Genomic DNA, 260489 nt, shown 5'->3' on the forward strand with positions numbered 1-260489 from the left:
CTGATGGTTGGATTCCAACAGATCTCCTGTATGGAGAATTAGTGCAGGGAAATTGCCCCAGAGGGAGACCACAGCTGTGATACAAGGACATCTGCAATCGGGATCTGAAGGCCTTAGGAATGGACCTCAACAGATGGGAAACTCAGACCTCTGAGCGCTCAGCCTGGAGGCAAGTGGTCCATCACGGCCTCTCCCAATTTGAAGAAACCCTTGTCCAGCAGGCCGAGGCAAAGAGGCAGTCCCAAAAGCAGCAAAATCAGGGAGCTGGACAGGGGACAGATTGTATCTGTCTTCAGTGTGGAAGGGATGGTCACTCTCGAATTGGCCTTCTCAGCCACACTAGACGCTGTTCCAAGTCTTCCATACAGAGCACATTACCATATTCTCTCGAGACTGAAGGATGCCTAATCTAATCTACAGGACATTTGGAGACATGTCAGGACCTAAGGAGAGGAGGGGAAATGCCAAATTTCAGACAGCTTACTTCAGTTTGTATATAGGGTAAATGTAAAACTTTGTTCCTTATGAGCACAACATGAAACGAAATTCTCGCCTCACCTGCATATTTTGTTTGTCAGTTAACAAAGTCCAAAGAGTTTGAACCAGAAAAGATACTTTTCTAGTCTTTACTGGTAGTGTATTGCCTGTGACCATCTGAAGCAATATTCCGCTAGCTCTTTCCCTGCCAGATTCATGGATGGTATAGACCATCAATGTTGGCATGTCTTTTGGTATCAAATCCCAAGTCTGAGTCCTTACTACCAAGTCCTGAGTCTCAAGCCCCAAATCTGAGTTTCTGTTTTAAAGAGGGTGGGTTCAAAGTTGCAAGTTGAGTCCAAGTCATTGGGCAAAACAACAACAACAACAACAACAACAACAACAACAACAACAACAACAACAACAACCCTGAATCGAGCCACCAGTGTGTCTTAAGCCCGACTTGACAAGTTGCATGACTCAAGTCTCCATCCCTGTCAGTGACAGCTAGTGATGACGGTTATATATCATCTGCACTCTCTAAGGCAATATTCATCACAATACCCATTCTCCAGGAACTGTGATCTAGAGAGAGTGCCATCATCTGCAATTCCAGCTTGTCCAGCTGTAATGCCCTGTAGGCTTCTCAGAGGCATCTGGTGGCTACCTGGAAAGAGCATAGTTGACTAGAGATTATTTTGGCCTGATCCAGTATGCCTCTGGTGTCTCAGTTGACCACTTAGCCCTCTCAGGATGAGTGGGTGAGCATACCAGGATTGCTTTTGTGTGTATATGCTGGCTCAATTTTGTGGAAAGAGCTCTGTGTGAGGAGAGAAAGAGAGAGAGAGAAAAAAAAGAACTATGTAGATCTGTATTGATTTGGACTAACTGCTAAAAATAGCCCAGGATTTTAAAGCTGACATCATTGGCTTGTAGGAGTCAAATGCCTCTGATCTTGACAGCACACCACTGATGCAACACTATAACAATGAAAAGTCTCCCCCACACACAAAAAAGCTGGTGTATCCTGACTGTGCGCATGTTTACTTGTGTGCAAGCTCCATGGTGTCCATCCGAACTTGCTCCCAGCTGTTTTTGTTGATGTTGTTTCAGGATGCTGTGTTCCGGAGATCGTTTGTAATAGTCAGTAAGACACACAGAAACAATGTTAAAATATTAAAACAACATCAGGCGAACGCACCGCCAAAGTAGATGTGAAAACAACCACACGTAAGTCAGTATACTGGGTTAACAACCAGATGTTTAAAATCCCTCAATATTAAAATGCCAGCACAAGCTGGAAGAGTTACAGCACCACAAGCCATCTAAAAACCAACCAGAATAAAAAGATCTTTAGAGCCAAAATAGAGGTGAAGAAAGCCAGGGCCAAACATGTTTCTCTCAGGAAGATTTTCCAGAGATGTCACCAGGATTGTCTTTGCCTGGTAGTAACAGAGAATAAGAGAGCCCAATAGATATAGACACACACTGTTACGTGTCACGCAAACTAAGGGCAATGTCTGCTTCAAAAAATAAAAGCCAAAGTAATGTTGTAGGTCCATGATTCCCTGTCTTAATGTATACTATCCCACAGAGTTGTGGTGAGGAAAGAGTGGAACGCAACCTCCCGCCGCCCTTTCTTAGTGAGCAGTTGCCCTGGGATGATTCAAGAAAAAAATGAGTAACATGCAAGCTGGTTTACCTACAAAGTTTCATATGCTTTATAGTCGGACTGTTCTGTAAACTAGATTTAGAATTAGGAAGGCAAGCTTTGCTCTGATGAAGAATGGTTATTTTCATGGCCAGCCAATTCCAAGGGAAGTTTTGGACCAAATGGCAGGCTAGGACTCAGGGGATCTGAGTTTGAATTCTTGATCCGCCATAGAGACTCGTTGAATGGTGTGTTGCTGGCAAAAATCTCTCCTTAAATATGTTATTTACCTTGGAAGCCATGTTAGGGTCTCTATCAGTTGGTTCTGATGATCGCACGTAATAGCAACAAAGCTTTTGTCACATGCAAAATATATTATACCATTTAATAAAAATCATAGAATCATTAAGTTGGATTCATAGAATCAATAACTTCCTTATTGGGAGGGGCCAATAAGGCCATCGAGTTCAGTCCCCTGCGCAGTCCAGGAGTCTCAGTCAAAGCAGATCTGACAGACAGTTGTCCAATTTTCTCTTGAATGCCTCCAGCGTTGGAGCGCTCACCACTTCCTGAGGTAAATGGTTCCCTTGTCATACTGCTCTAAGAGTTAAAAAGTTTCCTGATATTCAGTCCAAATCTGACTTTCTGTAGTTTAAGTCTATTATTAAGTGTCTGGTACTCTGGGATGATCAAGAACAAATCCTGCCCCTCTTCTGTATGACTACCTTTCAAGTATTTGAAAAGTGCTATCGTATCTTGCCTCAGTCTTATTTTTTTTCCCTCCAGACTAAACATGTCCAGTTCTTTCAGCCTTTCCTCATAGGGCTTGGTTTCCAGCCCCCTGATCATCCTTGTTGCCTTCATTTGAACTTGCTCCAGTTTATTGGCATCCTTCTTAAAGTGTCGAGTCCAAAACTGGACACAGTACTCAAGAGGAGGCCCAACCAGTGTTGAATAGAGGGGGACTCACAGGACGTGGAGACTGTGTAACTGTGCAACAAGATTTCAGTCAACAAAAAAACAAAGGTGCTTTTGACTAGGATACAATGGTGTATCCTCAAGCCATGAAAACGAGGCCCAAAATCTAATATTGATACATTGGCATTCTCTGAGATTCAGTGCATGAGAAATGCAGAAAATGAATGATATAAAGAGGTTTGGAATGTAGTTGATAATGGTAAGTTAATGTGCAACATTAAAGGATTGATAAATAATAATATTTCTATAGATTTTGGGGGGAGAATTTATTAATTTTGTATTAATAAAGGTGAATGATGTTGCACCTCTGCGTGAGTTGATGTAATTTTGGAAGGCAAATAAGGCTCCATGAAGGGTGGGAAAAGTTTATATCCCCAATGGTTCCCGGGGGGGGAGCACATTTTGTATAAATGTTTAGTTGGCTTGTGTTATTAGGGGTTTTGGTTTGTATGCAAAATTTAGCTTTATATTTTTTAAAAAATATATATATTAAATTTTAAAGAGACCTGCAGGATGGACCCTAAAACCTCAGTGTCGTGCCCAAAACCTGAGGCCTGGCAGCCATATATCATGCATATAAGTAAACTCATGGATAAACCAGTTTAATGAGGTGAAGTTAAAAATGTAGTCCAAAAAAACAAACAAACTGGATTCATACGTCCACAGCCAACACCCTGACAAACTGTAGACTCCTTATTTCAGGTCTAGTCCAGCCACTGCTGGATAACTTTTAAAATCCACAGGTTTCAGCTCCAGTAACTGTGCGCTTATGTTTCCTGTTGAATTCAATAGACATGGATCAGCTTAATGACGTGGTGCCCTCTATCCCATGTATTTAAAACAAGCATCAAGACATTTCTGAGTCTGTCACTTCTATTATGAGTAGAGATGGGCAAGAACATGTCCGGCAGTTCGTGGCAGTTTGTTTATCAGCTGAACAGGTTTTCAGTGCTTCCTAGCCCCACCTCCTCCAGCAGGCGCCCACTCAGAGGCAGCACCCAGAGGAGGCGGGGCAGGGAAACCAGAGCACTGCTTCCAAGTGGGTGCCTGCTGGAGGAGGCAGGACTCAGAAGTGCAGAACAACTGTTTGGCTGATAAACAAACTGACATGAACCGCTGAATCGGTAGTTTGTGCCCATCTATAATTATGAGAGTTCTAGTCCAAACATGGTGGCAAATGCCAACAAATGGTAGCCTCTGTGACCAGCAGCATGTCACTGGTTGATGTTGGAAGGGGCAATTTTGGATGGTGATGGGCTCATTAGCCGTAGAACTCCTGCACTGGGAGGGGGCTTGATTAAATGACCCTTTGAGTCACTCTGAAGACTACAGTTCTATGATGTTTTTGTTGGAGTTTTATTTACAACCTCATATTCTGTCTGTAGTTTGAGCGGGAGAGACTTTTCTGGGGTGGGGTGAATATCTGTCCAGCAGTAATCAATTGTTCCTTTCCACTTTTGAAATTCAAAGAGAGCCCCATCTCTCTGCTGAGTGTGCTATCACTCTCTTTCATCAATTGGTGGCAATTGTTTGTTACAGTTGGTTGCTAAGTATGTGTGCAGTAAAGAAAGCAGAATACATAATTTGTAAATTCAAGCATGTGTACGTAAGTAAAAACATTTTTTTCCTTTTTCCTACGAATGTTTCAGAATGAGTTATTGAGATTTTTAAGGAGAAAGGGGTGGACTCTGGGGAATATTGTAACTATTCTCTTCTGTGAATCTCTACTTCTACTGTGTAGCAAAACGAGAATTTTATAAGAAATTCAAAACTGCAATTGTTTTAACAGATTTGTCACAATCCAACAATGTATTATTCCTCTGCCATCAAAATGGAGATCTTCATTGCAAATAGTAGAGACAAATGTTTCATTGGTAGGGCAAGACCAGATCTTGCTAACTTTTAAGATTAAGCTGTAGGAACAGAAACCATGCTCAACCAAGAATACCAAGGGCTCCTTTGATAAATCCTAAGTCTCTTGGATGTAGCATCTGGATTCTGTTTTACAAAGTAATGCATTTAATTGGTGTTGATCTCTGCAAGAAATATTACATCACTGTTGAGCCTTAGATGAAGAACTGAAGTTGAATTTTGAGATGAAAACATATTTTCAAGTATATATCCTGTCCCTGTTTGATATTGTTCTATAATCAATGAATTCATTTTATCCTAGGTTGTGATCAGATGGGCATTTAACTTGCTCTCTTGTCCATTGAGGCATTGGTTATTCTGCTTCTTTTTCCAGTGATCATATGACATAATCACTGGAGCAAACCAAATCATCCCCATTGTGTTCCCACCTACACTTTTTGAGCCCCTATCAGGGGCTTTTGATTTTTTTGATGTGGGTAGGATTGCTCTGGTTCGGTCCATTTTCCATATGGACTAAAAGCAAGTCTTCTAAGTGTCAAAGCTCCTTCCGGTTTGAATTTGCGGTACCGTAATGTGGCGTGGTGGCGCTGCGGGTTAAACTGCAGGAGCCTCTGTGCTGCACGGCCAGAAGGTCAGCAGTCATAAGATCAAATCCATGTGATGGAGTGAGCTCCCGTCGTTTGTCCCAGCTCCTGCCAACCTAGCCGTTCGAAAGCCTGTAAATGCGAGTAGATAAATAGGTACCACCTCTGTGGGAAGGTAAGGGCATTCCGTGTCTAGTTGAGCTGGCCACGTGACCATGGAAACTGTCTTTGGACAAACGTTGGCTCTATGGCTTGGAAACGGGGATGAGCACTGCGCCCTAGAGATGGACACAACTGGACTAAATGTCAAGGGGAACCTTTACCTTTACCTCATGTGGCGAACCTCTTCACAATATTGCAAACTGAACACTTCCTCTGCTCCTCAGCAGATGTATATATTTATTTGTTTTGTCTTAAATGACTGATTGAGAAACTGGCCACCTTCTGCAGCCATCTGTTCCTTTGACAGCTCTTACTATTGGGAAGACTTTCAGTCACATGCTTTTGCACACGGAGTCCAGAATATAGAAAAATCATTTTTAAGATTTCAGCTCCCAGAATCCCCTGTGTCAGGGCTGTGAGTAAGTCCTCCCAATGAAGAGGGAAATGGAGGGTTTAGAATACTTGATCCACAACCTAACATGTAATTTAGTGCTAGAAGGTTCATCGATAGCATTAAGATTAATTTTTAAATTTTTTTGAAAAAAAAACCTCAAGATCTAATTTAAAAAGTGAAGCTTCAACAATGTAAACATTTGTTTATTTTATCATATTTGTTGACCTTTAACAAACAGCTAAGACAAATTATATTTTTTTTAAAAATAATCTTTGGGAGATGTAGTCAAAAAAGTAATATTTCCATACTCTAAAGCACTGGTTCTTAACCTTGGGTTACTCAGGAGTTTTGGACTGCAACTCCCAGAAGCCTTCACCACCAGCTGTCCTGACTGGGGTTTCTGGGAGTTGCAGTTCAAAAGCATCCGAGTAACAAAGGTTAAGAACCACTGCTCTAAAGTACTATTTGCTGAATCTTTGTTAATGGTAAGATCCAAAACATGGTCTCATTTATGGAGTTACTATATGGACAGGTTTAGAGGCTTTTAAAGCATATCCTGCTGGTGCTCAGAATATGTTTCTAATTTGTTAGTCCCAATTAGGGATGTGCATGATGAACATTTCCATATTATTCTTTCATTTTAGTTTCTTTCAGGAGTTGTCTCTTGCGTTTTTCATGGGGTGGTCCTTTAGTTTTACTTGAAATTGAAAGCCTAGTTTGGCTTTCCCATATGCATTAGCTGGCACTCCAAAAACAAAACAAAACCCTAAAGAATCTTTAAAATTAGATCAAGAGGAAAGGAAAGGCAACCGAAAATCCATCTCCTCTAAAAGCAGGCAACAGGACATGAGAAAGAAAAATAATCATCAGAGCAGTAAGAGGCAAATGTCCCAGGCTTACCAGGCAAAATCCAAAGCACGCACACACACACACACACACACACACACACACACACACACACACACACACACACACACACACCACACACACACACACCACTTGATTTTTTGAGTCCAGCCAAAGCTACGAGCAGGCCAATCATCAATAAGAATAATCCAAGAAAGGGATGAGATCAACAGAGGAAGAAAAAAAAATCTGCAAGGAAATAGGTGGAGGGAATCAGAACATTATCCCAACGAGGCACACTGTAACAAGCAGGCTGCCTGTCCATGACGAAAAGAAAAGAAAAGAAACTGGGAAAAAATGTTTAAGAAAACGAGGCAAGAAAGAAAATGATCCAAGATGGAGGCATAGCCGGTAGGTAGCAATCCAAGATGGAAGGCAGTAGGAGCTCAGCACATAAGAAATATATATTGCGTGCCCGTCTTTAACACACACAAACTCATTTGTGCTTAGAAGTTATCTTTTGTCAACTGCCAAAAGAAGGCAGATTACACAGAAGAGAGACACCGTCATTTTGGGGATCTTTTGTTCAGACAAAAAAGACCTGTCCCCAAGATCAAGTAAACAAAACATACACAGACATCTTAAGAATTATATGCAAATACTGGCATTGCAGTTTGTTGCACACAATCAAGCTGAAGGTGCCAGTCTTATAATCAAAGTGCGTGCTCTACCAGCATTGACAGTCCAGTCAATGCTGGACTGCAGGCACGCATCATCATCGTTTCTATGGCCAGACCTCCAAGGAGATTTCAGAGACACAGACAAACATGTCACCTTGTTCAAAGAAACCCATCCTGGCAACTTTCATCTCCACCAGGGGCAGGTATTTTGTAAAGTTAATGTATTGCAAGTTCCCTATTTACCACTAAGCGAGCCTCAAAAACCTTTATGCCACAACATAGCCTCAGATCTGTATACTGTTGCAGGGAGAAAGCCATTTTCCAGCCAGCAAGTATCAGAACTTGCAACTAAATTCCAGGGGGGAAGAGAAGATTTGAGTGGCAGTGACGCCACAGTTAATTAAAAGGCACAGGATTTTGGTTTAAAGACTTTAGCGAGCCCCCCGCAATACAATGGTTAAACTACAGTACTGCAGTTAAGCCTCTGCTCACGAGGACTTCAGCTTTGATGGGCTCAGATGGCTGGCTCAGGTTTGACACAACGTTCCATCTTTCCAAGGCTGGTAAAATGAGGACCTAGCTAGCTGGGGGGGGGGGGGAAATGTTCCTCGCATAATTATATATTGTAAACCACTTAGGGTGTGTGCTCTAGAACTATGGAGCGGTATATGAACCAGAACAATAATGATAGTGGAGCCCTGGGAGATCAATGGGGCTCAACTGCTAAACTTTTGACATATTTTTTTAAAGTTACATGCTTGTTCTGAAATTTTGCAAAAGAGGCTGCCCACCGCTGCATTTAGTTTTCATTAAAAAAGAGATTATTATATTTCTACAGCCTTCCAGGGACGTGGTGGCGCTGTGGGCTAAACCGCAGACGGCTGTGCTGCAGGGTCAGAAGACCAAGCAGTCGTAAGATTGAATCCACGCGACGGAGTGAGCGCCCGTCGCTTGTCCCAGCTCCCGCCAACCTAGCGGTTCGAAAGCATGCAAATGCGAGTAGATCAATAGGGACCACCTCGGTGGGAAGGTCACAGCGTTCCGTGTCTAAGTCGCACTGGCCATGTGACCACGGAAGATTGTCTTCGGACAAAACGCTGGCTCTATGGCTTGGAAACGGGGATGAGCACCACCCCCTAGAGTCGAACACGACTGGACAAAAATTGTCAAGGGGAACCTTTACCTTTACAGCCCTCAAGATCCCTTTGGATCTAAGGACCCATACACAAAGACAGAGGGTGCAATCAGATGGTAGTTTAAGTTGGTTTCTGGAGCACTTGGAGAGCCTTCTGTTTTGATCTATTGTCTGGTGGCTGGATGATGTTCTGGAGATCACCTCCCTGCTCTGCGTCCATCCAGTAACAGGGCTGCTCTCATTTTTTGGAGCTTGAGCATTTGGGACCTGTGGTGGACGTGGACATGAATGGTCAAGGTGCTCTTGTATTGCTATCTGATCACACCCTCAGCTCAGTATTCTTATAGACAGGGCAAAGGGCTGTCCTCTAAACCCAAGCCTTATTGAAGTGGAAGCAGATGCTGAGCCTTGACTATTTCACGGCATGCAGAAGCGCCCAGCAGGATCTGCGGCCTCAAGAACCTTTCTAAGCTCTGGAGAGAGGAACGACTGTGGCCGACCCAACCTGCCTTGGCCGTGGCATAGAGGCACACGGGTTGCTGCTCTCTCTCTGGCCCTCCGGACCTCGTCTGTTACGAAGACACCTGTGGAGTCTGAAGGACGGCAGTACTGCAGGGGAAACGGAAGCTCTCCATTGTCAGGCAAAACCCAAAGAAAAAGACAAAAGAGAGAGAGAGAAGAAAAACAGGTGGCCCCTTAGAGACGAACGGTTCTATTTTAACGTGAACTTTCGTGGACATGTCCAGACAAGCGCTCCAGACACACACACCCGGCTGGGGGGGTGGGAGACAGGGCAATCCCCGCGGGCCGAGAAGGACGGCCGGCCGAGACACCTAGAGCGTAGCAATCCCGCTTCGCACCATTAGAGGGCACTGGTAACACGTAAACAGCATCCGCTTTAATCATCCTTAGGTGTTTTTGTTTTGCTTCGGTTTGATTTCTTTTTTTTTTTTTTTAAATTCCCCGTGAGCCCACCGAACCTTTTGGGGCGGCGGAGCGGGTCGCGTCCTTGCCCCCACAGGGTTCTGTGGGGCAGGGGTTTTTAAAAACTTAACCATGCTAAGTGCCAAATACAGAAGGGCCAAAACTTTGCCTTTTTTAAAAAAAAAATGATTGCAGCGGGGTTTGCTGATTTATATATTTATTTGTGTGAGCCGTGAGCGCAGTGGGAAGGCACATTGATCCCGGCGCTATTTGCGCCCTGGTTGCTTGCTCGCTGCCCCTGAAGGCTTGGTTCCCCCCCCTTTCCACTCCTCCACCTTTGCCCCTACGATCTCCACCCCCCCCCCCAGACGAGCCGTGTCAGGTTCCCCCACCGTCCCTAGGTAGCCAGCCCGGCAGCATCCTTCCCCCCCCTCCCCAAAAACAAAAGGGAAGGAAGCCCGAATCGCCGCCCCGAAAACAAGCTTCGCTCCTTCGCCTCCCTCCCAGCCCACCTGCCCTCTCTAAAGTTCGGGCGGCCCCTCCTCTTCTTCTTTCCTACCCCCCCGCCCCTCCCCCGGGAGAAAGACTACATCTCCCGACATGCTTTGCGGGTCTCTCCCTGGGGTTCCGGATGCTGCTCCTTGCTGCTGCCGCCGCTGACAAGCGAAGGTAAGCAGAGCGCTTCGGAGGCGGGCGAGGCGAGAGGCGAGCGGGCAGCAGCCGCGGCTCCACCGAGCAGGAGCCGACGCCGAGCCGCCTTCCCCGCCGAGCGCCCGCTGGAAGGCAGCCTTTCTCTCCCCCCCCACCCACCCCCGCGCCGCCGGGCAGGGCAGGAGCGGCGGCGAGAGAAGAAGCGGGCAGGCGGGCGGGCGGGCGCCGGGGGTCTGGCTCGCCTTCCCTTCCCTTTTCCCACCCAGCAGCAGCAGAAGAGCGGGGTGGAGAAAGCGGAGCGAGAATCGGAGCTTGCCAGCAATTTCGCCCAGCCTTGCAATTTTTTTTCCTCTCCCCCCCCCCCCCTTTTCCTCCTGGCTGGTTCTTTTGTGCGGTGCGTTTGAAAGGGAAGGGAGGAAGGAAGAGAAAGAGAGCAAGACCGGGGAGGAGGGGAGGCCAGCGGTCGGAGTCATCATCATCATCATCATCATCATGTCCAAGCCGAGTTGCGGGAGGATAATGTGATCGGCCGAGAGAGGCGATGAATATGCTGTCCCTGAAGGTTGGCAGTGGCGCCGAAGGGCCGGGCACCCTCCCCGGCGGCCCGGAGTCGTCTCCTCGCGGGGAAGAGAAAAGTCTCCCGCGGAAGGCGGCGGCGGCGGCGGCGGAGGGGAGCGGAGCGCAGCAGCAGCAGCAGCAGCAGCAGCAACAGCCACCGCCGGCTGGTGAGTAACTCCGGCGATCTGGCCAAGCCGGGCAGCCCCCCCCCCCCCGCCTTCCTCCGCCGCTCTAACCCCTCTACCCACCTACCCCACCCCGTGATGGGATTTGATTTCACCCCCCCCCCCTCTTCGTTTCTGGCCCTCGCCTCCCCGCCCCCTCTTTCCCTCTCCCCCCCCCGACCAGGATGTTTGGGGAGGGTGGGTGGGTGGCTGCCGGAGAATGTCCTTTCCCACCCTCGCTGGCTTTCTCTCAATCTCCCCCCCCCTTTACCTTTCTGGAGAAGGGACTCCCCCCCCTTTCCTCCCCCCCCCCGCAATCCAGCCACCTCCACAGCCACCCGGAGTGCGTCCTTGTGTGTGTGTGTGTGTGTGTGTGTGTGTGTGTGTGTGTGTGTGTGTGTGTGTGTGTGTGTGTGTGCAGCCCAGGATCAATGGGTTGGGGAAAGGGAGGGGGTTGGGGGGGAGAAGAAGCGGGTGGGGATTAAAAAGACGAGCGAGCCTTGAAAAGACTCGCACGGAACTCGGGGTCTCCTGGCCGTGTGGACCAGCCTTTTGTCTAAACCGGGGTAAGGGAAAAACCTTGCCAGTTGGAGCAAGAGAAAAGAGAGAGGGGGGTGGTGGTGTTTCTCTTTATTTCCTGCCCTCCCTTTCTTTCTCTCTTTTCTCAAACGACACCTCTCCCTTCGCCGCCCCCCCCTTTGCAATGTGCATCTGAGGATCAGCCCCTACTTTCTCTCTCTTCCCCCCCCCCCCCAACCCCGCGCCCGCTTTGTCGCCGCTCTTTTCAATTGCTCCCGAAATCGCTTTAGGTGTAAACATTAATCTGGCTTCTCGCACATGCGGGAAAAGGGGCGCGAGGCCGGCGGAGAAGGAGCTCCGGGCGCGCGGGCGCGGGCACGTGTATATGTGCGTGTGTGTGTGTGTATGCGCGCGCGCGTGTGTGCAGTTGAGAAGCCTCAGAGTAAGAGGATCTGTTTACGGCGCACGAGGGGGGGGGGTTGGAGAAGAGAGAGGCGAGCCAGGCGGTGGGCGAAGGAGGGAGGGGGGGAGGAGGAGATGCTTTGAAAGGGGAAGGAGTCGCCGACGGGGGGGGGGAGAGGAGAGGGAGGGAGGGAGGGAGGTCTCTTTCGCAGGCAAACAATCCTTTATTATTTCAGCGTGTGGGACTGGCAGGGAGGCGCGCCTGGGGACGGAAGCGTCTTGCCGAGCCCTCGCTGGCCCAGGGTGAAGTTGCCTCCTCTAGAGTTTCCTCTCTTCTCTTCCTCCTCCCTCCCCCCCCCCCCAGCATGGTGACTGGAGTTTCCGAAGCAGCCATCCGTCCGTGGGAAGGTGGCATGCATGGCGGGGGAGGGGGGGCCTGCAGAGGTGACAGGGCAATGGAAAATGAAAAAAATGGGCACAGCCGGGGACACCTGCAAAAAAAAAAAAAAAAAGATTCCCCTCCCACCACTAAAGGTGTGCATCTTTTTTTTATTGTGAAGCAAAACCAGGTTTGGGGGTGGGGGAAGATCTGTGGTGCAAACAGCATCCCAGGGATCTTCTCTTTAAAAAAATGTGATTCTTTTAGAAAAAAGCACCTGAGGATTGGTCTCTCTCATCTGACACTTTCTCCGGAAACCAAATCTTGAATGACATCTGCCAAGATGAGCTTTGCCCACTAGAAGGCAGGTGGCTTTTTGCGAGCCGTCAGTCAGTGGAGGGTGGCACCAGAGTTCCTGGTGGTTTCCCTTGAGGGCTCAACTGCCTGAGTTTTAGGTGTGTGTGTGTGCGCGCGCGAGAGAGAGGTGTCACAAACCTGTGTGTATTTACTTAGAATTAAGATCTATTCTGGTCACTGGGTATTGCTTGCTGGGAGGTGCACCTTGGGTTACACGCCAACTATATATAATTCTCTGCCAACCTTTGCAAGGTGGCATCGTGTCTAAACAGGGCATGGAGGAGTCTGAACGGCACTGCCCACTTGTTTATGGCCTCTCTTTTCTTTCCTTCCTCGAAGGATTTCAAAGGGGCACACTTGTGATGGGGGGGCCACAGATGGATTTCCTGTTGCTGAAAAGAAACCCTGAGCATTTTGGACTTTGTCGCCCACCCCCTTCCTTTCTATCCATCAGGAGACCATATTATATTTTAGAAAAGTTCTCTTTAACGCTTGCAGCATAATTCTGTGCATATTTCTGTACAAGTCCTTACTCCCAGGTTAGGATGCATAAGGGTTACGGCTACCCTCTGTGTGACTGTGTTTGTGCCAGTCCTGATCCTGCAGGGACATAGGCGTGTCAAGGGTTGACCTGGTGAATGCATGGAGGTCAGATCCATGCTGCAGTGTGTCCCTTCTCTTTACAGATTCTTTAAAGAGCAAGCGAAAATCAAAACACTCACATCCATGCAGGAATAAATTAGCAGGGACAATTTGGCTGATGAGCTTCACTGAGCGATACTTTGTGTTAAGCCTTTGAGGTCTGAGTTGTCAAGGTCTGTTGACATAGTTTTGCATGGAGAAAGTTTCACTAACAAGGGAGGGCTGAATCTGATGATGGGTTCCTTGCCAACTTGTTTAAGACTTGGCTTGGGCTGAGCTTTTCTGACAAAGCAAGGGCCTTAAATCTGGCTTCTCACCTTTCTTTTCAAGGGTGTAGAATAAATCCCAAATAGCTGTGTTTGAATTTGATGCAGACATGGAGCTGGCTTTTAATGAATTCCTAGCTATCTTCTTATGCTAAGAAGCTTCCCATGAGGGAGAGGCCGTATAGATCTCCTAGCAGAGCACCTGTATCACCTGCAAAAACTCCCAGGTTCATTTCCTGGTCATTCCTTTTGCAAAGGTCTCTGGGATCAGAGGTTTGAGAGCTCTGTGCCTAAGTTCCTGGTTAGAAACAGCTCTGAGCTACATTGTCTAAGTCAGCCACTGTCAACCTTTTTTTTTGACCATGGCTATAAATATAATATGAAAGAAATATAGGCTGAATCAGGATTTGTGTAGGTTGCATAACAAACCTTATAAGGTGGTGTGTGAAGAATTGCTTCTAGTCGTTGGCCCCCTTCAAATGTGCCAGGGCCCCCCCCCCGGGGGGGGCTATGACCCCTGTTTAAAACGGCTAGGCTAAATGAGTCGGAAGCCGCTTCATTTGCTAACTGGGCTTTAGGGAAGGAAACGTGTGTATGTGTGCCATGAAGGCAACTTCTTCTTAGTTAAGCCCCTGAGTCCAAAGAAGCCAAACCCCATCTATCATGCTTTGGTTCTTCACGTGTACTTATAAGTTAAGGTTACCACGGTGGCAGTTTTGTCCCGAAAGAAAGTTAAATACAGCTTTTGCATCTACTGATTCAGAATAATTTGTGTCGGTCTTTTTTCCCCTCTTGAGCGGCAATACATCTGAGGAAAGGCCTGAGTTTTAGGCGTGTGCCCCCCACCCTGGGGGTTTGTGCCCGAGGGACAGATAGCAACAGAGAGCTTGAAAACAGGCCCCATGGAAGGGATTCGAGCTTGTGGCTTGGGCAGGGGAGTGGGCCGAAGCAAGGATTTTAATGGACACTTGGGCGCTTGTCCATAGCGACAAGGAGGTGGAAGGAGGGAGAAGGTTAAGGGCCGCCCAGAGGGCCTCGGCTGGCTTGGAGTCCTTTCCCTAACAGTCTTGGAGAGAGGCTTCGGGGACCTGGGGGCGGTCTATTTCTGCTGAGATCCTGAGGAAAGATCTGGGAGAATGGTAAGTGACTATAAATAGTGTGTGTCAGCCAAGTGGAAAACGGAGCCTCTCTAAAAAGCTCCAGCTAGACTAGAGGGCTGGTGACTTGATAAACAGAGCCTGTGTTGTAGAGAAAGCTGTGCGTGTAATGAGATCTGGGACGGTGGGATGTGTGTGCGTGTGGGTGGGTGGGAATAGGGGTACTGAGAAGAGCTGCTTCCTGTTGTTTGGGGTTTACACATCAAGGCCTTGCCAGAAGCAGGGTAGACACTGCTTGTGGTGTATTGCATCTAGGTCATATTGCCCTCCTGCCTGGTCCAGCAAAAATGTGGGTGGAGGAAGGCAAAGAATGCCAAAGGATGGTTTGAGAGCCGTCATCTAAAAAACACCTCAGGTCTGTCTTCCCGTCCGTGATGGGCCCACCGGGCCTTCCGGTGGAACTCTCAGCTACAGGTTTAAAGCCGGAGCCTGCTTCCCAGAGCGTTCCATAGGATCACCTGTAGGTCCATCAGGTGACATCTCAGTTCCATGTCATTAGCTTTGCAGGCTACTGTGATTCTGTCGGCACGGAGAGCGTGATCGCTACTATTGGAAGGAATGCAAAACCTGATGGCAGGATAGTTAGGTCATGAAGGTTTTGGGGCTGTTTATTGCAGCCACATGTATACCCAGGCGGTCCAGGGAATTATGTCGAAATCTTCATCCTGTTCACCAGTATGTAAAGATAAGGGTGATATTATTGAAATCAGAAGCATAATGCACATAACCGTGTTTTCGACCAAATGTGAACTTTTGACATTGTTTCCTTTCTACACTCATGTAACAATTCTAGACATACAGTTACTGTATAAGCAAACATAGTCACGTTGTGTGTGTGTGTGTGTGTGTGAATGATTAAGACATTTACTCACATGTCTGAGCTGTGTAAATCCTACAAGCTTCCTCTATTTCTAGAATCAATGTCCCAGATTTGTATGGTGCTTGGTCCTCCCAACCAGCTGCCCCTCACTTATGGACAGTAATCTTTTGGATGGGTAGTTTCTGAGGTCCAAGTCACTTGGGGAGGCGACAGTTTTCAAAGGGGTAGCCCTGGTAGTCAGTTTCAATACGTATAGCCTCTTTAAGATCAACACATTGATCTCAGCGTGAGCTTTCATGTATATCTGATGGATCTTCATGATCCACAAAAGCTTGCACTGAAATAAATTTGGTGGTCTTGTAGCCGCAGGTCTATGTTAGGGAGTTAATAATAGTTGGGGAAATAAATATGTCACTGTTTTTCAAGTAACAGGTCCTAGTTTTACTTTTAGAGGAGAGTCTGGGCCAGCAACTCACTGTTCAAAATACTGTTTATTTAATGCTGTTTCTCTGTGTGGTTCCAGCAAATGGCACAATATCTGGACAACAGGTATGCAAATAAGAGGTCATTGTGTTTCCATAAGTATCCTCATAGATGTTCTCTAATTTAGCTTTAGTCCCCACCCTCATAGAAGGGCATGCATTTTCTAGCGCGTGTAGAATGCACTCATTTTCTCATGGCTGGGTTAGAGTACAGTGGTGCCTTGCTAGACGATAATCCCTTCCACTGAAATCGCTGTTTAGCAAAATCGTTGTCTAGCGAAAAGTATTTCCCCATTGGAATGCATTGAAACCTGTTTAATGCGTTCCAGTGGGGAAGAATCGTCGTTGTCTAGCGAAGATCAGCCATAGGAAAGCCGCTTTGCGAACCGCCGATCAGCTGTTTAAATCGCTGTCTTGCAAAGCTTAGGTCCCGAAAACACCCGTTTTGCGAGCGCGGAGGGAGCTGTCAAAATCATCGTCTAGCGAAAATCAGTTTGCGAAGCAGGGAGCAAACATTGTCCAGCGAAATTCCCCCATAGGAATCACTGTTTTGCTAATCACTATAGCAATCACAAAAGCCAATGTCTAGCGAAAAAACTGCCTGCGGGGTAACTGTCTAGCGAGGCACCACTGTATGCCCACATACACTCTCATACTTTATAACAAGAATGCCCGTATAATGGAGATTACAGATTAAGGATATAGATCAGTCGTTCTCAACCTTGGGTCCCCAGAGGCTCTGTCCAGCACAGCTTTTTGGCTTCTAGGAGTTGTAGTTGAAGAACAACTGGAAACCCAAGATTAAGAAGCATTGATATAGTTGGATCAAGATTAACATTTTTGATGGACTAAGATTATTCTACAGTTCTCAGTGTTCATGCAGGAGAAAAACCACTTGGAAAGGTCAGTTAGACATGTACAACGGATGATCCATTAAACGGGATGTCCCTGCCAACCATCCATGTATTCCCACAAAATGCTCCATGTAGCAGCTATCTTTTGCCAGGTGTGCAGAATCAGAACGTATTGTGCCGGCGATTGGTGAGTGCCTGTGTAGGTAAGGTAGGTAGCAGGTCTGCTGGGTTTGACCTGAAGGCCTGCAGATTTTATAGTCCTACTATTGGTGTTGCTGGGGAAATGGTTAACTTTGCTGGTGTACTTTGAATGTCTTGCATAGCCCTGGAGTTACTAACTTCCTTGTTCGATGGCTGTTCCTGGTTCAAAGAGGAAAGATATTTTTAATTCCCCCACCCCCCCATGTAGAAGAAAGATGAATAGTCAGTTCAATTGGGTTGTAATCCATGAAACTGATACAGATTTGATCCTCTGTAAGGTGTTAAAGTGCTTGTTTTTGTCGTACACACTGGCTAAAATCCAGTAGTGTGTCACAACTAGAGTAGCCCCACTGAATCAGTGGGGATTGGGTGAGCCATCTTCTCTGTAAGTTCCATAGATCAATGGACCTACTCTGGTTTGTCTATTACTCCTGGATTTCAGCCACCAAAATAGTTACCTCTTTGAAATTTGCATAAGCTGCATTCATGGGGTTGGAAGTTTAATGTCATGTAGTTCAACAGTAGCTGAAAAGCTGCCGGTAGCTGCAGATGATTACTTCTGAAATTCTAACTTAAGAATTTTCTTTAAAGCAATTTGTTAACCTTCGTCATTGCAATAGGGCAGTTTTTTCTTTGAAGGATTGTAGTAGTTTTCTGGAGAGTCGGGGAAACCATTCTCCCCTGCCCCAGAGGGTGAAGAACTTCTGAGTATGCAAATTTGAAGTTATGGCTTGCTTTTGATCTGTTTGCTTGTCAAAGTTCGCTTCAATGAGTGTGTTTTTGCTATCTGTTGATATATTAGGGTTCTATACAAGGCTTGTTTCCTGCGACTGTGATGCGTACTCTGTGCCACAAGTTCATGATGCAGAGTAGGGAGGGACATTCAAAATATAAAAGATAGATTTTAAAACTGTATGCTACTTGTGAGAGTTGAGTGTCTTGCTTTGTTAGGCTTGTTGTACTTGAGCTTGTTTTAGACCTTTGCATGAAATTTTGTGTTGATAGTTACATTACCAGATGCTGAAATCCTGCTGTTTGGTGTAGTAAGTTGCACTTGAAGGGACTCATTGAGTCAATGAGCATTTGGTGCATCAAATGCATTGGTTCAGATGGGCCTACTCTAGAGTAAATTAAGTCCCAACTAGAACCTTACTTGCCAAATCCCCACCGATTCAGTGAGCATATTCTAATGTGATTTACTAGACTAAGCAACCGGGATATATAGACTCCCCCCCCCCACACTTTCCTCTACTCCCCCACGCTACTTGTATGTGACTGCATATTTTGCTGTGCATATTTTGCTGTGACATTTTGCCTGCTTGGGTAATTCACAAGGACTGTAGGGTATAGTGGTATGCGTGCTTACCAGTGAGATCAGCATTGCAATCCAACCATCCTTCTGTGCCAGCTCTATAAAACGCACAATATACCCGTCCTTTGTGATTGGTGGCATCATAATCGAAGACAAAATTTTTTAGTACTTTGTGCTTTCCGTCACCATGTACCCTTGCAGATGAATAAAATGTTTATCATTGTTTGTGTTCAGAGTAAAATGGTACAGTTTTTTTTTAAAATGCTGAAATTTCTTTTGGAAACTTACAGAAAAACAAGATTGTTCATGTTTCTTGATTCCTTGGGTTCTACTATTATTACAGAAGGTGTATTTGTGATTAAATCTGCCTGCTATTTCTTTCCAAAGAAGCAGGTTCAAGTCCATCAGCATTGTTCCTGAGTTTAGATGTTCTTGCTTTGTTGTAGAGAAGACAGCACAAGCTACAATGGTCTGAATAAACTGGGAGAATGGGCCATTGGGAAGGGGAATCATATACTTAACCATGTTAGGTTTGCTTCCAGCATCATGAGCAGCAATTGAAGGTCTTATCTAAAGGCATGATGCTCTGAATCACTGCTACTCCTATCATAGAGTTGTTCATGGGGTTCCAGCATTCTTTTTCCAAATGCAGATTTCTTCTCTGCTAAGTTTTCGTGACACTCTGATGCAAAGCAATATTGATTTGCCACTAGATGTAGGACCACAAAATGTGGGGTATGCATTTCTTTTTGAGATGAAAACCACCAACTCTTCTGACAGTTCTTTTTAATAATCTTCTGCTTCTTATGGTCTTGCATTTGAGAAGAACATCCTAAGAAGTAATATTGTAATGCTATCTCTTTGGGTGTGTCCTTTACACGGTACAGTAAGCAAAGATTCTGGAAAAAACTATCTCTTATTTATTTTTTAAAAATGTTTTTACCCCACCTATCTCTTTAAAAAGGACCCAAGGCAGCTTACAACATTAAAAGACAATCTTAAAGCTAACAACAGTGAGTATACAAATACTATTTTTTTTTAAAAAAAAACCATACTAAAAAATATAAGCACCACCAAAACACATTCAAATCAGTAAGTTACAACAATCTATTAAAAAACCCCACTCAGGCAGTTAATCAGTGAGCTAAAACTTGTCTGAAGAGAAAGGTCTTCTACTTGCAGAAGGACAGTAAAATTGGGGTCAACGTCGCCTCCAGTGGGAGGGAGTTCCAAAGTCCAAGAGCAGCAACAGAGAAAGCCCTCTCCTATGTCCTCATCAGACACACCTGTGAAGTTGGTGGGACTAAGAGAAAGGCCTCTCCTGGTCATTTTAACACCTCAGCTCCTACAGGGAGTTATGGTCCCTGTGATAGCTTGGACTCAAGCTATTTAGGGATTTATAAGTTAGAACCAGTACTTTGAATTCTGCCTGGAATTGGACTGGCAGCCTGCATTGCTGCTGTAACACAAGAGCCTAAAAACAAACTAGATCTGGATAATGGCCAGAATCCAACTGATGTACTTGTAACGTCTATTTAACTTGCTATAGCCACTTGTAGCTAATTGTCAAGGTGTTGGGGTGTGTCTGAGTTGCATGCCAGGTTGTGTTTTTGACTGTGCCACCAAGATGTGCCCCAGCACTTCATCAATTAATTGCATCAAATTGCACTGCTTCTTTTAAAACTGTGATCTTGACTTGTTGTACTGTCTATAAGAAAGGATTTATAAGGCAGGAAAACTTGGTTTATATTCTAGTTTATCAAGGATACCGGAGAAGATTCCAGATGAAATGATAGACAAACCATTTCCAGCAACATGGAATATTTTAAAAAAAATTCTAGCAAGAGAAGTTAAGCAGGAGTCAATAGATTGCAGCTACATACACACAGTGTGTTCACAATAAGCCAAGATTCTCCAGAAATCATTTTTCCTCCAGCCAATTTTTTTTCTCCTAAAAGAGCCCCACACCTACTGTAGCTATTTATTACAGTAATTACAGCATAGGAGAAAAGAAGCAAAATAGATAGGAAGCAGAAATAAAAGTCACAGGTAACTGCACTAGGGTTAAGAGAATGAAGCGTGAACATACAATATGACTCTCAACCAGTGTTGGGTTTTTTAAAAAAAAATCTTCAGAAGTTATATAATACTATTTAGACACAATGAGGTGGTTCATGTGTAATTAAAGTGGCAACAGAGTTTAACAAAATTGCTTTGGACTACAGTTCCCAGAATCCATCAGCTAGCAGGATCACTGGCTATGCATAATTAAACGACTGTGCATCATGACAAAATGTTATCGTTTCCGGTGTGATGGATCAGGGTGGCTTGATTTAGACCACCAGATGTGCTTATGACTCTGAGCTGAACGGATCTTTGAGCAAATGGTCTCCTCTTCCAAATGGAAAGACATTCTCTCTCAATAAAACACCGTGGAGATGTCCGACTCTTTCTCTCACTTCTCCTAGTGGTAAATATGGAGGTGTTTGGCAAGAGGATGGCAGGCGGATCTCACCCACCCCTTTCACAGGAAAGGGGTGGATGAGATGCAGCTGGCTTTGTACATCCAGGTGGATAAGATCGTGCCGCGAAGATGGGGTCGGGCAAGCTGTGGCAGAGATTGTATCAGCGCGAAGCAATGCGCACCGGTTCCTCGAGGGAAAGGCTGAGAGACTTTCTGCTCGTTATTCCCAAATGGGACACAAGTCGTTGAAATGAGGGAGCCGGGTGTTTGGTTACGCAGCTGCCTGGAAGTCGAAGTTTGTCATTGAATGGGATCAACAGGTGGGGAAGAAAACAAGTTAAAATTCCATTGGGGAATTTGCTGGGTGGAAAAACACCCCACCCCGCTCCCAACAACCGACTCTGAATGAGCTCCATCAGCTGAATTGACGGAGGATTGTGGAAAACGAGCACCTAACTAATGTTAGATGAGGGAGTGTGAAGCTGCGGGCAGAGGGTGCCATATTTGAATGCTCCCATCTGGCTGAAAATTTTTGTTTTTAAATGAAAAAAATTCCTTAGAAAGGCCCATTCTTGGCCTGATAGTTATTGTTTTTTTTTCAAACTTGAGTTCCCCCTCTCCCATGTGGAAACTTTTAAAGAGGGGTGTGTGTGCGCCTTAAGTGTTGCAGCCCCTTCTGACACCCCCCCCCAGGGCTGCACGTTTTTGCTGCTTGTGTGGACCGAGCTTTAATCCGTGGAAGTGAAGGAAGGGGCCCAAGGGTTTGAAGACGGACAATTCACTTGTGTTGACTTCAGGGGAAGTGTAGTGAGATGAGCCTCCCTCTGAACCTGTTGGGAAGAGAACGGTCCCTTAGGTATAGACATGAAGCAAAAGGGAGGCTAACCCTCAGTGGAAATACGGGAGAAAGAATTTGAGGGAAATGTCGCTTTGTGTTTTCTCCAGCCCAACCCAAGGGCAGGTTAGCGGCCAGAGTCAAAGCAAGCCTAAGGAAACAGCCTTAAGAAGCAAACATAAATTGTGTACTGCACACAAATTGTATACTTCATGGGATTCAGTGATTCAGCTGCTGTGTTTGGCCAGCTGTTTGCATAGATTTTTTTTTCATTGATGGCATTTAACTAGTAAGCAAATTTTCTGTGTTTTGCTTTGTCTCCTCTCTCTCTATTTTGTTGCCCAGGATGGTTGAAAAAGAGGTTAAAAGGCAGAGCAGCAGAGATGGAATAAGTGGAACTTGGTGGGTGAGGAAGCAAAGAGTACAGAGAGCACATGCCATGTGCGGAAAAGGGTTTATTTATGGTAGTCATTGGGAGGAGGGGCAAGGAGGAAGGTTTGTGGAAGGGCTGGATAGGCTAACAACAGCAGTGAGTGCACGGAACGGGATTTGATGGGAGAAAAACCATCATGGGGGACATTCCGTCCTAAACTGTGCAAGTTATTGGTTGGCGATGGAGCACGTGGATTCCAAGAGCAGCGTGTTGGGGAGAAATAGTTCATTTCGGATCAGCGTAAACTGAGAAGAGAGGTCTTTCTTTGAAAACTAGAGGATTTGAGTTCCTTTTAGTCTGATTAGAGGAGGAAAGGCATGGTGTGATAACAGCACAAGCCAGGTGTGCTGTTATCCATGCATAAGGTATACATAATGACCCGTTGACCTAGACTGTTGGTTGCTCCAGTTGAATATCCTTTGTTTGGCGTTGTGCACATTTTTGCTCTTTGCTTGCCCTGCCCGGAGGGGGTGGAATGTGAAACTTCAGCTTTCTCTTTGCCACCCCTAAACAAAAGTGTGTGTGCATCAAATACTTCTAGGGACTTTAAGGAGCCCATGGACACATGTACTCAAATAGGCTCTTAAATTATTACCAAAAAAAACATGACAGCAACGGAAAGTGCCTTATTTTAAGTAAAACCATTGGTCTATTTCTCAGCTACGCACTCATTGAATTGACGTTAAGGGCAGCGGTACCCTCTTTCTCAGGATTTCTAGAATTGCTGCTTGAGTTAATATCGGTCAGATAGAAAGCTAATTTCATTTCTGACTCTTTTTGTGGTTTCATTAGACCTTTCTCCTCTCCTTGCTGTATGCTTTTTTTCTTTCCTTCACGGCCTGAGGGGTTTCCTGTGTTTTCCAGTCTGGGTATTTTCCTCTGTTCTGGTGCTATCCCCTATGAAAATGCGTTGACGGTCCCTTTAGCCCGGTGGGGTCCTCCCACCTTTCCCTTTTTTAAAAACAACAACAACAACACTAATATGAGGCAAGAAATCTCATTCTTTTGCATCCTCATAAACAGCCATGTTGCAGTGTGGTAAAGAGTTTGATCCGGCATGGTTCTATAGTAGCCATGAAGTCTTTGTTAGCACTGTTACAGAGAAGTCGTTTGACCACTTGAACATCAGCAAAATGAAGAATAATACTTGCATAGAAAACTTGTGTGTTAAGTTTTGTGTTGTTATGTGCTATCTAGTCAAAACCAATTTAAAGTAACTCTAATAGGGCTTTCAAGGTGAGGGAGATATTTAAGGAGTATTTTTACTTGTTCAAAAACCCTGGTGAGTTTTCATGGCTGAGTATATCCTAGTATATTACTCTGTCCACAACATCACACTGATGCAAAATTACACATGATTTTTATAATTTAAGTAGAATTACAAAGCACCTCGCTTGAGTGGGAAGGACCATGACTAAAATGACTTGGGTGCCCCCTGAGCTTCTTCTCTCCCGAGCATTCATTGTGAATGGGTCTTTCACATCAGAGTCCCTGAGGGTGTGGCTATACTTTGTTGTGATTTGATTCTCACTACCCGTATTATGCTTGAAATCGCAACCAGTGCTCTCACAGGGGCTGCGGATTGATTCGGGAGTTCACGCTTCATACTGGATGTGATGTGAGCCACATTTCAGCCTGAGACCTTCCTTTCTCTGCTGATCCTTTTATGGTTTGCTGTGAAGCTACTTTCTCATTTAAAACTTCAGACTACTACATTTCTCAGTATATATTGTTCAAGACTGTTAAGTACCTTTCCATTTATTTTTGCAGTCTAGAGTACAGAACATCAGAAGTCTGAACAATAGTTTTGCTACATATATCGTAATATTCACATCATAATGATTCTGCAGCAGGGATTGACACGATCACCTCTCGCTAAAGAGAATGATCTCGGGTGAATTTCCTCCTATTTCCTCACAGGGATCACCATCTTCCTTTTGCTCTTTTTCCTTACTTTCAAGTAACACATGAAGTAATTACCGTATTTTTTGCTCCATAAGACGCACCTCTCCATAAGACGCACCAGATTTTTAGGAGAGGAAAAAAGGAAAAAATAATCTGTTTTCTTCGCTCCATAAGACGCACAGACTTTCCACCTCCCGGTTTTGTGGAAAAAGTGTGTCTTATAGAGCGAAAAATATGGTATCTCATCTCTGTTCATATATGGTTTTAAACTATTGGCATGATAAATGTTTTAAGTCCACTTTCAGACCTGTCAAGTACCGTATTTTTCTGTTTAGAAGACATCCCTGTTTATAAGACGTCTCCCCACTTTTCTAACTCAAAAATTAAGAAAACATAGCTTTGAGTAGTCAGCCTCTGGGTCAGAATGCTTGGACATTACAAATCCCTGTTGCATCTGACCCTACAGGCTCCACCGCCAATGAGGTGTGTTCCAGTTGGTTTGTTCAGTGTCAGCTGACATCAGTTCCATAAGGCTCATGATTGGAGGAAGCCAAGTCTCCTGACTGTAGGAAACTAAGCCTCGTGATTGAAGGAAGCCTGTTTGTAGAGGCAAGGTACGGGCAGTTTCGTTCTCTCCTCAGCTTATTTCCATGTATAAGACACCCTTCAATTTTTAGTGTAATAATTTTAGGAAAAAGTAGCGTCTTATATATGGAAAAATGCAGTAATTAATAGCACTAAGTTTGAATTGTTCTTGCTTAAAAAAGTAGAAGCCCCCATGTGGCAGAGAAAAAAAAACATTTTGGAAGCAAAAAGGGCTTGACCAAGTCAATTCAGCCTTTGCATCATGTGGTTAGTTAAAAAGTCCTTCAAAATCACCTGTTTTATAAGTGCAACAAATTCTGACGATGCAGCTGCAGTCTGATCTTCATCTAGTTGGTTCTTTAAATTGGATCTGGACTGGGCAGTTATTAGCGAGAAGGACACATGCAAAAAGAGGATTGTCCTCTGGCATGGAGGACTGTTCTCACTTTAAAAAGCCATTTGGTTACCCTAGAGCAAGGGCGGGCAATTAATTTCAATAGGGGGGCCAGATGAAAAATCTGAACTGTGTTCGGGGGCCGAACCAACTTTACTTGAAAATAAAATGAAACAGTGATGTTATGATTGTTTTTATTTTAAACTTGTTAATCTTTACAAATACTAAAGAGGTTTTTTGCGGTATGTTAAAGATAAGCAACTGATCAACGTAAGACAAAAAAACTGTAAATGGTTTTGATGTTCAAAACTGTCCGCGGGCCAGACAGGAATGGCTTGTGGGCCGTATGTGGCCCTTGGGCTGCACTTTGCCCAGGTCTGCCCTAGAAAGAGAAAAGAGATTTGCCCTGCTAAAATGTGTCAGTCGGGCAGACAAGGAGTAGCGCATGGATGTAGCTAAATGTTTTGGTGATTGAGTGATGTTTACTGCAGCCATAGTAAATTTAATTATAGTTTTAAGTATCAAATATGAAATGAATTGGAAAACAAGTCACTAATCTGTGGCCATTACATTAGACCACTATTTCCCTGCATAGTGTCTTCAGAAAGAGCTTCGTGTATGAGTTATTATTTTTACAGAACAAAAATGTGCACCTTACATTAGAACTTTTTTTTTTTGGCCTGAAGTCCTCACAGACTTTTTTGTTGTTGTTGACTATGTTTATTTTTTAAATTTGATACGAAAGTAAAGATTTAAAGTTCGTTTGTCCACATGGGTTGGCTTTCAAAAGTGACACCTCCGTTTTTTATGGGGTGTGTGTGTTGTGAGACAAATAATGCGAAACAACAAAAACGCAGATGGAACTTTGCTCGTCATAAGTAGAAAGCTTATTTTGGACTGAGCTTCTAACAGCTTGGAATGGCTGGCAGCCATGTAGGGGAACAGTAAGGGAAGCAAGGGGTCAAATTCCATAGGGGGAAGAAGGGGTGGTGGGGGAGAGGAGAGGAGAGCAAGGGCATGGCTCAATCTCCCCTCCTTTCCAAAAGCATCATCCGCCCTTCTGTTCATCTTGGCTATTGAAGGGGCACAGCTGCCTTCTGTCCCCTTAGGTCACTTGGGAGATATTGGACAGCTCGGAGGTAACTGCATGCACGCTGCGGGGGTGTGTGTCTGTGAGCAATATGGATTGTTAGGAAGAGGATGAGGCCGCAGGATCCTGAGGGGTGGGGGCTCTCGGTGAGAGGGAGGTGTCCGCTGTGAGCCTGCCAGGGCTAGAGTGCAGTGTGTCTCTCTGTGTGTGTGTGTGTGTGTGTGTGTGTGTGTGTGACCTCTGAAATGCCTGATGTGAACTGTAATGGAACAGGATCCACGCCTGGAGGGACCTGCTTAGTGTAACCCAAGCTGCTCTCTCCTTGTGAGCCAAAATGGGAATGCGTACCTATATCCTGGCTCCCTGGCGCACATGGTTATGTGGGTCTGCAGGGTCAGTGGTGGTATATAGCTCAACACATGGCTGACATCTCTGCTTGAAGGATCAAAGGTAAATTCCAGAGGCCTCCCTGAGCCCTTCTCCGTCCTCCCCCCTCCCCGCTCTTCAGCCAGTGCTCAAATTCTCTCTTTCCCTCTGGACACATTCAGCTTGGAGCGTCCAATTTGAGGAGTCGTTCTTTCTGTTTCGCCCTTCGCCCTAACAAACAAGAGCTCTGCCCTTTCTCCTGCACTGCAACCGTATCCAGTGTCATGTTCTTACAATGCTACCAGGCAAATGGAGATGAAAACAGCCCCTAAAGCTCCCTTTTTGTGTGCATGCACATGCATGTTTGCACATACTGTATGCATGCTCCCCCCCCCAGTTCCTCCATATCCTACCTTGATTTTCTTCTCTCTATTTCAGGAACTCTTTTCTTTGTCTCTGTTTCAGAGACTTAAGTTATCCTAAAACAGGGGTGGACAGATATTAGGCCTGAAAGATCTGCTTTATTTCTCACTAGATGTCTGAAATCCATAAAACTTAAAGCAGGTTGACAAACTGTGTCTCAGCACAGAAACATAGGACTGCAGGCAAAAAAAGTATTTCTGATTGTGCCTTCAGTCCAGGAATTACAGTAGCAGAACTACAGCTTGTACATAGGCCTTTTTGTATGGAAATCCTGTTTCTCCCAAGCATTCCTGATTTCAGTTTGGGAATGTTGGGGGGGGGGGAAGAAAATATTTGTGTTAAATTATTGGAAGTTGGATACTTCCTGCAAATCACAACTGTTTTACCGGTAGAGTGCAATAAACCTTTAGCCTGCTTCTTCCCTAAAAAGGAGCAGAAATATCTGGCAAGGCCATGCTAAATATTTAAACCAAGCCAGGTGAGTTGAAATTCTGTCCCCCCCTCTCTTACTCCTCAAATTTCCTTCCATCCTCTTCTTTCCAAGTTGGGGCAGGGGAAAGCTGATGCAAAGCAGAGGCAGATGGGGGCAGCCAGCTAGTAAATATGTCACAATGTGGGATTTCTCCACAGTCATCCTTCCTTTAAAAACCCAAAGTAGAACGGCTGGATGGCTCAGTGGTTTAGGCCTCTGGCTCCAGAGTCAGAGGTTGGGAGTTTGATTCCCACCCTGGACCCGATGATCCATAGGGTCCCTTCCAGCTTTGCAGTTCTAAGATGATTACTGTATATTATTATATTAAGTGGAACATAAATAGTATAGAATGCTCTGAAGTAATGTATGGTTCCACTGGACTTGGCTAGTGATTATTGCTGTGACAGTGACCATGATCAGGAAACTGAAATGCTTCTCAAGTGTCTTGTCAAGTAATTCAGGATGTGGCTGCACCGTGAGTGTGGCTTTAAAGGCCTAGTAAACAGCACCTAGCAATTTAACACCTGGCAGTTTCTCTATGGCATTTCCTCTGACCTGCATGGTCACTGTCCCCTGGATAAATTTGTGCAAGATACATGAGTGTGATAATATGTGGAATGTATATGTGTGCATTATACACACACACACACACACACACACACACAGAGTAGATGCAAAAAATGCATGCGACTTTTTTTTGCTGTGGCATCATAGGTGGAGCATTGGGCTGGGAGTCAGGGGATCTAGATTCAAATCACTACCAAGTTTTTGAAACCCCAGGTAACGGTGCAGAACCATTCTCTCAGAGCCTGACCTACTTCGCCGGATGTTGTGAGGATAAAGTAGGGGGGAAATGCCCTGAAAGCACAGCCTTGATCTCCTTGCAGGAAAGGCAGCGTATAAATATAACTAATCAAGGATAGCCACCTGTAGTGATCAATATTTCACTAAAAATCATTAGCAGAAATCTTTCTTTCCCAGGTATACATCCTTAACCCTCCCTCTGCTGTCCCTCATTTAAAATTTTTGTATGCAGTGGTGGGTTCTCTCTCTCTCTCTCTTTTTCTCTCTCTGCTTTCCTCTCCCCAGCATTCCACAAGAATGAAACACAACCGCTGGCAGAGGCTACATCTCTCTCTCTCTCTCTTTTTCTGGCCCATTCTCCAATTCCTGAACAAAGCCTGCCCCAGCTCTCCCGGGAGCTGAGCCTGAAACAGGAGAGGCTGCTGTAGCCTAGAATGGCGATTGCTCCTTTAGACCCACCTCAGATTTCCGTTGTGGGAGTTGGAGCTCTTAATGGGGGCTGGGATTGGGGTGGAGAGGCAAAGGATTGTATGGTTTTTGCGACGGCCCCAGGCTATGTCATTCGCCTCACCCCCTTGGATCTTTGGAAGGGTTCTACCTGTTGACTCAATTTCTTGAAATTCAGGAAGGTTTCCGGCTGCCTTGTACGGTGGCGGTGTCTTCTAAAAGGATGGTGTTGCCTTAGCAAAAGCAAGATATAAGTTGGACTCCTTCCAAATCACACCGTTTGGCATCGAAGCTCCTCTCCAGGCACAGAGCCCTTGCACCAGACTCTCCTTTGTTCGATTTGTGCAATAGCTCCTTTCACGTTACTCTAGATTTCTACATTTCCCTCTGTGCCAATCGAATGAGGCGTACTAATCCATGCTAGATTTCCCTGAGAGATCTCAGGTGTGGTCGCCCAGGAGATTCAGGAGTGGCCTGGTGGTGAAATGATAGCCACCCTAGTAATGAGTTGGTGACTTCTGGGCTGTGTATATTTTGTGATTGCCCTGTACAGGAATTGTGTTTCGAACTGGAGACAAGATTTCACATCTTGAATAGGAACGTTTTATATGTTACATTTTTACTTCCTTTCCCTCCTGGCCATCCTTACCGTGTTTGAGTTCTCCAAAATGAGCTAGAACGTGCAGATCTTTTACGTGTGGATGGATGGGCTGATATCCCTTGTGCTTGTGATTATCCCAGAGTACTTCAGTTATGTGTTTCAGTGTGTACAACTTGTCTAAGGAGGTTGCTTTTGGTTTATGGATTTCTCACGCTATTCTTGATGTGATTGTCAGCAGTGTGTATGGGGGACAGGTCATAACAAAAACTGTCTTCTGGTAGTGGAGGAAAGCAGGTGGAGAGCAGTAACAGCAGGAATGGGGACTTGAGTTGTGTGACTTGCTGTCAGGCCAGACTGAAGTCGCACCAGGGACTCGACTCGTGACTTGGACCTACCTAGCCCTCCCTTTTTTTTTCCCTAGGGTAAAAAGCTTGTTTTTATAGAGACTCAGACTTGGGACTCGGGACTTGGTACCAAAGACTCAGACTTGGGACTTGCTATCAAAGACTCAGACTTGGGACTCGGGACTTGGTACCAAAGACTCAGACTTGGGACTTGCTATCAAAGACTCAGACTTGGGACTTGAGACTTGGTACCAAAGACTCAGACTTGGGACTTGCTATCAAAGACTCAGACTTGGGATTCGGGACTTGGTACCAAAGACTCAGACTTGGGACTTGCTATCAAAGACTCAGATTTGGGACTTGGGACTTGGTACCAAAGACTCAGACTTGGGCTTGGGACTTGCTATCAAAGACTCAGACTTGGGACTCGGGACTTGCTATCAAAGACTCAGACTTGGGACTTGGTATCAAAGACTTGCCAGCATCCCTGAGTAACACAGGGCAAAATGCCGGGTTCTAGGGACAGCACTTCGAGAAAGGAGTTAATCTGAATAGATCCTTGAAACTGTGCTGCAGCCTTGTAAGATCTCCCTCCCTCCCTCTCCCTGTAAAAATCTAAGCCTGTACAATGTCCAGCACAGGCAGTTAGCTGTGTGCTTATTTGGTTTAATACCGCTGCTGCAGATTCCATGCTGTTGAGGCTCAGCTCCTTCCTCTCGGCAACGCATCCCAAAGTCTGTTTCCCCCTCTTTCTTGTCCTCTGTCCTGCAGTCTCCAAGTGAATCCAGCTCCTGCAGAACTTTGCCCCTCTGTCAGTGAAGGTTATTTTAATAGATGCATTACTTTAAATGAGCCATCTGTTCCACCCCCCTAATTACCAATCAACAACAATAATAACAATAAACAATCAGCGGCCAAACTCAGGAAAAGATAAAGATGCACGTAGATGATTTAAATGCAAGGATCTGAAAAGGTGTAAAGGAAGTACAGGCTTCCCCACCCCCCTTCCCTTCTCCTGTCTGCGATGAAACATGGCTGGTTAGGTGGGCTGGGTGGCGAAGGGAGGGAGGCCCTTCCACTGCAACAGGAGACTGGCTCATGCAGTGAGTAGGAGGGGGCCCTGCTTTGCTGCCTCCCACTCCCAACAGAAGAAGAGCAGCTTTGCCTCAAGGCTAGAATGGATTTTAAGCTTTCAAAGTGCAAAGAAATGTTTGCCTCTGCCTTTGTGGGTGCTGGTGCATTGTGGGAATTTGAGAGTGTGGGGTAACCATCAGTGCTGTTTTTTTTCCCGTTCCTGGCAGACCCATTGTTCTGCTTCCCTTTAAGCACTTTAGTGGCTTTAAAAACAGCTGATCCCATGTGTAATTGATCCCTGTGGATAACTTCTCTGCACACCCCTTGCTATAGAACAAGAAAATTGGAGGGAATTGTTTCTTGAGCATCCTGGATGCTCTTTGCAAAGTAATGAATCTAAGGCCCCGTTCGAAGGGAGCTTACAGAAGAGAGGAGGCATAGCGCACAGATAACAAAGCCGGAGAGGCAGTGGGCAGAAACAAGGAGGTGGAATCTCTCCCCTTGCTCTCTAGCATCCGTTTCCTAGGATGTAAAGATAGAATATGACTTGACAATCTCCATGTTTGTTCATCTGGCTGTCATTACATACTTCAGGTGTGGAGAGGGGCACAAACTAAACCACGAAGTGAAAAACTCCATGAACCGGGCTGGTTCATGGTTTGGTTCGTGCGTTCCGTTTTCCTGCCGAACTTTTTCCCCCTCTGGTGCTTCAATTTTGGCAAAACAGGTGGTCCTGCCCCTTCCTCATTCTGCTATCTCCTCCTCTTCCTTTGCCACCATCGCCATCTTCATAGACACCAACCCACCTTCCCTTCCAGGAACCGGGCCCTCTGTCTCTGTACATTCCCAGGTTGGCCTATTAGCTCGACAGTGGCACAACCAGAAAAAGTAAACCCGCCCCATCAGGCATGAACTGGAAACCAAACGGGGTTGTGGTTCAGTTTTTGGGTTGGCCACGTGACCAGGGAGGATTGTCTGCGGACAAACGCTAGCTCTAGAAATGGAGATGAGCACCGCCGCCTAGAGTTGGACACAACTGGACAAAATTGTCAAGGGGAACCTTTACCTATTCAGGTGTGAGTGCAAGACAGACCTTAATCCATCCACAGTGCACCACCTTGTATACAGAAAGAAATATGTCGCTGGTTCTGCTGGGAGTTGTAGTCAATTAGCATCAGGCAAACCACACACTCTTGATGCTTGTGGTTTTCTCAGAGGCATCTGTCTGATAGTCAGAGGGCCAAATCAGATAAAACTTGGTTTGATTGAAATCAGCAGTTCTTATGTGTTTGAGCAAGAAGGCCTACTTATAGGAGAGTTATCCTTAAGAGGTCACAGATGTGTGCTAATAACTGAAAACACTGGTGGGCTGCAGGAATTTTAGGGTATACAGGGTATGTATGTTTCAAGGGTAGACTTTGCAAGCCTAAAATCAGTCTGTTTTTCACTCTGTTGTATCCACTATTTCCTCTTTTCTGAATTTTAATGATGCTTGAAAGACTAGGTCTAGCTAGCCTGGAAGCATGCCCTTTGAAACGTGGTGTGGTGTTCAATAGATTTAGCAACCTGGCTGTTATGTATAACATCTCCTGCTGCATGGATTTCATTAAGGTAGCCTTGGAATTGTGCAGAAGCAGACTGCGGCTGTGATCCTGTACTCAATGGCCTGGAAGTAAGCTTTGCTGAATTCTTACTTTATAGTGTGATTGTACAAGGTTCTTCCAGGGAAGAGCTCCAGTTTATGGGGCCAAGGTTGAAAAGAACTCCTCCCTTTTGAAATTGCTTGGCTTCCTTATGAGTAAACATAAAGAAGATGAAACTGCAAGCCTTAAACATGATTGGATATAGTAATTTTAAATGCAGTTACTTCTAGATGTATTGCCAAGGAGTCTTGTTCTCATCACCAGTGGCTGTAGACTGTAATGGTGGTAGAGTAGATGGCCTTGGTTTGGAAGCACTGCCTGTTGAATTTTTTTGGGGGGGGGTGTCAGTCAAGATAAGAAGGCATATATTGCTGCAGAAATAATGCTGTTTAGCTGATAGAAGTGTGCCGTGCAATCTCTGGGTATTTCATATGGGGCAGTGTACACGTACTGAATGTTGCTTTAAGCCACTGACTTGTCTCCTGTAGTTTACAGGAAATAAATATTTCCACAAAATGCCTGGGAATATGTGCATACAGAGAGCAGCGGTAGCCCATAGCATCATCTGCAATGGCTTATATGCCTTTTGGGATGTTCTAGCCAAACTGTCAGAGGGAAATAGCTTTGGCGGTAGAAGATGATTGTACACTACCCTGATTGGGGGACCTTCTGTGATGCCAGCAAAAGAAAATGCTCCTACCAGGAATGCTGCAGCCATTCCATGTTTTAAAGAAAGGTCTTTTTAAAAATAAATTGATGAATGAGTAGATGAATGCAGGAATGTTTGTGCTGAGTTCAAACAAAGTATGAGGCATGATTGACAACTGAGCCAGCCTTCAATTTGCTGGTATATACAACTGTCACTTCCAGTTGTGAAAGGCTTCCACGGTGGCTCTGGGGTACTCTGAGTACATGTGTACTCTTTTTGGTCTCTGCATATTTTCTTGCAATTCTTTTTATTATGGTGTGTGGCATTCTCTTTTCTAGGATCTTAGTTGTGCCTGGAACTTCAGGTGGTGGAGGTGACCCACAGAACTTTTCTGTACTTCCTGGATTTCCTTCCAGTCCTAAAAAGCCATTTTAAATGTGTTGACTTTTGCTTTTCTGCACCTGTAGTGAAGTCTTACTCCTTGTGTGAGGGAATTCGTGGTAATTGTGCTCAAATTCCTGATAAACTCCGTTTTTATAGTTTGCTGAGAGCATTTTGACTTAACAAGCAGAAGATAAGTGGATTCTTTCATGTATGGCATGGGTTCCACACACGAGAATTCAAAAGATGCCCCATCCATGGGCCCTAATATAATGAGGTGTAGGGAATGTGGGAGAACGACAGACGTGTCATGTGAACAGGACACCTCCATCTTTCCATAAGATGAGTTCATACATGCACGCACACCACTTGGGCCAGATCTGAAGTGTCAGCAAGGCACTTATTTCACATGTGTGTTTGTAATGATCAGATGCTCAGAAAAGTGATATGCTAACGGACTGTATGACTATATAGCACAGTAACTATATATCTTGACAATGCACTTTCTGAGCAGTGTTCTCCTTTTTACCAGTAATACTAGTCCTCCTATTGTGCTTTACATTGTAAGATATTTATCATATATATTTAGCTAAGTCAGTTTCTACTGCATATCTTTATTGAGAAAGAGAGAGATGCTTAGAAATTCTTACACTTTCCCATTCATCAGGATCCACAGGGTGGTTTGTGGAGGACCTGAAATTTAGTACAGGTACTTGGAACTTTTGGTGGACCTTGATGTTGCTAAGATTCCAGTGTGAGATTTTGGAGATTTGGGTTCTAGTCCTCATTGACTACGTAATCTTAGGCCAATCTCTCTCAGCAAGCTTGACCTATCTCGCAGGATTGGTGCAGGGATAAATTGGGGAGAAAGTCAGAACTATGCACGCTGTTTTGAGTCATTTGGAGGAAAAGCAGGACATAAACGTAGCTCGCTGTACAAAAGACAAGATATAAGAGTAATAAATATATACAATTTGTAAATTATAGAGTCTGTTGACTCAAAGCTGCACCTCCCTCTCTTGGAGGGAGGGAGGGAGGGAAGGAGCTCTGCAATAAGCAAAGCATTATCAAGAGGAGGTTTCACCCGGAAAACGACTGGCATGTGAAAGAACAAAAAGAAAACAAAAAACAAAGAGGGGCAGGGAGTCCTATCCTAAACCAGGCAGAACATGTCCTTGAAATCCTGGATGAAGTTGGATGATGGGGGCACGTTGTCCTCCAGTGCTTTTGGGGAACAACCTCATTCCTGCAGGATTGGGGAAAGATTGCAGGTGAGAGGTCCTAGGATCTGTGGTTTCCTTCTCCCCACCTTTCAAAACTCTAGTCCTGTTTGGTCTGTGGGGTGCCCCCCACAAGCCTCTGTGTAAGTGCTGCAGCAGCAGATGCAGTAGCACTGCAGGAGAAAGGGAATTAAGTTGGGCTGGAGGAATTTTAAAGATTGCTGCAGGCCTGAGGGTCTTAGACACCCCTGTGGAGATGGGCAGTCATGCAGAATTAATCCCATCGGCATCCTAGCTTGGCTTCAGTAGGTACGGATCTTCAGCAGAAGAGATGGCGGGGAGGGGAGGGGGAGAGGAGAGAGAGGCGGTGAGAGGGAGTGTGCATGTGTGCGGGGGGGGAGGGAGGGAGAGGCAGCTCCTTGATGGGTTGTGAAATTTTTATAATAAAAAATTAAAGCTTTAGCACTGCCTTCCTGGGGCTTGCAAAGGGAAGGGAGAGGCGAGCCGAATTCAGCAAAGGCTGAAGGAGCACTTGGTCTGCATCTCTCTCTCTCTCTCTGCTTCTCCTTGAGCATGTTGCACATTTACTGGTGGGGCAGATCTTGTGCCTGGGGTCATATTTTGCTCCACTGGAGCAAGGCCATGTGCACATGGATGAGAAATTGGATTTGGGTCTTGTGGATGTGCAAGCGCACATTATGTCGGATGCTTAGTTTGTCTCCGCCACCCTTCCCTCCAGCTTCTTTGTTGTCTTAGCCTACCTTTCCATTAATTAGAGGCTATTATTCTCTTCAGCTGAGATATCCTTGATTGCAATCCTGTGGCAGAGGATTCTGATACAGTGGAGAGACTTGCTGGAAGACCTCTGATACCTGGAAAAATTTTGTTTCTGGACTACAGCTCCCAGAGTCACCCAGTCAGCCTGCTCGTGTCCTATGCTAGCTGGGAGATTCTGAGAGTCTGAAAAGGATAGTTTCAAATTCCAGCCGGTAGGACCAGCCGTTGGTCACGGAGAGCTTCATGAGAGTGGAGTGGACTGCCTTGGAAGGCGGTGGAATCTCCTCCTTCAGAAGTTTTGAAACAGAGTTTGTGTGGGGGGGAAGGTCCTGACTGTCAAGTTTGTGTTAGCTGTGGGTTTCTTGACTAGGTGATCTTTGGGCTTCTTTCTAGAGCTACCGTTCTGTGTCTCTGGTGGCAATCTCACAAAGCAGCAGAGGACCCTCTCCTAAGGCACATGGTGATGGCAGCCACTCTCTTTCAGAGAGGGAGGGAAAATCCAGGCTGCAGAAAGGTTGTTGTTGGGGGGGGGGTGGAAACGGACATAAATTGCATTGGCCCCCTTCCTTTCCAAAGAATAGAGAGAGCGTGAGAACCGCTCTGTGCTGAACTGCTTGCCGACATTGACTCTTCTGTGTGGGAAGAGGGCAGGAAAGGACGATCCTGTTTGTGCAAAGCAGCAAGGGGGGTGGTGAGGTCTCTAGTCTCTTCCTTCTCCCCCCCCTTGCAATCCCCCTGGCTTGGCTCCTATCCCACATCACATGCCCTGTGGTGTTCTGCCGCTTTAAACCTGGGCAGGGTGGCTGGCTGTCCGCGGAGTGCTTTGCAGCTGTTGCCTAGCCTTCTGCTCCTCTATTTTATAAATAATGCAGCACAGAGGCGGGTTGGCAGGCAGCTTCGCAGACAGTTGGATCGAAGGAGCCTTCAACACATAGCAGCAAGTTATGTGCATGTGTGCGTGTGTGTGCACGCACAAGAGGTTAGGCGGAGGTAAAGTGTCTCTTTTTTTTTGGGAGGGGAGGTTGATGCAACTCTAACCTTGCATTCACTGAAGGTAGAAAGGTTCCACATTGCTCGGTGTGCCAGAAGGAGGACCGGAGCAGCCTCGGAATCCATCAAGAGTGGCGCTTGCAGGCCTTTGGTAGACCCGAAGGGATTAGTCTTTGAGTTGCAAGGGCCTTCTGCTTAATGGCTAGGTGGGATAGGGATTAGAGTCTTAGCCAAAGTACGTTCAGCAGAGCCCCAGAATATTTTCTAGCGTTTATTTCCTGCCTCTCCACCTGTTTGGAGACAGGCCTGTGTATGTGTTTGGGGCTGGGAGCAGGGGATGGGTGTGGTTGCAGGTGGCTACGGATAGAGAAAAAACCCCGTCCAAGACCTCACACAGGTTTTTAGAGCTAGGAAAAAGGAATTGTTGCCGTGGCTTAGTTGTGTGCTCTGACTGCTGGCTAAGCAGATGACCGCTCCCCCCAGGTGACTAATAAGGGATTCTCATGGCGGTCAGTTGAGGAAAGCGCGCTCCTTTGTGAACGTCAGGAGCGGAGACCGCCCCAAGTCCTGGCCTGTAGAATCATTCCACCTGTCCCAGTGCAGTTCTTGCCATGACGTGCAGCCTCGTTGGGGGGCTTCGGAGCATCTTTTTTGAGGGGGAGTGGAAATTATAGTGTGAGAAATGGTGACGGTGTGTTACTACGAAAGGCTTCAAATGCATGGTTTTGTCAGCACCCCATTGCGTCTCCCAGGGGACACCCACCTATTGCAGGGGGACCCTCCCCGTGTCCTCCTTGCTCCGAGGGGCTCAGCTGGACCGTGGTAGATCCCAGCTTGACGAGGTTGCCATAGCAACTAGCAGTTGTTAAACTAGCCTGCGTAAACACGAAGGGAGGGCCGACCCCCTGCACAGCTTAGGGTCAGAGGCTGGGGTGCTTGGCAGGAGAAGGGGCTGTCAGTTGAAATAAGCAAGAAGCGAGCGTGGGGTTGGGAGAGGAAGGAAAGAGGGAGAGAGCGGGGCCAACCATTATAGCCAGAAGTGAGGTCTCCCCCAATTTGGGCCCTGCAGGTATAGGTCAGGCATTTCCTGTGGACGGGATCAGACTTTGGGGAGCACATAGAGCTGTGAACAAAGTTGGATAAAGCCGCCTCCCCCCCACCCCAAGGCACCGACGGTTCTTGACTTTGCAGTTTGCTTTCTCTCTTCTTCTCATTTTCTTGCACTGGGTGGTGGGGCTTCTGTACGAGAGCCCAATCAGCGACGGCATAAACATTCAGGCTTCGTTTGGCAGGAGAAAACATAGGGGCAGGCTTGCCGCGAGACAAGCTGGGGTCTTCGGGTTCTGCTTGCAGCTTCTGGAGAGCGGAGAGAGGCGCAGTGCTTGGAATCGATGTTCTTATTCTTTAAAGCTGGATCAGCTTTCTTTCCGGGAGGAGGGCCGTTTTTTCGTGGGCTGGAGCTGCAGCTTTCCTGCCTCTCCCCCCCTTCTTTCTCTGCCTAGCTGTCTGCAGAGCCAGGAGGAGGCGGAGAACACATGGGCAGCTTGGCTGCTTCCCCTTGTGTCTCAGGGACAAGCAGAGAGGGTCCCTGGGGGTGGAGAGCTCGCCGCAGAGCCAGGAAGTTGGAGCCCTCTCCAAGAAGCTGAGGATTTTAATTTTTCTCCCCCCCCCCCTTCCTCTCCAGCTCAGGGCTGCCTGCGGGGGCTGTCAGTCTTTGATGGGAGGAAGATGGCTTCGTGGGCAACATAAGAATGTGTGGTGTGCTTTGGAGAGGGTGGGAGGCACTGGTGGGGAATAGGGGTGGAGGAGGCCTGTCTTCAGACTGATGCGGCTTTCTAAAGCCCTCTGTTGACTCACAGGCTTTAGGCTAAGGTTATCAACACCTGCCCTGGGAAGAGGTGTTTCTGCGCATATTTTTTTTTTAATTGCTGTGTCTGTAGTAGAGGTTCAGCAGGTCTGGGCTGTATTGTCCTGTCTGCTGCTCTCGTTAAAGCTACAGGAGCCGTCTTGAGCTCAAAGAATCAGTCGCCCTAAACCCTTTCCTCCCTCTCCGTTTTTTAAAAGTTCCAGCAACAGATGGTCCAGCTGGACAATTTACTTCTGTTTTGATTTATTTTTACGGAATGATTTACTTCTGCTTTACTTCTGTGCTTCTCACAGACTGGATAGCTGAGATGGAAAGGTGGATTGCACTGGTGTAGAGGAATCTGATATTGGCTCTTTGTTTGTATGACAGTATGTAGATTCAGTGCGGAGGGTATTAACGTTCCTACCCGTGACTTTTGCTCTTTTGCATACAAAATTAAGTGAAACAGAATGTCTACTTCCATGTAGCTATTTTAACTTAGAAAAAAAAACAATAACATTTTGTGATACCCTAAAGACTACTATGTAGCACATTTTGTTTGGCATAAGCTTCTGTGGACTCTGCAGTTCAGGAAAGCTTAGGCCAGTCAAATCTTTAAGGTGCCATAAGAATCTTCTAACAACTTGTCACCCACATCTCCAGAAATTTTTGACCAGAAACTACTAGATGTTGGCTTAAGAAGGAGCCTCAGTTGTTAAGCAGTAGGGGGAGTTGAAGTTAAGTGTCCAGGTTTTGGGAGGAGGGGTTCAATCCTGCAGGGTTCAGAGGCCTGGAACGGGTGAACTGACCCTCCCAAGGCCGGGACAGATCTGCACAGCTGCTCTCATTGATGCAGGTGTGTGGCTGAGATAAAGAGAGACAGCTGCCAAGCAACTGGTGGCCCAGCAAGAAGGATGTTCTTGCGGGGTTTTGGACGCAAGAAAAGATCACGGTGCTTGCCTTGGTAAAGTTGTTCTCTGTCGTTCTCTTCCCCCCCCCCCAAAAAAAATGTTCTCTGCAGTCTTGGGCTACAAAGCCTGCTCTCCATTCATTACATATTTTGTTTGGCCCATTTGGCAGGGGTGGGGTTGTGCTTCCCTGGACGAATGACACAGACTGGGTAAAGATCTCAGACCGGTTAAAGGGCAAGCATCCCCTTTGACTGTGATACAGGACCGTAGACATGTTTCTGCACTACAAATATGAATTGGTTTGAAATCATTCAAGCGCTTCTCCTGACGGGGAACCATGGTTTTGAATGGTTATCGACATTTCTATGCCAGACGTAACCGGTCATTTTCATGGAAGCCGAGTTCCTCTGGAAGGCTTTTGTACAATAAGCTGTGATGGTTAGACCAGTCTATTCTTTGGAGCGCAGCAATCATCTGCCCAGCTTGTGGCCTTCAAGCTTTTTTTATACTGCAGTCCCCATCGATCCCAGCCAGTTACCAGCCCAGTGTGGAAGGATCATGGTGTCATCATGTTCTCAACCCTTCGATAGCGACTTGCCTGAGAGTAAGCCTCACTGACCTCGTCGGGGCTGCCTTCTTAGTAGAGACGCGTATGGATTGGTCTAGCCGTTTGCCAGATCTGGTGCCGGGGGGGGGGGGGGGGGGAAGACTTCAGCTTCTGTTTCCCTGGAAACTCAGCTTCATAGAGATGCCTATTCTTGAGAGACTGGCTTCGTCTCCGGCGCTCCAGGGTTTCCTTCGGATCCTGGCCCTACTTCCCTTTGCCAAATGGGAGGGGAAGCTGTGGCTGGCGTGTTCCTCTGAGAGTACGGGTGTTATCCCCACATCCTTGCTGACGTCCTGAATGCAGCCTTTAGAAAGGGTGGCATCCTCCCATTGTGGAGGGTGTTGTCCTGAGCCGATGTCCTGGGGCCAAGGCACGAGGGCGTGTTCTGGGGGTGTAGCAGCATGCTTGTGGTGAGGATAGTGCATTTCTCTCTCTCTCTCTCTTTCTCTCTCTCAACGGCTGCTCTTGCTGCATTGCCTCCCCCAGACTCTGCCATAACCAGGATGAGTCAAGAGAACTATGCTCTCCCTCCCTCATTTCTGGCTGTGTTTGTGACCCAGAGAAAACCATATATATTCCGTTTCTCTCTCTCTCTCTCCTTTCCACCACCCTCACCATCACCCCAAGCTTTGAAGTTTCTGTGCTGAAGATGTATAGACTGTTTCTCCACACACTGGCTAATGAGGGCCCATGGCAACAGGGGGTGGCTTGCACCTTGAATGTGTGTGTGTGTGTGTGTGTTTTTTTTCCCCCTTCCTTACATGCAGCTTTGCTAACTGGTTATCAGTCCCAGCTCTCTGCTAGGCAGGTAAAAATTTGGGGTGATGGGCTCGGAGCATGCCAGCACCCGTGGCTGGAAAGGGGGTCCGGTTACCCCCTCGTTTGTGCTTGGGGGCTTCAGGACAGTAATGGAGCTCATTAGTTGGAGGCTGCAGGTGCCCTGGCTACCCTGCTTGTCCCAGAGGGCTGTTAATGAGCGGCCGTTAACGAGCAGCTTGGCTCTGTACTCTCACTCCTTCTTAGCTGCAATTTGAAGGCAGGAATCCCAGGGCTCCGAGTATGTGTATGCCTGTAAATTGCAGAATTGTCTTTCCATTGCAGAGGGAGGGGAGTGCAGTTTAGCTTTGCTAGCTTCTGATAGGAGAGAGTTAAAGGGACAGCTTGCTCTTCTTTACACAAAGGTCGTTGTGGGGTTCCTTCCCTCTGCCCCCCCCCCCCCAATATTTTGGTGCTGCTTCATCCATGACCTTAGCCTTCAGTCTCCACAAGATGTGTTAGCAGATGGAGACTTTTCAGATTTCCTTCTTCAGCTGCCTGTGGCTGTTTGTGCAAACCACAGCCTGCCTTGCACTTGAGCATCTCGTCTTTCTGTGGAGCTTGAGTTCTTGTGCAAGGTAGTGCTTTTATCAGACGATCTTCCAGCAATGGAGGTGCAGGGCGCATGGGTAAGCATGTGGCCGGCAGTGTGTGAGAATGGTGACTGCAGCATCCGTGGCAGCACTCTTTCAGCCAGATCTGCGGTATGGTTGAAACAGGCTCTTGAGTGTCACAGCACCCCTTCTCTGGGGCTGCTCCGCCTACTCCTTCCCACTGCTGTGATTGCTGTTGGCCCTGGCGGTTAAATGCTGATTGCACTTTCAGGCCTTCTGGCCTAGTTGTCTAACAGCCTGAAACCTGCAGGAAGATTGAGGAGAGACTCCCTGCCAGCAGAGCGCTTGCAGTCGGTTGATTTCCTTCCCTTCCACCCCACCCCACGCACTGCCACAGGGACCTGATTAGCTCAGGCTGCTTTCTGCTTTTGCCCACAACACGGAGCTGCTCTTCCTTTCCCTTCCAGAGAGAGAGAGAGAGAGAGAGAGAGAGAGAGAGAGAGAGAAGACTTTTAAAAAAGTTTGGCCTGCCCTTTGTCATCTGGAGGCTTCCTTGCAGTTGTTCAGGTTATCAAAGGGGAATGTTTTGGGAGGCAGCAAAGCGAATAACTGACAGTGGTGCCTTGCAAGACGAAAGTAATTTGTTTCGTGAGTAGCGCTGTCTTGAGAAATTTTCGTCTTGTGAAAAGCGGTTTCCCATAGGAATGCATTGCAATGTATTCCTATGGGAACCTCGCAAGACGAATGAATTATTTTCGTCTTGCGAGGCATTGGTCTTGCAGGGAAAAAAATCATCGTGTGAAGCACAGCCATAGAAGAAGCCGTCTTGCGAGGCACCACAGCGATCGCAAAAAACATTTGTCTTACGAGGCACCACTGTACAAGGGAAGCGGGTTTTCTGCTGGTAATTTCATTCCTGTCTTTAGGCATGAGCCTTTATTTCTCAGACTGGAAGTTGTGCTCAGAATCAGGTGGTGCTTAATTGTTGAGTGTCCTGATTTCTTTGGAAATATGTTTCTAGCCCTCATGGTGGGCAGAAGTAATGCTTCAAGAACACAGCATAGTCTACAGATGTCCCGCAGTGTTTGGCTGGGTGGAGGTTGTCAACCCCAGAGAGACGGATGATATTCCTTTCCGATCGATGCTGCTTCTGTTGCTGCCCTAGTCCTTCCCTGCAAGTGCCAAATTTTAAAGAAAACTTAATCCCGACCCTCCTCAAGCATGGGATTTAAAATTCAGAATAAATGTTTATGCAAACTAAGCAAATGTACAAAAATCAAACTGATTTGCAACACTTAATCCGAGCATAGAGGTTTGGGTTTATTGGTGTGGAACATGCATGCTTATGGCATGGAATATAAGCAGACCGTCTCTTGCCCTTTTTGTGCGCATGCGTATGACAGGAGAGGCAGGGAGCGAGGGAGAATTAGGTTGATAAAATGAGTGTGTGCTTTTAGTATCGTTTGAAATCTAAAAGTGATCATTTCACGGCTGCACAATAGAAAACAAAAGTGAAGAAGAATGATTTAAATAAGATATTTTAAAAAGACATTTATTTTTGCTATCTCTAAAAATAACACCTTATTTGAGTTGTATTGGGTTTTGTTTGAAGCAAGCATGTTATGGCCATCTATCAAACAGACTGGTTTCATTAAGAAGCACCACCAAACTAAGGTTTGGTGCAATGAGAACTTCAGAGTTCTTAGGCTCACATGATCCTTCTTCTTTCCTTTGGGTGAAATGATCTCTGGATCAGTGCTACCTGAAAAGCTGCTGCTAATTAGTATGGATAGTAATGGGTTAGGACCAGGGGTCTATCGCAGTATAATGCTTGTGTTGCCAGACTTGCTTTATCGAATAGAACATAGGTAACAGGGAAGCTGTCTTTCAGATTTGGTCTACCTAGTTCAGAATTTTGCATTGACTGGCAGCAGCTCCCCAGATTTTGGAGAAGCCAGGCGCTTAAACTTCAGGTCTTTCTGGACCTAAAGCAGTTTCTCCACTTTTGAGTTTAACTGGATTTCCATGGACTTTAAAATTCTGAATGAATGTTCATGCAAACTAAGCAAATGTACACATATGCATAGGATTGCAATGTTTGCTTTGAGTTTGCTTTGAATCTTTGCGACAAGTGCATAGAGCCAAATGGAAACCAGTTTCTTTCCCCTTTTCAACTGGTATAATATTACAGTGCCAAAGGCATGTGACCTAAATGGTGAAAGGTTTGGGATTATGCTATCATTAGTAGTCCAAAGACTTGATTTAGCTGTAAATTAAATTATGCTGCAATCAGGTAGTAAGGCATGCTTGTTTGGGAGTTACATGGATTTCAAAAAGAGGAATCTTGAAAGCAGCTTTACTCTCTTTTGGCTTCCAAACCTCTTGTGCCTTTCCATCTCCTACAGCCATCAGATGCCTTCAAAGTGTGAGGCATTTTAAGCGGTGGCATGAGCACAGAGCGGAAGGATTTCATGTTTTTCCTTTCCTCCCCCACCTCCTGCCGGCATCTTTAATGAGCAGTGACAAGCCTGGCAGCTCTGGACGAGATCCTTCCACCTCGGACAGCCACACAAATACTGGCTGTGTTAAATGGTTTGAATCTGCCAGATTACCTACATGGACACTGTGGCAACAGTCAGCAAGAGCACCCTCCAGGAGAATGAGACCTAGCCTTATTTATAAACACAACGAAGTTCTTTTTCTACCTTTAAAAAAAATGACGCTTATACTTCGAGGTGTGTCTCACTGCAGCCACAGTCAAACAACACTAAATAAACACAATGCTTGTTTTTTTTTAAGTTTGGATCTTTAAACCACAGCTTTTTAAAAAAATCTTAGGTGACTGGCAAACAAAATGTTCAGCACAGAATTATGATCCGTTTCTGTACTTGATATTTCAGGAACGGTGTGAAGATGCAATTCTCTGAGCTGGACTTTAAACTGTTTCACTGAATTCCACCTGACTCATTGTGAGGATTGTAATTATCGTGATGGTTGTAATTTAAAACATTTTATGGGTTAAGGATAAACTTAGTTGTGATCCGTCTTGTTTTGGTTTCACTCTTGTTTCTGCGCTGGTAGCTGCCGTGAGCGCTATTTTATTGCTAGAGGGAAAGCAGGATATAAATTAATCAAATAAATAAACAACACCATGTAAAAGTAAGTGTCGCAGTAGTTGTTTGAATGCAGCTTCTTGCCATCTCATTCCTTTGTGGCTCTCTGTGTTGCCCTAAAATCCCTTTCCCCCCAGATTCTGTCATTCTGCTTATGGAAGTCTATAAGTCAATCATGCCAAGTATTGAGAGCGCACTGAAGTCTCCGCCAGGAAAAACACGGTTGAAGTAACATTCAGTTTAAAACATAGAACAGCAGAGAGAACAATGTAGCTGCATAGGCTAAAGACATGACTGAATGAAGGGGTCTTTGCTTGCTCTTAGAAAGCCATCAGAGAGGAGACTAGATATGCTTTTCTCTGTAGGGAGGTCTTAAAGAAGAAAATCTTTTCTGGAGTTCATGCCAGCTGCAGATTGAATATTGGTTGCTGAAGTCGGGAAAATAATCTCGAATATGCAGTATGGGACAGAGAAAATAGACTCTTTAGAAGATCTTCTAAAGGGCCGGGTATTGAAAAGGTATTCATTCCATCAGGTGACTAGGTCCTAATCTGTTTAGGTCTTTAAGATCATAACAGCCAGTATGTTAAATTTTGCCCAGAAATAGACTGGAAACCTTTGCAACTATTTAGGAGACCAGTTAGTAAACTGACTGCCTCATTCTGAATCAGTGGAAGTTTCTGAATGGTTTTCAAAGCCAGTTTCAAATAGAGTGGGTTGCAATAATGCTGATGAGATGTAATTATTTTGGCCAGATCAGACTTCTCTAGAAATGCATGTGGTTGATGATTCAGGCTCAGCTGCCTTTTGTTGAGACCTGGGTGTGAATCCAGGATTATACCACATTTTTAATCTGATTTTTCAGGGCTGAGCTACTATAGCCAGATCAGGATGAATCCCAATTCTTTCATCTCCTTTTCTGTTGGCAAGGAACAATTCTGTTTTCTCTGGATTAAGTTTTTCCATTTTATTTGTTCCAACTGGGTGTCCTCCAGATGCTGCAGAGTCAACATTGCCTACTGATATTAGACATAGATTCAGAACATGACTTGGATTGTGATGGAAAGAAGAGTGAGGTATGTGTCATCTGAATATTGGTTAAACAAAACTCGACACCCAGTACAATATCAAGTGGTTTCCTGTAGATTTTAAGGAACAGAATAGAGCCCATTAATCATCAAAGGCTAATACCAAAGGCATTGGACAGTAGTCCCCTGACACTTTCTCTTGGATGTACCTTTCAAGAAAGTCTGGAATTGTCTCGCAACAATGCTATCCATCCACTTTCCATCCATGTACTCCAGAGTGATAACTGGCCAATTGTATTGACTGTTGAAACATGTTTTGAAGTGAGAATGGGGACGTCCATCTCTGTGCTAGTGAAAAAAAGCGAGTTTGTGTCCCACAACTAGATTTGGGCATTGATTAAAATGGAACCAGAAGAGAGATGGGCATGAATGAGAAAAATTGTGATTTGTTTTCATTTGCGATTCGCCAAGGTTGACATCACGAATTACTGATTTTTGATTTTTTTCCTGACAATTTGATGAATCGATTTGTTAGTTTGTTATTGACTTTAAAACCCTATAAAATCTCCCCCCCCAGCACCTAGAGAAAGCAAATCCACAGGCAAGCCTCCCCTGACTCATCTACAAGCCCTGCAAGTTTGGTGAAGATTGGGTTTTGCATATCGGAGATATACACCCACTTGATGGATCCCCCCCAGAAAAGTCCACTTTAGCAGGTAGCTTGGAAAAAAACAATCTTCACTAACGGGGGGATATTATAGAAGAGAGTTATGCTTGGACATCTGAAACCCAATCTTCACCAATCAAAAATTACTTTAAAAACACATTGATTCATATGAACATAAGAACATAAGAAGAACCCTGCTGGGTCAGGCCAAGGGCCCATCTAGTCCAGCTCCCTATATCTCACTGTGGCCCCACCAGAGGCCTCTGGGAGCAGACAAGACAACCCTGTCTCCTGATACCCCTCCCCTGCATCTGGCAATTCGAAGCACCTTCCTTTTAAGCCTGGAGATTATACATCCCCATTACAGCTTGTAAGGAGGATATTACGGTCAATAACATTGAAAGCTGCGGAGAGGTCCAGCAAAAGCAACAGGGACATGAACCCCTTACCCAGTTCACATTCATATGAATTGACAGATTAGTGCTGGTTTGAACGAATTTGGTGATTTGTTTTTTATTAGATGCCTATCTATAAACTAGAACCAACCAACCACCCAGAAATATCCAGCATCCCCATGTACTTGAGGCATTTTGCCCAATAATGAATGGAATCTTGGCACCTAGCCAGAAATTATCAACCACCACCTATGGTGAAGAAATTGGCAAAGTTAGCATCAAAAGAGGAATACTTCAAGGGGATACTTTTTCACCACTGCTGTTTAACATCTCACTAATTGCCATTTCAACATTTTTAAATAAAACTGGATTGGGCTGCCGTATTTCAGAACAAGCAAGAAAAAAATGAATTATCTGTTATATATGGATGAACCAAACCTATATGCAAAAAGTTCCACGGAGATATCATCACTGCTAAACACCGTGTGAATATTTAGTGAAGATATTCAAATGAAATTTGGAATGGACAAATGTGCAGTTCTGTCTGTACACCGTGGTAAGATCCAAAAATTAAATGGAATAGAGTTTTAAAATGGCAATATTATAAAATCACTATCAAGTGGTGAAAATTATAAATACTTTGGAATACCAGAAACAGACAGCATTGTGCACACAAAAGCAAAAGAAATTTCAGAAATATCAAAAGGCTGCAGAAAATCTTAAAATCCATATTAAATGGGGGAAATACAATCAAAGCCATAAACACATGGGCTGTTCCAGTAATTATATACACAGCTGGAATAATAGATTGGACTCAAAATAAATTAGAAAATTCAGATTGAAAAACACAGAAACTGATGAACATGCATCATGCACTACATCCGAATAATTATGTGGACAAATTATATTTACCACAAAAAACTAGAGGCTGTGGATCACTGCAAATACAGCAGGCAGTAGAAGAGAAAAAAAAGCCTAAATACTGTAATTATATGAGAACAAGTAGAGAAAAATTACTTAAGGCAGTAAAAATTAAGAATATTTTGAAAACAACAGAAACAAAGGCTCAATATAAGAAACAACAATTTGAAAATAAATTGAACAGTTGGGGGGGGAAGCACTTCATGGACAACACCTGAGAAATATTGATGGAAAACAGGATAATAATTCAATATGGACACAGCTAAAACTGGGGAACATGAAGAAAGAAACCGAAGGCTTGTTTTTTGCTGCATGGGAACAAGTACTCCAAATCAATGTGATGAAAGCTAAGATTCAAGGAGTTAGTACTAACAGCAAATGTCGACTCTGCCAAGAATATCCAAAGATTGCACAATGAGATTACAAAATTAGACATGATAGTGTGGAAAAATCGTGCACTGGTCATTAAGAAAAAATATAACTTGCCAGCCTTCAAAACCCCATGGGAACATCAGGTAGAGAAGGTGTCAGAAAATGATAATGTCAAGATCTTGTGGGATTTCAGGATCCAAACTGATGGATACCATGAACATAACACATTAGACATAGTAGTACAGTAATAGGATGAAGAAACATCTGGATCATTGACATTGCAATTCCAGGGGATGCCAGAGTTGAAAATAAAGAATTGGAAAAATGAACAAAAAACAGAGATCTGGTGATCAAAATACCTTGCTTGTGGATGAAACACATTTCAGTGGTCCCCATAGTCATCCGGGCTTTGAGAACAATATAAAGAAATTTCACACCGTGTTGTAAACAGTTGTAGATCTCAGAAATAACACCATCAGAGCTACAAATAACAACTATATTAGGAACAGCATGCATAGTGCACCAATATTTAACAGATACTTATGTGTTCATTTAAAACTTGTATCTGTTATATAATACCAGTCAATGTTTTTATAATTTTGATGGACCGTGTCTGGTATTTTTTAATAATAATAAAAAACACATAATCTTAGAAATGCAGGGCTGGAGGGAACCCTATGGATCATCAGGTCCAGCCCCCATCAAGGAAGCAAAACAGGTAGTCAAACGCCTAACCTCTGGCTCCACAGCCAGATACTTAAACCACTTGTGACAATTTAAGGAAAGTTGCTTATGTAAAATAAAGGATTTGCAGCATCTCTTTTGTCGGAGTTGGAATTGCTTCCTATTGCAGACAAATGTGGACCACTCTGCTTCCTGCTTTGCCAACAGAGCATGCCTCCTGTGCTGTTATAAACATGAACATACATGTTGAAGATCTCATTTCTCCAAGAATTCTGCCTACATTCTCAAACTGTATAGAATGGGAAATATCCATCACTCACGGTGAGTTTTTCCCAATTTGGAGGCCTCGATTTCTGGGAATTTCAGCCCAGAAAGCAAGATCAGCATTCCTGTAGGTCCCCCTGCACTCCCACCAAAGGGAAGGACTTTTGAGAGATTTATCTGCACCATCTGGCTCTTCCTGGTTCCTGTACTTGATGTATTTAAATGAGGTACTTCCTGGGAGATGTAGCTGTTTGGAAGAAGCCCTCTATAGAGCCTAAAGGGCAATGAGACTATACCTCCCAGGAAGAACTGCAGCAGCTTCCCTTTTAAAAAAACATATTAACTGCAGGAAACAGGAAGGTTGGAGGAGCCTCATGGTGTAAGTTACTCACTCGAAAGCCCTTTTCCGTGGGGTGAGGGATGTGTACAGGTTTGCTGATTTGGGTTTGTGAGCTGGAATTCCAGGAGACTTCTCTGAATTGAAGTCTAAAAATCCAAAAGAACATACTTTGGTCCAGCACAGCTGATACTACAAAATTATATTCACTATGGCATGCAAATAATAAATGATATGCTAGACTCCCATCTATAAAGTGCCTTGCAAATTGATCACAACAGGGCATAAAGTGTTCCTTATTACAGTCTTACCTCCAGAAACTCTTCTGGCCAGCTGTCTGTAGATGCAGGAATGGCAGAGAAGGAATTCTTCGCCACCGACATTGCTGAGTTAATTTCTAAAATTAGCTGTAACCTGTGTTTAAGTAAATTCATCCTAGGCCTTCTGATATTGTTCCTCTAGTCAATGTCCCACCTATTTCATCTTAAATTCATCAGAAACCAGAGGAGGCTGCATAGGCGGGGCCGTGTTAAGTGGAAGAAATAGCTCAGGGTATCAGCTTCTCAGTGATCACTTCTGCCTTCCACACTTTGGCCAGGGTAGGCTTTAATTCCGGCTTGGGAATTCCAGCCTTTTGCATGATCTATTCTGCATATAAGTTAAATAAGCTGGGGGACAATATACAGCCTTGTCATACTCCTTTCCCAATTTTGAACCAATCAGTTGTTCCATATCCAGTTCTAACTGTTACTTCCTGTCCCACGTACACCATACTAACCATGGCACCATACTAAATCTGGATATTGCTGTTTGCAGATCTCTGCCCCCCACATTATGAGGAATCAATAGGATAAGTGATTGTTTAGATACATATCAGGACCACCAATCTGTAAAAATTCCAACCAAGGCTGCCAACTACAGAACAGAGCCTCCCAGGCCCTCTCGGGAGTTAGCAACTTGATCTTAACTTCACCAAGCTGGGCAGTAGCTTAAGAGCTTAAGGGAAGGTAGAGAAAGAGCTTCTTGGCTTTTAATCGGTTTCATAATATACAGGAATTCAACAAGCAAAGTCCCTCAGTTGCATCTGCATGCCTTATATTGACCTGACCAGGTACATTTCTGCCTATACTAGGGATCAAGACAGAAGATATTTTTAAAAAAATCATAACCTGAAAATTATGCAATAAGGAGCATAACTAATTAGCGAAAACCTCTCCTTCCTTTTTCGCCCTTGTTTTCTTTCAGACATACACACAGAGCACATATAAGGAGCTTTGGAGCCCTCATTGACCTTCCGCCTCTCACACCTGCTCTGCAGGCCCACAGTTGTGCACTAGTCTAAACCAAGCCATATGGCACCTCAGACATGCCCTTGAACAAAGGTGTCAGGGTTGCAGTGTGTGCATAAGGTCTAGAGCAGCTGCGGGCAGACTTCGGGCTTGCAAGAGGAGGGGAATTGTTTTATGGCTGCTATTGTTAACCAACTGGGAGTAAGAAATCCTTGCATGGCCTCCAAATCACCTGCCCACTCCTGGTCTAAAAATATTTGGAAACAGGAAGGAATGTCACAAAGGTGTAACTTTGCTTAGGCCTTGGGCTTATTTATATGTTACATCCTGCATTTCTTCCAATAACCTCAAGGCAGAGTGCATGGCCTCCTCTCTTCCCATTATTATTCTTACAACCGTCTTATCAGATTGACAGGAGAGAGAGAGAGTGACCACTGGAAGATCAGAGAATTTCATGGAGCAGTCATGACCACAACCTGGATCTCTTGAGTCCTAGTCCAAAATTAACCACTAAATCACATTGAATACTGGTCCTTTGAGCATCTACAGGAGTGAAGACCAGCTAGGATAGTTGGTCATGGAGACAGATATATTTACACGATTATCTGACAATTTTTGGAGATTTTTCTGTCATCTGTACAGAGAAGGTACTGTACTAGTCCCCCTCTATTCAGCACTTTTTAGACCTCTAGAGTACTGTTTTCCAATCCTCTGGCCACTGCTGAGTTTTCCAAACTTGCTGGCATATTGAATGTAGCGCCTTAACAGCGTCATCTTTTAAGATTTTAAATAGTTCGACTGGAATGCCATCACCTCCACTGGCCTTGTTGTTAGCCATGCTTTCTAAGGTCCACTTGACTTCACTCTCCAGAATGTCTGGCTCAAGGTCAGGAACCACACTATCTGGGTTGTCCGGGACATCCAGAACATTCTGGTATAATTCCTCTATGTATTCTTGCCATGTCTTCTTGATGTCTTCTGCTTCTGTTAGGTCCCTACCATTTTTGTCCTTTATCATGTCCATCTTTGCACAAAATGTTCCTTTAACATCTTCAATTTTCTTGAACAGATCTCTGGTTTTTCCCTTTCTGTTCTTTCTCTCTATTTCTTTGCACTGTTCATTTAAGAAGGTCCTCTTGACTCTACTTGCTATTCTTTGGAAGTCTGCATTCAGTTTTCTGTAACTTTCCCTATCTCCCTTGCATTTTGTTTCCCTTCTCTGCTATTTGTAAGGCCTCGTTGGACAGCCACTTTGCTTTCTTGCAGTTCCTTTTCTTTGAGATGGTTTTTGTTGCTGCCTCCTGTACAGTGTTACGAGCCTCCATCCATATTTCTTCAGGCACTCTGTCCACCAAATCTATTTCCTTAAATCTGCTCTTCACTTCCACTGTGTACTGTATTCATAAGGCATTTAGATTATACCTGAGTAGCCCAGTGGTTTTTCCTACTTTCTTCAGTTAAAGTTTGAATTTTGCTATAAGAAGCTGATCATCAGAGCCACAATCATCTCCGGGTCTTGTTTTTGCTGACAGTATAGAGCTTCTCCATCTTTGGCTGCAGAGAACATAATCGATCTGATTTCGGCATTGCCCATCTGGTGATGTCTATGTGTAGAGTCGCCTCTACCTGCGGCAATTCACTAGTGACATTTTTGCAGTTATGTTGTGCTGGTTGTTGTAATTAGTGTGATTTGGCCAGTGGTTCTTAATCTTAAAACCATTGTCATCTAACAAACCCCCAGTTACAAGTATAAAAAAGCAAGAACACAAAAACTGTACTCAAGGCCAGGTAACTTGATTCTGAGAAGGGTACATTTAAGATACAAGACAGTGTGGTAGAACAATCGGGTTTCTGGATTACATTTTGAGAGACCTACTTCACTTAGAAGTCTTCCACATGGATGTAGAAGTCCATATGCTATAGTCACAGGACTTACTGAGATTCGTATGCTAAGATCATGTCTTTGAAAACTGTTTCTGTTCGTGGAATTCTTAAAATCCTTTGGGAAATAAGTTAGGAATCCAATTCCTCGCTGGAGTCTCTGTTCTGCAGCTTTTTAAAAAAAATATTTGTGTGCTAATTTGAAGCTTCCCATTGATGCAGATGTGGACTTCATAGGAAAGTAAACTGGGCCACCTAGAAGCAGAATAAACCTTGCCTTCAGCAAGGACCAAAAACACACACAAAAAGGCCTGGAAACAGGCACTGGACATCACAGGAGAAGCTTCACGTGGTCTGGATGATGGGGAGAAGCCCCGAAGTATCAGTGGTGAACTGATACTTTTATAGGAACAAATACTCAGTCTGGATAAGCCCTTAATGACCTTGACCAATTGCTCTTTCACTTTCATGATATACCTGGTGGAACGGTTGTGAAAATAAAGTGGGAAGTAGGGAAATTCTGTGTGCTATACTGGGTTCCTTAGAGCAGCTGTCCTTGTAGGGAGGCACCCTGCGTGAGTGTGGTGGGCGTGTCACGGTTGTGTGGGCGCAACAACCCCCTGCATGAGCATGACACGCCCACTGTGGATGCGACACGCCCACCGTGCTTGCTTGCAGGGGGTGAAGATCCATCTCCGCGGCCCAGTTCCGGCAAGCCCACGGACCAGCACCGGGCCGCAGACTGGGGGTTGACGACCCCTGCCTTAGAGGGAAAGTGAACATCTGTACATGCATGGAATGAGTAACTGGCAGGCCTTCCTCCCTTGGACAAAATCCGCAGAGTATTCTGGGATGGGAAGACAGACGGAGCTGAGAAAGCCATGCTTCCTTCCTCCCCCCCCCCCTTCTTGAAAGAATGAAAGAAGCGATAATGGCTGGCAGGCAGGTCAGTCTGTAGCTCTGGGCAGGCATTTCTGGCGATCAAAGGGGATTTTGTGTGGAATGTCTGTGTCAGCTTAAGCAGCATGTGGGGGAGATTGAACGTGCTGGAGCAGGCAGTTGGGGGGGGCAGGGTGAGAAATAGCTCTCCTTGCCCCCATCCTCTGTGAATTCATGGCAACTTCCTGACCTCTAATGATCCTGCTCTTGCGAGGAGGGGGGGCGATGGGGGAGGCTGGCTCTGCAGCCGTGGGAGGGGCGAGAGTGGTGAGAGAGGAAGAGAGAGAGTGGGCCCGAGGGTGCCCTTGGCTCTGCAGGAAAGCTTAGTCTCACAGATGAGGAGGGGAGCCGGGGTTGTAATCGCTCCCAAATGGCGCCCTCGGTGCCTGCACTGCCGTGCTTATTGTTGTGGAATAGACGTTCCTCCTGCCAGAGATGCAGAAAAGGTCCTCTTTTGCTTTACAAGCCCCAGGATGCCACAGCCCCACTTAGTCAGTGGCTGCAATATTTGAGGAGTTGTAACATGTTCTCTCTGCCCTACCCGTAACATCGTCCTGGCTCTGCATCCTTGGTGCCTTCCTCACCGATGCCCGGTTGCTGCCAAATCACCAGCTGTCGTAGAGGGTCTTCTCTCATGTCCCTATCAAGCACAGCCGTGATGGCAGTGGAGCCAAGAGGAGGGCCTCTTGAAGATCTTAGGAGCTGGAAAGGCTTGTAGGGGGGGGGGAGAGTGCAGTCCTTCAGATAGACTGCGGCCCCCGACATATAGTACATTATAGGACACAACCTGTACTTCGAATTGGGCTCACAAACAGGCTGGCAACCAGCGGAGCTGTTGAGACAGGGGACTTGCGTCCCCTCGGCAACTGGCCGCAGTCGGCAGTCTGGGGATGTACGATGTAACTAAGGCATGTGTCACTAGTCAAATTGGTGCGTCTCAAGGTACAGGCATAGCTGGCACACTGGTTTTAACTATGCAAATGTACTCCTGGCCACTACTCTAGCAGGCGGGCTGAGGATGATGATGATGATGATGATGATGATGATATTATAATATAATAATTTATTGTCATTGTAAGTATATACACATACAACGAAATTCACAGACACCCAGAGACCAGACACATGCACACACATAAAATTCCCCAAACACTCCCCACCCACTAAAAGTCCCCCACTAAAAATACAAACATCTACATCTACTATTCAGTCCAGGAATACATCTGAGCTGCAGGTGCGAGTTGTTAGGGAAACTATAACTCATCCAAACACAAGTTATGTCCTTGTTCCCTCTGCTTTGATAGACCAGGAGCACCCTTGACTTGTCTAAAATAAGTTTCAATTTGTTTGCCTTGCTCCGTTCCTTTACTGAGACCAGTTTCTGAGGCTAGACCCACACTAGGCGCAGAACTTCAAAGCCCCCCCCCCAAAAAAAACTCCCACTGTGGTAGCATGGGGGATAGAATGGAACCCTGAGGAACACCACCAGCCAATGGCCAGAGCATGAAACAGGAGTCGCCCTGAACCACCTTCTGGGCTTACTCATCAAGGTAGGACCAGTGCTGCTGTAAAACAGCGTTTCCGTCCCTGAGAGATGGCCCAGAAGCAGACCATGGTCAATAATATCGAAAGCTGCCCAAAAGTCTAGCACAATCAATAAGGACATAATTCCCCATCCAGTTCCTGGCATGGATCAGCCATCAAGGTGGCTGCATCCCATAACCATACCTGAAGTCAGACTGCAATCGATCTGGTTAATCCACTTCCTCCAGACATCCTTGGAGCTGAGAAACCATCACACACTCAGTCCTTTGCACCCAAAATGGAATGCCTTAGATAACATCTTGGGGATTGGAGACTGGTCTATAGTGGTCCAATGCAGTGGGATTCAAGGAGGGCATCTTGAATGATAGCCTTATTGCTGCCGCCTTTATGCAGTTTGGCGACCCGCCTTGCTGCAAAAGAGGCATTCACCACTCCCCTTACCCCCACTCGGCCAGTTTATCTCTGGTTGTTTTTGTAAGCCAGGAAGGGCGAGGTTCCAGGACACTTTGCTAGCTTTCATCTCCCCAAGGATCCTGTCCACATCCTCAGACTGCACAAATAGAAACGCGTCCAGTATCATTGGACAAGAAGGGGCCAAAGTTACATCCGTAGGACCTGCATCAACTACAGCATCCAAGTCACAGCAGATCTGTGCAAATTTGTCTGCAAAGTGCCACACTAATTCCTCATAGCGGTTGCTGGGCGGTCAGCATCTTGTTCTTATGAGGGTGTGTGTAGTAGGCTCCTGATCACTTGACACAACTCAGTACCGATGCAGTGGTGGCCGAGAAGAATACTTTATGCTTTAGTGATCTATCATTCATTAGGCTTTTTTGTAAAGGCTGATGAATGTAAACCCTTTTGTTATAAACAAAGAGATGTGGCTATTTCCATTTGTGATCCACTGAGCGATTCCCTTGGTCTAGTCTCTGGTTGTGATTGTAAATGGAATGATTGGTGGGTGTTTTAAAGATCAATACTGATGGATGTGTGGGAGGCTTCTGAAAACATCATCTCAGGCCTTTATTTTCTTATTCCTTGCGTGTATTGTTCAGCTGCATTATAAGGTTGGTGTGTTTTCTCTTAAAACAATTAGGCAAACCTAAATCTTGATAGTCTGCAGTTTTTAGTATCCCACTCAATAGTTTTGCCTTCTCAAAAATCCCTGCTATAACCACCTAGTATAGTTATTAAGAAGATATCTTTAAAGATGATTAGGTGTTAAATGATCCCCAGTGAGTAGATCATAAAAGTAGAAGGCGCACACTGGATTTTATTCTTCTCTGTATTATTTGGAAAAAGAGAGAGAAGATCACAGGTCAAGAGAGAGAAGGTCTACCATGTCGGGCACTTTAAAGGGAATTTTGAGATTTAGGTCTGTTGCCTTATACAGAACACGATTGAAATGTAGGACCTGGCAGTTCATTAAGACAAAATAAACAAAAAATGAATGAATGAATGTTTATTGGCAGGATAATAGTGCTCTGTGTGTAAATTAAAGGGAAAATCACAATCATGGCTTATCTCAAAACAACAAATGAGAACAATTGGATAAGGAGCATTGCTATTGAGTATAAATTGGGCTTTTTGTTTATTTGATGGTTTAAGCCCCAAATTGTAGAACATTGGCTGAAATGGTTAAGGAAATCGTTAAGAAACCTCGAGTTTCTTGGTCGTCATCCCTTTAGCAGGGACGGGGGCTTTCAAGTTGTGACCTGCTGTCGGGTCCGACTCCAGTGGCACCAGCGACTTGACTCAGATTCAACTAAGGGCTTTCTTTTGGAAAGACCTGGACTTAACTTGTTGCTCAGACCCGTTTTTCCTGAGTCGTGTTGTCAAGTCCTTGTTAAGGATGGTCTTTCCTGTCTGCTCCTCCTGCCACTGCTCTCTCCAGAAGCAGCAGGCCCAACTTCTGGCTGCTGCCTCTGACCACACACCTCGCACATGCACAGAGACAGGGGCTGGCTCTGGGGAGAAAAGTGCCCGGTGGACTTCCCTTCAGGCCAACTGTCTGCACAAGTGATCTGACTTGAGACTCGGACTCGAGACGTGGGACTTGAGACTCGAACCCCAAGACTCGGACTTGGGCTTCAGACTTGTCCTGGGAGATTTGCGACCATCCCTGCCCTTTAATTGACTTTCACTATTGCATGCTAACACTTTTGACAAGATAGGCATGAATTGAGCTAACAGGGTGGTGTCAGAATGGAAATTCACTTGGTTGTGGAGGCTGGGATCCATCGGCTCCTCTTTCTGTATTTTCTTCTTGTGAGCCCGATGACGCTGGTCAATGACAGTGACTGCTTGTCAATCATCTTTTGGACTTGGTTGTTACCAGTGGTGGTCAGTGGTTAACAGACTGTCCGTGGGCCAGGCGGTTTCTGATATAGGGCTTGACCAATTGACGAACTGACCAATCTCCACACCAGACTGTACGTATAAAAGTAGACATCAAGGAAGACATGCCTGTAGAACTCTTTCTCCTTAGTGATTAGCTTTTTGTGTAAGCAGTAGTCCTCAAGCAGCGAGAAATTATATTTTTATTTCAAAAATACAAAGTGACCAGTTACAACAGCTGCTCATCTTGTATCACCATGTATCACACAGCAGTACATCTTATTTCTGAGTTAACACTGTGGTTTAGAGCTGTCTGTATGTGGTTGGTGCCCTTATGTACCATCCCTTAAATTTCCTCTCACCAAATCTGCATCTCCATTGGCACCAAAAATAATAATATTTGTTTCAATTTACAGCTGATTTAAGTCCCAGTATTCCAAATTTCAAATGAAATTATTGGGGTTGGCAGGCTTGAAGGAGAGCTTGAGGGTTCCCCCCCCCCCAGGGGAAGGCTGCTGGGTTTTTAAAGATTATTTTTATATTACGAAACCTTCTAGTACACAAGCTCTTGTCTGAAGCAGCACAATCCAGATGCAGATTGACCACCTATGACAGGACTTAGCTCACAGCTACCTACGTAGTTTCTGTTTCTTCATCTGTTGAATCTATGAGGCAAACATAGCTCGGGGAAATACTTTTTTGAACTTCGTTGCCCAGAATCCCCAAGCCAGCAAAGCCAGAGGTCTTCCACAAGGAAAGTCTGCCAACTCTTTGCACTAAAGAGAGTAAGTTCTGGTTACTGTTATCTTGCCAATGCAAATAGGCTTCGACGTCCAACCAAAGACCATATCCTAGCATTCTCCATAGAATCATCTCCTATGGGCTGATGCCATGTTGTTGTTTTTTCCTGGTGGGAATGGCCTTCAAGCAGAGAAATGATAAGGCTACACGGGAAAGAAGGAAGTTCCTTGGAGCAGCCCTTTCCCTGTGTCACCGTCCGCTGCTCAAGACTCCTCTAATGAGCTGCCCGGCTGTCTTCAGAGATTTGCAGAGCGTTGTTGGCTGTGTTGCTTGTGGCTGTGACCCTCAGATCCATGCTCATGTGGCAGGGCTTTGCAGCCATTCTTGTGAAAAAAAGATGAGGCTGTATGTAAGTGTGTGTGTGTATGTGTGTGTGTGTTAGCCACAAGCACTGTGCTTGGTTGGTGTAGACCTCACAGGGATTTAAGACTTGGTTTGGCCATAGGGAAGTTGCATGTATTTTTTTTTTAAGACAAGGTCTTCTCTTTTTTTGAACCATTTTATAGTTAACACACAAGGGGAGATATTAATTTGCCATGCAAGCTTTGGCTGCTGAAATGCCTTCTTCAGCTCTGCTGTTAGAGGAATAGGAGCCGTATCGTACTTTTCAAGTGCTTTTCTGCCTCCGATCCAATCACACTTTTCTCCCTCTCTTCCTCTGCTTGGGAAGAAGTTCCTGCTCTGTCCTCCATTCTCTGCCTCCACTCAGCTACTGTTTTAATCCAAGAATATCCCTCTGGTTGACAAGGGGTTAATCTTTCCCTCCTTGCTGCTCACACAGGTGTATCCGGAGGCTGGTGAGAGGTGTGTGTGCGCTGGTGATGGGGGTGTGTGTTTGTGGGGTGGGGGAGAAGAGAGAAAGACCGCGGGAGGTAGTCACTGCTGGGAATCCGGAGCGCGATGGAAGCAGGGCTCGGAGGCAGGGCTTATGGTATCTGCTTTACAGCGATCTTTGTGTCCCTTGCACATCATTAGTGAATCAGAAGCACTGAGGGGAGAATAACCTGGCGGAGCTGGAATTAACCCTGTGGCGGTTGATGGATGGTGGCAGTGGGGGTGGGGGGGTGGGGGGAAGTGCTGAAGAAAATTCATCCCTGGCTTTGGCAGGTTTCTGGCTTGCTATACTTGGAATCTGTGCGCGCGCATGCATGTGTGAATGTGGTTTGCTTTGGGGAAGGCGCCCAGGAGGGGGAGGCAAGAGGAAGAGGTTAACCCTTGTCAAGCAAACGTCCCTTTAACTTATTTTGGGAGCTGGAGGGGGGGGGAAGGAGATTTCTTGCTATTTATTATTGCCTGTGGGATTTAAACGAGCTGCAGCATTGTGGTCTGTTGTGAGGAAGCATCATCCTGATTTGGGGGGGGGGGGAAGCAAGGTCCTGCTGTTCCCCTGCCTTTCCATTGCGTCTTTCCTTCCCTTTCCTTTTCCCGTCTCCCCTGCCCTTTCATCTGGGTTCAGGCTGCACTGAAAGCAGAGCTGTCACGAACTGTATTAGCATCTCGGAGGTGGGGGGGGGGGGGGGAAGGATGCCTTTGGCTTGCCTTTAAAGCTGCGGGCAGCAAGGGAAGTTGAAGAAGTCCAGGCCTCGCAATTGCTCCAGAATAAAGAAGTGGAAGCGGAGGGGAGAGGGGGAGAGAAAAAGAGAGAGCAATATTGAGACTCACGTTGTCTTGTGGACAGTGGACAGTCCTTTGTTCTGTAGGCCAGTTGTACTTGGTGTGTGTAACAAGGTTTTCCATTTCAGACCTGCCTAACCCCCCCGCCCCCCCCCCCCCGGTTTGTATATATTTAGGGGCTGGTGCGTGGATCCTTGCGTGAAACCAGGATGGCAGTTCCTTAGCGCTCCATTCTTGCACTCTGGCTGAGTCCCCAGCTGAAGTCCTAATCCGCTGTGATACGGCGACCATCTCTGCAGCAGCTAATTGTAGTGTCCCTCGCACCGGATTACCGTTCAAAGTGGGGAATAAGCAGCAGGAGCAGATGATCTCCTGAGCAACAAATCTCCTGTTTTCATGCAAGCGACTTTTATTATTAATATAATTAAGACACTGGTGCGGGAGCAGGGGGAATGGAGAAAACATTTGTAGGAGAGCCCAGTTTCTTTCAGCTTTTTAAGGTGGGTCTAGGCTCAAGGAATTTGGAGCACAAGAGTTCTGTAAGATGATTTCTACCTGATCAGGTGAGATCCATGCCAGATTTTGTCTCTGGCTGTACACAATGACTGCTCTGATCTAGATGGGTCTTCTCAAAATTATATCCTGGTTTCTGTGTCTCATTCTTTAAATCTGTAGTGGATGGGGAACTTCTGCTCCTCCAGATGTTTTGGGTTGTGACGCCCAACGCAGAATGGACAAGTGGTAAAGGGTTGTGAGAATTGCTATTTCAGTCCAGCACATCTGGAAATATGAAGGTGTTCCTGCTGTAGACGGGAAATTTAAGAGAGGAGGAGGTGGTGGTGGTGGCAGTCTTTAACTCCTTCATAAGAGGTACATGCAAAACATTGCATTCTGACATGGAATTCCTTCTTTCTTTGCCAACATGTGAAGAATAAACTGAAAGCATTTGTTGTGGGATGGAAAATTTGCTTGATGTACTTCCCTACCCCTAAGGTCTAAATTGCTTCCCCAAAGTAAACATCTTGTGTTCCTGAGCCCTGTTGCCAATTAAACGTTGAGACTCGGATTTCTGTATTCAACATATAAACATTGAAGTGGCGATGGAGAACTCTGGCCATAAACCTGTAAAGGCATGTAGAACTTTACCAGTTTTCTCTCTCTCTCAACCTCAGTAAAACACTGCTTCTCTCAGTTTGGTCCAGAGCTTGGAAACATTTTGGACTGCAGTTTGGATGGCAATTCACACAAAGCTGCACCCAGCCTTGTCATCCTGGCTGGGGTGGTGGAGGTGGTAACGGGAGTCCTTGGAGTGTACGTAATGGCTGGGGGATTCTGGAAATTGTAGTCTGAAAAAAGCTTATGTTTCCACGCTTTGCTGTCTAGCCCAACATCTGGTCTCAACTGCCTGTGAAGGAGTCGTGGTACACTAGATAGACTCCTCTTTCATCCATCATCCTATCTGGTTCCTTCTTCCCAACAGGTGGTTAAGTGTACTGAAGCAACCTATTTCTAAAACCACTCCCTTGAGTGGACAAAGGAAGAAGTAGCCAACTTCTGCATCTCTGTTTCCATCGTTTGCATAGATATCTAAACAGCTTCTGCAGGTCATACATGCCCTTCTGTGCATCTTTGTGGCTCTGTGCTCCAGATGCGGTGTAGTGGGATCATTTGGCTATATGTTTCTTTTACGAGGGAAAGAGATTTGTTTTACCCATTTGCTTTAGTGGTGCTCAATCTGATTCTAGGGTAGTGTACAGCATAAAACCAGTACAGTGGATATAGTTACGTTAAAACCTGTGGTCAGTGATGGGCACAGCAGACAGCCTACTTAGAAATAGGCTGAAATTCATACAAGTGCCTTGGTGAATAAAATTGTGTGCTTCCTGGTGAAATTTCGGGCATTGACTTTTCATATCTCAGAGGGGAAGGCAGCTCTGCGAATTCTAAGAGTTATGTTCCAAAAAAGAGTTTTCATGAGCTCTCTGGCGGAAGTGCATCTTCTCCCCAATTTGAAGCTGTGTCCTTCTGAGGGCTGTGATTTGAATTGACAAACCCAACTTGCTCAGCAAAATGCTAGGTCAACATCCTGCCCTTGCATTTTAGAAAACCCTTGAGAATCTCTCCTCCACCCCATTCTTTTCTAGCTCAGTACGGATCTTTTTCACAAGACAACTGTGTGACGGTTTAGGGGGAGCCAGATGGATCACGCAGTTCCTTGTCGACGTCTAGATATTTTGTGTGCCTGCCCGGGAATACAAAGCAATGCCAGCCAACTGCATCACAGCTTTCTTAGTCTGTTGTATCGCTTGAGTCCTGTGGAGGAAAATATCCCAGCGTCCAACAGATTTAGACTCTATAATAGAGGGGTGGAGAACCTTTGGTCCTCTGTATGTTTTGGACTGCAGCTCCCACACTGCTTTACAGCTGATCCTGCCATCTTGACTGTAGGATAAAACGTTTGGAAGACCTAAGGTTTTCTGCTGCTCTTCTAACATATGTGTTTCAAATGGAGTATTTCTCTCATTTCAGTAATGGGGAAGTCTGCACTGCAGGGGAAATTATGCAAAAAGAGTTCTTCAGTGATGCTCTTTTGCCTCTGTGGTGGTAGCAATCCAGTGCATTGGACCGTATAGGCAGAGGAGAATCATTGAAATTAATGGGCTTCATGTAAAAACCATGATTAAAACATTCCATCAATTTCAGTGGGCCTAGTCTAGGAATGGCTAAATCCATGTCCTTCCCAGTGAACATGGACATGCTGAAGAGGTTGATTGCTGAATTTCTTCTTTATCATCTCATTCCTTCCAGAAGCTCAGGATAGTGTAAATGATGGGCACGCACCTATCATGACACCCCAGAGTTCTAGGCAATGGCAGTGGCTCAGACAGAGTGATTAGCCTCTGGTGGGCACAGTGTAGCCTTCTACATGTTGTTGGATTACAGTTCCCATCAGCACTAGTCAATGTTGAGGAATGTTAAGTGTTGTCGTCCCAGCAACTTTTAGAGGACTGCACATTGCCCACTCTGGAATTAGCCCAAATACAGTGGTGCCTTGCTTGACAACGTTAATTCGTTCCAGCGAAATCGCTGTAGAGCGAAAACGTCATCAAATGAAATTTTAAAAAAACCCACACACATTGAAACACATTGAAAACTATTCAGTGCATTCCAGTGGGCTGAATACCTGCTCGTCCAGTGAAGATCCTCCATACGGTGGCCATTTTCTGGTGCCTGTTAAGAGAAAAATCAGTCCTAAAAACAGCGGGGGGGCATTTTCTTCAGCCAGTGGCCATTTTGAAACCCGACGATCAACCGAAGCAGGGAACCGATCGTCATGAAACAAAAAAACCCATTTAAACCATCGTTTTGCGATCACAAACACGATCGCAAAAACTTCAACGTTAAGCAGGTTCATCGTAGAGCACGATAATCGTCCAGCGGGGCACAACTGTAATTATTCTAACTCGGATTTCCCAAAACACTTGCCCAGAAGTAGGAAGCCTGGTGCCCTTTAAATGTTGTTGGATTTCTCCTATACATTGGATATGCTCAATAGATTTTATGGCAGTTGTTGCTGAGAATACTTATCTAGCCTTTAGCCCCAGTACCACATGTATCCTTAAAACAGTATGCTGGCTATGTATGACTCAGGAGGAATGATAATGGATTAAAAGACACATTTCAGTTCAGCCATTCCTGTTTCTTGTTTCTCTGTGAAGTCAGTGCAACGTACATGCCTCCCCTCCTTCCCACTTTATCTTCACAGAGGTCTTGTAAGGCAGGTCTAGCTGCCCAGGGACTTGCTGTGGGCTACATGACTTCCATAGAAAAGAAAACAGAACTGGCTGGAATTGCATATCCAGTTGTATAAAAACCTTAGGGGAAGAAGCAAGGCAAAGGACAGGCTGCCTTCCTTATTTCACATAGAGATTCCTAAAGCTTTTTAGAAACTGCAGTTATTAATTCATTTCCATTCCTCCTTTCTTCTGATGAGCTGGAGATAGTAGGCATCCTCTAAGGGTGATAGGTGTGTGTCATCTAAGGGCTGCACAGCAAAACAGGAAACACTGCAATCCATGCCATGCCTGATGGGTAGAGGGCAAGCTTATTAGAGCATCTATTGTGTTGGTCCTCTGATGGCACATGCAGGGAAATTTGAGTATTTTGGGCCAATCTGGTGGTAACCCGTGACACTCTTCCCCTCCAGGTTGTGGGCCATCATTTCCACAGAGCAACTTACTCTGAAGTTGTTCATCACCAGGCTTTGCTGAAGAGAATGCCCATGATCTTGGGCACTCGTGGCATCTTGTGTATTTATTTTAAGCAGAGCTGGGGAATCTGCAGGCCTCTGGCTGTTGCTGGACTGCAGCTCCTGTGAACTCTGGCTAGCAGAGATGATGCCCAAGGCTAGTGGAACCTGAAGTCCAGCAACATCCTGATGGATCTGCAAGGAGTAGCACTTGGCCACTTCAAAGAAGCACTTGGCCACTTCAAAGAAGGTATCTGCACAAAATCATGTGGCCCAGTAGCTGCAGCTCCAGATTGACTCCACACTCAGGTATCAGGTGTGGGTTTGTTGCAGTGGAATGTGTGAGATGGCCTTTGCGTCCTTGTGTTCAGCAAGATGATGCTGAGATGATGGCTTGGCCAAATACACTTACAGTATTTTTCCATGTATAAGACTATACTTTTGTCTAAAATCTTTAGACTGAAAATTTAGGGTCGTCTTATACACGGAAGTAAGCGGAGGAGAGAACAAAAACAAGTGGAAGGGAAAGCAGGGATCAAAGCGATCCTGCAGCGCTTTGATCCCTTCCCCCCTACACTTGCTAAGCCCCACTTAGATTTCTTAATTTTGGATTAGAAAAGTGGAGGGCATCTTATACATGGGGGCGTCTTATACACAGAAAAATACGGTATTTCTTTGGTCTTCAGGTGTTCTGAAATGGTACTACTAGACACCTGCCGCTTTCCTCCACACCCTGTCCATCCTCTTAAACTTGTGAGCTGGGCATTGATAAATGGAGGATCTCTCCTGCCCCAGGGCTGTGCCACCTCCTTCTCTCCTGCTCCTGCCAGGCCTGGGCTGAGCTGCTGCTTTTTTTCCCCCAGGGTTCCTGTCCTGATGTTTTATTCTCCTCCATCCTGGCATGCCATCCTAGGGTTGTCCTTTTTTTCTGGCTGGACAGGAAGACGAATGCATTCCATTACGGGATCGTGATTTTATTCCACGTGTCAGAGAGTCTGAGATTAACTTGCTCACCAATCTGTGACAAACCCAGATACACACATGCACTCACAGCTCCTGCCTCTGCCGCTGCCACCACCTTGACTCTCCTTCACATGCAGACTGTTAGACATTTACATCAGCTTTAGTTTAGTCTGGAAGAGGGGTTGGCACGTGGGGTTTGATGCCACGTCTGCACATGCAGGCTGCTGGTTGTGGAACGGTTCTGCATCCCATTTTAAAAACCGCACAAGCAATGCCAGATAGCCTTTGGACTCTGGTGACTAGTTCCCTTAGTGCTGCGTGGGTAGCCAGCCCAGTGGCACAAAAGTAGAGAAGGCATAGGCAGGGTGTCACTGTTGTGGAGACAACTGGCTTTCACAGGAAATCAGGCCTTCAAACATTGCCTTTAAAACCTTACTGTACAAATTATATGCTTAAAAGCTTTGGGGCAATAACCTGATGAAATAAATGCAAGTTCTGAGAGAGGGGCTAAAATGTCCAGTGTCCAGAAGGGGTATTCATTTCGTTATACAATGGCTTTAAAACACTTTTGACTTACTGTAACCCTAATGGGGTTCTTGAGGTATGTGGGATTGCCTTGATGCGGTTTATGATTGACACACCCCCAGTGAATTTCCATGACCAAACAGGGATTTGAACCCAGGTTTCATGAGTCCTAGTCCAACACTCTGCAAGACATGCTGAATTTGTGTAATTGCACTAATGGCACATTCAACTTTTGTAGTTGATTCAGACATTTGGGTCTCTCTCTTTTGGAGTTTGGGGTACACAGGCATTACTTCACTTTTTAAAATTTTAGTCATATTTTTATTAGCCTTCTTGGGGCGAGGAAGCACAAGATTCTTAGTAGGGCCTGTTTGGGGGGGGGCATACTATTGGCTACACTTTTAAGAAAAATGCATTCTCTCATAATGGCATTAATTGTAACTTTCTCAGTTTTTTAATAAAAACCAATATGTCACAGTTTGTGAGACAGGCACCTTCCCTTCCTTTCCCTTCCTTCCTTCCTTCCTTCCTTTCTCCCTCCCTCTCTCCCTCTCTCCCTCTTTCTTTCTTTCTTTCTTTCTTTCTTTCTTTCTTTCTTTCTTTCTTTCTTTCTTTCTTTCTTTCTTTCTTTCTTTCTTTCTTTCTTTCTTTCTTTCTTTCTTTCTTTCTTTCTTTCTTTCTTTCTTTCTTTCTTTCTTTTTTTGCAGGCTGGAGGAATTGCAAAGAGTGGTGTCTCTTTGTGTGTAGAGGCAGACTCTCTTTTGCCTGTTGGAGAAGGTGCTGGCCTGTTGGAAGACAGTTCATAGGCTACGCCAGATGCCAGAGTATTGCCTCTGGGAGGTGGAAGAGAACCAAGTGGGAGGCCTGCAAGAGTATCTGTCCAGATGCTGGATGTTGAGAGACTGCCTCCTTCCTCGTTTCTTTTGCTCTGTCTCGGTGTGCTAGTCTTGGCCAGCCCTTCCCCTGACTTTGCTCAGACCCACAGGTCCAGATGGGAGACTCATTACCCCTGGGGGAAGGAGGAGGAGATCCGTCAAAGGTAGATGGAAGCAGACCTTGCCCTTTTGCGAAGGAAAGCAGGAGAGGTTAACATTTCGCCTCTCGTTGCCTGCCTCGAGATGTAATAAGACTGGACCTGCACCAGTGTCAACAGCGGTACCGAAGTGGTAGCACATGACTGCCTGGTGCTTGGCTGAATAAGTGACTCAGTACTGCGGTTGTGCAAAGTCTCTGGGTACGCCTGAGCTCTGTGACAGCACATGTAGGTGACTGTGAAGTAAGTTCACCCAGAAATGTGTGTGTTTATGTGTGTGTGTGTGTGCCCAGCAAGAGGTATTCAGAGCATGCAGCGGTGGAGGAGAGCTGCTGCTGAATCTCGTGGGGTTTGTTCCCTTCCTTTCACACCCCTCCCTTTCTGCAGCTCTGGGTCCAGGCATCCGTATCCATTTGCTGGAGGCTTTTTGCAGGCTTTTGGATTCCAGTTCGTGGGCTACTCACCTTCCTGAGGTCCGTGGGAAGCTTAGGCAGCCAAGGGGTCCAGCAAAGGACCAACCTGGATCCCAGCATCTGGTTAGTGTAGATGTGCAGGGAGGGATGTGTCTCCTTTGTGTGCTGTCGAAACTTTATGGCAGAAGAGGGTGTTGGAATGATTCTTAGAAGAGTGCGGCAAAGCAACTTCTCTCTGGCTATGCAGACGTGTGTGCACGCTTTGGAAAAGGGATAGCAAGGTGGGGGTGGGTGGGGGTCATTGGAGTGTGGAGTTTCCTGTCCCTCTCTGCTACAGGCTTTTGGAAAGTTCTTAGAATTCCTCAGCAAGAAAGGTAACTTTCCCAAGCCTCCCTTCTGTTGCGCTCCTTTCAGTGCCTTGATATGTCGATGCTTGGGTGTAGTGTGAGAAAACATGAAGCAGCTGCACATGTTTTTAGAAGGTGCAGGCAGGGCTCTTCTGATCTAGATATTCAGATCTTGACCTGCAGTTTTGTTCAGTTTATCGAGACTTGCAGTTTGCAAGAACTATTACTTGAGTGTGTGCTTTTGAATAGCAGGGCTTGGGTGTTCCACCTCCAAATTGTTCAAATGTTTTCTGTTATTTTGCTGAAATGCACAGTGGAAATCCATGGGACTACAGCAATCACCAGCATGATCCCCTGCTTTGCCCTTTCGGAGACGATTCTGCATACTCTGTAGTATCTGGAGAATGATGAGGATTAGAAGTATGCAGTGAAGAAGGGGGAAACGTCTCAGCCTAGATATGTCTACATACATATATCTGGTTTGTGGTAAAGCCTTAGGTGAATATTATCTGCAAGGCTGTACCTCTGCTGCCTGGTGTGGCTTCTAAGCAGCTAGTCTAAGAGCTTGTTGTTATGGAAGGGTAGGCAAGGGTTGATCAGCATTTTAAAAATGCTATGTAGTGGTGAGAGGGTTGGGGCTGGACATGGGAGAAGACTGAGGATGGGACTGAGAACTGTCAGTTTGTGAGGTCGCACAAGAAGAGCATGGGCCAGTCCTACAAATACTGTTGCTGAAGCTGTCATACAGTGGGTGTTGTTCCTTTTATGGGCACAGTAGTTCAGAGTTGGGCGGAGGGAGTTTGCCTCTTGAAAGTGGTGCATGCCGTGGCCAAGGAGTGTTGACTTGTTGTGCAACCAAACTTTCACCAGTCAGGCTGAAGGGATTGGGTGGGTGGGGCTGTACTTCCGTTTTCTGCATAGAAAGTGGACTGCAGAGTATTGCTGGCTTCTTCTGAAAGGACAGCTGTCTTCTCTCCCCTTGCTTCCCCCCACCACTACCTCCAGCAGCCCTGCTTCTCAGGCTTCGCTTCCAGAGGAGGAGGAGGAGGTGTACCTGCCCTTCCCTCCCAGCAGTTTTCTTTTTCCGGGCCAGTGTGAAAGGACCTGTAAGGCAAAGAGCCAACTTGCCCAGGATCAGGAGAGTGTACCGTCTGACTCTTGAATAAAGACAGAAGCACAAGAAACAGTAATTATAGAAAAGGAATTAAGTAAACTAGAAACAAAAGAAGAGGCTGAAGGGGGCACAACTCAGGCAGGAAAGGAAGAGGATAAGAAAGAGGGGATGGGGCAGAAGCATGTTGGGGAATAGAAGAGAAAGGAGAGGAAAATGAAGAACTTGTAGAATTGATCCAAGAAGATCCTGGGACAGGAGAGTGGGTAGAATTCAAGGTGCCCTGCGAGTACGCTGAAAGGGAATGGAGACAACAGATGTATAGAAAGCCACCTTACTGTGGGGAGACTGAAGAGCAAAAGCAAAGGAAGGAGTACAAGGCGCGGGTAAAGAGGGAAGAACACAGGAGAGAAAGGCAGAAATGTACAGTGAGTCCAGAGAAATCCTGTGGGCCCAGCCCCTTCACACCCCGCTGGAGAACGATGCATGGCTTGATAAAGGGGGAACACCAGGAAAGTTTGTCATCCAAAGTCCCAGCTACTGAGCGGCAAAACAAAATAACGGAAGCATGAATTTTCTGAAGTGGGCTGAGAACACCCACTGAGTTGATGGGTGCCAGACCCCAGTGGTCTAACGAAGTTAACAGTTATTCCCCACAGTCATACCGTGAAGCGATACCCAGTTTTAATAATGTTAGGACTTACGATTTATTGTTAAAGTTGGATGATGATAGACAAGACTCAAAAATTGATGAAGCCATGTTAAACAATAAACCAGTTTATTAGAAGAATTGGTTGTGACGACTACTTCTTTGGATAAAATAAAGAAAAAGGAGGTAGATGACAGGTGGCAAGATCACACTGGTGTCCAATGTTGGGCTTGCCTCTACCTCCAGATTCAACAGAAAAATGGATGTGGTGGGCGACAGAACAACAAGACGCCATTTTGACAGATCTTAAGGTAAAGGTAGAGGTTCCCCTTGACAATTTTTGTCCAGTTGTGTCCGACTCTAGGGGGCGGCGCTCATCCCGCTCTTCAAGCCATAGAGCCAGCGTTTGTCCGAAGACAATCTTTCCGTGGTCACATGGCCAGTGTGATTTAGACACGGAACGCTGTTTACCTTCCCACCGAGATGGTACCTATTTATCTACTCGCATTTGCATGCTTTCGAACCGCTAGGTTGGCGGGAGCTGGGACAGGCGATGGGAGCTCACTCCGTCGCGTGGATTCGATCTTACAACTGCTTGGTCTTCTGACCCTGCAGCACAGGCTTCTGCGGTTTAGCCCACAGCCCCGCCATGTCCCTTTCTTGACAGATCTTATCAATAAGCAAAAAGCAATGTTAGAATAGATGATGAAACTTCCACAACAAGCAGACAAAAAGAAATCCAAACCACCGATACAAACAGAAAAGCCACTGGGAATACCTAGCTTGGTGCATATAAAGTTACAAAAGATAGGCTTGGGAGACGACCCAGAAGCGTTTTTACACACTTTTGTAAGAACAACAACGGCAGCCAAATGGCCCCTCGACCAATGGACACTTATTCTAATGCTATATCTTAGGGGGTTGGCACAAGAAGTAGTAGACACAATAGAACCGACAGAAATGCAGGATTATGCTAAGATGAAAGCAGCAATATTGGGCACTTTAGACCTCTCTGAAGAAGCATAGCACCATCAGTTTTGAGGACTACGATACAAATTTGGTATGGCACACCGCACGTTGTCACAACAGATGAAGGCCAGCGCATTAAGATGACTACAACCGGCAGTATGTACTGCTGACCAGGTGGTGGAGCTCGTGATCACGGAAGAATTGATAATGGTGTTACCAGCAGACATCAAAAGCTGGGTGCTGTGCAATTAACCAACCATGATGGAGGAAGCAGTCACATTATTGGAAGCCTACACCCGAGCAGAAGAGAGAGGAAATCAGTGGTGAACTGTGATGCAGGAGAAACCAAAGAATAAAGACAGGATGGCATACAAGGCATCAGCTGCAATACGACCCAAGATCAGGAACCCAATGTCTTTGGGTCATACAAGACCAGAACTGATGAATCCAACGGGCTCCAAGTTTGTGTGACCCTTTGTGACGGTAGGCCCAGATCCAGAGACGCAGAGAACTGGACCAGCGCCAATCGTGAAAAAAAAATGGAAAAAGGTTTTCTATGGATGCAGCCAAGAGGGGCATTTCAGAAGGGAATGCCCAGTGCAGGACTTTGCATGGCACATGCTATTGGGACCATTGCTGTTTGCAATTAGAGAGATGCCACAGGCATCCACAGGGTTTTCACCACTCAAACTACTGTATGGGCGCACCCCTAGGGATGTGTTAGATGTATTAAAAGAGCAATGGGAAATTGGAGAGAGTGAAATGCAGACAGTGGTGCAACAAATGTTAGAAATAAGAGAAAATTTGGAACATGCCCACAAGGTGTCCAAACAGGTGTTGGGGCAAACACAGTGGAAACAGAAAGAAAGATACAATAGGTGAGACCTAGGACATTAGATCCGGGACAGAAGGTATTATTACTCCTTCCTTGTCAAGCAGCGAAGTTGTTTGCCCAATGGCAGGGACCACATGAGGTGATTAGACAAGTTAGTCCAGTGGACTATGAGACAGGGATGCATGACAAACAGAAACAGATACAATCCTTTCACATAAACCTACTAAAAAAATGGCAGGGAAGGGAGGCTTTATTTGGAGAGGAAGAAAAAATATGCTTGGGGCCAGTGGTAAAAGACCTGAGACAAGAAGAAATATCACTGTTGGAAACAGCGAAACAACTAGAGGAGAGTCAAAGGGAGGAAATAAGAACATTGGAGAGGGAATATAAAGGTTTTCTGTCATCCCTGGGCATACACAGAAAATAGAGCATCAAATATGCACCCCCTCCCCCCAGGAATAGTAGTGCGACCAACCAGTTGAACATGGCCCCATCATTTAAGGAGTGTGATTGAAGAAGAGGTAGAAGAAATGTTAAAATTAGGGGTTATTGAGCCTTCTTTGAGCACTTGGCATAGCCATCCAGTATTAGTACCCCAACCAGATGGGAGTACCCAATTTTGCATAGAGTTCAGACAACTCAGTTCCATATCCAAATTTGATGCCTACCCTATGCCCACAGTACAAGATTTATTGGAGAAGATGGTAGGGCCAATTTCCTCATGTCTTTCGATTTAACGAAAGGATACTGGCAAATTCCATTAAGAAAGACAGAGAGAAAAAAAGGCCTTTACCACACCTAGGGGTTTATTCCATTTCACCCACATGCCATTCGGGTTGCATGGGGCAGCTGCGACCTTTCGAAGATGGATGAATGAGGTGTTAACCCCAGTAAGGGAATTCGCAGCAGCCTACATAGATGATATAATTGTGTTCAGTTCCACTTGGGAGGATCATGTTACACACCTAAGAGCCGTGTTACAAGAATTGAAGAAGGCTAAGTTGACTGTAAACCCCCCAAAATGTAAAATAGCTCAACGCAAACTAAATTATTTGGGATTTGTGAATCTAGAGAAATCCTGTGGGCCCAGCCCCTTCAGACCCCGCTGGAGAACAATGCATGGCTTGATAAAGGGGGAAAACCAGGAAAGTTTGTCATCCAAAGTCCCAGCTACTGAGCGGCAAAACAAAATAATGGAAGCATGAATTTTCTGAAGTGGGCTGAGAACACCCACTGAGTTGATGGGTGCCAGACCCCAGTGGTCTAACGAAGTTGACAGTTATTCCCCACTGTCATGCCGTGAAGAGATAGCCAGCTTTAATAATGTTAGGAGTTATGATTTATTGTTAAAGTTGGATGATGATAAACAAGACTCAAAAATTGATGAAGCCATGTTAAACAATAAACCGGTTTTATTAGAAGAATTGGGTGTGACAATTACTTTTTTGGATAAAATAAAGAAAAAGGAGGTAGATGACAGGTGGCAAGATCAGAGGACCTCATTTTTTTCCCTTTTAATGTGTGGTGGAATGCACTGTGGAATTCTCCCTGGGCGCGTTAGGATTTCAGCCAGTCCAGAGTGTGCAGAATAATCTGATTTGGGTTTTGCAGGGAAAGGCAGAGAAGGTTGTGAGGCTGGGGAAACTGAGAAACAGGCTCAGGGACGGGGAGTGGGGCCGGGGTAGCAGCAGAAAGGTGGCCTCTCCTTCACTCGCCTCCTTCCTGCCTTCTCGCCTGACCAAGAGTAGTGCTGTGCACATTAATGCAGGCGCACAGGCCTGAGTGGTTCATTAGCAGCATGTGGAATGGAGTAACGCATCCGCATCCCATTAGCCTAATGAAAGCAGCGAACAGGCACCTGGAACAAAGCTGATGTCTTTTGCTGGGTGGCCTTGGGCTGGCGGCCTTGGGGCTGGATTGTGCCCTGCTCAGGCGGCTCATTCGGTGTAGTTTAGGGATGATGTGGAGGTGAGAGAGAGAGAGAGAGAGAAGGCCGCCTTGTGTGGGGTGGAGACAGGCAGCAACAGCCCTTGACCTTACAAACAGATCCACACAATATAGGAATCCTCTGCTCTGACAAGAGAGCTGTGTGGAAGCAGAGGAAGCAACAGACATTCAATCCCAACGGGCAATTTAAAAAACTCCATCACATTTTTATGGGTGAAGATAGGCAGCCACACAATACACTGGCTGCGGATGTCACTGTTTTATAGGTTGCCATCTGCCCACAGAGCACAGAGTCAGGCCCGTGTCCTCTCGCTTAAGAGACTTGACCATTTATCGATATACCCATAAACACCCTTCCACCAGTCCTCCAAAGAATTTAACCCAGTAACTAAACGTTGGTTGCATTTGGTGAGTTATTATTTAATTATTGTAATAATTTTTTTTTCGGCTGGCAGTCTTGTCTGTTTTCTCTTTCCAACCACCTGGCGAACCCTGATCTGAACACACACTTTGGTAGAGTTGGACGTGGTTGGTAGGTAGGTGAAAGACCACTAGGGATTTTTAGGTCAGCCTAGGAAAGAATCCTGTCAGGATCCCTGGGGATCCAGTACCAGTCAGGACTAAATAATGCTCTGAAAGAAGTTGGGGCACCGGACAGTTTAGGAGCTGTGAGAGATGGAGTTAACTGGCATGGAAAGAAGGGCTGACAATAATGATGTTATGGTTGTTGTGGGTTTTTCGGGCTCTTTGGCCATTTTCTGAAGGTTGTTCTTCCTGGCGTTTCTCCCGTCTCTGTGGCCGGCACCTTCAGAGGAACAGGAGTAGGGACTCTGTTCATGCTCTAACTGCCAAAGAGCCCGAAAAACCCACAACAGCCATCAGATCCTGCCTGTGAAAGCCTTCAATAATACAATAATGATGTTGCTGATCTTTAATAATCTTTCTGGTTTTTAATCAGTTGTGCACATGTTTTCAGAATTTTTTACACACACACACACACACACACACACACACACACACACACACACACACACACACACACACACACACACACAAAATAACAAATGATTGATTCTTCAGAAGTGGCTCTGTGCTATTTATTTATTTGCTTGTTTAACTTCATTTCATTTATATCTTTCATTTCTCCCAATTCAGGGACCCGAGGTGGCTTGCAAAACATTTGGGGGATGAATGACACACTTATAAAATAAAATGTTACAAATATCGTAGAACATATATTATTTTTTTTAAAAAAAACTGTTAAACTTCAAAAAACTTAGAAACTGCAAAAAAAGAGAGGAGAAGACAAAAAGAGTTTTAAAGACAACTCAGTATTCTTGTCTGTAGCTCAGTGAGTGGCCAAAAGCTTGATAGAAGAGACAGGTTTTTGTCTGCTGATGCAAGGACAGGAGGGAGGAGCCAAACTAGCCTCCCACATCCTAGGAGCAGCCAATGAAAAGGACTTTTTTCATACCCTTACAAAATATACCTGTGACCACGAGAGTCACCATCTCTGAAGATGTGGAAAGTGGGAGAAGTTCACCTGGGAAGATAACAATCCTTCAAATAGCTTGGAACCCAAGCCATGTATGGCTTTATAGGTCAGAACCAGCGTTCTGAACTGGGCCCAGAAATGGACAGCAGCCAGTGGAGGGGATGTTACAGGATTGCTCTAAGATTCCTAGCCGCCTAGAGTGGTCCTATGTGATTCAGATAGGCGGGATATAAATTAAATAAATTAAATAAATAAATAAATATTACTGACCTTGGTCAGCAGTCTGCCTCCAGCATTTTGTACCAGTTGAAGTTTCCAACCATTTCCAACTTGCCTCTTCAAAGGCAGCCTCATATACAGCCTGTTGAAGTAATTCAAGCAAGATGTAACGAAAGCACGGGTCGCTGTAGCCGGATCATACCTCTCAAGGAGCAGGCACAGCCGATACACTAGCTTTAAATATGTAAATAACCTCCTGGATTCAGGGGGCTTTACCAGATTCCACTATTCTGCAGGATCTAGTTAGTGGTGTAAAACTGGATGTAACTGTGTGGTGCAGATCCTTCTTAAATTTTGCATTGTTTAAGGCTGGCATTTGCATCAGATACCATCATTTTTTTGAGGTTTGTTTCTGATTGCACGTTTCTGCTGTTTGTCTTCTGTGACATGAAAAGCAACTGGATCTTGCCATTTCACCGGGCATGTCCTTCCATAAATCCTTGCATATTTGGGCTTGTGGCAAGAGGCCACTTGAAGAATGTTGCACGGTGTGCAGACTTCCCAACGAACATCTCAGTCAAATGAGAGGGTCTCTTCCAGGTACCAACTTTGCTCTGACCGGCTCTGGAAACAGAGTCTTGATGAGCGGTGTTCCTGGGTGTGAAGCGCAGCTGCTCGAGCGGCTCTTAAGTTGTACCATTTTGAACAAAGAGCCCATTGTTGCCCAACACCAGAAACCAAGCTGCCTTGGATCCTTGGCAAGTAAAGAAAGCTATGGAACTTCGTTTCTTGTTTGAGGGACTCTGAAAGTTACGGTCTGAAAAAGTTACTTCTCTAAGCATCAGCCTAGACTTGCTGATTGATCCTTTAGAAACGGGCCAGCTCCATAGCATCTATCCAGCCTGGTATTCTAGTTTTAGGTTGTGACATCTTTGACCTCAGCTCTTGTTCTTTTGTTATGTTTTGAGTTTTTAAAAGAGAGGTTGAGAGTGGGAAACACTGCTAGTGCTACAACGAGGAAACAAAGTAGTGGCAGTAATATGTCTTTACATGTAAGTTGTGCATGTAAGATTTTTTAAAAAAATTGCAAATAACAGCCAGAGGGCTGCTAAATATCAGGATCACTCCAGATGAGAAAATGAATTAAACTTGCAGTGGGAGGAAATCCCTCATCCTTTCACACCAATGGAGATTTTGTCCTGATGCAAACAGCCTCTGAGAATCAATTTTCATAGTAGCATGTGTTAAACATATTCTGTAGTCCTGATAGTTCATTTGTTCTCTCTCTCTCACGCACACAAATAATGTTGCATTTTTGTAAACTTCACATCTGACTTGGTCTTTATACTGTACATTGGGCAGGATTTGAAAACAAGCATAGTGTCAACACAGAATTACAGTATCTTTTTTATGCTTGAGTTCTTTGGGTGCAAGAAGATACACTTCAGAACTGTTGGACATATTATCGAAATCCATATAAAATGGATAAGTTTTCTGATGAAATTCTGTTAACTTTATGTGCTAAAATGATGCAAAATCCCTAGACGTGTTTTTAATTGGTGCTTTAAAAAACCTTTGTAGATTTCTGTTGCAAACATACACATTCTGAGATGAGATGACTGTCGGCATATGTATAAATGGGGATATATATGTAAGATTGTTAGATGTTTCTGTAATGTTTGCTTAATTTTCATGAAGACATTTTTGGGTGATGTTTGGAACATGATTATACTTGATGTGGCCTTTAGAGTGTTTATGGGAAGATTTCTTTTCACCTAAGATTTTTTAAAAAAATTAAATCAGCTCCTTAAAGTGATATGTGAACCTATACATATTATTGGACTGCAATTCCCATTGATCCCAGGATTCTAGGAGATGATGGGAATGGTAGTCCAGCATCTGGAGGGCCATATGTCCTCCACTCTGCCTTAAGGTGTACTATCTGTGCGAGACAAGTGGCAACCTATTGTGTTAGTGTTCTTATTGGTGATCCAGAAATTGCTCTAGCTCCCTATTGGGCAAACATTTAGTGACACCTCTGGGTTTATGGCCACATATTATGTTGCACTGTCCTTGTCTCCATCAAACATTCTTAAAAAGGAGAAATGCATCAGTGAACAGTCTTGCGTTGTACCCACATGTTAATGGTGTCAGGCCAAAACATAGGCGGGGGGGCTGTTTGGGGGAGGACCCATCCATTAAGCTGTGCCATTGATCTGTTTCCATTTGGGGTGGGATGCCTGAAAAGAGACTTGCAAGGGCCAATATAAGGCTTTTTTTCAGTTTCCACAGTGGCCAGCCAGATGCCCCCCCCCCCCCGGGAATCCCACCATCAGGGCATAAGTGCAGCATCATTGTGATGCTTTCGTTGGAAGCTAGCTCTTGTAGCTCAGGATTGTAGATCTGTATTTCACATTCAAGCCTGGTAGAGTTAACCCTTCCATCCATTTTCAGATCATCTAGAAGTAGCCAAAGTACCTGAAGCACAGCGGTTTGTCAATGTTTAAACAACTAAAACAGGCCGGCTGCAGTTTGCTGTACTTACTCGCTATAACATTTGTGCTCCTATTTCAGTTTTTTTTTTAAAAAAACCATACTCTTACATACAGTATTTTAAATAGTGTTCAAACAAGGAATGAAGGCAAGCTAGCAAAGGCAGAGAAAGGAGATTGTTTGCGTGAAGTTGCTGGGGATAAGATTCCTGGCTCATGGCTGAGGGGCAAGTGAAAGCTTGTACATGTCAGTTCAGAAGCTCACCGGAACAGGGACATTTGAATTAGCTCACCTGAATGACTTGAAATGTTGAGGGTGTTGCCTGGAGAAGTCTTGAAGGGCAGTAACTGTGAGAACGTGTAGGCGAAGGAGATAAGGGATGTGAATTTTGCCATTGCAGGCAGATAGTTCTCTGCCTTTTACTGTGAATAAGCCGAATGATGCCGCGTAGGCATAAGTTGGATGCATACAAACCCGTATGTAAATAGGAACGGCTTGCTTTTAAGTGTGCATCGTGGTTGCAAGCCCATGGATCTGGCTTTTCTGGCAGCAGAATATTGACTTCCCATAGCCTTGCTGCCCCCATTTCATCTTCTCTCTTTCCTTAGGCTTAATGAAGGCGGCAGCAGGGTTGCGGGGAATGGGGAGGGGGGGGAAGAGAGAGAGAGGTCTTGATAGATGTCAGCCTTTCCTCTCCCAGGTCCTTTTGCGTCTGCTGCCCCCAGCTGGCTTGCTGCGCTCATCAGTGGTGAGTTCACGCCTGCATATGTTACGGTTCTTTACCGTGTGTCCCCCGTTGGAAGTACCTTTGGAAAGGGGGAGCGGAGTCTTCTTCAAATGTTCCATAATTTTGCTTCTCTCCCTTTTCCTTCCCACCCACCCCCATTCCACCCACACGGTGTCAGCAGGGTTAGGTCCAGTGCTGAGCAAGGAGAAACGTCTCCCCCCCCCTTTTCCCGAGCCAGCATTGCAGTGGCTGGAGAAAGATTTGAGCAAGGCTCGCCAAGGAAAGCAGGCGGTTGCCGGAACCAATTAGCTTCCAGCCAGCAGGCAGAGTTTCAGCCCCTGTTCTTTCCGGCCTGTTCTCTCTGCCCCTTCTCTCTCTCTCTCTCTCTCTCTCTCTCTCTCTCTGCCTTGGCTGCCCCCCCTCCCATTTTTTCTTTCTATCCACGCCTCCAGGATCGCTCTGCCTTTCCATTCCTCTTGCCTTGCTGGAGCTTGTTTTGGGCAACGTGGGGTTGCAGTGACTCACGCCGTGCATAGGGGATTTTAAAAGCCTTCTCTTGTCACTCAGTGCTTTGGTGCGCACGCGGGTGTGTGTGTGTGTGTGTGTGCAACGCCGTCCCTCCTGCCACCCCTTGCTTTGCTAAGGGAGGGTCTGGATTTGGAGGGTGGCTGGCATTCAGTCAGTCTCTTTCTGCACACAGGTGTCGTTCACAGGACCGAGCCAAGGAAGGGTTGGGTCACGCGTTCCCCTTGTCCTCAGGACGACCGAGTCTGCCAGCCTGTGCCATTTTTGGCCTCCCCGGCTGGTGCCCCTTAAGTTTTCAGAGTATGTTTGGAAAGAATAGGAGGCGTTCGGGATGGCTAAGAGACCGAGTCTCCAGAGGACATCATAAACTCAGAGGTTGTTCATGCTACGAACCAAGTGACCTTAGGCAAGCTTTCCTAAGACCAAGGTGTGTGAACAATACAGACCTACTCGCTTTGCAGGGTTGTTGTAAACCTTGTTACAAGATAATATTACGAACCACGCTGAACATTTGAAAGTGCCGGAGAAATTCTCTGTAATTCTTGTAAGCTTACCTGCCCCACAGGGCCCCAGCAATGCCCTGTAATTTGAGTGGGGCGGTTTGTCCAGCTTTCCTGAGCCGCCCGTCCCATCTGCGATGGAGGGCTGAAGGCCTCTTTCCATTTCCCTGGAGAGAGAGGGGTGTGCGTGCGTCTGTGTGTCTGTTGGCTGGAGCAACCAGCCTCTGAGTCACTGGTGAAACTTTAGAGCAATTGGAACTTCCCTTGAGCTTGTTGTGTGTTGGGGGGGGGCGGTGACGGGGGAACGGACAGAGCGGGGAGGAGAAAGCGAGGTTTATCAGGAAGATTGGGGCCGGATATGTGGTTACCCAGTTTTCAGACTGTGGTGCAGAAGAGATGACAGTGTGTGCTCTGGGCAAGAGGGAGGACGCCACGGATGGGAGTCTTCTCTCTGTCTGGTTCTAGCATAGAGAGTGGAGGTGGGGGCTTCCTCTCTCCCCCCCCCTTCGTGCCGCGAACATCCTGTTGCCGTATTCTTCTCTCTCACCTCTTCTCCCTCCTCTCCCTGGGTTTTCTTTCTCCCCCACATTATTATTTTTTTTAGCCTTGCCATGCCTGAGCTGCTCTGGTAAGACATTTTGCTGTGGCTCTGAATCAGGATTTAGGTCAAGCGCTCAAGTGAGTAGAACAGCCATCTGTGAGCAGCATGAAGAAGACCAGGCCACCCCAGAGCTCAGAGACGGGGAAAGAGGTGGAATGGTATGTGTGCGTGTTGTGTTGTGTGTTTGAGAGAGAGAGAAAGAGGGGGAAATGGCTGAAGAGCAAGCTGTTTTTTAAAAAAAACCACACCACAAAGAGAAAGGGGTGTCTCCTCCCCCCCTCCCCAACAGACCTTTATTTCCCCCACGGAATCTTCTGGAAAGAAACTCCTAACCAAATCCTCTCTTCCTTCGCCTTTTATTTTATTTTTTTTTTCCTGCCTGACCCTCCCTCGCTGGCAAGGCTGCTGTCAAATGAAGGAGAAAGCTATGTTGGAGCTGCCTAGGCAAAGATCCAAGATCATCCTGACATCGAATGGGAAGTGTGTGTGTGTGTGTGTACACGCGCATGTGTGTATGGTGGTGGTGGGAGAGAAGTAGAGAAAAGGATACTCAGCCAAGGCGCTGGGAACAGAAATCGTGTGGGTTGGGAGGAGCAGGACCCAAGAGGAGAAAGAGGGCGTGTGGTTCTCGATGGCCTGCGCAGCAGCAGAGAGAGTAAGAGGAGAAAGTTAGGGAATGGCCAGGAAAGCTCTCCCCCTCCCTCCCTTCCCCCCTCCTGCAAAGACCATCTTTAAAACAGATGGTCTTTGAGGCTGCATGTTTGTGCAAGTGTGTGAACCATTCACTTGAAAAACAAAGCTGACCGGTGCCATCTTACGGGTTACGTGGAACACCTTCCGTGGATTTGTTGTGCTGTGTTTGGAGAATCCCCACACTACCCCACCCTATGCGTCTGGGTGAAGCTTGTGTCGCCCAATAGCCCTTCTTCGTTCACAGAATTTTATCTTTGTTCTGGCTGTTGAAAATCCACAAAGGAGGGAAAGGTGGAATAGTCACGCAACCCCTGTCGATACTTTAGTGCCCAGGCGGGCGGGGGGTGGGCGGGCAGGAGGTCTGTTTACAGGCACCCACGCCAAACATGTTTGCCCCCAGGGCTCTGAAAGAGACAAACCTGAGGGGGTAGAAAAGCTTGACTTTCCCTGGTGCTCACACACCGATCTTCTCAGAGAACGGTGTCTCAAAATAGAAACTCTGCTGGATCAGAATAAATGTTAATCTAGCTCAGCATCCTGTTGCTTCTCACTGTGGCCAACGAGATGCCACAGAGAAGGCTTCGTGAGGGCAGTAGCTCTTTCCTGCTGTTGCGGCACAGCAGTCTGTATTCAGAGGTATACTGCCTCTAAACATGGAGGCTCCACTTGTCTACACTTGTGGTAGAAATCATATGCCCCCCCCCCCCCGGTCTCCCTCTCAGATCCTTCTATTCTTTCTCTGCAAAGAACACATTTTTTTTGTAAATAAAGTGACTGTTAGCTCTTTGTAAACTATAGGAATTTCATTTTTTGGCCTTTTCGTGCCTGTTACCAATTAATTTTTCTGATTAGTCCTGGGTTCTTAGGCAATGAAAGACGAAAGAAATAGTGTATTGTTTTATATCTGGGATGGGCAACCAACCTATGGACATGCTATTGTTTTTGAACTGCAGTTTCCATCAACATTCGCTGCTGGATGTGCTGGCTAGGAGTGATGTGTCTAGAGTTCAACAGCTGCTTGAGGGGCACGATTCACCATCCCTGGTCTATGTAATGCATATTTGTATAAACCTGAAATATTTTCCTTTCTTTTTCTATCCTAAGTTGAAAAACCTTTTAAAAATTGCACTTATTGAAGACTAAAAAAGCTGTGTTTTTTTCCTCCTGAATCCTGGCTCTGCTGTGAACCGAACAGATAGCATTTTGGAAGTCAGCTATGACTTCTGTGTGTAAAAAAGAAACATTGTGCCGGCTTCATGTTGGTGTTAATGAGATAGATAAATAAGAATATTGCCTCTGGCACACTTAAAACAATATGCACAAGTGTGGTCGACAAGGAAAGTAGGAAATAAAAGGTGGAGTGCTTCTTTTCAGAAGCCCAGTTTTGGAGTGGTCAAAATAAGTCCTGGAAATTTGATGGCGTTTGTAGGCAAGTTGCTATCTGCTCCTTCGGCTGAGTTTCCTCACCCACTGATGTCGTCCTCTTTCGCTTTTCTTTGCCCGAGGGGTCCTTACACGGACTGGGATGCCCCAGGTCATGTTAAAGCAAACCTTTGGGCATTGAGCATAAGGCCCTTAAAGCACTTCCAGATTGCAGAGCAGAAAGAAATGAAACCATCTTTGTGTATGTGGCTTGGCCTGAGTGATATTCAAGATGAAGCGCTGCTGCCTTTTCTGTCCAGGTGCAAGGCAGCCCACCTTGGCGTTCTTTTTGCCCCAGTGACTCAGATTCAAATCATGACATGGAACCCACCCACCCCCTTCCCTTTTTTTTCTGGGGAATTTTTTTGTTGCTGTTGTTGTTTTAATAGGGACTTCGGCTTGAGGCTTGGGATTTGGGACTCAGACCCAGAGACTGGCCAATATCCTTCATTTGCTTCTTTCCTGCAAGTAACTCTCCCCTCCAATGGCTGTAGCACAATCTGATTTCTGTATGAAGATGGGAGTAGCCCTAATCATCCTCAGCGTTAGGATGTTAATTCAGTCCTTGGGGGAGATGCAGACTCTGTGGGAGCTTGAGTAGAGCTTGTAAAAGCGGCTTTCATGGTCTACAGCTTCGAGGATCCCCCTGAACCAGCATGGTTGTTGACCATGTTCTCCGGGGGAATCTGGAAGATGGACTTTTCTAAACTGGGAGTCTCTAAGTTGTAGTTTTAGAGTAACGGAACATGGGACCGTTGGTGACAGCAGTGGCTGCGCTGCTTCTCTTTCAAATTTATTTATAACCACCACCCGCTTTCACGTTGATTCTGAATATATATATATATATAAAACAAATAAAACATTTTTATTTAGAAAGAAAACCCCAAGAAGCTTCACATTCCTTGCCATTGAATGCACTTAGGGTATCCAGTAGGCGCCTTGACATTCACACAGTCATGGCATAAATGACATTTATGTGACCATGTTTCATGTGGCAATCAAATTTATGTCAGGTGTACGAACCTGGGAAGGAAAAAAAATGCATTTTCTCAGGCTGCGCAACTTAGAAAGTGGGGTCCCTCAAATGGAGGGAAGGAGCTTTGATGAAAGATGTGCAGAATGTGTGCAACGAAGAGGAAGCAAATGTGTGTCATGCAAAACCAGGGAGTCTTACAAGAACAACTTCACTGTTGTGTGCTGACCCCTGAGTGTTCTTCTGTGTGTTTATTGTACACACTGGTTTCCCTAACTTCGTGCTTGTACTTTGTATTAATTTATTAGTAAACACTACCTTGCACTTGCATCATTATACATATTTCAAGAAATACATTGTATGCATTGTGCTAAAAGGTTGGTAACAGTAACATACTTGAATGCTTCCTGTTCTTCTAAGCTATTGATTGATTGATTTGATTTGATTTGATTCGATTCGATTTGATTCGATTTGATTTGTACCCTGCCCATCTGGTCTATAAGACCACTCTTCAAATTTTGAAGGAAAGGATGAGAGAATGGAAAACAGGAGATGAAAATTAATGAGAATACAGAAAGCTTGAAAAGTTCTTTTCCCCATACTCTGGTTTGCTTTGCGGAGGCTGTTTGAGGATGTTGGGGTGGGACACTGTTTCTAAAAGACTCGGGCCTAGTTGCCAGAGGGACGTGGTGGCACTGCGGGCTAAACCGCAGAAGCCTGTGCTGCAGGGTCAGAAGACCAAGCAGTCGTAAGATCGAATCCACACGACGAAGTGAGCTCCCGTCGCTTTGTCCCAGCTTCCACCAACCTAGTGGTTCGAAAGCATGCAAATGCAAGTAGATCAATAGGGACCACCTCGGTGGGAAGGTAACAGCGTTCCGTGTCTAAGTCGCACTGGCCATGTGACCACGGAAGATTGTCCTCAGACAAAACACTGGCTCTATGGCTTGGAAACGGGGATGAGCATCGCCCCCTAGAGTCGGACACGACTGGACAAAAATTGTCAAAGGGAACCTTTACCTTTACCCTAGTTGCCAGAAGCAGAGAACCTGCTGAATGTTTGTTGAGGTTCCCTCTCAGGGATCATTGACCACTCTCTGCATCTGTACAAGACAATGGTTATGCAAAGACTGGTTATCTGTGGTGTAGGTCAGTGGAAGAAAATGGAGTTAGCTTGCCATGTGAACTCACGCTGTCTGAAGAAGCGTCAGAAAATGCTTCTGTGGATGTCAGGATTGTTTAGTAGGGACGTAAGCTGCAATACCTGCCTTTCCTTCCAGCCTTGGCCTGCTCTCCCTCTGAATGTTCTCTCTTTATTTTCACACCCAGGTCAGACTGAAGGATGAGTTAATCCAGGACAGACTGCAGGAAGCGGAGCAAGGGGGAACAGATTTAGTTTGCCCACAAGTTTGCCGCCCTGTGTTTGCCTGTCAGCTGAGAATCCTGTTCAGAAACTGACTTCAACACAAGTGCTCATGCCTAGGTCTCTCCCCCCCCCCCCAAGCTTCCCCTCTGTTCTTGGGGGCGTCTGGCAGCTCTAGAGAAAGTGAGCTCCCCACGCCCTCAGTTCCGTCTACACCCTTTAGTTGTTTGGGAGAGTTCCCAGAAGGAGTGTAAGCCCCAGAGATGAAGTAGGAGTTGCTTATACGAAAAAGAGATCAAGCCATTGTGGGTAAGAAGGCAGAGGGGGTTAGAAGTGTATCAACCACCTCCCAGCTTCTTCGTTTGGCGGAAAGGGTGTGAGGGGGCAGGAAGCGGCCTTCAGATTGAGTGACTGTGCAGGCCAAGGTGACAGAGGCGAGTTTGAGAGGGACTTTCCTGGCCAAACCAGGTAGACTGGAAGCAGGGTGCACAACAGAGTGTGTTCTACATGGGAGAATGCTTGCAAGTTGGAAATCACCTGCAAGCCATGTGCGACCATCACACATTAACTCTACAGAGCAGAAGCTTGGGCAAACGGTGACTCGCATGCAGGCTTTCCTGCGGTCTCCTGTCCTTTTTGTGTGGCAAATGCCCGGCCCATCCTAATTTTTATCCTAGCTGTTTGCATAGGAGTCTTGCTTTCTGGGCAGGGGGGTTTTCCACTTCTGGGAGTATTCATATAATTTTAGAACGATCAGAAGTAAGTAGAAATATTTGGAATTGGCAGCTCTTGAAATACATCAGAATTAACATGTTAAAAGTATTAAATTAAGATATTTTACGTTGTAACAAGGCGACTATTTTATCTTAGGTGATCACTGTGTTGTCTTCGGTAGAAATGATTCTAAATTTGTAGAGATCTGTCTGTGTTTTCTTTTGTACTTCTAATCATTTTAAGCCTCAATTAAAAACTGGATGGCGGTGATGATTTAGCAGCAGATAAAATTAGTACAGGGGGAGGATCTGTGTTTGATTGGTGCGTGTGCGGTGGCTTAGATCTATCACAATCCAAAGTTTGAGAAGGTGCTTGGGGCAAGGACTGTGAAAGCGAACAATGTTGGTAGACCCATGGGTGGTTTCAAGGTGGGGTAGAAGCCATGGGGGCACCTGCTCAGGTGGGTTTCCCTGGCCTTGGTAGCAGGCACTGCCAGTGGTTTGGGCAGAAGTATGCATGTTTCAGAAAAGAGACAAGTGTTTCACAGGGTCACCATTCCGGGCAATGTGCCTTTTGAGCTCTGCCTTGAGTAACGTGGTCTGTGCTGATAGTTAATCAAAATCAAAATAACATAATGTTATTATTTATTCTAACATTAGAAATTCTAAATAGACAAATAAGAGGAAATGTTGGAATTAAGGGTCTCAGAATCAGGGGAGAAGAATGTAAGTTGCAAGCATATGCTGATGATTTAGCAATAATACTAGAAAACCCTCTGGACCGCTTGGAAGAATTGGTGAGAACTGTAGAAGAATTCGGAGCTGTTGCAAGTCTTAAAAGAAACTATCAAAAAACCAAAATTCATGACTAAAAACATAAAGAAAGAAAATGTGGAAAGCCTGGCAATGAAAGCTAATTTCGAGGAGGTACAGGAAGTGAAATATCTAGGAGTTATCCTTACAAAAAAACCAAGTAATTTGATGAAAAAAAATATTATCTTACAACACAGAAGGAAATTCAGAAAGGCCTGGAAGAATGGAATAAGCTACAAACCTCTATGATGGGAAGAATCTCGACAATAAAGATGATGATATTACCAAAACTGTTATTTATATTTCAAAATTTACCAATTTTATTAAATTATAAATACTTCAAGGGCCTGGACAGCCTGACTTCGAAATTTGTATGGAAGGCCAAGAAACCAAGAATAGAACTTAGAATATTGCAAGACTGAAAAGAAAGAGGTGGTTCAGGACTTCCGAATTGGTTGTTATATTATAAGGCATGTGCCATGCTCTGGATAAAAGAATGGATAACACTAGAAAATCAAACATCATTGAAATTGGAGGATCATGATCTAAACATGGGTTGGCATGCATGTGTGTGGTATGGGAAATACAAAGAACAATCACATTTTGCAGAATATATTCCGAGGAAGGCACTCTGCTTAGTATAGCAAAAATTTCAAACACAAATCTACAAGAAAATTCCAATATGGGTAGCACCAATAGAAGCATTCACTTTGAAAGTATTGAATCAGAAGGGAGCATTACTGATGTATAAAAAATTATTAACTAAAGATCAGAATATAAAAGATAAGATCTACAGAAAATGGGTCTAGCTACAGATTGGTGGTCAATGTTGGAATTAGAATCAAAATAAAAAAAGGACAAAACAATGGGCTTTTTTGAGGGGAAAGTCCAGGTGGATGAACTATGGATTTACACTAATGAGAAAATAATTTAAAAATGTATACATACTTATTGGAATACAACTTGGAGGATGAGAGGGTGAAGGAGGCGATGGCAAAATGGGCACAAAATTTTGGGTACAATATTGATATTGATGAATGGACAAAGATGTGGAGAGAGAATCATAAAATGATTAAGCCATTGAATCTTAGAGAAAACGTCCTTAAAATATTTCATAGATGGTATTTTACCCCTGTAAGATTGGCAAAAATGTCAAAAGGTAACAGTAATGTTTTTTGGAAGTGTAAAAAAAAAAATCCAGGGACTTATTATCATATGTGGTGGTCATGTTAAAAAGCCAAAAAAAAAATGTGGATACAGGTTTGGGAAAAGGTAAAAGAGATTGTTCAACAAAAATTAATTTAAAACATGAAATGTTATTATTGAATATAATGCCAGAAATTATTGACAAGAAAATAAAATAAAATATAGTCTGCTGTATATATTCGCAGCAGCTACGTTACTCTGGGCCCAAAAATGGAAGAATGTAGAGACACCAATGATGGATTAGTTATTAAAGAAGCTATTGGATATTGCAGAACTAGATATGCTTTCAGAGGCACTACAGGATCAACCAAGAGACTTTGTAAAGCAAAGCTGGAAGCTGATATATAATTGGGCCCAGAAAAAGACAGGAACTTAGGGGGGAAATTAGTCTATAGTGAACCAGTGCTCACCGGAATCTCCTTGAAGATATTCCGATGACCAGACAACGGTCCATAGGGGAAGGATGTATGCTTAGCTGTGTTGTTGTTGTTGTTGTTGTTGTTGTTGTTGTTGTTGTTGTTGTTGTTGTTGTTGTTGTTGTTGTTGTTGTTGTTGTTGTTGTTGTTGTTGTTGTTGTTGTTGTTGTTGTTTGTCTGCTTGTCTCCTTGTCTCCTTGTCTGTTTGTCTGTTTTGTTAATTATCTGTTAGATTGTTAATGTTTTTAAGTTTGTATGTTTAGATATGAATAAAATAAAATAACATCAGTTTTCTCTAACATTGCATAGGTAGGTCTGGCTATAATAGCAGAATTAGTATTTTTAAAGGGATTAGTTTTTGTGCATCACTTGTTGATTATGGTATTCTCATTCACACTGAAACCACAAGTTGTTTTCTCCTGTTTTATTACTAAATTTCCGTCAACACCAGCAAGTATAACCCCTTTAGCCAGTCGCAGAAAAAAACAAAGCTTCTTTATCTGCAAACGCTTCCACTTGCATACTTTCCACAACTGCATCTTTTTTTAAAAAAAAAAAGTGTGCACACACATGCAAACAGATATCCAAGAAGTTTTGTGTGAGTTTGCCCCTTTAAATTTCCTTCTATTTATTACCAATACATTACATGCAGCTTTGCAAAATCTCCGCTAGGAGGTATTTTGATTTTGATTTTTTTTTAAATCCACATTGTCCTCTCCTGCTTCTTTTTCTGCATAATGTGCCATAAGAGTGAAAGCTGTCTCCTGAAGGCCATGTGCATATTATGACTGATGGGTGGAGGGGTGTGGGAGATGGGGGAGAGAAGGAAAAGAGGGTGTGAGCCACCCAAATGGTTCAGAAGAGCTCTTTAAGTGAGCATTTCAGTAAAAGATGCTCAGAGGCAAATATTGGTCAGGTACACACACCGGGCATAGCGGCAGCTGTCTTGGATTGGAGGAGTATCGTAAAATGACGGCTGTGAAATAAGTTCCCTAGATATGGGAGAGGAGCAGGATGGCAGAGGCTGTGTGTGTTTGTGTGTGTGACTGATTATTGGGCTGGCAGGGGGATTCAGAGGCTGGGTGCTGCTCTGTCTTTGCCGCCCCAGTGGGCTCCTTTTCACACTTTAAATAATATCTAGCCTTACCAGGTAGACTGTTCTTAATGCTGAAAATTAATTTCCGGAGCTATTTTAATTTTGCTGCATTTAATTTGACGCTTGCTTTAATTAACTGCTGAGTAAACCTTCACCCAAGCTACTTTCAGATGTCTGCCTTCCTGAATTTGAGAGGAAGGGTGGGCTTGGCAGGTATCTGGCAAAGGTGGTCGTGGAAATAATCGAAGGAATGAGGTCAACTTCCTTCTGGCATTTCCCCACCTGCCTCACTCAGGGTGCCTTTGCCCAGGCCCATAAGCCCTTGCGTGGGGTAGGCATATTTCCAATAGTCGGGGGGCTTCTCTTCCATCTCTCCCTCCCGCCCCTCACCCCCCTCCCCTTGTTATGGTTTAATTAGACTGTAATGCATCTGACTTGAAGCTTGTCTTTGAATCAATGCAAGCCACGATCCTCCTTTTTCATGCCTTGCTCATAGGCTACCGTTTTTATGCGCCCAGAATCTTCCATTAAACCAGCCATGTTTTGTTTTATTATGTGGCCATTCTGAAGAAGTAAAATCTTGAGTCCTGGAGGTCAGTTTAACTCTCCCTTGCAGCCAGCTTTGTGGCATGTTCTGAAACACTCGCTTCCCTGCCTCCTCTGTTGACCACCCAGTAGGAGCTTTGAAAACCAAAGAGAGCACGCAAGCATTCAGCCCATACGGAATCTTGCCCGTATGCCATGCCTGGAGTCGGTGTATACCCCTCCTCACTTTTACTACTTCACGAACTAATGGAGAGGGAGGTAAGCAATGTGAGAACAGGGTAGGACTCAACCTTCATTCCGTCTACAGTTTTTATGGGATGATGGGTTCATACAACTGGAAAAATTCACAGGTTCATATTGACTGCATGGAGGGAAGGGGCCCACACCGTTGTAAACTACAGTGGTGCCTCGCTTAACGAGCGCACCGTTTAACGACGAATCCGCATAGCAATGCGTTTTTTGCGATTGCGTTGCGATGTTTAGATAGGCTAAACATCGCATTGCGATGATCGGTAAGTGTTTCGCTTACTGATCTTCGCATTGCGATGTTTAGAAAACAGCTGATCGGCGGTTCCAAAATGGCCACCGGGTGCAGAAAATGGCCGCCCACAGCGTTTTCACACCCTGCCCTCGCTTACTGGGCAGCGGAAATGGTGGCCGGATGGGGGAATCTTCGCTTACCGGTGAGTTTTTCCCCAATAGGAACGCATTAAACGGAGTGTAATGCGTTCCTATGGGTTCCCTCCCCACATAGCGACGAATCCAGATAGCGACGTTAATCCTGGAACGGATTAATGTTGCTATGCGGGGCACCACTGGTATCTTTGGCATACAGTATGTGTAGTCTTTTGCATTCAATGGGTCCACCAGTGTTGTCAGAGATTAAAGCATGAAGTGGATATGAGTTTTCGACTCTTCCTTTCTTTAACCACATACTAGCAATCTCTGAAGAGTCTGTCCCCCCTCATCACACACACACACACCCATGGTACTAGCTTTCCATTAATTAGTTTGCTAATACTTAAGGTGCTGCAGGGCTGTCTGTTATTTAGTTCACAATGTGAGAGGAGTCAGCTGGGCACTGAGGCCCAGAGGAACAGGGACAATTTATTTCCTAATAGTGATTTTGAATTTATGTTAGCACTGGGTGTCTCTCTCTCACACACAGACGCTCTCACTCTCTTCCCCAAAAATAAATTGACAGTGTCAAACTTTCACAACCTGGTTGTGTGTATTATTTTTGTTGATGTCAAGATGCCTGCTTTTTTAGGAGCAACCTCCCCCCCCCCCAAAAAAAGAAACTGACAAAGGGAATAAAAACCCATAAGGACATCAGGCCAATGTTGTTATTGTTGTTGTATACCATCTAAGTCACCTCTGACTTACGTTGATGCTATGAATGAGCACTCTCCAAAATGTCCTATCCTCAGCTACTCTGCTCAGTTCTTGTAGATTCAAATCTGGGGTTTCCTTTAGGGAGTCGGCCCATCTCCTATTCGGTCTTCCTCTTTTCCTGCTGCCGTGAACCTTTCCCAGCATTGTTGTCTTTTCCAGAGATTCTTGCCTTCTCAGGATGTGCCCAAAGCAGGACAATTTCATCGTTTTTGCCTTCAGAGATAGTTGAGGCTTGATTTGATTTGGAAGCCACTTGTTTGTCTTTCTGGCAGTCCAAGGAAGCTGCAACGCTCTCCTCCAGCACCACGTTACGAACAAAGCATTTTTTCTCCTGTCAGCTTTCCTTAACTGTCCGGCTTTCACATCCATACATGATGATCAGAAATATAAGAGTTTGGATAATCTTGGGCATGGTCTCTAATGATGATCTTTATGATCTTTTCTAATTCCTTCATACTGCCCTTTCTAATCTCAGTCTTCTGATTGCTTGACTGCTGTCTCCGTTTAGGTTGATTGAAGATATACAAAATCTGACTATTACAATTTTTCCATTGTCAGCACAAAGTTGTGTAGTTCTTCTGTAGTCAGGATTAAGCAATATGGAGAGGGAAAATCAGCCAGAGTGTGCTTTAGTTGGCTTTTTGGAGGAGGGTTGCCTTATGAGTTGGTTAACGAACCCTAATATGTGGTTCTTGGCAGAGGATTGATATGATGGAGGGTTGGGGAGGTAATGTAGGAAGGATGAGAGAATGGAAAACAGGAGATGAAAATGAATGAAGAAAATACAGAAAGCTTGAAAGGTTCTTTCCCCCATAGCCTGCTGTGCTTTGCTTTGCGAGGACATTGGGGTGGGACACTGTTTCTAAAAGACTCAGGCCTGGTTGGCAGAAGCAGAGGACCTGCTGAATGTTTGTTGAGGTCCCCTCTCAGGGATCATTGACCACTCTCCGCATCTGTACAAGACAATGGTCATGCAAAGACTGGTTATCTGTGGCGTAGATCAGTGGAAGAAAATGGAGTTAGCTTGCCATGTGAACTCGGGCCGTCTGAAGAAGCGTCCTCCTTCTGTGGAGGACTCACTGAGGATGGACTGGGTGCATAGAGAGTTGGTGGGCATAGATCAGACCTATAAAATGGCTTCAGAGGACATGAGGGATGACAGAAAACTTGAAAACACAGTAATATTAAATGAGCTTCTTCATCTGGCGGAAAGGGTGTGAGGGGGCAGGAAGCGGCCTTCAGCTTGAGTGACTGTGCAGGCCACGGTGACAGAGGCGAGTCTGAGAGGGACTTTCCTGGCCAAACCAGGTAGACTGGAAGCAGGGTGCACAACAGAGTGTGTTCTACATGGGAGAATGCTTGCATGTTGGAAATCACCTGCAAGCCATGTGCGACCATCACACATTAACTCTACAGAACAGAAGCTTGGGCAAACGGTGACTCGCATGCAGGCTTTCCTGCGGTCTCCTGTGCTTTTTGTGTGGCAAATGCCCGTCCCATCCTAATTTCTGTCCTAGCTGTTTGCATAGGAGTCTTGCTTTCTGGGCAGGCTGGCTCGGCATATTCATATATGGAGTCTTTATTTTGAAAGGATCCTGTCTCTCCATGATTATGCAAAGCACCTTTTCTGAATGGTTGAATTAGTTTTTTACTTTCTTACTTGACTTTCTCCTAGGCTAGATGGTATCTTAAAATTAAAAGGAAAGATACTTCTTCCCAAGACTCTCACCCAATCCTCGTGTCTCCTCATCTTTTAATTGCTGTTCTTCCTGTTAGTGCTACTATCCCAACCTTCATTCTTAGTTTCAAATGTTACCTTTTGTGCGTATAATGAAAAATGCCTTCTATGAGTAAATAGAACAATGTGTACTCTGGCTAAGTGTGGTTCAGATAAAAAGCTGAGCAACAAACAAATCAACAAGCATGTTTATTTCCTGACTATTTATATAGATCACTTGCCTCTAAAAGTTTTAAAGTAATACACCATGATTTCATCAGCGTGGGTTGTCCCTCCGACAGAAGATCATGACACTTGCTTGTCATCTTTGTATTTTTAGTTGCTGTGGTCAGTATGTTACCCTGGTGGCAGCTTTCAGGCGACTAGCCAATATGGTTTTTGGATGGTAAGCATTCAGTCTGGTACTGGATTGCATTTGAACCCTGAACAGTTTGTGAGAACCTGCCAGAGCTTAAATTCCACGGGTATTTCATGTAAGAGACCCGGACGCCTCCATTCTACCGTGTGTTAAGACTTCGTGGAGGGAAGTGGTATGCAGCTACCATTAACCATACAGTATGAAGCAGGGTGTAAAATCAGTATGCAAGATCTACATAAGACATGCAGTATACAGTGGACCCTCGACTTACAGACGGCTCGACTTACAGACTTTTTGAGTTACAGAGTTCTCTGGCCGCAAAATTTAGGTTCGACTTGCAGCCGGAGAATCGACCTACAGACCAGAAGAAAACCAAAACAGAACAAAAACAGCCAGTTACGGATTAATCGGTTTTCAATGCATTGTAGGTCAACGGAGACTCGACCTACAGACTTTTCGACCTGCAGCCACCGTTCCAATACAGATTAGTTCCGTAAGTCGAGGGTCCACTGTAAAACAATATAAAATTAATGTATAAGATCTGCTTTATCCATAACATTAAATTGTACTATATGAACTACAATTTATATTGTAATTCATATAGAGAACCTTTGCAAACACACACATATCAGCATGGGATTAAATAGATGAATGATCTGAAATCCTCTTGATCAGCAAGTAAGATGTACTAGAGTAGGCCCAATGAATGAATAGGAATTTGGTGAGTCAATTCTGTAAGTTCCAGTGACACAAATGCACCTACTTTACTTATGACTGGCTTTAGCATAGTAAGTCTCGCCTTCAGTAGGTCCATTTTTATCAATGCAATCCATGGAGGGGTTGACTCACCAAATCCTCACGGATTCAATGGGCCAAATTTAGTGTGACTTGCTATGTTGAGCTACAGGGTTTCAGCTGTTATCTCATATCAAGTGGTTCCACCTTGTTGGCGCTATTAGACTAAATGAACTGCTCCAGACAAAGGTGGGGCGATGAATGACACTTACCAGCCTGTCAAGGTGATTTGAAGGACTAAATGTGTCTATTAAGGCAAAAGGTGGACTCTTTAAAGTTACATGCATCAAAATTACAGAAGCAGACTTTAATAATGCTGGTTTATTATATAGATATCTGTCAGCTAAACATTATGGAGAAGCCAGTTTTTAATCAGTGGGAACTGGTTTTAAATATTAGGGCTGTCCTGTTTTAAAAATCTGTTTTGATTTAGACACATCAAAAAGTAAATGTTGAAAACCGCCTTTCCTTGTAACATTGAATAGTTGTTTTTCTTGTAAACTGCAACTGTAGCCAGAACTTTGTCGGTCATTTTTTACAGGCAATTTCAGCCCTTTATCATTTGCGCTCTTTGCTCCTTAACACGTAGTGTTAATTACCTTAGTGTTAGTTACCCCCAATGGTCTTGGTGTTCCCCATTGTTGGGCAGATATTATTTAATGCATTTCTTAATGGTGTTGTGGTACTTCTGAGGTGAACAAAGAAAAACCACAGTTGTTCTTCTTGCTACGACTGGATGTGGAAAATACGGTCATTCCAGTCTCACCAGTAGCCAAGTGGCAGGATGGCTCAAAAAGGTTGACCTGGGAAAAATCATGGTTCGCTATTGCCCACTTCTGGCTTTTAAGAAATCTTTGGGTTCCATCATCACCCTTTCCATTGTTATGTGCCTAGGAGAAGAAGGTGGTTCCCGATTTTGTAGCTGTGAGCTCTGCCCCCCCATGGATCTTAATGCTCGCACACAAGCCACAGCCTTAAGAGAACAGCACGTGGGAGCAAGGGAAGGAGGGGACTGGCTAAAAATAGATGGAAATGGCAAGGAAAGCATGATAAAAAGTAGAGTTAAAGAGCAAGAAAAGGTGATGAGAGAGGGTACAGAACAGTAAGAAATATCACTGTAGAAAATCTAAATTTGAGAGGTGGGCCCAAGGGTGGGTCTGCAGAAATTGTGGTTGTTATTAAGTTGGGACGTCCCTAAGACTTGTCTCTGAGGAGTGTCTCTCTTGTGATGCTTCCTTGAAGGGCACGATGGTGAGTAGAGGGGGCTTCCAGTCATTCTTCATGGATTTCTGAAGGCCCAGTTCTGCAAGTTCGGTTTAGAAGGCCGAGGTTCGGCTTTGACCTTTGTACGTGGAACCGGGAGGGTTTGGTCTTCTGATTCTCCCAACAAGCAGCAAAGCAAATGAAAATCAAATGAGAAATTAAAGGTTGTATACAACTTTAAAGCCAAAATTATGTCCGGGCTATATTACATCCGAGTTTTGTTGTTTGAGTTTTCATTTATGACTTGATCATCCTTATAAGACATTTCAAATTTTTGAACACTTTAGGGGCCTATTGAGATATTATTATCCATGATGACTCTTCCGAGCGACATCAAGTCAAAGTGGGGTGAAACTAAAGACTCTTAAAAAAAAAATCTAATACTGAATAAAGTGGTAGATTTGTAGTAGTATCTGAACAGGTCTTCAGAAATCGCAATGGATCTGCCCAGCTCACCATTTTTCTTTTCATTGTGGGAACTGTCTATTTCATCATATTTTCTGTCCTTCTTTAACTAACCCTGTAAGAGGGCTCATCTCCTTATCCCCTGGCTGTTAAGTATGCCCATGATCCTTCGATTATAAAAGCTATTTGGAAGTCAGAGTGTATTTCCCATTTGAAGTCTTCTCAGTCTTGATGTTCTCCATCTCTAAATTGTTCTGTATGTGCTGTGGCTTGACTCACTTCCTCGAGTTACCTTCTCTACATATATAGATTTCTTTACCATGGATTTACTGCTGATTTTGCACGGTGATCTGAATCGGAATTCCTTATTCCTCAAATAGAGAAATATTTTCTTTTCTTCCTCCCCTTGTAGAATGCCTTCTCGGTATTTCCTCAATAATCAGCTGATTTTACATATGGCAGGATATAGTTTGGTCACCTGCTTGAATTGTCTGCCCTATATCGACTTCTAGTTCTTACGTTGTGTGCCCGATACAGCTTCATTCTGCACTGTGTTGAGTTGATTGGTCTCTGCTTGTTTTCATTTTGTTGACAAAATGAACAGGAAATACACTGTAATGCCTTTTTGGGTACCAACTTTTTTTTTATTCAAGAAAGATTCTGTATCTGTTCTTCATGAAAGAGAATGTGTAATCATTAGCCCAAATATCCTCTTTCCATCCCTCTTCCCTGGAAAGGAATATGGGATCCCCATTCATTACATATGTAGGTGCAATCAGCATCTGATGGGTTCAATTAGCATGAACAGGGAGAATTAAAATAATGTTGTATGAAAGCTGGCTGGCTGGATAGGCTCAGTGAGTTAGGTATCTGCTTGTGGAGCCAGAGGTCGGACTTCAGTTTCCATCTCTGCATTGCAGAAGAACCGACCTGGGTGGGCCTTGGGAAATCTGCTCAGTCCCAGGGCACCCCCAGAAGAAGGGAAGGGTAAACTATGCCTGAAGACTCCCTACCCAGAATATCCTGAAAAGGGTCTCCATTAGTCAGAATTGACTGCATGGAATTAGGAAATACGTAAAGTAGACATTGATACCTAGTTTGCAATAGTGGATAGAGTGATGGACTAGGACTCAAGAGGCCTAGATTGAGATCCACTATGGAAACTTACTGGTGGTGTGGAACAGGTAAAGCCGCTCCTTAAATATTTCATTTACCTTGAAAGCCCTATCAGGGTTGCTCTAGGTCAGTTCCAACTGGATGGGTTATAACAACAACAAATTCGAAGCCATGTAGCCGCCCAGAGACCTTTGGGTAGAGTGGGCGGCATATAAATTAAATAAATAAATAAATAAATAAATAAATAAATAAATAAATAAATAAATAAATAAATAAATAAATAAATAAATAAATAGTATGTATGAAGGCATCTGTAGGTGGCTACTTTGCTCTAGAGCAGCAGCATAGATCATGGTTTCAGCCCCTTGTCTTGAATGTTATCTTAAATGAGAATAGTTGACACTCTTGATGAAAATATGCCTGTATTCTGGTCCCTCTCCAGTGAGAAAAGGGTCCATCACTATAAGGCAACGATCAGAATCACCTTCATGTCCTTAAGTATCTGGTTGTATTGTCTGGATGGCATCACGAGAATGTTTGGAAGCCAAGAAGCCCTTGGAAGAGGAAGTTGTATAGCCTGTTTCTCGTTTATTCTGATGTGTGTGGTTTTTTTAAAAAAATCACCCAGACATCAGGGAGACTTCTGCTTAGTAGATGGGAAATGAAATTGTTGCAGCCCTCTTGCAGGAGAGGTGCTGACAGGTATGGGAGGAATGGAGGAAGAAAGTAGAACTGAACCTTTGTGTGGTATGACCCCTTCACAGAATCAGATTTAGAGTGTATGGCTGTGCCCATTAGGTTCTATATAAAGATCATTTACTGTATTTTTCCATGTATAAGACGCCCCCATGTATAAGACGCCTCCCCTTTTCTAACCCAAAATTAAGAAATCTAAGTGGGGCTTAGCAAGGCTGGAGGGGGGGGGAAGGGATAAAAGTGCTGCAGAATCACTTTGATCCCTGCTTACCCCTCCACTTATTTTTGTTCTCTCCTCAGCTTACTTCCATGTATAAGACGAATCTGAAAATCTTTAGACCGTATTTTTCTGTGTATAAGACTACACTTTTGTCTAAAATCTTTAGACAAAAGTGTGGTCTTATACACAGAAAAATACGGTATATCATTCATTGATTTCTAAAGCCATCATGACATCAGGGCCTGTAAGCTAATGGCACACAGAGGGTCAGGCCAACTATGGCAGACCTGTGCCGTTGCGCTCAGCTCTGCTGCTTTGTGGACGGAAAGGGCTCTTTGTCCAAAAGCACCAGGATCTCAACTCTTTTCCTTATGCCTCCCCTTTGGACTTTGGTGACTTGACTTCTGAAGCCATGGCGCGTCTTGAATCCTTCTTTCCATGGCAGTTGTGGACCACACGAACGGGTGGTTCTGAGAAGCGTGGGCCCAAGGCAAGCATGCCTGTCCTCCACTTATTATTAATTAATTACAGGTAAATCTTGCCTTTCCTTTAGTCAGCTCAGGGTGGTGGACGTAGCTCTCATTCGCCCCATTTTTATCCTGAAAACGGCGATTCTGCAAGGTAGGTCAGGTTCAGCGCCGGTAGCTGGCCCAGGTTCCCCCGGTGGGTTTCAGGTCTCCTTCCTCTTCCCCCGTCCCAGTCCAGCATTCTCACTGTTTTCAGCCTCACGTGAAGCATCCAGTCTGAAAAGAATTTCACACTGCTGTGTGAGCCCACACTGTTTTCAGTGGGAGTACATGTCCTCTTTATGAAATAGATGTGTGCTCTCATGCATGCCCCTTATAGTACAGACCTTTAAAAAGGTCTGAAGCTGCCCCTGGGGGGGACGGAGGGCTGACTCTTTCCTGCAAGTTTTTTTAACCCAGCTGTATTTAATTTGGAATGCATTATTTCCCCCCCCCCCTTTTGCTCTTTATCTGGGAACAGGATCTATTGTGCAGAAGGTGGGCTTACCCTCTGCAAGGAGACAGGCTGCTGGGATGTTGGTGGCTTCCTCTTGTTTATCCTTGCCTCAGGTCAGCGCATGCAATCCAGCTGTTGAGTGAGCTCTCGCCTCCTTTGTTTGCTGCACACCTTTGCAGTGCATTCTGGGAAGCCAGTCCCCACTGTGCCAAGCAGACTCTTGAGAGCAGAGCCTCTGAATAATTTCCAAAGTAAAGCCAGGGAATGTGGAACTGAACGGGTACTGAAGAGTGGTGAATATGGGATGGTGGGGGTTGTGCCACACACACAAAATGCCTCTTTATGGTGTGTGTTGCCAAGCCAGATTAAAAACAGAATTTGCTGTCGGTGGGCAAGTCAACATCTTGGGGAGCTGTTCCTCTCTCTCTCTCTCTTTGTGTGTGTGTGTGTGTGTGTGTGTGTGTGTGTGAGAGAGAGAGAGAGAGAGAGAGACTAGATTTTCCCCTTTGCTGGAACTAGCAGAAAGTACCAACTTCTGGTGATCCAGCTAAATTCATTCTTTATTATTGGACATTTCATGAGAAATGCCACTCCACTTCTCCAGTTGGTGTGCAGGCTTATCGCTGTTGCGCTTGGGGAATTAGCTTAGAGAGGCCAGGCAGATTGTTTTTGGAGTCCACGAGTAATTGCTGCCCTGCTCTTAAACGTGAAAAGTTGCTGAGCAGGGTCCCCCTTTTCTCAAAAGTAACATCATTGTTACCTTGTGAGAAAAGGCAACTGTTTCCTATTCCTTTCAAGAACATCTTGAAGGAGAACCGTCTTCTCTCTGAGGTACTCTGCATATAGATACTTGTGGAAGCATCAGAATGCATCCTGACATGCTAAGAAGAATTCTGTACAGAATAAAATATCTATGTAGCCCGGTTGTGACTGCTCATAGAGAGGTCTGTTATGATGCTGCCAGAGCAAGATAGGATAGTTCATTGTATTATTCCTAAGAGGTGCAATTTTAAACTTATTTCCTGACATACGGAAAGAGGAAAAGCAAACTTTATATAAGTGTCTTTTCCCCCATCAGCTTATTGATACCCGAGTAAACACCTTTGCACTCTTTTCAGTCACTGGGCGCCCTCTTGTCAACGCTGCAGTCTTCTTTGAATATTTCTCTCTCTCTCTCTCTTTAATTCCTGAAGACAAAAGCCTAGAGACGGTTAAGGAAATAACAGCAATAAAAGAAAAAGAGGGGGGACCAAGCTGTTAATAAACCAGGTGGAGTGAAGCTGTTAGAGGATATGATGTTGCGATGGAAAGGAGGGGGGAGGCTTTTAAGAGTGGCTGGAGCTGGTCTGAAGCAGATGTGCATCAAAAGGACTCCCCCACAGCCCATGTCTGTGGCTCCTTTGCAGCACATTGTGGACGTTGGGCTGGGGAACATGGCATGGAGTTGCCAGAGATCAGGCAGGGAGGAAGACATTTTCTTGACAAAAACAGGAATTACATTTTTTTTCACCATCTCTTTTCACCTCCTCAGTGTGTGTGTGTGTGTGTGTGTGTTTTAAAAAAAGGGGGGGATAGCTGATACTGCTTGTAGAAAATTAGATTAGGTTTTGGACTGGCTGATAGCAGGGGAGGTGATAAGTGACTAGAGCCAAGAGCCACCCTTAAAAGCACAAAACTGTACTTCTCCCAGAAGCCTTCTTTGTGGTGGACACAGCACCCCATGGGTCAGAAAGGAGATGACTCTCCTCACATCAGCCTCTATTACCTCAAGGAAGAGGGAGAGTTTGCATTCGGTGTGGCTGCTGCAGCTGAGGTTGTGGGCATGGGCCCGGCGGGGTCTGCTGTTGAAACAACTGGATTTGACTTGAGGCCTTTCCCAAGACAGGTTTAATAATAAAAATGCAGGTCCTTGGCCCATCTGCATTCATTTCCTCCACACTCTCTTGTGTTACTATTCATGCTTCAGTCTGCCTGGGTCCTTGTTTTCATTCATGTTTTGAAGGGAACAGTTGTGAATATGTGCAGAGTCCTTCACGGCCGCTTTCCATATAGTTGGGATTGTGGATCATCCTGATATCAAGGCAGACAGTCCTTGCCCACTTCAAATTTAGAGATCAACCATTGTTGCAGGTACGTTTACATGTGCTCAGTAGATGAATTAAGGGTTACGTCTCATTTACCTTTTTTTTCCCCTTTTGCCTCGTCTGTTATTACCCGAACAGCAGCTGAAATGAAATCTTAATTATGATCATGACTTTCTAATAACTGTATTTGCTTTAATCCAGGGTCACAGTCAACCCTGTTTGATCCCACATTTTGGTACAGAAAGCCAAACACTGAGTCAACAGGCTGGACTTTAGCTAGGCTCAGCATTGCCCCCTGATTTTGTCCTAAGTTTTATACTAAATTTTATTCCAGTTTCTCTGACATAGGGTTTGCTCCTTTGTATGTGCTTCTGTCCCTAGCCAAAAGGAATTGTGTTTCAATGCAGAGTTTTGTGTGTGTTTGTGTTTGGCTAAATGACGTGGCGCAGTGGTTAAAACGCTGTACTGCAGCTAAAACTGTGCTCACGACCTGGGGTTCAAATCCCAGGTAGCCGGCTCAAGGTTGACTCGGCCTTCCATCCTTCCGAGGTCGGTAAAATGAGTACCCAGCTTGCTAGGGGGGCAGTGTGTAGCCTGTATAATTAAAATTGTAAACCGCCCGGAGAGTGCTTGTAGCGCTATGGGGCGGTATATAAGTCCAATAAATAAATAAATATAAATTAACTCTTGTGTCTAACAAGATTGAGAGAGACATTCCAGTCAACACCACCAGTGGTAGAATCAGAAAGATCTGATGCGAATCTGTAGTCCCCATTTTGAAATAGGCTGTAAACAAACTAACATGACATGTATATCTGGTCGTGAGTTTTGAAACTTCTATGCATTTTCTGCACCGTTTCCATCTCTGTGGTGCCCAGCCTCATGAAGACCTGTATGGGGTTGAAAGCTAGCTTATATTTGTGATTTTTTTTAGTGGCCTAATAAAAGTACCTCCCATCCTTGCCCATAGGTTGGTTATGGCTAAGTATTTTCAGGTTCTCTTGATTTTAGCGAGATGCGTCTCGTTCTCCTGTTTAAGTCATTGGAACATGAGTAAGCATAGAGATTGATGCCTCTCATAATGTGTACTGTAAGTTTGAAATTCATCTTATTAGTTATTACTGCCTGGTAATTTTAAAATAATACATTACTGTCAGAGCTTTGAGAATGAAATAATGCAGGCAGCTCTTTGCTAAAGTTTCAACAGCAGATGCACATTCGGGACAAGTGATTACAACTATTTTAAGTAAATAAATAATGAATACATTTAAAATGTTGCAGTGACAAAGCTCAGAGGATGTAAAACATACTTTTTGGGCTACACCTCCCATAATTATCCTCTGCATGGGAGTTCGTCTTGGTGGCTGGAGTGCCTTTTTAAAAGTGTGCATAAAAATATGTACAACTAATAGTGCACCATTCTTTGTTTGCCATGAGAGTAAGGAAGAAATATTTTATTGAGCATATAGACCTGGGGTGAGGTGGGGTGGCATCTGAAACAGAAGAATAGATGAAGGAGCAGCTTGGTTTCAGGAAGAGAGTAGTGTTAATAAAGGCATCTTCGTATGTACTTGTTTTCTGATTCCTTGTTTATGTTAAGACCTTTATGTGGCGCTATTCTTCAGAGTGGTGGCATTGTGGGTTAAACTGCAGAAGCCTCTGTGCTGCAAGGTCAGAAGACCAGCAGTCGTAAGATCGAATCCATGCGACGGAGTGAGCGCCCATCGCTTGTCCCAGCTCCTGCCAACCTAGCAGTTCGAAAGCATGTAAATGCAAGTAGATAAATAGGTACCACCTCGGTGGGAAGGTAACGGCGTTGCGTGTCTAGTTGCACTGGTCACGTGACCACAGAAACTGTCTACGGACAAACACTGGCTCTATGGGTTGGAAACGGAGATGAGCACTGCCCCTTAGAGTCGGACACGACTGGACTAAATGTCAAGGGGAACCTTTATCTTACCTATTCTCCAAAGCAAACCGAAACTGTTTTTAAGATGCAACCTTCAAGTTCTTCCTCCTGATCTTCTTTACATGCACAAAACCCCTGTTTAGGGCCTCCTGCCTGTTTTTGAGTGGATGCAGGAGCCGAATGACTTGGATTAGATCTGAAGTTTCTTTATGCTCATGGATGGATGATTGAGCTGGAGGTTCCCTACGCTTTGTAACTAGATGAGCCTCGGGGAGCCCTTGAAACTCCATAATTCTGTCATTCTTTTAGAAGCAGGTAGGGGACAACATCGCCCCTCCTCCACCCCCATTGATTAGAACTGCTGTTTTGGGGAAGGCGAATTTTCCCCCTCTCAACCTGTTTTTCTTCACACATTTCCTGCTTATCCATCTGCTGGGTTTTTTTCTGTTAGGGAAACCACATAGGTGTGCACGTGATAAATGGAGGCTGAAAAGAGTTTTTTTAAAAAACAATTTTAATTCAACATCATATTTGATAGACAAATCTGTTTCTTTCAATCCACTGTCACCTTTCTGGGTCAAACAGATTTGACAGGTTTTTCAATTTTTTTTCCCGAAATCCTGCAAAACCAGTTTGACCAAATAATAGTTCTAATTGTGTTTACTGTCTTGTAATACAGCGATGCCCATCACAGGGCTGACATAAGTCAGAAGCGACTTGAGAGCATGTAACAACATTGTGCCCCAACGAGTAGGCACTGTGGTACCCTCAAGATGTGTTGTTTTTTAAAAAAACCTACATCTTCCAGAATCTTTGGTCATCAGACATACGTGCTGAGGGAGATGGAGTTTGTAGTCCAAAACATGTGCATACCAGGTTGCTTGCTCTTAGTCCCAACCTGGAACCCATTTAATGTGGCTGCCACCAAATCCTCTTAGTGGGAGGTTCCATACTAAGATTACACCTTGTGTAAAGTAGAGTATTTTGTCATCCCCTTCCCCTTCATGTGTGCATTTAGCTATATATGGGTTAGAGTGACTGGTCCTGTGAAGACCTGGGTTTGGATTTTTGTTTGGCTATGACACTTACTGGGTCACCTTGGGCCAGCCGCTTGGTCTTATCCTGACCTACGTCACAGGCGGGACAGTCAAAATAAAAAGAGGAGTAACAGAGCCGTGCAGACTACCTTGAGCTCTCGGGAGGAAGGATGGGTTATATAACTAACGTATCAATAAATATGTAACTAAATCTATGAATTATTTAGATTGTACTCTAATACAGAACCCATGCCCTCAAGCGGGTTTTCACTTAGTATTGTTAAAAGTGCTTCGTAAAAGATCTGCTTGTGAGGTGCTGTGCCTTGCTCGCTCCCTGCAGTGTTGTTGCTTCCATAGTCTAGATTAAGGAAGATTGAGGCATAGGAAAGATGCCTCTTCCTAAGGGCTGTTGAATTTCCAGGAATAAGCGATCAGGAGCTGACACCCCTTCCTCTCCAAGACCCTTTGCATTACAAATGACCCCCTTGTTTACATCCGAAGTCCCCCCCCCCCACTGCTGTACAGATGGGCAATAGCCACTTTGTTCAGTTTCCAAATCAGGATGAGGCCAGGGGCCATTACTGGAGGGCGGAAAACATCCAGTACCATTTAGTTATAGGAAGCATGCAACTCAGTTTTATATCAACTAAGATATGTGTGCATCTTTTATCTTTTACAGACTTTTTAAAAACCCTGGGGATGTTCTCTGCGTTAGGCACTTGTGGGTTCTGTTGCTGGTTTTGCCTTCTGATGGTGGAACTTTGAGCACTCTTCTCTGCTGGATAATACTGGGGGGGGGGTGTTGGGAAGAGCCGATAAATTCCCCCCTCCCCCCCTGGCAGAGGTGCCTGGTTGCTGATATGCATTTCCAAATTAATGAATGTCTGCAGAACACTGTGGGATGCCCCAGATGAAAGGCATTGGAGAAGCACAAAGGTATTATTATTGTCACTTACTAATTAAAATGTTCCCCCCACCCCACCCTTTCCACATTTTTTTTAAAGCACTGCAAATCGGTATTGGGTTCTGAAAAAGCGTAGCTTACCCCATCTCAGCAGGCAGCTGCAATCTTCCGGGGAGAGAATCTTGCTTGCTGTTTCTTCACTTTGCTTTGCTCAGTGGAACAGGGGGGCTGGAACGCCAGAAAACGAAGGGGGGGGGAGAAGAGGGAGCTGGATGAGAGCCTCCCTTTGAAAACCCTAACCCTGATTTTCCCAGGTCTGGTGCCAGTTTCCATGGAAACAACAGCCAGGAGCAGAAATAGGGGAACCAGAATCCGGAATTGGAAAGCCTGAAGCTTGTGTTAATTTCACTCACTGGATTCCAGTTGACTCCCCTTTGCCCCACCCCCAAGGAAACTGACATCAGATGGGAGAGTTTAGTGAAAGGGTTCCCCCCCCACACACACACTCTTTAGGACCAAATGCTCTCTCTGGATGAGTGTGTGTGTGCGTGTGTGTGTCCAGAATCTGGCGAGAGACACAGGCAGATCTTATCCCTTTGCTTCCCCCCCCCCTCCTCCGGTTCTCCCCCTGCTTTTCCAGCCCTCTTGTTTTTGGAAAACACTCAGAAAAGCTGCTGGCAGCTGGGCGTAAAGCTCCTCCCTTGGCTATTTCAGTTGCTGCCTGACTTCTGAGGGAGGCGAGGGAGTGTCAGGTTCCAAAACCAGCTCCGGATCTGGACCCACCTTGGCTTTCAGGCAGCAGCTGGGCGATGGGCTAATGAGCTAACTTGTTCCAGACGGCGGTGCGCACAGTTCCACTCTGCCAGGGCAGCAGAGGGAGGAAGGATGGATGGGCAGCGGTACCGCACGGGGGATTTTTGGCAGCCGGCTGAATTTGGAGTTGCCGGGTGGCCATTTTCCTGCCTCCCTCCCAAAGCCAAGCAAAGTGGTCCCACCATCTTGTAGCTTCTTTACAATTTGCTGTTTGTAATCTAATTGCGTATCTTGTGGTAGCACAACAACTGGACTCTGATACATTTTCCTATAACACGTTTTCAGTAAAGTGTTCCCTGTTACAAGTTTCTTAACTGAGTGCGGTAGAGGATATGTGTGTGTGTGTGTGAGTGAGAGAGAGAGAGAGAGAGAGAGAGAGATTAAATCATTAGTGCTTTGTCTCATCGCAGCTCTTTGCAAGGCATTTTAATTCACATCTTACGCTTTTAGACAACAACTCCCATAATCCCTTCCACTTGGCACTGCTTGCTAGACTGATGGGAATTGTCAGCCAAAAATACTTGGGGGGTCACAGTTGGCCACCCCTGTTATGGGTGGGAGTGGGAGGGCAAGAGACAGAGGGACGTGCTTAAGGGAACTCCAGCAAGTTGTTCCAACTGATCTGCAACTTGATGTGTGACACTGTGCAAGCTTAGTTTTTATTTACTGAGCAACCAGTGGTTTGTTTTTGTTTGTTTGTTTTTTGCTCTCATAAATAAATCTTTTCCTTGGGCATGTATGACTGTCCTGATATTTGGATATGCAACAACTTCTGGTGGGCCACAAGGCAAGAAATCGACGTCAGAAATAAAAATAAACAGAAGCCAACGAGATGGTTCACCTGGCCTTTGTCAGACTCCTGGTGTGGTTTAAGGATTGAGGCTTTCCAGTTTTTTTAAATGCCTTTGGTGGAAGAAAAGGACTGGAATTTATTTAAAAGTAAAATCAAAACAAGACCCTCTAGATGTTTTTGGACTACATAGCCCATGAGCACACTGACTGGGACAGATGGGACATGTAGTCCAACGATACTCAGAGAACCACACATTCCCTCTGTCCGTAATAAAGCACACATACTGCCAAACGAGAAAAATGCAGTTAGACGATCTCCTAACTTGTTTCTCTTTCTGGATGCTACTTTCAGTGCGTTCCTGTTTGTAACCTCTCGGCAGATACGGGATGTGGTCAGAAACCTCCTGAGGAGAAAAAGTGGCCAGAACGTCAGCAGTTTTGAGGGGAGAGCCAAGAGTTTGCGTGGCCTTTCATAGGCCTGGGGACAGGCGCTCCTGCTTGCTTTCATCATGTCAGCAAACGTCCATCCTAGCCTGTGGACTCTGAGCAATTGCCAGGCCCCTAATTTAAGAAGTATAATCTTCTTGGTCAGAGCGGGTGCTAGACAAGAGGTTCCCTTCTTGGTTGATGTTGTTTGTGTGCCACTCTCTCAAAATAAGGTTGCAGTGACTCACTTGTGCAAAATCTGCTTGTGGATCTGAACCACAAGGAAGTCGAATTGTGGAGATGTAGCCGCCTAGAGTGGTCTTTTAGGCCAGATGGGTGGGGTATAAATCAAATAAATAAATAAATAAATAAATAAATAAATAAATAAATAAATAAATAAATAAATAAATAAATAAATAAATAAATAAATAAATGTTACATTTTCAGAGTCCCCAATCTTTTTTTTTCAACACTGCCAATGGCTTGTTTTAAGGTGCTAGATTCTTCCAGAGATGTGTGTATCGCTCATAGGTTAAAAGTCATGGTGTTTATAATTTAAAGCCTATGTCAACATTTGTCACTCTTGTATGCGCTTACTTTGCTCCAGTTCACGCCTGACAATGTAATATGTAAATGTCCGATACACATCATATGTTGTTACATGCCATCAAGTCACCTCTGACCTACGTTGATCCTATGAAGAAGTGACCCCCCCCCCAAATAATCCTGTCCTGCTCAGTTCTTGTAAATTCAAGGCTGTGACTTCCTTTATTGAGTCAATCTTCCTTTTACCGTTGCCTTCAACTTTTCCTACCATTATCGTATTTTTTTCCAGAGAATCTTACCTTCTCACAATGTGCCCAAAATAGGACAGCCTCAGTTTTGTTATCTTTGCATCCTGAGATAGTTCAGGCTTTATTTGATCCAGGATCCATTTGTTCTTCTTTCTGGCAGTGCAAGGCATCAGCAAAGCTCTCCTCCAGCCCCATATTTCACATGAATTGTTTTTTCCCCTGTCAACCTTTTTCAGCTTGCACACCCATACATGGTGATCAGGAATACAATAATGTAAATGATTCTATCCTTGGTTCCCAATTTCACATCCTTACATTTGATGAACTTTTGTAATTCCTTCCTTGTTACCCTTCCAAGTCTCAGTCTTTTGATTCCTTGACTACTGTCTCCATTTAGGTTGATGACTGAGCTAAAATATACAAAACCATTTAGGTTGACGACTGACCTAAAATACACAAAATCTAAATTTCTTCACTCATTACATTGCAGTTATATAATTCTTCTATAGTCATGATTTACATCTTCTTAATGTTCAACTGTACTCTTGCTTTGGCATTTTCTTCTTTCACTTTCATCAGAAGTCATTTCAAATCATTTTTGCTTTCTGTCAGTATGATAGTATAATATTTGTATCTTAAATTATTGATGTTTCTTCCATCAATTTTCACTTCTTCATTTGAATCTAGTCATGCTTTCCATGTGATATGTTCTGCATTCGGATTGAATAGACAGGGAGGTAAAATGAACCCTTCTTTGACATCTTTCCCCGGAGGGGAAACCATGCTGTCTATCCATATTCTGTCCTAATCATAGCTTCTTGTTCACTATGCAGGTTACTCGTTAGGACAATTAAGTGCCGAGGCAAACCCACTTCTTTCAGAACAATCCATAGCTTCTCATAATCCACACAGTCAAAGGTTTTGCTGTAGTCTATAAAGCATAGCCTGATCCTCTTCTGAAATTCTTTGGTGTACTCCAGTAGCCAAGCAGATATTTGTGCAACAGGTTCTTAAGTGCCTCTTCCCTCTCAGGAACCTTTTCAGAATTGAGCATTACCTGTACTTTGCTTGCATGGGAAATTAGAGCAATGGTCCTATAGTTATTGCATTCCTTGGCATCTCCTTTCTTGGGAATTGGAATGTATATGGAATGTTTCCAGTCTGTGGGTCATTATTTTGTTTGTTCCATATTCAGTCTCTGTGGCTTGAAATATCAGCATCCCATCTGTTCCTGGTGATTTATTTCCTGCCAGTGCTTTCAGAGCAGCTTTCACTTCACTTTCTAGAATTGTCAGTTCTTCATAGGATTCCTCTTCAAGAGTCTGTCAACCTTTTATCTGTACTTCATAGGTCTTCATTACACCATTTCTACCTTCTCTTTATTTTCTTCTGCTCAGATAGCGTGATTCTTTGTTGGTCTTTGATCATTCCTAATTTAGGCTTAAATTTCCCTTTGATTTCTTGTATCTTCTGGAAGAGATCTCTTTCTCTCTCTCTCTTTTGTTCTCTTCTGTTTCTTTGCACTGGTTGTTGTAATAGTTCCCTTTGTCACTATGTGAGAGCCGCTGAAAAGCTGCATTCAGGGTTCTGACCCTGCTTCTGTCACCTCACCCGTCCTTTACAGTTTTAAGAGTTCCTTCTATCATCTGTCTAGGCTTTTCTTTTCTTTTCACTACAGGAGTTACCTTTTTGCATTCCTCCCTAATAATATCTCTGCTTTCAATCCATAGTTCTTCTGATTCACAGTCAGTTGAGTTTATTAATGCAAATCTATTGTATATGTGGACTTCAAATTCATCAGAAATGTTTCCCAAATTGCATTTTGGCACTGTAATTCTTCTGACCTTTTTCAGCTTTACTTTAATGTTTGATGGTCAGTACCACAATCTGCTCCTGGTATTTTAATGGCTTCCCCATCTCCTCCTTCCAATTATGTTGCCTATTTGATTTCTGTATTGCCTGTCTGATGATGCCCATATATACAGTTGCCTGTTGGGTTGCTTAGAGCATATATGAGCAATAAACTGATTGCAATCTTCACAGAACTCTAGCAGTTGTTCTTCTGCTTTGTTTCTGACTCTTAGATCAAATTTTCCAACAACTTCGTGTTGCTCTGTTTCGTGGTTTTCTGTTCCCGTCACCTATAAGCATGAATTGTTTTGGCATGTGATTAGTTTCCTCCTGGATGCTTGAATTAAAACTTTCAGTTTCATCTTCTTCAGCATCAGTAGTTGGAGCATAGATTTGAATTATGGCTATGTTGATGGGTTTCCCACAAAATCTGATTGATATTGTTCAGTTAGACTTTGCATTATAGCCCCTAACTACCTGTGCTACATCTTACCTCAGTACTACTACTACTACTAATACAATCATCTTAGAACTGCAGAACTGGAAGGCATCCTTTGGATCACTGCGTCCAGCCCCCGTGAAGGAGGCACAGTAGGGAATTGAACTCCTGGCTTATGACTATGCAGCCAGATACCTAAACCTCTGAGCTATCCAGCAATTCATAGAGCCACTCAATTTATTCTTCTTTTTTTGTCATTTCCAGAGTAAAACACTTCATAGTTTTCTGACTGAAAATATTCCATTTCCATCCCCTTTCGTTCACTAACACCAACCACTACAATGTTTAAATGTTCCATTTCTTTATGGTTTTCAGTTGACCTTGATTCATACTTGTCACATTCCATGCCTCAATTGTATGTCTTATACAGCATCAGACTTCCCTTTCCCCTATGTGCCCTTTTGCTGCTAGAAGCCCTTTTGGTTTTAATCTAGTTGCATCGTCAGCTACTAGCACCATTTGTACTTCTCCTTTGCTTTTTTCCACATAGCTGATTGAATGTTTTCTGACCTGGGAGTCTCCTCTTCCAACACTATCTCTTGTTTCATTGTGGACTGTATCATTATAGAGTTTTCAAGGTAAGAAAGATTCAGCAGTAATTTATCATTGTTATCTTCTGTACAGTACTAAGAAAAGTTAGCTTGAGTGTCACTGCTGTTGTTTGTGAACGATCCTCTGCCTGCGTCACCTTTAGCTACCACTACTGCCCATTAGCTGTTCTGCAGAATTTTCTCCACCCCTATCACAATTGGGACTATCCATTTTCCTCTGCTAATGTAGCTGTTACTCGTGAAGAGGGTGGATATATCTTAGTCTTGTGACCATTCCACTTTGCATGACCCTGCTAAGAGTCAAAACTAGTAATGGATTCTGTCCTCCTGATGGCATTGCTGTCAGCTTCACTGACACACTCAAACCCCTTCCCCATATTCAGGTGTGCATCCAAGGATACATCAAATACATTGGCTCATAATGTTTAACATTGAGGGAGCCTTTTCCGTTCAGCATCCAAAATGATAATGAGGATAGGATTGATGGGTGAAAACAAAGAAAGCACTTTCTCTTTGGCCAGCAGCTTCTTCTTCATTTAAATCCTGTTCTGTTTTGTCAAAAGATTTTAGCAAACATCAAAAGCCATGTTTTCCATCCTCTCTCTCTCTCTCTCTCTCTCTCTCTCTCTCTCTCTCTGTGTGTGTGTGTGTGTTATGATCCCTCAAGGGGGTCACAAAGAGTTTTCTGGGGGAGTCGTGGGTCACCTTATGTGCTTTTGTAGCCCTTGTTAAATAATCTCTTCCTTAACCTTTTGGAGCGAAACATTAAAATTAGTGTGTATTTGTGTGTGAGAGAGAAACGGGTCCTTTGGGGGAGAAAGAAGCCTCTACTTTCAGAGAAGGGATGACTCTACCCCATTAAAATGCCCTTTTATGCAAATGGTGTGGGGTGAGGTCGCAGGCGACTTGGCTATTATGGGGGTCACGGCTTGAAAGAAAAAGGTTGGTTGGGAGCTGCTGATCTAAAGTGCCAATCTATAACCATTAATGCTCGAAGAAAGCTTAGAATCCCTGCGATCTAAGAGACAGACCGTATACGGCAATGGAACATTGTCCATGAACTGTTCCTCCATTGCAGTTGTAGAGAAAATGCTTTTTTTCCCCCTGCCTATAGTATGGGAATGAGTTTGATGCTAACCCTCTCAGCAGGAAATGCAGTTCACAAATCAAGGCCATGGTGAAGAGCTTTGTGGTTACCTCTGAAACCTTTTATATTTTTTTCCCTTCTCTTCTCCCCCCCCCCTTTTGTGTACTGGATTGGGCATATGGTACCCAGATACCACCCCTGCCCTTTCACCAACATCCATAAATGCGGAGAAGTATTAAGATATGTTATGGATAGCTCATGCAGTCGGGGTGTGGGGGTGTGGGTGGGAAGGAAAGAGAGATGCTATTAATAATACAGACACATACAGAGGGAAGAAAAGTGCACTCTTGATTCTCATGCTGCTACCAGGAGTTCTGAAGCTGGCGCTGGCTGCCTCTTCACACACGTGACTGCAACACAGTGGGTAGCTTGACAGCCCAGAGAGACTGGCTTGGGGCCAGGAAAAAAAAAAGCAGCAGAAAACACAATGTCTGTGCATATCCTCTCTCTTAAAATAACACTCCCCAACACTGTCTGAGACGAATTAAAATAAGATCAGGAATGATCGCAGAGAGGAGGGGCAAGCAGAGAGAGAGAAAAAGTGTGTGTGTGTGTGTGTGTGTGTGTGTGTGTGTGTGTGTGTGTGTGTGTGTGTGTGTGTGTGTGTGTGTGTGTGTGTGTGTGTGTGTGTGTGTGTGTGTGTGTGTGTGTGTGTGTGTGTGTGTGTGTGTGTGTGTGTGTGTGTAAATAATGTACATAGCTGGGTGAAAGCAGCAGATTCCTGGGCTCCCCACCCTGTGCTTTTAAAAAATAGGGAGGACGGTAGATGTGGCTCCAAGGATATGTCGGGGAGGCAGCGGGAGAGAAGTGGTGACACTGGGTGTGCTTGAATGGCCAACACATGTCTGTCTTTTCGGGGAGGCTTGGCCAAGGAGAGGACTCTTTGAAAGCCGACTTGCATGATGGAGAGTGTTAGGAATTTCCTGCAGCTGGGGAACACACGAAATGCCAGAATGACAGAGAGAGAGAGAGAGAGGACGGAGATTGCTGACGGGGAGGGGTGAAGAGTCTGCGAGCACAAACTTTAAATAATCATGTAAGGCAAACATGAAATTGCCCTCGCCCTGTTGCTAGAATCTCTTGGAAAAGTCAAAAAAAAAGGAAAGGTGTGTGTTTTGGAGGCATCGTGGAGCAAGGATGGCAGAACCTTGGATCTAACCGCTCCTCCCCGCAATGTACACATCATTTTTTTGAATTATTGTGTGTGTGTTTTGGAAGATCTCTGCAAGCTGTGAGGCTGGCGCTCGTCCCGTGCTCCCCCACCCTCCCAACCCACCGCCCTCCTTTTTTTCCCTTTTTCACCTCCCCGGCCAGGTCTACAGCAGAGAGGGTTTGATTCCAGCCTTTCATTGTCCAAATCTTTTCCCTCCTTGTTTTTTTGTCTCCTGACTTGGGTCTTTAAGCTGGTTCTGGTGCACAGAACAATCTCTCGGTTCCTTCGTTGTTGTTGTTTTTTCTCCTTTGGGCTGTGGCTTGCTTGAAGGGGGTTTGGGAGCTGGGAGAGGAGAGGAGAGGAGAGGAGGCGAGGCAGCAAAAAAGATGTGGCCAAAACCTTCCCAAGTCCCCTGTGTGGATGAGGGTGGAAGGGGAAGCATGAAATACCCACCCATCTGCTGTCCAGCCCTTTCTCCCTTCTTCAGTTGAACCCAGGAACCCTGGATGGGTCTTTCTCTCTTGCTTTCACCCTCCTCCTCCTCCCTTTTACACTTTTGCACTGCCATGGACAGGAACCAAATCGCCTCTGCTGGACTCTGGGTGGGCTCAGTATTTGACATGGAGGGGTAGATGTAACCCCACATATCCCTTTCCCTACCAGAGATGCTCTTTAATCATCTCCACTTTTCAGATAGGCTGCCTTGATTGCATTGTTACTGCCGAGGACAGAAATATGTGATGTCAGAGGGAGGGAAACGTCAATTTTAGGACTGCCTGCCGTGATTTGGGTGCCGGGAGAGTGAATGGTTTGGACCTGACCTAGAACGGAATAGAAAGACCTCCCAAAAATATAGATGGTGTCATGGTTGGAGAGGTTGGGATTTGGGACTGCCGAGTTCTAGGCCATGAAACTCACCAGGTGACCTTGGGATACTCACATTCACCCTAACCTACCTCACAGGGTCGTTGTGAAGTTAAGGCAGGGGACAGAAAAGCTAGATATGCTACTTTGAATTCACACGAAAGGTGTGATACAAACGTCACAAACAAATAATTATTAAAAAATTAATTTGTATAATTCTTTGTAACGTTTATGTCCTGCCTCTCTGCAAGTGGACGTATGGCTCTCCTCTTCTTATTTATTTATTTATTTATTGGACTTATATACCGCCCCATAGCGCTACAAGCACTCTCCGGGCGGTTTACAATTTTTAATTATACAGGCTACACATTGCCCCCCCCCCCCAGCAAGCTGGGTACTCATTTTACCGACCTCGGAAGGATGGAAGGCTGAGTCAACCTTGAGCCGGCTACCTGGGATTTGGACCCCAGGTCGTGAGCACAGTTTTAGCTGCAGTACAGCGTTTTAACCACTGCGCCACAAGGCTTCTTCTGCATGTTCTCCTCAAAACAACCCTGTGAGGTTTGTGTGTGTGTCTGTGTGTGTGTGTGTTTGTGTGTCTGTGTGTGCCTGGTGATGATGAAAATTCTCAGAAATATTGGAACCTTCTGTCTGCCAGTAGCTCCCTCTCTTCCTGCTTCTTAAAACCTAGTTTTGCCACTGCAGCAATAAAGCCCACTTTCTTTTTTTAAAAAAAAAAGGGTTGGAGGATTTGCTGCCACTGCTGGCTGTGAAGAGATAAGGCCCTAAAAATGTTGAGAAGTTTTGAAAGCACGCGCGCACGCGCACACACACCCGCCACCACCCATAGGCGAAATGATCCAGCCTCTCCCAAGTATTTCCATGTGCTCAGCCCATATTCTTCATACAGAAGGGAATTTTCTAGGAATTCTCACTTCTTGGTGCACTTTCCACGAAAGCAAAAGTTAGTGAGTCCTTTCTGCAGCCTCTCACATATTTGGGATTCCCTTCCCATATACCTGTGCTTGTGCCCCTCTTGGCCTGTTTTTAAATAGGCCCTGAAGAGTCATGTGGTTTGTTTAGATTTTCTCCAAAAAAAAGTTATGCTGGCTAATGGGGCTTTCCCCCCCCCACTAGTGATTCTCTTTTATGTTTTTAAATTGCTGATTATAACCGAATTCCGTAGTGAAAGTTGCAAACAGTTATTTGGCTTGTATGCTTCTGCATCCGTATGGGAGAAGCAAGGATACTGAAGTCTTTGGGCCCAGTTTCCAAGTCTTTGGTACCCAGTCCCAAATCTGAGTCCATATTAGAAACAAGTGGGTTTCCCCCCCCCTCAGAAAAAAGAGAGGAGTGTGTTAGTTCCAAGTCACAAATCAAGCCCAACTCATTGAAAACAAAACCTGATTCTAAGACCAGTGGCTGGCGTGACTTCCATCCAGCTTGACCATGAGTCCTGGGACTCAATCCCCCATCGCTGGAAAGGGGGGAGGAGGGAAGACAGAGATGGGTGTGAAGTTCAAGCCTGCAGCAAATTCTAGAGAGATGGGCCTTTTCCATCCTTCACAGCTCTCTCTGTGTCTCGTGGTCTTCAGCTGTAATCAGGCACTTATATTAAAAAATATATATTAATCCCTTGTCTGCGTCAACAACCAATACATTTCAGGCAACGCATAAGAGGTAGGGAATAAATGGGGTGTAGTGACTTAAGGCCCAGGTGTGTTGAGCTTGGCCTCCTGCGAAGGGTTGTTGTGAGAATAAAATGGGGGAAAAGCAGAGCCGTGAAGGCCTCCTTGAGCTCATGGGAGAAAAGGTGGGTTACAAATGAAACTATTTTTTTAAAAAAGCACATGAAAATTATTTTGTTCTTGCCTTCAGCAACATCACGCTTCATTCCTTCCTTTTCCTGCCCCCTCTTCAAGGCTTGAAAATGCAAAAATGCAGTGAGCAACGCTTGGTGAAATCTCAGAACTTTTATAACTAAAATCTGAGCTCAAGGAGTCCTCCCGTTTTCAGAGGGGAGGCTTCAGTTTCGTCTTTAGTTTCACCTCACCCAAGAATGAGTTGTGGCAATTTCAGCAACCATTCCTCTTCCCTGTAGAACTGGGATTTTAGTTTATTTTATCATGAAGTGTTAAAGTGGAAAAAGGACAGCGTGTACAACCCTGGTCCTATTTAGGTTGTTAAGCACTTCAGAACAAGACACAATTCGCTGTATATACATTGCCTCGCGGGACAATTAATCTGCAAGACGATGGGTTTTTGCGATCACTGTTGCGCTTCGCAAGACGGTTTCTCCTATGGACGATTTTTGCAAGACGATGTTTGGGTCTGTGCTTCGCAAGACTTTTTTTTTTTTAGACCGATGCTTTGCAAGACGTTTCCCCCCCCCATTGGAACACATTAAATAGATTTCAGTGCATTCCAATGGGGAACCGCGTTTTGCAAGACGGTTTTTTTTTTAAGACTGATGCTTCGCAAGACGGTCCCCCCCCCATTGGAACACATTAAATAGATTTCAGTGCATTCCAATGGGGAACCGCGTTTTGCAAGACGGGTTTTTTTTAAGACTGATGCTTCGCAAGACGGTCCCCCCCCATTGGAACACATTAAATAGATTTCAATGCATTCCAATGGGGAACCGTGTTTCGCAAGACGATGTTTTCTATGGACGATTTTCGCAAGACGACGATTCCCCCCCCATTGAAACGCATTAAATAGATTTCAATGCATTCCAATGGGGAACTGCGTTTCACAAGACAATGTTTTCGCAAGACAGCGGTTTTCGCGGAACGAATTAACATAGTCTTGCGAGGCACCACTGTAATAGTAAGTGTAGTGACTGAAAGTTAGTACAGTGCAGCAGTTAGAGAGCTGAGCTGGTATTTAGAAGAACCAGTTTATGGCTTGATCTCATTGTGACAGGACACTTGTCATGGGATCCTCGGCCTGTGAAAATGAAGTTGGGAAGAGGAAAGCCATTTATGCTGCTTGTCCCCACAGGAGGAAAGGCGTGCTAGCATTGTAACTAATAAATAAAGGGTATTGGGAATATTAAGTGTCCACTTCAGGTGCCAGGAGGCACATTGTGCGGTGATTCAGAGGGTACACTTAGATGGCAGGATCCAAACATTATGGCCCATGAACACTCTTGTTTGGAAAGAGGAAAGTCCAAAGGAGATCCAGCCTGGTTGCCGCCTGCTTTGCGGGTTGAGCGTGGCAAGCTCAAGGTGGTGGCATCAAGCAGACTTGTTGTTACCAAAGCTGCTGCAGAGGAAAAGAATTCCCACTTTCAGGATGTGTCTACCTGGAGCAAAAAGAGGTGGTGCTTTATGAGGCTTTGACGGATGAAGGGGGCTGAGCTGGGACAGAAGTGGAACAAAGAGGATACCCCGGATCCGACTCTTGCCCTGCCAGTGTGCAAAGCTGCAGGTAAGAGATAAGAAGGAACAGAAGAAGAAGAAGAAGAAGAAGAAGAAGAGAGAGAGAGTGTGTGTGTTTTATTCCCCTCTCTTCCTCCCTCCTTCCCTTGCAGGATATTGACAAGAGTGGTTTGGGCTGTAGCTATTAAGCAATGCATTTGTGTGCTGCTGCTGCTCACCTTTCCTACCATAATGGAGTAATTGATCTGAACAGCCCCTTGGTTGCATACAAACACCATGGCCCCGATTCTGGTGAGCAAGCCCGTCTCCTGGATTTTTGCCTGATGGGAATTGCTCCTGCTCACTCCCGTTGATCTCGGCATCCAGAGATGCAGTAGCCGCAGCATCCTTTCTGTAAAGAGGGGCTCCTCTCTCCTCCCCAGTTTAATTGCTGAGTGCCCAGCATGGGATGGGAGGAGGAGGATGGAAGTCAAAAGTGGGAGAAGAAGGAGTTGGGCCCCAAGGAGGAGAAGGGACTAGCACTGTTCCCAATGCTGGTGTAGCTTTGCAGGAACTAGACATTTTTTAAAAACTGCTTGCCTAGAATCATCTAGCGAGCCTGGGCAATCACCGCGGTGACTGAGGGATTCTGAGATCATCCTCCCAAGCCCTAGCATTGACTTAGTCTTCCCAAACAGTAGGTCTGGCCACATTCAGCTGAGTGCAGAAGAAGAAGTAACTTCTCCAAGTCTCTGCTCTTGAGTCTCAGGCCGTTCTTTTGCCCAGAGCTTTTTGACTGGAAACAGGATGACTGGACTTGGGAGGAAGCATCCTGCCACAGGGCTGTGGTCCCTCTTCATTCCTGTCCTCATCAAACCAACAGTATTTGTAATGCTTGGATTTCTGCTTCTTCTGGCTCCACAGGGGCAAGTTTTTCCCAGCATTGAGCTTCCTTTCATATCCACCCCTTGTATGTTTTTTAGGGAAAGGTACGGGTTCTGTTTCACTCTGTTACCAAGACTCTGCATCTTACATCATCATAATCACCTTTATTGGCATAAAAACATGCAGCAAACGGCAGTCCTCAGATAGATGGGGGATATATATACCCTGTATGAAACCGATCAAAATGCCTCCATGCAAGCAGGATATAGTAGCACATGGTTATTTTTAAAGGTAACACCTAGCCTCTTCACTCTGTGAGGCGTACTCCCTCTTTGTTGTTGTTATTTAATCGTTTAGTCGTGTCCGACTCTTGGTGACCCCATGGACCAGAGCACACCAGGCCCTCCTGTCTTCCACTGCCTCCCGGAGTTGGGTTAAATTCATGTTGGTCACTTCGATGACACTATCCAACCATCTCATCCTCTGTCATCCCCTTCTCCTCTTGCCTTCACACTTTCCCAACATCAGGGTCTTTTCCAGGGAATCTTCTCATGAGATGGTCAAAGTATTGGAGCCTCAGCTTCAAGATCTGTCCTTCCAGTGAACACTCAGGGTTGATTTCCTTCAGAACGGATAGATTTGTTCTCCTTGCAGTCCAGGGGACTCCCTCTACCTCACCCTAGATTCTCCTCCTGCAACAGGGCAGATCCTGTACCACTTCTCCGAATGCCACCTTACCTAGATAATGACTGCTTCCATCTGTCTCCATGTCAGTTCTGTTCAAACTACCTGCACAGTGGGTTGGAGAGGTGGAAAAGATGGTAACTCGTTGTTCGTGGAGCAGAGATGGGCACCGACCACCAGTCTGCCAACTTGTCCTGGTTTGTTTATAGGCCAAATAGGTGCTTGGCACGTCCCGGTCCGCCTACGCCCATGGGTGCCCACTCAGATGGAGGCCAGGGTGCTTCCTCTGCATGGGTACCTGCTGAAGAAGGCGGCGCTGGGAGGCACCAAACACCTGTTTGGTCAATAAACGAACCGGCGTGAACCACCAAACCGGCAGTTTTGTGCCCATCTCGACATCAGGAGTCATGCTGTGGAAATGCTAGAGCGGTTTGTAGCCCGTCTCCATGTCTCCTATCTGAGGCCCCGACTTAATCTTTTGCCAAAAGGTCCTCATTCTGGGCTCCGCAGCGGAGTCCAACTCACGTTAGGACGACCAGGTAGAAACAATTATATATCGACATTGAAATAATGATACAGAAGAGCAGAAGGTGAGCAGGGCAGCTTTCCTCCTCTCTACGTGAATGAGCTCCATAGGTTCTAGAAGCAGAGGTTCCCAACTTTGGGTCCCCAGAAGTTCTTGGACTACAACGCCCAGAAGCCTTCACCACCAGCTTTGGTGGCCAGGATTCCTGGGAGTTGTAGTCCAAGAACATCTGGGGATTTAAGGTTGGGAACCACTGTTCTAGATGGATTCTCCCCGCCCCCAAATTCCCCTTTTCCGCCTGTCCTGCTCTTCTGTCCAAAGAAGATGGATGGAACTCTGTTGCATCTTGTAAACTTAGGAAAGAGGCATTTCCTTGGTAACACCACTCAGTCTCATAGCAAAGAGAGCTGTCATTCTTTGGAATGAGACTTCATAAAATAAGTTGGGGCTTTTGCCCTCCCTGTTACCAGGGCAGGCAAAAACACACTGCGTCCCCATCAGGATAGATACCATCCTAGAACTGAATTTGCTGTGTGATCAGTATGAGCTGGCACCATTTTTCCCTGGAGAAAAAATAATGTTGAAATAGAGATGTTAAGTTTCCGTGTAGGTTTGTCTGCTTCAAAACGGTCCAAATCTGTAAGTTACTTAATAGTTATGAAATTGCTTTTTCAGTAATTAAAAAGCAAGTAACACCCAAGTTACTTAGAACTAACAGGCAATACTTAGCTATTTCTAAAATTTACTTTGTTTTAACATATCTTAGAACCATTTTCATATGATTTTTTTTAGTTTTATGATATTCCTAAGTACCAGAAGAATTGTTCTTCAAGTTTGTCATCTGTAGATTTTTATAGATGGGAGCCAGTATGTTTCCTTTAATTATTTCAAATATTTTAATCTTAAAAAGCTAAATATTTCTCCTTAAAAGGGACCCAAGGCATCTTACATCGTTAAAGACAATATTTAAAGCTAGAAAACAGTAAGGATGCAAATACTAAGAAGGATCAAAGAAATGCCACACTAAAAAAATGGTAAACAAAAGCAACACCAAAAACACATTCAAAACGCACAACAATCCGTTTGAAAACCTCACTCAGGCACCCAGTCACTAAGAGAAAGCCTGCGTGATTCAGGAGGTCTTCAGCTGCTTTTGAACGGACAGCAAAGATGGGGCCAGCCTGTAGTGAAGAGAGTGGCAGAGACTCTTTCCCTGGAAATTCACCAAGGGCAGGTAATGGCAAACCAGATTTCACACATGTTGAAAACCCAGTTAGGATCACCGTCTGACTTAGCAACCCCCCCAAAATTTTTATACCCATTTCCAAGGAATGATATCAAAACTGACCACTAGGGGGAACTTGCCAATAAAAAGGGTATATTGTCCTCTGTCCAAACTGGATTAGTGGTGGATCTGCTGTACTAGAAGGGGGTTGGAATACATGGCTTTTCATACCCTTTCCAGCACTATAGTTTTGTGCTTCTGTGAATGCAGTTCAGATTTCATAAAACATAAGAACATGACACACAAATGTGTCAGGAGTGAGGGAGGATTTCCATTCAAAACTAGACTAGCGAAGTTGATTCAATGGGCATGATTTATATTACTCAGGCTTAAACCTAGAACAGAGAAACTAAGCTACAGTTCCCAGGATTAATTGGAGGAAAATTGTGACACACTTAAACGAAACACATTTTGAAGAATGCTTGGTTTGGCTGTGTGTATGCTCCTCCTCCTTGAATGAGCAGAACAGAATGAAAGCCATTTTTCCTCTGTATTCACTTAGAATCTGTCCCTTGCCTTCCATGATAGAAATTCCCTTATTGGACCTGGACCAGATTTATTCCATTTGACTCTAAAGCACTGAGCCAGAAAGTGGATTGTTCTCTTGTAACCTGGCCTACTTCAAAAGATGGTTATAGAAGTAAGCTGAATGGTAAAGGCGTGAAGATGGTGATGAACCCGAGAGAAGCAAATGTTTCTATCCTGACTTAGAATCATGGTTATGCTGTCTTTTAGCAGAACAGTAGGACTGCAGTATCTGTGGGGGATCAATTCCAAGCAACCTCCCGCGGATGCTGAAAAATGCGGAAGTCGCAAACAGTATACATTGCATGATCTCTGGCGCCATCTAGTTGCCAGTTTTGGTAAATACACCCTGGAAATGCATTTCTGTGATTTTTTTTACTTAGTATTTTCAAGCAGCAGATAAATAAATCAGCAGATACTGATCTTGTGGATGGGGGTGGTGGCCTTACTGTACTATCATTCTGATGGAAAGGATAAGATAAATTACCTGGTAGTTACTGTCTTGAGCAGAAAAGAACAGTGCATCAAGAAGAGAAGGGAAATGAATTGGTCTGGACTTAGGTAATTGGGGGGGGTGATTTAAACTGGAGGTTTGTACTGATTTTGGGTTTAACCAACATTTAAAAATATATGTTGCCCTAACAGGGGTCTCAGTGTAGCTCACAAGAAACAAAGTAATTTTTCAGAATCAGGGAAAATGAAAAGTCCGAAGATTCAGCCTCCCGCCTCCATCCCTTATTTTTGTGTCCAAGACATTCCCGGCTCCTTGGCCTGACCTGCAGGGGCGCAGGATCCCCCGGCCTTCCCGTCGACCTGAATGTGATGTCCCGTCATTTCTGCCTGTGCAATGTAAAAAGCCCCCCCCCCCAGTCTGGGGCCCACCTGGGACCCACCTGTTCTCTTGCGCTGTGTCCAAATGCAATGGAGTCTCTCCCCTCCCCTCCTCTCATGCCAGGGTGCCCGTGTTTTTCAGTATTAGGGCGCACTGCGAAGATGCGCCGGTCAGGAGCAAACAGAAGAAGGAAACGCTTTCCTCGCTAAGGCGTAATTTTGCCATGGTGCCTAAGCGAGGGACAGAAGTAAATTGACCTTTTAGCCCTTTTTCCTACCAAGGGATTAGAACCGGTTTCCTGTTAAATCTCCTCAAGAACCAGTTCCATCCTGTTTGAGGAGGGAAAGGAGGGGGGTTGTTGTTTAACCTTCCTTCTCTCCCCCCCCCTTTACTCTTCTTCTCTTGCTGTGTTTGGTTCTTTCCTTTTCTGAAATTCCAGCTTTAAGTTTTAAATAATAGCCTTCCAGAGTCTCTCTCTCTCTCTCTCTCTCTCTCTCTCTCTCTGCGTATGTATGTTTAAAAGGGGCATTTGTTTGTCTCGGATAAAAGGGTTCTGGCTTCAACCCTAACCCAAGGAAAGGGGAGGCGCAAAGTGGAAAATTGCTAGCAGGAAAGAGCCGGAAGGCAGAGAGTGATAAATATTGAAAGGGTGGGATTTAGATCTCTGCTCAAACAGCTGTGGTGGCTAGAGTGTCACACTATCTCTCCACAGGTTTACTGACCCATTTCCATTCACACGGCTGCCAGTATCTTAGCAACTGCATCAGTTCCCCCAAGATCAGGCATATCGCCTGCTATTAGCGACTGTGCAACTGTGTCAAGGTTAGCATGCACCCTAAAAGCCCTACAGGTTTGTTTTCTTTCTTTCTTTCTTTCTTTCTTTCTTTCTTTCTTTCTTTCTTCCTTCCTTCCTTCCTTCCTTCCTTCCTTCCTTCCTTCCTTCCTTCCTTCCTTCCTTCCTTCCTTCCTTCCTTCAAAAAGACAACACAGGCTCTTCTTTCACATGCGTGTGTGAAATGATTTTTGCACGCAGCAAAATGTCATGTTACAGTCATGAAAGTGATAGAGTTGGTTCACTGCTACTCTACGTAAACAAAACCCGAAACAAGAACAAAAACCTTTCAGTAAACCCCCCTTTCAGTAAACGACAGGAATAACTGTAGCAACAGATAAACAACTGTCACAATGGGCAATAGGTTTGTGGACCAACCGGGAGCCTACTGTGTTGCTTTTTTGTGTCTGCACGAAGTTTTTAATGTAAAGGAGTACAGTATTCAGGAGTAGCATTCCTTCTTTGCAGGCTGAGATGTGCTGTCTTAACCTCATTCTGCTGCATGTAAAATCCAGGCATGTAAAACACACACAGAGGAAGATGGACCTTTGGGCTTTGCGTCTAGGGAAGACAGGAATTCCTTGTCTAGTCCCTTCTCTTTCTTCTTTCTGGACTGTGAACTGTCCAAGTAAACAAACCCTCTTGCTTGCTTTGCAGAATTATAGCTTTCCTCGTTATTCTCCGTGTGCCCATGCAGTGCATGTACAGAGTTTGGAAAGGCGCGTTTTTGATCACAGCTCCCAGAATCCCCAGCCAGCCACAGGCATAGTGGCTGGGTTGGTGGGGACGTGGAGGTTTTGTGGAGTTTTAGTTTAAAAAGCATAACCTCTAAGCCCTTCTGTACATCGGACACCTTTGGGGCTGAAAGTTTTGTGCGCCTCTGCTCTAAAAGGAGATTGAAAAGGCACACTGGACTGGAGGAACAGGCAGTCTTTGTGAGTTGGATTTTATTTTTTTATTTTTTTGGTTTCACGGAGGTGTGATGCAACATTAGGAGCGTAAGAAGAAATGTTGAGAGCTAGCTTTTAGAAACTCATTATATTTTAGGGACAGGTTTCAACTAGAGACGGGCACTTACTGTGGTTCGGCCCCGCAGGTGTTGTGCGGGTGCCCAGATTCTGTGCCCCGCCTCCTCCCACAGGCGCACCATTCAGAAGCAGTGTTGTGGGCTTCCCTGCCTCGCCTCCTCCTCTGAGTGGGCACCTGTGGGAGGAGGCGGAGCATAGAATCCAGAGCGCCTGCCGAACACCTGTGGGTCCCCGTCTGCTGAACCACACCAAAGCACTCTGAACCACAGTAAGTGCCCATCTCCTGTTTCAACTGCTTTGGGTTAAAAAGGAAATTAAATCCCCATAACCCACATCTGGTGTGTGCATCACAACCCTTTTCTTGGTATTGTACCTGTTGTACATGTTAGGTATGTTGCAGAATTCCATCAGCTGAAAAAGCCCCAGTTCCAGCCGAGCGAGCTGGCCCACCCGACAGCCCAGCCGTTATCCCGAGGCATGGGAAATTCTTATTATGGCTTTAAGGCCTTTGAATTGCTATGCTTGGGTCAGGGTGGGGTTCCGGGAGAACCATGCATTTTTGGTTTGGGTTTGCTCTTTTAATGGCAAAGCCTATCTAGATTGAAAGGATTTAGGGTTAGCAATAGGAGCATTTAGGAATTGTAAATTGTTCTGTTCACTAGGAATTGTTTCCTCCAAGCAGCTGCAAGTCCTCTTCTTTGTAATTATTAGAACAATTAACATCTATCCCATGAATCAGTCAGACTTTCCTAGGAGTAACTACTGGATATGGGAGATGTGGCAGTGTTCTGAACTATGCTCAGTGACTTGAGAGTAGACCCATTGACTCAGTGGAGTTTTATACTGATTTGTTCAGCAGTTGACTAGAAGGGTTCTACTATTGAGTGGCAACTAGCAATGCGGATACAGCCTTATGGATTTTAGTACAGCTCTTGAGTACAGTTCCCTGTTTGAAATGACTGCTCCAAGAATTTCCCTAGTCAATATGACTTGTGCTCCGAAGGTGACTTTCCTAAACTGTAGTCTTTGGTTTCCAAACCTATATAAAAAGGGTCTGTGATGAAAATGGCTGTATCTGCCAGAGCAAAATGCTAAGCAGGTCGAAGAAATAAGAATCATATGGTTATAAACCCAGGCTGTCTGTCTGTCTTTCTGTTTAACAATATTTTTACCACACCTTTCTCCTTAAAAAGGACCGAGGGCAACTTACATCATTAAAAGACAATGTTTAAAGACAAGAACAATGAGTATAGAAAGGTAAGGTAAAGGTTCCCCTTGATATTTTTAGTCCAGTTATGTCAGACTCTAGGGGGCGGCGCTCATCCCCGTTTTCAAGCCGTAGAGCCAGCGCTTGTCCAAAGACAGTTTCCATTGTCACATGGCCAGCGTGACTAGGGAACACCATTTTACCTTCCCACTGAGGTGGTACCTATTTATCTACTCGCATTTTTACATGCTTTTGAACTGCTAGGTTGGCAGGAGCTGGGACAAATGACGGGAGCTCACTCCGTTGCGTGGATTCACTCTTACGACGGCTGGTCTTCTAACCTTGCAGCACACAAAGGTTTCTGCGGTTTAGCCACAGTGCCACCACGTCCCGATCATAAAAAGACAGCTTATCTCATTAAATACAAAATCAAAGCAAAAACAGTAAGTATACAAATATTGAAAAGAAACAAATAACATTCTGAGAAATAGTAAAAACACAGTTGAAGGAGTCATGCATCACAGTCCATTAAAAGAAAAATATTCAGACAGCCAGTCATTAAGAAAAAGCATGCCTGGAGAGAAAGGTCTTTGCCTGCTTGCAGAAGAACAGCAAAGATGGGGCCAGCCTTGCTTCCAGTGGGAGGGAATTCCAGAGTCTGGGAGCAACAGCAGAGAAGGCCCTCAACTGAGGTAGCCAAGCAACTTCCAGCATCATCCTCCAGCTGTTGTGCCCACTGGCTGATTCAGGGAGGTAGTTGGTTGTTTCTTCACGGAATATTTCTCGACTTTGTTCTAAAGAAGTTTTAGGAGGGCATAACTCCAGAAAGTTTCTAATAGTTTCTTTGTTTCTTCTGTTTGGTGTTTTTTTTTTTTTAACTTGTGAAATAATGGGAATGGAGGTGGGCTGGATAATATGTGTACGCAGTAAAGAAGAGGGACATTTTTTCGTGTTTGCTGGTAAAACCTGAACCGCCTTGTCCCCTCTCAGCCCCTAAAAATTGTTATCCGAGAGCATGTGTCTTGGTCAGGCCCTCTTTGAAAGCATTGGCTGCACAGGACTGTGGCTAGAAACGGGAATGTTCACACCACAGGCTTACATATTTTAGGGTTTAGAAGTCTGACCTAAGACCTACAGATGCATGTAAGGCATCCACATGAAAAGGATGACAGGACTTCTATACAATGGTGCCTCACTTAACGACTGCCCTGCATCACGACGAATCCGCTTTACGACAATCTTTTTGTGATCGCAATTTCGATCGCAAAACGATGGTCTAAATGGGGGAATTTCACTTTGCGATGATCGGTTCCCTGCTCCGGGAACCGATTCTTCACAAAACGACGTTTTTTAACAGCTGATCAGTGGTTTCAAAATGGCCGCCGGGTGATTAAAATGGCTCCACGCTGTGTAGGGACGGATTCCTCGCTATACAGGCAGCGAAAATGGCTGCCGTATGGAGGATCTTCGCTGGACGGTGAGTTTTTACCCCATTGGAACCCATTCAATGCGTTTCAGTGGGGTTTTAATTTTCATTTTACGATGTTTTTGCTTAATGGCGATTTTCCTGGAACGGATTATTGTCAAGCGAGGCACCACTGTACTTTTAATATTTGTGTGCAAGAGAGAATTTCTGCAGATGTACCTTGTGCGCATTGCCTGTTCTAAATAAAAGCACAGGGGCCCTGCCCTTCTCTTCATGGGGTCGCTCTAAAGCTGTGCCCCGAGAGTAGGGCTTTTGCATCTGTAATGATTTTCAGGGCTCAGATTCCCCTTCTACATGACTTTTAAAGGTACAGGATCCTTATCTTGTTTTGCATATAGCTCCCATACATGTACATATGGCTTTAGACCTCACGAGTCTCCTCCCATCTGTAATGAAGGTTTGATGGTTATCTAACCTTATAGGGCAGTTGCATGGATTCATGGCAGGATGCATGCAAACTCTTATTGAGCCAGGTCTGTTTGTGCATGTCCGTTTGTGCCATTTTAGACTGCAGACAGGGATTGTGTGTTTGAAGCCGTCTGTATGCGAACAGCTTCTTCACACCTGGCAGGGCTGAAGAATCCAGATGCAAGATATTTAATCTGCTTAGAAATGGGGATGTCTCCCTATTAAATCGATTATCCTTAATTGTATGAATTTTTAATTGATTAGTAAATGGATATTATTTGCATGAATTTATGCATAAAATGATAGGATTGGAAGGAACCTCTGCTACTTTCTGTTGCAGGGCAGACGTAAAGCACGGCTACCTTAGTGTAAATAGCACTAACGAGGGTTTGGATTCTGCAGGCAAGTCAGCTAGTGTTCTCCCATTTTGCAGAGAGTTTTCCTGCAATCCATACCCATCCTCCACTCCCACACTTCCTGCATACTCAGAAGCCCCATTGCTCTCATGGATTCTGGTTTTGGGGGGGGGGGATAAAAGAGAGGTTTTGTTGGAGAAATGAGATAAACGATCAAGTGTTTTAATTTTTCTAAAACATCATCTGCTACCCAAATTAAGTATGGACACCATTTTAAACTGATCATATATTTTGCTTGGGATAACTCCGGAGTTGAGGAACTTTTAGGGCCTTCTAGAGAGGCTTTGAGCATCTAGCATGGCCTTATTTAAAGAAGGTGGGGAGTGGCAATCTGAAATCTTTGGGGGGGGGTCAAAGATGCCCTCTTATAACAACCCAAGTAGGGTTTTCAAGGTAATTGAGGCATTTAAGGAGTGGTTTTTCCATGGTTGAGCAAGGATTCGAACCCCGGTCTCCAGAGTCCTAGTCCATCACTCTGTCCACTGGACCACCTTGGATGAAGATGCTCTAGTCGTGGATTACTTGATTATGGGCCAGCTGGTTTCTTAAACGGGGCTTCTCTCTGTAGAAATGTTTGTTAGAGGGCCTTTTTGGACTGCCGTTCTGAGAATCCTCTCGTCAGGATGACTGGTGGCCATACCGCGTGGAGAATGTAGGGAGTAGCCATCCGAAAGGTCCCATGCTCTGCGTTTGAGCATGATGTGATCCCCACATGGATCTTTTTAGTTGCCATGCTTTGACCACTCCAGAATGGTTGAAATCCATACCAACTCCCTGCTCTCTGCCCGTGAAATGATCTTTTCTGAGGAGGACGTGTGCCCTCTTCTTAACCAATATTAATCCAGGATGATGGGTCTTTGAATCCCTGCAGTGATTTAGATTCCTACAAGTGACACAGGATTGTCACCTTTCATTCAGGCTGCTGCGTCCTCACATCTGGTCACCCTGAGAGAGGGGACGGTCCATTTCAAAATGAGGGGACTGGCAGGACAGACTTCGATACAGATTTTTTTCCCCTCGATTTTCATCTTGGGGGACTGAAAGGTGAAAACGTGCAGAGCAAGAAGCAGCACAGCGTGGTTGATCAATGAATTATATTTGCACAAAACCCAAAGCAGACAAGCGGACACCTGCCCCTGGAAGCACCTGGATCAGGTGGAGAGAGCGAGAGGAAAGGGGGTGCAAAGGTTTGCCCTTCTCGCCTTTCCCTCCTGCCAGCCTCTCTCCTGGACCGCCCGTGCTCAGCAGGCTTCTCGGTGTCGTGGAAGGAAGCAACAAAGATGATTTAGAGGACTGATTTATTAAGAATAATTAAAAAGTGCTAAATATGCTTAACTCAGCCACACAGCCGACACAGGGAGGGGGAGGCCTATCCCATCTGCTACGCGCACTAAAAGCCAGAATAAGAGACTGGCTTCTGGCTCAGGAAAAGGAACAGCAGCGAAGCAGATTCGAGCAAGGCAAGGTCCCCATTTCTAGGCTTAGTGCTTACAGGCAAAATCTCACGGTGCTTCATCCCATACTGGTTCCCTTTCCCCCACACCTGCCACACACACACACACACCCTGGGCACTTCAGATGGGCACATGTCCCTATGTGCCCGTGGGATGGGGGGGTGCAGAAATCCCTTGACATTACCCGTTGGCTGCAGCCTTTCCTTGGCCTCTCCCTCTGGCGCGCCTCTTCTTCATTCTGCCACCCTCTTTCTCTTTCATGCCCTCCTTTTTCCACACACCTCCTTTGCCTGGGAGTGCTTGGACTTGCCCCGCTTCTGTTGGGCGGGTTTTCTGTCCCCCCCCTCTGCCTGCTGTCCTCTTTCGCTCGCTCGCTCGCTTTCTGTGCCACCCGCTTTCTCTCGAGTGCCTTCTCTGCCACAATCCCTATATTGCTTTTTTTTTGGTCTTTCTTTCTTGCTGTGCCATCTCTTTCTGGCGTGGGGTCTTTTTTGCCGTCCCAATTAGCTGATACGGCCGCTAGGAGAGAGGGGGGGGGCTGATCTCTCTTCCCAGCGGCTTCTGCCAGTCGCCTGGAGGGGGGCTGTTGGAAAAGTTGGAAGCCAGGGGGGGTGTGTGCGTGAGATAGGGCTGCGGGCCATCCTGTGCTGGAGGGTGATGGGATTTGAGCCTTCTCCTGCTTTGTCCTAGATTCGGGTGGGTGTCTGCACAGGCTCGACAGTCAAAAGCACTCCCTCCCTTGTTGCTTTTCCAATTGAGGCCAGCCGAACACAGGAGCAGCCTGGCCAGTCCTCCTGGTGCCTCTTTAAAGGTCTGGACAGCATGAAGGGCAGCTTTGAAGTAGGTCGTCTGCTAAAGCTTTGTGATGCTTTAATGCGTCGTATGTGCTTTTCCCCCCGAGTTGTGATCCTTGATTAGTTGGGTGATGGGGAGGTGGGTTTTGGGTCGCTGCCAGTTCTTTGAACAAGACGACGTTCTGGAAACCAACTCTTTTGAAAATACCTTTTTTTTTTTTTTAAAGGAGTTTTGCCACTGCTTTCACTTCATAGGCGGATCTTTCTTACAGAGAAACTTGTGGATCCGGTCTAGAGATTTTGTCCGTTTGCTGAGAAAAGGGAGAAGGAGTTGCTTAGGTTGCTTTGGTAGCTGCTTGTCCGAGATGCCTAAACCTTCCGTCCTGTGCAGACGTCCACAATTTGGCCGTTTTGGGTGGATTGGGAACCAGGCTGAGATAAGCCTAGAATGTGGAAAACTGGCCATTCTTGTTAGATCCCTCTTTGCCTTTTATGTCTAAATGAGAGAGAGAGAGAGAGAGAGAGAGAGAGAGAGCAGGAAGAGGAATTCCTTCTGTTTGGAAGTCTCTGTAATACTGCCTGAGACCACGAGAGGGCAGCCCTCTGTCTACTTCTATGGCTTGTTTCTTATTACCATGTGTCTTAGATTTAAGTGTTGCGTCTGCTATGGCAATGCCCTTTTATGAAACCATCTTTCCTGAATTAGGCAGAAGCCCTTTTGACCACAAGGTAAATAAACCTGTAGCTTCAATTCAGACATACTATATATTTTTTTTACCCTTCCTTTCTCTTTGTTCCTCTTCCTGCTTACCACTTGGTGTCTCAGTCATTTGAAAGAGATAATAGGTGCCTCTGAAGAAACACCGTTTTCTGCTTCCAGAAGTGGTGTTTCCCCCCCCCCCCCAAGCTATCAAGTTTAACCTGTTAAGTGAAACCTAAGAGTGGAGGGAGGGGATCATGATCTGTAGCCATGCACCCCTGCTCCGTGACCATTTTGGGCAGTAATTTCAGAACTGGAAGGGAGGCAGAAGAGCTGCTAAATGGGGCTTCCCCTTCTTTATGTGGCATGGGATGGGATCAGATTCTGGATAAGTTGGCTTTTGGGCCACAACTCCCCAAATCCCCTCGTGAGTGTAACCCGTGGACATGAAGAAGGTTCAGGGAGTTGTGATCCGAAAAAGTAATATTTCTGAGTTACGGATGGGATTGGTGGCCCAAGAAGAAAAGCCAACATTCCTATGCAATCCAGCCAACCCACAAGGAAAATCACCTATTGTTCTGGAAGAGTTTTTTTTCTCTCTCTCTCTCCTAGTACAGTGGTGCCTCGCTTAACAACAACAGTCCGTTCCAGGAAAATCGCCGTTAAGCGAAAACATCATAAAGCGAAAATAAAAACTCCATTGAAATGCATTGAAACATGTTCAGTGCTTTCCAATGGGGTAAAAACTCACCGTCCAGCGAAGCTCCTCCATACGGTGGCCATTTTCACTGCCTGTATAGTGAGGAATCCGTCCCTAAACACATTTTAATTACCCAGCGGCCATTTTGAAACCACCGATCAGCTGTTTAAAAAACATCATTTTGCGAAGAATTGGTTCCCGAAGCAGGGAACCGATCATCGCAAAGCGAAATTCCCCCATTTAGACCATCTTTTTGCGATAGCAATTGCGATCACAAAAAGATCGTCGTAAAGCGGATTCGTCGTAATGCAAGGCAATCATAAAGCGAGGCACCACTGTAATGCAATCTAGAGGATGTTTCACCTGGATGCCGTGGCAGGCCTGCCTGATGAAGATACAGAGAAGGCAAACTTCACATCTTGGTACCCATGGAAAGTTCTGTCCGGCTTCTTGAGATCATCCCGGCAGGGCTGCAGGGAAGCCCTGCAACTCCATCTGCCTCCCTTTCCCCTGCTTCCCCTGAGCTTAGCTGCAATTTCACAGTCAGGGGGCAACAAAACAGCCATGCGGCATCATCCAGCCGACGGGCCTCCTATTAGTCAGCTCTTCCCTAAACTGACAGTTCTTCAGGGCAGGTCCTATACCCATGAAAGGACAAGGACTTGGAGGGCCTGGAGGTTTGCCTTTTAGTTGCTCTCAGCTCACCCCTTTGTAACCCAGCAGGAGTGCCACTCAAGGTTCAAAAGGAATGCAACTAATAGACTTGGAGACCCCCACCAAGGTTTTCAGTCATCATCACAGTCTCGCCAAGCCACAAAAATATCTCACTGGTCAAAAGTGTACTGACTGCAGAGTCTGGAACACTTTGTGCGCCCTGGAAAAGGGAAAGAATAATAAAACCTGTGCAGGGGAAGTGGCAGAGCCGGTCAAGTGGTCCAGGTAAACTTGATAGTGGAGTCATAAAGCTGGTAAAGTGATGGAGCCACATTTCTTCATTTCTGTGATGCACAGTGAAGTGGCCCACATCCACGTTTTGCGCTGTGGCTGCTAGGAGGCCTTCCTGCGGTTGTACATTTCCAGTCCACCCCAGGAACCAAGCCTGGCAATGAACCCTTGCGCGTGATCCTTTCTTGCTGGACTTCCCAACTCTCTGGAAGGCTGAGCTCATTAACTAGTCAAGAGTATATCTTACAGCAGAAGTGGGGGGACCTCAGGTCCCAAGGTTGTATCCAGCCATCCTCAGGTGCCATTCTGGCCCTCTGGACTTTTTAGATAGTCATCCTCCATGACCCCATTGCCCACATGTTTCATAGCAATGATTTTCCCCCCCATTCTAAAATGTTACAATGTCTTAAGGCTTAGTTACTGGCAATGAGAACTTTAAACTGCTGGCAATTTTGGTTGGATCGAAAGACTGTCTCCACCCTTGTCTTACAGCCTGTTTAGGGCCACTGTGCCTTATGAAATGCTTGGTTTTCTAGGAAGACAGAGCTAGCATTGTAAGGGTGTTATGTATATACGTTTGTGCAACTCCGCTTGATGCTTGGAAATTAACCTGGATTATTGCCTCTTGGGGCGTTGGTAGTCTGTTGGTGTGTTTCTGTAATGGCTGCTCAATAGTTGCATTTCACCAAGACTTGCCCATCGGTGGGTTCACCAAGCAATGACTTGGTAGAGGGACATAGCCATCGTAGCCTGGATGCTGCTGGTCCGGGCTCTGTGCTACCTGTGTAGTGGCTGAGTAATCTAATGATGAGATACCTAGCATGTGTGGACACACCTGGATTTTGACAAAGAAGTTGTATGGCTTCAAGGAATTGTCTTTTGGAGAAACCACTTCTATAACCATTGTGTCCTTTTTGTGCATGTGTATATAAAATAGAGATAATAAAATACAAATACGCAGTACACTCAAAACATCAAAATACGTCAAAATAAAACATTTTGAAACATTCAAAGCAATGAAAACATTTAAAACATTTACGATGGGGGACATTGGACAGATAGGCTAATTAGACTCTGCAGAGTTCGCAGATATGGTATTTTCGAATGCCTGCCTAAATTGCCAGGTTTTTAGTGACTTTTTAAACATCGCCAGTGAAGGGGGTCAAAGAAATTGCAAGGGGGAGTTCATTGTATAGTTGAGGACTGACCGCCGAGATGGCCTGGTTTCTTGTCTTCTCCCTCTGGGTCTCTCTCGAGGTTAAGCATCCTCAGCTGGCCTGCTTGGGACGTTCTTGTAGGACATGCAGATCTTGTTGGAAGTAGGCATTCTCCCAGGTAGTGAGGTCCCAAACCATTTAGGGCTTTATAGGTTAAAACCATCATCTTGAAGCTAGCACAGAAATGGAGAGGTAACCAGTGTGAGGTGGCCAGAATTGGGGTCATGTGATCATATTTATTCATTCCACAAAGCAGTCTGGCTGCCATGTTCCAGACCTGTTGAAGTTTCTGTGACAGTCTCATAGGTAGCCCCACGTAGAGAGCATTGCAGTAGTCTAATCTTGAGACTACAAGCGTCTGGACCAATGGGGTCTGGTGTCAAGGTAGGGATGCAGCTGGGCAATCTGTCTCAGATGGAAATAGGCAGAGCAGACCACAGACGCTTAATGGACCCAAAAGTGAGGGGGGCACCGAATCTGCAGACAGGCAGACAACCCATCCAAAGGACCTCTGTCTTGTCCGGGTTCAGCCTCAATCTGTTGCCCCCATCCACTCCAGTGTTTCAGCCAGGCAGCGCTCAAGGGACAGGATGGCACCTACTGCAGAAGGATGGAAGGAGAAATAGAGCTGCATGTCATCCTCATATTGGTGATGCGCTACTCTGAATCTCCAGATGACCCCCCTCCAGCACCCTCATATAGATAATAAATGGCAACGGGGAGATGATCGACCCCTGAGGGACTCTATAATCGAGAGTCCAAGGGGTGGAGGCCATCTCCCCAACTTGCACTCTCTGAGCGCAGTCCTCCAGGAAGGCCCCAGCCTCTCTACTATCTTGCTAGGAGAGATGCATTGATGATAGAAGTGGCCCGTTCTGTTATTATCGGCCTGGCAGCTTTTAAAAGCCAGGCTGGGCAAGAATCTAGGGAGCTTGTGGTGGCCCTGCAGCAATCAAGCACCTTGTCAACCTCAGATAATGCAACAGGCTGAAATGGATGCAATATAATCGGACCAGCTGGTGCAGTGGATATCTCAACCTGCTTCAACAGCCAAAGTGTGGCCGTCTAGGTCCCAGCAGATGGCCTCCACTTTTTTTTAAAAAAAATGCCGCATACTGGTTACAGGTGAGGCTTTTGGGGGGTCTTGACTAGCCCTGGATAAATCATGAACGAGGTGGAATATTTCTGCCTGATGTTTTTGTGCCTCGCTTAGCTGGGCAGTGTGGGAAGATCTTCTGGCAGCTTTCACTGCTGCTGAGCAGGCATTGGTCTCAATGTTGGCAGCTCTTAATTTAAGTCCCGTCAGGGTCTGCCTCCAAAGACCCTCTAGCCTTCTCCTATTTGCTTCATCGCTTGTAGTTCTTGAGAGTGCCATGGGGGCAGAGGCGGGCTTGGCAGCAGAGAGGGCGTTTGGGTGCGATCATGTCAGCTGCTTGGGTCACTGCGGCACACAGTCCAGCCACCTGAGCTTTGACAGGAGCGCCAGCCAGGTCAGCCAGCATCCCTCTGGAAAAAACAATTGGATCCAGTAGCCTGCAAGGGTAGACCATCTTAATGGGTCCCATCTCCCTGCAGGGGTGGGAGGAAGAGCCACTGGGAAGTTGAATTTTATCAGGTAGTGGTCCAACGTGGGCAAGGGAACAGATACCAGATCAGTCACCCCTCAGACCACCCTCTCCCTGCCCTGTTGAAAAAAACAGGCCCTGCATGTGGCCGGCCAACATGGGTGGGGCTGTGGACCAATTGGGACATGTCCAAGGAAGCCATGGTTTCCATGAACTCAAGAGCTGGCCCAGAGACCTCAGTCTCAGCATGGATGTTGAAGTCACCTAGGACCAAGAGCCTCGTCGTTTAGTCGTGTCTGACTCTTCGTGACCCCATGGACCAGAGCACGGCAGGCCCTCCTATCTTCCACTGCCTCCCGGAGTTGTGTCAAATTCATGTTGGTTGTTTCGATGACACTGTCCAGCCATCTCGTACTCTGTCGTCCCCTTCTTCTCTTGCCTTCACCCTTTTCCAACATGAGGGTCTTTTCCAAGGAGTCTTCTCATGAGATGGCCAAAGTACTGGAGCCTCAGTTTCAGGATCTGTCCTTCCAGTGAGCACTCAGGGTTGATATCCTTTAGAATGGATAGGTTAGTTCTCCTTGCAGTCCAGGGGACTCTCAAGAGCCTCCTCCAGCACCACAACTCAAAAGCATCAATTCTTTGGCGGTCTGCTTTCTTTATGGTCCAGCTCTCACTTCCATACATCACAACAGGAAAAACCATAGCTTTGACTATTCGGACTTTTCTTGGCAAGGTGATGTCTCTGCTTTTTAAGATGCTGTTGAGGTTTGTCATCGCTTTCCTCCCAAGAAGCAGGCGTCTTTTAATTTCGTGGCAGGCATCTTTTAATTTCGGCAACCTCAACAGCGCTGCCGAGATGAAGTTTGCCAAGTCCAGAAAGGAGAGCGATGGTTCGTGGGGAGCACGATAAACCAGCACAATCCAAAGTCCATTCCTTGCCAACGAAGAGATGTGGGAAAACTTCCAGGCCTGGAATCACCAGAGCAGAGAGCCTGACAGCCCCTCAGGTGTTTTTATAAACAGTGGCTACTCTGCCACTCCGTCCCTCCAGTCTCCCCTGATGTTGGATGGAATCGCCAGGTGGGCATTTTAAGGACAGGGCCACGTTCCCCCCCCCCCCAGTGCCCTCCCAGGTTTTGGTGATACAAGCCAGCTCTCCCCTTCATCCAGGATTTGACCTTGAATAAGCTGGGCTTTATCATGAGGAGATCTGGCATTTAGTAACATCAGAGAGAGAACGGAAGGCAGGCTGAGCAGGTTACCTCATACCTGAGAGGTGGCAAGGGAGCTAGAATGAGGTGCAACTTTTATACATCTGCACAACGTTCTTCTATTCCGACCCGCTGCTCTGCCAAAGCCGTACCTTCTCCTGCCCATCATTACTTGGATGTTACTCATTATGCCCCTTTGCTGGGGTAGCAGGCGATAGATATTCTCCTGGAAGTGCAGGTGATGGAAAATGTAAACAACCACCCCAAAGCGGTTGCATGATCTTCGTCAATTAGGAATCCAGTAATCAAGAGAAGGATGGTAAGATTGCCAAAATCCCCATCAACCTAAGGGGATGAATACTGATTTTCCTTAATGGTGAGATATTACAAGAAAGTGCCAAGCAATATCACTGGAGATGGGCCAGTACTTTGGACCCTGCTTGTCATGTGTTAATGGGTAAGCTTCAGTTTTTGCAGCCCAAGCAGTCTTCACGGCTCTGCCTTTGGAAAATATTCAGAAACTTCAGAGGGTCCAGAGGGTTGCAACCGGATTATTATTAACTGGTTACAAGGAGCATTTAGCTCCACTGTAGCAAATCTTTTAAACTGGTTTTTTAAAACAAGTTTTAATAAGATATTGGTTGATTTTAAAAAAAATGATACTAGCTAAAATCCTGTTGCATACATAACACAGGAGCCATTAATTTTTGGAAGCAAATGGATGTCAGAAATCTCCACAGACGTTATCTCTTACGTAATGAGTCACATGACTTTCTGTGCCACAGATAACGCCTGTGATGATTTCCTAACTTTTGTCCATTTGCATCCAAAAGTTACGTTGTTTGCGTAAGGGTTCAACAGAATTTCAGCCATTGTCTCTTTGAATATTGTAAGCCATCTCGGATCCTCTTGGGGAGAATGGTTGGCGTATAAATAATTAAAATGAAACGTAAATGAAATAAATACATAAATGCACTCTGTAGGCCTATTTATTTATTTAAAATGTTTTTAGCCCACCGTCCTCCGCCTTAAAGAAGGACCCAAGGCAGCTTACATCATTGAAAGGCAATATTTAAAGTTAACAACTGTGAGTATACAAATGCAAAATAGATCAAAAAAGTAACATACTAAAAAACATAAGCACCACAAAAACATGTTCAATGCAGGAAGGTGCAACAAACCATTTAAAATCCCCCACTCAGGTATCCAGCCGCTCAGGGAAAACTTGCCTGAAGAGAAAGATCTTTGTCTGCTTGTGGAAGGACAGCACAGATGCGGGCAGCCTGGCCTCCAGTGGCAGGGAGTTCCAGGGTCTGGGAGCAGCCACCGAGAAGGCCTTTTTCCTTATCTCCACCAAATGCACCTGTAAAGATGGCGGCACCTACCATTTTCTGACTTTGTGTAGCCAGTCTGTTACTTTTAGATATAGACATGAATAATTTAACTTTCATCCTGACTTTCTGGAGGGAACTAGCAGAAGAAAACACCATGTAAATACAATGGGTACACACATATAACAAGACTCACACAGACTACATCGATCAGCTAAGACAGACGCAGTGCTAGGTTCCAGATGAGCATATTGTGTGTTGGAGCAACCTGGAGCAAAGCAGAACAAATGTACCCCTCCATCTGCCCCTATTCCCCCACACGCAACATAAGGGGACTTGTCCTGCTTTACCTCTTATCGACACTGGTTTCAACCCTGAATCATGTGGATGGCTGGAAAAATGCCAGTATAATGGATTGGAAGGAATTTGAACAAATGCCCATGAATGTTCATGAATTCTTGGTCTTCCACTGCTGAACTGGTTCTGGCTTGTCTCTGTCTTTTTCAAATTGTGGACGCAGTACAGTGGTGCCCTGCATAGTGACGTTAATCCGTTCCAGGATTAATGTCGCTATCCGGATTCGTCGCTATGCGGGGGGGGGGGGGACGACCCCATAGGAACGCATTAAACTCCGTTTAATGCATTCCTATCGGGGAAAAACTCACTGCTATGTGGGGAATCCTCCATCCGGCTGCCATTTTCGCTGCCCGGTAAGTGAGGGCAGGGCGCGAAACAGCTGCGGGCGGCTATTTTGTTGACCCGGTGGCCATTTTGGAACCGCCGATCAGCTGTTCCCAAAACATCGCAATGCGAAGATTGGTAAGCGAAACGCTTACCAACCATCGCAATGCGATGTTTTGCCTATTAAAACATCGCAATGCGATTGCATTAGCGATTGCAAAAAACGTCTCGCTATGCGGATTTGTCGTTAAATGGTGCACTCGTTAAGCGAGGCACCACTGTATTTATTCCAAGTGAGGCTGACGAGACTAGAGCAAGGCGCTGCTGTTTCTTCTCTTGATCTGGATATTATACTTCTGTTGATGCAGCCTCATAATTCAATTTGCTCTCTTTTTTGCCACCATATCACACTGCTGACTCTTCTTATTTAGCTTGTGGTTTGCAGGGGGTTCATCCATGCTGAGCATTCATTCATCTTCTCTATGCTCTGTTAATAATGGTGACCACGTAACACAAGCCTAGTTACCTCTACATCCTTCCACCGTTCAGCACCATTCCTACCAACTCAGCATCATTCTTACAACCCTTTTCCCATTCCCTTCCTCCCTCTTTCTTCTTCCATATTAATGTGAATTCTGTCAGAAGCAGGAACAGTCCTCTGTTCGTAATAATACCAGAATATCAGCCATCCCCCTCATTCTGTAAAATATAACATGCGCACAAATGCACCTGCACTTTTAAAACTTTTGTGCTAAGGCATAGGTGCCATAAAATGCCAGGACTATTCAGAATATTCAAGTGTTGCACCTCCATTTCTCGTTTTTGGGACATGCATAAATTCTTTTTAACCATCGTTCGTTTAGTCGTTTAGTCGTGTCCGACTCTTCGTGACCCCATGGACCAGAGCACGCCAGTCCCTCCTGTCTTCCACTGCCTCCCAGAGTTGGGTCAAATTCATGTTGGTCGTTTCAATGACACAGTCCAGCCATCTCGTCCTCTGTCGTCCCCTTCTCTTCTTGCCTTCACACTTTCCCAACATTAAGGTCTTTTCCAGGGAGTCCTCTCTTCTCATATTTTTATAAATGTTTCTATAAATGTTTATTATATAAGAACACAGGGCTGGTTGCTTAATCAAAGCTCATCCACCCTTGTGATGGCAGGATCGAACAGAATCGATAACCCCTGGGACAAAAAATAGTCATCTTATTTCTTCCATTGAAGAAACAGAAATGAATACAAAGATACACTTTTGATCCAGCACAAAGCATTCTATATTCCGTACCAACACCAATTAGCAGTACACGTGTTATTTGAAGAAAAGCATGTGGCAATAGTAGTCGTGTTAATTGTAAGGAAAATCTCATCTACTGATCAACGGTTGTAGAGTAAAAGTGGGGAACGATGGAAAAAATAAAATAAAAGGAGGATATTGTGACAGAGTCAAATCAGAAATCTTTTGGACAGTGTGATAATGAGAGTTTGCTATGAGTGGGTGGCGGCCAGGTGAAGCAAGTGATGGAGGGAGTATGGTGAATTGGCCAGAGTTAAGGCTACATATATTTGCGGGCGACAAGACAAGCAAAAGGGGAAGAAAGCAAAATGTATGGTGACACTTCAAGATGTAGGTGGACAAGATGTGTCCTCACATCTCAGAGAATCCAGCAACAGTTCCCCTTCTCAGACTTTTCCTGAAACAGAATCTCACACAAGCTACTACTTTTAGGCCTTAATTCTCATACTGTATTACTCTTGCTTGTACAAAATTCCTTGCAGCTGTGTGCAAGATACGGAAAGATCTGATGGGCAATCATTTTAAACTATAACTTTCTTCTCCCTCTTTCTTTCCTCTGTATTAATATAGTGACTACCGTATAAATTCTAATCTGAATTATTTATACTGTCTTTTGCTGGTCATGGACTGTAGTAATAATAAACTTAAACAAGTCCCCTTCTATATTTGGTTGGAAATACTGGATGAGCAATTCAAAAAAAGTTCAGATCTGCCACCCTAAAGAAAAGAAGCAAAGAGAAAAGAAATAGTTGTTGTGGGTTTTTCGGGCTCTTTGGCCATGTTCTGAAGGTTGTTCTTCTTAGCGTTTCGCTAGTCTCTGTGGCCTGCATCTTCAGAGGACTGGAGTAGCACTCTGTGCTCTGGTGCAGTTTGTTTGGGAGTTGAGTATTTATGGCTGTGGGATCAGCCTTTGTCCATTTCAGGAGATGGGTGATTATGGTGATCAGTGCGTTTTTGTTGTTGGTGTATTGTTGTGATAAGGAGGAGAGAACCTATCTCCTGGAAAGGACAAAAGGTGATCCCACAGTTATAAATACTCAACTCCCAAACAAACTGCACCAGAGCACAGAGTGCTACTCCTGGCCTCTGAAGATGCCGGCCACAGAGACTGGCGAAACGTCGGGAAGAACAAGCTTCAGAGCACGGCCAAAGAGCCCGAAAAACCCACAACAACCATTAGATCCTGTCTGTGAAAGCCTTCGCGAATACAGAAAAGAAATACTTTGGAATCACTGGACACGTTATTTATGCAGATGAATACCAAGCACCAAGCTTGTACTAACTCCAAGACAGCTGTCACTTATCCTTTATCTGGCCCTGTTAAAACTCACTTGTTCTGTTTTAGTTCATGTCTCCAGTCTGTTAAAGTCTCCTTGGATCCTTGCTCTGTCTTTTGAAGTATTAGGTGCCCCTCCCAGTTTGGTGTCATCTGTACATTTGGTGAGCATCCGCTGTATGGAAGTGTGGCCAGAAAAATACTATAGGGGACCTTCTCAAAAGCCTTCCTGAAACCAAGATAAACTACGTTCACAGCATTCCTCTTATCTACCAAACTTATCATTGTACTTTAAAAAAGAGGTAAGATTAATCTGGAATTATTTGCTTTTGAGAAAGCTGACTTTTAGTAGTCATCACATTTTTTGTGAGTGCTCACAGACCAACTGATTACATAATCTATCTATAATCAATCTATACTGGAAACCTATTTGGTATCAAGCCTGAAAGGTCAGTAATATTCCTGCTTCTTTCTCCCCAATACCACTGCCAATGCCTGCTTTTTCAAGATGAGAACAACTTCCCCCCCCCGCCTGGTCTCCCAAGATATCACTTCTTCTCCAAGAATTCTCAAAAATTGTAGACCAAGGCTCTGAAATCACATCTGCAGATTCCTTTTTAGCGCCCTTGGGTTTAGTTCTTCTGGCCCTGTAGACTTGAATTTGTTTAAAATAGCTAGGTATTCCCATAGCTCTGCTTTAGCGGCAGTGTTAAAACATAATTAAATTACAGTGTTAAAGCACTGCTGAATTTACAAGCAATTTAAAAATATATCTGTTTGGGGAAAGATAGCATCAGTCTGTTTAAAGTCTTTTCCCACTGTCTGGTCAGTTGCCAGACGTGCAAGAGAATTAAAAAGTCATTGTCTGAAGGTGGGAAGACAGCAGTCTGCTCTTCCTTAGGAAAGAATTCTGCAACTTTGGAGCAGCCACTGAGAAGGTCCTGGTTGCTTTAAGCTTTGAGATCTCCATAGAAGTAGTGGTTCTTCTGTTGGTTATGCTTAGAAAAATGGAGTGGTAATAAAGGTTTTTGATTGTGTGTCATAGATAGAAGATGCAGCCTGAAACAAGAAGTCTCAGCTCTCAGATGTAAATTATACTTTTATACATGGTTGATTGGGCGATGGAATTACACTCTGTACATCTACATTCTTATATTTATTAGTTGCATGATCCAAGGTTGAGCTTTGGCTATACGAAGCCAGGAGACCAGGGGGAAGGAGGAGGGCGGACAGATTCTGTAATGCTTGGGTCTAATTAAAGGCGCCTTCTGCCTGGCGGATTCATTATCAGTTGTGTAAGTCACCAACGCCAAGGACCCACTAGTCCACACCATATGCTGCAAAGTTGGGAGAGCGTGCAGAGAGAGTGCTGAGATCAGCAAAGGGCAGGCAAAGACAGAGGAAGCTGCCCTTTCAAGGAGATGAAGCTGGGCAAAAGGTCTCTCCCTCCCCTAGGAATTTATTCCTCTTTTCTTATTCTCCACCCTTGCTTGTTCATGGTACTGCCATTCTCCCCCGATTCAGGGTCTGGGGGAGCTAGGGAGGGAGCCACACTGGACTGGTTGGGGAGAAGCTGAAATGCAAAGCATCGAGCGAAAGCTCTTATATGCTGGAGAGAGCAGAGCCAAATAGCCTGTCTGTTTGGCCCTGTATGTTAATACCTCCCCCCCCCCCCGCCTTACTTCAGTTCTCACGTGGCTGTTGCAAATGCTATCACCGAGATTTGTGAGCCAAGTGGGATGGGAAAGTGGGATCCAGTGTTTCTCCTTCACTAAAGACGCTCTTCCGGGTGTGTGTCGCGTCCAACCCACTACTTAATGCAGGAATCCAGATCAAAGCAGATCTGACAGATGGTCGTCCATTTCTTTCTTGAACGCCTCTAGCGTTGGAGCGCTCACCACCTCCCAAGGTAATTGGTTCTCTCATCATACTGCTCTAACAGTTAGGATGTTTTTCTCAATATTAAGCTGAAACCTGGTTTCCTGCAACTTGAGCGCGTTCTTACATGACCTGCACTCTGGGGTGATCAAAAACAGGTCCTGCCCCTCCTCTGAATGACAATCAAGTATTTGAACACTTCTATCCTATCAATCTTCTTTTCCCGAGGCTAAACATGCCCAGTTCTTTCAATCTTTCCTCATAGGGCTTGATTTCCAGTCCCCTGATCATCCTTGTTGCCCTCCTCTGAACTTGTTCCAGTTTGTCTACATTCTTTTCAAAGTGTGGTGAACACAGTACTCAAGAAGAGATCTAACTAACGCCGAAGAGAAGGGAATGAGTACTTCAAGGGATTTGGAGACTATACTTTGGTTAATGCAGACTAAAATAGCATTTGCCTTTTTTGCAGCCGCATTACACTGTTGGCTCATGACAATTCCAAGATCCTTCTTGTTCATGGTACTACTGAGCGAAGTATTTCCTGTCTTGTAGCTGTGCGTTTGTAGAACTGGAGGAGAGAAAACCAAAGATGGGGAGCTTGCAGTGCATGTTTGTATTATGTGCTTCATGCACAGTACAGCACCCATCCGGACACACTCGTTTACTCATCCTAGATCTGGCTCCATGTTCATTCACCTAGAACTGGTCTTGCAGAAGGGTGGGGTGCTTAGAGCCTGAGGAAATGGATTTCATCCACAAAAGCTTGCTATTTGCTTTATTTTTCGTGGACCAATAAAAGGTATCGCCTACTCTTGCATTCGGGGACCACACTGGCTTCTTTCCTTTCTGTTCATAGGCATTCAGAAAATCACGGCCAGCCGAGCTTCTTTGCTTAAGGCAAGTTCCAAAATGGGAGTCGGCTCAGAGGTGACAAGTTTCAGGTTTCACTTTTGAAATGTACATTTGAGTCTCCCTCCCCACCCTTGTTAGACAAAGAGCTGCCAGTCGCTCAGCACCTTCCCCCCATTGCCTTATATCAAAACACAGGGCTCCTTTTGGGCTGAGACCAGAGGTGGGGAGAAATGTGGCAAACCCCTTATCAGAGAAGCGAAGACCAAATTTCGTTTACACACTAGCTAAGTCAACTCCTGCCAAATTAAGATGTTTGCCCGGTGGTTAGGGAAAGATACTGTTTTTCTGTTCTGTGCAGTTCTGCTTGGCTGATGTTATAATCCACTGCAGTGCAGGCTAGGGCTGGGGTAGTTTCATTCCAACCGCCTCTCGAGGGGCACTTTTCCCATGCATCAGGCTCAGAACGCTGGGTCTCCGCTGCCTCTAGCCAAGGAAGGAGGGCTCGCAGCCAGAGTTACTGCCTGTTTCCCACCTTGCAACTTTAACTGACAATGAAGCACAACTGTAGTGTGTATTAGAATCAGCAGAGCTTAAACCAGAACTTGTTCAATGATTCCACCCCAAAAATGGAGTACAGCAATTCATGTGTGGAATTCCTTGCAGTGGAAAGTGGGGCCGGCCCCAAATTTCAATGGCTGCGCATGGCGTGCATGCGCAGAGGGTTATATATATATAAAAAGCTTCTAGTCAAACTTTTTTTTCCAAAAAGTTACAGCAGTAAGTTTGACAATAAAAGTCTTAGAAACGGCCAATTTTGAAATTGCATTCCTCCCTGTTTTTTAACTATCTAAAGCTAGTAGAATGTTTTCTTCATTTATTTATTTAAAAATATTTTGGCCCTGCCTTTCTCCTTAAAAAGGACCCAGGGCGCTTACAGCTTTAAAAGAAAGTATTAAAGCGAACAACTGGGAGGGTACAAATACTAAAAAGGATCAAACAAATGCCATACTGGAAAAGATAAGCACCACGGAAACATTCAATGCAGTAAGATACAACAAACCATTTAAAATCCCCCACTCAAGTAGCTGGTCACTGAGGGGAAGCTTACCTGAAGAGTAAGGTACAGTATTTGTCTGCTTCTGGAAGGACAGTAAAGATGGGGCCAGTTTGGCCTCTTGTGGGAGGGAGTTTCAGAGTCTGGGAGCAGCGTCAGAGAAAGGCCTTTTCCCTTGTCCCCACCAAATGCATATGTAAACGTGATGGGTCCAAGAGAAAGGCCTCCCTTGATTTTCTTAGGCTCGTAAAGGGAGCTGTAGTCCTTGAAATAAGTTGGGTCCAACTATTAAAGAGCAGGCCAAGTAGGTGGGGCTTGTCAGCCATGAAAAGCATCCCATCTAGGAGAAGGAAAACTCCGATTTCAAACCTCCACCGCCTTGTGACTCTATCCACTCATGGAAAAGGCTTCAGGAGTTAACCTAGAGGCAAAATCTGGAGCTGGAGTCCCAAAGGCAGTTCGTGTCGTTCTGCCAACTCCTGCGTCGTTGCTGGAACCAGTTGTATTGGCTCTTGCCTTTTCATTGGACCATTTCAGTGACGTGGAGAGGGGGGATTTGCTGCTTGGGTAACAGCCTATCCTCCATATTACTTTACCCAGGCGTCATGCTCTGGAGAGGACACTCCTCTATTCAGAGTATGTTACCATAGTCTCTCGATACTGAAGGATGCCTATGATGATGAAGGGCTTTATAGGTTAGAACTGCCTGGGAATGGGTCAGCTGCCAGCAGAGCTGCTGTTTGCGGTGGGGGGAGGGTTATGTGATCCCGTTGTCCAGTCTCAGTTAGCAATCTGACTGCTGTATTTTGTACCAGCTGAAGCTTCCTGGCAATTTCCACAGGCAGCCCCACATAAAAAGCATTACAGTAATCCAGCCAAGGTGTAACTCTGGCATGTGTCCCTGTGGCCAGATGAGACCTCTCCAGGAAATGGGTGCAGCTGGTGCGCTAGTTTTAATGATGCAGAGGCACTCGCTGGCTACCACTGAAACCCGGGCATTCAGATTGAATGATGAATCCAGGAGTAACCCCAAGATGCACGCCTGGGGTTTCAGGGGAAGTATAACCCCGTCTAGGACACAGGCTGCCTTCCCCTTCCCTGGACTGCCTTTTGGCTGCCCAGGAGCCCCTCTGTCTTGTGTCTGGATTATGTTTCAGTGTATTCATCCTCATCCAGTCCATTGCTTGACACCACCCACTGATCTAGACCTGAAACAACTTCCTTGGATTTAGATGGCAAGGAGAGATAAGAGTTGGGTGTCATCCATACACTGGTGACACAACCTCAAAACTTCGGACAGCCTCCCCCAGTGGTTTTACGTAGATGTTGAATAACATAGGGGGGCAAAACAGAACGCTGGGAGACCCCACAGGTCAGTAGCCAGGGCGTCAGACAGGAATCTCCCAGCACCTCCTCCAGGAAGGACTAGAGCCACCGCAGAACGGTGCCTCCCAAGTCCCATCCCAAAGAGACGGACTAGAAGGATACCATGGTCAATGGTATTGAAAGTTGCCGAGAGGTCCAGCAGAACCAACAGGAACACACTCCCCCTGTAAAGATAGTAAAGAATGCTATCTTTACTGCAGATTGTGAAAAGCTGTGTTAAATAATAATATCCATCTTTATCTATTTTGCTATCTCATGGTGTGTGGCACCCCCATAGTTTTGCATTGCTTTTAACCCTATATTCAGATATGGGCCAATGCCCTGCAGCATAGTTCTGTCATCACAGCAGGAATGATGTTACCAGATGAGCCAGACTGCTACTAATTAACAGATTCCTTTTTTTTTTTAGTTTGGGGGTATGCAGGATTCGCATGCATTGGTACAAACTCACACAAAGGCTAACATTTAATGACATGTTGCTGTGGCTGGTGACAACACTGCTGGTGGGCAGGCAGAGCTATGCAACAGGAAACTGGCTTCAATCTTCCATTGTTTCTTGTGAACTTCTAGAAGCTATGGCTAGTGTAGCCAATGATATGGATTCTGGAAGTTGTAGTCTAACAACATGTGGGGATCTGGGTTACAGAACTGTTGTTCTCTAGAGTCTAGACCCAAATATAACAATAAAGTGGTGAAATTGACTAGATCGTGTTGTACTTCTGTATTTCTTGTCACTTTACTCTAATCCAGTACATTATGTGCTTCATGAGTAGAGGAAACTTATTTCTTGTAAGGGACAAAAGCCAATGGATGCCTACTACCACGAACGCTGGAGTTCTGAGTCTTGCCGCACTGCTGGCGAGCCCATTTTCCAGCACTGAATGGGTAGCTATGTGTGACCAAAAGTAGAAATGAGGACATAAAAGCTTCTTGCCCATGTCCATTTATCTTAGGGCCAAAGTCGACTGAGGTTAAGTGGGTCTTTGCATTTAATGGGCAGGGTTTTTTTTTTCAAAATGAAGAGTGCATCAGCTTTTTCTGCAAGGTGGGAGAGGGGAGAGAATTAAAAGGGATGGAGGCAGCATGGAGAAAACATTTAATCAAACCGCCCTCTGTGGTGGTCCTAGTGTGCATCTGCCTCTTCTGAACTGAGCATTTGATTTTGAGAAAAAGGATCGTGTGCCATTCTGCTTGATTTGGTCTGCATATTGGTGCAGAGATGCATTTGACATCACAAATAGTTTGGCCCTCACTCACTGTGACCTACACCATCTTGGCCTGTGGTAGAAAATAAAGACGGGTGCTTTGGCCTCCATACGAGCACTTCCTTGCTTATTAGAGCGGTTTCTGAGGTGTCCTGGGGTACTGTGTTGCTCTCCCTTCTCAGAATCATCCTGTTGAAGCCAGATGCTGCATCCTACTGGCCCGGTCGTTTCCCCATTATTACATCTCCTGATTTGATCCTGAAAATTTCATCTCCTGTTTCTTTGTTTCTATAATGCTGGAGCAAAAAGAAAAAACAAAAAAACAAACCAACCTCAAGAATAAGAGTTGAAACTCGCATGCTTGCACCTCACGGTTGGGAAGTAGCTAGTTACAAATGTCAAGTTACATGATTCTTTTGTGCAGTAACTAGAGCCTAGCTGAGTTACATAATGAAGAATAACTTAATTCTTTTTTCTTGTGCAAGTCAAACTTTTAATTTTTGTAGTTTGACAGGAATGTTGTTGTTGTTTAGTCGTTCAGTCGTGTCCAACTCTTTGTGACCACATGGACCAGAGCACGCCAGGCCCTCCTGTCTTCCACTGCCTCCTCGAGTTTGGTCAAATTCATGTTGGTTGCTTCAATGACACTGTCCAACCATCTCGTCCTCTGTCGTCACCTTCTGCTCTTGCCTTCACACTTTCCCAACATCAGGGTCTTTTCCAGGGAATCTTCTCTTCTCATGAGATGGCCAAAGTATTGAAGCCTCAGCTTCAGGATCTAGTATGTAGCCTCATGAAATATTGGTGGCAAAATGTCCCAAACTTGGTAAAGTAACTTTTTTTTATCCAAAGCTCCCAGAATTCCTCAGGCAGCATAAGCAGTGTCCAGATTTTGGTGGTTTTAACACCCCCCCCAAAAAAGTAACCTTTTTTCTTTCCATAAATACTGTGTTTTTGGTAGCTTACGCTGTGCGTGATGCTCTTTTGTGGCTTTTGAGGTGACAAAACAGAGCAGGGTGTGTTTTAGGAGTTGTATAAACTTATTTGTGTGTGCAAAAGAAAAGCATCTGCAACTGAATGCCACGTATTTAACATAATGTGCAATTTAGCTCTAAATTGGCTGCACGCTGTCTTATGCTGTTTGTTGAGAATGGAAAAATCTGGAGTTCAGGAAAGTTACCATTTTTCCATCCGTGTTGCATATATTGCTTCCTGAATTGTCCACAATGTTTTGTTCAGACATTGAGAGAGTATTCCTGTACTTGGTGTGTGTGTGATATGTAGCATCATCTTGGTATACTGACAATTTCAAGATTCATCACCTCTTTGGGGCTGCAAAGAAAATCATGGAAGGTCTGACACTTTCCAGTCTCCGCTGTACAGACTCTCCTCCTTCTTTTTCCTGCTCATACCCTAGCCTGTCTCCCTTGACCTCCAGGTTCTGCATTCTTAATCCTCTCATGGCTATATTCTTGGCCATAATCAGGCTGGACAAATTGTGACTCTCCAGGTTACACTGGACTGCCTCTCTCATCATTCCCCTCCCCTTTGTTAGACGTTTGGGCAGGTCTGATGGCAGTTGCTTCCTAGAGGGCCACAAGCCACCCACTCCATTGCAAAGTCAAATATTACTATTTAGAAACCTTAGGATGCAAAACGGGTGCAAGAACACCCGATTTGGTTGCCCATTGATTTACTATGTTCAGAGGAGACTTATGAGATTTCTCAGCATAGGCAGTGCTTTTAAATGTGGGTGACTGTCTAATTACTCAGAGGCGATCAGTTTATTTAAACATATGCTGTGTACCTGCAGGTACAAACCTTGATAGGATTTGGAACGGTTACTTTTATTTTGACTGCTGGCTAGAGGAAACATAACTTTTCTGAGCTCTGCCCCTAGACAGAATATCTTCTGTAACTCTCTTTCCCTCCCCATTTTTTTTCTGTTGCCTTTCCAATTTATTCTGAAAATAAATAAATAAGTGTCTGGACTACAGCAAAAGCCAGAATCTAGAGGGAGGCAGCATGTTTGTCAGGGCCCATTATAGCAGCATGCCAGGCGTTGACATATCCAGGGTTCTTCATTCAGACCAATTGATAAAGGAACAGAGAAGTCTCCCTTCATAATTTGTCTAGCTCTTTGAACCTATTGTTTAAATAGATCGCAAACTGTTTTGTGAACCCTTGGAAGGGGAGGTGGAGGGTTGTTGTCATTGCCGGGCACAAGAGCGGGTTCCTGAGGAGGCATCTCCTTGGCATCGGTGCCCGCAAGGGTTAATTGAGAGTTTGCTGCTCCTGCAGACAATTAGTGACATCTCGCTGACAACGCCACACTGAGCTTGCTTTCCCCGCCGCCTCCCCCACTTCCCTTCCTGCCCATTTCAGCATGTTTATTTCTTGGAGACTTAACAATTGGAATTCTGACTGGAGGAGCGGTCTCCCCTCTCTGGCCTTTGACCTCTGGTTGCTGTGGAAACCGGATCCCATGTAGGACTCAGGATGTCAGGATGGCTCTCAGTCTGAAATGCACAACTCCTTTAAAAGACGGCGGAAAGCATCACCACCACCCTCTTGCCGATACCGCCACATTCCCACCCACTTCTCCTTCCTTGCAGAACCAAGAACCAGCTTTTGGGCAAGAAGCCACTGGTCCTCCAAGGGGGTGTCGGCTTGTGCTCCGCAGCAGCCCCGGGTCCACCACAACATCCCACGAAACAGGCACAGGGAACCTTCGGCCTTCTCCATATGTCCACAAACCCCAGTCAACAAATACGTACTGGGGAAATGGCCACAATATCTCCCTGAACACACCTGTTTCTCATCTGTTTATGGAATCTAAGCAAGGAGAGGTCTGGGAAGATAGACCAGCAGGGGACACCAGGCATCTGCAGGCAGAGCTGGGGAAAATCCTGCCTAAAATGCTAGAGCGCTCTTCCTGCTCTTCAGAGTAATGACTGTTAGGCTAGATGGACCTACGGGATGACTCTGTATACAGTTTTAGGTTTCTAATACCAAGGGATTGTGAGAGTTGTTGTCTGAAACATCTGGAAAGCAGAAGGTTCTTTATTCCTGCTTTTAAAACATGGCAGTGAATGAAGACCAGATCGAGAGAGGGCAATTAGGGAAAAAAGCATGCCCGTGTGGTCTGCTGGTTGACCAAACTGGTCAGGATGTCTTTGTCTGGGCTGCAGTTTCCTGGTTATGATGGAATCCAATGAGCGGCTGGGTATCAGGTTCTGTACCTGCGGCTCTGGAGGTCCTGATTCTTCTTCCAAGCTGATCGCATCTAGGTTGCAAAGCTTGGGCAAATTAGTTTCAGACTGCGGCCCGTAAAATTCCCTGTCTAGCGTGGAGATATAGTAGGAAGAAGAAGAAGGAACTTCCTCAAACTCTCCTAAGTTCTCCCTTAACTAGAAAGCAGTACGAAGCAGTGGAACACACCGAGCGTGGTACCAAAGTAGGAAAACAGAAGGGAAAGAGTTCTATTTATTTAATGTATTATATGTGGTCTTTTCAGGGCAGAGAGCTTTTATTGCAAATATGAGGCGACCTGCGATAAAAGCAATGTTATAAAATGAGTTAAACAAACAAACAAAAAAAGGATTGATAGCTGCATAACATTATAAATAAAAGCATAATGTCATACATAAAAGGAGTGGCAGTTAAAATGCTTTATAGAGCAACAGCCTTGCTCAATTAAGAGAAAGCTGGAACCACCAAGTCTTTTAAACAGCCAAGGATGAAACTCAACACAATCCTACAACAGGGAGTTTAACTATAGGAACCGGCCACTCTACGTCGCTGCTTTCACCTGTGTGTGTGTGTTTGTGCATGCCTGTGTGGTCCTTTTTCAAGGATGAGTTCTAGGCCAGCGTGTGAATGCATGTCAAAATGTGATACTTTGCTTTTGATGTGAAGATATCTGAGGTTAAAATTTGCCGCGTGCTTTCATAGAATCAGAGTTTAATGTATTCTTGATGGTCCTCTAGGGCAGTGGTCCCCAACCTTGGGCCTCCAGATGTTCTTGGACTACAACTCCCAGAAGCCTTCACCACCACCTTGGCTGGCCAGGATTTCTGGGAGTTGAAGTCCAAGAACATCTGGAGGCCCAAGGTTGGGGACCACTGCTCTAGAGTCCAAAATGGTGCTTTTTTGCGGGATCTATAATGTGGGCTCTTTAAGTGGGAACCCTAACAAATAGGCTCCATCCTCCTCTTCTTGCAGACCTCCGCTGAAGGGTAGCCCACCGCTTTGCATGGTGGTCTTTGCCTCTGTCAGCCACTTATCGGTGTTTCTCCTAATAGCCCACCATCATCTGCTTCCATGTGATTTCCATTTTTCTCTTTTAACCTTTTCTTTTATAGTAATAGGAAACACCTTCCTGCATTCTACCTTTTGCATAATAAGTCATTGAAGTACTGCACACATGTATCCACCTGCTTTTTTATTCCTCAGAGGCTCATTCATACTTCGATTATAATAATGTTTCTCTTCCCTTGTTGGTCATGTATATTAGTTTTTCTACTGATTAAAAGATAGTAAAGTTGCGGGAGAGAATCTCATGCAACAAGCCAAACAGCGACTCGCCATGACTACAGATAGTGTATCTTTTTATTAATGGATATGGCAGTTGTATCATGCCATGATGTGGCTTACCAGAAGCATATTGGTTGGCTGTGGTTAGAAACATAATGCTGAAGTAGAGAAACTTTCTTGTCTGATCTGACAGGGCTCTTGTGTTGTCCTCAACTTCACATTCTTGGAACCATTGTTTTCTATGGTACAAAAGACTATACTAGTCGTAATTCTTATGATACTGATGATAACCAAGCCATGCTGTTTCTTTTAAATGTTCATCATTTTCCAAGGCAGGTAAGACACACAGTGTAGGCATCCTTCAGTCTCGAGAGACTATGGTAATGTGCTCTGTATGGAGGACTTGGAACAGCATCTGGTGTGGCTGAGAAGGCCAATCCGAGAGTGACTATCCCTTCCACACTGAAGACAAATACAATCTGTTCCCTGTCCAGCTCCCTGGTTTTGCTTGTTTCGGGACTGCCTCTTTGTCTTGACCTGCTGGACAAGGGTCTCTTCAAAATGGGAGAGGCCACGATGCACCGCCTGCCTCCAGGCTGAACGGTCAGATGTCAGGGTTTCCCATCTGTTGAGGTCTATTCCTAAGGCCTTCAGATCCCGCTTGCAGATCTCCTTGTATCGCAGCTGTGGTCTCCCTCTGGGGCGATTTCCTTGCACTAATTCTCCATACAGGAGATCTTTTGGAATCCGACCATCAGCCATTCTGACGACATGCCCAAGCCAGCGTAGATGTCATAGACACAAAGTAGCACAAACAAATATGGCAGGCTATGAAACAAAAGCAAAGCCAGTAGTGATATTATAAGGACTAAAAATCCTTGATTTTAAAACAGTCATTAGGACGCCTGAGAAAATAAGAGGATCTACTCCCTGGCACTGAAGTGGCCAGAATGTAGGTTCTTAGTGAGTGTCTCTGGGGAGGGCATTCTATAGATGGGATGCCGTCACTGAGAAGACTCTTGAAGGTAGAAAAAGTTGCAAGAAAAGGATGCTGTGAACCGTCAGGAAATGTCCTGCCTTCCAGCCTTACTTGGCGTGATGATAAAAAAGGGAAACTTGGAGTAGTAGTGAGTGAACCAGCCCATCCTGGGTGCTGATCCTTCAAAACGGAAGAAGAAAGGAAAGCGTACAGAGAAAACTGGCTGTGAGAGCAAACTGGGCTCTGCTGTCCATCTTCCTCTGCATTAACTTAAGAAGCCCCTTCCTCCATATCCAGACCTTGGCCCCTTTAGCTTAGTATTGTCTGGGTCAAGAGTGGTCCTACAGATGTTTTGGAATTTGATTCTCAGAAATACCAGCCAGCATGGCTAATGATAAATGATTATTTAAAATATTTTAGCCCACCTTTCTCCTTGAAAAGAGCCCACAGCAGCTTACAACAATTAAGAGACAGTATTAGTGACCAATAGTAGCAATGAGTATACACTACGAAAAGGATCAGTGAATACAATACCAATTATCCTGTCTTTCCCTGAAAATAAGACAGGGGCTTATATTAATTATTGCTCAAAAAAAAAAAAAACGCATTAGGGCTTATTTTCAGGGGATGTTTTTTTTTCATGTACATCCATCTGCATTTATTCAAACACGGTCATGTCATCTTCTTCTGGTTGCTGCACAATGGTGGAGGGTGGGTTTCACTTAATTAGGGCTTATTTTGGGGGTAGGGCTTATATTACAGGCATCCTGAAAAATCATACTAGGACTTATTTTCAGGTTAGGTCTTATTTTCGGGAAAACAGGGTAGCATTATGGGAGTCACAAAGCAGGACATGTAGAAAACTGTTTGATTGGCAGCCACTCCCAAGGGTTCCAGGGAAGGGACTTTTTCTGCGTTATAAAGAGATTTTAGGGATCACAATTAATATTTCGGAGCAGACAACGGTGAGCACTTGCTCTAATCAGTGCTCCCCACCCACCCACCCTCAGTTGTAGTAGGCTATGTCCAAGACTCGTCATTTCCAGAATCACAGCTACCTCCCACAGGGAGAGAATCACAGCTCAATAGTACAGCACCCACTTCACACACATGTAGGAAGTCCCAGATGTAATCCCTAACATGTATATATAGATGAGAGAGAGAGAGTGAAAGAGAGAGTGTGAGTATTCAGATATATGATGAATACAGCAGCAGGGGTTTGCCCTGTCATGCAGCAGTTCATAGCTTTTTTGAAGTTTCTTTTAAAAATCCTTAATAAGCTATGTGCTCCTCCTCCTCCTCCTCCTCCTCCATGCTTTCGTGTACTACAACAAGCATCTGGCCCCATCACTGAATGATAATGGGGTGGAGGTGTAACAGAAGCAGATCTATGTTTTCTTTCTTCTTCCTCCTTCCCATTACATGCTTAAAGATATAGTCATCATCCATCACAAACCTGGAACCCTCCTGATGTATGGAAACAGAGCTCTCACCCTCCTTTGCCGCCAACATGCCCAGTGAGATTTATGGACGATCCGCTTCGAGGAGATGGGAGATGGCAGCCCTGCCAGGGGGCTACAGTAGACCTTGTGGCCACAACGTCCAATCTGTCATTTCTTGGAAAGCAGTTAAGAAATTCAAAATAAAAGCAGTCTTAGAGATGGGCACTTACCGCTGTTTGGCGGTTCAGTGGATCAGGCCCACAGGTGCCCCAGATTCTATGCCCTGCCTCCTCTTGCAGCCACCCACTCAGGAGGAGGCAGGGCAGGGAAACCTGTGATACCGCTTTTGACGGGGGTGCCCGCAAGAGGAGGTTCAGAGCTGAACCCGAGACACCCATACAACCCTTGTGGGCCCAATCCACCAAATCGCACCAAATCACCAAACCATAGTAAGTGCCCATATTTAGACACTGCAGTTTAAGATGACTGTGTGTTTTGTACTGTAGTAGCAAGAAACAAAGTCCAGTTTCTGAGAAACCCATTCTGGAATCAGGACAGGCAAAAGCCAAGGCCGAGATTTGCTTCCAATTCCAACATTTTATTCCTGCATTTCACTGCCTGCAATTAATGTCAAATAATGCATTCCTAAATCTTTACCACCACAGGCTTGGATAGGACAATCTCTCCTTTGTTTCTTCCTAAGTGTGTGTGTCCACACACACATGTGTGTACTTTGTTTTCCTTGTCTTCATCTAGTGTCTTGTAGCACATGTGGTTTCTCTGCATGGAATTGTTGATTTTCATGGCAATCTCATACAGTACTTAGAAGTAAATCCTGTTTTGTTCTCCTAGACTTCCTTGTAGATGAGTATGCATAGAACTGTGACCTTACGTCTGTTTTCCTTGTGGGTTCGGGTGACTTGGGTATTTCTCGCATCTGAACTGGTCTTATTAGAACAAACTAAATCATGATTTTGTGTTAAGAAAAACGAGTTTTTGGTTTTTTTGCTATGAGCCTTTGGAACATTTATGGTATGTACATTTCATATGTACTGTAGTTAGTTCTACTATTTTTCTGTAATAGGACTTTCCTGGTATCCATGTCTTATGTTGATGCAGAACTTCAAGGTTCAAAAGAATTTAGTGAACATGTATTTTTTAATGAATTAGGTTACATTAGCAAGAGGAGGAGAATCAAAAAGAAAGGTCATAGTTGTTCCCAAGCCAATGAAGTGAGATAACCAGTGTTTGAGAATGATGGGAACTGTAGTCCACCAACATTTGGGTGGCCACGGGTTTCCTAGGTTGTTAACCATGTGGTGGTAATAGAACTGGACTGGAGCCCAAATATTGAATGGGAACGTTAATTCTTACCTCTAGAATCACAGGTCCTAGAATTGTAGTCTCTAAAATCAAAGTAGACCTTTTCATTCTGCCAATGCCCTGATGATGAGGAAGGAAAAAGCTGCCCTGCAATGGCAAAAGTCAACAGAGGGTTGCTTCCCATGAATTGTCTTATGGGGCTAACCCCACCTCCATTGTACAGATATTGCAAATACAGTGGTGCCTCGCATAGTGCTCCGTTTAGCGATGAAATCGCTTTGCGACGAACATTTTGCGATAGCTTTTGTGATCGCTTTGCGATGTTCCCTATGGGGTATTTTTGCTTTGTGATGACCGATCATCGCAAAGTGATCATTTTCTCACAGCTGATCAGCGGTTTCAAAATGGCTGCCGGAAAAAAACATGGCCAGCCGCTGTTTTCTGGGACGGATTCCTCGCTTAAGAGGCACCAGAAATGGCTACGCTATGGAGGATCTTCGCTGAACAGTGAGTTTTAAGCCGATAGGAACGCATTAATCACGTTTTAATGTGTTTCTATGAGCTTTTTTATTTCGCATTGCGACATTTTCGTTCTGCAGTGATTTCACTGGAACGAATTAACGTCACAATGTGAGGCACCACTGTATTTGGCCCATTGTTAGGGGTAGGTTAATCTGGTATGTTTAAAAAGAAAATAAGATGCAGATAAGGATAGGAGAATTTTAAAAATGTTATTTAGAAGGCCAAAAAGAGGGTTACTTGGAGAAGACGTTTGCATTAGAAGGGGACGATCAGATATGAAGTATCAGGAAAGAGGCATCAAAGAAGAGGTGAAGGTGATGGGGTGAGGAGTCGACTTGGGTTGCACTGGAAATGGGATGAAGCCGTGGGGGGGAGAGAGAAGGGGCCGACAGTGGCTGACGGAGACACGGAAGGGCAGAGGGGCCTTTGAGAAGAGGAAAGAGGGGCCTGAGAAGGAGGCTTTGACTAAAGGAAGAGGAAGCAGGACTAAGGCGTGGGACGTGATCCTGAGATTTTGGAGGGTGGGACTCCCTTACGACTTAAAGGCTCCACCCTCAGAGGATGTGATTTCCGAATAGACTTGAGGCTGCTTGTGCCTTTTTTTTTCCCCTGTCCTATCCCATCCCATCCCCAAAATTAGGCCCTTGAGGGAAGCATAAGGTGCAGTAGTGAAGGACGTCTGGTGAAAGGGGTGGCAGGAATCAACAGGATGGCTTTCCAACAAGGCAGTAGGTTTCACTTTGTAGTCTGTCCCTTGCTCAGAGGGGAGAAGGTGGCTGGTTGTTCTGGGATGGTGAGATGAGGGGATTGCTTCCCCCAATCTTGATTTTGAACAGTTTTGGCTCCCTTGCCTGTGTCCCTCCTTTTGAATGTTCTTTTCTTTGTGTTTTTGCGTTTCCTCGGTTCCTCTAGCAGCCCATAGTTTTCCGTAGTGGGTTTCACCAGCTTGAACTAGTCTTGCAAGTTCCCCTCGAGGGCAGGAAGAGTGAACGCTTGTGTGTTATTGATCGACCAGGAGGGCTGCATTGTTTGGGCACACGGGGGCAAAAGTTATTATGAAAAGCTGGTGGATAGGCTTTTGAGGGTTGCTTTGTTTTGTTCCCAATAACTCACGGGGAGATAGCATGATGGGTAGCGGGTAAATGGTGCCTGGCTTGGATGAGCTTTGTCTCTCCAAAATTCCTGCCTCATGTCACTTCATAGCAAGATCAGCCCTGGAGTCAGAGATTGAGTCAGATGTCTGCCACCGAAGCACAGTTCTTGCCGGGTGGTCTGGACTAACACAGTTGTAAGCAGAAAGAAGGGTTTCCCCATGTGAAAGGCAGCCTTGAAGTCCTTGGAGAAAGCTGAGGTGGAATAGAAATGTGGTAGCCCAGCCCCTTTCCTCTTGCCTTGCACGTTCGTTTAGTCGTTCAGTCGTGTCCGACTCTTCGTGAGCCCATGGACCAGAGCACGCCAGGCCCTCCTGTCTTCCACTGCCTCCCGGAGTTGTGTCAAATTCATGTTGGTTGCTTCGATGACCCTGTCCAACCATCTCGTCCTCTGTCATCCCCTTCTCCTCTTGCCTTCACACTTTCCCAACATCAGGGTCTTTTCCAGGGAGTCTTCTCTTCTCATGAGATGGCCAAAGTATTGGAGCCTCAGCTTCAGGATCTGTCCTTCCAGTGAGCACTCAGGGTTGATTTCCTTTAGAACTGATAGGTTTGTTCTCCTTGCAGTCCAGGGGATTCTCAAGAGCCTCCTCCAGCACCACAATTGCCTTGCACACATGGAGCCAAATGCTTGGTAACTTATAATCCAGTTGGTGGTTCTCAATTTTCCAAAAAGCACGAATCAACTTAGACTATTGGGCCATCAGATATAAATCTATGCAGATCTAAAACAAGCATTCAAAAGAAATCAACTTTCAATGTCTCTCTTAGCAGTGGCATTTATTATGTACCTGTGAGTGATGCCGTAAGGAAGGGATGAGAGAGAACACTACTGAGTTTACTTTTTTTTGGAAATTACCCTGATTGGGAATATCTTCTTAAATATTTCAAAATGTTCTTCAGTTAACTCGCCGCCTTTTGCCTTGTTTTTGCGTCCAATAAGCCCAAGAGATGGAATTCGGACTGCCTTCATGTACCTGCATGTCTGAGAAGGTTGTCAGCAAGCTAATTTTCCATCATTCTTCATTTGGCCGATTCCAAGAATCCCACTTGCATATTTATCTTCCTTGCTTGTGTCACTTTAGGAGACTTTGTGGCAAGGAATCACATGGAAATCTGTGCATATTTTGAGCTATACTGTATTTTTCTTGGGGAAAAGGAGCCTCATGGCACAGTGGTTAAACTGCTGTACCGCAGCCAAAACTGTGCTCACGACCCCAAGGTTCAGTCCCAGGTAGTTGGCTTAGGACTGACTCAGCCTTCTATCCTTCCAAGGTCGGTAAAATGAGGACCCAGCCCTGCATAATTAACTTGCAAACTGCCCTAAGAGTGTTTTAAGTGTTATGGGGCGGTATATAATAAGCAGCACACTTGTTTTTGTTTTAGCTTTGGGGCATAGTCTTTTTAATGTGTACATTTTTGTATTTTCACATTGATTGAAATGTATTTGTGCACATTTTCCAAAGCTAAGCAGTTGAACTGTGTTCCTTGGTTTGCGTGTAATTTGTAAAAGGGAAAACACCGAAACAAAAACAAACAAACAAACAAAGGCTGATGCTTATGCTTTCTTCATAGGACAGGAAAGATCCTTGTTTTTAGAAGCCGAAAAAGTACATATTTTGCTAATAGTCTTTCGGGTCACAAATTAAATAAATTTGGTTGATGAGAATTCATTTTCCATTTTTACTCTTATCAGACCTTATTTGAGTTTGATTTTATTAGTTAGTTGAGTAACTCATCTAAGGCCTCCGGAGAAAGAAAGGAAAAAAAGCAAAACTCCGTCAACAGGGTTGTTTTCATAAAGCAGTTGCACAACCAGCTGGCTTCCATTTTCTTCTCCATCTTTTGATCCTTGATTTAGGCCTCTGGCTGCAAAGCTAGAGGCTGGGCATTCGATTCCTCACTGGGCCTCCTTGGCAGGGGCTGGACTCCACGATGATCCATAAGATCCCTTCCAGCTCTGCCTTCTTAAGATGGTTATCATTATGGCTTGTCGTCCTCATCTATCCTAGCAGAATGCAGCAAGCCGGTTCAACTGGAGGAACTACCGTATTTTTCGCACCATAAGACACACTTTTCCCCCACAAAACGGGGGTGGAAAGTCTGTGCGTCTTATGGAGCAAAGAAAACAGATTATATTTTCCTGTTTTCTTCTCCTAAAAAATTGGTGCGTCTTATGGAAAGGTGTGTCTTATGGAGCGAAAAATACGGTATTCTGGAAACCTTACTGTTTAAAAACAGAAAATTCTCATTTCTGGTTTCAGATAGTGCAGTAGAAAGAGCCCTAAGTTTGGTTACAGAAAGCCCTACTGTTTGCTTCTTAGCTTTTGGAATATGCTGATAGGCACGATGGAGGAGATCTGACGTACTACCGGTCCCTACAAGAAGAAAACAACTGCTATCCAGAAGGAGGAGGAATGGAAGACTTGAGTATACTGTTCTGCACACCAACCCAAGAAAAGAAGCGAGGACAAAATGCTTGGGTCCGTCTGTCCCCTTCACTGGTTCAGATCCTATGCCTTGATACTTTTCCACTTCCAACCCCTCCAGAGAGGCAGGGCTTGCTAGACGCTCTCCCGCGCCATCCCCGAAGCAGCAGTTTGTTCACAAAAGCTTCTGGGCCGAAGCAAAGACTTCCTCTAGTTTTCTGTGGGGAGGATCTCTCCCCGCCTGTGTTTCTTTCAGCAGGCTGTCTTCCATGCTGCTGGCTTTTCTCCAGCAAGCCAGAGAAACCAGACCCGTTTTCCCACCCCCTGCTCCTGGCCCAGCTTGCCCCTTCGGGCGTAACCTGAGCCCAGCGCTTCTGCCCGCCTCTGGCCTGGGCTGAGCAGTCTCTGGCCTTCCCTCCGCGGTCTGTTCTGCTCTGTTCCTTTCTTTTCTTTCTTTTTGGGTGGCTGCCTCTCCTCCCCCCCAACCCCGCCTCAGATTGCCTTTTCTTCCCCATTTTCCTTCCCTTCCCGCTCTCTTTCCCATCCTGCTGTCCCTGAATTTCTTTCAGGGCTAGTAAACCTGATGTGCTTGGGGTTTCTCCTCCTCCTGTTCTCTCCCCTTCTGCCCAAATGCAATATAAGGCAGACCATATGTGCCCATCCTGGTGTGGATGAGAGGCATGCACCAAACCCTCGGAAAGCTTCTGACAACACGGAGCCCTTGCCCCTCCTTTTAAAGGATGGCTTTGTCTGTCCAAGTGAAGAAGAAAGCTCCCCCCCCCCATCTCTCTCTGTGCACTGGTTTGGAGCTGAGCATCAATCTTCCTGCTCATTGCCTCCTATAGAAGGCAAGTAGAATAAATGGCAACGTGCATTTTTTCCCCCCGTTCGCCAGTTTCTGGGCTGCCTGCACTGTATCATGGAGACGAGCAGCCTTTTTCATCGCGCAGACGGCTTCCCAAAGAATCGCCAGACTGAGGCTTGAGCCTTCTGAGCCACTGCTGGACAGTTTGCTTCGGGGGGGGGGGATGGGCAACCAGGGGTGGCCATCTTTGTGCCCCAGGGACAAACGTGGCCTTCTCCTTCCCGGTGGTGTTACAGATGCCTTGGCATCCTGCAGTGCCTTTTGCCCCTGGGCTTTCAGCCTGTACTGTGGAGCCGCTTGGAAGAAAAAAAAATTTCCACTCGAGTGAGGCTTAGAGAAAAGGTTGGAAATCTCAGGCATGACATCCCACCCACCACTCCTTTCTCTCCCCCCACCCCTCCTTCCTTCCTTCCCAACTCTAGACTTCCAGCTTTCCTCCCATGTGGTAAGCACAGCCTTGCCTCTGTTTGCTAGCTGGCATTTCTGCTGTCCTTTTCCTCCTGCGGGTCTTTGCTGCAGCAAAAGCCACTCTTCCCCCCCCCCCGCCTCCCCCAAGCTCTCTCACATCATGCCATCCTGCACCCAAATGCTCTTGTGTCTCTCCTGCCTGGAGCTGAATCTCTGTTCTGAATCCAGAGTGCACTGGGCTGCAGTCAGCTACGTCTGCAGTATAGTAAATATTGCTGTTGTCTCCTCCAAGGGAGGGGATACTGGGTTTCTGACAACTGCTTTATCGCCAGAGAAGACTTAGAGACCTAGGTCTCCCTTCTTGCCACCCCCCTCATTCCCTCTTTTTTTCAAACGGGGAGTAAGGGAAGAGCTGTAGAAACACCATTAACAACCTCTAACCTCCATATGGCGCATGGCAAAAGTTTTGTTACGTGCTATGACTTGATAGTGGCTGTCCAACGAGGCCTTACAAATAGCAGACAAGGGAAGGGAAACAAAATGCAAGGGAGATAGGGAAAGTTACAGAAAATGGAATGCGGATTTCCAAAGACTAGCAAGGAGAGACAAGAGGGCCTTCTTAAATGAACAGTGCAAAGAAATAGAGGAAAAGAATAGAAAGGGGAAAACCAGAGATCTGTTCAAGAAAATAGGAGATATTGAAGGAATTTTCTCTGCAAAGGTGGAAGACAGGAGAGCCTGATGTGCTCTGGTCCATGGGGTCATAAAGAGTCGGTAAGGACTTAATGACTAAGCAACAACAACAACTAGATAAAAGTGTATGGCGGCTCCTTCTTGGAACATGTGTAGCTTGACTTCCAGGGACGTATGTGTCATGCTCAGCCACTGATCCTCCATTTCCATTCCACAGCCTGATTTGCCGGCGTTATGGGCCTCTGAAATATCTGAAGGACCAAAAGTTGAAAACAGCTTATATATGGCACAATCATATGATTGCAAGAAGGAAACTGCCCTGCCCAACTAAAGGTCTATCTGGTCCATCATCTTTCACCCACAGCCAGGGGTCCACAAAGACAGCATGGAACCAAGGGTGTCCTCCTGCTCTTTGTTCCCAGACGATGACATTCATTATTGATTTTATTATTACAACATAAGATTTCTATCCTGCCTTTCTTCCAGTGAGTTCGAGGCAGCATACGTGGCTCTCCCTCTTCTTTATTGTCAAAGCAAGCCTGTGAGGGAAGCCAGGCCAAGACAGAGAGCGAGTGAGGTGAGGTGTGATTTGCCCCAAGCTCTGTCAGAGGGTTTCATATCCCAAGGGGCTCTTCGGTTTCCCAGGCCAGCAGTCTTTAAGTAGAGCACCTCATGGGTTTAAATGTGGGGTGACGAGAAAGAAAGGACTAGTTACCTATAGAGATGTCCTCCATAAATCTGTTTTGCCCCCTTGAAAATCCATTTAAGTCAGAGTTTCCTGAACTTGGGGGCCCAGTTTTTATTGAACTATAAGTTCTTGAAGTCGTGAGCATTTGCTGGGCTAGTTTGGCCTATAGGCATTGAGTCAAGTTCACTTCAAATATAGTCACTTCTGGGATTCCCCCCCCCCCCATTTTGGTGGTTTGGTCTAGAGCAGATATGATGGCCAGGGATAGGCTTTTGATTCTGCAATATTGCCTCCTGGGAGAAACTCCTTGGGCAAGCTGCACAGTCCCCAGGCAACCCCAGAAGAAGGGAATGATACAGTGGTGCCTCACTTAACGATTGCCCCACATTATGATGAAATCGCTGTACAACGATCTTTTTGTGATCGCAATTGTGACCGCAAGACAATGGTCTAAATAGGGTTTTTTCGCTTTGCCATGATCGGTTCCCTGCTTTGGGAACCGATTCTTCGCAAAATGATTTTTTTTTTAACAGCTGATCGGCAGTTTCAAAATGGCCACCAGGTCCTTAAAATGGCTCTCCACTGTGTTTAGGGACGGATTCCTCGTTATACAGGCAGTGAAAATGGCCACCGTATGGAGGATCTTCGCTGGACGGTGAGTCTTTACCCCATTGGAACACATTGAATGGGTTTCAATGCGTTTCAATGGGGTTTTAAATTTTGTTTTACGATATTTTCGCTTAACAGCTTATTGTTGTTAAGCGAGGCACCACTGTATACCACTTCTGTGCATTTTCTACCTATAAATCCCTAGAAATGGTTGTCATGGGGGTCAGAATCAACTTAACAATGCATAATTATTATTAAACATGTTGTTACCATCCTGTTTCAGTCTGGGTGATTGAACTAGTGATTAGGGTCACCCTCTTCCAAAGATTTTAAGGGATAATTGTTTACCCTTCCTGAAAACATTTCATATCATGACTTTTGCTAATGGCTGCTATCTTGTCCACCCTTTTAAAGTCGAATGGCATCCCATGTGAAGGACAAAATGGTGCCACAAATCCTCTCTTCAGGAGCCCCTGAGGAAAACAAATGGGGATCAGTGGAAGCAGTCCGGCTCAGGGTGTATGTGGTAGCAGCATGGAGAGCAATAGCGAGGGATGACAAGTGAAGATAATTTTAAATTTCAATTTAAATGGCAAAACTGCCATTTTCTCAGGGGCTGCTGTAAAAAAGTGGTGAAGATAGGAGCTCTGTTCCAGCACAGTTTGTGCGGACATTTCCGGAACAGACGCCACACCAAAGTTAAAGAGGAAGGTTTAACTTGCTTACTATGGCTGGGAGCAGTGGGGGGATTATTTGAAACCAGAAATGTAGGCCAGAGGCTTTTAAGCAGGACATCTGATCCAGAGAAAGATGGCTGTGGACACTTAAGAGTTTCTGAGCAGAAAATCCGAATGCCTTTTCAGCCACTTTTTGTAATTAATTCCTATAGCATTATGAAAGATTGGGTGGCAGATTTTCCTTGCGGAACTACCATTTTTGGAACCCAGGATTCTGCCCCTCCACACTCTCCATGCCTCACAGATCAAACCCGATTCCTCTTTCTTGTGAGTTCCTCAGAGCTTGGAAAAGTTATTTTTTTTGGACTAGAGTTCCCAGAATCCCCTAGCTAGTAAAGTCACTTGAGGGGATTCTGGGATTTGTAAGCCCAAACTTGTATCTTTTCTGGGTCTTCCCCCTTTTCAGTATCGGGGATAGCATCTGGGAATCCAGCTTCAAGCACCAATGTAATTCTGTCTTTTCTGTTTCTCCTCCCCCACGGAACAGCCACCCTGCCGCCACTTCTTAGAAGCTGGGCTCTTTTTAATTATAAAAGGTAATGGAGCAGTTTATGGGCATCCACCAAGCGACGGCTGGCTGATAGGTAGCGTGTGATCAATGTAGGAGCAGGGTTTGAGTTTTGTTCCATTAGAAATGCTAGGAAAGAAGAAGGGTCTGCAGAGGAACAGCCACTGGCCCTACAACAGAAGTGGGCCTCTGTGTTGCAAATGGCTTGCTGACATGGTTTTAAGATGATCCTTTTTGTGCGTGGGCATCGTAGTCTAAAAAGCAATTTTTCCAGCGTCTGCTCACAACATGGATCACAGCTTTGCCTAATTTCTGTTTTTGCTTTGTTGAGGTCTTCTTCCACTGTAACAGTTTCCAAAATGGTAGACACGCTGGTCTGTTGTAGCAAATAATAATAATAATATTTTTTTAAAAAAAGCAGTACCACCTAGAGTCCAGCCATAAACTATGCGTGCTGTAGGTGCACATGATGCTAGGGACAACACATTGAGTCTGCTGCATAGTGCTGGTAAGACTTCCAGCCAATAACATCTGGAGCATCAAAATTTGCCTAACCGTGGTTTAAATCCCTCCATGGCCCAGCCGTCTTCAGAGGATCATGCATCAGATTAAGAAGAGCATAGTTTGAAAGGGTTTATGCTCAACAGTAACATTTGTTGCTGTTTAGAGTGCATTTTCTTGTAGCCATTAAGCGTCTGCAACTCTTGTGGACCAAAATCCCTATCACTGAAGAGAGGTTTATTCTCCAGCACACAACCAGTCTCTACTTTGCCAGATTCCTGGATATCCTTCAGTCTGAGGACCCTGGAACCGAACGACTCGTATGGGAATGTCCCTACCTTGACGGAAGTTACTTTTATTTCCTACGAGTTGTTTCAGTTTTTGATAGCACACCCCCCCTTGACAATTGTGTCAACATGTTGCAGAATTTTGAATTTCTCTTTTGCTACTCTATACTATGTACAGAGGTCTCCTGCCAACCTAGCAGTTTGAAAGCATGTAAATGCGCGTAAATATGTACCACCTGAGTGGGAAGGTCACAGTGTTCCGTGTCTAGTCGCACTGGCCATGTGGTCACGGAAACTGTCTTCGGACAAACACTGGCTCTTTGGCTTGGAAATGGGGATGAGCACCGCCCCCTAGAGTCAGACACAACTGGACTAAATGTCAAGGGAAACCTTTACCTTTACAGAGGTCCACAGAGGAGAATAGCTGCAAGTTCCCCAGAGTCCACCCCTTTCTCATTAATTGACGCATCAGGTCTTGCTCTGAGACATTTGTAGGAGAAAGAATAAAAACATTTCTTTACTTACAATTGCTTGAAATTACAGACTTATGTATACTGCTTTCTTTACTGCACATGTATTTAGCAACCAGCTGAGTGAATCAACAGCAAACAACTGCCACCAACAGACTAAAGAAAGGGGGGAAAGCCGTGTAGAGAGGTGGATTTTTTTGTTTGTTTTAAGTTCAGAGGTTGGAAGGAACAATTGGTTAGCAGTGGACAGATAGTCACCACAGTCCACAAAAGTCTTCCCCAGTCATTCAAACTACAGACGTTATATGAGATTATAAATAAAAGTAGTGCAGAAGTAACTCATTATTTGTAACAAGTTACTTTGGAGCTGAACCAGTGTATGGATTCTGGTGTTTTTCATATTGGAAGAAGTACACTCATGGCCTACAATTTCCAGTATCCCTAAGCCAAAAATGACTTTTATCCCCTTTTTATGTTACAGTGGAAACACAAGAAACAGGCTAATATCTGACCCCAGCAGAGGCAGGGTTGGTTGGATTTGATCTTGAAGATGATCCGGTCATAGGGTTATGTATGCGTGTGGAGATGTCAGATTGTTTTCAGAAATATCTCTCTCTCTCTCTCTCTCTCTCTCTCTCTCTCTCTCTCTCTCTCTGTGTGTGTGTGTGTGTGTGTGTGTGTGTGGTTTTGGACTGTGGTTCCCAGAATCCCAAGCCAGCTCTGTTCATCAAAGCAAAAGGGATACATTGCCTATCCGAGGGGAGGGGATGGGGGGGGCAAACTTATTTCTCTTTCCAGGGATTCATAGTTTCAGAAATGTGCTTGACTTTGGGGTGGGGGGGGAAAGCACTTAGTGGGACGAAGCTACAAATAATAATCGTCTTAAGAGTGGCAGAGCTGGAAGGGACCCTCTGGATCGTCGGGTCCAGCCCCCGTCAAGGAGGCATCGAGAAGGGAAACAGCCAAGAGATCTAAACCAGTGGTTCTTAACCTCTGTTACTTGGATGCTTTTGAACTGCAACTCCCAGAAACCCCAGTCAGGACAGCTGGTGGTGAAGGCTTCTGGGAGTTGCAGTCCAAAACTCCTGAGTAACCCAAGGTTAAGAACCAGTGATCTAAACCACTGAGTTATTCAGCAGTTCTAGAAAGTGGTGGTGCAGAGTGGAGTGGGCTTGTTTTCCCACACCTGCACAGTCCTTTGCTGCAAGAAAGAAAGAAAGAAAGAAAGAAAACTAGGCCTGTATTCTTCCCACCCACCCCCACCCCATCCCCCCGGTAAGCAGTTGGAATAGATCCAGGTTTAAACAAACAGGTCAGCTGGCACTCTGTTTAGTTTGGCCTGCTCTCTGGAGTGTTTGCGCTCTTCCTAATTCAGAACTATAATGAGCACTTTGTCCTGGTTTACAGCTGGAACGACCACGCACCATGAGCAGAGGATTTCCCCCCTCTCTGTTATATTATTTACACCTACTGGGTGACAGCGCAGAGTTAGATAAATCAGATTCATTGGTCTGCTATTGAGCCAAACGCATATATATTGTGGTGAAGCCTCTGTGCCCCTGCCCCCCCTTTTTATTTATTTATTTATTTATTTATTTATTTATTTATTTATTTATTTATTTATTTATTTATTTATTTATTTATTTATTACGTTTATATCATTTTTCCTCCCGTGAATTCAAGGCCACTGTATATACGGCACTCTTCCTGCCTAGTTTGTCTTTGCACGGTGATCCCAATGAGTTTCCTGCCTCGGAGGGGAATTTCCCCAACTTGCTCCAAGGCTGTGAAGTTTGCCGTTGGAACTCCCAGGTGGGGTGGGGGGTCGAGGCGGCCTGAGTGCCTCCAAGACGGTCACAGTCCCTTCTGTTTTCTGCTCCCCCTGGGTGTTCACGGCTCCCCCCCCCCTCTGGTTTCTGAGCATCAGCCGGTCTCCCTGGGTTCTGCGGCCTCCTTTCCATCCCTGTAGGCAGCTCTTAGCCTTCTGCATGAATGTCTGAGTCTCCCAGGAAACCGGATCTTCAGCCAGGAGTTCCCCTTCAACTCACATACCTCAAAGAAGAGCAAGGTGGGGGGGGGGCGGGCGAGAGGAACAGCAAGTCTGGGGACATAAATCTGTGCTGCCCATTGGAGTCTACATTTCTTGCCCAGCCAGTTTCTAAAATTGGATCAGGTCTTGTCACCTCTGTCCTTTCCTCTCTTTTTCATCTGCCATCCCGCGTCCCCCCCCCTTCCGTTCATGCTCTGGTATTTGCTGGCAAGGCATCAGGGTAGCGAGAGAAATTCAAGTGGTGGAGGAGAGGAAAGGGGGCTGCAATATCCTTCCTGGGCTGATAAAACCTTATGTAGGCCAACTTGCCTTAAAAGACAAGGGAGTCCTGCAACAAAACGTTGTTGTTGTTTTTGGGGGTTGAACCATGTTCTTCTCACCTGCTGTGAACTTTCCCCAGATCCTTCAGTACACTTCCCCCCCCCATCTAGTTTTCTTTCCTCTTCCCTGCTCTGTTGCCCCATTGGTTAGGGGCCACTGAACCTATTCAGTCTTGACTTGTTTGGGGCTTTCTGTCCCATACGACTTGTGCATATCAGTTTCTGCCCCCTAAAGATTCTGTTTGTGTGTGTCTTTGTGTGTGTGTGTTTGTTTTGCCAGCTCTGGCTATTTGGTTGCATAATGGTGGTGGTCGAGTAGACCAGATAGGGGGGGTAGAAAGAAAGAAAGAAAGAAAGAAAGAAAGAAAGAAAGAAAGAAAGAAAGAAAGATCCGTGCTGGAAGAGCCACTCCATTATTGTCAGAAACCAAATGGGTTTGGGTTCTGGACAAGCTATGGAAGAGGGGCAAGGGCTCACATGAGATCTGTGCTTTGAGCAGATGCACTTTCAGCATGAGGACCACTGTAATAATTAAATTCTGATAATTATGGGTAGAAGGACTGTGCTATCTTCTTGCAGAACTTTTGGCCAAGACACGTGTGGCTTTTTAAAAAATAATAACTGACTCTAATGCGCTCCTTCTAGAAGGGGGAAGTCACTGGAGGATTCGCAGCTGTGCATGTTCACTGCACTTTGATTCCTCCCTGGTCCCGCTCTGCCCCTCCTAATCTACAGTGCTGTAAAAGGTAAGAACGTGGTTTTCTCCTACTGGATGTGAGTTCACAACAGGTCGTGTGCCAACATAGCCATTTTCAATCTCAAGCCTTGTTACACTGCAGCTCCCATCATCCACAAGATGCACAGTTTTTGATGGCGGGTTGCTACCCTGAAGAATCTCTCGCTAGGCATCAGCATTTGGCTCTGCCAAGCATTTTTATTAAATTTTATTTCAATTTTTCTGATTCTACTTTTAAAATACCCAAAATGGCCCAAATGGACTGCATTGCTACGACAGACCGTGTATCTTGCCAAGTAAGCCTCAAAAATGACATTTTAGGAGTTATTGTTTTAGCAGATTACACTACAAACATTAACAAACGACGCTTAAAAACACAACAGTATTGGCTGTTACATTGGGGTGTTTTAGTGCAATTGTTTACTATTCTACGTTAATGCCATTACTTGTAACACGTGACTTGTAACATGCTGTAATCACAGGTAATGTAATTGCTTGCAAATTGCTTCAGAATTCTGCTTTAAGAATCTGGAGGTCACTTATATCTCTGTGTTAAAGCTTTTAAAAAAATTATGTTTGGGGCTACAATCCCTGAAACTCAACAGTTGGGGATTCTGGGAGTTGTAATCCAAAGGAATAAGGCGTCCAAGTTCTGTTTTGTGTGCCCACCTCTCTGTGTGGCGCATCGTCTCCATCCCGCCGTGTTTTTTGCACCGCAATCGATTCCCCGAGAGCCGGCCTCGTGAAAACTCTCTTTGGGTCCTCATTTCCGTTGGGCTCCCTAAATAAGGAGTAGCAGAAGTAGGAGCTTTCTAGGGAGCGATATGGATTGGAGAGAGGAGGAGAAGGGGCGTGGGAGGGCCTTGAGCCATTTGGCGCTCCTACCTGATGGAGCATCCATCACGGAGGCCTGGCGATGAGGGCCGTCTCTGTGCCAGTCCTGTTTTGTCTGTTTTGTGGAGAGCCCCTGATGGCTGCCCACCTGTCTTGTGGCTTCTTTTTCATTCTCTCCTTTACCTCCTTCCTACAGACTGCGTCAAAGCAAAGGGACCCCCTAAAGTAGCTCCCTTCCCCGTCCTAGATCGTCATTTCCCTCTTTCGCCCCTCTCTGGCGGTCTTTCCCTGTTCTGCCTCCGCTGCTGTTCATGTGGTCCCTGAGCCGCTTCCTGCTGGAAAGCGTTGTGCCTGTTCAGCTCTCAAGACCTTGGTGGGTCAGGCGCAGTTCCAACAAAGTCCATCCAGCAACCGGCCTGTGCTGCTGAATTAACTCTCTCTCTCTCCGTCAGCCTTGTAGGTCGGTAGAAATGGCACTGAAAGAGACAGGGTGGCAGGACAGCTTCAGGGGCAGGAAAGGAAGGACTCTCTCTCTCTCTCTCTCTCTCTCTCTCTCTCTCTCTCTCTCTCTCTCTCTCTCTCTCTCTCTCTCTCTCTCTCTCTCTCTCTGTGTGTGTGTGTGTGTGTAACTGGCCCAAGTTAAAGAAAAGTGCTCGGCCTTCCAGAGGTTTGGGGGCTTCCAACGCCAGTGGCCAGGGACTCTGGGAGTTGTAGTCCAAACATCTGGATGCCAAGAGAATCTCCACCTCAAGAGTTGCTGCTCAAGAGACGCTGCATTCAGGATGGCCCTTTGGCCTGTGTCAGGATGCCCTGACAAACTCCAGTGGCGCTCAGAATTTGCAGGGAACATTGACTCAGTTCTTGAATTCATGTTATTTGTAGACTCAGTGAGAAAGGTTTGAGATCATGGAACAGCCATGGACAGTGAGAGTGGCCAGTACTGGACAAGTCGGGACAGAAAGCCGAATCTGGTATAAAGCAGCTATCTATACCTCTGTTGCTGTGGATGGATTGCCCAATACATTGGTGGCACAGTCCAGGCAAATGGGGCTGAAAGTGTGTGTATACACAAACACACACACACATACACAGAGAGAAAGAGACTGGTTCCTTCTAGTTTCTTGGACTGCTATTTCAATCTTCCATAGCTCATGATAGGGCCTGTAGTCTAACGCATTAGGAAACAAAGAAAAGGTTGAACTAGAGAAATACATTATTTTTAAGGAGGTGTTTTTTTTGTTTTTGTTTTTTAATTTGAGAGGTGCTTTGCTTTGAAAAATACTTTTCTTTCCATGCTGATTTTTCTTAAGGTGTTTTTTTTTTCCGGGAGGCTTAGGATAATGCAAACCTCCTCTTTTATGACAGACAAAAACCTGGATGAACATACACTCGTTAAGCAAAGCCCTCTCTTTTCAAGCCAGCTTCAATGCTGGGGGTGTGGATAAGCAAACAAACCATTCTCTGCAGCCTTGGATTTTCAAGGTTTTGGCAGCCAGGGGGGGCTTTGGGGTGAGAGAAGCTGGCCGTCCCTCGTGCAGAGAAATGGCAAGTTGCTTTTTGTAGAGCCCTGGTGCAGACCGGGCCAGGAATCCTGGCCTGAGGGAGCTGTGGCATTTGCGTCAGGTCCATTAGCAACTAGGTGTTTGGTGGCAGAGAAGGAGAAGAGAAACAGAACCATCCCAGGGAAGGCTGGGTCCCTGAAGGCGGGGGGGGGGGGAGGAAGAGAAAACAAAACAAGAAGCAGGGACGTCCCCAGCAGAGGCAAGGAGAACAGGCTTAGCCATCAACGTGGCATTCTCTAGAGGAAGTCGGTGCAAAGCATGACGGGACAAGGATCTGCTGGAAGAGAGAAGCACAGCCCCCCCCCCCGCAAGGTTGTGGGGAGGGGACAAAGCTGGCACTGGAAGGCAGCTAAATTTAGCCAGTCTCCCTGCTAGCTCTTTTATGAACTGCAGCTTTTTGGTTTGAGCCGGCCGAGGTGCGCTGTTTAAGCAGCCCATCTGTCGGCTGATTTCACAACCACCTCCCCTCTGTTCCTTCCTCCCCCCCCCCCCCCCCGTGCGCATTCTCCCGGAAGGTGACCAGGGTACCAAAAGAATATTGCAGAAAAACCCGCGTGCATGCTGTGTGTATGTGTGCTCGCATGTGCAATCGCATGCATGCATTGTGTCTACATGGAATAGATTGGTAGTGTTAAGCAAAGCCTTTAGAGAAAACAGAGATGTACATCTCATACCAGTCTCATGATTTCACTGGGTATATACAGTGGTGCCTCGCAAGACAAATGCCTCACGGGACGAAAAACCCATAAGACAAATGGTTTTTGCGATCCCTGTTGTGCCTCTTAAGACAGCTTCTTCTATGGCCATGCTTCGCAAGATGAATGTTTTCCCCAAGACCAGTGCCTCGCAAGACGAATGAATTATTTTTTTCTTCGAGGTTCCTTCGCAAGACAGTGCCTCGCAAGGCAAAAGTAATTCATTCAGTGAATAGCGCTGTTCTGCGAAATTTTCGTCTTGCGAAAAGCGGTTTTCCATAGGAATGCATTGCGATGCATTCCTATGGAAACCTCACAAGACGAAAATAATTCATTTGTCTTGCGAGGCATTGGTCTTGTGAAAACCATTCGTCTTGCGAAGCACGGCCATAGAAGAAGCCATCTTGCAAGGCACCACAGCGATCGCAAAAACCATTTGTCTTGCAGGTTTTTCGTCCCGCGAGGCGTACGTCTTGCGAGGCACCACTGTACTTTCGTCTTGCGAGGCACCACTGTATAAGTGTGTGTGTGTGTGTGTGTGTGTGTGTGTGTGTTTGGTTTCTCCACTACTACCATCCTTCACTTTCAGGAACCCAAGGGTTATGTGCAAATCATAGCATCCTAGAATCATAGAATAATTACGTTGGAAGAGGTGTATAAGGCCATCGATTCCAAACCCCTGCTGGAAGCAGGAATCGAATCAAAGCATATCTGACAAACAGTTGTCCAATTTGAATGCCTCCAGCTTTGGAGCGCTCATCACTTCCCGAGGTAATTGATTCCATTGTCGTACTGCTCTAACAGTTAAGAGGTTTTTCCTGATATTCAGCCTAAATCTGGCTTCCTGTAGCTTGAGCCCATTATTATGTATCCTGTACTGTGGAATGATGAGAACAGATTCAGTTCCTGTTTCCAGCCAATCTCAGATGCAATTTCAATCTCAACTCCAAAAAGACAGTGTTTTCATTGTTTTGGCGGTTGTGGTTTTATTTCGTATAGCCATTTATATACCATCTTGCAGGATACAGACTCTTTTGGTGGCTCACAACAAGTTTAAACCAGTATCTAACTCCTGTACATTAAAATGTACTGATTTCTAAATCAGAGATGGATGCGTACCTCTCCTTTAAATTGTAGATTTATTAGGGATACGTGGAGGAAATATTTGGCTTTATATTCTGTTATTGGGAACGGAGTGAATCCACTTGACATCCAAAGCGCAGACGTATGTCTGTAGTGGTGATGGCCATCAGTATTCAATATACTAAGCAGAACATAGGCAAGAGAGAGAGAGACTGGCAGTACATGTGCTAAAACTAAATTTTGACTACAGAGAGAACAAAGGGCAGGTTGGTGCAGTTATATTCAGGATTTCAGCTGTAGATGAGCTGTAAGATAAAGCAGGGGTGGAGAATCTCAGGTCTTGATCTTCCAGGTTGGCCCATACGGCTTCCTCCCATAGTCATTGTTTCCCAACCCTTGTAAGTTTGAAATGCTTCTCCTACAGCTTGGATATTGGCGTATGCTGGTACTGTATTTTTGGTCTCAGCCTTTAGCACCACCCACCACTAAAGTTTGGCCCATGAAGAATTGAATTTCCCCCTCTGATTGGGGGGAGGAATCCCTGCACTCAACGGCTCCCCCCCCCCTTCATGCCAGTTTGCACATATTAGCAGACTTTGTAATAAAATCCCTGGTTCAGACTTATTGTTCAGCAATTGTTTAATGCTCCAGAGTAAGAAGCCAGGCTGTTTATTGAATTGGCTGTATTCTTCTTTCATCATGCGTTTGGTTCCAGACAAACCGTATCTCTGTAGTGTGCGATTATCCCATAAGGGCAGAACCCTGATCCATAGGTAGCCTCTTTTTCAGTGGCGAGCCCACTAATTATAAATGAATTGCCTGTATGTGTAAATGTTTTATACATTCTGCCTTTTCTCAGTTCGGCGCAAGGCAATGCAGGTGGCTCATTTTCTCCCTACTTTTGTTCTCACTGTAAGCCTGCAGAACAGGCCGGGCTGAAAAAAGCATCCAGTGACTTGCAGGGCTTAGAATCTGGATCTCCTCAGGTCTCAAATGCAGGCGCCACACCCGTTGTAATCGTACTGACTTGTTTCGTGTTACGGAGTGACCCCTAAAGCAGTGGTCCCCAAACTTGGGCCTCTAGATGTCCTTGGACTTCAACTCCCAGAAGCTTTCACCACCATCTCTGCTAGCCAGGATTCCTGGAAGTCTTAAAACATCTGGAGGCCCAAGGTTGGGGACCACTGCCCTAAAGGCCTTCTTTTGCATATAGTTGAGGATGCAAGTGGTTACATGACACTGAGACAGTGTCACACTCCAACATGTCAATGAAGTGGTGTTTAATCAAATGGGATGATTTTTTGTTGTTGTTATTTAGTCGTTTAGTCGTGTCCGACTCTTCGTGACCCCCATGGACCAGAGCATGCCAGGCCCTCCTGTCTTCCACTGCCTTCCGGAGTTGGGTCAAATTCATGTTGGTAGCTTCGATGATTTTTTTTTAGTGGTCTAGAAAAGCATTGTCTATTTTTGCATTTGGATTTTATTGTGTTGTGGCCACAGGGCTGGCCTTTGTGTCAATAGAACTTTGAGGGTCCCGAGAAATAGCTGCCACCCCTGTACCCACAAGAGGATTCGTGGACTCTCAACATCAGCAGAGCAGGACTGCAACCACTAGGCATATCATTTTGGCTTTAGTCTGACCTCAGCGGGCTAAACCTAGTGAGTTTACTATACTATCACCCCAATTCTCAGATGGAGGACTCAAGTTTTCTGTGTCGCAGCCCCCCCCCTTCGGGCCAATTAGAAACATATCTGTTTCACATGAAGGCCAAATGGGGAGAGGTGTGTGTGCATACATCCCTGTGCTTCTTTGTTTGTAGAACTGGCTGCCTCAGTTGTAACCCTAAAACAGACTCCTCACCTCTTCCTAAGAGAGAAAAGTCTAGTGAATGGCCAGGAACTGCTGGACTTAACCTCTAAGACTAACTTTCCTAGCAAAAAAATAAAATAAAATAAAATAAAAAGATTTTGTCATATACAGTACTTTTGGACGTTAAGTTTAGGAATAAGCTCTTCACCCTGTTACAGTCATGAATCCACAAAAACTCATTCATTGTGTGATGATTTTTTTAGTCATTTATAAAGGTATTGTCTATTTTTGCATTTGGATTTTATTATGGTCAATGAAGCTTGGGGTCAAAATGACTTCTTATCAGCGACTGCCGTGCCTAAACCAGATCTACCTCTTTTGCTGTGAATGGTGTCTCCCACACTGCTTCTCTCCTCCTCCTCCTCCTCCACCAACACCATCACCACCTTCTCTCTCTGTGCATCTTTCACTGTCACTAGTCAAACAGAACAGTGGTTCCTGTTTTTGAGAGCCTCCCCAAACAGATGCCAAATTTATGTTTGCCAGGTAGCAGTTCTAAACGGAGAAAGGGGGAGGGAAGTGCACCCACACCAACTTAAAAATTGATTTTTCAGCAAAGGAAACCCAGCAGCTTTGGGGACTCTCATGGACCCATTACCTAAGATGAATCACTTACCATCTGTTTTTTCTCCTAATTATAAATGCAAAACAAGAGTTAATCCAGCTAATAGTAAAGAGTGAATGAGAGGAACACTGATAAGAAGAGTCAAAAGTGTGCAGTAGGAACAGCAATGCTCCTACACGGAGGCTTCTTAAAGCCTCCCTCATTGGTCCAAGACTTAAGAGGGGCTTTTATTCTCTTGTCTTGCATACATCAGTGCCAGCGCGCTATTTCTGGAGATTGTTTGGAAAATAGTTTCAGAATTAAGGGTGTCTGTTTTTGGGTACCCAGCAAACAGGCAGAACCCATATGGGAGATGTTTTGAAGCCCCCCCCCTTTTTGGGCCTCATTTCAAAATGCATTCAAGGATAGAAGAGGTATACAGTGGTGCCTTGCTTGACGATGTTAATTCGTTCCAGCGAAATCGCTGTAGAGTGAAAACATTGTCAAACGAAATAAAAACCCCCATTGCATTCCAATGGGCTGAATACCTGTTTGTCCAGTGAAGATCCTCCATATGGCGGCCATTTTTGGTGCCTGTAAAGTGAGGAATCTGTCCTAGAAAACAGCGGGGGGGCATTGTCTTCAGCCGGCGGCCATTTTGAAACCCGACGATCAGCTCTTTGCTGATCGTCACAAAGCAGAAATCGGTTCCCGAAGCAGGGAACCAATCATCGTTAAACGAAAAAAACCATTTAAACCATCGTTTTGCGATCGCAAAAACCTAATCGTACAGCGATTTCCTTGTTAAGCGAGGCAATCATTAAGCGAGGCACCACTGTATTTAAATTAGTCCCACCACACTTGAATACAGGGATGGAGAACCCTTGGCTTGCCAGGTATCAGTTGGACTCCAGTTCCCATCATCATCAACCAGCGTATCCAGCACCCAAGGTTGATGATGATTGTAGACCAACAACATCCTGAGGGCTACAAGTTCTTCACCTCCACTTTAAAATACCTTCTTTCTCGGGTTGCCCACCTCACAGTCCTCCACACACCCCACCTTTTATTGAGACAGACTGTGTTTGATCATGTGAATGTATTGTCCTGTGTGGCTTCATAGTTCTCAGAAGTGATTTACCATTCTGTTCTTCTGGGCAGGCGTGCCAGCTTGCCCAAGGCCATGCAGACTGGCTTTTCTGGGATACACATTAGAGAATTGAACTCACAACCTCTAGCTCTGCATCCAGATGCTTAACTCGCTGAGTTATCCAGGTAGCTCTGGTGTAGTTAGGTAAAAAGGTAAAGGTTCCCCTTGACATTTAGTTCAGTTGTGTCTGACTCTAGGGGGCGGTGCTCATCCCCAGTTTCTAAGCCATAGAGACAGTGTTTGTCTGAAGACAATTTCCGTGGTCATGTGGCCAGCGTGACTAGACACGGAACGCCATTACCTTCCCACTGTGGTGGTACCTGTTTATCTACTCGCATGTTTACATGCTTTCGAACCGCTAGGTTGGTGGGAGCTGGGACAAGCGACGGGAGCTCACTCCGTCGCGTGGATTCGATCTTACTACTGCTGGTCTTCTGACCTTGCAGCACAGAGGCTTCTGCGGTTTAACTTGCAGCACCACCACGTCCCACCTGGTGTACTTAGGGGTATGAAAAGCTCTTCGTTTCAATCTAATAGAGTTTCTTCATATCGACTTGCATTTTCTTACTAGAGTGCAAAATTTAGTGTTTTCTTTCTGTGCTGAAATGTGCATGTGGTAGTAATGCATTTTACCAAACGTGTGCATTTATTTGTACATAATTCACACAACATTTCTTCACTAATTTTAAATACATTTGTGGTTGTGGTTTGCTAGTTTTGTTTGTTACGCCCATTGGCCTTTTAAGCATATGCTTTTTCCCTTGGAAATGCCCTGTAAAAGTGCAAATTCTTGGTGAGGTGTGTTTCTTTTTTTTCCTGACAAAGAGGTGCAATACTGCTCCTTTCATTGAGATTGTAAAGTACAGCAAGTTTTGTTTTCAACCCTAATTGCAGGAAAAGGACCAGTAGAAACTCCAGTGATACTGTTGCAGTGATCCTCTGTGATTAAGCAAAGGCTTATAGGAAGTCCATTAACTCTGCCCAAGGATGTCAGCCTTCTCTTACTGCTGTTTGCCAGTAATTGTTAGCATATTAAATCTGGAGGTTTTGTTTATGAATTCCTGTCAGTGGAGGCATCTAGACATGAATTGGTGTATTAGGCCAGGCCAAGATGTTCTGGTCAAAGATGACGGCGCTTGAGGGGACTCCCAACGAAATGTCCTCCTGGTGGACAACCGTTCTGTTTTGTGGTTTGTTGCTGTGCAAATAAGCTTCATGTTGGATCCCATTTACTGAAAAGTTGTGCTTTCTGTTTCTTGGTCAGTGATTTCAAAGCATTGTTTTTGTTTTTAGGCCCTTTCTTACCCACCCTCTCAATTTGAAATGCGACATTTCAGCTGCCCCCTTCTCTCCCTCTCTTTTTCTGAAATAGGTAAAGGTAAAGGTTCCCTTGACATTCTTAGTCCAGTCGTGTCCGACTCTGGGGGCGGTGCTCATCCCGTTTTCAAGCTGTAGAGCCAGCGTTGCGACGCGGCCAGCGTGACTAGGGAATGCCGTTTTACCTTCCCACTGAGGTGGTACCTATTTACTTGCATTTGCATGCTTTCAGACTGCTAGATTGGCAGGAGCTGGGACAAGCGACAGGAGCTCATTCCATCGCGTGGATTCGATCTTACGACAGCTGGTCTTCTGACCTTGCAGCACAGCGGCTTCTGTGGTTTAGTCCGAAGTGCCACCACGTCCCTCTTTCTCTCTCTCTTTTTCTGAAATAGAAGGGAACAAATGGGAAGCAAGGGAAGTGAGAAAGATTGTGAACACAATGGTGGAGATTGGGAAAAAGAGACAGAGATAAAGTAGCAGCACTTTGAAAAGGAGCCCACAACTGGCTGTTCAAAATCCCAAATTTCTTTATTATATGTCTTTTTTTTTTAAGTTATGGAACACCCTAATAATTAATCGTTCATCTGTGACTGTCAGTATGTCTCTCTCTCTCTCTCTCTCTCTCTCTCTCACACACACACACACACACACACACACACACACACACACCACACACACGCACGCTGAAAGACTAGCCACGGCATCACACTGGCCCACCATTTCGAGAATTTTCACTGAAGCTTTGCTCTCTTGCTGGCTGCTTGTTCTCCTGCTGTGTAAAGCTGGCATGTGGTGCTCTCTGGGATCCATTAACACCCACCCACCACCAAACTTGTAAACAGCAGCATGGTGATTCTCCTCAGGCAAAACTTGCTTGCCCTTCTCCTATGGGGGTTATCACACTTCTGAGATCTGAGGATAAAATCTGTGTTGAGGATGAAATCAATTTTTGTTTAGCATCTGGAAAGCGTGCTCTCCTGCCAGTGCCTCTCTCTCTCTCTCTCTCTCTCTCTCTCTCTCTCTCTCTCTTACGCACACACACATGCGCACACACACACACATGCACACCTCCCAGTATCTCTGAGGGATGGAAAGCTTGGATTTAAAAGAAAACGGGACAGCTGCATTCTTAGGATTCTGAGCACACGATTGGAAACAATCCATTCGACTCCATGTTGTAAAAAAACAACAACAGCACAATACACGTGTTCCAGCCTTCTGGTTATTAGGTGCATCTGAAGGGCTCTGCTATGAATGTGATGTTTACAAACTGGGAGGAAGCTGATCTCCTTGGGACCAAAGATCTGTTTTCCGTACAACCCTGTCTGCGCTTTCCCCGTAACTCCCTATGCAGTTCATTATATCTAGCCATTCCTGAGACAGTATGCCTAGAGTGTTATCTAGGTATGAACTTCCTTCATTTGCTTGTTACTGCTAAGACATTTATACATAGGTATCTATTTGCCGAAGCTTTCTGGCTGTATTATCTTCCTTTGCTCCCTATTATCTCTAGTCTAGAAACCTCTTCCTATCATATTCTTGAGCCCAAGATTTCCTTGCTTTTCTGCCTTCCCTTTGCTGGCTTATGTGCTCCTCCCTGCTGCCCACACCCTTCCTGGCAGAGATGCCTCTTCAACCTCTTGGCATCTCTCTAGCCACTCCATCCCATTCTTCTTCAGTCAGCCTAATGGCATTTGGCTAATTTTGGCGACTAGCTTTACTTGCCACAAAATCTACCTTTTCTGAGCTATTGTTGTGTATTGGTCGCTCACTCTGGAACTGTAGCTGCCTGTGTTGCAGCTTTCCTTCCTCTTAAACAGTGGTCTCCAACCTTGGGCCTCCAGATGTTCTTGGACTGCAACTCCCAGAAGCCTTCAACATCACCTCTGCTGGCCAGGATTTCTGGGAGCTGAAGTCCAAGAACATCTGGAGGCCCAAGGTTGGGGGCCACTGATCTTGAAGACAGGGAAAAAACAGAGTGCTTTCCTTGTGGCCTCTACATCTCTTTGTTGATCCATGAATCAGCTGCAGGAGGGAGCAACTTGGTAGATAAGTAATGCTGGCTGGACTGGAATGGACTAATGCACTGGTTCTTAACCTTGGGTTACTCAGGAGTTTTGGACTGCAACTCCCAGAAGCCTTCACCACCAGCTGTCCTGACTGGGGTTTCTGGGAGTTGCAGTTCAAAAGCATCCGAGTAACAAAGGTTAAGAACCACTGGACTAATGGACTCACCACTACCACCATGTAATGTTAGAGAGAGGCTACAGTGAGAGGGAGCAGTACTGTCAAGCATATAGTAAGGAAATCTTTAGTCTCTGGATTAGATGGAGCTGATTCCCAGACGTAAGTCCCAGACGTGGCACAATAGTGGAAAAACGCAACGTATTGTCCTCCCCCTTCCCCTGCCCCACCTTGCATAAAAGCACAGTAATGCCAATCCTATATATGGCATCCTAGGGTAAAATACAGAGCTAGCCCTTCCTGGAAGCTGGTATTGCAGTCAATGAGAAACGTTTGTGTGTATTTCACACAGCATATATTTTGTGTTTTAAAAGGAAAGGAAATGTTTTGGAGAAAAGAAAGAAATGGCATTCTCAGGGGGACAGTCCCAAACAGGTGACATGCAAATCTCTTTCATTTTCCAGGGAGGGAGGGGTGTAGTTCGGAAACAAAGAAGGGGATCCAAAGTAATGCATTCCAAAATAGCATTTTACTTTCAAGCTTTAATCAAGTCAAGGCTTGACAGTGATCCATGCTAGAATCCGTGTTTTAGAATTTGCATGGTGCTCTGTACCGTGTGTCTATCTTGTTCCTTCATTGCTCCCAGGGAGGCATAGGGATCCCTCACAGTGCTGAGGGTCGTGTTGAAAATCCTTATCCCATCCTGAAAATAAAGAGACAGGAGGTCAGACACACGCCTGAGAATCTGGATGTAGAAATTCTGGTCAGTCCTTCTGTCATTTTTTGTTTCCCTCCTTTAAAAATCTTTGTTTCATAAGGACTAGAAACCAGCATCTTTTAAAGAGAAAACCAAGTACCCCAGTGTGCTGGATTCTACATGCAGTACCAGATCCACTGTGTAATTGTGCAATACACAAGAGGCCTTGGCTAGCTGGAGCCAGAAGTGGCCACCCCCTTCTGGGCTCGCCTGCTGTTCTCACTATTGGCAGCAGACGGAGATTTCTTAACCCATCTTCCTCCTCTGGACTGCAGTTACCACTGTAAAGGATAATAATGATGAGGTAGAGGATAATAACGATAATGATGACGGTGATGATTGTGATGACAATGACGACGATGATTAAAGTTGAGAGAAAAACAGGATTCTGCCCTTCCCCAGCCTCCCCAGCGTCATTCCCATCTGGAATGAGAAATTCTTGCTTCTTCCTCCCATCTCAATCAGGGATGAAGGCTCTGCCTCCCAGGAGGTCCCGATCTTGTGTTACCATGGGGGGGGGGGGAGAGACACAGAGAAAGAGAGAGCGAGAGGCGGAGGAGGCAAGGGAAGGGTAGACCGGGGCGCCGGTGTCTGCCATTTGCTGCCTCTGCGGAGCCTGAAACTGTTAAACTAATTAAAGATTTTCAGCGCCAGGATTAATCCTTTTGCAGGGTGGTTATTGTGAGCCCAGGTAGTCGATTAGTTCACCAGGCGAGGATATTGGATTTCTGAAAGGCAAGTCAGCACTCTTTGGGGGCTGTTATCTTTCCAAGGCTTCAGGGGTCAGGAGGTAGCAAGGAGAGGTGACTGCAATCTTTCTCCCTCACTCTCACATGCTCTCTCTGTGTCTCTCTCTCTCTGTGTGTGTGTCAAACACACACACACACACACACACACACACACACACACACACACACACACACACAGAGAGAGAGAGAGAGAGAGAGAGAGAGAGAGAGAGAGAGAGAGAGAGTTTATCCTGCTCTGCTCTTGCCAATCCGTAGCTCCCTTGCAATCTTGTTTACTGTGCATAGCCTCCCTTCCTGTGCTTCTGCTCTCTCGGATTCCCACCCGCCCACCCCCAGCATCTTTCCCTTCTCTTGTGTGGTCTCTGCTGGAATGCTGTAGCAGAGGCAGAAGTACCCCTGGCTAACACCCCAGGAAGGGTGAAGTCCAGAGCTCTTAATGTAAAACAGGTGGGCAGCTGACTGTGGCTGGGCGGGCAGGCTGAAGGGGGAGGCAGTGCAGAAGGAGCCGGTGTCGCCTACCCCATCGCCCTTTGCCTCTCAGCTTTCTACCCTCTGCTGTGGGCCTCTACGACCCGACCCTCCCCACCACCACCTCTGGGGCCGAGTGTATGCATGCTTGGCACAAATGGCTGGGGTTACAGCACTCGTGTAAAGTAAAGAATTTGCCCACTCCTGCCCAGTTACATACACGGAAAGGAGAATGGAGGTCGCCTCGCAGGCTGGGCGCATCTGGTCCCTGCTCGTTCCAGCTCTTTCCGTGGAAAGAGCAAAACAGGCAGGGGCCTGAAAGGAGAGCGATTGATCTGGCCTTGTAATTTCTCATCCATAACCGCAGAGAGAGTGGCCGTTCCCCGAGCCAGCAGGGTGAGTCACCGCCTATTCTGGGGCTTGGCTCCTTCCACTCCACTTCCCAACCGGCCTTTCTGCTAACAGAAGGAGCTGCTGTGTTTCAGGATGGCAAATTAAGGCTCGGACTCAGATGATGCCTTGTCTGTTCACCTCCTAAGGTGGCGTGAAGAAGCAGGAGGAGCAAGTCCAGGAAAGGTGAAGGAAGACTAAGTGGCTGTTTGTGGTCACCACTGGGTGGGAGTCAGACTGGTCTGAGTCAGGAAACACCATCTAGCAAGAATAGCAGGGTAGTACACGGTAGATAGAGTATAATAATGGACAGAGTGCTGGAGTAGGACTCAGAAGACCTAGATTTTCCACCTGTCCATGGAAACCTACTGAGGGGTAGCACTGGTAAAGGTAAAGGTTCCCCTTGACAATTTTTGTCCAGTTGTGTTCGACTCCAGGGGGCGGTGCTCATCCCCGTTTCCAAGCCATAGAGCCAGCGTTTTGTCCAAAGACAATCTTCCGTGGTCACATGGCCAGTGCGACTTAGACACGGAACGCTGTTACCTTCCCACCGAAGTGGTCCCTATTTATCTACTTGCATTTACATGCTTTTGAACCGCTAGGTTGGCGGGAGCTGGGACAGGCAACGGGCGCTCACTGCGTCGCGTGGATTCGATCTTATGACTGCTTGGTCTCCTGACCCTGCAGCACAGGCTTCTGCGGTTTAGCCCGCAGCGCCACCACGTCCCTAGCAAGTCCCGTAAAACCACTCCTTAAATAGCTCGCATCCTTTGAAAATCCTATTTGCGTCTCTATAAAGAATGTGATGGCACATAACAAACAAAAATATATACAATAGATGCTATATGTATAGCATTTCAGTGATGGGGCTGCAGAGCTTTTTGGTGGGATTGGGTGGCAGGGAGTGGAAGGAGCTCATTACCAGTCATATGCGCAGTGGTTTAGGTCTCTGGCTGTGGAGCCAGAGGTTGGGAGTATGTTCTGTGCCTCCCTGGCAGGGTCTGGGCATGATGATCCAGAGGGTCCCTTCCAACCCTGCAGTTCCTCCTCCTCCTCCTCCTCCTCCTCTTCTTCATTCCTTCTTGCAATAATAGTGATCTAAATCCAGTTCTTAGACTCTACAGGAGCAGACTCACTGAATAATGGGAACTTGGTAAGTTCCACTGATTCAGTGGGTCTGCATTAGTTGAAAGAACAATAGGATTTAGATCAAAGTCATCAATAAATTCTAGGATGGATGGATGGATGGATGGATGGATGGATGGATGGATGGATGGATGGATGGATGGATGGATGGATGGATGGATGGATGGATGGATGGATGGATGGATGGATGGATGGATGGATGGATGGATGGATGGATGGATGGATGGATGGATGGATGGATGGATGGATGGATGGATGGATGGATGGATTTGATTTGATTTTGATTTTGATTTTGATTTTGATTTTGATTTTGATTTTGATTTTGATTTTGATTTTGATTTTGATTTTGATTTTGATTTTGATTTTGATTTTGATTTTGATTTTGATACCACCCATCTGGCAGCCAGGTCCACTCTGGGTGATTTACAACAAGGTAAACAATAACAGTAACATGGGGATATATAATAACAGACTAAATAAAATATAAAAAATACATAACAAATAACAGAATACACAATAAGAACATAATACAGTAAAATTACAATTAAAATTGTAATGTAAGAGGATAAGGTCATCTCTGTGATATAACCATGTATGTTTTAATTTCTTGTATAGTTTCACAGGGCGTATGGCCCCACTACAGTACTTAGGTGTGTTTATGTAACATAGCCCAGGAATCTGTAGTATTCTGATGTGTGTGTGTCTTTTGAATTATCAGAATTGCTTCTGAGATGTAAGGGGGGGTGTTTCTTTAAAAAAGAACACAAACCCTGACCATAATTTTATTTATTTTATTTATTTATTTAACTGACTAACCAAACTCCCTGTTTGTCTTGATTGAGGGTGAGGCCTGTGCAGAGCTTAGAAAATCTTTTGGCACCTCGTTCCAGAAGCCCCCCCCCCCAAGCCAGCACAGCCAGTTGGAGGAATTATAATCCCCCAAAGAATTTTTTTCCATGCTTCAGATCTGCACTCGGGATTATGGCCTGTTAGAGTTTCAGTCTCAACACAGCAAGAATGTAAGAGTGAACAGGGCGGAGACACCTTTCCATGCCCAGTGCCTTGAGCATTGCACGGTGCACAAGGAAACTTTGTAATTAGTGGCAATTGGCTGCAGCTAGTGATGGCACTCACGTGGGGCTACACAACAAAATCCTGACCATCCTCTGACAGCCTAGAAACCAAAGACCTCCCCACCTCCTTCTGCCACCCTCAAACCCTCCCCCCATTTCCTAATGTGCATTGAGATCAACAGCCCCTTCCTACCTTCTTTCCATCCATTTTCCTAGACCCCATCATTTGAAGCTAAAAGGTAGAGGGGCTTCCTTGACCTCTGTGTGACCGTCTGTTGGTATACTTTCTTTGACTCCAAAGACCAGAAGTGCTGCCAGCTCCACTTAGCAGACAGCATCGGAGAAACTGAGCAAGTCCAGGGGGTCCAGCCTTAAACCGGTGGGTGATGATCGAAAGCAGCAACAAGGGATGGCTGTAACTGTTGTGGGGTCTCTGTACACACAGTAAACACAGTCCTTCGTGTGTGCAAATTCTTCCCTGGTTGTGCGTGCCTGCAGAGACCACTTAGTTTGATCTTGTCGCTTTTGCTCCTGTTTTTCCATCGCCACTGCATGAGTGCGCTTGGGTGTATGGATGCAAAGTTCACGCGAATCTTGTATGTGTGTATGCAGTCTATGACTTCAGGTCTCTGCACACCCTCTGCAAACATTCCCCATGCCATTCTTTTGCCCTGATGGTGCCACCCAGTCTGTGCCCTCCTCTTTTATGCATATCTGTTTGATCCATTCTGGATCCCTCTTTGTGTATGCTTTGCACACATTTGTGTGTGGGTTGATGTACAAGGGTAACATCGCTCTGAGCTGTGGAGTCTATGGACTGTACTGCTGGATACCTGGGTGTTGGTCATCCAAACATTTAAACACTATTTGGATTCTGGAACTGTTTCCATGGGCATAAGCATGACCAGGGAGCATGGATGCCAGAGGACACCACATGGACTTAATTTTGGTTCCCTTATTACTCTTCATCCCAGAGAAAGGAAGGCTCCTGGGGTCTGGTTTGTTTTTTCAGCCCTTCCACGTTCCGCTTAAAGGGAAGTCGGGGAGGTTGGACTGGATTGAAAAGCTGTCTGTGAGTTGCTTGCCTCTGTCTGTCTGTCTGTCTCCTTCCAGCCTTGGGTGTTTTAGCAGATTCCACTGAGGCCAGACCAGTCTTTCTAGTGCTGTGTTTCCTGGTTCCACATTGCCTTTGGGCGTAACTTTACACCCTCCTTACCGGCAACAGCAGCTCCACACTGAGGTGGGGACTGGGGAGGGAAGGAGAACGGCGAGCTTCTAGATTTCCTGCCAGTTTTCGAACTGCAGGGAGAGAAAAGGTGGGAGGCGGGACATGGACTCCGACAAGCCTGGATTCCTCTTTCCTTCTTAGTTGACAGGCTGCCGCGCTAATCTGGGGGCATGGAACAAGCTGATTCAAGCGGGATGGAAAGGTGTGGGGAGCAGAGATAGGAAAGAGAGGCTGGCACACCACAGCGCTGAGGCTGAAGCTGAGACGTGCCAACAGGAAGGCAGATGGGGGGTGGCTCGACCCATCCAAGACATTGTGTGGCCTCAGGTGGAGCAACAAGAGTAGCATCTCCCCCACCCACCAGAATCAAAGTGTGAGCCAGCCCTGCTAATTCGGCACATTAAAGCCAAAGCACCTCTTCCCGTTCCATTTCCCAATGAAAAATGTAGTCGGAGCAAGGTAAATACCTAATGATTTTTGCTGCCCTTTTCTGACCCTCCAAATCTGTCGGCGGAGGCAGTGTCCGTATCCTGCCTCATCATCAGGCTGGACTACTAGGGATGCAAAAGTGTGAACACACACCAAGAAAAAAAGAGAGAGAAGAATTCAAGGTGACAAATCCACATGAGAATCGATAGATAGGGATACAGGTCAGTACCGAAACAGGCAGCTGCATCGGAGGCAAGGGACAAAGGCAGGCAGACGGCAGCAACTCAGTTTAGGAAAGGATCGGAATCATGGCTTAGGATAATTGGAGAAATCGGGAGAGCTGGTATGGTGTCGTGACTAGTGTACTGATGTAGGGCAGACGACAGGGCTGTTTAAATTCTCATGGGACCCTGACACTCGCTGTTGTGACTTTGGGCACTCAGCTTAGACTACCTCAGAAGGCTGTTAAAGGAGGAAGAACCATATAGACCTCTTTGGGACAAATGGTAGCATCAGAAGGGAGGGGTGGGTGTTGGTGTTGGTGGTTTCCCGTACTTGCGTCACGCCAGAGCTCAGCCGATGGTGCTAATTTCTCTTTGCGGAATCTGACACCATTTAAATAATAATAATAATTTATTTTCCCAGCTACGAATATGTGGTAAGCTAGCTTGTGTCTCCCCTCCTGGCCGAGCGCTCCCAGCGTACGACTTGTAAAAACATCCCGTTAATTTGGCAGCAAATGGCCATCGGTTTGTGTTGTTCATCTGAGGTCCCCATGAAAAGCACCACAACCTTAAGAGCATGATCCAGTCAGACTCCATCCCTGTACGGTGCCCAAGAATGAAGTACATAAATCGTTCAGTGGCCCCCTTGAAGTTTGAGCTTGGAAATGCTGAACTCTTTTACATTTGGATTGTGCCACGAGATTTGCATTTGGCTTTCGAACCTGGGAGGTGTGAGATCAAAGTCCTGCTTCGGCCGGGGCCTCACTGGGTGGCCTTGGCATGGAAGGGCACACGTCTACATGGCAGCTGCTCATTGCGCCTGGTTTTGGCACGGCATCACTCAGCTAGGAATGGATGGCTCGCCTGGGAGGGAAAAGGAAAGCAGGTAGCCAAATGCAAGGAGAGACGGTTCTGGAGCACAAGTTGTCTACGCGAGCCCCCACGCTGAGGCACACAGACGGTGGACTTCCTGGAGCGGCATGGATTAGGCACGCTTCGTGAGCGTAGCCAGGCTCCGAAAAGGGAAACAGTTGTCGTCGTGGCCCAAATGGCGGCGTCTCGGCCTTAATTCTCCATCTGTGAAATGGGGAATCACTTTGGTCTACCTGCAGGATTGTCAACAGCTCCCCCCCCCTCGGTGAGGGGGAGAACTCTCTCCTGTCACAGATTCTGAGCCCATGGAAAACATTGCTGCTTCCATAGACCTCCAGACCCCGTTTTCTGAACGATCTTGACATTGCCAGGGCAATGTGGTGTAAAAGAAAATGAAATACTTCATACATCCTAATCATTTCTGCTGAAGAGCCGGGGTAAGCAGGCCAACAATGCCTGATGTTTTGGACTACAGTTCCCCAGATCCTTGACCACAGCTCATGCTGGTTGGAGTTTATAAAAGCTGTAGTCCAAAATATAAAATCTGGAAGCTTCTCTGTGAACAATCTTCTACTATTTTTCTTTAATCATCATCATAGAATGGCCAAGCTGGACGGGACCCTATGGATCCTTGAGTCCATCCTCTGTCAAGAAGGCTGGGGGGGGGATTGAACTCCTGACTTCTGACCCCACAGCCAGAGACCTAAACCACTGAGCTGTCCAGCAATGCAGAGGTCGGGGCGATCATTGGATGGATGCAGGGAAGCAGCTAACCCTTTTTATCTTGGGAGACAGAGGTTCAGATTCCCCACTAAGCCATGGAAACGTACTAGCCATGGGTGTGGCAGGGGTAAAACATTCCTTAAATATCCCACATACCTCAAAAACCTTATTAGGCTCGATATAAGATGTGACTCCCGCCAACCTAGCGGTTCGAAAGCATGCAAATGCAAGTAGATAAATAGGGACCACCTCGGTGGGAAGGTAACAGCGTTCAGTGTCTAAGTCGCACTGGCCACGTGACCACGGAAGATTGTCTTCAGACAAAACGCTGGCTCTATGGCTTGGAAACGGGGATGAGCACCGCCCCCTAGAGTCGAACACGACTGGACAAAAATTGTCAAGGGGAACCTTTACCTTTAAGATGTGAACTTGATGGCACACAACAACAACAAAAGTAAGCAGTTACTGCCCTTTCCTCCTATTTGGTTGTTACGATATTCAAGTATTACTAGCCAAGAGATTGTGTTAGAACTGTGGGGCTAGACAGGAAATGATTTCTTGAGACCTCTTATAGTGACTGAGTGTTAGTTCTGGGGAAGATTAATTTTACTGTATATTTAACATGGGGAATCCATCCACCATTGCCCAGGAAGGCCCCATAGCTTGTGATCATCTGCCGCTCTCAAACATTGGCCACCTTTTAAAATCCTATTACAGGAAATGGAAAAAGACGGAAGTACTCTTTGCAATGTCCGGAGTGGACGCTGTGTTTGTGTGTGGGCTAGGATGGCAAGGTTCTCGGCGTCTCATTCCTAAAGTCTGAGACCAACAGAGAGCTTCTTTTTTGTGTCACAGCAGACAGACCTTTCCACAACATTTGCAAAATGGGGTTTGAGAGAAACAGTCAATGCAGAGACTCTATAATAAATATAAATGGGCCAATACGTGATTTCCTGTGACCCCTCTAGAACATGCAAGTAAAGATGCTTGTGAGCATGTCTAAATGAAGCCATGAGAATGAACCCCTAACTATAGGGTTGCTGATCTGACAACATCCCATGCCTTACGATTTCCAGTCTGAACCCTGAGACTCGGAGAATGCACCCCAAAATTTGAATCTTATGGGCAAAACCTGGGAGCTTGCAACTCTAGTATGCAAGGGGGTCTGCAGAAATAATTGAAGAGGAGGTGAAGTCTATTCATGAGACCTAACAATTGATGCCCAGATTGCACGTTTTATCTATGCATTTAAAGAAATACCAAGTTTAGGGGGCAGAACACCCTCCCCGCCTGAAAAAACTATGCTAGCATGGATGCTAGGAACTATTTTTACATTTGCTCCATTGAACCTTTGACTCTGAAACAGTTTATTCAAATTGTCATGATACAGGAGTTACAGGTTATTAGATACCACTTTAGCTACTGTGGCTCTGTCCTAGAGAGAATCCTGGGGTTTGTTGCTTGGTGAGGTGTTAGAATTCCTTGATGAGCGTGGTTAAGCAGAGAATTCAGAGTTCCTCAGCAGACTACAAATTCCAGCATCCCACTGGATGAAGCTATAGCAATCAAAATGGGATCAGACTGCTGTAACTATATAGTACTGCTGTATTGTTGGACAGATCCTCTGAGGCTGAGGAACCCATAATGCCAGCAGAGCAAATGGCAGGCTCCATCCACACTGAGAGCTAGCAACCTTATGAGCCCAGACCAACATTGGTGGCAGTTGAGCCTAGATTATTAAGCACCCCCCCCCCTTCTCCAAGAGTGAAATAATCTCAGGAGTCAGGATACCAATGAGGAGAGCATGCCCAGCCTCAGCAGAGTCAAGGAGAAACTGATGTGCCGGGCTTAAAGCAGAAATAGTAACTAGGAGAACCTTGATTTGGTGGATCTTGCCTCAGATCACAGCCCTCTAAACATGCTCCAGAAACTTCAGCTGGAGCAACATTTAGCTGCTTAAGTGCTAATGGAGGCTCTGTACAGTGGACCCCCTATCCGTGGGGTCAGTGTCCACTGATTCACTTATCTGTTACCTGAAAATACAAAATTAAAACCACCAGAAATATCTATTTGTATTAGAGATGGGGGTATTCGTATATGAATACGAATACCCCCCGCATAGGTGGACATGACTGTCTACTCACCTTCCGCTGTTGCAGTGGGCTCCGCGTTCCCTTCCTGTCATTCCGGAGCTCACGGTTGGTGAGCCACTCCTGGCAGGAGGTGGAAGGACAAGCCTTGCTGCAAGGTCGAAGAGTGGCTCGCAGATCGCGAGCTCCGGAGCGATAGGAAAGGATTGCGAAGCTTGTGGCAACAGCAGAAGGTGAGTGGATGGTCCAGCCCCATGTCCACCTATGCAGGGGTATGCGTATTCGTATAAGAATACGAATACCCCCATCTCTAATTTATGTGTTTCCAGGGTTTAGTTAGCTGTATTGGCCACTAGAGAGGCCATCAATGTACAGTCAACCCTCGACTTACGAACGGCCCTAGTTACAAAGATTTCGACTTAAGAACTGCTCTGGTAGGAAAATATGGATTCCACTTGCGAACTGGGATTCGAGTTATGAACAGAAAAAAGTGCGGGGAAGGCAGGGAAAGCAGGAAATGTGAACTTTCAGTTAGCGAAGAGGCTGCTTGTCTGCTTTCTTGCTCGTCCAAGCGGTTAGAGAGTGGGAAGAGAGATCTGGGACTGCCTGGTATTGTCAGTTTTAGATGTAAAATTTAGTTTAAAAGGTGCTTTGTTTGGGTTAAATGATGCTTGGGTAAAAGGGAGCTCGGTTTGATGGTTGTTGTGGGTTTTTCGGGCTCTGTGGCCATGTTCTGAAGGTTGTTCTTCCTAACGTTTCGCCAGTCTCTGTGGCCGACATCTTCAGAGGACAGCACTCTGTGCTCTGGTGTAGTTGGCTTGGGAGTGGAGTATTTACGGCTGTGAGATGGACTTTTGTCTTTTTCTGTAGATGGGTGATTAGTGTGTCTAGTTGTGGGTGTATTGTTGTGATAAGGGGGAGAGATGATCTGTCACTGTGGTTGATGGGTGTCATTAGCTGCTCTTTTGTGTGTAGTGATCCCTGGTCCTTGTGGCTGGGTAGAGTTCGTTGACCTTTTGCACGCTGTATTTTTGAGAGCTGGGAGCCAAGTTTTGTTGAGTTTCAAACTTTCCTCTTTTTTGTTGAAGTTCTGCTGGTGCTTGTGGATTTCAGTGGCTTCCCTGTGCAGTCTGACGTAATGATTGCTGGTGTTGTCCAGTTTTTCAGTATTTTGAAATAGAATTTCATGTCCAGTTTGTTTTAGGGCATGTTCAGCTACTGCAGATTTTTCTGGTTCTTTTTGGTCTGCAGTGTCTCTCGTGTTCTTTGATTCTGGTGTGGATGCTTCGTTTTGTGGTTCCAATGTATACCTGGCCACAACTGCAAGGTATCCGGTATACTCCTGCAATGGTGAGGGGGTCCCTTCTGTCCTTTGCTGACCGTAACATTTGTTGTATTTTTGTGGTGGGCTTGAATACTGTTTGTAGGTTGTATTTTTTCAAAAGTTTCCCCATGTGGTCTGTGACCCCTTTGATGTATGGCAGAAATACTTTATTTGTGGGTGGCTGTTTTTCTTCTTCAGTTCGGTGTTGTTTTCTTGGTTTGATGGTTTGAGTTAAAAACCTGCTTGGGTAAAAACGTGTTTTGTTGCTTTAAAAGCTGCTTGTTTTGATTTAAAAGATGCTTGGTTGAAAAGGTGCCTGTTTTGGTGTAAAAGGTGCTTGATGTGTTCTTTTTAAACAGTGTTCGTTCATTCCCTCCGTGGTTTCCTGCCTTTTTTAAAACCTCTGCCATCTCAGGTTAAAAAAAGAAAAAGAAAAATTCTGCCCCTAATGGTAGGAACAGATTAACCAGCTTTGCATTAGTTCCTATGGGAACTAATGCTTCAGTTTACAAACCGCTCCTCGACCTAAGAACCAAAAACAGCCGGAACGGATTAATCAGTTTTCAGTGCATTCCTATGGGAAATGCTGATTTGAGTTACAAACTCTTCGACTTACAAACTTCCTTCTGGAACGGATTAAGTTCATAAGTCGAGGGTTGACTGTATACTGTTCCATACGTCTGCGTTTTTCAGCATCTGCAGAGGGTGGTTTGGAACGGCAGTCCTCCTGCATTGAGAACTTGTGGTTTTAACACTGTATTAATTGTACTGGCTGGTGATTTGCTTCTGCATCCAATTCAGAGTGCGGTTCCTAACCTTTAAAAAGCTGCACGTTGGTGCTCACGTAAGCCGGCTGTGCCCAACAATGCCCCCCCCCCCCGGTGATCCTGCCCAAGTACCAACCAGGGTTACAACGATGCAGAGGAGCAGATGAGACGGGGCCTTTTCAGTGATGGCTTCCCATCCTTGGAACTTTTTCTCGTTAGAGATAAGCTCAGCTCCTTTACATTCTTGTAGATAGTGCTTGAAGAGGTGTCATTTTCAGTTGCCTTTTGGGTCTAGGTAGGGTTTTGTATTCTTTAGGTTAAAATGTGTTGCGATTAAGTGATCACTTTAATGAAGATGAGAGATACTGCTTCTGAACTTACGGCACTTTCAATACATTTCCATTGTATTCCTATGAGTTATGAGTTGTAAGTTATCCTTTTTTTTATTTGTATGCCACTTCAACAAATTTCTTTACGTCCGAACTGCAGCATAGAAATTTCTAATGTAAACGTAAAGTAAGTAAGTAGACGATAGCATTTCTTCCGAGCTAAGGCTCCCAGCTTGTGGTTCCCAGTTGATTTCGATTTCGAAACCTTTATTGGCATATAGGTTCCCAGTCAATCCAATATTTATAAATCAAGAATGAACCCAGTTTTGCAGTTCTGGTGCATATGACACAATACACTTTCGTCGTTAGTTTTATGGCAACGTTTTAACAGGATGAGTAAAATAATATAAACTGTAGAACTTAACATTTTTACTTTTGAAAGCTGCAGCTTCCAGAATCCTCTAGAAGATGGCATGACCACTGCTTCTGCTATCGTAAGAATTCTGGGAACTGTAATAAATTTTCCAAGCTCTGGTGAAAAGGAGGCATACATCAGGGTACAGGTCATCCAACAAGGCAGGATTCCCTAGAATCTTGATTTACTGTTCTGTGTGAAGGTAAGCCGTGATGACAAATGAGTTCATGACACTGGTGACATTTGCCCCCTGTCTGGTGCTGCACTGCCTAGTCGCTGTGTTTCCAGCTGTGGATCTCCGCATCTTGTTGGACTTCAGAATCAAAGAAGGGATAGGAGATTGTGAGAGCTGCGGTCCAACAGAATCTGGGGAACCACTGCTTGAGAACTTCTGTGCTTTGGCTAATCTGTATCGTAATAAAACTGAGCACAAGCATGCAATAAGGATGCAGAGGGCACACAACCATAGGTGTAGCTGGAGCAGTGCACACAACAACCCAAGAGAGCTGTTTGATAGCAAATGGTGGACATCTCAGGTTCTTACTTAGAAGCTTACTGCTGTTCTTACTGCAGTTTCCTTTTATTTTTCTCCTTTGTGCCTCCATTCACACATGTGGATTTGTGATTCCTTTTTAAAAAAAAACTGTAATTAAAATATATATGTATATAAAGATTATTTTAAATAAGCAAAAAAGGGCATGATGTTCCCATAAAGCGACATCATGCCCTGCCCCGATACGCTCACAGTGACATTGAGTGCACCAGATTAAACCCAAGGAAAAAGCACTACAATTTGGGTGAGCGTTACAACCTGGGTCACACCTGCTTGCAGCTAACCTGCAGCAAAGACACTACTTTCTCCAGTTTATTGCAAAGGCGCAGTTGCAACCTTGTTCTGCCTTGAGGGCTTGTGAAGTTGAATGAGATAGAGTTTGATGAAGATTACATTATTAATCGACAGATACATAAAATGCATGTGCCAGTAAAACACTATGTTTTAGCAAGCATACAGATGATGCATAGATGTATGGCATCAATTTGGGAGGTGACGGGTATCTGGCAGGGGTACTATAACTCCATCCTGCATTCTGGAGATGGCACTGAACAAGTGGGTTGAGCTGGATGGTCTCTGAGGTCCCCTGCAACTTTTATGATTCTGTGATTTATCCATTGAAAGCTAGGTAACTTGCACGGAGCATGCATGCCAGCCTCTCTGTCTCACACACACCGCACACTCTCACACAGCTTGAGATAGCAAGATGACTGTAGCTAATAGAGTTTGGCTGATCCCCCTGCAGGGCTATGATGAGAGGGACAAAAAGAGAAGGGGAGGGGGAGGGAGCCGAGCAAGGAAGGAAAGGCCAAGAGAGGTTGGGCTGAAGAGATGAGGCGGATCTGATGACTGACAGCACAGCCTGGCATGCAAGGGGATTCACAGATATTTTGTCTGCCTTGTTTATCAGGGATTCAGAGGCATCTGGCCCACCTTGTACTGTATTTACTTTGAGGTGGAGTGAAGTTGTGTTATCCAGGAGCCACTATCACCACCCCATTTGTGCATACCTGTTTTAGTCCAAAGCCAAGCCCATTTGTTGTTGTTGCTGTCATTGTGTTTTGATGACCCTGAATGGGAAATGCCAGCCTTTGCACAAAGAAGAAGGGACCCCATTGCTTCGTGGTTGCATTCCGGGAGTAAACTGGTTTCAGTTGGTGATGGAAATCCTCACTTATCCTGTTCTTGTGTGTGAGAAAAGGAAACTCCCTTTTTCCTGCCTTGTTTGCAAAGGGTAGGATTTTTATTTATTTTTTTGCATTTGCAAAAGACTGATTTTTGCACAGATAGCTCAAATAATGTAAATTGTGTGAAACAATAAACTTCTAGGAATCAGAAGCGTTGGATGGCTTCTTTGAATCTTTTTCAGTAATCTCCCGTTCCTTCTTGACCGGTCTAAGTGTGCGCTTTACTTCTCAGAGCAAAAGGGCACTACGTTTGCGTAGGGACATTTTAGGTAAATTAATGAGACATTAATGGAGAAAAAAGGTCCCATGTCTAGCTCTTGCATTAGAGGCAATGAACCTTGCAGAACTTGACTGTTCCTTGTTGAGGTTGTGTGTCACTGCCTTCTTGTGTTGAGACTGCTGAAATCTATAAGCAAAAAAAATGTTGTGGATATTTTTCACTTCTCTGTTTCAGAGGCAGGGATGATGTGGTTTTATGGGTATTTGTATATATAGCCAGATTCTTTGGAGTAAGTCAGGGTGAGAGTATGGATGGCTGTACCAAAGTCAACTAGTGAAGGTTATTGGAGTATTTTGGCGGTTGGCATTGGGTTGCACTACGAATCCCACAATTTCCCATTCTAGAAGTTGTATTTGACTTAACTCACCTTAAAGGCGTCACATCTGCGAGAAAAGGGGCCTAAATTGGAAAGCTGTGCAGTTGAGCTAAGGGTATTTCCACCCAAGCTTCTGGTTCCTCCCGGTGCTACCTGGAAGCTCTCTTTCTGAACAGGAAGATGGGCAGAACTAGGCCTAGCTCAGCACCAGGAATCTGTTAAGGTGTGTGTCAGTTGGCTAAAACTCACAGAATGGTGAATTGTGGGTATTGTAGTCCAGTAGATCTGAAAGTCCAACAAATGTGTAGTCCAATAAATCTGAAAACCGCATCCCTAAATATTACATCTGAGTGGGAACTTGAACCCAGGACAGTGTGGTGTTAGTAGTTAGCGTGTTGAACCTGGATTTGGAAGAGCCACATTGGCAGCTGTAGAACCCTTGGGGTGACTTTGATCCCATTGCCCTCTGACTCTCTGCCTGACCTACCTTGGTAGGCTTGCTGTGAATGGCTGGTGGTTCGCTGGGGAAAAAAAAGTCTGTAAATGTATGTGTTGTCGTTGTTGTCGTTGTCGGATGTCGATGTAAAGCAATGCAGCAAAATTCCTTACAGGGCTTGTATGTCGCCATTTCCCTTCCGGCAGCCCTCTGCGGCTTCTGCCCACTGTTTTTACAAAGGAGACGAAGGTGGCATCATCTTGTGAAGAGCCTGGGAGTTGGAGGGTGAAACATAGGGAAACCGCTAACAGCCACCCCATCCGTATCCCAGCTGTTTCTCCCACACCTGCCGTTCCACACATTAACGCCCATACCTTGCCTGATGAAGAGAGCAGTGATAGCAAAACCATGCACATTTTCTGGTTGGCATAAAAGTCTGGATTTGTTTTATCGCTATCTCTGCTTTCTTATATATATTTCCATATAGGCTTCTTGCCCACCATCTCCCTTTGAAATGAAATCCCCTGGTTGTTGTTTTTTGTTTTTTGTGCTTAATTGTCCCCGTCTTCTTCTTCTTCTTCTTCTTCTACCTTCTGCCTGCTCTGTCCCTCCTTCACATGCCCGGCTCTGTGTGCTTCCATTTAACAGATGGGAGCTTTGCTGCCTGCCAGCCTGTTGGACTGGAAAATGGAGCCAACCCGCCAGCCGAATGGTTCCCACGCAGCCAGGGCCCAGGGCTGCGGCAGCCCAACAGCGAGGTGGATGGCGGAGAGAGAAGCTTCAGGGTGAACCTCCACTGCAAACACGGGCGGCCCAGGTAAGGGCGGGAGTGGGAAATAGGCCCCCTCGATAAGCCAGTCTTTCCCCTTCTGGCTCGGAAAGAGTTCCAGGCTTTTCCTGCCGATTTGGGGAGATGGTGAGGCTCCATCGCTGTGTGGAAGAAGGTGAGGTCACTGAAGAAGGCCTGAAGGGAGGACTTGGCTCTAACATTCGTCCTCCAAGGTAGCGGCAATGAGAGGAAGGACCTCTTCCTTCACACACCCTGTCCTGCCCCCTGCAGCCCCAAGAGAGCTGTGGAATATACTGTCCTGTCACTAGTCCTGAATTAAAATCCAACCGTCAGGCTAGTTTGTTGGTTTGTGTCTGTGTATGTCTGTGTCCGTGTCCCTGTCCCCTTTAACTCTGGTCGTAAAATATGGTGGGGCAATCTTGTCTGCACTCCGCTTCAGTCTAGGCATGCATGTCATGAAAGGAGGCGTTGGAATGGATTCTGCACTTTTAGACTACAGGGAACAGTATCCACTTGAACAGCCTCCTCTCACCTATAAAACACCAGCCAAGCATCCTGCTTGTAGGATTGTAACTAGGTTGTCACCCATCTTCCCTTCCTTCCCTTGCCATGTTGGTTTTCTGTTTGGAGGCGTTTTGCGGTCAACATAAGGGAGGATTTGAAAATGGCCTCCCTGTTGCCTGAAGCGGCACTGTGCATTTAACCATTTCAGTATTTTTGCCACCTCCTTCGTTCTTACCGTGAGCACACCAAACCTAGCGAGAGGGCAACAAGGATAGGACAACATAGCCATGTCTCAGTCAGCTGGCAACAAGGCCTGTGTTGGCCTTCTCACCCTGCACGAGCCACTTCCAGCTCTCCTGATAGAGGCATGGAGAACATGGGCCTGAAAGTGAGCTGTGATGTTACAGTGGTGCTTCGCTAGACAGTTACCCCGCATGATAGTTTTTTCGCTAGACATTGACTTTTTGCGATCGCTATAGCGATTTGCAAACCAATGATTCCTATGGGGGAATTTCACTGGACAATGTTTGGTCCCTGATTCGCAAACCAATTTTCGCTAGACAACGATTTTGACAGCTCCCTCCGCGCTCGCAAAACAGGTGTTTTCGGAACCTAAGCTTCACAAGACTGCGATTTAAACAGCTGGTCGGCAGTTCGCAAAGCAGATTTCCTATGGCCGATCCTCACTAGACAACAACGATTCTTCCCCATTAGAACGCATTAAACAGGTTTCAATGCATTCCAATGGGGAAATGCTTTTCGCTAGACAATGATTTCGCCGAACAGCGATTTCAGTGGAACGGATTATCATCGTCTAGTGAGGCACCACTGTACTTGGAAGCACCTGCCCTACCAAGGTAAAGAAATCCCAGAAATGGAAGCACTGCAGAGAAGGAAGCACATTACACACGCACGCACAGAGCCTTCTCTCCATCTGTTGCAGAACTCCTGGTTCTCCTTGATCCTAGGAGGCTAGAAACAAATTGCTGTGCTGCCAGCATCATATCAGCTTCTTTACAAGGGAAAAATGCTCTAATTTGTATTATTATTATTTCTAAGCATCTGTACATATTTGAAAACTGCCCATGTGATGTAGGGGACAGCGTGTTAGGATTTACCAGGGGTCGGGGTGGGTGGGCTCAGATTCAGAATTCTGTGAGGGTGGTCTTGGGCCAGCTGCTATCTTTCAACCTACTTCCCAGGGTGGTGCTGACAATAACATGTGGGGGCAGGCACTGGAAGAAGGAGGTGGGTTTTGATGCATGTTTGAGCTGGATGTCCAGGATTTTCCTGCCACAAATCGCAAGCAGGAAAGTTAGATCATCCCAAACCCATCCCAGGCCAATGAACACTGCATTTTGGTCAAAATTCTCTACTGAGAAAAATTGGAGATCTGGAATAAATGGGAGCATCTATATATATTCGTAATATTCATTGGCAAAACGTATTTTGCTAGTTCACGGTCAAAGACCTACTCCCGACCCCACACTGGATCTGTATGTCGTCTTGCCTCTCAGCGGTACCTGTTGCTGGCATAGCCCCGTTAGGAAACACGCGGGCACACAAAACAGCCCAGCTTTGTCTTTGCAAAGAACTCTGCCCTGTTGCCTTCTCTTGGAGGGAAAGGAAGGAGGGTGGACATTGCACGAGAGGGAAAGATCTCGGTTCCTCCCTTCCTCCCTCCTTGTTGTTCTCCAGGGTTCTGCAGATCCCTGCTGTGCTCTGCTGTTTTCCTGACCCTTCTCATTCCACAGCTGGCCAAGAGTCGCCTGGAAACAGACGTGGAGGGGGGGAGTGAGAGAGAGAGAGAAAGAGAGAGAGAGGGAAGGGAGGAGTGTTCTCACAGGAACAGGGTGGGAGTACAGAGAAAGTCCGGATAAAAGCCAGGTCTGCAACAGACGTTGGATTCCTTCCTTCTTACCCTTGCTGGACAGTGTCAGGAAGTTTGGGAGCAGACCAGGGCGGAGGGAGAAAAACCGGGGGGGGGGGAGGAATAAAAGTAAACAAAGGCAGCTCTTTCGAAAGGATCCTTCAAGCAGGCGGGCGACGTCTAGGGCATCAGGGGCGATGGCTGTGGACCTTTGCAGAGGATGGGATGGAGGAGGAGGAGGAGGCAGCAAACCGTCCCCGCACAGCCCAGATGGCTCCTGTAGGTGCAACTCTGCCAGAGAAGTGAGGTCACTTCCTGCAGCCGCTTTCCACAATGTGGAGCCCTGAGGGAGGCCGTGCCGAGCGAGCTGGCCGGGGCTTGCAATGGAAACATTTTGGTGCCAAGGCTGGGGGGGGGTTGGTGGGAGTGGGGTGTGGGGGGGTGAGGGGCGATGGACCGGTGTAAAGCAACATGCAAAAGGTGGTTAGGAAGTGGGCCGGAGGAGTGGGAGTGCAGGCATAGGAAAAGAGTTCAGATCCCAGGATATACCAGGATATGACCATTTGGTTGACGAGCTGCGTTTATATCCTACACCTTTCCGTCAGCTCTGACGACACACTGCAATCGGTGTGAAGCTACGCCGTGAACTTCCAGGAGACCCTGCGGGTGCAGAATTGACTTGTGAGTCCTCTCTTTGGCTGGGCACCCCTGGAGTGGTGGAAGGACTGGCAGCCGTCAGAAGACAGGACGCATAAATGCCTTCTCCCCCTCCCCTGCAGACATTGAGGATCAATGAGCTGCATTTAATTCCTCTTAAGAAATACATCTTTCGTATTAATAAATACTTCTAACTGTTCATTGCCCAGCATTACAGGTGGGGTTAATTCTGAAAAAAATGGGACACAGTCCAGCCAAAGGGAATCCTCTGGGAATTCAGCAAAAGAGTTCTGTATTTACTTAATTTTTATGGTCAAATCAGTGGGACTTAATGTGCTTAGCTATGGCTGGGTTGTCTCGATACATGTGTTTCAACTAACATTGCTATCGCTCAGCTTAAAAAAGGAGTATTCAGCCATGTCTCCCTGCCATTTACTACACCAGTAAGCTATTGTTGACTTGAGATGCACCTTTCCTCTGCTATTATTTTTTTTTTTTACCAGTGGAGCCTGCAACAAAATGTTACAGTATGGAATGCTCCTATTTGGAACTCCAACCAGCTGCACATTTCCAAGGTTTCTGTTCCCTTTCCTGCAATGCATTCTGTATCCACTGAGTGTGCTCATCCATCCTTGAACATCTTGGGATTTGTTTACTCCCCTACTGAAGTTTCTCCATACTTTTGCAAACCAGGTGGTTACCCCCTCCTGCTGCTACTGCTGAATGTTATCATTTTTCTTATACCCAGAGAATGACATGGCTATTTGTATATAGCATGTATGGGGTCGTATGATGTCTGCAGAAGGCAGAAATAAGTCAAGGCCTTAAAGTGATGTACAGTGCAACCCTTCTCAAATACAAAGGATGGGGAAACACTTTGTTGAGTGATGTTAGCATGTTCTCAAATGGAAGGTTGCCCATCTTTTTCTTTGCTTCTTCTCCAAGCCAAAGATTAGCAGGATTTGCCTTGACACAACCAGGAAGCCTACGGCTGTTTCACATGAGACTGGAGCCTTAGGGCATGTCCATCCAGGGATTTTGGTCTTATTATAACAGATTTTATGGCTGTAGTGCCACAGAAATGTATGAATTGTCCTGTCGTATCACAGAGACATATTCTTATATTCCTTGGCAACATTCCCTTTTATGTTACTGAATGCTCAGCCTGATGCAGATTTCCCTAGGAGTTGAAAGCCAGTTGTTGTTTGTTATCATTCAATGGCCTGGTAAAGGTCTCACCAACCCTTATCTTCAAGGTAGGGAGTGTGTAGGCTTCCAAATACTGTACTACACTCCAAGCAGGCTTCACAAGAATGAGGCATAATGGGAATTATAATCCAACACCTGGCAGGTGACAAGATGGAGAAAGAGGCACAAAAGGAGACAAGACGTACGTGCATGTGCGTGTGTGCGCGTGCGCATGCGCGTGCATATGGGTGAGTCTCACTGGGTGGTGGGTCTCAGTCAATTGGGAGAGGCAACCCTATTAGCACCCATCAAGTCTAAAGTCAACAGGATGATTGGAGATGGATTTTCCAATCAGGACATCTCTAATTGAGGCAGATGCTATTTTGTATTTTTTTAATCCCAAGGAAAACCCTTGCCAATTTCAAGTAACACAAATTGGTGGCTTATGAAACCTTGAAGTACAGGATCCATTAGATCACCATTATTAATACTAATTCACATTCTTAATCCAATGTTGCTAGAGCAGGATTTATTACATTATTAGGCCATTTGATTATATTATTATCCCACTGTTTTCTCAAAAGGTTTCTAGAGCAGAGTAATATCAGGAATGTGACAGTCCTTACCTGAAGGCCTGCAGTTTAAAAAAAATGTAAAACAAAAGGAAATTGGGAAGAGGAAAAAAGGAAGCTGAGGTGCCAGCTTCTTCATTATAAAGTTCAACAGATAGTAAGTAACATTCAGGTATTCTTTTTAAACAGTGTGAGGGGTGCTGTTTTCTCTCCCTGGTAGTGTGATTCTGCCACTTCCCAGTGTACAGCACTGACTGGCCAGCATCTGTGATGGCATACTGTAAATCTGTCTCTCCACCTCTCTCTAAACAGTTCTAGTGCTGTCAAAACATACAGAGTTCTTTAAAAGTATTGTACAAAGTTTCGATTATGTTTACATTTTAACTATACTTTGAACAAAAGATCTAGCTCACAAGTTTGTTGTGAGGGTAAGTTTGGAAGGAAAAGAAAAGCTGGATAAAATTTAATAATTAGATAAGGCTTATTAAGAAAACCATGGGGATTGGGGAAAACTAATTTATCAAAGTTTTCATTGGGCATGTAACTATTGGATTGTGAAGACGAGAGAAGCTGGATTGGCTCTGTAAGAGAAGAAAACGTGTTGTATGCATGTTCTCAAATGGAAACATTTAAACGTAAACTCTCTAGATGTGCATGGGAATTGTGGAAAGACACACTCATTGCTTATTGTAGAACAAAGAGAAATCTTTGAACACTGGGAATAGTTGAAAACTTCCTCAACCATGTTCAGCACAAATACGCCTTTTCACTTTGGGGAGTGACTTCTGTAAAACACATTCTGCAGGTTGCCAATCACTTTCCGCCAATTTAAAGTGACGTGTTAAGCCACATATTGGCTAGCATGGATAACTTCAGACACATGTTTTTCTTCCCTATCATTTTATAATTGGGGCAGTGGATGTTTTTATTATTATTATTATTATTATTATTATTATTATTATTATTATTATTATTATTATTATTATTATTATTATTATTATTATTATTAGTAGTAGTAGTAGTAGTAGTAGTAGTAGTAGTAGTAGTAGTAGTAGTAGTAGTAGTAGTAGTACAGTGGTGCCTCGCTAGACGATGATAATCCGTTCCACTGAAATAGCTGTTTAGCGAAATCATCGTCTAGCGAAAAGCATTTCCCCATTGGAATGCATTGAAACCTGTTTAATGCGTTCCAATGGGGAAGAATCGTTGTTGTCTAGCGAAGATCAGCCATGGGAAAGCCGCTTTGCGAACCGCCGATCAGCTGTTTAAATAGCTGTCTTGCGAAGCTTGGGTCCCCAAAACACCCGTTTCGCAAGCACGGAGGGAGCTGTCAAAATCGTTGTCTAGCGAAAATTGGTTTGCCAAACAGGGACCAAACATTGTCCCGCGAAATTCCCCCATAGGAACCACTGTTTTGCGAATCGCTATAGCGATCGCAAAAAGTCAATGTCTAGCGAAAAAACTGTCATGCGGGGTAACTGTCTAGCGAGGCACCACTGTAGTAGTAGTAGTTGTTTTATTTATATGCCGCAATTCTCCCAACAAAGGACCCAAAGCCACCATCTCACACATGACAGTCACAGGGAAAATTCACATCCTCTGCTACCTTCCAACCACATTGATGGCAATTAAAGTCTCCTGTACTTGTTAAATTTATATCCAGTGCCATTCAAAGAATGATTGTTGTGGGAGCCTTCTCACTAGTGGCAATTTTAAGCTTTGTGTATCTTTAGAACCTTTGATTCCTGGTGCACTCCTCTTGCAACTAACATCAGTTTAGGAAAGTAAAAAACACCCTATATCCATGTGGTGGGATTTATTTTCACTGTACATGGAGATGCAATGTAAGTTCATTGTCCCCAATGGGGGAAAAATCCTGGCAAGGCAGCCAGTTTCTCCTTGACCTTTTGTGTGTCTGTGAGGTTGTGCATATAAAACTTAGCAAAGTGGTTTGCAGGCCACTGGTGGAACACAGAATAATTCCAAGTGAGAGACAATGTTATCACAAGAGCTACAAAGAATTCAGTCTCCAACCACCATGGCCTTCTGGAGTGTGACTTGCTGGTTCCTACTGATCTTGCATTCCACCTATTATCCATTGGTGACCTTTTGACATGCTGGTAGTAACACTGGATACTTGATATTTCCCCTATTCACCATCCCCTTGCATACCAACTTGTTGTTGCAAGAGATAAATATAATAACAGATTTCCTGCAAACTTCTAAATGGTCTTGGGAGAAGTGCACTTTTTGTTCTTACCACGGTGTGACTTGGGTTGTTTGAAAGAGGGGATCATAAGATCAAAAGGTTAAGAAGCACTGTGCCAGCGGATGAGGTGGAAGGAGAGCTTGGGAAAGCTACTTTTTTTTGGATTACAGCTCTCAGAATTTTTCAGCGCTGGCTCAGAAGGCTGGGTCCTTCTCTAATTGTAGAGGCACTGAATGCCCCACGAGATTTTCACAAAAGGATCACCCAGAATCACAATATGGTGCATCGAATTCTTTGATGGGTGGATGGGCAAAGAAAAAGAAGAAAGGACTAGTAAGAAATGGGCAGGAGGGGGAATGAAGGAGGATCTTACCTGTTCTATTTGCCCTACAGTTATGGCAAAATTGTCTCTCTTATGTCATCTGTTTATATTTATTTATACCACATCTGAGCCATAACAGTTCAAGACGTTGTCCTTTTTATGGGAAAAATACTGCTGTGTAGAAACATCTGTTACAAAATCGTAAATTGCTAAAGTCTTATTTAAAGTTTAGTGCTTGGTTAAAATTAACAGTATTGCTGCCACAAATCTTTATTTATTTCGAGCCCCACAAGTATCTTTAGCAGTGGACTCCAGCTTTGTGCATTTACAGTGACAGAACACTGGCTTTGTATGGAGAAAATCCCACTTTCATTGACTTTACATGTAGACCTGAAAAGGATGGAACTGCGGCAATGGAAAAGGCCCTCTGTCTCAGACTATCTGAGAGTTGTTGCCAGTCAGAGGTCTTAATGCTGTGTTAGATGGACAAATGACCTCAACAAATATAAGGCAAATTCCTCTGATGCTTTCCAAATTAAATAATCTTTATATTTTATCTGGCAGATTCTTAGGCTTGAGTTATCGGTTGACAGCCACTCAGGTACAGTGGACCCTCTACTTAAGGAATTAATCTGTATTGGAATGGTGGCTGCAAGTCGAAAAGTCTGTAAGTCGAATCTCCATTGACCTACAATGCACTGAAAACCGATTAATCCCATAACCAGTGGTTTTTATTCTATTTTTATTCCATTTTGGTTTTTTTCCTGGTCTGTAAGTCGATTCTCTGGCTGCAAGTCGAATCTAAATTTTGCAGCCAGAGAAGTCTGTAACTCGAAAAGTCTGTAAGTCGAGCCGTCTGTAAGTCGAGGGTCCACTGTACTCGTAGTTGACTAGATGCAACACGACAATGTCTTCCATTGTTTTGTTGTGAGAATTGTAGTCCCACTATACAGCAGGCATAAAGTAGATGGTGGACAGAAGACTGCCTAACCATGTCTTAGACGGCAACAAGACTTGAGAACATAAAGGCAACATCTGGGGAAGATATGGGCATTCTGGCTGGGGATTTCTGATAGTTCCAATTCAAAATTATCATAATATGTAATCTTAACTTGAGGCAAGTTTTGGATCATGCTGTAATCCCAAATAATCATAATGCTGTGGGGCCAAAAATAAATAAAGATTTGCAACAGCAATTGTTAACTTTGACAAAACACCAAACTTCAAATGAAGAAAGACAAATTTCGAATGTTTACAAGAACATTCAAAATTCAGTGCTCTGGATCCAATATGCAAGCATACATGTCCTTGGTCAGATTTCTTTCTCAGATTTCTTTCTGATGGATCCGGCTCACATTCTGAGGCAGAGATTCCCCGCTGAGGAGACCAACAGGACTAGATTGTGCCACCAGAGAGTGAAACAGCTGGTGTTCTTCAGTACAAAACTCACTGTCCATGGGAAAGCACAAAGCAAGAGGATCTGTAGGCATAGACTGACTACGTTTCCAGTGCCAAGGAGTGTTTTAGGTTAAGAAGCATTCTGTCATATAAGCCTGAGTCTGAAGCGTCACACAGCCACAGGTAGTAGCCCAATTCAAGGGTTCAAAACAGCACGAAGAGGGAGAATTTGAGCCTTGCCCCCTCTGTTGTCTCCAGGTGAAGGAAGACAGTCTGAAGAAAAGCCAGTCTGTTACATTTAGAGCTTGCGAGGTTGGAAATCCTGATTTTTCAGGATCCCCAATTCTGCGAAGAGACTCCATCTGGTGCAGAATCATCCTCTTCAGACAGGCAGGCGATGGGGTTAGCACTCTCTTCCCGTTCTACCAGTGTCCCCCCCTTTTTTGGGGGGGGGGACACCGAAACAGAGTTCCTCTCAGCATTAAGCCTTAAGGACGAATCCAGAATGGGGTGAAGATTTCTCAGTTGGGCCCACCGGAGCTCAGCTATGCTAGTATCCATAGACGGTATGTACACATACATAGTGGAGGCTGGTCCATTAGGGCAAATCTGACCTTGACCCACCTCAGGCTTGGGTAACGTCCATCTGGACCACTCTTGCTTGCCTCCTTCCCCAGGTCAGGGGCCCACCTGTATGTCTCCCCTGCTGAATTCCAGAGCCTCGTTCTCTGTGTACCTGGAAGGGGATGGACAGGGTGGGAGGGAATGTTTCTAATCTACAGGCAAGGTGTATTTTTGTTATTGATGTTTTTTTCCTCAGTTGCGTTGGTTTTCATTGACTAATAGGATGGGGGGGGGGGTGAGAGCGCATCTCAGTGACCGTATCCATGCCTCTGTGTGTATGCCCGCATATGCCCTGGCTCTTGATTGCTGTGCTTTCTGCCCCGCCACGTACAACGGCTTCTGCCTAGTTTGTCCCAGGATGCTGAAGGGTTACAGCATGTCTGAGCCGACAGAGGAATGCGAGGGGTTGTATCTTCCCCAAGCTATCATCTCAGGGTAAGCAAATTACCTAGCAGGACCCAGACTGCCTAAAGAAGGATCTCGCCAGCCGTGTCCTAAGGTGGCCGCAGGACTCCTTGAAATGTTACCCGCTGTTGGTACATTAGAAGATGTTGTTCCTATGAACAAAGCATCAAAGGGGGAGTCCTGCAGGTTTAAATGCGAAGCTGCTCTCTTCGCGTCTAGACCGGAATGGAGAATTTTTCACTTCGGCTCCCACTCTCTGCTGGAGGAAAAAGTTGAAGACAAAGAATTGCCAGCCTCTCTTGCAGGGCCTCTCCTTCTCTCCATCGGTCGGTCTGTCTGTCCTTCGCCCCTTCCTTCCTTCCTTCTAGACCCAAGCCCCCCCCACACACACACACACACTGTGTAACTAATACATTTTTAAAGCCTTAGTGCCAGGTGCTTGTTTCCTCAGCCTGCTTTTGGCTTGTCTGTCTCACAGAAAGGGAAGTACACAAAGGAGGCTTTTTGTCAGGCCAGAGAAGTAGCACAGCCAGGTCAAAAAGTTTAAACAGAAAGTGGGAATAACTTTGGGAGGGGGTTTTAACTGTTTCACAGACAGGGATGCGTGGAAGGGGATCTGTAGCTCATTAGGGACACCTAGTGGAGATGTGACCACAAGACCCTTTCGCCAGAGGTGGCTCAGGCAAGATGCTCTTTTACTTTTTGTTATACAGTAAATCTAAAATACCTGCCAGCCTCATTTCACATAGTCCCGATGTGCACGGAAAGAGTGAATGTGACAAATGCTTCCCTCTGGAGCTACACCTCTTCATGGCCTCAAAGTGTCTCCATGCCTTTACTAGATAAATTGCAAATTGAAATTGAAAAAAGCCAGTGCTTCCAAGACTGAAGCTATGAGGTGGGGGTGAGGGTGGGGGCAGAGCTATATCTGTTTAATTCCTGCTTATTGTTTCCTTGGTACAGTATCTCAGAGAAATCAATGTGCTAGTTACTTTATTTTAATTTTTTTTCTTTAACTGTCCTGAAAGTAAATACAAGTAGAGTGATAAGAGAAACGACTGCAGCCCTAAAACATGCTTATGAGAAATTAAGCCCCTTTGAACCTGAGATCATTTACTTCAGAGTAAGCCTACAGTAGTGTTTAAATCCTCATGAGGCAAAACAGCATTTGGAGAGCATGTTTTCTTCTACATTTCCATTGTAGTGGAATTTTGCCGTGACCTGTTTGTGACTATCTGGCCTCAGAGTCAAGATATAGGAAAGATGGGCATTCGCACTGCCCCTTCTGTCTATTTCCCGATCTAAATAATTCCTCTCCACTCACACACTACGATTAGTTTGACAGGAGAGAGAGAAAAAATAGCTGTGTGGTGCCAGTATTACTCTCTGCCCCACTGTGGGTAAGTCGCTTTTGATGAGATACTTAGATCTGGGGAAAAATCAGAGTGGGGATTAAATGGTGAAACGTTGCCTTCCTAATAATAGCCATCCCGATCAAACTCAAAGCACTCGGCCCCTACTTTGAAATTAAATAATAGTCCCAGAATCTGTATATATATATTTATAATGCAAGTCTGTGTTGCTAAACAGTTGTTTTGACTATGAGAAAATGACCTTCTTTCAGTGTTTGCCTACATACAATATGATCCTGCAACTCTCTGAGCTTTTCTCTCTACACCTTGCTTCTGCTTAATCTCTCACTTTGAATTAGGGGCCAATTTAGCCTCCTAGAATTTGCATCACACAGTAATGCTATCGTATTTCTAGAAGCAGCGAAGAAGATGGGAATGAACCCTAACCCTAACTTGTTCTAGATTATGTGCCCCTCCAGATAGGCTGCAGTTCCTGCCAGCCGCAACCCGCATTGCCAATTGTGATGCAATCCAGACGACATCTGGAGGGGCTGCCTGTTCTCTCGTCTTGCTTTGGACTATCGTTTGCACCCCTGTGGATTTGCGTATACCAGAAAAGGAAACATTTCTTTGTTGGGCTTCAACTCCCTGTATTGGCTGTAGGATTCCAGGCTTTGCAGCCCCCCCCCTCCCCAAATAATCAGCACGTCATTTCTCTGGCATGCACAGAGCAGGGCTAGCAGAAAATTAAGGTGCTCTTTGCCCAGCTATGGGACTGTGTGACCATGCCCTCAGCTGGAGATGATGACTCATGGATGTGGGAGACATTCGGCAAGAGGCTCTTGAAAGACCGGGCCAAACCACTGACAATCAGGGCTGGGTGTGTGTGACTGTTCTCCAGGCAAAACTCACCTTTCCTCCCTTCTTTCTTTTCCTGTAGAGAACTGAAGTGTAACAGCAGGAGCAGCAGAACAGAAGGTGAGTTGGATAATGTGCCTGTTGTGCTTCCTTTGCGAGGCAGCAGTGGAAGAAACAAGCGTGAGGGAGGCTCAGGGGCCCTTCTGCATAGTCCATTTGTCATGCAAGAAATGCACATTGCTTTCCTGCACAACATGCCGTTTGCACGGTTTTCATTTATCTTGGGAAGAGGTAAGAGCGTTTTCTCAGCACTCAAATCCTTTTTAGTGGGGTTTCCGGGTGGGGAGAGAGGCGATGGGTTGCTGTTTTCTCAAATAGCACCACATTGCTGCTGAGAAATGTAATCAGGTACTTGTCACAGACATACTTTGAATCTCATGTGCTCCCTCATTAGTAGGGTTGTCGGGTCAATAGCATCCCATCCTCTGAGAATGAGGGCCAAGCCCAGAGACTGGGTGTGGGGTGGAGTATTCTTGTGATATCACAGAGGCAAGACAGACAGCGGTTGGGAGTGAAGGTGGAACTGTTTCTGGGCCAGCTGATTGTGGAATCCCCGAAGAGGGGAAAATCTGGATAAAAAGTCCCAGAATCTATATAAAGCCTTACTAAAAAGGAAAGTTACCGTCCCAGGTCTGAGGCAAAAGAGCCGCTTTGGGGATGACTGGACAAGTAGCAAAATGAACCCAGCAGTTAAAGTGGTTGCTGACATTCCCACTAGCAATGGTCGTATAACCCACAAAAAACCCAGACTTCCCCTTTTTCCAGTGCAGCTCATCCTGAGATTGGTTTCACACCTGGAGACCCACAGAGGCATAATAATTCCTTGACATTTCAGCACATTGAGTCTTGGCAGCCTTACCTGTTAGGGACGAGTGAGGCAATTCTCCTTTCCAACACTGCAGTCTGTTTAGGCTACCTGCTTACCGATGACACAAGCCCTGGAGGGATTCTCGTTTACGCCTTCTGGAATACAGCCACATCATCCTATTCCTCTTCTCACAACAACACTTGACCCGTCACTACTTAAAATCAACTGGAGCTCTTCTGAACTGGAGCAGGATTAGTGGACCATAGCACAAATACTGAACCCAGGGGGCTGCCTTTCCGCCCGCCCCCATCCCCAGGGAGGAAAAACCAGAATCCATTTTCCCAAAGGACACCCAACCTAGGTGAGTTGTAACTAGCCATGGGCACTTCCCATTCATATCCTTGGGAATATGAATACAAAGAGATCTGTTCCCTCCCTCCAGAATGAGCCGGTCCACTCATTGGTCCCTGCGCAGTGCATGCATCCATCGTCGTCAACATCACACCAGTCGTGGAAGTAGCCTAGACAGTGCTTCCCCACCTCCCCACGCAGCCAACCACTCCAGTGAGAAGGCAGGATGAAGAGTCTCCCCACTCAGCTGTTGAGTGGCGAGACTGAGTAGGGCTGGCTAGGGAGGCAGAGAAGTGCTGGCCACGATCCTTCCGTGATTGGTGCAATGTGGGACGCATGCACTGTGCAGTGACCAACCAGCTGGTTCTAGGGGAGGGAACAGACTTCTGTGGCACTTGTGGTGCTGTGCTTCCCAGGGGATATGAATAGGAAATGTCCATGTCTAGTTGTAGCAGTAACAACTAACATTATTTGTATTCATTATATCCTCTCAGAACTAGAGCTGGCTGGATAGCTCAGTAGTTGGGAGTTTGATTCCCTAATGTGTCTCCTGGCAAAAGATGCAGCCTGCGTAGCCATGGGCAAGCTGCGCAGTCCCAGGGCGCCTTCTTCGGTAGGGAATGGTAAATCACTTTAAAGTCTTCTCTGCCTAGAAAAGTGGGACATGGTGGCGCTGCGGGCTAAACCGCAGAAGCCTGTGCTGCAGGGTCAGAAGACCAAGCAGTCGTAAGATCGAATCCACACGACGGAGTGAGCTCCCGTCGCTTGTCCCAGCTCCCGCCAACCTAGCAGTTCGAAAGCATGCAAATGCGAGTAGATAAATAGGGACCACCTCGGTGGGAAGGTAACAGCGTTCCGTGTCTAAGTCGCACTGGCCATGTGACCACGGAAGATTGTCTTCAGACAAACGCTGGCTCTATGGCTTGGAAACGGGGATGAGCACCGCCCCCTAGAGTCGAACACGACTGGACAAAAATTGTCAAGGGGAACCTTTACCCTTTTACTGCTTAGAAAACCCTGGAAAGTGTTGCCATAAGTCAAAATTGACCTGATGGCACGCAGTTATTTAGCATTATTAAACAAATATGTAATGGTAAAAATTTGCAGCACCAATCCATTAAAAGTATCTTCGGCACCACTCTTTGCTGAAATCATGTACGGGTTTAAAATGTCTTTGCTTGCTTTTGGAAGGGCAACTGGGAAGAGGCGAGCATAACCTTCCTTGGAACAGACTTCCATAGCCTGAAATAGCTGTTGTGCTCAGGTATAGAAATGTAGTGTCTGATCAGCAGCCTGAGCCCATTTTGTATTTATGCAGCATTCTCAGGCAGGAGGGGGCAATTTCCGTGCATACACCAAATCCTGGGAGGCCATCAGATGCTCTAGACCCCCTGGTTCCCAACCTTGGGTCACCTGGGTGTTCTTATACTGCAATTCCCAGAAACCCTGGGCAGCACAGCTGGTGGTGAAACCTTCTGGGAACTTCAGTCCAAAAACATCTGGGTAATCTAAGGTTGGGAACTATTTGTCCATGGCTGCCCAGTGCTGTTGTTGTGGGGCATACATGTGGCTTTTAAAAATTAAAGAAGGCAACCAGTGACTAGGCAAAGCTGTCACCTAACATCATTTGCCAACCCATCCTCAATTTTTGGCATCTTTTGGTGGGTGCACCCCAGGCTGCCAGCCAAAATGCAAACTGACTCTCCCTCCCACATCACTCACACCTGATGTATATAAAAATGATGCCACCGTATTCAAGAAGTTGTCATGATGCCTACTGTACAAAACCAAAATGGCATAACCATTCTGATTATTTGACATGGGACATGACCCTGTGTAAACAAATGGGGGGGGGAGGGTCTACACAAGAGCACAACAGGCAGGAGGAGGATGTTGCTCTTGTATGGCTTGTCAGTTGTTTCTATGGTGCCAGGAAGACAGTGCCCACTAGTTCATCTAATCTGTTTGCTTCCCACTTCGTTACCCTCAAAGGCACTCGTAATCCACTTCACCTTGCTTTCTAGCAAGGATACTTCTGGTTGGCATTGATAAAAGATATGGAGGACTTGTGGATGTAGACTACAATGCATTTAGGGTGCATTTTGACTAAACACAAGGCCATATTTTGATACACATACACACACACACCAAGTGTAAGACACATCAAGCATCTTCTCCTTTGTCACATTAAAAAACAGATACTGGATCAAAATTAGGTCCTGTGATACAGAGAAACAAGTGCATTGAGAACATTGGTTGCTGCTACTCAGCCAGACCATTAAGTAAACCAACCTGAAGGTTTTCATTGGGATCAGGGAAATGTCAGTTTATCTTCTTTGGCCTGAAGTTTCCTTGGCTACTCCCCTTACAGCAGGACTGGACAACCTGTAACTCTGAGGATGTTGCTGGACTCTTAACTCCCAACATCTCTCTTTGGAACGGATGAAGCTGTCTAAGGCCAATTGATGCATCTAGTTGAATATTTTTCTACCTGACACTCTTCCTCACCCTTTGAGTTGGGTGATGGTGAGAACTGAACCTACGGTTTTCTGTACCCTTCGCACTGAGCTGTAAGTGTGCAACAGCCTAACTGGGTCAGCCTTGTGGAGACAAGTGATGAGACTCATTTACCAACATCTGGAAGGTCATCAGTTCCCCAGCCCTGCCCTACCAAGGAGTTTTCTTCTTTGGCAATGAGAAAGGGGCAACTCCCAACCGGAATCTCTACCTGGCATTAGAATACCATCCGATGCCCCTGGCGGCAGCCTTTAGCCCCACAGCAGCCTTGCTTTGCAAGGGAATAACAGGCTTTTATTGTCCACTGTAAGAGATTTTCCAGGGGTGGAGAGAGAGAAGAAGAAGAAGCATGAAGCTGCTAAATCAATAATGAAAAAGAAGCTCTTCCATGGGGAATAGTTTTTTTTCCCCAGAGGCAGGGGGAAGAGGATGTTTCACATATGACAAAAATCTCTCCAATACCAGTGCAGCCACTTGTGTCCTCTACGGTTCTTTGCTGTTGCTAAAGACTTTCCCATTTAGCTGGGCCTTTAGATTTAGTACTCAGAGTGCTGCTCTTGGTGGGGGGAACCCACCGTTCTCTTGGTGGGATTGCTTGCTTGGGACACAGCATCTGTGAGTTGCTTTGGGAAGATCAACAGCATTTGAAAAGGTCCATCACCTCCGGCTGACAACAAATCCCCAATGCCTTTGCTTTCACTGTGGCTAAAAAAAAAAACAAGAGATGCAGAGGACAGCCTGGTCTCCGTTGGCCAGAGGAGGTAGAATTTACACCCACTTCTCTTCCTGCATGAACACCACCAGCAAGGGGGCGGATCAGCCACATCACCGGCCACATAAAACCACACTCTTAAAATCCAGTTACAGCCCTCGTTGCAGGCAGCTAGAATTAGATGTTACTCATGGCTCTGGGATGCTGCTAAAATGACACTCCTGTATCAGGATCTTCCATGCTGTGGCAGGAAAGGGGGGACAGGGAGAATTCGAGATGGGTTGCTGTTTTTTTGTGGATCCCTCTATTGAGTTGTTTTCCTTTCTACAGTGTGCTTTCTGACCACAGAGGCAGATCAGGGACAGAGAAATGTTCCCAGGGGTGACATCACTCCGTGGTGTGTTTTTCCATTGCAGAAAAAAAAAGGGGGGGGAATCTGACATGGGGAGGCTGCTTGTAGTAGTGCTTGTTGGTTACTCATAACATGTTATAATGTAAAACAGGTGGACAGAGTGCAGCTTATGCCCCACATTCCCCCCCCCAAGTTATTATTTTAGAACACTGTGAAATCTTCTCATGCCCTCCCTTCTCTGAGAAAGAAAAAGATAAATCTTGGATTTTTCTGTTCCCAGAAGCCTCCAGGAGTGGCGTGTGTGTGTGTGTGTGTGTCACAAGCTCCCTCCCATGTGCCCCACAGAAATCAAAACTGGAAGTGGACACCTAGCAACTTCCAGAGGTGGGAAGATGTATGGGGTTGGGGTGGGGGTATTTTGTTGTTGTCGTCTTGCAACCTGGTTCTTACTACTGACATCAGGGATTATCCCGCAGAAACGTGTATAGTGCTCAGGATGCTCAGAAGTGACTGCTGTCATATCCTTTAGTGCAATACACGTTTCTGCAGCTGCCGTAAAGAAGCTTAGCATCTCTCTCTTGCTTTTTTTCCCAGGTCCTGGCTCCACCTTTGCCGACATCCACCCCAGCAACTGCTCTGCCAAAAGGCATGCCGGTGAGGATGAACTAAAGAGGCGCCTGAAAGCGCAGGGCCCACTGGCACCGCCAACCGGAGGCACCGTACACAATTCTTCAGATTTCTCGCAAGAGCCAAAGTTTTACCAGGCCGGCCACCCAAGTCCAAAAGCATCGTCGTGTCTGGCAGAGAAAGCCTTGTCGTTTGGAATGCTCAGCTTTCCAGAAGGCTCTTGCTCCAAGTTAGGCAGGGAGCACAAATCCAGCTCGCTGCGTCATACTGAGACGGCGGAGCGGTCCAAGGGCCTTCATACCCAGGGCAGCACCAAGACAGAGAGCTTGCTGCCGGCCAGTGTCCTGGGCTGCCCTGTTGATGCTCAGGGCTTGGATGAGACAGCCACCCATGACAGAGCTGCCAAGACCTTCTCCAACTTCACTCTGGCCTCAGGAAGGTGCAACATTGACAACATTATCTCGCTGCTGAAGAGCAAGTGTGGCAATGGCCGCATCAACCTCTACCCTGTGGTGCAGCTCATAGATATCATGAAGGACATCAACCGCCTCTCCCAAGACCTGAAGAGCTGTGGGGTTCACCTGGACTGCAGCAATCTACAGCTCAACAGCCACCCTCCGCTCAGTGAGGAAGGCCCGGATCAGGGTCTGCAGTACAGCTTCTATTCCTCCCCGGTGTTGGCCAACAGCATTCGTAGCCCTGAGGAGCTAGCAGCGCCAGGCAGCGCTAAAGCTGAGCTGCCTCAACAGACCCAACCCGACCTGTATACGGGAGAGTCAGAAGAGGGGCCCCAAAGTACTCAAGACGATACCTGCCAGAGTAGTCCTGGTCTGAAGGCTCCCAGCATCTTGGACGAAGTGAGCAGCTCAGCATCTGATACTACCGATTATACTGAGCTGGCCGATACAGATATCCTGAGTGAACTGGCTTCGTTGGCATGCCCAGGTCCCCAGTTGCTAGACCAGCAGCATCCAGAGTCCCAGCCCGAGTTGCTCCAAAGCCAGGATCTTGAGTCAAGATCCCAATTAATGGGTTCCCAGACCCTGGAACACCGGCCTCAGCTAGTAGACTCCAAGTCTCTAGAGCCTCCTCCAGAGCCGCTGGCCTTGCAGACTGTGGAGCCCTTGCCTGCACCCTTGGGACTACAGAGCCTTGAGCCTCTCGAGCTCCAGAGCCTAGAGCCTTTGTCGGAATCACTATCCCTCCAGTCCCTGGAACCCCTTGCTGAGCCCCTGGGCCTCCAGTCTTTAGGGACCCTGGACCATCAGTTGCTTGACTCCCAAGCCCAACTCCTGGATCCAGAATCCCAGCTGCTAGGACCCCTGCCCAAACTGTTAGACCCCCAGCCCCACGTGGGGGCAGACGAGCCCCTAGGCTCGCATTCACTGCCGCCGGGATCCCGCCTAGGCGGCTGCTCCTTAAGAGGAGCCGTAAGGCGAGGGGCAGGGCGGGGGAGGGATGATCACAGGAAATACGCCTTGCGTAGAACAGACAAACCAAAGATGCTCTGCCGCCGGCGGAGGGGGGGGCGGGGGCGGCGGGTGGAGATTGCCGCAGAGACCAGGGTCCTCCCTATGGTTGCGCCAGCAGAGGTGGTGATGGCCCCGCCGGAGGAACCCAGGATGCTCGCGGAAGCTGCGCCGGCCGATGAAGCAGACACTCCTGTCCTTTCCCCTTTGGAACCCGAATGTGACCAGAAAACTGCCCCTGCCGTCCTGCAGCCCCCCAAGCCCAAGTGTCGTGGCATACGCAGGATGGTGGTGAAGATGGCCAAGATTCCCGTCTCCCTTGGGAGGAGGAATAAGACAACGTACAAAGTGTCCTCCCTCAACAGCAACCTGAACTTAGAAGGCAAAGAGTTGACGACGTGCACTTCCATGGAGCCGACGCCACTGCTGAAGATGAAGAACAACGGGCGTAATGTGGTGGTGGTCTTTCCTCCGGGAGAGATGCCCATTATCCTGAAGCGCAAGCGAGGAAGGCCTCCCAAAAACTTGATGCTGGGACCCTGCAAGCCCAAGGAGCCCACCCCAGACGTGAAGAAACGGAGGAGGAGGAAACAGAAGCTGGCCTCCCCCCAGCCCTCTTACGTGGCTGATACCAACGACAGCAAAGCCGACTATTCCGACGTCTTGGCAAAGCTTGCCTTTCTAAACCGCCAGAGCCAGTGCTCGGCGCGTTGCTCCCCACCCCGCTGCTGGACCCCAAGTGAGCCAGACTCCATCCATCAAGCCCCTGACACTCAGAGCATCTCCCAGTTTTTGCACCGGGTTCAAGGTTTCCGCAGGCGTGGCGGCAAAGGAGGCGGGTTTGGACGTGGAGGAGGGCATTCTGCCCGCTCGTCTCGCTGCTCCTTCAGCGACTTCTTTGAAGGGATTGGGAAGAAGAAGAAGGCAGCCCCTGGAGCGGCCATGCATGCGGATCCTACTCACCCACGGAAGAGGGGCCGTCCTGAGCCAGACGCCATGGAGAAGCCCAAGAGGAAGAGAAGGTCCCGCAAGAACGGGGTGCTGTTTTCAGAACAAAATGCTAGCCAGAACTTCAATGACGGGACTTCTGACTGGTGTGGTGACAAGGAGAGTTCCTGGATGTCCCACCACGGACATCTCTCCAACCAAGCTAGCAGGAATTGCAGTTTCCAAGGCACCGATTCTCGGACCTTTCACTCTTCAGCACTGGAGACGAGTTCTTCCAGTAGGAGTGGATTTTTTGGGGGCAGCAATCCCTCATCCCAGTCTGAGCTTAGCCAGGAAAGGCAGAACCTTTTCACAGGGTACTTCCGTTCCCTGTTGGATTCTGATGACTCCTCAGACCTTCTGGACTTTGCCCTCTCAAACACACGCTCTGAGTCGCGGAAGTCCACAACCACGTACACCGCCCCGCCCAACGCCATCGCGACACAGAGGGGCATGGCGTCCTACCCAAGCCGAGGAGGCAAAGCTACGCCCTCGTCCACTACCAGCGCTGCTACTACTGAGACCCCCTTCCATACCGTCATGACCAACCGGCAGTCATTCCCTCCCACCAGAGCAACGGGGTACAGCCTCTCCCAGGCTGCTTCCGAGTGCCGCAGTACAGATGCCTTCCAGAAGTTGGTGCCTCTTTCAGCCGTCTCCAGGTCACCCACTGCTCACTCCACGGGCGCCTCCACCTATGCACAGTACAGCAGCTACAGCGGTGGTGGGGGACAAAGCATCACGCCCTCTAGCTTGTTTCAGCAAGGAAAGCCATACCACACCACCCAAGACTGCCCCAACAACAAAGACTATAGCTTCCCCTACGGCAGTGGCAACAGCTTGCCCTCCTCGCCAAGCAGCGCCCACAGCGCCAGCTACGCCCAACAGGCTTCGGGGCCCAGCCTGCCCTTGAACAAGGCCTCCTTCTTCAATAGCTCTGACCCCAACCCATTCTCCAGCTCCTCCCACACGCCGATGAGATGCGACAGCAGGGCGAGCACTGTGTCCCCAGGTGGGTACATGGTCCCCAAAGGCTCCGCTTCCTTCCAGCCCTCGCCGGAGAACTGTCGACAGTTTCCCAGCGCCTCCCAGTGGGCTTTCCGACAAGGCTATGGCAACCTGGACTGGAATTCGGAGGCATTCAGCCAGCTCTACAACCCAGGCTTCGACTGCCACATCAACGAACCCAACGTCATCCTGGACATTTCCAACTACACGCCCCAAAAGGCCAAGCAGCAGACGGTGTCCGAGACCTTCTCCGAGTCCTCTTCCGACAGCACCCAGTTCAACCAGCCGGCAGGCTACCGGAGGGCCAATAGCGAGGCCTCCTCCAGCGAGGGTCAGTCGAGCCTCTCCAGCTTGGAGAAGCTGATGATGGACTGGAACGAGTCGTCTTCAGCTCCAGGTTACAACTGGAACCAGAGTGTCTTATTCCAAAGCAGCAACAAGCCGGGGCGTGGCCGGCGGAAGAAAGTAGATTTGTTTGACGCTGCCCACCTGAATTTCTCGACCGGTTCCTATCCCTCCAAGAGGGGCACTGGGGCCCGGCAGCCACGGGGTTCGCGGGGGGCCTGTGCCTCCAAGAAGGAGAGGGGCACTGGCAAGACCAAGTTCCCCACCAAATCCCAGCCGGTGAACCCCCTGTTTCAAGACAGCACAGATTTAGGTCTGGACTATTACAGCGGAGACAGCAGCATGTCCCCACTGCCCTCCCAGTCCCGGGGATTTGGGCTCGCCGAGCGGGATTCCTGCGACTACTCGGGGCCTTACTCCATGAACCCCTCCACGCCTTCCGACGGCACCTTTGGGCAAGGCTTCCAGAGTGACTCCCCGGGCCTGGGGCAGGGAGACCTGGAGAGCAAGCACTTCCCCGTCCTGCCCCACCAGCTCGCCCCGCCACCCCCTCAGCAGACTGTGTTTGACGCAGGCTTGCAGAAAGCGTTCTCGCCCAACTGCTCTCCCACCCTGGCCTTCAAGGAGGACTTGCGGCCCGGCGATATCCGGAAGCTCCCGGCCTGCGACTCGCTCAAACACAGTATGCAAGGGGCGGGCGGCCTGTCCCACTCGGCGGCACACATGACCTGCCGGGACCTCCCCATGGCTCAGCCCCACTACGAGTCGCCCAGCTGCAAAAACCCCGGCTATTGGTACTCCCCCACCTCCAGCACGCGCAGCCCTCCCTATGACAACAAAGCCGGAGTTGGGATGCTGGTGGACTTCATGGGGAGAAGCCCGGACACCTCCTGCCTCAACCCCCACATGACCAGCCCCCCCAGCGCCAATTCTTCCAAGAACGAAAAGGAGCCCATGGACATGGCAAGGGCTCACCACCGGGGGGCCTACCTTTGCCCCTTGATGAATGACTTGAACCTTTCCCCCGTCCCGAGAGACTCTATGCTGCCTCTCCAAGACAACTATAGGTACCCCAGCTTTGCACCCCAGGGGCACCCCATCATGGCTGCAGCCCAGAAGAGTGGTTTTTTGGGTCCAATGCTAGAGCAACATCCAGAAGACACTTTCACAGTCACCTCATTGTAGTGTCATCTGAAGTGCCAACCAGACAACGAGGTTTTGTTTCAGGGTAGGTGCCGAAGGAAAAGCTGGGGAGGGGTGGCTGGCGGGTGGGGTTGGTTTTCAGCCGGCCGCGCAACATGCCTCCATTTTCTTTATACTCACAAAGAGTTTTATTGCACTTTGGAAAGTATTTCAGGGAGAGTAAAGGGAGCTGACTTTAAGAGTGCAGGCAAACGGGGGGGGGGGGGAGGTCTGCATGGTCTCCAGAAACGGATGTTGATTGACCCACAGTTCCTACATATCTTGCACATACAGATGTGGAGGCTAAACAGCGCTTGGATCTGTTATTTTTTTGGACTACAACTCTCAGAATCTCACTGCTGGCTATCTGAATGTTCTGGGAGCTGTAATCCAAAACACAAGCGCACTCTTAACTTCTTGACCATCTTTGGACAGTGTTGTCGCTTACATCATGTGTCTCTAATGGCACAACTTTGGATAGTGAGCAGTGTATTAACCAGTGATGACTTCACAAATGATAGCATAATACCGTTCTCTGTATCTCCACCACAGACTGGTTATAGTCTTTGTGTAGTATCGGAAGGGTACTCATGTGCCTGAAAATAAGTAGCTAATTATTTACTTTTTAGAAGAGGAAGCCGTGTTAGTCTGTGCAAGCGTTACATACAAACTAAAAGACAAAGAACAAATAAAAAGTTAAATAATAGGACGAAAATGTTATGGGGCCTTTAAAGACTGCTATATTTTAATGTGGGCTTTTGTGTCCGAGGAAGTGGATTTTATCCATGAAAGCTCCCATTAAAACACAGCAGTCTTTCAGGTGTTGCAATGTACTTGTTTTTTAATTTTTCTTTTTACCTGTAATCTTTTACTATGATTTATGAAACAGGCTTCATGCTACAAAAAAAGTGAAATACTATAAATGTAAACACTTTGCACCTGGCCCCAGCCCAAAATGTCTTCTGAAATATGCTTCAACTGGGACTCTGGAGAGTCTCCACAGAAAGATGCTCCAAAAATAGGAAACAGTGATTGAGAATGTCTTTTTACATGTATTTATTTTTTTTAACCAAGGTGCATACCGTTAACAGAAGCTTTTCGGTGAAATCTTAGGGATGGAAAGTGGGTTGAAAAGCACATTGCATTCAAACTATTTGATTTGTTGTGTTTCTGTTACTATTGTTATCTGCCTTGGGGTGCTATGGGCAGAAAAACAGGATATAAAGTGAAATAATAAATAATATTTCGTACTAGATAGGGCTATCACCAAAGGCTAATGGAAGCCAGTGGAGGGCTCTGGGATATAAGCGCAGCATATTTCAGTTTATATTTTGAACATACATAGTGGGAAAATGTAGTTTTCATTTCCAAATCTCATTGATTCATCATTGGTCAATAAAGTTAGGGAGGACTGCATTTTTTACATCAATTGTAAAGACACACACACACAGGGCTAGAAGCTATTCTACATTTTGCTAAGTCTATCCCATCTTCTCAACAACCAGTGTGATGTAATGGATAGAATGACAGGGGCCTGAGTTCAAATCCCCTCTCAGCCTTGGAAACTCACTAGAAAGTTGGAACTAGTAAAACCACTTTTTAAATATCTTACTTACCTTGAAACGCCTCTTGATGCTGCTGTAAGTTGGTTGCAACCAGATGACACACAACACAGCATTCCCTTCTCAGACAGCTTGGAAGACTGGAATTGGCAATGATAAAAATAGGTTCATACTTTTGTGCCAGCAATTACCACCAGGCAGAAACAATACCAAAATTCAATATTCCTCACTCCTCCCAAATGGCCATTCCCCACCAAGCTACTGTAGAACATAACCATGTATCTGGTGGGCGGTTGCCAGCACAGATGAGGAAACAAAGTGGGAGATCCAAATGCTTCTTTTGCCCTTCCAGTTTTGCTTTGTTTTATTTTAACTGGGTGCCAGCAAGGCTTGCGGTGCAGACATTGAACAGAGCTTTCTATCCAGTAGATTCACCAGCGGCTGACTGTCCTAAACCCAGGGCCCATTGAATTCCTCGGGTGTCCAAGATTTGGATATGACTGTGCTCTGTAGTACTTCTGGCCTGGATTTTACTTAGGCGGGGCTGGTGAAACCTGGTCTGAAATCAAGACTGCAGATGGGGACTCTCCATGGGCTGGACAAGTTTAGAGGGTGTTTTTTTGGAACTGCACTTTCCAGAAATCCTGGCCAACATGACCTGTTGGCTGTAGTGACTGAGGGATTTTGAGAGATGTAGGCCAAAAGCTAACTTTTCCAAACTCTGGCCTAATTTTCTTTATGCTCAGACATGGTTTTACCCGTTCATTGCCTACAAAACATGGCATGCCCGGCATGCCCATCACAGCACACACGTCCAGCTTCTTCCCAGGCCAAGACGTTTTGATGCCTGCAGGTCACATGCAACCCCCCTTCCCATTCTCTGTACGAAAACAGATTGGGTTGACAGTTGAATTTCCCTTTCCCAGCATGACGAGCTTTAATCCCACTCCTCTATATCACTTCCATTGCTTCCTTTCACACAAAAAGTGAACATTTGTTTTGTAGGTGATGCAAACTGCTAGATGATGGCCATTGTCTACCCTAAATAAAGGCAGCATGTATGTAGCTGGAGGTGTTCAGTAGGTCCTTTTTAAAGGGGACACTGAATTGTGGATTCCAGTAAAGGGATTTCTGAGACAAAAAAAAATGCCATGGTCGAGAATGATGACCCAGGTGCTGACATTTTGATATATGTCTCCTTTTCTGTTTTTGTTTTGTTTTCCCTTCTCTTTTTCAGAGTACTTTAGCCAGCACTTTTTCTGGAACACTTTTCAAGTTCTGTATTTAATGGAAATCAAGAACTGATCTTTTTGTTCATTTGTTGGTTCTTTTTTTGTTTTGTTTTGTTTTTTCTAAAAAAAAAGAAAAGAAAAGAGAGACAGGTTAAAAAAAAAAGAATGAAAGAAAGGAAAAAAAAATATTTAAGAAGTAAGCAAGAAACTATTTCCTTGAGAACAGCAGGGGGGGGGGCAGTTTTTGAACCAGACTCTTGTCTTCAGCCCTCCTCTCACCCACCCACCCAATCCAGCAAAAAGACAATCGAAGGCCACCACCCTGGCAGAGTGCAAGAGTGTGGGGGCTCCTGAGTACCTCCCCAACATCCACCCGCAGCATGCATACAAGACGACACATCGGAAGGCAACAGACAACCACCAAGTCCAAGCCATGGGGACAAGGACGTTTATTTTTTTGCTTCTTTTGGGGAGGGTGGGGGAAGAAAGCCGTCTAATCTGTGAACTCAAGAAACTCAGTAATAATGACTGAAGATTGGCATTTTGTTCGCTGCCATCTTTTCCTCTCCCCTCCTTTTTTTTGGGTGCAGATTTCTTTATTTTTCCCCCCTCCTAGTTGGTTTGTTGGTTTTGCATTTTTACAAAACATTTTTGTTGCTTGATTTCTTTGGAGATCCCAGAAGATTTCACAGCTCTGTGATGGATCTTGGCGCCACCATCATCTTCCAGTAAGTAGTGACCTCCTGCTCCCTTAACGGTTCCCTTGGTATTTTCTTCCATTCTATTAGCTAGCGTTTCTTCCCTTGCTGTTGGGTATGTACCTTCTACTGAAAAATCCATAGGGGTAGAAAATTGTCCCTTAGTGCTCTTGTTCTTTTAGGACTTCCCTGCTAGCTTTATGTTGAGCTGCCATGAAGATCTACCAGTATATTAACTAAGAAAAAAAACTGTCCATATTCATTCAGCATTGCACCATTACACTGACTTCTGGGCCCAGTTCATGGTGCTGATTTTGATCTCTAAAAACCTTTCTAGCCTAGGCCAAGAGTGGGTAAAATGTGATTTTCCAAATGTTGCACTACAGCCTCAACATTCTTGACTATTGGCCATATTGGCTGAATACGATGGGAGCTGTAGTCCCACAACAGCTATGGGGCATAGCAAGCTTGCCCCTGGCCTAGAACCTGTCTATCTAAGGCATCTACAGTTGCGGTCAGTTTAGCAAACCCTATATGTTCTCATGACAACTAGGATGCCTTCTGTTAATGTAATGATTTGGGAGCTCTTTTGAGAATTACAGTTTGCTCTCTCGGTTTATGGCTTTTCTCTTATGAAATGCAACCAATACAGTAGGCCTATGACATCCAGGCCACAGGCTTTTTGGACTACCCAGATCTGTGGTCACCAGGAAATTTTGGCAGTTGTTGTCCCAAAAAATAACCTTCCAAGCTGTTCAGCCTCCTATCCAGCTTGCTCTCTCTCCTTTTTGCCATATCCAGATGAGACAACAGATTTCTCAACCAGTGAAATAAAGAAGTGCATGATGGTGAATAATCTGAGACTGTGTCCAGATTAAATGGAGGAGGTCTTAGGAAGTGGTTTATTTGCCCAACTGAGCGTTCAACCTATTTTGGAGGTGGGGTTGTGTTCTCCCAAAGGTTTTGACCTGAGGTTTCAGGTCTTGGCTCTGGAAAAACACACCATTATGGCCCTTTGGATAATGGCTGGACTTTAGCTGTCATTGTTCCTTTAATATGAAAAGGAGTACAGCCACTTCCAGAGGGCCGGTGGCAACCTAAGAGAACAAACAAAACCAAATAATTGTGTGTGTGTGTGTGTGTGTGTGTGTGTGTCTCCATGCACTTGTGTGTGTGTATATATGCATGAACACCCACATGGGTTTTGCTCATTTATAAGGCCATGTGCATAAAATACAGATGGTGGTCCATTAAAGATACTACCAAACTTTTTTTTTTTTTAAATTTGGCTCACACAACTTAAGTTTCCTTCTTTCACTTTCAGAGAACTGGGATTGGGGCTAGAGTTAGGGTTAGGTTTTCCATGTACAGTGGTGCCCCTCATGACGATGATAATCCATTCTATAGAAATCGCTGTCGTCTTGCAAAAACCGTTTCCCCATTGGAATGCATTGAAACCCGTTTAATGCGTTCAAATGGGGAAAATCGTTGTCATTTTGCGAAGATCACCCATAGGGAAGCCATTTTGCAAATCACAGATCAGCTGTTAAAATGGCTGTCCTGCGAAGCATCAGTCCCAAAAGCACCCGTTTTGCAAAGCGCTGATCAGTGCCAAAATTGTCGTCTTGCGAGAAACGGTTTGCGAGGCACGGACCCAAACATCGTCCAGCAAAAATCGCCTATTGGAAACACTGTTTTGCAAATTGCTATAGTGATCGCAAAACCTCATCGTCATGTGGATTCGTCATTTTGCGAGGTCGTCATCTAGCGGGGCACCACTGTACATTTCTTATATTTCCTGACTGTAGTTAAAATTCCACTGGCTTGCACAAATGGAGCCAACACATTAACAATTAGGAGACATAATTTCTCTTCTGCCAAAAGCCCCATGTGGTAAGCCTCATTGACTGAAAATACGCCAATTGCAAAACAAACAAAACAATTCACTCGACGCCCCACCCTCATTTATGAAGGTTAAAAACGATTGCTCTTTTCCAGCCTCTGGTAACCTGGAACTCTGGTTGTGCCCAGCCCTTCAGACTCGGGCTTTGCTTAGGCCCCTCACCCACCTTCTTTCCTGACTTCCTTGTGCCTTTAATTCTCTTGATTAGGCTGTTCCATCAGATGCACACAACCAACTCCTCCTGCTGCCAAGACTTTGCTGCCATCAGGAAATCTTTTTCCCAGAGTGCAGGTGTCTGCCTGGGAACCTGGCCCCTTTTGTCCTGAGCGTCCAGCTTTAATCAGGATGTACTCAGAGCCATAAGAGGCTGGGTAATTTGGCACTAATTGTGTGCCAGGTTATGTTTCTCTCTGGCTTGTTCAGTTTCAGAGAAGGACCTCCCTTTAAACAATCAATGGATATTGGATTAGCATACTGAAACAGGCATATTAAACTCACATTAAATGCTCATTTAAACCCATTGAGAGGAAAATGGGGAAGGTTGGGGGAAGGATAAGGCTGTATAATTATTTAACTCTTTCTTGAATGGTTGTCTGTCAGGCTGTGTTAAGAATGCTTCGTACATTGAAAATGTGGTGCTAAGCAGTAAGAAGAAGTGCAATCTGACATTTAAAATGGACTTTGCATCCAGTTCAAGTATCAGGTGGTTTCAAGGCAGGAAATCACACGACACCTCAAAGGGAAAACTGTTCCCCCCCCACCCCGCTCCGTTTATTGTTAAGTGACATAGTACTGGAATATAAAGAAAAAGGAATAAAAAAAGATCACGTTTTGTGTCCTCTCCTTTCACCCCCTCTGTAGGGAGCAGGGAAAAGTTGGGAGATTGATTGATGATTGATTGATGGACTGACTACATATTACTTTATTGGCTTGCTGTCCAAATCAAATAGGACTGAATTGTTATGGTAAACACATAACAGCACAATAGTGCTGGCTTGGTTCAAAAACAACAATCACACATTGATTGCTATTGAGCCATTGATTGCCATTGAGCCTTTGCCCCTTTCCTGAAGGTATTGTGTGTTGGTCATATGCTGAAAAATATCAAGGTGCTGTACAGAGCAGATAGATAGAAATGTGAAACTTCCCAAAATTATATTAAACTTCTGGGTTAATAAAGAGTACCAAATAATTAAAAATGAGATGGAAAATCTACAAATGCGGGAGGCAACCTTATACCAAATCAGGCTGTAATCGATGTAGCCCAATATTTTCAACACTGAGCCAGAGGTTAGGAAAGTTCCATTTTTAAACTACAACTCCCAGAATCCTACAGCCCCACAGGTTTTTTTTTTTAAAAAATGTCATTTTTAAATTTGAACACAGCACTTGGTATAGAATTCAGCCTTTGGGCAATGTTCAGATGTTTCTTTTCTTTTTGAGCATGTTTAATTCATAGCTTTTAAAGTTGCTGTTTTGGACCTCAAATCCCCCAAATTCTCCCTATGAGATCTTTTACTACCACTGCTATCTGGATGTGGAGTGAAATCAGAGCCTGTGAACTGTCTGGGACGTGAGTCAGCCTCAGAGCTGTGGAAGGTTATTTCTTTGGATATGAGAATCCTTAGCTGGCATAGTTATAAGGGTGTCCGGAGAAGTAACTTTCCTAAGTTCATTATATGCTCATCATCTGAATTCACTGACAAAGGAGGTGATTGGGTCCTTCTGTGCCTTATTTTGCACTATGAGTAGCTGTCTCTAGTTAGTGAACATCAAAGTTTTATCTCTCTATCTCTCTATCTCTCTATCTATCTATCTCTGTTTATCTATCTATCTCTATATCTATCTATCTATCTCTCTATATCTACCTATCTGTCTGTCTACCTACCTACCTACCTACCTACCTACCTACCTACCTACCTACCTACCTACCTACCTACCTACCTACCTACCTACCTACCTACCTATCTATCTATCTATCTATCTATCTATCTATCTATCTATCTACCTATCTACCTATCTACCTATCTACCTATCTACCTATCTAATTTTTATATCACCCATCTGGCCTACCAAATACAATTTAACATAACAAATAACAGAAATAATAAAATACGAATAGGCAGTAACTCAGAGCACAAACATACATCAAAATAAAACATTAAAACATTTAAGGTGGTGGGCTTGCTCAGATAGGTTAGTTAGACTCAGTAGAGTTTGCAAGTATGACATTTACAACGGCCTGCCTAAATAGCTAGGTTTTTAATGACTTTTAAAATATTGCCAGCAAAGGGGCCAAACGAATTGCAGGGAAAAGCCGAAGAGCAACCATCGAGAAGGCTCAGTTTCTTGTTTTCTCCCTCCAGGCCTCTCTCGGGGTTAGCTTTAGACATGGGGACGGGTTTAAAAATGAATTGTGATATTCATCAGAAATCACTGATGTATGTAATATTTGTCATTTTATATTTATCCGTTCTGGAGGCACTGACGAATATGAAGGGATGAATATTTAGCCTTTGTATTCCTCATTTCGTTGGGCCTGGGCCCAAAGTGCAAACTAGGCTGCCGGAATGGCTGTTCCGGCAGCCTAGTTTGCTCTCTGTCTATGGGCCCACCAGGCAACTGTTTGGCAGGCCTGCTCTTTCTGCCCACCTTATGACCCCTTTCCATTGCCTTCCCCTCTTTACCTTGGCATTCTGGCAGCAGTGGTGGTGGCGGTGGCACTGGGACTGAAGCTGCGGTTCCAGCCAGCAAACCTGCTCTCTCTGCCTCTACGGGTGCCAATCAGCGCCTGCAGCGGCAGAGAGTGTCTCCTTGAGAGTTTGAGGAACCCGACCCTCAAGGAGAGATGCATTGATGACAGAAGCGGCCCGTTCCGTTATTATCGGCCTGGCAGCTTTTAAAAGCCAGGCTGGGCAAGAATCTAGGGAGCTTGCGGTGGCCCTGCAGCAATCAAGCACCTTGTCAACCTCAGATAATGCAACAGGCTGAAATGGATGCAATATAATCGGACCAGCTGGTGCAGTGGACATCTCAACCTGATCCACTGCCAAAGTGTAGCCGTCTAGGTCCCATCAGATGGCCTCCACTTTGCTGTTGCTCGAGAGACTTGACTTAGCAGGGTCTTTTCCTCCACAGCTACTCCCGGCCCTGTTTCTCAGGCAGTGGGTGAATCAGTAGCAGAGCAACAGAGAGATTTGTTAACCAGGGGATTTATTCTTCCTCCCTCGCCATATGAAGTTCAGCTGTCTCAGATCCAAGTGCAGGCCTTTCCTCACCAAATAGGTCAAGGGCTGTATCAGCTGCTTTTGATAAACCACCCCAGTGTCCTCCAAAATCCACCTCAAGGCTCCAGGCCCCAAGCTGGGGAAGGTTACTTTTCTTGGGTGCCCACTCTCAAAACACCCCAAGGAAAAAAGAGTTGACAGCCAAAAAAACCCCAATGTTCCCTATCTTTGCTTCGGCGTCAGGAATGTTTACCATCAAAACCTGCCAATAGAAAAAGCAGCGCTGGGAGAAAGATGGCTTTCGTCACGGCACCACCTTTAAACATCTGTCTTGTGAACAGGCAGTTTGTCAGCTTAGTCTCCGTCTCGGGCCACTTTCTCCTCAGTTTCTGCTTCCTATCATCCATTTTAATGCCATTCCTGAGAGCCTCTGAATGAGAACTATCCAGTGGGCACCTTTCTCTACTTTTCCTTGCGAAGTAAGCAGGAACAAGCCTAGCCTGTCACAGTCTCTATGACAACTGATCCCTCAGCTCTGCTCATCCTTTGCCTCCCTAGCATGCTTGTCACTCCCTTTCTCCTGCTTCGGGCCTTCAGTGTTTTTCATGGGCGGGTTAAGCACTCCGTCCCTCTGTGTTTTTGACGTTTCTTGGTCCCCATGTGGGGAGGCCTTTGGATGTAAGAAACCAGGCCCTTTGGGGTTGGGAGAATGAATGGGTCCTGCCTTTTTCTGCTTAGGCGCGATTGACAGACCACAGTGGTGTGTGTGATCATGACTCAGTTTTTGATTCGGTCTCAGAACACTTTATTTCACATCTCTGGACTTCTAGTAGCACCAGAGGCCAGGCAAACGTGGTGGGCCAGGGAGACCTAGTTTTTCACTCCCAGCAAAGCCACCAGGCTGTACCAGACCTAGAAGTATCAAAAAAAATGATCCAAAGAATCAAAAATAGAAATGCCTGGATATCCACTTTCTGGTTCTGAATTTGGGAGTTCTAGGGGCTGGGGTTGGTAGTCTCCCCAAGGGAAAAAAAATTAAACGGTTCTGTCGATGGGGGATACATAAATGGATTTTTATGGGCCGCTTCAGCTTTAAGGCCACACTTTAACCAGTCCTGCCTTACTGTCAGACTTTGCTCTCAAGGTATGGACAACCACAGCAACCATGTCAGCTTTCATGCTCCCACCCCCTCCTGCATATTCAGACATTCAGATAGACCTTCAAGCCAGTGATGGGCAGCTTGTTGTTGTTTAGTCGTGTCCAACTCTTCATGACCCCATGGACCAGAGCATGCCAGGCCCTCCTGTCTTCCACTGCCTTGGGTCAAATTCATGTTGGTAGCCAACATGATGGACAACCTACTGTCGTCTAAATGTCTAACATCTGAACAGACCCATGGTGCTCACCCCTCCTTTCCCTCAAAAGGACGGGGACCACCATCTCCTATTCTGTCAGTCCATCAATGGTTTGCCCAGTCAAGTCTCCTGCTTATCTGATTTATAATCATTGTTGTGGAGGCAGGGTTTAGAAATATTATTTACAATTCTCAGAATCTGCCTGCTAGCATGAACTGCCAGAAGACCTTCCCAAAAACTTGGAAGACATCAGGAGTTATAGAATGTTCTTCAGCTAGAGACCTGATTGAACTTCATAGTGGATGAAAATTCAATGACTTTTTAAAAATTGATTTAAATCAGAATTTAAATTTAAAAAATTAAAAAATTTTTAAATAATCAAAAACTCCCCTTTAAAATTTTTAAATCAAATCTACATACCTTGGTTTCAGATGCTAAAAGGCAATTATCTGCATATGTCCAGAGGCCATCTAAGACATCTTCTCATCGGGTAAACGCTGCTAGCTTGGAGAGCATGTAGTTGGTCCCTTTCATGCTGCTCTGCCAAGTCAATTGTTTACACTGACTGTTGTTAATGCGGATAACAATAATTTTTCACATTTTGAAATCTCTTTGCTTTCTGTTCCAAGCTTCCATCACCAACAGGAAGGAGGCCCAACAACCGCCACCGGCTGTGGTCTTGCAATGAACTGCCGCTCCTCCTGACTTTGCTTCTTTGCCTGGTGGAGGGATAGGGAGAAGGAGACGTTCCGTTGGAAGAATCCTTGTCCACAGAGAAATCCCAGCAAGAAGATGGAAAATGTGTGTTGCCTTTCCTGTCCTGTCCCCAACCTCTCTGTATTACTGTGTCCCCTCTGTGTTACTGCCTCTCTTGGCCCTCCTTGCCCACACCAACCTCCCCCCCCCAGGTTTGTTGCTAAGATGCTTGTGTCTCCTCTATTGAGAAGCAAGGTGGGAGGTGGGTTGAGGGGCAGTGGGGCTTTTCTTTCTGCACAAAACCAGCAATTGTAAATACTTTTCAAAAATGTAAAAAAAAAAAAAACCAGTACAAAAACAATCCAAAAGAGCAAACACGATGAAAACACATAGAGATAAGTTTTCAAAATCAGAAATAAATCTTTTGAGGACAAAAAAGGAAGTGTCCAGAGACAGTCAAAGCAGGAGGGAAGCTAATTTTGTCAGGTATGCACTGAGAAATCTATTTGCAGATTGATTGACAAAAAGTAACAAGAACCTATTTATTGTATATAATGTTTTATTATAAATTGTGTATTGTATATTGCATCTGTACATCTGCTGTGGTTTTGTGATGTGCAAATTTCAGCATGGGTTTCATTGAGGTTTTAAGTTGCTTTTTTATTGTTTCGGGGGGGGTTTCTAAAATAATGTTTGTTTCTCGGCAGTACACACCCAAAGATCCAAGTTTGTATTAAAAAAAAACTAGGAAAAAAAAACTATTAAAGACAAGCAAATACACCCTCTTTTGTTGGGGAGGGGGGAGAGGGAGGGGGAACAACGGCATTTTCTGAGTTCTCATTGGCCACTTGTAAACTGAAATGAATATTCCTTCCTCCGTGTGTGTCCCTTTGCGCCAGTGCTGAGCTCAGGGTCTGCGTGCGTCTGCGTGCGTGCGTGCGTGCATGTGACTTTTTCAACTTGAGTCCTGCCCTCGTTATTCCCTCTTTTTTCTGGATTTGGAAACTGATGTACAGCTTTGTGGATTGTGCAAAGGGAAAGAAAGAAAGAAAAGAACAAAAAAAGGAGGGGAGAGGAGAGAATAAACACCACCAACACCACCACCCCATCCTGTGTTGTCCATTACCGATCTGAACTGTACAGCTAAATATGCCAGACTTGGTAGTCGCTTGGAAACAAAACACACCTCCCGATTATCTCCATATCAGCTCCTGCTTGCTTGCTTCCTTCCCCAGGCCACGTTGCCTTCATGCTCAACCCCCAAGACCCCCTTTTTTGCTTCCCCTTCCCCCACCCTGCACCCCAACTGGTCTTTTTGTGTATTTAGGAAGGAATTTTTAATAGACTTTTTTTATATTAAAAGAAACCTATATATTGAGTGATGAGGCTGCTTTGTGTGCTTCTGTTGGCAGTCGAATGGATGCCTCAGGTATCTAGGGAGAGTCTTTTGCCAGCACTTGGAGACTTGGGCGAAGAGGGAGGGAGGAGGAGGAAATGCTCAGGTCACGTGGATGAGACTCTGCTTGATATGCTGGTGTGGAAGGTGGGGTGAGAGAGACGCTTTCCAAGGCCACTTCCAGAAACAATAGGTCTCAAAGGCTGCCCTTTCTAGATTTGGGCTGAAGTCACTAGACCAAGAGTCAGCACTAAGCCTTGGCACTCTTTGCAGTGCTGCAGGAGAGGAGAGTCCAGCCTGCTGCCCCTCTGCTGTAAGGCTGCCAGCCTCTCTTCTGGTATCTAGAAGAGATTTAGCTTGTTTTTCTTAGCTGGAAGGCCTCCACACTGGCAGAAATTTGATCGTGTGGATGAGAGTTATTCTGGCCTGTATTTCAAAGTGGGGGGAGCTTGGTCTCGGCAACGTCATCTGTCAGTCATGCCCCCTGAGGCTGGAAGACCAACTGCCTTAAAAACATAATAATTAATGCCACACTGCCTTGCTGGAAAGCCAGATGGAAACTGAAGGGCAATTCAAAAAGGCTTCCTCGCATCCCAGTAATGGGTGGCCTTCGGAACGTGCAGGTAGCCTTTGTTGCTTCCACAATCGCAGGATGCCAGACAGATTTTCTGCATGGATTGGAGAACGCTGATGCCTGCTATGAGGGTTGACAGGCAAGCAGGGCACCAGTACCGCAAAGAGTTGCCAGTATAGTCACAGCAGGAAAGGAAAACTGTTTTTCATTCAGGGCTGCTCCCCTTCAAAGGAAGAAAACAGGCATAACATTTGCATCCTGGATTCGGAGCTTGCCTTCTCATGAGAGAGGAGAAACGTTTGGCCCCGTAGATGTTTTCAACAACTTCCAGAGTCCCTTAACACTCACTGGTCACATGTGTTCAGGGTATCTGAAAGTTGGAGTGAAATATATCCAGAGTTTCCTATCCCTGCCTTAAGACGCTTGCCTAACAAACCATCCTAATGGTCAGGCTGACCACAGGTTATTCCTTACCTTGTATACCGACACATATCGACATTTGTCCTGTTGTGTAGTCTCTTTCTCAGCTGATTCTTTAACATGGCTGAATCGCATGACTCCGATACAGAAAACCAGTCAGTCTCTGAAAGCACTTGGGATTCCCCAAAAGTGCAGTAATATTTCCCCCTGTTTTAAAGCCTTCCATGGATGTTCCTAAGATTGTGCCCTCTTCTTTGCGATCCTATTTGCCAAGTTCTGATTTCAGGCTGCTCTCTTCCCTTGCAGCTATGGCTTGCATAGCAAATTAAAGAGGGCTACCATCTGCATGCCTTCTTAATCTCGGTGGGGCTTGCAGCTGTGCATGCAAAATAGGATCATGCTGGCTGATGTTGGCTGTGGTGGTTAATACACACGTGTAATGCGCACACACAGCTTTGTCCTGTCACTCCAGTTGCAAAATTAAATGGTGCTTGTGGAAGAAAAAAAAACAGCCATTGGCAAGTCTCCATGGGAAATATGCTCCTTAACTGTATGAAAGATCGATCTCCCTTAGATCTGGTAGAGCAGCACCGTCTGTTCCCAGATGGTGATCTGGTGAAAATGGCTGGAAAGACAAGGAAAGCATCACTCACTCCCTGGGGCCCACACACTTCAAACTGTTCATAGTACACTCCTTTTCCTCCACCTTAGCATGCAGTATTAGGGCATAATTTAAATAAGAGGCCAGACAAGCAAATAAAAAAAAACTTTGTGCATGTGTGGTTGAAAGGTTCAGCATCTTGTTCAAATCCGATGGTCTCCCAAGTACGGAATGCACTTGTCCACTGCCATTACTCATGCAGTGGCCTCTCATTTAAACCAGTGGTTCTTAACGTGGGCGATAATGCCCCCCAGGGGGCGATTTCATTTTTCAGGGGGGCGGTAGAACGAAAAGGGGCGGCGTGGGGGCGCTGGAGCAAAAGGGGGCGGTAGGGGGGCGCTGGAGCAAGCCAAACCTGTGAAGATGGCTGCAGCCTTTTTACAGTATGCATGAATATATATTTTCCTCCAATTTTAATTTAGTTTCAGACTTTTTGTCTCGAAATTTTTAGTTCCTGCATTTGTTTTTATGCCCTTTTTATATTTCTTTTTGCGTCTTAAAATTCACTTGCAACTAAATCATTAAATGTTACTTTTAGGGGGGGCATTTCATTTTCTTGGAATTTAATTTTGTTTTCAGGGGTCATTGGATTTAAGTGTCTTAAATAAATAAATAGATAGATAGATAGATAGATAGATAGATAGATAGATAGATAGATAGATAGATAGATAGATAGATAGATAGATAGATAGATAGATAGATAGATAGATAGATAGATAGATAGATAGATAGATAAGATATCATCACCGTGGGGAGGGGGGCGATGATAACTTCCTCAATGGCTTAAGGGGGCGTTTCTTTCAAAAAGGTTAAGAACCACTGATTTAAACCACCGAGGCTGTGGTTTAAGTGAGAGGCCAGGCCCATGCAGCAGCAACTTTAAATGGAACCTCATTAAGAAAAAGTGTAAAGTCCGTCGCAAGCAAAAATCCCAGCAATTTACCTTTAAATCTACCAGTTTTTGTGGCCATGCCTTCATTTGTTACATATACCACCAGCAAAAATCCCAGCAATTTGTCTTTAAAACAAACTGCATGGAGAGTACACACCTTGTTCTCTACCTCATTGTGTTGTGATTCACCTGGAATTGCAATTAACTTGGAAATACATTCCTCTAGTATCTTGTTTTAGCTATAAATGGCTGAGGTTTTAGAAATAATCACATTGCTGAATTTCAGCAGTACAACGGCAAATACAGCAATAGGATGCAGGATACAATATCTGGTTGAATTGGGGGGCGGGGGAGATCCAGATATTCCAAAGTTGTCCAGCCTACTTCAAAAAAGCAATTCTACAGTTAAAACAACTCTACAGTTTCTCACTAAATACCCTTTAGTTTCCTCTGGGATGCATTTGCTATCCTTCAGATGGATGCTGCCGCCTTTACCAACGGAGTGAAGTCAACAGAGGAAGGCAGGGACTGTAAGCTGCAATTGTGCATCAAAACTGTGAGAACGGAGCAATTTGTGAACCTCCAGTTATGGTTGGGCTGCAACTTGTGCCAGTCTTAGCAGAGCTAATGTTGAGGAATGATGGTGGTGGCAGCTCAACACCATATTCAGGGACACTGATTGACCAACCATTAAGTCTTGCTTGTTGTGGCTGGCGTGTCATTTAATGGTCCACTCCAGGCAGTGAAATGCCTTAGGTCACGACAGAGCTTCCTCCCACAACTTCCTGCTGCATCTGTTGGCAGGACCCATTCCTCACCCACCAACCCCCCATCGCGGAGCTCTTAGTAATGAAAATAAGCTCAGGGAGGGAGAGAGGAAAGTGTGTGGGAGAAAGATGCTGCGGAAACACAATTTGCAAGGGGGAAGATGCAGTAGGAGAGGAAGGCGGGGGATGGACGCCAAGTCTTGCAAGGAACAGTTAAAAGGGCTGTGTCGATTTTACCTGGAAGAAGATTTATGAAGAAGAAGAAGAAGAGATGTGGTCAAGGTCTTCAAATGTCTGAAGGGTTGTCATGCGCAAAATACTGCAGGCAGCCTCTCACTTCAGAGGACTGGACTGGAACCAAGGGTTGGGAAAGGGACAACATGTTTCAGCTAAACGTGAAAACTAACTTCCTGACTGATAAAGAGCTTGTTTTACAGCAGATTTTACTCAAAGGCTCAACAGCTACCTCTCAGACATGCAGCATTTTTAAGGTTCTGCATTGTAGCAGGGGGTAGGGCCAGGTGTTTATGCTCATGTGATGGACATAAAGTGAGGCCCTGACCAAGCTGAAGGTCTCAGTTTAGACAATTAACTTACTCTGTGCAAACAACCCAAAGCTTATTACCACTTGTTCCTGATCGTAAGTTAAACCAAACCCATTTATTCCAGGGCTTAATGATGGAGCCTCCCGCCAACCTAGCGGTTCGAAAGCATGCAAATGCAAGTAGATAAATAGGGACCACTTCGGTGGGAAGGTAACAGCGTTCCGTGTCTAAGTCGCACTGGCCATGTGACCACGGAAGATTGTCTTCAGACAAAACGCTGGCTCTATGGCTTGGAAACGGGGATGAGCACCGCCCCCTAGAGTCGAACACGACTGGACAAAAATTGTCAAGGGGAACCTTTACCTTTACCTTTACTAATGATGGAGCCAAATATTGCTTTGTTTAGATATTGGGAGTTCAATTCCCCATTGTGCCTCCTATGAGTAGACCCAGCCTGTGTGGCATTGGGCAAGCTACACAATCCCAGGTTGCCCCCAGACCTGGAGAGGATCAACATAAGTCAGAATTAACATGACAACATGCAATTATTATTACCTTTAAAACATATCTAATGCAGTTTCCCAAACCAATAAGTAAAATGAATCTGAGTCATATTTTTATCTTATTTATATTATCGTACATATTTGAGTATAAGCTGACCTGAATATAAGTCCAGGCACCCAATCTTACCCCCCAAAAAATTGGGAAACCTTATTGACTCGAGTATAAGCCGAGGGTGGAAAATGCAGCAGCTACTGGTAAATTTCAAAAATTAAAAAAAAGATATTAATAAAATTACATTAATTGAGGCATCAGTAGGTTAAATGTGTTTGAAGATACTGCCCTTTTGAGCTGTGAGAGACACTTCACTGCCTGTGGAGGGAGGACTCTTACCGGATGCTGTGCTTATCTACTGCTGTACTGCTGTGTAACAAGATAGAGGGAGACGGAGGATGGAGGAGGAATGTGGGAGGAGGAAGGTTGGAACATAGAATATACAGAAAGAGGAGGGTGGGAGTGTCCTGGAAGGGGAAATGCAGTGTACTTAACCTGGGTCATTGGACCACCCAGAGCTGCTGGTGCCCGTAGATGAGTGGGGGAGTCCAGAGAACACCCACACTGCAGGGGAGAACATGTAGTTTTGACACTGACTTGAGTATAAGCCAAGGGGGTGCTTTTTCAGCAAAAAAAAATTTTTGCTGAAAAGCTAGGCTTATACTCGAGTATATACAGTATATCTTCTTTTTTCCCAAATTGGAACCTGAGATAGCTTATTGTATAATTGCTAAACTGTACAATTTTAAAAACGGAATTATACATTTTAAAGCTTTTCAGGATAACTCAGTGAGTTAGGTATCTGGCTGCGGATCAAGCAATTGGAAGTTCAAATTCCCACTGGGCAGCCCAGAAGAACCAGCCTATGTGACCTTGGGCATAGTCCCGGGATGCCGCTAGAAAAGGGAATGGTTGAGTACATTTCCAAACACTTTCTAGACAGAAAACACTGAAAAGGGTCACCACGAGTTAAAATTGACTTGATGGCAGATGGTTATTCTAAATGTTAAAACAATTAAATTTATTAACATATTAAAACAATACAATTAAAAACCATTTTAAAACACTTCAGTTAAAAAAAGTATTTACAATAGAAAATTGCAGCATATCTGCTAGCTGCCGAAAGTGTGCCTGAATAGGCAGATTTTTGTGACACTGAGAAGGCCTTCTCTTATGTCCTCACCCAATGTGGCTCTGAAAGGCTTTTCCTGCAGATCTCAACATCTAGACCAGTTTGTATGAGATAATACAGTTCAGTACTGTAGTCTGGCCCTAAGTTACAATGGGCTTAATAGGTCCCTTTGAATTGTGCCTGGAACTGAATAAATAACCAGTGAAGCTCAAGTAACAGCACAGTTGTTACGTTCATGTAATCTGCCCTGGTCAACTGTGTGGCCACAACATTTCGGACAACGGTTCTAAACAGTCTTCAAAGGCACCTTAGTTAAGATGTAACCGAGGCATATGTTCCTGTAGGCAGACAACTCCAGAAGTGGGCATTGGGCACAGCTGATCCATTAGCTTTGATTTTTGCAAATGCACTTCTGGCTACTGCCAACCTCAGGGAATAGAGGATCAGGAGCATTCCCAAATTGCAAAGCTTTAGCAGGCGTATAACCTCACATCCAGCTTAGGCTAAAACAGACATATTTTCTGATTTTTGCAATATTTTTTTTAAATGTGTAGAAACATTGTATATTGGGGGGAAGTCTCATATAAATCATAATATTAGGAGAAATCTTTGCATAATATGCATTGGGCAGAATCGCATATACAAATTGTGTATGTTAGGAGAAACATGCATAAAATTGCTACAAATTTTCATGCAGACCTTCTTTAATCAATCACAAACTCATGGAAAAAAACACTGGTTTCGGAAAAAAATTCCTGGAATACCCCGGCCAGCACAATCAAAAGAACAGAAAAAGAGACAAAGAAACGGAAGCTGAAATATACTTTCTTTCTAGGGTAAATAATTGGTTAGGACAGTGCTTCCTAACCCAGCACACACACACACCCCCGCAACCCCTAGAAGACAAGAGGAGACTTTCTGGGCATACAAACGGGTGTTGGGCAAGGGTTTGTGTGGCATACATAGGGCCATATGTTACCTACATTTCCTTACCCATCCACCCACCCACCCACATATAGATCTAAGGCTATACAGTGGTGCCTCGCTAGACGATGATAATCCATTCCACTGAAATCCCTGTTTAGCGAAATTGTCTAGCGAAAAGCATTTCCCCATTGGAATGCATTGAAACCTGTTTAATGCGTTCCAATGGGGGAAGAATCATCGTTGTCTAGCAAAGATCGGCCATAGGAAAGCCACTTTGCGAACCACTAATCAGCTGTTTAAATCACTGTCTTGCGAAGCTTAGGTCCCGAAAACATCCATTTTGTTAGCACAGAGGGAGCTGTCAAAATCGTCATCTAGCAAAAATCAGTTTGCAAAGCAGGAACCAAACATTGTCCAGCGAAATTCCCCCATAGGAATCACTGTTTTGCTATAGCGATTGCAAAAAGTCAATGTACGGCGAAAAACTGTCATGTGGGGTAACTGTCTAGTGAGGCACCACTATACACAAATACATCACTTTTAGAGAAACAGCGATGAAACCGAGTGCAATCAGACGGCTGGAAAGGCCACTGTCCAATCACACCAGATAGAGTCGCTGTGCAGGGAGTGACTGGCCTTAAAGCAACCCTTCTGTCTGCTGGGGACCATCCTCAAAGTCCAGCCCCCCAAAATAGTAGCCTTACGGGTGGACCAAAAAGGTCTTGCTTGGAGACATATCACGGCCAGGCTGGAGCACAATTCCCCATATGGTGTGTGGTCCCCAGGAAACAGATCACAGCAGACCACTCCACAAGCAGTCCAAAATTCAATCTTTTCCCCAGGTGATTACATCCTGAGATGACCACTGACAAAGAGCATCATGTGATTGTCGACCACTGTAAAATCTCAGAGTACAGTAAAAGGGAAAGTATCTCAAACTTGTCAGGATGGGTTCCTGTGCACCCCAAGCCCCATTTGAGGAGGACTACAGAAAATCTAAGTCTAAGTGTTAAGTTAAAATCTAAGTCTTAAGTGTCTAAGTCGCACTGACCATGTGACCACGGAAGATTGTCTTCAGACAAAACGCTGGCTCTATGGCTTGGAAACGGGGATGAGCACCGCCCCCTAGAGTCGAACACGACTGGACGAAAATTGTCAAGGGGAACCTTTACCTTTACCTTACAGAAAATCCATGTACACAGATGGGGCTGTAACTCTTTTTTCCTGATAGCACAGGCATTATGTAGACCATCCACCCACTCTGCGTTAACACAAGGAGGCCTCTCTCTGCAGACATCTACACTACAGGCCCCAGGCGTGGGTGGCAAGGAACTAATTGCAATTGACACCTGGACATGGCTACACAGCACAACTCCGCTCCCTGCTTGCATGCTGCGGAGGCGTGGGCATCTCCAGCAGTCTGAAAGCTGTCTGCAGCCAAGCCCCTGGGGCTGCATCCATCCATATACTTCACCCCCAAATATTTTTTTTCATAGGTGAAAAGGCACCCTCATATGCTCTAGTGCCTAATTTAAAAGAAGAAGAATACAGGTCGAGATCTCCAAATGGCAAGGGGTGCAAAGATGGCAAAATTGTGCCCTTAAAGGCACAAATGGACCTTTTGAAACAATTTTAGAAAGGTTTTAAAATTTTATTTGGAGCAAGGAGACATGCATCATATGGACCACACTCAGCTCCCCACTCCACCCCGCCACTGTACGGAGCAAGTACTTTTAGGACACCTGGAAGTTCAAAAATATCCTTTCATAAACACACGTGGACTTAAACAAAACAGAGCCGTGTTTCCAGTGAATTCTGGGAGTGTAGTCCAACATGGTGGGATGATTCCCATGACTGGAACAAAAAAAGCTAAAGGACATTTTTTTTAAAAAAACCGAAAGAATAGAAGGGGAGGTGTATATCTAAGAAAAAATGACAATGGAACCAATTACCTCAGAAGGTGGTGAATGCTCCAACACTGGAGACATTGAAGAGAAAATTGGACAACCATCTCTTGGATCTGCTTTGATTTGGATTCCTGAATTGAGCAAGGGGTTGGACTCAATGGCCTTATAAGCCCCTTCCAATTCAATTATATATATGATTCTGTCATTTTTCTGAAATGAAGGAAGGTGTTCTCTAATTGGACAAAAAAGTTTAAGATTTCTGCCCCCTGTCCTTTTCACATGACCTTTTCAGACTCACCAGTCTCAGAGGGCTGTAAGACTAGATGAAAAAGGTAAAGGTAAAGGTTCCCCTTGACAATTTTTGTCCAGTCGTGTCCAACTCTAGGGCATGGTGCTTATCTCCGTTTCCAAGCCATAGAGCCAGCGTTTTGTCCGAAGACAATCTTCCATGGTTCAATGGCCAGTGCGACTTAGACACGGAACGCTGTTACCTTCCCACCGAAGTGGTCCCTATTAATCTACTCGCATTTGCATGCTTTCGAACCGCTAGGTTGGCGGGAGCTGGGACAAGCGACGGATGCTCACTCCGTCACGTGGATTCGATCTTATGACTGCTTGGTCTTCTGACCCTGCAGCACACAAAGGCTTCTGCGGTTTAGCCCACAGCGCCAGGTGGGCAATTTGTGGCTTTCCGGATGTTGGCAATCCGCAACTCCCATCATCCCTTAGTCAACATAGCCAACAGTGATTGTGTTGTTTGTGGATCAGCCAGGGCTGGTGGGCCCCAACTCTCCTACTTCTGGCTCGAGGTGTGCACGATGGATTAGGGACAGGAGGTGGCCTACTTCGCCACCTGTCAAAGCTGAGGAGTGGCGGAAGTCAGAGGGCCAACACTTGTTAGTAGGTAGTCTGAAGCAAGGGGTGGGTGATGCAAGGAACAGCCAGCCAGGTGGGCTCAGCTATCTTTTCTCCTCTTTTCTAAGTTAACCACCTTTTGATACGATAATTGCTATACTCGGGCTTCGTTTCTTCCTTTTCTCTGTCTCTCCTGGCAAAGGTGGACTTGCATGTGTTTTTCATAATGGCCCAGCAGACCTGAACATGCAGAAGCCAGCATTCAGAGGCTTTTGCAACCAAAATAATATAGAGCTCTTTCTTCTATTCTGAATGGATATCCTGGATAAATGTGAGCCCACCTTTTACCCAATTCTACAGTAGTTTAGCAGACATAGGCTCAGCACCAGAAATCTGTATTCTGCTAAGGTAGAAACAATATTCTTATAGGGAAAGCAGTTCTGCTGTGGGTAAGTGGAACTAGGGACCGAAAGACCAGTTCAAGATGGCTGTTGCCATGGCAAAGGTAAGAGGAAAGGAAACGATGCTCCACAGGTGATGGTGAGCAGATGGGGAGAAATGTGGATTAGAGTTGCCAAGAAACAGCTTCTTTTACAAGAAGGTGTGCCTAATTAGTAGAACTTTCTTCTGAGAACAGCAAATTCTCCTGCCAGCCCAATTTTATTTCCTTGTTTGAAGCAGAAACATACTTTTTAGCATCTCTGCATCAAACAAGGTGCCAGAGTTTCAGACTGAACCTAAGCCCATTTGCTTCCGAAATAAAACTTCCCACCTCATTTCCATGGAATTTGGAATGAACTTCTACACAAAGATGCATTTGTTGATCCTCCCCCCTGGGCCCCCCACTGCCCCCAAATACACAAGTGAGTAAATATGGCATCACAGACATACAAGCAATATGGCAGATTCTTCCCCCCACCCCGGCAATGCAAAGAGAAGGCTGAATAATCCAATCTACTTTCCACTTCCTCTATTTCTACAGTTACGATCACGATGCTGATGATGTGCCATCAGGTCAGTTGCCGTTGACTTAACAGCAACCCTAATAGGGTTGTCAAGATACGTAAGATATTTAATGAGATACCCAGTGTGGTATAGTGCAGTGGTTCTTAACATGGGCAATAATGCCCCCCAGGGGGCGATTTCATTTTTCAGGGGGGCGGTAGAACGAAAAGGGGCGGTGTGGGGGCAAAAGAACAGAAGGGGGCGGTAGGGGGGCGCTGGAGTGAGCCAAACCTGTGAAGGTGACTGCAGCCGCAGTGCTGGCAGTAGATCCGGTGCTGCTGCAGCCACCAGATGATCCAGCTCTTTCTACCTGCCACGTCTCGCCTTTCTCCTTTAGGGGAGCACTGAGTGTGGATCGGGTGGAAGGAAAGGGTCTCTTGGGTCCTCATCCTCGTCCTGTGAAGCGCTGCCTCGCACCCGGGTGGGGAGGGAGACTAGGTAGGTAGGTAGGTAGGTAGGTAGGTAGGTAGGTAGGTAGGTAGGTAGGTAGGTAGGTAGGTAGGTAAGATATCATCACCTCAGGGAGGGGGCGATGATAACTTCCTCAATGGCTCAAAGGGGCGTTTCTTTCAAAAAGGTTAAGAACCACTGGTATAGTGGATAGAAGTGATGGACTAGGACTCAGCAGGCCTGGGTTTAGATGGCCCATCCAGCCATGAAAACTCACTGGGGGAATGGAACTGGTAAAACCACCCCTTAAATATCTCACTTACCTTGAAAGCCCTATTAGGGGTTGCCATAATTTGGTTCCAACTTGGTGGCACGTAACAACAAAAGATATTTAATTAGAAATTTTGCCATTGCCAACCCCCACCCCCAGTTCTTTTCCACAAGAAAGCAGGGAATTGAACCCAGATCTCCTCCTAACCCCTAGTCAAACATTGTATCCAGCACCCCACACTCAAGTCTCCCTTCCCATGGTACATAGGTCCAATCTTTAGGCCAGGGTTGTCCAACCTTTCACCTTCCCTGGGCCACATTAGAAGATGAAAATTTGGTTTGGGCCACACATAAATTTGGTTTGGGCTGCATGGGGGGGGGCAGCCCTAGCCGTCCTCCACAGCCCCGCTCCAAGCGCGCTTACCAGCAGCTGCGATCTCAGACAGCAGAGGCTGCCAGCTTCGACTCCGGTGGTTTTATGGGGCCAGGAGGGGGTCCACCTATTGACGGGGATGGTGCAATGCAGTCACGCAGCCCCCCTGTCCCCTTCCCTCCCACTCCTTCCTTCCCTCTCTCCCCCTCTACTGTTGTGACATGCCCCGGCCACATTCCGGCCGCAAGCGCCAGCAGTGTAACTTGAAACTTTGGAATTTCTTTAAAAATAAAAAATAGCACTGGGCCGCATTATGAGCTGACCTGGGCTGCATGCGGCCCTCGGGCCACACTTTGGACAAGCCTGCTTTAGGCAGTCAAAACAACTGACTCCCCAGAAATTCTGCTAAGTCGTTCCCAGAATCCTACAATTGCCAGCATTATTTTAGAGAAGCTAGAGTAGTTAGATGCATGTATATTTGTGTTTGTGTTTTACAACATAAGGCCAGACATCTCAGCAGCTATTAGTATGCATCTTCTGGATAAAAAGATGTAGCAAACTGCTCTCACACCAAGAGAGGGATTCTGTCTCGCATCCATTTAGCATCAACCCCTATTTCTCAAATCCTCCCCACTCCATACTTCTGCATCTTGTATCCTCAAAAGCGCTTTGTTAGAATCTGTGATACAGCTGAGTCTGGGCATTTCCAACACAACATACAAATGGTGAATGGTAAGGAGATGGACAAGAGAGCACCTTTAAAGTCAGAGCGATCACCTTGAAAACTTCTTTAAATTCATGGAGGGATGAGAGATTCAGTGGCTCTCAGCCTTTTATATCTTATGCCCCATCAATTGTAACTTAGATCCCCTCAATCACTCTATCAAAACAGCCCACCATGGCAGAACAAAATGGCCACCACGTACTTCCAAGAAGATTCTGTCTATATTTACACACACATTCTCTTACGACAGTATAGGGCTTATCCAAACACAGCATCTGTTTTCCTGGTTCATTACCAATATCATTGTGCATTTCTTCTCATCACCATCCACGATGCAAAACTCCTCCCAGCTCAATCTGTAACAAAAATCACTCCCTGTGAAAACGCAGCTTGGGCGTGCGCTCCTGGATTCATCTCTGAGCCTGGATGCCCAGGTTTCTGCAGCGGCCAGGAGTACCTTTGCACAGTTAAAACTAGTATGCCACCTACACCTGTTCGTGGGCAGGTCTAACCTGGCCACAGAGACACATGCCTTGATTACATCCCAGCTGGATTACTGTAATACACTCCATGTGGGGCAGCCTTTGGCAACTGTTTGGGAACTTTAGCGGGTCCAAAATGCCACAGCCAGATTACTGGCTTGGGTTGGTCACAGAGATCACTTAAAACCCCTATTACAGCAGTTCCATTGACTGCCAATCCATTTCTGGGCACAATTCAAAATGCCGGTTTTAATGGCTTTAGTCCAAGCCCTCTCAAAAGCTGTATCTCCCTTTATGAACCTAGGTGTTAAGATCATCAGGGTTAAGGTGTTAAGATCATCAGGGGAGGCCTTTCTCTTGGTGGGTACACAGGAACGAGCCTTTTCTGTTGCTTCTCCCAGACTCTGGATCGCCTTCCCAAAGGAGGCCAGCCTGGCCCCATCTTTGCTGCCTTTCCTCAAGCAGGCCAAAACCTTTCTCTTCAGGCAGGCTTTCCCTTAAGTGACCGACTGTCTGGGAGACAATTAACAGGATGGGTTATATTTTGTCTTGCAATGCTTTTACCTAACATTTCAAATTTAATTTCTTCTTTGTGTTTGAATCATTTACTGTTACTTAAAATCTTTTTTAAAATTGTGGTTTTTAAAGATGTAAGCTGCCTTCGGTCCTTTTTTTAGGGGGAAAGGCGTGGTAAAAACATGTAAAGCAAAATAAATAACTATTTCCACGTGATCACCACCCTCAGTTATCCTGCTGACACCCAGTCCTTTCCCAGAAATGCTCTGGGAAGCCCTTCCTCCCTGTCACACGAGCCCTTCTGGGCCTCAGGAAACAGCAAGCGCAGCTTGCGCTCCCTCTCTCCTGTCCAAGCCGCCTTCTCCTCGCTGAGGGCAGGCATGAATCATGTGGGAAACTTGTCTCCTAGCAATGATGGCGTGCCCTTTGCTGTCCTTCAGCCTCAGGAGAAGGAAGACGGAAAAAGCCCACACTTCCTTCTCGGCCATCGCTGGAAATTAATTGGCTGGCTTTGCCTTCTGTGAAATTTTTTAATGGAGCCTTGTCATTATCTCCCAATTTGCATATATAGATATAAATTAGCATAGGCGCATTTTATGCAGACTGGTGTGCCCTCCTCCTACAGGCCCCTTCCGCGCCCTTCCCGAATCTTCCAGGCGCCTAGCAACGTCTCTGCTGCAATGTCTCGACAGGTCGCTTAGCACCTGGAGGCCACAGTTCCCCAGGTGGGGCGGGGATGGGGGGGGGAAGGCTGAGATAGATGGCGGAGAGGAGCTTGTGTGCCAGCCAGCCAAGGCGAGAGGAGGAGGAGGAGGAGGAGGAGGAGGCAGGGACTCTGGGCTGCAGACAGGTTAAGAGAGACGGATGGGAAAAACGCCAATGCCATAAACACAGCCTGGCGTGAAAGTTCCAGGAGTCCAAAGACAACTCTTGTGGCCTTCCTACTGTCATGATTTGGGGGGGGGGGAGGATGAGACAGGGTGGGATGTGGGGATGGGGTGGGGGGCGGAGAGACTTGCAGAAACCAAGCCAGCCAGGCAAGCTTGAAGAGAGGAGGGAAGAGAGATGCCAGACAAGCTACCTGTGGGTGGTGAAGAAGAGGTTAGCAATATCCACAGGGTCACTGGTATTGCTGCTTAAGTGCTTTTGCAAGGCTGGGGGCTGGGGAGGGAGAGAGGAGGTTACCATGGTGAAAAAACACACATGATGCATACTGATGGGCCGGGCGGGGAGGGAGGGAGGGATGTGTGAGAACTGCCACAGCAAATATGAGAGGCTTGAGAGCCATCTGTACAGCGAAAAGGAAAAAGCTAGGAGGCAGCGGAGGTGGGGGGGGGGGGAAGAGAGGAAAGAGGGCAGGGAGGCAACGTGGCTTTTGCTGCAAAGCCTCTTTCCTTTGGGGATGGCGGTTCTGCACAATCGCCTTTGCTAAAGCAGCCTCGCCCTCTTTCTCTCCTTTGCTGTTCCTCTCTCTCTCTCTCTCTCTTTCTTCCCAAGAAAGGAAGAAAAAGGACGCAAACAAGAGATTTCCCTTTGCTGGGCTTCTGAATGCAGGAAAGCCGCCACCACACTCTCCCTCTTCCCCCCCCCCCCCACCGCCGCCTTCTCCTGTCATCCCGGCCAAATGGAACAATGAGCCTGGAAAGGGATCAGAAAAACCGGAGCACCTGCCAAAACTGCGGTGACCTTGCGGGGTCTGCTTTAAAGGATCCGTGCTCTCGTTTTCTCAGCTGACAGCTTGCGGAGAAGGAAGGGCTACGGGCCCTAATATTTATAGAGCTTGCTCTCAGAAGGGAGAAGGGGGTGGCCAGGAGTCGACCAAAGAAGAAAGAGAGAGAGAGAGAGAGAAAAGAGGTGGTGGGACCCAAGTCAGCCTCCTTCCCGACTCCTCCGAGGTTCTGATTCAGGAATTCCAGGGTTGTAAATCAACAGCTGACCTGCCAAAGAAATTTCCACTCGGCCTATTTCTTCCCCCTGGGAGAGATTCCGGCTTCAGCATTGCGCCTACTCTTAGCAATGTGCCCTCAAGTGGCTCGCTCCCAAGCAACAGGCCCCTGGAAGTTTCCATTTTAAATCCCCCCACTGGGTCCCAAGGTAATCACGCTCAGTTGGAGACATTGATGGGGACCTTTTAGACAACCTCCAGAGGTCCCTGCTGTTGCCAGAAATCTGCTAGAGAGAGCTATTGCCAGAGCTGCTGCAGAGGCGTGCAGTGTGTCACAGACCCACAACTAGGCACTTTTGTTCTGACCGGGTGTGGGTGTGAATGAGGCTGTGACTAGATGGTCAAATGCTGTGAGATTTGCTTATAAAATGGGTGAATTCCAAGTATTTTTTTTTAAAAAACTGACCACATGAGTCGAATTTGCTCCCAAAGCAGTTTTTTTCCTCTGCCATTCGGAGGCTTCTCTTTTTTCAAGCCGGGACAATTTGAACGGGCTTTCTCTCCCCCCCCCCCAAGTGATTAGCTGTGATTTGTTCCTGTAAAGATGGGGGTCATGCCTGTAGGTGGTGTTTCAGTGATGTAGGCAGTAGAGGCATGATGTTCAGGATTGGGGGAACACGCCTCTACATTCCTTCCCTCGGACATCATCCTTTTTTAAAAAAAAAAAATCTTACTTATATGAGATTAGCAGTGGATCTCCGTATCTCTGGCTTCTCATTATTATTTCCTGTATTTAAACCCCATAAAAGGATCAGCAGAGGCAGGACCGGAGAAAAGGAGGAAGGAAAGAAAAGGAGGCTGTGAACGGCATCACATCCAGTATATATGGTCAACTCCCCAATAAGTTTGCAGCCCCTGTGTGAGCACGGACTGCAAATTCAAATGTAACACAGGTTGTGCATCAGATTTCCAGTACAGCCGCACCCTGAAGAAAGAGGACACAACAAAGCTGATATAAGTTAAGGCAATTTTATTATATGAGACATGTAGAATTTTTGGTTAAATTTAGCTGCACAGGAGAGGATTCACAGAGCAGAATAGTTTCAAATCTCCCAAAGTAGCTCATCCCTTCCCCCCCATCAATGGCACTTATAGTCTTAATAACTCACTTTGAGACGTTAGTAGGAGAAAGAATAAAAATGTTTCATTTACTGGCAGTGAACAGCAAACTGAGAAACATGATTGTTTTCAACAATAAACTTCAGCAGGCTAAAGAGAAGGAAAGGAAGAGCAGAGAGATGGAGAGAGATGAGAGATGGAGAAGGAAAGGAAGAGAGAGCAGAGAGATGGAGAAGGAAAGGAAGAGCAGAGAGATGGAGCTCTCTTTGAATTGAGAAGCACGGAAGGAGCAATTGGTTAGTATTAGACAGCTTGGTAGTCACCCCAAGCCCAGAAAAGTCTCTCTCAGTCAAACCTATCTCAAAAGCAGCATGCGAGGTTGCAAAAATTCCAACAACATAGAGATGTCTTCAAGTAACAGCTTATACATGCCACAGAAAATGTTTGTTTGTTTCTCTATAAGACTGCAGAAATAATAACAGTGAGAAGCATGAAATTTGGCACAGATGCTGTAACGATCTCTACTTCAATCACTGGCTGGGTACTATTTCAACTGGCCATATGGGCTCAAGTGACTCTGAGAGTTGTAATTCTCGTACCAAATAGTGGCTGGAATTATTATTATTATTATTATTATTATTATTATTATTATTATTATTATTATTATTATTATTATTATTATTATTATTATTATTATTATTATTATTATTATTATTATTATTATTATTATTCATTCATTCATTCATTCATTCATTCATTCATTCATTCATTCATTTATTTGATTTATACCCCGCCTATCTGGGCGACTTGTCCACTCTAGGCAGCTAGATATAGAATAAAGAAATTACATTTTGTTGCACAACTTTTATTTTGCTGCACAACTTTATTTCTTGCAATTGTGTAGGGGTTAAAAGTTTTCTAATCCCTCCCTTCGGGTCCCTGAGATCCTTTAGAGAGAGAACTTTCTAAGGCCTGAAAATCTCTGCTGCCAGACCCACTCCTGCCGCCTGAGTTCCTTCCCCTATTCCCCTTCTCCCAAAAGCTTCCCCAGAATTCCCCCAAAACTCGTGGGTTCTCCCCAAACGGCCGGGGTTCAAAGACACCATTCCAGTTCCACAGTATAAAGTTGTGCAACAGGATTCCAGCTAACAAGAGCTAAAGCTTTTCAAAGACCTTACTGATGCCTCAAATTATAAATAACTTATTAGACTGGCTGTGCTTGTTAGGAGATTCTGCAATGTCCAGACCACAGAATTTGCCTGGAAGAGTCTGGAGTTTGCAGTCCTCTTGCCATTATGGCAGGAGGTAGAAACACGAAATTTTGCATAGCTACAACTAATGTCCCAATTCAAAAAACTGAATAGGTTACATCTTGCCTGGCTATGTGGGTAGGAGGATTCTGGGAAGCTAAGAGGTAGGAACATAAAATTTTATATGGAAACAACTGATTTCTCACCCTTAAGAAGTACTGAGGTTAGATTCCTATTGGCTCGGATGATTCTTGGAGTTGAAATTCTCTTACTGAAACAATCAGAAATGGAAACATTGTGTTTTGCGGAGATGCTACTGATGTCCCCAGTTAAATGACTGGCTAGTTTCTGTCTTAAACTGGCCTTGGTGCTGATGACATTCTTATAGCTGTAATCCTCTAGCCAAATTGAGAAGAGTGCATAACACTGATGATCCAATTTAATAGCTATAATGACTGATGTATTCTGGGAGGGGTGATTTTTAACCTCTGAGTTGGGCTGTTTATTGCAGTGGAAGCAATAAGAAAAGTACTGAAGAACCTGCAATGAAGAATCTGCAATTTTAGAAAGTGAAGTGAAAGCTGCTCTCAAGGTACTGCTTTCAGTTTGGAAGAAACAAATCACCAGGAGTTGCAGGGATACCAATAGAACTACCACATTTTTCTGTTTATAACACACCCCCATTTATAAGACACCCCCCCCAATTTTCTAACTCCAAAATTAAGACAACTTAGCTTTGAGGATTCAGCCTGTGGGCTCAGAACGTCAGACATTTTGTCTCTGTTGAATCTTGAGCCTACAGGCTCCACCTCCAAGGAAGTGTGTTCCAATTGGTTTGTTCAGGATCAGCCGATGTCAGTTCCATAAGGTTTGTGATTGGAGGAAGCTAAGTTTCCTGACTGTAGGAAACTAAGCCTCGTGGCTGAAGGAAGCCTGTTTACAGAGGCAAGAGATGTGCCATTTTGTTCTCTCTTCAGCTATCTCAGCTTACTTCCGTGTAAAAGACGCCCCTCAATTTTTTATGGTAATGATTTTAGGAAAAAGTAACATCTTATAGATGGAAAAATACAGTATTTCAAGCTATAAGGAATGAATGTGTAAAAATCCTAACATAATTTTTCCAACGTACATGGGAAACAAAACAATAGTCTGCAGACTGGAAATATTCAAGATATATGTTCCACCTCCAAGAAGTGCCATAATTTTAAGATCTGCTGTGGCCATACCTCTGGTCTAGTGAGCAGGGCCAGCGCTGTCATTAGGCAGACTGAAGATGTGATCTTAGCACCATATTATGGATGTCTTCAAAGGGAAGCAGAGAGTTAATTGTTTAATTTGCTGTTTTACTGCAAACTATGGCACTTGAGTGATTTTCTGATTCCTCTCAAAACTAAGTGATTTTCTGATTTTTCCTGCCAACCTAGCAGTTCGAAAGCATGCAAATGCGAGTAGATAAATAGGTACCACCTCAGTGAGAAGGTCACGGCGTTCCGTGTCTAGTTGCGCTGGCCACGTGACCACGGAAACTGTCTACAGACAAATGCTGGCGCTATGGCTTGGAGACGGGGATGAGCACCGCCCCCTAGAGTCAGACACGACTGGACAAAATGTCAAGGAGAACCTTTACCTATGGCACTTGAGTGATTTTCTGATTCCTCTCAAAACTAACTTACTGGCTTTTGGATACTATGCACCTTAGCATTTACTGTGCCTGCTCAAGGAGCAACAAATCTTAAGACTGACCTTCTGTTAAGGCTTGAGAAATCAAACTATTTGCTAATATTACCATCTTGACTCCTCCTGGATGTTAGAATTTTGATTAAAAACTAACAAATACACTGTATAATTGAACTGTTTCAACAAAGAGTAAATGGATTAATTTAGCACCTGCAGTGGCCTGCCTGACATCCTCTTTGTCCTTAAAAGCTGCAACAGTTGTTTCGTCAGTATCAAAATTATTGATCTTTTGTTGTTTTTGCTGTTCCCTCCTCACCCCCTGTGCTGTGAACGTCTAAGCCCAAAGAGGAGTGTCCAGGACTCAAAAAAATCACTTACAGCATTTGAAACAGCAATTGTTCCAAATATTTATTTATATCTTATCGGATCTCCTACCGCAGGGGTTCAGGTCTGTTATCAGCATAGGGCAGGCTAGATTTCTCTCAAGGCTACCCATCTGAGCATAGATTTTAAAGCCAGAAGATGTGAGGGGACAAACAAGCATTTGTTTTTGAAAAAGTGAAAAACAACTAAGAATATCTCCCATTCCCCCCCCCCCAGTTACTATTAGCGCTTAAAAGAAGCCCGAGAAAAATGAAAATGAATGACTACAAATCAGCAATAAGAAAGAAGTTTGTTTTAGTTTAATTTTATAAGACTTCTGAAAAACACTACAGAGTTTGTTTAGTTTTCCCCTCCCCATATTCAGAACAAAAATAACTTGAAAATAAGAAAATTCAAACATGGGGAAACAAAAATTTGTAGATTCGCCCTTCTCGCCCAGGTCTTTCAGTACTTAACCCTGAAACGGCTGGGTTGAAACTGGAAATGTGCAGCCAAGTTAGTACTAGAGTCCCCAGCTCTTTGTTTCTGCTCCTCATCTTTAATGCATGCACGGCAGGAAGAAATAACATGGGTTATTTTCATATTGGGAATAGCAACTACTAAGTTTAGTTGGGGCATCATCATCATATGCATCCTTCAGTCTCGAGAGACTATGGTAACATGCTCTGAATAGAGGAGTGTCCTCTCCAGAGGTAAAGTAATATGGAAGATAGGCTGTTACCCAAGCAGCAAATCCCCCCTCTCCAGGTTGCTGAAATGGTCCAATGGAAAGGCAAGAGCCAATACGACTGGTTCCAGCAACGTTGCAGGAGTTGGCAGAACGAAACAAACTGCCTCCAGGACTCCGGCTCTGGATTTTGCCTCTAGGTTAACTCCTGAAGCCTTTTCCATGAGTGGATATAGCCACAAGGCAGTGGAGGTACCCAGACATTAAGAATTGTATATTTAACAAACATTCATTGTTTGGAAAGTTACTTTCAAAAAGTAACAACTTTCTACTGCAGCCCCTCAAAGCTGGTAGCTACTATTATAGTTGTCATTTTTAAAGGAAATATTTGTTTTTCATTATTCAAAAGTAGCTAGATTTAGTTGCTTTGTTTAGACACTTCAAAAATGACCCGGGAAAGTTACAACTTCATTTGTTACACAAAATACACTGAAGTAGTCTTTCTTTGCTTGTGTCAGAAGCACTACAGTAGAATTGACAATATAGGATACCAGGAAAAAGAGCAAGTAATTCTTTATTTGTCATTATTTCCAAGCTTTTGCAATGATTCTATATAAATAACTACTTTATAGAATGTGGCATTCTCTGTGTCTTAATTTTATAATAATAATAATAATTTAGATGGGCAGATAGATGAAAATTGAAGCCACTGGTTGAATTTGCACAAACTCATTAATCCCATATGTGAGACAGGAAAAAAACAGAGGTTTTTAAAAATGTGAATGGAGGAGAAAATGAGGCTGTCAGTTTTCCTAATCCTTGCCACAAATGGGAATCCTGATGATGCTTAAAAGGTAGACCAGCATCCACCAAATGGACACTCCACCCCAGACGTGTTATGCGGCAATGTTCATTATCCAGCACATCTAGTGGGATTGTGGGATGATAGTGAAGACAAAATATGGCAGCTACTATAAGGCTCTGGAAGTGCTTGAGCCAACAATCCTGGGAAGCAACGGACACCTCTATCAAAGTTTGCAGCTCACGCAGTTCCTGATCTCATTCATGCCTTCTAGATCAAACAAGAGACAACAGGGTTCACCTCCCATGCCCTATGAACTCTCACACTTGACCTTGGCTCCTCAGCTGGAACAAAATTCCATGGGCATAGAGTCCATGGCAGCTCAAATGGCCCCTCAACTTGATCCAGTTCTTTAGTCATCTCTACATATTGGATTGTACAGACAACAACAAGAAGAAGAGCCACACTTTATATGTAGGGCATATTGTTGCAAACAGAAGATTTCCAGGTGTTGTGTAAGGAGACTTGAAACTAATTATGTTCTGTAAATCCCTGCGCTTCTGCACACTTAGAGGCCTTTAAACCAAAAATTAATGACACTGCAACATGCATTTCATGAGTTATATCTTATCCACAGTGCTGCTTATATAGGGCAAGAGTCTCACTCAGCAAAGACAAATTTATTTATGCTATGTTGTCTTGTGTTATTTATAATGTTTATATGGTGCTTAGTGTAATTCGGTTCTTCTAAAAAAACACTCTGGTTATGAATGTGGTATATTGTGCTTTTGTGTCCACAATTCAAAAGGCCAGAAATGGCCCAATATTACTGAACAATATCATGCCTAGGTTACCAACAGGAAAAAAGGATGGTAGATGGTCTACAGCAGGGGTCCCCAACCTCTGGCTCGTGACCCGATGCCAGTCCATGGCCTTGTCCGGACCGGGCCGTAGAAACAGATTCCCCCCTGCACAGCCCCTGCGTGCATGCATGCAAGTCTGTGCGTGCTGCATGAGTGCCCCCGCCCCTTCGAGCATGCACACAAGTATGTGCATGCCGCGTGAGCACCCCCACCCTTTGTGCATGCATGCAAGTGCCCGTGCAAGCGCTGCCCCTTTGCACATGAGCGCAGGGATACACCACCCCCGCGCACAGACCCCGTGTCCTCCAATCGGTCCATGGTGTCAAAAAGGTTGGGGACTATTGGAAGTATACCTTCTTCTGTACACAAAGGGACACCAAACAAGGGAAAATCCCAGAAGCTGACTACTCTTTTACTCAGTTAAAAACTTCTCACTCAAACACAAAGCAATTGTTTTTCAGCAAGTGTGAATAGTCCAATATAGCTTTTCTTTCTCAGGGTTTGGAAATTTTAAAAAAAGCGTGCTGCTTATATACCGCCCCATAGTGCTTCAAGCACTCTCTGGGCGGTTTACAAGTTAATTATGCAGGCTACACATTGCCCCCCCCCCCCCAGTGAGCTGGGTACTCATTTTACCGACCTCGGAAGGATAGAAGGCTGAGTCAACCTTGAGCCGGCTACCTGGAATTGAACCCCAGGTCGTGAGCATAGTTTTGACTGCAGTACAGCAGTTGAACCACTGCGCCGTAAGGCTCAGAAGATAACTTTCTCAGCTGCATTCTGCGGAGTGGGCACGGCAACATTAGTTAACCTGAGAGGTTAAAGGGGGTGTACATTTCTCTGTTGTATGAGTCACACATCTTTGCTTCACCATTTCATTAAGTCCAAAATAGTCATTCAAAATATTTCAGCAAAGGGAAATTCACATCTCAGCTGTTCTTGCTTCTGTCATTTCCCATCAATCATACTACAGATCATGTACGCATTATCTTGGATCCTTTAGCATTGAATAATTCTACATTGGGAAGATTCTGTTGGTATTGTGTGTTGCGCATGTATACTTAAAGTTCTGTCTTATAACAGAAGTGTCTTCAAAAGCCAGTTAAAAACTTGGCTATTCAAGCGGGCCTTCCCTCCAGTCAATTAAGGGTGGTTGTTGTTGTTTTTGCCATCTTGATAATGTATTGTTTTGGAATTAATCGTTATAATTGTAATTGTATTTTTTTTATGATTTTATACATGTTATATTGATGTGTTTTTATCTATGTAAGCCACCCCGAGTAGACATCTAATAAATAAATAAATAAATAAATAAATAAATAAATAAATAAATAAATAAATAAATAAAGAAAGAAAGAAAGAAAGAAAGAAAGAAAGAAAGAAAGAAAGAAAGAAAGAAAGAAAGAAAGAAAGAAAGAAAGAAAGTAAGTAAGTTTATCATCACTGTTTTTCCTTTTGGAAAGGGCTTTTTTGGGGGATCAATATTTCAGCCCTCCAGCCTGAACTCATTCCAAATTTTAAAAAAGGGGAGGTTGGGGCAATCTCATTTTCCCCCCAAGATAAACAAGATCAGTCTTTTCGATTTTTATGAGATATTTTACAACTGGGGACATTTAGAGTTGCTTATTTCTGCACTGGGATGGTGCAGAAAAATCATAATTAAAAAATCATAATTAAAAAAAATCCTCTGCCCATACATCCATAAATTTGGGACACAGCAGGAGCAGACTGACTGGTACATCTGAGCCAAAGTCCAGTGTCAAAGTTATATACTTTTTTGCTTGGGCTGCCCCATTTTTAGAACTGCTTGGTAGAATGTTGATTTGCTCTGCTGCACAATAACATAGTGCAACTATTATAAAAACCCTATGCAATTGAGATACAACATACTATAACACCATAGTCAAAATACATGTATAATAAATTGGCTGAAATCCTGTTGTGCAGCTCTGCCTGCACAACGGAGGTGATGTTGTTGGCAGTGGCAGATTGCCCCATATCAAAACCTTCTGTGATTTTAGGTACCTGTGGCACATGTATAATGCAATTTAAGTGCATGCATCCCAAAACTGCAAAAAGAAGCCTTAATTAGTGTCAATTTGCCACTGCACCTTCTCTCTCTTCAGTTTCTTACCCTTGCTCCTGACATTTTAGAATGATGACACTGGATCCATCGTGCCATCTGGAGTAAGGGAGGTATTGCAGCTCATGGGCCTTCTTTTGCACAAGCCCTTCCAGCAGCAATAGCAGCACAATGCTATGTAAATCCTCCTACTCCCAACCCTTGCTTGCCCCAACTGTATGATAACTGCAAGTTTATGTCCCTGGGACATTATAAGGGTCCATATCTCTGATCTTAAGTTTTGACATTGTATCTCAGGGAGTGTGACATTGTTGCCCTGGCAGATTTATCTCACATGCATGTGGGAGGGACTTGCAAATGTATTTGTTGTTATTATTTCAGCTTATATACTACCCATAGTGATAGAACACTCTCTGTGTGGTTTACAATGTAATTATGCAAAAAAATACTCCCCCCCCCCTCCAGTGAGCTGGGCATTGTCTTTGTTGACCTCAGAAGGATTGAAGGCAGAGTCAGCCTTGAAGCAGCTATCTTAACCTGTCAAACTCTTGTAGTGAGTGCAGGTTTTATTGCAGTACTGCAGTTTAGCCACTGGGCGACAGGGCTATTTTTCAGTTCTAAGCATATACGCCAAGACTGGGCAGAGGGTTCACCTTACAATAACTTTGTGTGTGTGTGTATATATATATATATTTACCAGGTCCCTTATATATATATAGAGAGAGAGAGAGAGCGCTGCCCAGCCAATGCTAGACACAAAATATTAGTTTACGAAGTGGAGTTGTTGCTTTAAAATCAATTGCCAATTATAAACCAGACACTGATATAACATGCAAAATAAATGCAGGTCACGAGAGATGAGGGATTCTAATACATGACATTTCTAAAACTAGCCAAAGGAACTGAAGAAAGACCTGGTAAAAAAGAAGTCAATTAGTACCCCTATTTCGCAGGCAAATAACACCGAGGTTGAATTAAGAGCAGTTGGCAGGCGGCACAAGGCCACGAACAAAGAAAAGTCCTTGCAATTTTACTTGCTTTGTTCAAAATATCGGGAGTAAAAATCTTTCAGAGATTGGCTACAAATCATCCAGAGGACTGTCAGAAGATTCCAGCCTTAGGGTGAACTTAGGCAATTTTAAATGCTGAATTTGCCAGCCTTCTTATCTTGAGATGATCTACTTTTTTTCCCACCTGCAACAAAATGTTGTGGGTGATCTCTACTGCCTTTGAAGGCCAGAAGGAGACCCTGAGGCCAGGGTTCCTGTCCTGGCAGCACCACTTTCCCGACTCCCTTCTGTGGCCTCAGATGTGAATGTATACAATTTGGGTGGAAGAGAAGATTGCACACTTGCTAGATGACGCTGCCTGTTTTGCCGTACGCCGGGCACGCCCAAGCAGGGGATCTGTGGTGACAGAACAGGCCATGGTTTTTGAGCACCGGAAACCATGATCCCCGCTTCCTTTGGGAAAGCTCCAAAGGCCTGGAAACCGTCTGCTGTGGTATTTTGCACTAGCCGCTGCCTTTCCCTCGCCTCCTTCTCCCGGAAGCTTCCGATGAGAGTGTACGGATTCTGCCTCTCTTAATTTGCCTCCTCGGTGCTGCGGTGGAGGGCCATCTCCCTTGTTTGTGACCTTGCTCCTGCGCAAGGCGCAGTGAGGAGCCTGACACTGCGAGACAAGCCGGAGGGGAGGAAGAGACCAGGCCGGTTGCCTGGCAACCACACAGCTGTCTGTTGACCTGAAAGGAGCCACTCACTCTTGACACAGCTGGTGTTTACATGGAGCCAAATCCTTCATGTTTGCATGGAGCACAAGCAAGGTGCGCAGGCACAAGTGCTTTCTGCATGCGCACATGCACCCACCCCCCGCGCACGCACACACACCCTTATCCAGCTCAAAAGGCGAAGGCAAAAAGGAGAAAATGAATCCTTGTGAAAAGCCATCTCCCTTTCATTGCTAGCCAACACTGACAGAGAAAATGTGCTCTGTGTGCATTTCCGCATGTATATATAAAGAGGGTCAGGGACAAACACCTTAGAAACCCAGATACACCTTCCTCCATTGCACAATAAGAATACAGCAGAGACAACAAGCATTTTATATATTGTCTCGGTTCAGCAAGTAAAGGGAACTATACCCAAGCTTGTACTAATGGATGAACTTACTCCTCACCATACTTTAACCGCCCATCTGTACTAAAACATTTGGAGGATGGGCAGGAGAGAAATGGGGCAAAGGGGGCAGAATGAAAGACAATGTTCTCTTTCATGAAAGGTTGAAATGGGAAAGTATGTTTTCCAAACAAGCAAACAGTTGTGTAGCTCACGAGGCAACAGAGAACCAATTCTTTCAACGGCACTTTTGAAGAATGCCATTTTTGTTTTATTTTGTTCGTTGCGCTTGCAACCAAGATGCTTTAAACGTAGTGGCTGAAATGATGGCTGGAACCCTATTACATATTTATGCTGGCATAATGCATTTGGCAGAGAGCTCAGTGGCAAATCGGAACAGGTAAAAAGTCTCGGCCCTCACGTACTGAGCCGTGGGACTGATGTGGAACCGGAAATGACTATGGAAAGCCTTAATCTGTGAGGATTCAACACTGGAACTTACAATAATGGAGTTAGGCTAGAAGGTGTAACTGGCAAAATTCTAACTAATGCTTTCAAACTTGTGGAGGAAGTTTGTGTGAGGCCTAGTTTGAAGCAAGCCAGGAACCAGAAGCCATAAGTAAAAGTCCACTTTTTCCTAATTGCTTTCCAGATATGTTGAACTACAACTCCCTGTCAGTCTCAATGCTTTCTGATGGGAGTTCTAGTCTAACACTCTCAAGAGCAGTGGTCCTCAACCTTGGGCCTCCAGATGTTCTTGGACTTCAACTCCCAGAAATCCAAGCCAGCAGAGGTGGTGGTGAAGGCTTCTGGGAGTTGTAGACCAAGAACATCTGGAGGCCCAAGGTTGGGGAACACTGCTCAAGAGCACCTAGTTAGGGAACTCTGCACTAAGCTAATGAAGGGCAAATAAGGATAGATGAATATACCAAAACTCAGAAAGACTCAGGTACTGTTGAGCAAAACTTAAACAGAACAGCAAGCCTTTTTATATTCCTTACCATCCAGATAAATCAATGGTCAGCCAGGCTGTCAAAGTCAATCTACAGCAGGGCCTGGGGATGAAAGTATTATTCAGCAAGGCGGAACTGAGTTACTCATGGGCCTGTAACAACCGTGGTTGTAAACCATTGTTTTTTCAACCTTGCGAGAATGTGTCTTTGTCACTTGTGATCTCCGTGAAGAGTAGTGGGGAGAAGGAATGATCACACAGTTGGCACATTCCCTATGATCAGCAGCTTCTTTTTCTGGAGCAGAAAAAGGAGAAAGAGGAGGAAATGACATTGTAAGGCGAGCAAGAAGGGAGGAGGAACCCATAAACCTAGACAGGCGAGCCCCAAAGGAAGAAAAGAAGAAGGATGAAAACGAGATACAAACTCAAGTTAGATGGTGGGGGACCTTTAGGCATCCTTCAGTCTCGAGAGACTATGGTAACGTGTTCTGTATGGAGGACTTGGAACAGCGTCTAGTGTGGCTGAGAAGGCCAATTCGAGAGCGACCATCCCTTCCACACTGAAGACAATTCCAGGTGCCCAGCTTAAGGGCAGAAGTTTTTATGATTGTTGCATGGTGCAGGGTTATCTATCTGCTTGTCAGCTTTCACCCTAAATCCCACGCGCCCCATGAGGTTAACAGACCGTGGCAAGGTAGCACCTTACTGGCTGGGGGCTGCCCAGCTTAAGGCAGGTGGTAGCTACCTAGTGAGGTGCAATGACCTCTCCCACCAACGGAAGTAGCCCCTGGCGTCATGCTCTACACCAATCGAGCAAAGACTTATAACCAGTAACTGCTACTTCCCGTGTTGTTTTGACGCTGTATGCGAAGCTGGTGTGTCCTCTCCAGAGCACGATGCCTGGGTAAAATAATATGGAGGATAGGTTGTTACCCAAGCAGCAAATTCCCCCTCTCCACATCACTGAAATAGTCCAATGGAAAGGCAAGAGCCAATAAAACTGGTTCCACAATGTTGCACAATTTTGCACAATGTTGGCAAAAAAAGGTGGGAGAAATGCAGCACTTCCGAGACTAGGTTTTATTCCAAGGTCAGCTTTCAGGGACCATGGAAATGTTATTTGGAATTATCTCCAAATAAATGCACACATTTGGTAAAATGCATTACCACCACATGCGCATTTCGGCACAGAAAGAAAACACTAAACGTTGCACTCTAGTAAGAAAATACAGGTAGATTTGAAGATCTTTAAAAGAGACCAATTTGCTTTGGAACTTGGAAAATGAAATGGAAGGGTATGTCAAAACAGTGGAGGCAACATCAAGTACAGAAATAACTAAAGAGGCTGATTTGTATCAGATTTAAAGAAGTGGAATGGAGGAAAATGAAAGGCAGTTCTCTCTCTCTCTCTTCTATTGAAGGCGGAAGCAACCTGACCTGGAGAGACTCAAGTCTAGAGGCTGATGTGTTTGCGAGCTAGAAGAAGATAAATGGCAGCACAGACAGGAAACGTGAACAGCTTGCCTCTTTCCTCTGTCTTGTCTCACTTTCCAGATTATCCTGGTCTGGGACTGCAATACTGTTTCTAGTGTGCGGACTCCTCCAGTTCTCCTCAGCTTTCATACTTTTTCTCTCTCTCCTGAAGTTCAATTTGCCCATTAAATTCATATGCATAAAAATGGCTGCCTATAACATTTCCAGCAACGTGGCACTTGATGTGCACACTACAAAGACCTGGCATCAGGGAAGAAAGTGCCAAAGAAAGGTTTCCTTATTAGTGTGCTCGTTGTGTGTTTCTTTAATCTCTCTAGATTGAGAGCGAAGACCAAAGTCCAACTGAAATGTATATGGGACTTCCTCTTTGCTGATGATGCAGCCATTGTTGCCCACTCTGCTGAAGACCTCCAACAACTCATGAATCACTTCAGCAAGGCCTGCCAAGACTATGGATTAACAATCAGCCTGAAGAAAACACAAGTCATGGGACAGGGCGTGGACTCACCTCCCTCTATTAACATCTCCACACAAGAATTGGAGGTTGTTCATGATTTCGTGTACCTTGGCTCAACAATCTCTTACACTTTCTCCCTAAATGTCGAGCTGGATAAATGCATTGGCAAAGCAGCTACCACGTTCTCTAGACTCACAAAGAGAGTATGGCTTAATAAGAAGCTGACGGCTTATACCAAGATCCAGGTCTATAGAGCCTGTGTCCTGAGCACACTCCTGTATTGCAGTGAGTCCTGAACCCTTCATGCATGGCAGAAAAGGAAGCTGAACACGTTCCATATGCATTGTCTCTGACGCATTTTTGGTATCACTTGGCAGGACAAAGTTACAAATAGAGTAGTCCTGGAATGAGCTGGAATCTTTAGCATGTATACATTACCGAAACAGTCTATGTTGGCTTGGTCATGTTGTGAGAATGGCTGATGGTCAGATTCCAAAAGATCTCCTGTATGGAGAATTAGTGCAGGGAAATCGCTCCAGAGGGAGAACACAGCTGCGATACAAAGAGTTCTGCAAGCTGGATCTGATGGCCTTAGGAATGGACCTCAACAGCTGGGAAACCCTGACATCTGAGCATTCAGCCTGGAGGCAGGTGGTGCATCATGGCCACTCCCAATTTGAAGAGATCCTCGTCCAGTAGGCCGAGGCAAAGAGGCAGTCCCAAAACCAGCAAAATATAGGAGCTGGACAGGAGACAGATTGCATTTGTCTTCAATGTGGAAGGGATTGTCACTCTCGAATTGGCCTTCTCAGCCACACTAGACGCTGTTCCAAGTTCTCCATTCAGAGCATGTGACCATAGTCTCTTGAGACTGAAGGATGCCTAAACTAATCTAATTTGGGAACTCTAGAATGGGGAGCCCATTGTCAAGGCATGGTGCTCCAAGACTGGGGATATATGATCAGATTTGCTAGTCTGCAAGAGGGATCTGAAGGCCTTGGGAATGGACCTCAACAGATGGGAAACCTTGACGTCTGAGCGTTCAGCCTGGAGGCAGGCGGTGCATCATGGCCTCTTCCAATTTGAAGAGACCCTTGTCCAGCAGGCCAAGGCAAAGAGGCCATCCCGAAAGCTGCCCCTCAGATAAGGAGGCGAGGCAGGGATTCCTGCAGTACTGCCTTGGAGTGGGCATCTACTGGAGGAGGCAGAGGAGCGAAGCATGGCTGTGAACAGTGGGGGGGGCAGCTACAGGGAGGAAAGCAAGCACAGGTGAGAAAGGGAAGTACGTGGCGCTTGCACAACACCTGTGTGGCCATGGTGTCAAACCAGCATGAACCGAGGTTCATGCCCATCTCTAGTAATAAGAAACAGTACAACTTCCTAATGAGGACAGGGAATGTGTTACTTTTGCAAAGGATTAATGTAACAACCTCTTCCTAGCCTAGAGAATTGGCTGACTGAATTATTTACTTTTAAAAAAGTAACTATCAGGACTGGGGCCTTGCTGGAAGCTGGCAACCTTAGTGGAGGCAGGATCGGCCCCATCTCTCTGGGGAGAACTGCTGTAAGGTTTGCAGGACTGGGCCCTTTCCTTGCAGCTGTTGCCTAGCTCCTCAGGAATGCCACCTGTGGAAGCTGAAGACACGGCTATATAAGAACAGGTCTTCCCCATAGACCTTTAAAGGGTTTTGCTGAAAACTTCTGTTTTGCCTGGTGGTTTCTGCTTTGCCTCTCCTGCATCTCTAGACCCTACTGCCTTGATATGGTTCCTCCTGGCTTTGACCCCTGGACTGTCTGACCATGATTTGCATCATCCTTCTACCCAGCTACTGTTTGGACTCAAAGCCCCAGCTGGTTGATCTCTGTTTGGGCTGAGGGGGTTGGCTCTACCTTGTTCCTGTTGTCTCATCCCGGACTGGGTCCTGCTGCCTCTCCTACCGAACCCTGCCAGTAACATTCTGAGTTCTGGTCTAGGACTTGAATATGCCATGCACAGCCTGAGCAAAGTCCAGGCTATTCAAACTGCACAGGGCAACCAAATTCAAATGAAAGGCCCCCCAGCTCAAACCCAGTTCTAGGTAGTGGGAGATGAAGCAGTCATAAATGTCCCAAATCTTCCATTCCCTCATCTTTCCCCTTGAATGCTAGTATTCCCAGACTAGTTGTTTGCTCCAGAACTCACACCCTACAGTCAGTCACTTTTCACAGAGCAGCTACATTATGTTGTCAAATACCAGTTCTCCTAAGTTTTCCCTGTGCTGCTTCTCCTTCTTTTAAGCTCTTAAAATGTAGCTGCTCACAACCCCTTGTTCAAGAAGAGAATAACAAAACCCCTTGTTCAAGAAGAGAATAGCAATATGATCTTTGCAGTGATAGAAGACAGCTTAGACACAACTATTTAAGACATAGCCAGGGACATTTTGAGCCATATGCACCTTTTTACTGCAGCACATTTTCACTACCAGCAACTCCCAGTCCAAGCACGAGGGTACCTCCTTGTCTACCATTGGTCATAGGCCCTGCCCCCACCCCTAGATTCAGGTCTGCTCCAGACTTTTACTGTTAGCTTTCCAGTGGTCACCAGTTTAGCAGCCTCTTGGCTTAATGTGTGCAAAAATGTTTTTTCTCCCACTTGTTTAAAATCAAACATCTAGAAAGCAGTGCTTTACCAAAACTAAAGCAATTTAGCAATCATTAAAAGTTTTTACGCACCCCTAATCACAGAGCCAGCTGTGAAATACCAAAAGGAATTACCAAAAAAGTGACAGATTTCCCCAAAGATATACATAGAATCATAAAGTTGGCATGGCAAGAAGCAGTCAGAAAGCTTGGAGACTACTGAAAATACTGAACAATGACCCAAACAAAAGGATACTGTGTGCGGATATAACCCCTAATCAAGGAGCACACCAACTGCTCTGAGCAGGGACGACCAAACAACTCACAATAATAACCAAAGGGATATTCAGAGTGAATCCAACTTTCTGCTGCCTTCATATTAGTAGAAATAAAGGAAACCATAACAAGATGGAAGAATGGCAAAAAGGTGGGACTCAATACCCAAATCAAACAAATTAAACATTTCCAGCAAAACACAAAGGAATGCCTCCTTCAGCTGTTTAATAACTGATGGATTAGCAAGCGAATTCAGAAAATATGGAAGACGAAAGTAATAGCTATACTGAAACCAGGCAGAGAACCATCAGACCCCCAACAGCTATAGGCCAATCTCCCTACTATGCCACTTAGACAAAGCGTCTGAATGAATGTTTTGCAACCTTCCAGCCCCTAAAATAGAACTTCTAATTCCAGAACAGGCAGGCCAAGAACTCTAAGGC

The 260489-nt window shown here is 45.4% G+C and overlaps 1 protein-coding gene and 1 long non-coding RNA gene across 4 annotated transcripts; one reads left to right on the forward strand and one right to left on the reverse strand.

The window, feature by feature from the left end:
- Positions 1–10350: 10350 nt before the first annotated feature.
- Positions 10351–228391, forward strand: AHDC1 (AT-hook DNA binding motif containing 1). Of its 3 annotated transcripts, none has more exons than XM_072980073.2 (6): positions 10351–11079; positions 193821–193989; positions 206004–206041; positions 211316–216385; positions 219139–219861; positions 226947–228391. In XM_072980073.2, exons 1-4 carry the CDS (start codon positions 10896–10898, stop codon positions 216340–216342), a joined length of 5418 nt encoding a protein of 1805 aa, XP_072836174.2. In that variant the 5' UTR covers positions 10351–10895; the 3' UTR covers positions 216343–216385; positions 219139–219861; positions 226947–228391. The 3 variants fall into 3 exon arrangements, with proteins under 3 accessions (XP_072836174.2, XP_072836176.2, XP_072836175.2); XM_072980074.2 differs by lacking the exon at positions 10351–11079 and adding an exon at positions 36198–36364; XM_072980075.2 differs by lacking the exon at positions 193821–193989 and having other exon boundaries at positions 10935–11079.
- Positions 177941–179706, reverse strand: LOC144584273 (uncharacterized). Its single transcript, XR_013538411.1, has 3 exons — positions 179610–179706; positions 178273–178453; positions 177941–178118 (listed from the first exon to the last, which is right to left on the reverse strand). It is a non-coding gene; the product is annotated as an uncharacterized LOC144584273 (long non-coding RNA).
- Positions 228392–260489: the final 32098 nt, after the last annotated feature.

Source organism: Pogona vitticeps, chromosome 9 (genome assembly GCF_051106095.1).
Source record: "Pogona vitticeps strain Pit_001003342236 chromosome 9, PviZW2.1, whole genome shotgun sequence".
Taxonomy (NCBI): Eukaryota; Metazoa; Chordata; class Lepidosauria; order Squamata; family Agamidae; genus Pogona; species Pogona vitticeps.

Excerpts from the sequence above, each read along its gene's own strand:
- AHDC1 (XM_072980073.2), top strand. The coding sequence starts at position 10,896 with ATGAATATGCTGTCCCTGAAGGTTGGCAGTGGCGCCGAAGGGCCGGGC. Across the intron at positions 11,080-193,820 it reads GCAACAGCCACCGCCGGCTG|ATGGGAGCTTTGCTGCCTGC; the intron begins GTGAGTAACTCC and ends TCCATTTAACAG. Across the intron at positions 193,990-206,003 it reads TGCAAACACGGGCGGCCCAG|AGAACTGAAGTGTAACAGCA; the intron begins GTAAGGGCGGGA and ends CTTTTCCTGTAG.